The sequence below is a fragment of the Euleptes europaea genome, chromosome 1, assembly GCF_029931775.1.
Source record: "Euleptes europaea isolate rEulEur1 chromosome 1, rEulEur1.hap1, whole genome shotgun sequence".
Taxonomy (NCBI): Eukaryota; Metazoa; Chordata; class Lepidosauria; order Squamata; family Sphaerodactylidae; genus Euleptes; species Euleptes europaea.
In genome coordinates, this window is record NC_079312.1 from 99,238,729 (window position 1) to 99,496,594 (window position 257,866).

Here is a 257,866-nt window from a genome sequence, read left to right on the forward strand (position 1 = left end):
CAACTATTATCTCAATCAATGGCACAACGTTCGGATCGCGTTACTTGCGTTTTGCAGTACACTTCATTATCTCCTTTAATTAGACAGGTGATTCACAAACATTGGCATTTAGTCCAACATTTGCCTGGCTGCCAGTCTTTACCACGAATGGCATATAAAAGAACCAGGTCTTTCCAAGACATTCTAATAAGCAATAAAGCATGTGAGGAGTCAGTTGCCAACTTACCTAAGGGTAATTTCAAATGCGGTTCCTGCCAAAGTTGCAGGTTCATGCTAACAGTCAAAGAAATCATTAATCCAGCTACTGGCCAAAAGTTCATGATTGAGAGTTTTAACAACTGTGATTCCAAACATTTAATTTATGCGATAAAATGTGCTTGCCATTTTTGGTACATTGGAAAAACCCATAGACAACTCAAATATCGCATAAGTGAACACAGGTCCAGGATTAAGCAACATGTATTGGAGGCCCCTCTAACACAGCATTTCCTTGACAATAATCACACTGATGAGGATCTTTCATTTTTTGTGTTATGGCGATTCAATCAACAGAAATATGATAGGTCTGATGTGGATCTCATATTAAGGCGTCAAGAATCTAAATACATCCACATGTTTGATACTTTGTATCCTAAAGGACTGAATACCTCGATGGATTTAGCATGCTATTTGTAACATAATATATGTAACAGCTGTCTCTTTAATTGAATTCAGTTTTTCTGTAATGCAAAATGTAACTGTCTCTTTAATGGTTGATTCTTACATGTGACTGCACCATTTAAAATTAAGGGCAGTATCTTTGGTAAATTGCCAACGCAGAGAATGTTAATAACAGCCAGCGTGTGAGTATGATGCTCTATCTTCTCTCTATTTTCTCCCTTGTTTAAGCCAATTGCTAGCATATTTATATTAATTATTATTTGCTAATTAGTATTATGTACTAATTTATGATATAGTGGTCCCTGAAGAAGGCATTAATCGCTGAAACAGAAAGATCACCGGGCTTCTGTTGAGAACAACTGCACTACTGAATTGCTACTCTCAAGAAGCATATCTGTGGAAGAAAGGGAGGTTGGCACTCCCTTTCATGGACTTACCTATAATACTGTTATTTGTTTGTAACAAGGCATAGTCCTCTCTTTGGTGTTACTTTTAAGGCAATAATTAACAACACATGTTTTTGCCTATATACTATCAGTGGTGGATGTTATTAAATACCACTACTTTATAATCATTGTGTCTAGCTTGTGAAGTGCTGTTTCTAGTTTGCTGACCACCTAGAAGTTGGCAACCCTAATGACAGTCTACCAGGATGAAAACTATTCTGCCAGCTACCAGTCTTGGACTGCAAAAATGGAGGGCTCTCAAGTAGCTGGTCACAAAGTGTGGCTGGTGGGCTGCTTTCAGCTCGTTGGGTCACAAGTTGTGTAGGCCTGGTGTATGGGTACAGTACATTTTACACAGTGAACAGAGGCAATATCTAATTTCATGTGGTAGCTCCTACTCAAATTTTATGCGGTTTTTGTGGGATCCTGCAGCATCACATAGGCAATTCTATCTGATAATAAATTCAATAATTGCAGTTGGGCATGAAAAACAATAGTGAATATCCAAAGAGTTGCATCACTTTTATCCACATATCCTTTAACATTTCTAACGTTTTCTATTGCAGCAAGTCTAATCCGCTCCATTGAAATGAAGTATCATTCACAAATGCAAGTTTCATAGAAATTCATGAGGGAAAATGCAGAATGACCTATTACTAAAGTCATATACAGTCCCAATCTATCACATTTTATCCTACCCTTCCTCCAAGGAGCTCTGGCTAATTGTTCTGCTCTCCTCATATATAATCACAACAAGCCCATAGGGTAGGTTGAAGAGCAACTGGTCCAAGGTCATCCAGTGAATTTTGTGGCAAACTGGGCACTTGAACCCAAGGGCAAAAACACATGGTTGCTTTATCCTCCTTTAATCCCTGTTTCAGCCAGGATTCAGCCTGGATCGAACACATGCATTTCGCCTAATGTGCATTCAATCCTGGCTAAAACAGGGATTAAAGGAGGATAAAGCGACCAGGCGTTTTTGCCCCAAGTCTTCCTATACATATATGATCATTTAATCAGAATTAGTCCCATCAATTTCAATGCAATTTCCAGTTCAGTATAAATAGAAACACATCCTTAAATGTATTGTTTTCCATGTGTGCCTACCTTGAATTCTCCATGTTCAAAGGTTCCATCAGGTGCAACTTAATCACCCAGCATGTTCAATTCATGCTGAAAAGTTGTGAATGCCTGACAAAGTGGTTTGCTTCAGGTTCAACAAAACTGCGCATGCACAATGATGCTAATTCAGGCAGCCGTTAGTGTCACTATAGACTGTTTAGGCAAACAAAGGATCAGGTTTTATTGAAAAACAGCTTTTATTTACAACTGATTTATATGAGTTGGGTCCATTTATATAATTGCCTGCAGTGGTGCAGTTAGGCAGCAAGGATGGGCGGGTAGTAGAACTGTATGAGAAGACCCATGTGTGAAAAACAAGTTGCTGTAGTTAGGAATACAGTGAAGCAACCTGTTGAACACCAATGAACAGACCGATCAAACCGACTGTCAAATAATCAGGTCCCTGCTCATCATTGGCAAACAAAACATGAGCCAAACTGGTGGGTGTTTGAGGATTCCTAATCCGCGAACCGCTGCTATCAATTTTACACTTGTGGACTTAGAAAGGGCTTTGAAATACAGTGCCCAGATGGCTGAAACTGAATTTATGGATGGCTGTCTCCTATAACTCCCGAAGAAGATTCCATTTAAGAAGAAGACACATTAAGACTAGAATCCCCGGCATACTCACTAGGAAGTCTCACTGAACTCAGTCAGTCTTACGTTTGAGTAGTTATGTTTAGCATTAGGTTCCTGACTATCTAGATCACTGGTTCCCAAACAGGGGTCCGTGGACCCCCAGGGGTCCACGAGAACTAAATTAAGGTCCGCGAAACAAAGTTATAAACCCATAATAAATTAATATTTTCAATTAAAAGTTCTCTATTATAAATATATATATTCAAATATTATTCTAAGTTTAATGTTTAACTAACAGTTATGATTAAAGTTTATTTTCAAATTCTCAGAATTTTTATTTTGAACCTTGGGGTCCCTGCACCGAACAAAAAAGTCCTAGTGGTCCCTGATCAAAAAAAGGTTGGGAACCACTGATCTAGATGTTTTAAATGTGAAGCTACAGTGCAACCTTATGAAGAGTTACTCCAGTCCAAGGCCACTCATTTCTCTGAGATAACTCTGCACAAGATTGCACAGTTAGATACCCAGAGTTTTTAAAGCCTTAGCTTGTTTGAACGTCTAATTATCTTTTCTCCTCAAATTATTAATTTTGAAGTATTTCTTACCAGGGAAACCTTTCACAAAAGAAAGCTAATCCTTTCTCTTATATTAAGCCTTGTGAATTAAAGAAAGGCTACCAGATCCCCAGATGGTAGGCTTGTATTTATTCAGCTGCATATTAAACAGAGTAATTTCACACATGCCATTGTGAGATCAAATGAAAAACAGGGCTGAAAATTTGAGAGAGGCAAAACTCTTTCCTCATTGATCTATTAATTCATAACCCTAACAAGTTAGAATAACCTTGTAGCCAGTTGATTATTTCCAGCTCCTCACGGTATTTGTTCAGGAGTCATCCTTGATGCTTTCTTCCTAAAAACCTGGGGTTTAGCAGAGAAATACAGCATACAAACTATCAATCGACTATCTGAAGTGCAAATACTACAAAGTATCAGGACCCATTAAAAATCAAATGGCACAATTATTTCAAAAAATAAATATGAATGCAAACAAAGCACTTACTTTTTCATTGCAATACTCTTTAAATGATTAATTTTCAACATATGTACAATGCAAAGCAAGTCTGGGTTAATGAAAAATGGCTGTTAATATAAAAATATTGCAAATAATTTGTAGGGTGAGTCTCAATTTATTATTGCTGTTCCTCTGGCAAGTGTCTACACTTTTTTATAATTTACATTTTAAAGCAACAGATATGCTAAACACAAGCATGACCAAGTTTCTAAATAAGAGTTGAATGTATTATTTTTATTACAATACTGGGGAGATGAATGCCTACCTCCAGTAATCCGATTTATGGCAAGAGACTAGCAGAGGTGGTTTGCCAGTGCCTTCCTCTGCACAGCAACCCTGGTCTTCTTTGGTGGTCTCCCATCCAAATACTAACCAGGGCTGACCCTGCTTAACTTCTGAGATCTGACGAGATCAGGCTAGCCTGGGCCATAAGGCAAGCCGGTTTGAGACTCCTTAATGGTGGAGAAAAGCAGGGAATAAAAACCAACTCTTCTACTACTACTACTTTGTTATGTGTTTTGTCTCTTTCTGTTTGGGGTGATTTCAAAAATTAAGTTTAAAAAAAAATCTAAAAAAGAGAAATGAATCTAGCCTTTTCAAATGCTCAAGGTGCTCAGCCATGTTTACAGTTCCACACTGCAATATTCCACAAAGCTGTAGGGGAGGGGGAGGGCTGCTTCAGCATTAAGTAGCCAGCAGCCAGTACTGTAGCCTGCAAACAAAGATGTAGCTGACAAGCCTTCCCAACAAATTTGCCAACGGTTAGCTGGAAGGGAACTCACCGAAGCACTTCAGTAACAAAAGCAGATCTGTAGAATGCTGCTAAGCATTTAAAGTGGTAGGTCTCTGTCTTGGAAATTGTGCTCTGGCATTACTGGGTGGCCTCCCTTACACACCCTCCGTCTTCTCTGCCAAGTACTCCCAAGAGAAGCAAGAGTGTTGATGAAGTAGCCAAGTGGCAGGTTTGGTTTTTTTTCTTAAGCATCCGAATGTCTGGTTCTAGTTTCAGAGTCAGATATTAATTAAAATAAATCGCCTTTTATCTCCAGTTGATGGTGTAACTAAATATACACCAACACAAATAAAGCAATGCCAAAAAGTGACCAAAATGTTAAAACCAAACTGATATTTTTATTCCCAAAAAAAAAAAATGGAAACCATTAAAAGCACAGGACAACAACAAGGTCTTTACCTGATGCTGAAAAGCCATAATACTAGAACTCAGGGGTGGCCAGTGAAATTGGTGGGCAACTGGTACAAGAGAGATAAAAAGAAATACTTCTTTTTTGAATAATTGAATTGTGGAATTCACTGAAAGGGGAGGTAGCAATGGCCACAACACAAATGGCTTTAAAAGAGGGTTACACAGATTCACAGAAGATAGGTCCATCAGAGGCTACTTACTAGCCATGGTGAACAAAATTTGAGTCCAGTGGCGCCTTAGAGACCAACAAAATTTTCTAGGGTATAAGCTTTCATGAGTTCATGTTGTCAGATACGACAAAACTCACTTCGTTAGATGATGAAGAGAGCTTTGACTCACGAAAGCTTATACCCTGGAAAATTTTGTTGGTCTCTAGGATCCATAGGACTCAGATTCTGTTCTACCACTACAGACTCTTATGGCTACACACCTGAAACTACAGCCATGGTGAGTAAAGGGAATCTCCTCATACAGAGGTAGTGAAGCTCTGAAACCCAGTTCAACCCAGGCAACGTCAGAAGCCCTTGGCCTCTGTGCCGTTTGTTGGCCCTCCAGGGTAAGTGGTTGACTGCTGTGTGACACAGGATGCTAAACTAGATGGACCACTGGTCTGATCCAGCAGGGATCCTCTTAAGTTCTTAGTGTCAGTGCTAGTCACACAGAAATGGGGAGTCTTGCAAGGAAGTTGTAACCACCAAAAAGACCAAGTCCTTCATAGCCACCTACCTCATTAATGTACGAGCACCCCAGAAACAGGCCTCTGAAGGTTTCACGTGGGAATAGACTGGATTTCAAATACCATGGTCTGAGATCATTTAGGACTTTATGGTCAAAATCAGCACTTTGTGTTCTCTTCCTGTGGGTGTCACACAGAGTTCTCTCACACAAATAAGGCCTTTGGCTAGCTTGAGATCTGCGTTGGGATCTGGTAGATGGTAAATGATCATAGATAAAATCCCATTGGTGCAAATCTGCTCGTCAGACCAGAAACTGGTGAAACTTGAAAGGCGATATTGCGTTCACATGACTCACATGGACTACTATCAGCAGCACTAATTATTGGTAGCCATGGTGTAACGGTTAGAGTGCCAGATTAAAATTTGACCCAGGTTCAAATTCCTAATTTGCCTTGGAAGCTTTCTGGATGACCTTGGACCAATCACGTACTCTCAGGCTAACCTACCTCACAGGTTGTTATGATCGTAAACAGAAAAAGGGACTTTTGTAAGCCACTTTTGAGTCCCCAGTATGAAGGAAAGTAGGGTAGAAATGAAGTAAACAAACAAGAATGCAACTTTTTGTATAGTATCAAACTATACCCAGATATTTTATTTATTTTTTAAATTTATAGCCCACCCTCATTCCCAGTCAGGCCATGCTCAGGGCAGGTTAGCAACTTCTATGAGGGCATAATTACAATGTGAAGGAGCTACAGATAGTGGAAGACCACATACTTTACACACACAGGGTGCAAGTTCCAATCCCAGATGTTTCCAATTAAAACCACTCAGGTAGGAGGTGTTGGGGAAGAACTTTCTCTGCCTGAAATCTGGAGTGTGACTGCCCTTGAGAGGAGTCAATAATAAGCTAGATGGACCTATGGTCTAGCTCAGAAGAACACAACTTCATATCTTCATGATGAATGCTCCTTCTGTCCTGTTATAAAGTAATGGCTAGAGGCAAGACTCTTGTGAGTTCACTGGGGTGTTTTGTTGTTCTCACATATTTTCTGGCACACTGTCAATAGTTCCCCCTCTTACTCAGTCTGTTATCTTGATTACTATTGCAACCATTTTGTCACTTACCTCATAGGAGGACGCATGGGGAGAAACACTTGTAAGGCACCTAGGAAAGCACACAGGCTAGCTAGCTGGGCTCAGTAGGTCCTCGTACACATACCTTTGTAAACATGCATCTTTCTTTCCTCTTCCTGCCTTCAACGTGTTAGCAAGAAAACGAAAGCAGAAAGGGGGAGGGCAGGCAGCAGGGCAGTTGGCACCCTTTCCACTCCCATTAGCCAGCTGTCAAGTAGCTGTTTAAATGACTGGTTAGGCTGGCTTATTGCTGAAGGAAATGAATTAAAAATGACCTGACATAACTGCTGTGCCTGGTAAATCTAAATTTAATCCAGGCTGCTCTAGCAATCTCAGTCATAAAACTGCAGGTGACAAGGTTGAAAAGGACATGATTTCATTATTTATGACAAAACTGCATCCTCCCTGCTACTCCTGAATGTGTGTTTTTTTTAATTTAACCAAGACTTAAACATTTCTAACGTATTCATATTGGGTGTTTACTTAAGCATCATCCAACAAACCATGGCATGTTTATGGTACCTATCCAAAGCAAACGTGATACCACTTCAGTTCAGATATTAACTATCCTCCCAGCACTTCTGCTTATAGTAGCACCAACATTAATCCCAATACAGGGATTTTTTTTTACAAATGCGAACATTTATTATTAGCAATGCAAAAAGTCGTGATATGACATCATCCCATGGGTCAGTAATGACCCGCTGCTTGCACAGGGGACTACCTTTACCTTCTTTAATGCAATACACCCATCGGATCCAGCTACACAAATAATTATTGTAAGGTTTAAGACTTTGGCCATGATCTGCTTTACTTTTAAATAAAGATATTCAGGTAAGACTGGAGGTCTTCTATAGACCAAATAATTGATATACTCCTTGAAAGAATTGCGGAACTATAAAACAGAAAGAAGAGGAATGGCCATGACCTTCTGATCATAAGTCAGTAAACACAGGAGTCAATGTGATGGATATTTATTTTGAGTGTCCTTTAAAACTTACCACCCCTGGAAAAAAACAGAACAAGGTTACCATCTAAGAACTATTGCTACTGGAATTCATTATCCATTAACAACCCTGTCCCAAGCAGGGCCACACACTTCTAAGCCCATTAACCTCAGTGGACTCAAAGGATGGAAACCTGGTTAGGTTAGAATTACATGGATATTTTTAGATATATGTCTTCTGCAGACTAAGAGAACTAGAAATGTATTACAATTATGCACATTTTAGAGGGATACACTGGCATACCTGAGAGAAAAATTTAATCTTTGTAGAGTCTGACACACAGTTTTGGCAAAACAAAAACCCAAAGCCCAGCATTTTAAGTTAAGAAAAACTGTTTACGTGGCAGCCAGACATGACAAAAAGTCATAGTGCATATCAATAAAATGTTTCTGTTGCACAGCTGTTCCTCAGGGCCAACAGTGTTTCCACAGAATCACAAGCTTGGGGGTTGGTTCTTCATTTTGATTATTTCCTCTGAATGCATAGTATTTAGTCTTTAGAGTTTATAGCACAAAGACAAAGTATACTCCATGATCACTCCCAGGCACAGATTGTAAAAAAACACCATTTCATTATATTGTTTGAATAGCGTGTAGACCATTATCTTTTTAGCCCCCGCTAATTCCTTCATTAAAATGATAACCCAAGAGTTTCAAGAAAGTTCTTCAAGAATAAGGACATATTGCTGTGGTTCGAGCTTTATGATTTCTTCTCCTGAAAGACACAAAAAAAGCACCACACCAAAGAGCATTTATTAGAAACCAACTGATAGCTCTTTTTCTAACATTACTTGTAGTCTATAAACATTGTTCTCTATGAACAACACTTGAAGAAATTAATTTTCTACAGCCTCTTTTTTAAAGCCACATGAAGAAACGAAATGGCTTTATGCAGAATAAGACTAGGTCTATCTAACCCAGTATTGTGTACGTCTTTTGGCTGGCAGCAGTTCAGCAAATCTTGGGCAGGAAAAAGTCTTTCCAACACCAACTAATTAGGATCAATTATTGGGAGATGCCAGAGAACCCCTGTATGGACGGCATGGGCTCTGCCACCAAGCCTGGGCTTTCTCTGTGTCTCTTTATTACATTAAGATAACTCAAGGAACAATGTATACATACTCACTTCTTGCTCATTATGAAAATGGACTCCCATACAGTTCTTGTAGAAGTGACTCCATGATTGTAATGCCCTGCATAAAGAACACAGAGAACAATTTTGTCCACTGTCTAAATATTTCACCAAAGCTGAAATACACACCAATGACCAACAGCTTCAGAAATGGAATACCCATGTTTGGAGATTAAAACCAGTCAAATTATTTAGAAGAAATGGTTTAGTTTTGATTACAATACAATTAATTCATAGTGCTAATGACATATTAATGATATGGGTGCCCTGAAGTACCTCTAAGTCTCCATTTAAGGAAAAGGAAGGAATGAGAGTGCATCATGTTGTGCTAGCATCACTGCATTCTAGGTGAGAATATAACATGGGCATTGCTCCATGTTATAAGGTGACTAGGAAGCCGCATTTTCCCATTTATGTGCTTCCAATTATTTGGCTCTTTTAGCCATGGAAATCCAGAGACAGGCAGCCCATTCCTAAAGGGGAGGCAGATAAGCAGTGGGCAAAGGCAGTGTAGCCCTGCTGCCGTCAAAGTGGCTTGCTGCCAGTGCAGCAAGCCAAAAAACAAAGGAAAAAAGTATTTTTGGATTTAAAAAAATGCCATGGAACTCCCCATAGAGTTCTACTGGGCTGTGCCATGATTTTGCAGGCGTATTTCGACACCTGCAAAATGTCTCCTTTCCAGCCTGAAAGGGGTTAGGAAGCTTTTTCTTTATTCTTATTATACCTACTCGTCTTATTATAGTAGTTACTGGTATCAGTAAGGCTACAATCATGCACATGCTTTCCAGGGAACAAGCCCCACTGCGTTTAACGGGACTTCTTACCTCTGAGGAGACATGGGATAGGATTGTGCAGTTAGCAACTCAAGAAAACAAGTAGTAGGCACAAATTACACACACACACACTATATCCCCCCCATCAATGTCCCACCTTCCAGAATGCTCTAAGCTCTGATGACCTAGGAAGGGTGATTTCCCCTCTTTTTCTTTCAGTGCTAACACGCAGTTCTCCTAACATTCCATGTTCAGTCTTCATCAGGAAATTTGGAAAGGTCAATTTACAGTCCCATTTTCTTCATATCTGGGGAGTCCCTCAAATATATTAAGATCACTGCCTTGTTGGGTGGTGGCTTGTTCTTCTTGCTTTCCTCACCTGCATAGGGGCCAACCAGCTTACTATTACATACAGTGATACCAGGGGCTCCTTGTGCATGTGTCTAACCATTCACATCTAAACCATCACAATATCGTTTAATCAAATATATTTTAAAAAATGGAACCTGAGGGTAAGGGAAGCTGAATACTGTCCCCCTCAAGTACTTTGCCCTGATCTGGATGCCCAGGCTAGCCTGATTTCATCAGATATCAGAAGCCAAGCAAGGTCAGCCCTGGTACTTGAATGGGAGACCACCAAGGAAGTCTTGGGTCGCTACGCAGAGCCAGGCAATGGCAAAACTACCTCTATTCATCTCTTGCCTTGAAAACCCTATGGGGTCGCCATAAGTGGGCTACGACTTGACAGCACTTTCCACCATCCAAGCACTTTACCTTGCTGCCCTCAGTTTCTTTCCATGTTTTTCTCCCAGCCTAGTTACAGTATCTCCAAAAGGAGGTACAATGGAAGAAAAATGCTGGGAAAATCCAGGATAAGGCATGGAAGCTGGAAGTGGTTATGACCCTTTTCCTTCACATTCGTATTTGGTTTTAAAGTATTTATTTATTTACTTTATTTAAACCCATTTTGGAGATGCAAAGTGGCTTACATTCTTTTCCTCTCCTCCATTTTATGCTCACAACAATACTGTGAGGTAGCTTAGGCTGAGATTGTGTGAATGGCAGCAAACTAAGGAGTCGCACCAGGGACTCCTAGATTCTAGTCCAGGGGTCCTCAGCCTTTTTGAATTCAGCCACTAGGTGGTGGGCGCAACTAGAAAATAGCTAATGCAGGAGGCAGAGCCAACCACAAAATGGCTGTCACAAGAAGCACAGCCAACCACAAAAGGTCAGGGAATTAGGTCATTTATTTATTTGATTGACTTAACTCTTCAACATTTCCAGAAGCTCTGTTTAACAGGATGCCTTTTAAATTAACATATTGTTTCAAAATATTTTATTGCATAACACAGAATTTACCTTCAGTGGCAGCTGCTGCTGAAGCCACTTTTAAAAAATATGCAGTTGATCAGCTCTCCAAAGCCGATCAGAACCCCTGCTGGGTAAAAGCCCCACCTGCCCCCACCCACTTTCTAAAAACATTTGGCGGGCACCAGGAAAGATGTTAGTGGGTGCAACACCCCTGTTCTCTTGTTTAAAAGTAGATCCTTCTTTTTCCCTCCTCCAGCTTTACATGTGAACAGGAGGCTGTCTTTTTTTCATTCTGGGGGAGGAGAGTGACTTATACCGGAGAATCGGCATGAGAAGGAAGGCTTAACTTGCCATCCATGACTGCTTGTAAAGAACAGTGCAGATATTGACAGATTTCCAGTCTGTCCTCAGCATCGATCGTTCACGCCTTATAGGGCCTTGCCCCAGTCTGTCTCTCTGCGTTACTGACTGCGGTGCAGACACTTTAAGACAGCACAGCAGTTGCTGCCTTTCACTGGGAGGGAACAAGCGTGGCATCTGCTTTCACATGCACAGCCTGCAGGGCTTCTTGCCTATACACCGGTTGCCTCTCTCTGCCCCAGTCTGGATTAGTTACAGTAGCAACAGTAAAAGAGACCCTTCGTTTTGGATTCAGTTCTGGTTCAGATCAGTTTGTATCTAAACATGCGTCTCTATTATCAAATGAGGTATATGGACAGCTGGACAAGAGGAGAAAGAAATGCAAGAAAGGAAAGGAAGGGGAAATTTTCAAGATTACAAATATTTTACACTTACGACCAGCCTCCAAAGTCACAATGGTACATATACTTTACAGTTCAAGATAATCTATTAGTTCACATCAGGGGTTCCCATGAACACCATGGCGCCCATCACCAATTTCTGTTGCCCTCCAAGTGTATCTAGAAAGTGGGGGGAGCCAGGGGTGGCTTTTGCCAAGCAGAGCTTCTGATTGGTCACTGGAGATCTGATGGGCTGTGCAGATTAAAAGGTGTCCTGCTAGACAGAGCTTCTGCCTGAAATGTTGAAGAGTTACTGCCCCACCTCCTGCGGCAGCCATTCCTTTGTTACGTGCAACACTCTGTGTCAGAATTCCAGAGGTGACTATAGGCTCAAAAAGGTTGGGGACCCCTGGTTCACCTGACAGGAAAAAACAGAAAGCCATGAAATGGGAGAGAGTTAGAAAAAGCGCCCAGCTCAGCCCAGAATCTAGAGGGGAAGGTCCCTGGATGAAACCATACAGTTGTCTGTCAAAAATATTACTAGGCAGCTTCCTAAAGGAGCCAATCTTTGCTCTCCCTACCAAGATTTCCAACCAAACTGAGCAAGCATCTGGTGATTTAAATGGGGCTGGTAGGGATCAATGATAATCTTACTTGTGGCACATACTAATTCTTTTTGAGGAATTAGAACCTAGACTTTCCATCCATTTCAGGCTTTTGTTTAACGAGGCCAGCTTCTGCTTACCAATTGGTTTTGTATCCTGCTCACATCTACCCTTCCTCCCTGTATCAGGTGACCATATGGTTGCTTAGAAACAGAATGTAAATACGTCAATAGCTCACAGAGCAAACCTTATGTGAGCCTCCAAGCTCAATAAACTTCACTAGCCATCTAGTGCGGCCAGCTAAATGCTGGATACTTTTTCTCCCCGCCCTCTTACATTTTAGCAGTCACAGGAGGGCAAGAAAACCAACAGCCCTGAAAAATGTGTAGACATCAAACCTATTGTGCCAACCAGAATCCAACAGTCTCGCTGTGGTTCTGATTGCTGCTCAGTCAGTAGCCTTCACATATCTGGGCAAGGGCTGAATAATGGCTATGGATGAAAGCCTGGCATTTATAGGAACTTCCTGTTCTCTTTGGTGAAAATGCTCCCATACTTAGAAAACCCTTTTCACTGTGGGAAACCACACGTGGGAAACCATGGCAACTTTGCATCACTGTCAATGTCAATAACTTAAATAATCAGATCAGAACATAATCCAGCCATTTCTTATGAAGGAATTTTTTAAGGCAGCAACGATTTTCAGTGTTCCTTTCTGAACTGGGCCAAACGTTCGCCCCTTTTCAAGTTAAAAAAACTCAGGCAAGAGCTTACCTTCTCCTGACTCCTCTGCATCGCCACAGGAGGAGAGAGCAGGCTAACACATCCCATCAGTCTAAATTAAGTTTGCCACCATTTACTGAGTAGAGCACTAATTGACATAAGTGAAAACTCTGAGGTTTGCCTTGGGAATTTAAAAGTGTTATTTATTGAATCAATTATGTTCACAGTGTGACAGTTGTTTCCCCCCCCCCCACTTTCTTCCTCCTCATAGCACAGTTGCTTTAGGAAGACTTGTTTGATAGAGAGGCAGAGGGAATTTATAAAGTGAATCAAGAAATATTAAAGGGAGTTACAAGTCATTATGACTACTCTTTTCAGTGGGAAATGGCTCAATCAAAGTCTAATCAATATAGTCCTTTCAACTAAAGTTCATACAGTTAAATCTTGGCCCAGCAGATCAAGCCTCCGGATTTACACTGTTTAAAATGTGACGACATGCTCAAAATGCAGAACAAACTTCACCTAGCCATTAATCTGTCCACTTTTTCACATGAAGCTTAAAAGCTTTTCTAATTGACAAATGGAATATATTAATGTTTTCTTCCCATATAGCCTGCTTCAGCGCTCATGTTCAAACCCTTGAAACCTCCTCCTCTTGCCAAAGGAATCCTTGCTCCAACCAACGGGTCCAAACCCCAGTTTGAAGTGGCTCTAAAATACTGTTTGGAGGTTAGCTATTGACTGCCCAATACAGGTGAACTATGGGTAATGATGGCTGCCAGCAACCCATAAACAGAAAGGGGGTTGGCATACAACAGGAAGGAGGAACAGCGAGAGGGGGCCGCAGTTTGGACAAGCCTGCCTTAGAGGGAATGGTCATCCACCCAAGCATGGATGGAATGGGAAGGGTAATGAAGAAACAAGTTAGACAAAAATAGTAACTGAAAATGCTTACAACTTGAAACATCTACAGCTGGAAAAAAGTCAAGAATCTATTCAATATTGAAATTTATCTAGCAGCCTAGATGGCAGACATTTGAATGTCTGCAGACCAGAGAGGGTTTTTTTAAATCAATGTTTGTTGAGAAAAAGTATAGCTGTGGCAGGCATACCTTCCTCCCACAATTTTGTGCAGCTCTACTGGCACAATCTCAAAATACTTTCCAATTCTGACATTTATCTTGAGTTTTCCAAAGTAAGGGCCAGATTCAATTGTTTTCAATTCTCAGATTTGTTGCACCAAGACTTTTACATTATTCATACAACCACCTCATAACTACCATCTGGATGAATGAAATCAACAAGATCCTTTTCCACAAAAGAGTCAACATGGAGGGGGGAGATTTCATTTGTTTTCCTCCACCTGCTTGAACATACTGTGTTTCCATTTCATTTCCCCGGAGAATAGGTCGTAAAATGGGGCTTTTCTATTGCCAGATCTCTGTGCCTATGCTTTACATTTTCCCTCAAGCCCCCTAGACTCCGGCTGAACATTAATGCTGAGCAGGCACAGGGTCATAGGAAATAAGAAAAAAGAGACACAAATCCCTTGTAAGCATTGTGAGACCATCAAATGCCTTATCTGTATTGCCCATATGGTGCTTCCACAGAGTCCAAAGTCTAAATAGCCTGAACTTCACACACAGCTTTTCCTGCTAACATAGTCCAAATGTTATGTCAGAGCAAGTCTACACTTGTAGCAAAACAGAACTCTGAATTCTTTTATATATGGCAGCAGTGGTTTGGCAGCAGGGTTTCTTTGGTTTTTTTATCCCACAGCACTGCTGCAATACACGAATGCCTGGGACAATATGGGTGAGGACATCTGTGTGGTTGTATCCACCTGAGGGAAGGCAGCATGGTATAGCCCATTCTCATCAGATCTTGTCAGGTAAGCAGGGTCAGTACTTGGTTGAAAGACCAAGGAAGACTCTACACAGGAAGGCCATGGCAAACCACCTCTGCTTCCCACTTGCCTGGAAAGCCCCTTGCTGGAGTCACCATAAGTTGGCTGCGACTTGACAGCACTTAATGTATGTGTGCACCTGATCACCCTCCCAAATCCTGGCTCAGCAGCTACTCTGCAAGAGAGTGGCCCTGCACAAAAAACTAAGGTAGTAGAGCCTTTGCACACAAAAGATTCTACATTCAATTTCTGACATCTCCAATTAAAAGGATGGGAAAGATCTGAGATGCTGGAGAACCACTGCCAGTCATAGCGGATAATGCTAACCTTGAAAGACCCATGATCCAACTCAGTAGCCCTGTACACATGACCCCTCAGTATGTTAACTGAATGCACAGAGGGGGAGAGCAGGCAAAAGCAGCTGACCCCTGCCTCCACAGGTTCACCAGCTTGTGAACATGGTGCCTCCATATGGAGGCAGTGTCCATGTGTATATCACATCCCCATGATTGGGATCACTGCTTTCTGAATGTTGTTGAGCATGGAAGGGAGCGAACCGGCAATCACATGGAGGCAGGGCCAGTACACTTATGTCCACTCTCTTTCTCTGCACATTCAGTCAACACATGGATGGGTTCATGTGGTGCTAGGCCTGTGTTACAGCATCGCTACAGAAATTAGTGTGCCACAACTTTGACACTAAAAAGAATGGGCACCTATGAATCTTCTTAACCTGGAGAAGGCATTTTATTCGTAAATTCTGCCACTTCATGTGGCAGAAGTGGAACACTTTTTTTAAATTGTAAAATAGAAGCCAATAGCCCACGTGATACATTGGTCACTGAAACTGCATGGTTAACTATCCCTTTGAATTTGATTCTTTTTTCAAAAGTTATCGTTTGTAGCCTTAGAACTCTTCTCCTTTACTCCAACAATACAGAAATTTGTGCAATCAAATGTCAGGTGGGACTGCTGACTGGCATTTCTGAGGGAATTTTCGTTTTCATGTCTGAAACTCCCCTCAGTTTCAAAAGGAGGTTTCTGGAGGAGGGGAAAGGATTTTAAACAACTGCCAGTCAAATGTTTCCTGGGATGTGCAAAAGTAGGCATACGACTCTTGATCCAGGTCTTTGTACCACAGCTTGCTTAATTATTTGGGTTTTTTTAATTATTTATTTCTGTACAGTCCGCCTTTCTCATTGAGATAGAAGGCGAATTCCAGAATTAGAAAACGCTAAAAAAGACCAGTATAAAATATATCAAACAAAGCAATAAAATGAGAAGCGTGAAATAAAAACAATATAATACTTCTAAGAAACAATCCAATAACGTTATCACAGGCGCTGAGACTGCAACCCTCTTCTCTTTATAAAAATGTCCTCCTAAACAATTCCATTTTTCACATGCCATTAGTAACATTCATTTTCAAAATTAAAGGTACCTGAATTCTATCTCAAGCCATTGAGACCTTTCACATAGGATAGGTGTTCTTTGCCTGGGTTTCAATGCTGTTGGGAAGGGAGCTTTTTTCCTGCTTGCCCACAGCACGGGAAAGATCCCAGCAAAGCCTGGATGGCCACTGTGTGGTTGGGAAAACTTTGGGTTTTCCTGGTCCCACCCACATGACAGCCATTTTCCATGCTCCTGTCCCTGTGGCCACCATTTCCTCCTGCCGTCACTTGGAAGCTTTCTTGTTTTTCAGCAACTGAATGTCAATATATCACTGTAATAATCTGGGAATCAGGTTATCTGAATTCCCGGATTCTTTCTTTTCTTTTTTTAAGTAAGTCTCTGTGGAGGTATAAGGGGAAACGCATCTCTGCAACAACATGAAATTCAATTGCTGCATTTTTAAAAAATGAAAAAGCTCTTGTAATGCGATAGGGATAGCTATACTGCTGGGGGCTGAGTCAGGAAAACTATGGGGAAACCTAACATGTGGAAGCCCCTTGTCACTGCACTGTATTAGCAGCCACGGCAGCAATGGGGGAACCACAGTAGTCTATCCCTGGGTGGAAAACACCTGAAACTCAAGACATTCCTCGTTGTATTTAAAGGAACATATTAATAGAGATTAAATCACCTGCTGCAGTCATCTAAAATTATTGAGAAAAGATTTGAAACAAATCATAAATCAACATTTACTATCTTGGGGCAGCATCCAAAATGTCAAGAATCTTAAAAATATTACTTTTAAAAAACATAAATTAAGTAACTAACCTTTTTGGCACCTTGATTTAAAAATGTTCGCGCAAAAGCTTCCAGTAAGCAATTCAGCAGTCCTGCCCCTTTAATGGAGATGCTCCCTTTCTGAATGAATTCTGTCCTATAAAACAGGAGTGCAATTACAACATGTTCCTTTTATCTCCAGAAATAGAGACAAATGTTTCTATAATACAACCATGTTCTACAAAAGGCATAAACATCACATTCAAGCAAAAAAATGTACTGAAGTATTATCAACTATCCAATTAACGTTATGTTAATCAGGCAAGTTTAGTTGATCAATTAATTTATTAATCTGCATCCATTTGCATGTGAAAAAAAACTGTAAAGAAGAAAATCATATTTTGTTGATCATGCATACCTATTGCAGTTGGAGCATCTTAGAATCCTACGAACAAGAGGCCATGTCTCATTTAAGATAGTGCTGGCCATCTGCAGTTTTCATGAGGTATTAGATTTTTTAAAAAATTAAAACATTTGTTCCTCACTCTAGAGTACTTTTTAATCAATCAAAAATTATTATACAATCCTAAATAGAATTATACCATTCTAAGCCAATAAGTGTGGACACCCAAGTTATAGCTGATGCAATAACTAATGTTATCAATTATGAACTACAATGTAGTGCCATGTATCTACTTGCATAACTATACAGAAATATAGACACTAGAAAGATCTTATGCTCTTGTATTAATGTGTGTGCCAGTATCAATTTGGGTAGATACTGGAAGTCTGTAAAATATTTATTTGTTGAAAGATTTATACCCCAACTTCCCAATAATGGTCTATCTTACCAAGTAACACATAATCCATAAATATCTTCTTCCTGTAGTGGTTTCATGACTGATTTCTAGGTTCCCCCCTACTTTCATATAATAATTAACCGCAAAAAGCTGATACAATTTCTAGGAAGTACTTTTATCCCACTCTTGTTAGATTAGAGTATAGATTGTTCTTGCATTGGTAATGCTGTGCATTGGGAGCACAATTAAAAGTCTAGTACTATTCTGAAATCCTCACACACACACACAAGGCAATGGGGAAAGTCAGGCTGAGATTCACAGGATAAGAAAACTGTATGACTGTGTTAGTGCAGCTTAGATCCTCCCAACTTGGACAGTGAGGTCATGTGGTAGTACTGTCAGCTTTGAAAGTGTTATTCATCCATCCTTTGGGGAATTTCATACCATTCCTCTCCAATAGGTAATAAGCACTTTCAAAACTGGCAACATGAAACATCTGTTTGGCAAGGAGGAAGTAAAGAAAACATAGTTCAGCAGTGGAATCAACTGCCTAGGGGGGGGTGACCTCTCCCTCACTGGCCGTCTTCAAGCAGAGGCTGGACGAACACTTGTCAGGGATGCTTTAGGCTGATCCTGCATTGAGCAGGGACCCTTCCAACTCCATAATTCTATAATCTCAAATTGTCAAAATGTCCATTGAAAAGACAGTAATAACCAAATCATTATGCTCACAATTGGGATGGTACTCATTGTTTAATTTCATGTACCTTACCTAATAAGAGCGCCGTGGTGCAGAGTGGTAAGCTGCAGTACTGCAGTCCAAGCTCTGCTCACGACCTAAGTTGAAGCCCAACAGAAGTTGGTTTCAGGTAGCCGGCTCAAGGTTGACTCAGCCTTCCATCCTTCCGAGGTCGGTAAAATGAGTACCCAGCTTGCTGGGGGTAAAGGGAAGATGACTGGGGAAGGCACTGGCAAATCACTCCATAAACAAAGTCTGCCTAGTAAACGTCGGGATGTGACATCACCCCATGGGTCAGGAATGACCTGGTGCTTGCACAGGGGACCTTTACCTTTTTACCTTACCTAATACAGGAACAAAAATTAGGACAACGGTGAAAGCTTAAGAAGAATTACAGCATTCTAAATCCCTGTTTAGGATTACACTGCAAATTATTAGAGTTTAAACTGGACTAGGTGAAATGGCTGGATTAGCTCTACGTTGCTAAACAACAGAGTACAGTTGGGACATGGTTACTTACAACAGAACAACTGAAAACCATTGCCATAAAGTGGAGTAGGTTGGAACTAGATCTTGGAGATCTAAGTTCAAATTCTTGCTCAGTCATGATCTCTCCAGGATGGTGGAGGAGAAATTGCGCAAATTATTGTTTCTCAGCTCCAGCGCCCTTCTGTAAAAAGGAAATGTCTAGTCCCGCAGGGATGTCCCATCTAAGTCATCTAAGATCCTTGGCCGTGTTGCAGAGGATGCTGAGACACGGCTTCTAAATCGCACAGAGCCAAGTATTGCAGCCCAGCATTTCCCATAACTCTGAAAGAGTGCATCTCAGAAAGTGCACGCAGCTACCTAACTCTCCTAACAATATTGCCACCCCAAGTTTGGCTCTGAACAGTGTCACACTAAGACTAAGACTAAAAGAAAAGAAAAAAATATATTGATATATCTGCATAAACAATCAAAAATTAATATTTTTAATCTTAATCAACTGAGGGGGGGGGACTTGGCAGCTGCCAATATAATATTAAAATCCACCCCTGCTAAAAGAAACCTCAAATTATCCAATTCACAACTAGGGTCCCGGATAAAAGGTTTTATCCATCTATCTCTTGCCACATTGAGCAGGTCACAGCTGTATAGAGAATGTTGAAGGGTGTCTATTTGACCAGGACCACACTGACACACTCGCTCAGAAAAAGAGCACCTTATTTAAACGACCCAATAGCTCCCCTCCCTGATCAAGCCAACATAAATAATTGTCTGTAGCATGGAACTATCAAGAAGTCAATATTGGAAGAGATTGTGGCAGATTGCGCTGTGCACATTCAAATATAGTTGTTTCAGTGGCGTCTGCAACCACATTGTTGGCTTTATTCTCTCTCATGCCTCTTTCCCCAGTGTATTTTTAATTACCCCTCTTTTTCCCTGCACTTGGGCTCCCTCTGTGTGGTTGGTTGTGCCTCCAGCAGCAGCCGTTTTGAGGTTACACCCACTACCCTATGTCAAAATTCCAGAGGTGCCAGCAGGATAAAAAAGATTGGGAGACCCCTGGTCTAAAGAGAAGGAAGCAAAAAGGGTTGCTCCGATGAGTAACCAGAGATGAAGGCTAGGTTCCTTGTATTTATACAAGCCTTGGCTATGTAGCAGGGATGTATGTAGGAGTGACGTAGAAGTTACACATCTCTCTTCACTTCTGCACTAAAATGGGCTCCAAGTTCTGAGTAACTCACCAAGCCAAGAGCAACCCTTATTTCTAAGTGCTGAGTTCAAGGCCCACAGTTGGAATATAAATGATTTAACGTCATAGAGTTATAGTGGAAATTATAATCACATGGAACATAAAGCTGCTAACATGCAAAAAGTGCTGTTCAAGTAACTAGTAACCCATGTATGCAAAGAACCAAAGGGCTTTTTTTTTCCACTGAGAAAGGGAGCAACCAAAGAGTCTTGAGCTATTTAACCCGATAACGTAATCATGACAAAAAGCCCCTCGTTGCTGTTTTTCTTTTTCACATCCTCTGAAAGACAGGAAAAAAAAACCTTACAGAACATATTGATCTCAGATTGATTCTCACAGTACACAGCTGGGTGATGCAGCATCATTACAACAACACAGTCCCAGGGAGAAGTCTATTACTGAGATCCAACTACTAAATTATTGACTACTTTTAAAAGTATAGCAAATTTAAGTCTAACTGTTTTGGTGACTGGAGTTTAATTAAAGCATCTTCAGCACAGAAAGCTTGTTGACGTTTTTGGTTCAAATGGTGTCTCTCACCGTGGGCTTCTTTTGAAACGGCACGTAAAATTCTATCGACGGAAAAAATCCTCGATTTAAATGTTCAGCATGGATGCCCAACGCGCCCTTTGCTCTTCTGTCTGCCATGAAGGGCACATCATCACTCCTTTTACCTTCTTTTCCGAGAAGTGCTCTGAAGTGCAAACTGCCATCTTACGTGCTTGCTCGATAGAACTGGCTGAGGAAAAGGCCTTGCGGAAGACGCAGGGGAAATCCCCACTCTAGAAAGTTGCTCCCCCCCGCCCCAATTCTCTTCTCCTGTGCTTATGCAATACATGTAACACGAGGCTTGACAAAAAGGTCCTCTTTTGTTGTCAGAAAAAATGGGATGAAGAAAGAAACCAACTTTATGTAACATGGTCACCGGGAAAATACGTTTCTCAGCCCAGTACATCTGCAGACATGTTCAGGCCTGTGCGTACTTGATGACAGAAAAAATAAATGTAATGCTATATCTATGACCTGTGTAATTTAGGCAGTTTCGTATGGTTTCTCTTGCTTCATTTGTTCTGCAGTTGGGAGAGAGAACACGCTGAAGCCTCGTTCCCTGGAAATTTAGGAAGTCCTCTAGTTCCTGAGATTTCACTTGGCCCTGCACACCCGCACATCTTCAAAACCATAAGGAAAAGTTGCTTTCTTTGTCAAAAATAAAAATGGGAAGCTACATTCTGTTCACAACACCACAATCTTTGCTTCTTCTTTTTTTGCACTTCCACAGAATTGTAGTTTCTAAATAGCTCCTGTTCATGCTCTAGCTCAGTGGTTCCCAAACCTTTCAGGCCACCGCCCCCTTGGTTCCACAAACTCAACGCCAGCACCCCCTATCGAACAACACAGTTGAAGGGGCCCACCTCTAGTGCCCCCCTGCTTCCCCCTTGCCTCCCCCTTGGCACATAGTGCCCCCTTAGGTAATCCCACCGCCCCCCAGGGGGTGGTACTGCCCACTTTGGGAACCACTGTGCCTAGCTCATAGCAGTAGACCAGTGAGTCAGGAATGCATGCTGGGTGCCATACTTTCAGAAATCACAAATATGCAACCAAATCCCAGTAACCTGGGAGAAAGGCAGACTTATAACATGTTAAATAAACTGAAACTGTCAGTTCACAACAGTTCCCTGCTATTAAACCAGCATAGCAGAAACTTGTTTTTTTACACCGGTTTGGTGTAATAGCTAGAATGCTGGATTAGGATGGTGGACAAGCTGAAACCCCTACCCAACAATGAAACTCACTGAGTGACCCTGCAGACAGTCTCTGCCTATCAGCCTAACTAACTTTATAGGGTTGTTCTGAGGAAGAGGAGGAAGAGGAAGAAGAAACACAGTCTCTGCCTGTCAGCCTAACTAACTTTATAGAAGTGAACTGAAGAAGTGAGCTGTGGCTCACGAAAGCTCATACCCTGCCAGAAAATATTTTTGTTAGTCTTTAAGGTGCTACTGGACTCTTGCTCTTTTCTACTACTAACTTTATAGGGTTGTTCTGAGGAGGAGAAAGAGGAAGAAGAAACAATCTTCTCCTTGTCAGATGTTTCCACTTGTAAAAACAGGAACACAAGAGCTTTAGTTAGCACCAACAGTGCCAACAGCCTGAGTCTTTCCCAAATGATTACTGCCCCGACCAAAAAGCCACACTCTTCATCCCATCCACGTGAGCCTGGTATTCACACTGAAACCACTCACATGACATCTCATCACAGGAAAAAAAGGCTTCCATAGTGTTTTGGGGGACATGTCTAAATGGGAACAGCAGGGGAGGGCCTGTGGCTCAGCTTGTAGAGCATCTGCTTGGCATGCAGAAGGTCCCTGGTTCAATCCCTGGCATCTCCAGTTAAAGGGGCTAGGCAGGTAGGTGTGAAAGACCCATGACTGAGACCCTGGAGAGCCGCTGCCTGTGTGAGTTGACAATACTGACTTTGACGGGCCAAGGGTCTGATTCAGAATAAGGCAGCTTCATGTCTAATAATTTGTCATCAGCCATATTCAGAGTTTAGCATTAACACTGTGCCTGGTCACTATTGGCAATGACCGATTGTCCAGAAATGTAACTCAGAGCTCATGATTTCCTCAGCAAGGGTCTAGCCTTTAAAAATCTAGCAATTCATATTTGTTTTTAAAACATAAAATGTGTTTTTCAAATTAATGTGTATATCGGTTGGCTGGCTGGTATATTTCTTACAGGCTTGTAACAACTGTCAATTGGTCTGCAAGGCTGTCTTCTCCCTTTTTGACTTTATATTTTCTTTGTACTTCTTTAATGCCAATGGCGTGTCCCTTCACAGATTCTAACTGATTCATAGAAGCTAGAGACAGTGAATGTTGATGCAAAATGGAAGCACCTCTGAGCAAATCTGAAGTCATGTATGCACATATGCAACACAGCATTTTTGTGGCTACTTTCCAACACCAGTGATCCTTTTCCCTAGAAGGTGAGCATCTTCAAGAAGCGACTGAAGACCTCTTCATTAGAACAAGCATTTAGTAGCTGTGGGAAAGTTATGAATACTGTAATGATATGTGACTGTTGAGACATTTTAAATTCGACCATATAGTATTCACTGTTGTTATCCACCTGAACCCATTTAATATGTTAAAGAAATTGTTCACAGTGGGTAGCCGTGTTAGTCTGTTTGCAGTAGTCAAAAAGGGCAAGAGTCCAGTAGTACCTTAAAGACTTAAATGCAATCAAGCCTGCTATTCACATTTACATACTGTTCCTCTACTTAAAGACCAATGGATTCACATTCTAGCTGTATCTGAAGAAGTGAGCTGTGGCTCACGAAAGCTCATACCCTACCAAAAGAAATTGTTGTAGAGGTGCTAATGTAGTTAAAAATATGCCAACTCAACTATTTCTTTTAATCATCTCCTAAATTTACATAATAAATGTTACCCACAGAATCTGGATAAAATCTGTGTATTTTCTATTGGTATTGCAATGGAACACCATCCTGGAACAAACAAGCAAAACATTAGATGTCTTTTTGTTTAATAATTACATATACCAGATGTTTCAGAAAAGGCTGAGCAAAACAAACAAAAAACCTGTACCTAGCTATTTGTGTTCAGCAATAGCACCAAAGTGGATTCCTTTCCAACCCAGCCGGCCACTGACTTATATAAACAAAACTGCAAGGATTAATCACCCTTGTCATGTTTATGTTAGATATTTATACTGCCAAGGTAGCAGGGACAAACAGGAAGTGCCCGCTGCACTGGGCACAGCCATTTTATAATTTTAGCAGATTAGAGGGGTGAAGTTGCCAGCGCCACGCTAAATATTCAAACTGCAGAGTAACAAGGTGGTTCACAGAACTGCACGTATCTCTCTAGAGCATCCCGTTACAACAGTCAACGTGTGCGTCACACTGACTGATGCAAAGGTAAATTTAAGAGAGAAACTAGCTAAATTAAATGCATTGTGAGACCGCCCCTCCAAAAAGGGGATAAAAGAGGGCAAAGGAGTTTGATTTAGAAGAAAGGGAACACAGTTTTGCTGCTCCCAGTCTCCAGGGATCCAAAAGCTTAGATCGTGTATGATAGTAGGATTACTTTTCACATTGTGCATCAGTGTTCACTTAACACCAAACAGTAATCCACGAGATTTTGTCACTTACTCAGCCTGCCCTTGGAAGTCCATAATTTCCTCTTGAAAACTGAGAAGAGATTTCTGTGCTGGTTCCAAGGTCCGTCTCCTGCAGCGACACAACGGCCCCTGGGACTTCCTCTCATTTACACTCCCTAACCTTCTTTCTCTGCTGTCTTTTGTTTCCTCTGTGACTCCACCAGTCTAACAAAGGTGGGACAAGCGTGGCAAGTCCTTGGTTCCAGGATCACCTGGAGCCAGGTTTGCTGGGGCCAGGCGAGAGGGGGGCATTTCTGTGCCGGATGGGGGGCTCGGTGGGCTGCTGCCTGGCAGCCAATCAGCTCTCTCCCCTCCAAGCAGAAGGGAGGGGTGGCAAAAATAAGAGCGGTTATGACCGTTGGAAAAAGTGGGGGAGGGAATAGAATGGACTGGGGGGGGGGAGGGATAGGTCCTTTTCCGGTCCATCTATGTAAAATAAAAAGATGAGCCCAGCAGAGGAAGCTTCAGTCTGTTGCCGGCTTTTGTCCCTCCCTCCCTCAGTTAGACATAGATGTAACAAAGTTGTATTGTGTATGGTTTATTGTCACAACTTAGGCGGGGTGCACATCAGGCAGGATCTATTTTAGGAGGAAAGCAGTCTACGAACCCCTTTCCTCTGTGTGGGAATCCCCATAAGGGGTTTAGGGGAGAGACATGGTGGCAAGGCAAGCCAGTTCTGGGGTGGCGGGGGTGGTCTCTCCCTAGGGTGGCGGGGGATTTTATCAAATGGCTCACGTCCAGATATTTCCAGTTACTGCCATCCCCAGCTATTCTAGCAGGATCGCTGGAATAGGAACAACATCAGTCTGCACTGGGGGCGGCAGATGTTCTGGATCCTGCCCCAGATGCTGCGCCAATCCTTACAGCTGTTTATAGAGTTAAGAAAATAAGTTGTGGCCAGTTAACACCACAATTCTCTTCTTCTGTAAAATAAAATTGTACTGTTTTATTTGACTTATGGTTATGAGTATTTCAATGTCAGCCAATCCTCTCAGATAGCCTTGCACCAGCAAAGGCCTTATTTCCTACCATATTGGCAGTCCAGATGTCCACCAGCTCTTTCTGCCTCCAACGCCACTGCCTTCTTTCTCATGGTAAACTTTATTAATCTAACTCAGTGCCTTATTTGTTTTCATTCTTAATTCATGGGGACTTCTAAAGAAGCATTACTGAAGTGAGGCAGTAGAGTACACGCTCGATCACATCACTCAAAACCATTTTAGGCTCCACCACATTTTTTTCTTTTATTACGCTGCAATTAGGCCTGGCTGCTGTTCCTATACTTATCAACAATTCATTATATTTGCTGCTTTTCACCACAGCAAATTCAATAAATAAAAGAGCACAAATGAAATTGAGTTGGTCTAAAAACATCCGGCCAGCATAGTTTTCTGTGAAAGTAGAAGTTTAAGACTTGGGGGGGGGGGGGGACTTTTCAAGCACACAACTGAATATTTTGGTTTGCTAAAGCAATTGAGTTATTCTTAAACAATCTCTGTGCTGAACTCAGAGGCCATGCTTACCTGTGGTTAGGCAAAAATGTGCACAAACTGAGATTGTTGCCAGGCTAGTGAACATTTTTATTAACCTCCATTAAGTAACACATCTGAATGGAGCCATAAGGTCTACATTTAAAGCAATCCCTAACCTCTTAGTAAAGCTACATCCACCCAGCAACAATTTTCCATGTTCCTTCCAGTTCTCCAGTTTCCTTGCCTCAGTCCCCTGCAGATGCCATTCCTAGCCCCCATACTATGGGAGGGCTTTTAAAATCTGTTATTGACATATCAGACATAGCGTTAAGCTACAGCGATATGTCAATTACTGTTTTTAAACTACAGTGAAATATCAACAGCGATAATTGGCATATTGTTATAGTTTTAAATTGGTTGCTATGGAAATATGTCAATTAGAGACTTGTTTTTAAAAAGCCAGGGAAAAAATCCTCTGGTGGCTCAGGGAGGAATTGCAGGGGACTGAGGCAAGTAAAATGGTGCTGAGGTGGATAGGACCAGCAAAAAAAAAGATTTTTACTGGCTCTCAATGGGGCTTCAGCACTCCGCAGAACTCCTTGCTGCTCTCTATGACTGGCAACACCAAAATAAATTATGCAAAATTATTTAAAAATCAAAACATTCTTTATGCACAAAAATGCATAAATAATACAAAAATGTATGCACGTCGGCATAATTCACACTGGAGGTAGAATAGAGCTTCTCGTGTATGGAATTTTGATGCGCTTTAGACAGAATTTAAGTTTTTTTGGGGGAAATTGCACACAGCCCTGCTTGTGACCCTTCCTTTTGTTTCCCAGCAAGCCAAAACAGAAGTAACAGAAGCCGCATTAGGCTTAAAAGACTTTTTTCCCATTTCCCCACTGTCTCTGCTGAACTTACATAAGGCCTGCACTAGTGGTGACCCCTCAAGCCAAATGCAAACCAGGAGTCCCAATTAAGCAGCAAAAACACAGTCCCTCTGTACTGACTCCCTTTACGAAAACCCGTATCTGGAAGACTGCATTTGGTTCACAAGTCACAACACTTGTAGGCCTAATTTACATGCTATGAAATTCAGCCCTCAAGGCTTTGGGCTGTATTGTGGCTCTGGAGGTTCTTCTAGGGACTGCCGTCAGATCCTCCAGAGTATTCTGGCAAAGACGACAGAAATAAAGCAAAAGTAGATGTGCGGTCCAACGCACACACAAGCTTCACTTTACCAGTTTGGATTCTCCAAGCTTTCCCTGAAGACTGACTCTTCTTTTAGCGAGGCGTACTGTGTCCAGGTAAGGCAACGAGTCTTCATAGACATAATTCTTTCTTGCATATTAAGCCAAGATTCCTCTTCTAAGTAGACATCGGACACTTTTAGGATACTGAGCTGTTGGAAATCAATATGACATATTTCAGTCATGTGAGGCTGTTTGAAAAGAGAAAGAACTGTTCCCCTATATTTAGTATTTGTTTTCATCCTTATATCATGCAATGGAGGGCTTCATTCTTAGTATAGCTATTAGTCCAAAAGTGGAATTTATCCCTTGTTGCTAATTTTATTGGTGAACTCAAGCAAACATTTGAAGATTTATTGTTGCTGCTTAGCCCCAGGTAATGTTTTGCTAGTTGCAATATTATAAGCATCAACTTAATTTACGTTTCATTTTAGTTGCCTAAATGTTCCATTTAAAGAAAAGGCATTTGCTGACTGCCGCACACAGAACAAAACATTTGGTTCATTTTACCTGGAAATGTAATGTTTTCCCATCTGGATGAAGCATGGCAAAAGCAAACAGAAATGTGACAAGCAGGCATTATTTGAATTTTAATGTAAAGGTAAAAAAAAGTCAATGGCTCACAAAATGCAATGCAACACAAAACAGAGCACTACATTATAAATACCGCCAGAAAGAAAGCTGCTTGCAAATCTGACCGAGTTGCTAATTTTGCTCTTTCTCGACAGCTTTCCAACTGCTGAAGAGCCTTCCATATGCCAGCATGCTTAAATACATTCCCTCTGTTTTTTTATTCAAACTACCCAGCAGGAAGTAGCTGGTCAAACTAGCTAAAAATGCTGGTCGCTGACTGATCGTAACAGTAGCCTCCACAATGTGAGTAAGTGAGATACTGAGGAGGTTTACACTTACAGATACATCACTTGATTTATCAAGGCTCATCACCAGATGAGAGGTGATCTACACATGACATGTGGTGCCCGCTGACACTCTTCTTAGCACCCGCCAAATGTTTTTTAGAAAGTGTGTGGGGCCAGGTGGGGTTTTTGCCCAACAAGGCTTCTGGTGGACTGTTGGAGATATGATTGGCTGTGCAAATTTTTTTTAAAAGCATTGCTTTGCTAGTAGCTGGTACCACAGCACAAAGGTCTTCACTATGTGACTGAAGGCAAACTGTAAAATTATACACAAGAAAAAACCTATGCTGCTAATTCAAAAAGAATGGGAAAAAATTCAGCACTTAGGCTAGTAGTAAATCACCATTCCATTACATTGATATATTATACATTCCAAGTTCTTCAAACAATTCAAACATTTGTCAAAAGACAAATCTTCAAAAGTTCACAGTCTAACCTCTTACTAGATAACTTAAACTGCAACCAAGAAGCCTAATAGAACACAATCCAACTGCTGTATATAATTCAAAACAAACACGGCTTGGAGTTTGTAGACAGAAGCCTGTAGCCCAACCCGGCGCTGTCAGAGTTGCAACCGTGACTGGGTGCCAACTTTGGGACGGGACTCCGGATTATCTTTTTCACCATTTCGTCTAAGCTTCATCAGCCCATATTTCAAACAGCAAGATATCTTCGCATCATGATCTGTGACTACAATAGATGCAACATCTCCACTTGATTCAATGCTTGGATAATAGCTTTTGACAAAAAGTTTGAAGAACTTGGAATGTATGATACATCGATGTTAACAAAATGGTGATTTACTACTAGCCTACGTGCTGAAGGTAAACTGTGGCAGACATTTTGTGGCTGGCTCCACCTCCCATGGCAGCCATTCTGTGGCTGCAGCCACCACCCTTTGTCAGAATTCCAAAGGTGCCTGCAGGCACAAAAAGGTTGGGGAACTCTGGTTTAGTGGAACTCACTGTATCTGCATAGAGAGATGTAGAAACTTGGAATTTTGATGCAGAAGACAGCTTAAATGGAAGAAATCACATCAACAGAACAAGACACCTTAGTCAAGGCTATAAGATAATCACTACACTTTTCCCTACCTTCGTGCTGAGGACAGGGCTTGCTTTGAATAACTGCCCTTTTAAGGTACTGAGGGACAGAATTAGCGATTAAGAGTTTGAAACACTGTCCTATCTACCTATCACTTGGGTTGCATGAGCTAGTTAACATCTTCTTAGCCAAGTGGACATTTTTTTCCTGGGGCAACAGTATCACAAACTTGTGCACTGTTCCTATATCCTAACAAACTAGAATAACTCAATGTTTCAGCATTGGCTGAAATAAATTACCTTTCTTAAAATCTGTGGGATTACATTCTGGCACGTTGCAATCCTTCTCCGGTATATAATCCCTGTAGACAAATCTGAGTGTAAAAGAACAAAGCAAATTACAACAGCGCTGCTTTGGCAAACACGATTCTTTTTTCACAGTTCGAAACAAGCAAAATAAACACCACCATGGCACTGAAACTACAGGCAGGCAAGCTCGCAAGCATGTATCTGATGGAGGGGTTTAGTTTCCCTTCATGCTTTAGAAGCAAAGGATCCCTGCCTATCTGCCAGATGGACTGTAATGAAAAGTTTTAGGATTATCTGCTTCGTTCAAAAAGGGCGCGTTTGGGCCCACCTCAGCACACCAGCTCCCTGTACCAGTCTGGGAACAGATGGTCTGGATCAAGCATTTTACTGGCATCACTGCTGGCTATAACAAAGCATCGTCCGCCAGTGCCAAATGCAACCTTCACATAACTGGCTAGAACTCCACTGGAATTACTGAAAGGTTTGGCATCTAGCAGGCAGGGAGTTAATTTCCGAGGCACTTAAGTTGCTAGCCGCAAGCTTCAAATATCTTCCCAGGTCAGCACTTCGGTTCAAGGCGGCTCGTTCTGCTCACTCTGCATTCCGAAGTACATCCAAGGAGCACAAAATACCTCTCCGCCCACCATTGTCAGCCTTTGAGGCCTCGAGCAATTCTCTTGAACAATTAACATTTATTTTTATATTGAGTTGGGCCAATGACAAGAACAAAGCTCTCCTTTAAAAAAAAATAAAGTCACAAATTACAATGATTGAGCTACAATGAGAGCGTGACTGGCTTCCAAACTCACTTTGCATTTTAATATTTAATGATCTCGATCAACTCCAGAAACCTCAGGATGTTGTTAATTGATGATCTGACTGGGCAAATAGCCCAGCGGAAAAAAGAGTGCTCTGGAAGATAAGAATATCTTTCTCACAAAGTTTTTTGTTTTGGGGTGGTTGTTGTTGTTTTTTGTTTTGTTCTGGGTTTTTTTTTTTTTTTTTTTGAGAAAGGATTTTGCAGGACGCGTCAAAGAAACATTCTGGCAGTATATTTGGCTTTCTCGATGTGACACATTTACAAGGGGTCATAAACTGATATTTCTCAAGAGAAAAAGGATGGACTGTATATATAATAAGTGATTGAAAGTCCAAAACTCAAACACTTGAAAAATAACTTGGTACTTCCAAACTTGTCATCCCAATCCCCGGGCCTTAAAAAAATTGCATTGGGAAAAAATGAAACAGAGTTTATGGTGGAAACCCTGCCCCATTTTATCTCCTCACTGCAGCAATCGTCTCTCACTAGCATTTGGATTGGAAGCACCCCATCAAATCCCTTTTCCTTCACCCTAGCTTGTTCCTGCTTTCTGTTGCTCTGCCGTCCCAGACTCAGAAACCCAAGCTGACCAGAAAGTTTTTCTGGGGCAGATACAGAGACAGCTCATTGAATGCTGAGTTCCCAGACTACTCTGAGTCGCAGAGTATTAAGGTGTGTGGACATTAATTTGCAACGGCAACTGGCCAGTGATTCCATCTGCTCGACAGTCTTGGTTAGAAATGTTGGTACTGGGAACTATCAGTTCCCAAGTTCAACTAAAAGTTCTGCAACACCGGTATTTTCGGGAGCCTTGTTTACAAGGAGGTATGCAGAGACCACATCCATGTAAAAGAATATATTTCTGCTCATCTGAGAAGAAAGTACAGCAAGAGGCTACTCCCATTTTATTGGCCACTGCCCAGATATCAAACATGACATTATTACTGGTAAGACTATATACTAGCAGTGGTGCTGTCAAGGCCAGGACTTTAGGATTTCTTCCAGTGCCCAGACTCACAGATTGGATGGGGGGCGGTCACAAAAGCATTACTATCTAAAGGGGGGTTCAGACGCTTAAGTCCAGAGCCCAAAATTACCTAACTCCATTACTGATTACTAGTAATCAGCTACTTGCTACCAACTGATGTCCATCAAAAGTGACTGCTATGTTCTTCTTTCTCACATTCCCTCTCTTTCAGTCGGGCAGCCCAATCCTAAGGGGGGAGGGAGGCTTACGCTGTGCTCTGGGGCTGCACAGTCACACCACCTCCAGAGCAGCTTGCCGTGGCAAGGTGGGGAATTAAAAATAGATTCCCACCCCCAAGCCCCATGAAACTCTTCAGAGAGTTTCACAGGGCTATGCCTGCCTTTTAGCAGGCATAACTCCGCATCAGTTAAAGGGGGTGTTTCCTGGCCCAAAAGGGCTTTGGAAGTTACCTAAAGGCAGCAGCGACCCTGGGAACGCCTCCGCCCCTGGACACCAGCATGAGTACTTGCACCGGACAAATGCTGCAGGGGAGGAGCGCTGGCGCCTGAGGTTTGCGCTGCTGTCCAGTACCCCTACGCCAGTGTAGTGCCCTTTGCACCGGCAAAGTTAGCAAATGAATTCCAATACCTAGAAGTCTTAGTAAAATAATTCTCAATATTATCTCAAAAGGGTGCTTTAAATAACTGAATGCTGAAATATAATGAAGCTCAGTTGAACACTGAAATCAAACAGGAAACGGTCCAGCTTACCCATTTTCTCTTCTACTGTTTTTACAGCTGTGACGTGTTTCTCCATGGGACTGGGATACTAGGTGAAAGATTAAGAGTGTGTAAACTTCACAATGTGTCACATGGGTGGAAGAAAATTCTCTAACACTCACTCATAAACCAAGAAGTATTTTCATGGTTATCTCAATAGGTTAGGAAACAAGCAAATATATGTCAACTGTTTGCCATGGCTATTTGAGATTTAAAAAAATTCTTAAGGAGAACTATTTCTGATTAGTAAACTTTCAATATGACTACTCAAAACATATTAAGCATGGATTTTAGAAGTATAATCTAGCCTACAAGACACTTTCAAAGTTACCGAATGAGATGGAAACTTTTGACCAATGGCTTGTCTTCTAAGTCCCAGCCTCACCCCAACAGAACCTTGAATAATCATGATGCCATATTCATGGACCACAATGTCATCTGTGGTTACACTGAAATTTCACCAAGGAGCTTGCAATGGAAATTTCTGGGAGCTTGTGATGAAGGGAAAACGGTCACGGGAACCCACCGTTGAAATAGCTGCATACAGCAATTTGCAGTACACAGTACTTTACTCATCCGTCCTGTCTCGGAACAGACGCCAAGGCCTCACAATCAATGGGTCTCATAATCAATCATCACATGTTTGGAGAGAAAAGCTGGTATGACGCACCCCCTTTTACCCTCTTTAGTACCCACTCTCAGCCTGACTGTGTATGCTGAGGAAAAGCGTTAGCCTGAGTGTATTTGTGAGATTATTTTTCTCCTTCTCCAGGCCCACTTCTTGTTTTACCGCTAAGAGAAATTCGACACAAGAGGCTTCTTAAAGATAACAAACAAAACAGGGTGTCAGCTCTTGGGCTCCGCCCACTCTTGGTCTCCGAGCTTTTTCTGCGGATTACCCCCTTGTCCGTCACACCTGGCTTTTGATATTGTAATATTAAACTTGAGGATACACGTCTTTCAAGGGGAATGGCCATTTTACTGGAGCACAGTACGCTGTGAATCTCTCAGTGCTCATCGACTCACTTGCACCACACGGCTGATACTTAAATGGTATTTCTTGGGTTGCGCCTCTAAATCAAAGAGGGAAGTGCAGGAGGGGAATGCCTTATTGTTGGTATCTGTTTACTTAACACATCTTCAGTTTTGCTCATTAGGTTACTATAAAGAACTAAATGCGTAAATGCGTGACTTGAATTATGTTCAAAAGCAAGGAGACCTGCTTCACAGGTGATACCGTAACCATGACAGCCCAAGAGTATTTGTGGCACTGTTTATTTACAATGCTTCATATGTAGTTCATGCTTTATTTGGAGCAGACCAGCAGTTCCCAGATTACTACTGACTTGCTGTTGGGCTCCTGGTATAAAGCTTTCTGAGAGCCCTAAAACCAAAATTGGTGACCTGTATTAGCAGCAGGGCATAACACAAAGTACAAAGTACAAAGAGGGCAGTGTAAAAGTGATTTTCTCTCATCCCTGAACACTTCACTATTCTGAGGCTAAAAGCAGCCATCAAATGGTCTGCACCCCACCTCATAATTTAGTTCTACTCCTACAGAATTATCCTTAACTTCAATCCCTTTGTGATCTCAACAGTTGAGACTGCTCTCACTTACATAGATGCATTTTAAAACATAAACCCAATAAATCACACGGCAGTTAAAGAATGCACAATGTACAACTGTAGACTTGAATGTAAAGTCATGTTATGGGAGAGCTACTCCTAACAACAAATTAAGAAGGTCAGTAGACTTTCCCTTCCCCTCAAAAAGGAACAAAGGCGGATGATGAAGGAATTAAATCTAAGACAGCAGCATAGCGAAATATATCTCGGATTCAACAGAGTGCTTATGCAGACAGAAGGATTTCTGCTTCCTTTCCCACCTCCCCTACCTGCTGCAGCCGAAAATTTCCCCCAAAATGCTGCTCCATTTGGAGGGAGGATTTTGGGCTGCAGGAGGAGGGCAAAGGTGAGGAAGATGCACTCCACAGTCAGGTCTCCTTCCACCCTCTCCAACACTTTGTTGGATACAAGCCAATGATTATAACATTTAGATGTACAAAATTATCACAAACAATGGAAGGGAGGAGAATAAAATTTACAGGATACCAGCTATAATATGCATTGCTATATCCATTGCAGGAATACTTTTATTAACTGAAGTATAAGAATGCAAATATTACTCTATGGCAGTTGAATCTGATGCTTCTATGCAGCTTGCTGTTTTCAAATGGCAAGTGATAGTGTAATTACATTATCAATGAATCTTGCTGCATGTTAAGACCCATTCGTGTGCGACCAAAAAAGCCATTTGCATAAATCTCCCACTAAACAGAAGACTCTATTACCCAAGTATTTAGACACATATTGACTCAGTTTGTACAAAGTCTAGTATAAAGGAGATGTTAAGAGCTTACGAGCAGGTAGACAGTTTAACTATTAGTACTAGTTTCCACATGATACTCCTCAAAACCCGATATGGCTTTCTCTCTTTTATACCCTCAGCTGATTACAAAAGACATTCAAGGGAGAAATATATTACTGCTCAGTGGAAGTGGCTCTGTGTACAATGTACTCATGGTCTGAACTTTTTGTGTAGAAGAAATCCAGAAACTTGTATAATAAAAAAAGAAGAATGGCCACCCAAAGCTTCTAAATCCAATGTGAAACTGCTCTAGGAATTTCAAGACCTTAGAGGAACTGCATTAAGATCTGCTAAGATTCGGTGTGCATTGGCAATATCAAAACAGAATGTTTCCCTCATGGAGACAATGTGGTATGATGACTTGTCAGACTGAAACTCAGGAGATGCAGGTTCAAAGCCTAATCTGCCATGATATTTACGAGTGACCCTGGGCCAGTCACTCCCTCTCAGCCTAGCCAACCTCCCAGCATCGTTGTAAGAATAATAGGGATGGAAGACCCTTATGTGCCACCCTGAGCTCCTTGGAGGAAATATATAATAGACAGAATATGCAAAAGCCTAGAACGCCTTTCAATTTTCCTAACGTTTTTCCAGACAATGTGTTATTTCTTTATTTATACCCCTCTCTACTCCTGCCAGAGCAGGGCTCATAGGGGGGTTAAGTCATCATAGAACAACAGCTCAATAAAATACATATTAATAAACACTTAAAAGCTTCTAGTAACAATCCATATTAAAACCTGATGGCGGCGTTCCAGTTCCACATTGGTGGCAGCCAACCTGAGCCCGGCCTTGGCTAGAAATCAAATAAATAAATAAAAGGCGAAACAGACAGGGATTCCTTACCAAGACAAAGCATTGATTGGAATAAGATAGGTAAGGGGGAAATTCCATTCCCCTGTGTTTTTTTTTTTAGAAGCCCACCTTTCAGTGAAAACTACTAAGGTGGCTTAGAGAGGAGGGAACCAGAAAAAAAATTAAACAATGTTAATGTAAATTAATTAAAATAACTTATATTTAAATTGTATCTAAATTAATTCAGTTAATCGTTTAATGCAAATTATTTCATTTATATTTAAATCAACTGAACACATAAAAGCATCAAGCTTTCACAAAACATATTTAAACTACCCCTTTTCATCAGGCTTTTGGGCTGGGCTGATGATGACAATCACAATTTTTATTCTGATTGTATTGTTTATTTATGCATGATCCTGCTTGTGGTTACTGTTCAGCTATGGATCCTGGGGGAGGGGACCACAGTGTTTTAGTGCTGCCGCTGAGAAGGCCTTGTCATGTGCACATGTCCCAAAAGCTCGGCTGGCAGCACAACATGCAGCAGATGCTCCACTAGTGATATAAGCAAGAGAGTAGGTTAATACTGGAAAAGGCAGTTTGTGTGGTACTCTAGCCCCAAATATTTTAAAACCATAAATATTGGGCTTGGCACTGGGCTTGGAATTTTAGCTGGTATAATGTGTTTACAAAGGCCAACCCTAGTCAGACACACACATTTGAACCAACAGAAATTTGTGAGAACTTTTCAAAAACGTCCTTGCATAAAGCACATTCCAGTATTCCAGTCTGTAAGCCACCAGGGTGTGCATCACTGTGGCCAGGTTAGCTTATTTAGGAAGGGTCGCCATTGGTCTACCATCCAAGTTGGCAACCCAGATACAACCCAAGAAGTACTCCTAAAATGCAAGTGTGGCTTTTTGTAGGTCTTGCAACCCAACCCAGCAAAGTCTGACATTCAAGACCTATTGAACCCCCAACCAATTATACCTCTGTCTTCTACAGCCTTCGCATCCATGTGTCCATCTGATCCCCAAAAAATTATATCTGTTTTGAGTGCTGTGAAACAATGTGGTTATTCTTAACCTTATTCATGGTGTAGCCACCAAGATGCATTTTTTGTGTTTTTTCCCTAAGGGAGTTTAGAATGTCACATGTTGGAGAGGCAATACATTATATTCACTCATCTGAGCCAAATGAAGAATGCTGACTTTAAAGCAATTATTTGTTTTCGATGGTGAGCAATGTAAAGGTGACCTTCTCCCTGTATAGTTCTGAGTCCTTTCATACGCTTTGTTTTGGGCTACAACAGTATGTACTCTTCTCATTCCCTTTAGATGTGGAAGAGTCTCCCATGAATCCTTTCTTGTAAAGGCAGATCATGATGGGTAGCTGTGTTAGGCTGTCAATAGCAGTAGAAAAGAGCAGGAGTCCAGTAGCACCTTAAAGACTAACGAAATTTCTGGCAGGGTATGAGCTTTCATGAGCCACCGCTGAAGAGGTGAGCTGTGGCTACTTGTAAAGGTAATTGATTTAAGACTATTTCAATGACACCTGAAGAAACTTGGCAAAATTCCACTGTGTGTGTAAGTGCCGTCAAGACTCCTCCAATTCATGGCGACCCTATGACTTAATGTCCTCCAAAATATCCCATTGTTAACAGCCTTGCTCAGGTCTTGCAAACAGAGGATCGTGGCTTCCTTTAGAGTCAATTCATCTCATGTTGAGTCTTCCTCTTTTCCTGCTGCCTTCTACTTTTCCTAGCATTATTGTCTTTTCCAGTGACTCTTGTCTTCTCATAATGTAGCCAAAGTACGATAGCCTCAGGTTAGTCATTTTAGGTTCTAGGGAAAGTTCAGGTTTGATTTGATCTAGAACCCACTTATTTGTCTTTTTGGCAGTCCATGGTATCCACAACACTCTCTTCCAACACCACATTTCCACTATAGGGCCTTCATAATTTCAGATGCAATTAACAACTAGCTAGTAAGAGAAATTTCTACCAAAATATATCAGAAGGGCTTCGAACTGTGTACTGTAGGGCACCAGTCTTTCACATACATGAACTATGCCATGCATGCTGATTGCAATGTTTCTATTATGTTCCCTGGATGGCTCAACAGAATCAGCACAGTCTATGTATAAATGACACGTAGCTTTCAAGAAACTGAGCAAAATGAATTAGAGCCAAGGCCCCACTTGCAAAACGCTGTGTGCAGGCATGTCTGTAACCATTTTACAACCCAACAGATAAAGTATCTATTTACAATGAGGTGGTTCAGAGAGTGTTATCAAGTGCAACGTTCATGTTTAAAGAGGAACATTTGTAAATTGCATCCATCTTGGTGCGCTGTGTAGACACACGGGACTTGTCATCTCACACACAAGGAAGAGGGAAAGCACAGTATGTTTCCCATCTCCATTCCACACCACGTCAAGGGCAATCATTGATTCTACAATGTAACTACTGAATGTTACAGTTTATTACATGTGTAAAAAAAAAGTGGGATTAAAACAGGAGGCAGAATCTGTCTAAGCAACAGACAGAGTGGTAAATCACTTCTGACTTACCTGATAGGTATATGCTATGTATACGGGGAAAACAGGTCAATAGCCTTAGCTGAAGGTTCTGCTTTACCAGTGGACACTGTTAACAGTTTTCACAAACACAAAACTTCTTTAACTAAATCATCAGCTCCAAAACGACTTAATGCCATCTTGTGGTAAACTGAAGAAATGTATGAAACTATCCAAATTCCCAAGGAGAGCAGAAACTAAATTTTGAACTACTTCAGGATGGCAGCCATAATAAGGGAAGGGTGTATTTATAATATGAAAAAGACACATTGTGAGTCCCAACACTGCTAGCAGATCCTATGCAGTCTTTGCTTAGCCAGTCTGGACTGAATGAGAAAATAACATGCCTTTGTAGTCTGTTATATGTAAACGACCAAAGCAGTTATCTCATGTTGGGAGTTACAAAGGGATAAGTGCACACCAACTGTGAGACTCCATCAGATATTTAAGACACAAGGCCCTTTCATATAATGACTCAGGCCTAAGCCAGAATCACACATTGACCACACAGGAGCTTATTCTCCCATCACATCTGTGTTATCAGATCTACAGAGGAAGGGCAAATGATTTCTGAAATTGTTCCACCCATTTAAAACACCAATTTATAGCCAAGCTAAAAGAGATAATAAGCAATCAATGTGTACATTTCTTCCTTTCAAAAATGTTATACTTCTTGGAAAGCTGTTTTATAAATTAGAAAAATGTTACAATTTCACATTTACTTTAAAACATGAATTGCTCTGGGGGGGAAACTCAAAAATGCCACGCTATTAAAAAATCAAGCAAACTTTAATGCATGGGTAGGTCCATCTGCTATCTTCTTCATGCATGAAAAAGACTTTGTATATGCACCTTTTAGGCCTTTAATCTTCATTCCTCTCCTCTATCCCACTAAGCACCAAACTGCTTTTGAAGATCCCGAAGGTTAGAGAGAAGCTTGCCTGCGATGCAGCATGCAGGCTCACTGTTGGGGAAAAGATGAAAGCCCTGCTTGGCATGAAGAGCTATAGTGTGCTTCTCTAGATCCTGACACCTGATGAGATGTGATGGCGATTTTCCTGCTTTGTTTCAACGAAGAGGATGAACAAATTTCTTGCATGACAGCATTTGGCACAGTGTGAAACTATCGATTAATACTGTTTTCTCTTTATGTGCTGCTATTTCTGAAAATGTATTTATTTTCCCCTGCTTACCACCAGCAACAAAAACAAGTACCACACAAAAAAAATCAGCATGTGTCCACTTTTCAAGTGGGGATTCCACTGAGAAGCATAAAAGAAAGAATGTCACCTGTAGGTAAACTATGCAGACTGAAATATGATGCTAAACAGCAAACCCGCTACACAAAGTTTACAACAATTAGGCTTAGGTTAAAAGATATAAAACAACCTTTAAGATTATATTTTGAGTTTGGCTGAAGAATCTAGACCAATTTAATAAATAATATGTTTATAATGATATATTAAATTCTTCAGGACGAGGAACTAGTTCATTTTTAATATGGAAGGTTAAATGTAGCTTTAAAAAAACTGGACACAAGATCCACATGCCATAAAATCTATTTGAAGGAATCTGTCAAAACCCAGAGGAAGAGGAATCAGTTATAATGTCAAGCTTCCAGAATATTATGAGAAATAGTTATAGAGCTAGTTTAAGCCAAATACGTTAATGGATTGGGGAGGGGAGCTGGTGGTAGTAAAATAAAATTGTTAGCTTCAAAACTGGTGAAAAGTGGCTGCTTCTTCATGACATTGGAAGTAAATTGGGTTTAACCCCCCTCCCTCAATTTCACTTCCTCAGTCAATGGGGGTTTATGCCTTAGTACAAATGCAGAGTTGTACCTCTTCTGCACAATGGAAAACTTTCCCCAAGGAAGTCCTCACACCTGCCTAAGTCGTAAAGTAACAGTCCAAATGGAAAGGAAGGGAGGTTTTGCGGTGAGAGGAAAGACAGATGGGCCCGTTAAAATAACAGTGGGGCAGATGAATTTCAATAATGGCCATGGGAAGTAAAGAGCCTTTAAAGAACAAAAGTCACAATCATATTATGCTGTGGAAGAACTTGCCCTTTTAAAAAATTAAAAATATGTATGTTTAAAAACAAGTGGATTAATACAAAGTTATACAGGACTCGTGACCAATCTCACTCATGTACAACTGTGGAGATGTTTCATGCATTGTGGAGGGGAAGTCCACAACCCCGGCATGCATGTTAACATAGCAGGAGAACAGTGCTGGCAGGAGAACAGTGTTTTCCTAGCAGCCACAATCTGGGCTTAAGTGCTAGGAGAATGCCATTTCTACACAGTGAGATTGAACTTGAAGGTAAAACATCTGTATTTCCCAGCCTCAAGGGATTACTGTTGCATTCTGATTTCCTGAAAAACGGTCTCTACGAGTACTTACATTTTAGCCGTTTTTCATTCTCCCCAGGCCAGGCTGAATTTTTCCTCATTACTTTTACCCCTTTCTTGAGTTACAAACACTGTTATGCTGGATGAGAGTCTCAGGTGTTTTGTTACTTTTTGTTTGTTTGTTTTTTTGCAGATATACTGCAGAGATTTGGGAATACAAAAGTATCAGCTTATTTTAAGCCAGAAAAAGCTGGGTAATACGTACTCCTTGAAGGCTAAAACAATAAAAAGTCTTTAAGATGCCACAAGATTCCTAACAGATTTATCACAGCAAAAGCTTTAGTGGGCTAAAGCCTACCTCATGACGCATAAAATGAATATGATTGTGGCTACCTGCTACACAAAAGTGCCAAAAGGCTCCATTTTGGTTTTGCTCAACAAATTAACAGGGCTATCCCTGTAGAATTTGTGTCCATTGAGGCTGTAACCCTGGGCACACTAAGGAATAAATCCTATTTAATGAGCTGGATCTTACTTCTGAGAAGCACACACAAGCTTGCAGCCTGCAGTATGATTTCTTGAATGGATTTAAAGATATAGTATATCTTTGAAAATCCCAGCTGGGATGATCTAAATCTCTTCAATCTCATTTTTGCTTTGCTTTGAAATGACTGAAAACTGATCATTTGCAATGCACAAGCTAAAGTTGTTTCAAGAGCAACATTCAGCTAAAACAGGGTTCTGCAAACTGCGGCTCCCGAGCCGTATGTGGCTCTTTGGCCCGTTGAGTGCAGCTCTCAGAACTTGGTTCGGAGCCCCTGCTCTCGCCGGCAGCCGGACTGCGGAGCTGGCGCGCCTGAGAGCGAGCGAGAGTGCAGGCGAGCGGGCGAGCTGTCTCCCCCCACCCCCGCCGTGGAGAATGGCCAGGTCCCCCTTTCCCTTGCCCTCAATGGTTGGGAGGCTAAAGCCTCCCCTCCCGCCGCGTGATTGCTGGGCGGGCGACTCGGCTGTTCCTGCCCCCCCTCCGCCTATCAGCTGTTGGCCGGGGCGGGCTTCCTTTGGTAGACCTGGCCTCCGGCTGAGTCCCATTGGGAGGCCATGTCTACCCACTGGCTTTCTTGGCAGTAGACCTGGACTCTGAGGAGGGGAAAAAGTCCCCCTTCAGAGGCCAGGTCTAACAATTGGCTTCTATGGGCCTCCGGAGGCCAGGTCTACTGCCAAGAAAGCCAATGGGTAGACCTGGCCTCCCAATGAGACTCAGCCGGAGGCCAGGTCTACCAATAGGCTTTTATGGTGGTAGACCAGGCCTCCAGACGAGGACTCCGGACAGGGAGGGGGAAATGGCAGGGACTTACAATTTAATTTTTATCAATAAATAAGATCACTATTAAGTATGATATCAAGTTTTATTCAGTGTACCTATAGTTTAATTAAGACTTAAAACTTTAATTAAAGTTTATTAAGTTAATAAACAGTGTACCTACCTACATAGTTTAAGTTTAAGAAATTTGGCTCTCAAAAGAAATCTCAATCGTTGTACTGTTGATATTTGGCTCTTTTGACTAATGAGTTTGCCGACCCCTGAGCTAAAAGGATTTATAAACTGATTACAAACATTCAGAACTGGTGAACTGAAGTCAATGAAATCTGTTTATTCTTCTCATTTTCATGGGCCAACCCAGCAATAACACTGCGACCAAGCTGTAAACATTCAACTGTTTGGATTAGGCACAGCTAAGAGAAATATTCTAAGTCAGGGTTCACAACATGGTGCTCATAGGCACCATGGCACCTGCTGACACCTTTCTTGATGCTTGCTGGCCTCATGGCAAGCTGAGTTTCTGGAGATCTCATTGGCTGGGCAGAATAAAATAATGTTGATTCAGTGACGGCTGCCACTATTATCTTCGTTTTACTCCTCCTTCCCAGTGTCTTTTTAAAAATTACCCCAGCACTTGGGCTTCCTGTGTGTGCATTTGCCTGGCTCTGCCTCCCTTAACAACCATTTTGAGGTTGGCTTCACCTCCTGCAGAGGCCATTTTGTGGTTGCTCCCTCCAACCAGTGTCAGAATTCCAGAGACGCCCACAGGTTCAAAAAGGCTGAGGATCCCTGTTCTAAGACATTCGCTATGGCTTTCATTCACACATACAGGAGGCCGGGTGGCAGAATGGACTGAACTTCAGATCGGAGACAGAAGATCACTTTTTTATGTTAAATGCTTCCTGCAAACAGGAAAACCTAGACAGCAAGCAAACAGGATGGATAAGACCATTCTATGTGCTGCCCTAGTTTATGATGAGTGTGTAGGCTTTCCTATGAGAGGAAACAATGAAATCTACCACCTGTGGCCCGAAGGGGCACAGTCCACTCTACCACCTGAGTTCCTTATTGCCTTATTCTCCACCATGTGCAGACCAGATCCAAGAAAGGGAATGCTTGCATAAAAACCCACTGTTTGCCTGCTTGGAATTCTGAAGAAGAAAAGCCTCACTGAACAGAACAGTCACCTGGAGCAGGAAAAATATTGGGATTTGTTTACTGGCAGTTCACCCCACACTCGTGGTGAGCAAAAAAGGGCAGAAGGAGCCACAACGGCTGTCCCTCAATATCGCCGTCTGCAGTAAGCTGCCTTCCTCAGTACCAGCAATTCTGTAAAAGCATCCATTCCTCATGAACTCCAGCAACAACTGAGGTAACCACAGCTGCTGATGAGGCTGACAGCCCCCAGAGTGGAATGACGGCCCCTGGGAGTAGAAGCATTCTGCTGCTGGAATGACAGGTCCCAGAGTGGAATGACAGGCCCTGTGAGTAGCAGATATGTTCTGGGCTTGGAATGACAGCCCCTGTGGTTGAATCTACAGGTGCAGAGTACTGATTTCAATCACAGGGACCGTCATTCTACTCTTGGAACTGTCATTCCAGTTCCATAACACTTCTGCTATTGCTAGGGGGCATCATTCCTCTCTGGGACCTGTCATTCCAGCCCCAGAATGATTCTGCTACTCCCAGGGGGCCATGATTCCACTCTGGGGGCTGTCATTCCAGTCCCAGAGCTCTGATTCTATGTGTTGTGTTAAGTGCCGTCCAGTCACTTCCGACTCATGGCGACCCTATGAATGAAAGTCCTCCAAAATGTCCTGTCAAAATCTTTGACAGCCTTGCTCAGATCTTGCAAATTGAAGGCTGTGGCTTCCTTTATTGAGTCAATCCATCTCTTGTTGGGTCTTCCTCTTTTCTTGCTGCCCTCAACTTTTCCTATCATGACGGTCTTTTCCAGTGACTCTTGTCGTCTCATGACGTGACCAAAATACAATAGCCTCAGTTTAGTCATTTTAGCTTCTAAAGTCAGTTCAGGCCTGATTTGATCTATAACCCACTGATTTGTTTTTTTGGCAGTCCACGGAATCCGTATACCTGGCATTAAATGTCATGGCACACATGGCCCGGCCCAACCAAACAACATTTATGTCATATCCAGCCCTCCTAACAAATGAGTTTGACACCCCTGGTCTACAGCATCACCACTGAAACAATATTCTGGCCATTTTTTCTCCTGCTCCAGTTTCTTGAGGGTGGAAGACTGGGGCTGAGGGCGGAGTTTGTCCACTGCAGGCAGGAAATATCAAGCTTAGGATGGAATGGTTCAGATCATGGGGACAGGGGAATGACGTGTTCTCTGAGCTCCATGGAGGCAGAGCAGGATAAAACACGACAGAGAGAAAGAGAAAGAAGCAACAACAGAAATGAATACACTGGAATAAAGGAATTATTAACAAAAAAATTGTTAAAAATAAGAGCAGGGCTGGCAATAGGCTTCCACTAAAAGATGAGGCGATATATATTTTTTTATATTCAACAGAAACAAACAATACAGAGAAAGAAAAAAAATCATTGTAGATAAATATAATACTGCAAGTGAAGGCCAAAATGAGACACAAAGGCTCTTAAAATGAGGAAAGCGTCTGATGTTTGGAAAAGTTGTCCTTTTGAACAAAGTGGGGAAGGTATTAAACAAGGTCAACTGCCCTTAGTATGCTAAGTGAGAAACAGGCAGGGAAGTAGTAATTATTTTTAAAAATTCCATTTCATTTCTAAAAAGTCACAGCTAGAGGGCAATAAAGTCAGCGTTAGCGTATTATGAAGATATATAATTAAGCAGGTTCTGCAACTGTATTCAGAGAGAATCAAAAAGAGAGTGGAGATTTTCACCTAGTCACTAGAACTTAGCAGCAAAACGAAATGTGCAGGCAGATGCAGATAACTCCCCCATCCTACATTTGTAACTGAAAAACAGCATTGGAAAGCTATAATCAGCAACAGGAAAGAGGCATTAGTTCTCCCTCCCCATTGAAGATCGTGGTTCTCCCAGGCCACTTTCCAGTTAAAAATCAAGAAAAAAATGCACGTTATCTGGACATAAAATCTGTAGCATCTATTAAATATCACTGGGATATGTTATCCAGAGTTTTGGAATGCCATGTCACCAATCTGCTGGCAACATCCAGCTCTAGTTTTTTTTAAAGCTGCAGCCTTCTCTAAACCAGTGTTTGGCAGCTGTGGCAAGCAAATAAAATGGCAGAAGGATTAAGACAAGATGCAAGAATTTGCTCTTTTTTAAAAATCAGGTTCACAGTACAGATGTTCTCTTGGCCCATGGCTGGCAGCTCAATAAAGAGCCAAGGTCAAGAACACCATTTATGGAACATTTCATGCTTTTCCACTGGTTATTGCACAATCTGGTGGTTTGGGAACTGTCATACATGTTCTTGAATGTTCCAGGCTTGACGCTTACCATGGGGCTACTCTTGAAGAGCACTTGGAAGGGAACACAGAACACATCTCATTGCCTGAGACAGAGGGCACTTTCACACAGCCCAAATAATGCACTTTCAATCCACTTTCAGTGCACCTTAACGATCGTTTGCAAGTGGATTTTACCAGTTCACACAGTAAAATCCACCTTCAAATTGCATTGAAAATGGATTGAAAGTGCATTATTTGGGCTGTGTGAAAGTGCCCTCTAGATTTGTCAGCATCACCCATAACACCAATCTCACATGAGTTGCACTGACTACCAACCGGCTTCCAAGCCAAATTCAAAATGCTAGTTTTGACCTTTAACACTTAAATCACCAGTCCCTGGCATGCCATCTAGGGGCACCATGGTGTCTGACATCTAGGGTTCCCAGGTCCCTCTTCGCTACCAGTGGGAGCTTTTGGGGGCAGAGCCTGAGGACAGGGTTTGTGGAGGGACTTCAATGCCATAGAGTCCAATTACCAAAGCTGCCATTTTCTCCAGGTGAAATAATCTCTCTCAGCTGGAGATCAGTTGTAATAGCAGATCTCCAGCTAGTACCTGGAGGTTGGCAACCCTACCGTTATCATTCCTGGCATCCACATGCTTCTTGAAAACAAATTACAAGGGTTTTGAGTGGCAGATGAAAAAAAACAAGGGACCCTTGCCCTAAGGCCAATCTGTTTTTAACACCTCCCCTTCAGAGTCTACCCCCAGCCATACATTAAGATCTGCAGATAAGGTGTTGCATTATTTCTGCATATAACCATGAGAGGGGAGAACACTACTTGCAAGCATCTTTTTTAATAATGTAAAGGGTAAATGCCTGACTGACATGCAGCAGCTACAAAGCAAGTACCCAGGAGCCTTACAAGCTGTTTCATATTTGTTGCTGGCTGTACCAACCGCCCTCTGGAAAGCATACAAGCCACAGGAATGTGCCAAAAAGAGGATAAGTAACGGGAAAATAGAAGATCTGAAAATGCTCTTAGAGGGAACGAGGAAAGCATAAGAAAAAAAGGTATTAGAAACCTGGGCCACAGGCTTGCAACACCCACGACAAATTGCTTGGGGGAATCGTGCGGGGGAAAACACATGCAAAAAAACAAATCTTGAGAGAAGCAGACTCACAGGCGACCGCACTCTCAAGCGCCTACACCAGAAAAAAGCAAGGCCTGGGAAGGGATCCGTCTCCCTCCCCCCATCGTAAAGGCTTAAGTGGAACAAAAAGAGGTAGAAGATGACGTAATACTCCCCACAGAAAGTTGTGGAGGGGCCAGGGAGAAAAACTGAAGGTGCAAGCCAGGCAAACAGATGATTTAAACACGTTCTGCAAACACGAGCCATTGCTAGGGTTGCCAACCTCCAAGTGGTGGCTGGAGATCTCCTGCGATTACAACTGATCTTCAGCCGGTAGAGATCAGTTCCCCTGGAGAAAATGGCCGCTTTGGCAATTGGACCCTATAGCATTGAAGTCCCGCCCCAAACACCGCCCTTTTCAGGCTCCGCCCCAAAACCTCCCGCCGGTGGCAAAGAGGGACCTGGCAACCCAATCCATTGCAGGCAATGGCAGCTTCACTAGAGGCTTGGGTAGGACCGTAGGGGCGCTCAGGGAGGAGCGCAGGGAAACCAGCGCCCCCAAACAAAGCTGAGGCCATTTTTGCACGGTTAATTTTGACGCTCGCTCAAAGCTTTTTAAAAAACGCCACTTCAAAAACGCCTTTTTACGGGTCCCGACGCAGAAGGAAAAGTTCCACCCCCCACTCGCTTGCTCCTTTGTTCCTGTTTGCATAGCACACGCGTAGCTAACGCGCCCCTGTTGTTTTGCATTGTTCCTGGAGGGGGATTCTTCGCGGCAAACACCAGAGGTCGCCTTAAACGGGCTCTTTAGCGGTGGGAAGCAGGTCTTCGCAGCCACTTCCGGAAGGGCTCAGCGTGCAAAAAATTCAAAAAGAAAAAAAAAACCAACCACGCGGGGGCCGTTCAGCCTGGAACGCCCGTGCAAAAACGGCCTCGAGGCAGACGGGGGGGGGGGGGAAGCGGTGAGTCCCGAGCCCTCCTGTCGCCGACCGCCTTGCCAAAGCCCTCCTGCCAACCCTGGCGAAGGGGCGGGGCCGCAACGGCATTGTTCCATACGTTAAAAAAAAACCAACGGAAGGCTCCGCCTTGTTTGTGGCCGCCGTTGGGGCTGAAGCCTCCCGGCCCTCGGTCGCGCTCTTGACCAGAGGAAGGAAAGGGCCAGAGTCCAGGAGCACCTTCAAGACTGACAATAATATTTTCTGGTAGGGTAGGAGCTTTCGTGAGCCGCGGCTCACGAAAGCTCCTACCCTACCAGGAAATATTTGTGTGAGTCTTGAAGGTGCTCCTGGACTCTGGCCCTTTTCGACTACTGCAGACAGACTAACGCGGCGACCCACTGCGAATTGACCAGAGGAGCGCAGCCTCGCCAGCGTGGCAGCAGGAGCAACCCTGAGGGAGGGATGGAGGGAGGGGGCTGGCGGAGGCCGCCTCCCCCGAGGCCGGCGGCGGGGGAAGAGCCCTGGGCCCGTTTACCTTCCGCAGGTAGCTAGCGACCACGCACTCGAAGGGGTATCTGTAAGTGGTGCGCGCCTCCACCGTCGCGCCCATCGCGGCAGCTGAGGGGAGCCGTGGCCCGCTCGCGGCCGCCTCGCGCCCGGACGCCGGCGGCCAGTCCCCTCCCCTCGCGCGCGCGGCGGCGGCACCCCCCCCCCCCACCAGCTCCCACGGCTGAGTGAAGCGCGAACCCCCTTTGCCGGCCGCAGAGGAAACCCCTCCGGAGTGGAGCCGGGAAACGGAGGGGGGGGGGGCTGATAAGCCTTTCGTTTCCTGCCTGCGGGATTCGGCGGCGAGGGGGAGACGCAGCAACGGCCATCCCGGCCTTTATAACGCGTCTCGGCAACGCCCAGTGGACCCGGGTTTTACCAGCGCCCGTTTTGCATGGGGTTTGCGCGAGGGAGCGTTTCCCGCGCCGGGAATTAAGGACTTATGTTTTTAATAGCGGATGTTTGGTTATATATTTATTGATGTAGATAGCTGCTATTTTGATTACGTAAAAGTTTTTTTTATTGTTGGGCTGGGACCCTGTTGAACGTTTCTATTCGAACTGTGTTTGAAACGCAGGGGCCTTTCCGGGGCCCAATGGCGAAGCGAGGCCTCTGCCACGTGCCTCTGGCCACGCCCCCTTCCCGGTTTCAGTTTTCGGTGCCCAGGGCTGCGGCGCTCTTTGGGGCAAAAGTGACTCCACGCCCGACGGCTGGTGTTTGCTGATCCTTTAAACCAGTAGTTCCCAACCTTTTTTTTGGCCACACCCCACCTAAGCATCTGTAAAATCCTGGTTGCGCCCCCCCCTCGTGACATGGGCTTTTCATTGTCACCAGCTGACCACCGTGTACATTCTGATTTTAATTTTTAAAATGTGTCTGTCACAATATATATTTATATACTGTATATGAAGCCCCTAGAACCATAAGAAATGCAAAACGTTCGCTGTTAATAACTCATTCTGGAATTGACCCCCCCACCCTAAAAAGCAAATTGTGTGTTGAAAAGTAGCCGTGTTGTTCGATTTCGAGCGTGCGTGGAGCACCGTGCGGAGATTAAAAAAAAAAACCAAACACTTAATTTGCACGGGTGAAGCCAAGAATCCATCCCAGCAAAGCAGGGCTGTCTTAACAGCATTATAGGCCCCTGGGCAAAGCAGGGCATGGGACCCCCTACCTACACGACCGCTCACAGGAATAACAATGTAAAATAGTCAAGAAAATTAAAGATATATTGGTACTGGTTCTTGTAGGTTATCTGGGTTGCGTAACCGTGGTCTTGGAATTTTCTTTCCTGACGTTTCGCCAGCAACTGTGGCAGGCATCTTCAGAGTAGTAACACTGAAGGACAGTGTCTCTCAGTGTCAAGGGTGTAGGAAGAGTAATATATAGTCAGAAAGGGTTGGGTTTGAGCTGAGTATTGTCCTGCAAAAGTATTGTCCTGCCTCAGCACTGAACTGCATTTCCATAGCACAGTACTCTAGAGATAGCCCCGCCAGGGGCTCTCATTCATTTGAAAGAGTCAGGCTACCTTCTTGCTGCATCGGCAGCCCTCCTGATCTTCCTGCCTCTGTGTCACTGGAATAGAAAAGGAGAACACACACGTAAGCAGCCACCCATGAGCAGGGAAGCAAAGGATAGCCTTGTCAGCAGCTAGGACCGGTGCTTCCATATTAGTCCGAGTTCTGTCTTTGTAGCTGTATGCCTGAGAAAGAACTTTAAGCACTGTCTTTCAATGTCCATTTGTGGCTGTCTCGCTGAAGCCACGTACGCATTTGGTGGTTATGCTTGATTCATTACATAGACAGTTCTGTACTTTTGTTCTGTTTTCTGCATTGTTTTACGTCCCATGTTTGATACTTTCTTGCACTGTTTCTAGTTTTTGTAATCCTAGTCCTATTGCATTTGTCTCATGCAATTTGATCACACTGGTTTACCTGCCTTGAGTCTCGATGATAAAGGTTATAAATAAAGTAAATACATAAATATATGTTGTGAATAGTTTGTCACTCGTGTTACAAGCCTGAGCAATCTCTGTATTTAGCACAGGTAGTACAAATGGCCCACATTTTTTCCTCACAGAAGCCACGTAATAGCTTTTACTACGAACAGTCAAAATAAGAACACAAATGTGCAAGGTTTTGAGTTCACCTCATCAGGCTGGATGTTAAAGGGGTGGGAGAAAGAATAGAGATTCCTCAAGTCATGCTCTTAAGGCCTTTTCATCAGCATCTTACCCAGATTGCTTAGCTAATTTCACCAGATACAGGGCACCCTGGTATGCTGGAAACAAAGCAAACAAATGGAAGCTATCCAGTTGAAAACCTTAACAACCAGTAATTGATCAAATGTCAAAACAGAACTGAAAAGCTCTCTTGGGGTCAGCCTTAGTCCGATTACTGGTTTAGTCTCAGTAGAAAAAATATTGGGAAAAGGCACCTCCGCATGCTTGGCCACTGGAGGGGTTATGTGTTGTCTCTTGATGCCTCTCTTTGTCTACAGGTGAACAAATTGTTTCCTGCCTCTAACCTTCTTACTTCCTATCTTTTTTCCCCTCTTCCTGTGACCCATGTAGACAAGCTCCAAAATGTCTGCAAGCAGACTCACACACGTGTGGCCAGCTCCAAGGGCCATTTGTAGAAATTAGTATATAGATAGATTTGTTCTTGATGGAAGAGGAATATTGTTCAATAAAGTATGCTTTCTCTTTTACCATTGCTCCGGCCTCGTGTCTCCAATTTGGTTTCCTTAAGACAAATGCTATGGAAACAGCCACACCCGCCACTGTGCAACTAATTACGTTTATCATGCTTTTAACAAGCTTTAAATGGCATTAATTCTCTAATAAAAAGGACCCTCCCAGTTCTGTCCTTATTTTCCATTTCTAGAAATGCATATTGGGTGAGCTAAGTGCTCAAGCTGAAGCTACAGGTGATACATAGACAAGTGTGTGTCTCCCTCAGCTTTTCCAAAAAGAGGAAAACCGAGGCAGTCTCAAAGCTGTTCAGTACTAACTGGAAAACTTGGTGGTGGGTTGGAGGAGCCAGGCCCACCAAAGGCCCCCATGAACACCAAGGCAAAGATTTCTTATACCTCCCTTCTCACAATATGTATTTGGGCACCCCTCAAGATGAGTCACTAGAAAAAATAATTTTGCTAGGAAAAATTGAAGGCAGTAGGAAGAGATGGATTGACTCTTTAAAGGAAGCCATGGCCCTCAGTCTGCAAGACCTGAGCAAGGCTGGTAACGATAGGACATTTTGGAGGACATTGATTCACAGGGTCGCCATAAGTCGGAAGTGACTTGGTGTCAATTAACTCACACACAGTTCAGAAGAACAAACTCAATATGCTTGATTGGAACAGACACTGGCCTTTTATGCATGGGTTGTTCCCATCACAGTCATCCCCCCCCCCACTACTTCTGGACTTTGTTTTAATTATGCATGTATTTTCTGACCTTCAGAAATCACCTCACTCTCCCCTTTCATTTTCCCCACGTTTTCAGGATGCTGTTTTACCCTGAGTTTAAAGTTTGCCCCGATCCCAAATCGAAAGCCAGTCCTGTGCATACTTGTCACTTCGGGTTTTCCTCCCCATGCCCATTCTCGCTTCTCCCTCCTACATGTCTGCCCTCCTCATCCAACCCCTGCCCTCAAAGCCATTATCAAGTGCACTAGTAAGAGAAGAATGCTGGAATACCATGAGACAGCTTCTTTGGTCAGTTTCACAGCAAATGTGGGTCAGTTTCAGTTCTCGGCAAGATGGAACAGAACCCGCCCTCCCCTTATACGTGTCCTCTTATAGGTATGAAAGCCTTTTTTTTTTTTTTTGGAAGTGCAAGACTACTGATGGAACGATAATGTCACAAATGGCTGTGTGAATGTTTTTATGTTCTTATGACCCCTGCATTGACTTACACAGAAACATGATAGCCATGTTTAAATATTTGAAGGGATGTCATGTTGATGAGGGAACTAGCTTGTTTTCTGTTGCTTCAGAGACTAGGACATGGAGTAATGGATTTAAACTAATAGAAAAGCAATTCCACCTAAACATTAGGAAGAACTTTTTGACGGTGAGGGCTATTTGATGGTGGAATGTGCTGCCTCAGAGGGTGGTGGAGTCCCCGTCTTTGGGGGTCTTTAAGCAGAGGCTAGATGGCCATCTGTCGGGAGTGCTTTGATTGTGGGATCCTGCATGGCGGGGGGAGGGTTGGGGTCACTGGGGATGTGGGGGGAGGTAGTTGTTAATTTCCTGCAGGGGGTTGTGCAGGGGGTTGGACTAGATGACCCTGCTGGTCCCTTCCAACTCTATGATTCTATGAAATTGGTCGGGGGGGGGGGCATTGTCTGGACCCTTTTCTGCTTTGGCTGTAAAATGGCCACTTGGTTCAGATCAAATTAAATAATCCCACAGCAGGGCTGGTGATGTATTTCAAAAAAATACACCATAGCCAATTACAAAACAGCATTGTCAGGGAATAGGGACTCATGCGTGGTTCAGAAGCTCCGCATTTTCTTAGGTATGCATAATCGATCAAAAGGTACTCCTGGAATTTCTTTGGGGCAAAAAGCCCCTGTGCATAGTGTTTTGAGAATTCAACCGGCAATACTGTGCAGTTAGAGAGCAGCAGATCCAGCAGAAACTGACCATGCATAAAAGACCACTATTGCTAGCAAAAGCTTGCCTAGCTCTTGAGCTACCTAAGTGACCTAGGGAGTGGATCTACTCAGAAATAAGCCCCACTTTATCCATTGAGGCTTACTCCCAAGCAAGTGTGTTTAGCATTGCAGCCCTAGGCCCCCAGAATTTTGTACCTTTTTTCCCCCTCCCCCGCAGCCCTTAGAGAGGCTGCTCAGATACATTGTTTGGCTATTTTCCATTCAAGATCACCTTTGCCCGCAAACTGCTTCTCTGTCTGAGAAAAGATACAGGCTGAAGTAGTTTATGAAGGGTTTAAGGAATGGGTGTGGTGTTTCCTGCTCTTGCTCAAACCTGGCAGCACCTTGGCATGCAAGACAATAACTTTGTCATAGCACTGAGATCAGAATCTATGTAATCATCACTCAGTGCTTCATCCATATCAGACCAGACACTGCTATTTGTAACACACCTAACACTGTAGCCGGCTCAAGGTTGACTCAGATTTCCATTCTTTCGTGGTCGTTAAAACAAGTACCCAGCTTGCTGGGGGTAAAGTGTAGAAGACTGGGGAAGGCACTGGCAAACCACCTCGTAAACATAGTATGCCTAGTAAATGTCAGTATGTGATGTCACCCCGTGGGCCAGTAATGACCCGCTGCTTGCACAGGAGACTACCTTTAATACTGTTAATAAGGGGATTTACATCACAACATTGTTTAACAAGCAAAAAGTCCATTATTGAGATGGCTTTGGTGTTTTGTGGTGGTTAGGTGTGTATAATGCTAAAGTCCCTGGGTGGGGGTTCATTAATAGTATATTAGCTTATGTGGGACTCCATGACTAATAATGAGAGCCAGTGTCAGTGGTGGGGGCAGGTTTTGCTTTGTTGCAACAATGTCCCACAGACCCACAGTTGCCAGCTCTGGCTTGGGATGTTCCTGGAGGTTTGGGAACAGTGCCTGGAAATGGTGGAGTTTGGGGAGGGCAGAGAGCTCAGCAGGGATGTGATGCCGCAGAGCTAGGGCTGCCAACCTCCAGGTGCAAGCTGGAGATCTCCTGCTATTACAACTGATCTCCAGCCAATAGAGATCAGTTCCCCTGGAGAAAATGGCTGCTTGGGCAATTGGACTCTATGGCATTGAAGTCCCTCCCCAAACCCCGCCCTCCTCAGGCTCCGCCCCAAAAACCGGCCATTGTCAAAGAGGGACCTGGAAACCCTACATAGAGTCCACCCTCTGAAACTTCCATTTTATCCAGGGGAACCGATCCCTGTAGCCTGGAGAGCAGTTGTAATTCGAGGAGAACTCCAGACCTCACCTGGAGGTTGGCAACCATACACAGGCAGAACATTTCCCACCTACATAACAGTGGTCATTCACTTATATGAAAGAATGAAGAGATGCATGTAGGTAAAGGAAGAGAACAAAGTTAATAGGTTTACAGCACAATGGAAATGGCTTAGAAATTAGGGGAATGCCAAATAAAGTAGTATTAAAGGTATTTTCTTTTCCTTGTTATGAAGCATTACATTTTTGTATTTCAAAGACTGCTGAGAATTGGTGTTTTTTGTTTGTTCGTTTGTTTACATATTGCAACCAGTTATATAAACAGCACAAGGATTTGCAGTTATCAACTCTGGCCTTTTACTGAGAACTTTATTCCATTCACTAGTGAAATATTAATCAGCAAGACTTTGATTTTACATTCTGTCGTCTGAGTCACTGCTGGTACCTAGGGTCGCCAGGTCCCTCTTCATAATCGGAGGGAAGTTTTTGGGGCGGAGCCTGAGGAGGGCAGGGCTTGAGGAGGGGAGGGGCTTCAATGCCATAGAGTCCAATTGCCAAAGCAGCCATTTTCTCCAGGTGATCTCTATTGGCTGGAGATCAGTTGTAATAGCAGGAGATCTCCAGCTACTACCTGGAGTAGTAACCCTACCGGTACCGCTGACAAAGGAGTGTGGGTGGATCTCCAAAGTGGCTCCATACCCAATTCTTACAACAGCTGATGCTGGACAATGGACAGGGACACTTGTGGGGTAGGAGACAGTGTGAAAACACATGGTCGCTTTATATTCCTTTAATCCCTGTTTTAGCCAGGATCGAATGCACATTAGGCGAAATGCATGCTTTCGATCCTGGCTGAATCCTGGCTGAAACAGGAATTAAAGGAGGATAAAGTGACCATGCGTTTTCGCCCTCTCTCTCATGCTGCCTCATCCTGATGTCAGGGGCTCCAGGGGTGCAGGCAATGCATCTCTGTGCGCTTCAGACCCAGAGCCGCAGTTCCTCCTGCATCCTTGAAGATTAAAGCCAGGGGCTCTCCTTTTATATATGGCTGTATTAAAAGATTGCACTGTGTTCAAATGCCCTCAATATTTCTACCAAAGGAAATGCCATGTGTGCAAAGACATGTTGAAATAGTTCCCAAAAAGAAACATGAATAAGATTGTATGGGACAAAAAGGGGAGAAATGTATTTTACAAATTAATTTTAGCTATATTTTAATGAACACATTCAAGCAAAAGGTACATGTATACAAAATCACTAATACACCAATCCTAAACACTTTACTGGTAGTAAGTATAATTTATTATCATTTCCAAAATAACGCCATGTATCCAACCACATGTTCCAAAGAGTTAAGGGCACTTTCATTTTCTAAAGCGAAATTCTTTCTACTGCAAATTCCCACTCCCCCCCCTGCTGTTCCTGTAGATCTGCTGACTCCCAAAATTGGGGGGGGGGGCTCAGTGAATTTGGAAAATTTGGTGAAAATCACCACCCCCACTTAAGAAAATGTAAGCGCCCTTCAAAACGGTGTGGTTGGAAAGTGTAGGAATGTGCAAGAATGCAAACTAAGCAACATTTTAAAGACCTCCAGTAAACCACAATTAAAGATACAAACACTGATCCAGAAATTACTTGGGCACATAGGATGCAGTGCCCAAACAAAGCTTTCCCATGTGGAGGTTTTTGTGTACACATCTGTGCAGAACTGTCTCTGTTACTTGTAGGAATGGAAGCAGACGTAGATTCTGGAGTTTCAGTGGAGATATAGTATTATAGCCAAACAGCTTGTTCAAATTGTGCACATCTGTGGAAATCCAATTTCTCTACAATTCACTCACAACGGTGTTTATGGCCTCGTTAGTCTACCCCTTAGCTTCCTTGATTAATATGTATTCCACTTTGAGAGTTCTTTTGAATAGTTTGATTACAGCCAATTGCCAACTGAGACTCAAATTAGATAAAGGCCTTTTATGCAGGGACATTTCCCGGTGGTCACCCCCACCAACTGCTTTGGGGCTTCCTTTTGATTATGCATGCCTTTCCCACCTGTCAGATGTTGCCTCACTTTCCCCGCACATTTTGCCCAAATGCTGTTTCAGCCAGAATTTGGAAAATGTGGGCAAAACGTGGGGAAAGTAATGGCCGGAAAAGACATGCATAAAAAGGAAGCCCCGAAACAGTTGGCCGGGGTGACCATGGGGAAACATCCCTGCATAAAAGGCCATAGAGAAGTCACCTCTAAAGAAGGAACTGGGGTGCTGAACCCATTTCCTGCCTTTATCCTATACTCTGCGCGGAAGTCTGAGCCACAATGTGAGATTGAAATATGAAAAAAAATGTTGTAAGCACCACAGTAACCTTAAGATTCATATGGATGACAAGATAACATCCAAAGCAGACCCCATATTATGTACATCAAAATTCAGAGTACTTCTGAATTTTGATGTACATAATATGGGGTCTGCTTTGGATGTTACCTTGTCATCCATATGAATCTCCTATGCTGTGTGTTTTTAGAATTTTTTTAAAAAAATCTTAGTGCATTTACAAAGCAATATTTATATGAATGGGACATGTACTAGTAAATTTCAGTGTTGGAGAATCCAGTCAGTTTTTAGACATATTGTAGCATTAGGGCTAATAATACAGCTGTTTCCAAGAAATCTTCTGACATACACATCCCAGAGTACAAACTTTGCCATAAATTAGTCTGCTTAGGCTTGCAACCTCAGCAACATAAAGAGTGTGAGAAATCTCTTAGCTCATCAAGGCGCTTGGATTTTGTATGCAAGGGAACGCAGCGCTGACATTAACTGAGTTACAATAAACGATAGGCTTTGGGAGCAAGCTCTCTCTCACTTGCCTCCTTATTTATAAAAATATCGGCGTAGTGAGTGGAAGCATGCTGAATATTCAGCCCTACTCCTTTATCTAAACTAATTAGAGTCCATCGGCTTAAAAATTACAACAGGGGATTAATTTTAAAGAACAGGACTTCTGTTTGTTAACAACTGAATCCGGGAGATGCCGAAGTTCTCCATTCACATAAGTGAATAAGACCGTAAAACACGTTTTTCTTTCAGCTTTCTGTTTTCAGTTGCACTGGTTTACCCACTCCCCTATGCCATAGTCTTTAGAATTCAGAAAATGCTTCCTAAGTCAAACAAGGGAGGGAAGGAAAACAGTGTTCTTTCAGAACAATAAATTTGAAATGAACTAGATCTGTAGAGAAGTTCATGCACCACCGGAGAAATAAATGTCCGGCTAATTGCAAAATGGTTTATGAATTGAAAATGTCCATAAACGTTACACGGAAAATGATGTTTTACTATGCAACTGGAGTTGTAATCACACAACATCTCACCGTTTATTTCATTGGTCGAGGCACAGTTGCATCTGGTATCAGTTGTGCCTAAAAACTGATTCACAGATTGGCACTTCGCTGTTCTAACATGCTGCACAAGGACAATTCCTACCCTGCAATATTCATTATGTAAAACCAGGAGATACAAGAAAGCACAAGCACAAGAGAAATATTCTTAGCCTGAATATACATGAAGTTTGGATGAACATGTGCCCAAGAGTTACGAGCTAGCTGTCCACCTCTATATGCATGATCTCTTCTGAAAGGAAGGCCCAAAGGAGAGAGTGAATTCTGTTCCAAATAATCCCAGTTCTGCAACAACAAAACCTTCTGTCTCTCATTGCTTCCTTACAAAATACCAATGCTGTTGGTGGTATCGAGCACGGCTTCTACCCTGTAACAGCTTAGGGTTCATATCAATGCCAGGATATGATCCAGCCAAGTTCAGCCCCAAACTTAAGCCCAAACAGAAGTGATTTCACTTGGAGAACTAAATTTAAATCTCATCTGTTGAAATCAATAGAACATAATGAGGCTTAATTTTGGCTGGACTATGGCCGGATCGATAAACAAGTTTATACAGAGAAGTAGCATTTTCAGTGCTGTGGAGTACCAGCATTACTTCAAAATGGCAACCTCTTTATAGAACACCTTACCAAGTTTTCAAGCAATCCGTGTTGCCTTGTGTCGGCATCAGACTTAAGAAGCTACATAGACATTAAAAGACCAAAAGGTTGTTTTTTCCTACTCAAAACAGAAAACAAATGATGGAAGCCCAGAGAAGCCAAATCAGCAGCACAGTCACGGAGCGCAGGTCTGGCAGGGCTGTAAGCCATTTTCATTACAAGCAGGGCACCGCAGAGCTCTGTAGGACTCTTTGAATCGGTTTGCCAACATTGAAAACTTGCTTCCGTGGCAAACAGAGCAAGGGGCAGAACCAGATCCTTTACACTGGGTGCAGCTGTTCTCATCATCGCCTTCCTGTGATGGAAAAGACCAGTCAAGTCAAAACAACCATGCTTAATAGCAGTTCACACAATCTTTAATTTGCTTGCCCAAATATCCTGCTTATATAAGTGCCTCCCAGTCCCTTGCCAGCTTTTCACCACACCCGGTTACTTGCCTGAAAAAAAATGCAACATACATGAATGTTCGGGTCCTTAATTAACCACATTTTTATTACATAACTGAAATTTCTTTGGCAAGGGATTTTAAATGCTGTTCACACATACTTGGTTGCCCTCAAAAGACGGGACTGTTGAGCATAGCAGTACCACCCAGTCTGCTTTAGAAATCATTGTCAGACCCAAATTTGTTCCATGGGCACCTCTTACATAATCCAGTAAAGCTCCAAGAATCCAGGAGGCTCGGTGATTCTTAAAACTCAGGAAACCTTCCTCAGTGTGAGCAGAGGCCTGCTGCACTGATATTGTACACTGATGTCATTGTGGTACAGAGATCAATTCACCTGGAGAAAATGGCTGCTTTGGAAGGTGGCATCTATGGCATTATACCCTGTTGAGGTCCCTCCAATCTCCAAACGCTGCCCTTCTAAGGCTCCGCCCTGAAAATATCCAGGTATTTCTCAACCCACTACTACCTGGAGGTTGGCAGCACTATCTACCATACTGCGGAAGCCTCCAGATCCACAGTCATTGGATCAGGCTTGTCGTTTCCCTTAATGAGAAGCTCAGGAAAGCCTTTAAAGGGTATGTTTCCTTTAGAAACCAGGATACAGAGATTCACGTTGTCTCTATAATAATGTATTTATTTTCAATACATAGGTCAAGCAAGCACGAGGTGCATGCAGAAGCAAGGACAGGTGTAGAAATCCCAGTCTCAATATTTCAAGTCCTGCCATCAACATGGTAGGAAGACTCCTTAGAAGAAAGGAAGCGGAGGTCCCCCATGGGCCCCTCTGTGCCCAAGACTGTTCTCCCTTTCCCTGCTGAGCTGCGCAGTTGCTTTCTAGTGATAGGAAAAGTGAGGGCAGGGGGGAATTTTCAAGTGTGCACACTTTGGTGAAACAACAGGGGGGTAAGGGGGAAGAGGGAGTGGGGAGGTTGGTAGCAACAAGCCACATCATGGGAACAGGGATGTATGGATGCCATCCCCACTGCTGCTGCCGCCTGTGTGGAAGCAGCCTGTGTCTGACCCTGTTCTGTTGCTTCAGCATTACACACAATGACTCACTATCTGTCTACTTTTTCACAGCTGGATGGCCCAGGCTAGCCTGATCTTGTCAGATTTCAAAAGCGAAGCAAGGTCAGCCCTGGTTAGTATTTAGTTGGGAGACCACCAAGGCATACCAGGGTCGTTATGCAGAGGAAAGCATTAGCAAACCACCTCTGTTAGTCTCTTGCCTTGAAAACCCTACTGGGTAGCCCATAAGTCGGCTGCACACATCTTTGATTGTCTCAGGCCCTGCTACACATTACACAGTCCTCATTTTGTTGGTGGATGACACAAGGGCATTGTATCAGATATATCCAATGGACGTTTTGTGCCCCCCAGCTGCCTGCCAGCCCTTTTCTGCTTGCCACCATAGAACACAGGGAAAGCCTGCTTCAGCCTCCCCCCCCCCTCTTTTGTATTTTCTCCTCAGGCTGCCCCATAGTGGTGCTACTGGCTCTGTGGCACAATCACATCACTTATGTGGCTACACACAATTTTCACAATGTTGGGATGTTCTGAAGATGCAAAAACAGCACGAGGGGGAATGTTAGGGCTGCTTCTTCTCATTCCCAATGACAACAAGCAGAGAAGGCCCAATCCATATCTGGGAGGCACAAAACTCCCATCATACATCTAATACGAAGTCCTTGTGCCATCTACCAACAAACACAAGACTGTGTAACTGTAGCGAGGCTAGGGTTGCCAACCTCCAGATGGTGAGTAGAGATCTCCTGCTTTTACCACTGATCTCCAGGCAAAAGAGATCAGTTCACTTGGAGAAAATGGCTGCTTTGGAAGTTGGACTCTATGGTATTATACCCCTTTGAAGTCCCTTCCCTCCCCTACCTCTGATTTCTTCAGGCTCCACCCCCAAAAATTCCTAACTCGGAGCTGGCAACCCTAAGTGAGGCCCTGTCAGAACCTTGGACCTCACAGCTTTTCAAAGAGGAAACAGCGTTTGGTTCAAAATTGACGTTCCTTTCAAAGTGATATGTGGGTTCAGGTTGGAAACTGAGCAGGTTAGAACTGGTACAATTTTGGATGCTCTCCATGAATTTTTGATATCCACAGGGCCTGAGAATAAGAATGAACCAGTTGCTTTGAAATGGAAAATACAGATCTCACACAGAATCTGGAAATTTCAGAGAGAATGCGGAACTCCTGAGTATGAACTTTATTAAAAGTAAACTTCTCACCCTCAGCTTGTTCAAAAACAATCTGAAAAATGTGGGGCATGTCTGGTAGGGATGGTTTTCCAGTAGGCACACCTAGGCAATTGTCCAGGGTGGCACTTTGGCGAAGTAGTTTCATAGCACCCTTGATTAGGGTGCAAAGAGGAGATAGCACTTCACACTGAGTAAACAGGTAAAATGATAAATGTTTTTCACTTTGTTTGATCTGGGACTGTAATCAGCAGATACCTCAGGCATAATAGCCTGTAATTTTCCCCACCTACCTGAGAAAGGTGGGAGGACTGGTTTATGGTAAGCTGGAAAACAGAGGGAAAAAATTGTTCAGGTTCTCTTAAAGCAGTGATTTGTTTTATCTGTGGAAAATACCTAACTGTATTTGTCTATGTCGGTCTATTACACACCCACAAACAATGTACTATTTCCTTTTCTTTGTGTAAAAGCAATTACCGATCGCTATCTGCAAAGTCTCTCTCTCTCACACACACACACAAACACACACCCCTATCTACGTACATCTAGAAGAAAAACTGTCGCTATTTTTCCAGCAGTACACTTCACAATACTTGTGCAGTGCAGTGGCTTTTCAATCAATAACCAGTTGATATTTCATATGAGGGACACAGGAGGAACTAAGCATAAAAAGGACAAGATTGAAACAGGTACGCATACTGTATTTCTCTGTGTACTCTACAGTTGCCCTCAGGACTTCCAGACAGTTTTTTTTTAGACCCTGATTAAAACCTGAGGTTTCACACTGTTATGCTGTCCTCAGTACAGTAGTGGCAACCTCCTTCAGCAGAATCTTGTCCTCTATTGATTAATCTCTGGGAACTGAAGAGAGGAATGATGACAAAAGTGGAATTCTAGGATTTCCAAGAGAGCAGAGTGCATGCTTCCCAGTGGGCTAGACCTTGCCCAGAAAAAAGTATTGGTTTTACTAAGCAGAGAAGAGCAACCAGCTCAAATAGAGGGAGATGACATTTCCCCCGTCCCCTGGAGATTTCTGCATTCTGTCTAGTTTTGAAGAACTTTACAAGCAGGGAACAGGATAACTGGCTCTGACAAAGTCATCAAAAGGGACCAGTAACCCAGTCTCTAGAACCACATAACAATGCTTTGGAAGATATGGCTAAGGTTCGTTAGAAATCAGGATTGGCTAATTCCAAATGCTCCAAAACATCTCTGGCCAAAATTTGATTGGTATTTAGGTAACCCAGCCCACAGATCCATTTCAGATCTCTGAATTTAAGGAGACAGCTGCATCCGAAGTGAATTCGTAATTGGCCACTCCTTGCCCACATCATTCCCTGGTAGGGTTGCCAACCTCAGATGGGGCTTGGAGATCTCCTGGAATTACAGCTGATCTCCAGGAGATGGAGATCAGGTTCCCTGGAGAAAATGACTGCTTTGGAGGGTAGGCTGTCTGGCATTGATCTCCACTGGGGTCCCTCCCATCCCCAATCTCCACCTTCCACCCATGCTTCACCTCCAGATCTCCAGGAATTTCCAAACCCAGAGGTGATAACCCTATTCCCTGGCGATTCTCCATGCCTCACCCCCACGCAATTTACCAGGGCAAGAGAGCAGCTGGGAAAGTGCCAGGGAATGCTATAGCAGGACTAGGTCAGTGCACTTTGGGCAAAATTGGCCTTTCCGAGATTGTTTGGGCTCGGGGAAATGGTGCAGGGAAGAATGCTGAGACCTTTCTCCCCCCATCCTTCAGACTCAAGCCAAATCAGGCCTCAGAACACTTGGGAACTTCAGTTCTTCAGTGTCATGCTTGTCTGAGCAAAGATCAGAGTCAGGTCAGGGTAACCTGACTTGATTCATGTCTGACGTAACATCTAGTTTGGTCCTCATGTCCTGACACGTTTCTTATGTATGTACTTTGGTTAGTAGTTTGGGACAGTAGGCAAGAGCGACCCGCGGAGCCTGGGGTTCTTTCCAAGGATCCAAATCCCTGAATGCCCATTGGTCACTAGCGCCATTGGACATGAGGATCGTTTCCCCCCCCCCCCAATCACAACTCGGGGGAGTGGCCGCAAGCAGCCAGGGGGGCATATAAGTGGGGGGGTCTGTCCACTGTTCTCCAGTTCTGTTCAGTTTACAATAAACACGTTGTTGTGGAAACTCCATCTCTGACCTCATGTGTCCACCCCACGCGGACTTAACAGTTAATGAAGTCACTATCAAATAGGATGACTTAAAAGAAGAGTTTGTTTTTATATGTCGACTTTCTCTCCCACTTAAGGGAGACTCAAACCAGCTTACAATCACCTTCCCTTCCCACTTAGGGATCTGATCAGCTCTGGAACTGTTCAATGGGATCCAGTCCACCTTTGGACTGTAATAGGTGCAAAGAAAGGTCCATTTCCTGATATCAGGATCACAGGCAAGGTGGACAGGAAGTTTAAGTAGCCTAGAAACAACCCAAGCTGAGTTGCCCTGTGGTACCGTGAGTCAACACTGCAGTGCCCACAAAGGTCAGAACAAGTCATCAGCACTGGCAAAGAGCATTGGCTCGCCCATTGCATCCGGCATGGTTATGATGCAGGACAAAGCAGCTGTTGAGCTGACAATGTTAGCTGCTGAGGGACCTGAACCAAGCAAATCCTGCCGTGCTGGTGGAGATGCTGAGGCTCAGCTCTGCTTGTTTCCTGACTGCCAGCAGCCCTCCAGGCAATGACGCACCAGAAACTTTCCTAGTCAGCTAAATGGCCAGTTCATCCCTGTTGTTCTATGCTAATCTTTCATCTTCTGGATTTCCCTGTCTAGAAATAACCTCCATATCGCTTCTGGATTAGAGTATTGCAGTTTGATGGAAGTTCTTGACCAATTAATAATTTAGGAAGTTTGCCATAATCAACTTCACTATCTTTCATTCTAGAAGTGATTGATAGCTTTGTGGGAAAAGCTGGAACTGTCAGCTACGCGATAATGGGCAAGGTTCTCAACATATCTAGGAGAACAGAGCAGGAAACACTGAGCCTTACTTGCGTATGCTGGTTGAGTGCAAGCTGGTGTCCTGTGTCCTTCGTGTCCCCATCGCTTTTGTTGTTACTGTTTTCTCCTCTTCCTTCACGGTGCGTGAGGGACCAGTCATCAACGCTGTCGTTCTGAATAAGTTTTCTTACCAGCTCTTTCTTATTCATAGACGTTCTGATGATTTTCAGATTGCTGGTGTAGATGATAATCTTGCCAAAATCTAAAATGGGAGGATGCTGAAATGGAAATAGGATATGGGTAAGTCTAAATCTGTCAAAAGCCCAAGAGCTATTTAACAAGTTCTGAAAGGCATATAAGGCCAATAAATGTACAGTAGAGCTAAGAAGACTGCTTTCTGCCAAAACCCAGTCATAGATCTTTTATGCATGGCTGTTTCCCTCGCCATCATTCCTCCAACGACTTCAGGTCTTTGTGTTGATTATGCATGCCATTTCCAATCATCAGAGGTTGCCTAGCTCTCCCCCTGCATTTCCCTGCATTTTGCCCATGTTTTCAGAGACCTGTTTTATCTCAAATTTGAAAACACTGACAAAACGCAGGGAAAGGCAGGGGGAGAGTGAGGCGATCTCTGACAGTCGGAAATGGCATGCATAATCGAAACAACGACCCAAAGTCATCGGAGGGATGACGGCGAGTGAAACAGCCATGCAGAAAAGACCATAGAGTTTACTTCAATTTTCAAAGTCTTGCATAGTTGCAGTTCGGCATCTCAGTAGAGTCTACCTCCATCATGTTTAAAAAATGCTATGAAATAGCACAGAAACTGAAAGGATGATTATGACATGGCTGGGATAATTTTAAGCCTAGATCTGAGTTTTCTAAATCTGGACTCAAAATTCTATCAAATCAGTGTCCATAATGACCCTCAGCTTTGCTCATCTGAAATGAAATTCTGAGTAAACAAAGGAGCTGTGTGATGATTACCATCAATAAGTTGTCTTAGCAATAGAGGGGCAATTCTCACAATTGGCCCCTACATCCCACAAAATTGACCCCTACATCCCACAGTGAGAAGCCTGTTGATTTAGGAAGGGGAAATGATGAAATAGGATGGATCCCAAATAGAAAGTGTCTCTACCCTGTTTATATTTTTTGATGGGTTTACCCTAGTTCATATGAATGCATGCAAAGTAATGTGGGTCATGAGAATACTCTCATGAAATGTAAATGGAAGTCATCAAGCACCTAAAAGGAATTTTAGGCCTGTTTAGCCTTAGTTGGCAACATTAAACTTATTCTGTCTTAATTTCCATATATGTCAATAATCAAAACACGTTCTATTGTGGACATGACAACAATGGTACTATTGTTGTTGTTTTTCGTTCATTCATGTTTTGCAAAATGCTTGAGGTCCTCCTCGATGAAGAAGTGCTGCAGAACTTCGCAAGTTGTCTCTGCCTTATTGGCTTTCAATAATAAGGAATGTCTGAATAAACTGTATCATAAACCCTGGCATTCTCTTCTTTGCTACTGATTTCAAAGTTCAGAGTGCTTGTGGTACACTATGACCACTGCAGAAAATTCACTCAGCTATCCCATTTCCTTTGTCTCTTTTCTGGGTATTGTGTAGCATTCCGTTGCCTCTTGCTTTATTCAACTTGTGCTTCGTATTACAAAGTACAGAGGGATCTTTATCTAAACATCCCAGAATGGAAAATGTTACATTTTGAAAGGATAGCAGCTTGAAGAGTGTAAGCTGTTTCAGCCTGCCATATCTGTATGGTAATCTCTAAGACTGATCAAATATATACACTCGGCTCGAACAATTTGTGACCCAGAAAGCAGAATGCAAGCTACCAGCTCTGTATTGTGCCATTCTGGATTAACAATAAGCCTGTTTTTGCAGACCCAGATAGGCAACAAAAGAGGAAGTTTATTGAAATAACAGTGGCCAACCATATATGGCTATTGGGCTGTGTTTAATTTGATGGGCCATGGTGTACATTGAAATATTCCATCTGAAATCTGCATAAATATATTTGGTTCACAAAATGGTTCTGGGCAAGGTTCATGAGCCAACATGGATGTTAACCAACATAATGAATTGGTAACAGTTTCATAAACCATCCATAATTTTTAGCCTTCAATAGTCCATACGTTGGCAAAAAGTGATCAGCACTGCAATGTATCGCCTACCATTTTTCACGCCTACATTTGACTCAATATTGTACACATATGCCAATTGGGAAAGGTACTGTGAAGCCAGCTGGTAAATATGATTTACAAGCTGAATCTACAAATTACAGATGGCTAGTTGAACTTGGTTAAAACTCTCATATTATAAACTTTAAGGCTGATCACGGCTTAATCAGTTGAACCAAGATCAAACATTACTTACCATACGGTTATCATTTGCCTGGCAGTCATTTAAGAGGGAAGGGCTACTCGTGAGGGTGTACTTGCTCCCTTCTCTGAATACACTGATCCTCTGAGCATTCAGTTTAGCTGGTGGGCAAAGCCTTGGTTCTTGGGCTTCTCTGATCCCGAACAAATGGTCTCTGGGTTCGAAGCTCCGGTGTCGAAAACGATGAGGGTATTCTTCCTGTGGGATTTCAAGTTCCTGTCCATCTTCGTATACCTGCTTTAAGACCCGTCCACTGTACGCAGATGAGATTTTGAATCTCACTTTGCGGGGTCTCGCATCATGCCTCTGGGTCAGTTTCTTCTGGAGCTCATCCATAGGGGTGGGCTTTTCCACGACGCTGCCCAGAAATTCATTCAGCGATGACTCCAGACTTGCAAAAAAAAAAAAGCTGCTCATGTTCACCTGCTCCATGTATAATTCAAAGGTTCTGTTGAGTCAGCTCACATTACAGTTTAAGAGGATACCTTGATATAAACTATTGCTAGAGCCTCATGAGGGGGAAAAACTATTACTATAGTGAAACATAAGGGGAAATAGTGAATGAGTCGATTTATAAGAAATAATTGGGTTGCCTTTATAAATGGAAAAGGGATTTCTAGCCAGAGGAAATACACATTCTGATGTGCACACACCTGCATTTTACAGTGACTCACTGCAAACAACAAGTGCCTAAAGTTTTAGTAATTATTTGGAAGACAAATGTCATCTTAAAGCCATGATATCTTAAAGGCAAATTAATGAAAAGAGCAAGCGGTGAAAGGGATGAGGGATGAGCAATGAGCTTAAGATGGTTGCCAAGTCCCTCTTCACCACCAGCAGGAGGTTTTTGGGGCGGAGCCTGACAAGGGCGGGGTTTGGGAAGGGGAGGGACTTCAATGCCATAGAGTCCAATTGCCAAAGTAGCTATTTTCTCCAGGTGAACTGATCTCTGTTATCTGGAGATCAGTTGTAATGGCAGGAGATCTCCAGCTAGTACCTGGAAGTTGGCAACTCTAGCTTAAGACATTTAGATTGTATGGCAAAATACTTCAAAAGACTAATGCTGCTGTAATCCTAGGCATCTTTGCTTGGGAGTGAGTTGTAGTGAACAGCCAAACTTACTTTTGAATAAACATGCATAGGACTGGGTTGAAGGCAGAAGCTTCACAACAAGGTTCAAAGGCCTGGTTCGCAATGCATCTATGATTTATAAGTATTTGTTCCTTTGGTATACCATGGGTTGCTAGGCATGGCCTGACAACTGGCAAGAGATGGGGGGGGGACTTTCACTGGCATGATGATGCAACATCTGGCATGACCAGGAAGCATTTGGATGAATGCTATAGGTTCACCTGACATAATGACATCACTTCTGGGTTGCGCCAGAAGTTGCTTCATCAACCCAACGACACCAATCATGCCCCTCATTTCAGCCACAGTTTTCCTCTTTGCTGCCCAGCTGAGTAGAGGCAGGAGGCAGCGGGGGCGGGGGGACATAGAAAATTTCCTGCCATCAGTGGGATCAGCAACCCTTTTTAAACCTCATAATAGAATGTGTAATTGAGGGAGTAGGTTTCCATTATCCCTTCCCAAAATGGTACCTGAAATAGCTTTGCATACTGTCTTTCCTTACTGCCTTGAAACTTTCTCATTCATTCACGAGAATTATTAAAACACTTCATTCAAGCCTACAGTATCTTAACTCGCTAGCAACTCTGCATTGCCTTCTTTCCGTTTGCAACTTTCCTTACACACTGACTCAGTACCGTTTTGTGTGTGCATGAGTGCATGCGCTGTTGTAATGAACACATGAAGCTGCCTTATACTGAATCAGACCCTTGGTCCATCAAAGTCAGTATTGTCTACTCAGACCGGCAACAGTTCTCCAGCATCTCAGGCAGGGGCCTTTCACATCACCCGCTTGCCTGGGCCCTTTAACTGGAGATGCCGGGGATTGAACTGGGACCTTCTGCATGCCAAGCAGATGCTCTACCCCTGAGCCAAAGCCCCTCCGCCCATATATATTGGGATGCCAGGACCCACAGCCATTTTTTTTCTCCTTGCATCCATGCTTTGTAACTGATTGGCTCCTTCTTTCCCCACCACGGATAACTTGTTTCCATTAGCTAGACCGTCCACCACTCCCTTGTCAGTCTTTCAGTTTAGATTAGCAAAGTCTGCAAAGAGCATGGCTGATCTCTACTGGTTCCCCAGGAGGAGGAAAGCTACTTGGGAAATGACAGTCAGCATAAAGCTGCAGGGCAGCCGGTGTGAAAGAACGAGACCGATTTACCCAGTGCGCCGCTCAGCTGGTCAACGACATGTTGTTTGAGGGAGGGGTGTCTTCTTTCTCGGTGTGCATCTTTCTCCAAGGTGCCGTTCGGCAGTAAACAATTGTGATACATGGCAGTATGTCAATAAACATTTCCTTGTTTCATTTCCAATGTGCCCCCCCCTTTTTTTTGCTTTTGTGAGGGGAAGGAGAAAAATATCGCAATTAGGGACACAAATAAATTACCCAGTCGGCTGATTGCTGCCCTAACCGCCTCAGTTAAGGAGGGCAGCAATTCAAACAGCCATCAGCAGAATGGCTTTCTCTACAAAGCACTACAGCCACTTGGTTGACAAGATCCTTTGACGGGGGGGGGGGGGAATCATAGTCAGGGACACAAATCACTTTCACATTGATCGCGACTGTAGCCCTAGTTGGTCATCTGCTCAGTGATTCAGTCGAAACAGTGAGGTTGTGGTGGAGTGTTCTTAGAATAGGCTGTACCTTCTCCTCACCTAGGGTTGCCAACCTCCAGGTGGTGGCTGGCGATCTCCCACTATTACAACTGATATCCAGGCGACAGAGATCAGTTCCCCTGGCGAAAATGGCCTCTTTGGCAATTGGACTGTATGGCATTGAAATTCCTCACCTCTCCAACCCCCGCCCTCCTCATGCTCTACCCCCAAAATCTGCAGGTTTCCCAACCCAGAGCTGGCAACCCTATCTTCACCCCAGATCAAAATCAAATCTGTAGACCCCTTTTCTCCTCAGGAAACTCCCTGAGCTTCCAGAAGCTTGTTGTTATATGATAGGTTGCTTTAACCCAGTCTTGCTATTTTGCCCTTTTCAAGCAGGCCTGCACAACAGAGACACAACACTCTGGTATACTAGCATGCATTTTTTTTAACCCATTCCATCTCTGGACTGGGCCAGTCCGCCCATCCTTGGCAACCTGGTGGACCCCATCTCCCCACAGTTCACCATATTGATGCTGAACTTAGTGTGGACACCCAATTGGCATAGCCCGCTGTAGCCCAGAACTGCTGAGATCAAGCCATTCACTGGCCTCAGCCTCCCCAGCAGTTGGGTTTTATTATATATGTTTTTTAAAAAATTGTTAGCTACCACAGTGACTCTGACAACCACAAACAATACACAATACACTGTCTCCCCATGCAAAACAGACAGGGTCCAGAAATAGGAAATTAACCATATAACACAAATGTTTAACCTTTGCTGGCTCCCCAAAATGGAGTTTGGACATTGTAAAATGGTAGCAGCCTTGTCAAGCATGCTTGACAAGTAGATTGACAAACATACTTGACAAGTACATTATAATCAAGGATCATCAAAGAACTTTACACAGGTGTCATGCTCAATGGGAAAAAAATGAAACCTTAAGAAAGTAAACTTTCAGGAAGACCAAGAAAGGAGGAGGAGTTTGGGACTACTCCTTTATAAATTGCTAGCAGGACAGGATTCAGTGGGTGTAACTCCAAAGTACCTTAAAGTACAATAAGATGAAGTCACTTAAAGTAGGCCACAGTCAAAAAATGGAGGTAGAGATCATGGATTCCACTTCGGCAGAAGGTGTTTCAATGACCTCATTTCAACAAGCAGATATCACAATGGAATTAGAAATAATGGATCTAGCCAAAAGTACCACACAAGTTTTGGAGCACTGCATACGCAGAATAAATTTGACCTGAAAAAGTGGAACCCACTTTCTAGACATTTAAAAGTTAGGATTTTCAAGAATGTGTTAACTGGCAAGAAGTATACTCATTAAAATAAATATTTACAGTAGGGATAAAAACTATGGCTCGACTGGTGTCTTACACAACATCAAATCCTTTCAACAAGCATGCTGAGATTAAATTGATTTTATATTAATTCCGTAGCAAGGGCTAGGACCATCTGTTAAGAAATTCTCAACACCTTTGTGATGAATAGAGCCAAGTCCATCCCCCTTTTTACAGCTGCCAATTTCCTTTATAACCTGGTAGTATGGTAGAAAAAGACTGCAATGACCAATAAGGTGGGGAGAGGGGGGAGGGGAGAGAGGGGAGAGAGGGGGGAGAGAGGGGAGAGAGAGGGGAGAGAGGGGAGAGAGAGGGGAGAGAGAGGGGGGAGAGAGGGGGGAGAGAGGGGAGAGAGAGGGGGGAGAGAGGGGAGAGAGGGGGGAGGGGGGAGGGGGGAGGGGGGAGAGGGGGGAGGGGGGGAGAGGGGGGAGGGGGGAGGGGGGGAGAGGGGGGAGGGGGGGAGAGGGGGGAGGGGGGGAGAGGGGGGAGGGGGGAGGGGGGAGGGGGGGAGGGGGGAGGGGGGAGGGGGGGAGAGGGGGGAGGGGGGAGGGGGGAGAGGGGGAGAGGGGGGGAGAGGGGGAGAGGGGGGGAGAGGGGGAGAGGGGGAGGGGGGGAGGGGGGAGGGGGGAGGGGGGGAGGGGGAGAGGGGGAGGGGGGAGGGGGGAGGGGGGAGAGGGGAGAGAGGGGGGAGGGGAGAGAGGGGAGGGGAGAGAGGGGAGGGGAGAGAGGGGAGGGGGAGAAGAGAAAGAGCCATTTAACTGATTTTCATTCAGATAGGGTTTCAGTTTTCTTAGGCAGGTTAGGAACCTGCCAGTATTTCCAATCTCTTCAAGGGGAAGATGATTGTTTAGTGTGGTAGCCGGAAATGGCCCGCTCTGCTTTAAGACTCTCACGTGTAGTCTTTCTGGTATATTTGAAAGCTATGGGGCAGACGGAGATCAACTCTTGAAAGACTAGTATAGTTCTAAAATGTTAGGAAGCCTGTGGAAAAGAAACAGAACTTTTTTTCATTTGGCAGCCCAATTATCACCAACTGAGCATAATCTGGCTTTGATGAAGCACTGAGTGAAGCAGTATACTTAGAGAGCAATCCTAGGCAGGCCTACTCAGAAGTAAGAACATAAGAGAGGCCATGCTGGATCAAACCAAGGGCCATCAAGTCCAGCAGTCTGTTCACACAGTGGCCAACCAGGTGACTCTAGGAAGCCCACAAACAAGATGGTTGCAGCAGCATCCTGCCTGTGTTCCACAGCGCCTAATATAATAGGCATGCTCCTCTGATCCTGGAGAGAATAGGTATGCAACATGACTAGTAGCCATTTTGACTAGTAGCCATAGATAGCCCTATCCTCCATGACCATGTCCACTCCCCTCTTAAAGCCTTCCAAGTTGGCAGCCCTCACCATGTGATGTAAGTCCCATCTTATTCTATGGGCCCTCCCAGGAAAGTATCCTCAGGATTGCAGCCATATTGTCGTAAGGTAGATGGAAACATCCACTCAGCACTGCAACTGGTGGTATTCTTCATTACATAGGCAGCCAAACATTAGCCACTGTTGGTGCCAGATTGGAACTGAAAATTGCTTGAGTTGATGGGGAAAGTAGTTCTGTTGTCCTTCTGATTCAACTCAGGAGGCCACCGAATCACAATTGCCATCAATCTTGGCAGGAAGGCACGCTGGGGATGATCGGAAAGAATAATTTTCAGATATCATTTATTTATTTAATAAAGTTTATATCCTGACCCGGCCCAACTCCCTTTGGGAAAGTAAAGTTTGTGGACTGGAAGAAGGGAAACCGGCAGGATGGCAGTAGGCACCTTGGTATGTGTGTGCACATTTTAAACACACTAAAATTATAATCTGCCAGAGTTTAGGACAAATGCTCGTGCTGACCAATCTAATTCAACCATTTTTCGCCAGACATTAGTTAGAAATAGGGTTGCCAGGTCCCTCTTCGCCACCGACGGGAGGTTTTTGAGGTGGAGCCTAAGGAGGGCGGGATTTGAGGAGGGAAGGGACTTTAATGTCATAGAGTCCAATTGCCAAAGTGGCCATTTTCTCAAAGTGAACTGATCTCTATCAGCTGGAGATCAGTTGTAATAGCAGGAGATCTCCAGCCACCACCTGGATGTTGGTAACCCTAGTTAGAAAGCTTGAAGTGACAGATAAGTAGCATCTTCTGTTTCCTGCCTGGCTTCAAAGGAAACAAAAATAGAGGACTTGTGTGGAGTGTGTTCATACATGGGTGGGAGGACAAGCAGTTAGTTCTAGCTCTATAATTTGTAGCAGCTTGTAACTAGCACCTTCCACACCCTATCCTCGGGGATCTAAAAAAGGAGCAAGGTTGCTAAGATTTCCCTGGAGAGGAGACTGCCAGCCAGTTACAATGCAAGCCTTTTAAATATATAAAGCCCCCTGTACAATATCCCCCACTACTTGTATTTTTGCTTTCCCATCCCATTCTTGCTCTCCATAGTGGCCAATTCTTACAATTACTTCTATGTATGGGAGAGTTCATTCAGAATACACTGAGGTGATTGAATGACTACCCTGGAATGTGCAGGAACTAGAATTTGGGCTGTTTTATGTTTTAGAGCACTGGTTCCCAACCAGGGGTCCGTGGACCCCTAGGGGTCCACGAGAACCAAACCAGGGGTCCGCGAAACAAAGTTATAAACCCATAATAAATTAATATTTTCAATTGAAAGTTCTCTCTATAAAATATATATATTCAAATATTATTCTAAGTTTAATGTTTACCTAACAAGATAATTCACAGTGGGTAGCCATGTTAGTCTGTCTGCAGTAGTAGAAAAGGGCAAGAGTCCAGTAGCACCTTCAAGACTAACAACAATATTTTTGGTAGGGTATGAGCTTTCGGGAGCCACAGCTCACTTCTTCAGATACCTGAAGAGATCTGAAGTAGTGAGCTGTGGCTCACGAAAGCTCATACCCTACCAGAAAATATTTTTGTTTACCTAACAGTTATGATTAAAGTTTATTTTCAAATTCTCGGAATTTTTATTTTGAACCTTGGGGTCCCTGCACCGAACAAAAAGGTCCTAGTGGTCCCTGGTCAAAAAAAGGTTGGGAACCACTGTTTTAGAGGGAATGTGGTTTGATTTATGACATGCCGGTCTCAATCCTATCTGTACTGTTATAACAATGTGGTACCTCAGCACAGGTCAGCTAGTAATGTGGCTGAGGTACGTATTGCATCAAGGCTACTATAGCCTAGATATCTATATTCTTGCCACCGATATACTTCTTGGAAGTCTTGTATGGCACATTCTTGCTGTAATGCTCTGGATTCCACTACACTGGCAAACAGGCTACAAAGTCTCAACTTGTTCTCTGTTGCTCCAGAGACTAGGACACGGAGTAATGGATTTAAACTAAGAGAAAAGCGATTCCACCTAAACATTAGGAAGAACTTCCTGACAGTGAGGGCTGTTCGATGGTGGAATGCACTGCCTCGGAGGGTGGTGGAGTCCTCGTCTTTGGAAGTCTTTAAGCAGAGGCTGGATGGCCATCTGTCGGGAGTGCTTAGATTGTGGGATCCTGCATGGTGGGGGGAGGGTTGGGGTCACTGGGGATGTGGGGGGAGGTAGTTGTTAATTTCCTGCATTGGGCAGGGGGTTGGACTAGATGACTCTGGTGGTCCCTTCCAACTCTATGATTCTACTTCTAGGGTTGCCAACCTCCAGGTGGTAGCTGGAGATCTCCTGTTATTACAACTGATCTCCAGCCGATAGAGATCAGTTCACCTGGAGACAATGGCCGCTTTGGCAATTGGACTCTATGGCATTGAAGCCCCTCCCCTCTCCAAACCCCGCTCTCCTCAGGCTTCACCCCCAAAATCTCCAGGTATTTCCCAACCCAGAGCTGGCAACCCTATCTACTTCTGAGTCACAGACCTTCAACACCATCAATGATTGACAATAGCATTCATTCACTCCTATTATTTTTATTGCATTTATTTCACTTCGCACCTTTCTTCCATCATGGAGCTCAAGGTAGCTTACATGGGATTTCCAGATCTTCCGTTAGGGCACAAGACCCAGAGCTTCTTCTGCAAGACATATATCACATGCCCTACAACCATATGGGGGGAGGGGCCGTGGCTCAGTTTGTAGAGCATCTGCTTGGCCTGCAGAAGGTCCCAGGTTCCATCCCCAGCATCTCCAGTTAAAGGGACTAGGCAAGTAAGGTGATGTGAAAGACCTCTCTGCCTGAGACCCTGGAGAGCCGATGCCAGTCTGAGTAGACAATACTGACCTTGATGGACCTAGGGTCTGATTCAGTGTAAGGCAGCTTCATGTGTTCATATCCTGGGCCCACATAATTTAACTACAGAAGTGCAGATTTGTTTAAAGATGCAAATGAGGCAAGTATGAACACAGCGTGCATTTGACTGCAGCTCTTCTCCTGACTCTGACTGATTTGGTTGTCATCTAATCTCGGGCTTCCAGCCAGTAAAAGTTATCAAGGTTCATATCTCAAGACACTGCTAGCCTAATTAGAGAGCTCCTTACACGTATGGTAGCTTAGTTCTGACATGCCTCTGGATTTCTTTGCTTGTTCACTGACTTCAGTGATGGATACAAGGAGTGTCACTCCTGGCTACCTATGCTCAGCCCTGACTTGGAATTACTTAGCCATCCTTGCATCTCAGTTGCATGACAGGAAGGATGCTCTGGAGGTCTGTGTAAGCCCTAGGAAACATCTGGAATCTCTATCCACAATCAAGAAAACAGTGCAACCAGTTCCACATGTCTAGCAGCATTTCTGGATTTATTTTTCCTGAACAACCGCTCCTTCTGTCCTGTGACAAGCTCCTTTTTGAATGTTGGGGAAGTCTCATTGTTACAGGACGTGGGAGGCTGCAAGTCAAAGAAAAACACTGTGGCTTTTATCTTGGGTCTCTAACACATGAGTATCATCAGGAGCCAAATACACATATATTGAAAAGCATAACATTTGTGGATGCTGAGAGCCATTTCATACATTATGCAGAGACAAAAGGGGAAACACCAACTATAACTGTCTGATTGATATATTATGTGTTGGTCACATTCACACAACATTAAAGGTGCTTGAATACCCACCACCTTGGCTCACTCCCTGTCAGCTCATGGTAAGCAAGTAGTCATCCTCTCAACAGTTTGTTCATGTAGAATGCTATTTGTGGAGGCACTTTTCACATGGCACAAGCATGGCACACTGAGCACCGTGCAGTATCCTGCGACATGGGGGCTGTCAATAAGGTCAGGTCCCTCTGAAGCCTCTCATGCTTCTCCCTCCCCACAAACCAACCACCACTGTGGCTCACCTGCAGCCTTCCCATGCCTCCTCCTTAGGGTTGCCATCAGCTGGGTGGTAGCTGGAGATCTCCTGCTATTACAACTGATCTCCAGGTGACAGAGATCAGTTCACCTGAAGAAAATGGCTGCTTTGGAAGGTGGACTCTATGGCATTATACCCCATTGAAGTCCCTCCCTTACCCAAACCCCGTCCTCCTCAGGCTCCACTTCAAATATCTCGAGGTATTTCCCAACCTGGAGCTGGCAACTCTTATTCTTCTTTTCAATCAGTCCAATCATGCTGCTACCACATACCTGTAGTCCCTTCTAGTCTTACACTTCCCCACAGACCTGCAACCACCACAGTTTGTCCACAGCCCTGAGCCCACCATACCTCCCCCTCCACTGAGCACCATTCAACAGCTGCTGGAGGCAGTAAAGTCTAAGGCTTGGCCCACAGGTAGGGTTGCCAACCTCCAGGTACTAGCTGGAGATCTCCTGCTATTACAACTGTTCTCCAGCTGATAGAGATCAGTTCACCTGGAGAAAATGGCTTTGGCAATTGGACTCTATGGCATTGAAGTCCCTCCCCTCCACAAACCCTGCCCTTCGCAGGCTCCACCCCAAAAACGTCCTGCCGGTGGTGAAGAGGGACTTAGGTGCAATCGATAGGTGATTTTCATTAGATTTTTCCTGTAAGCGATGCAAATCGTAAAGGTGGTTCCACGTGTAAATATATACACTTTTTTTCATCTAAATCACTACCAATATTGTTTTGCCATATTGTAAGGAAAGCAAATCTCAGGTTTAAGTAGCACATCCTATAAAGCGGTATACAGGTTTTTTAAAAAGTGTTATTTGCATGTAGTTTTTCTACATTTTCTCAATTTTGGCATAGGTTGTAGCACAAAACCTTTTTGTAACATAACACATAGATGATAACCTCTGACTTGCTGATATTAAAAACCAAAAATATTCAAGTTACTATGATCTTTAATGTCATTAAGTGATATTACCTGGCTGTTTATTACCAAGTCTCTATATGTGTTAATTCCAGTCAATTCCCACTTTCTTGAGAGAAAAAAGTAAACCACTTTCCTAAGAGAGAGAAAACTAAACAATTATGTCTCTAACTATAAGGCTAAAGGGAAGATTTTGGGTGACAGCTTACTCTTTACTTGGTCCCATGTGCTGAGGATGACACTGATCACCATATTGTCATTATTATAATAATGTCTTCTACTTGGTTTCTTTACCCTAAGCCACAGTTTTAATGGGACCTTAAAATTCTGCTCAATCCATGCTGACAACTTTCTTCCATTATCTGTTATCCACACTTTCAACAAACTCGGTCTGGCAGCTTGAATAGCCCTAAACCACCACTTAGCTTTGTATCATACATTTTGCTCTAATAAATCCTAGGTCTTTTTTATCCCTTTTTTTTAAAATGCCATCAAGTCACAGCCGACTTATGGCAACCCTGTAGGTTTTTCAAGGCAAGAGACACTGGGAGTTGGTTTGCCATTCCCTGCCTCCACGTCATGACCCTGGTATTCCTTGGAGGTCTCCCCTCCAAATTCTTGCCAGGGCCGACCCTGCTTAGCTTCTGATATCTGATTAGATCAGGCTAGCCTGGGGTATCCAGGTCAGGGCTTTTTATCCCATATAATGGCATTTAATAATTGTTCCCAATCACTTACCATTTTATTAGAAATCTCCACTGGAAGACTGCAAAGAAGAAAATGTATCTTGGGGAGAACCATCATTTTTATTGTGTTCTTACCATAGTTACTAGGAAGTTTTTACTGTAGAGTTCTTGGCAATTCCTAGAGCTACCTGGATTTGAAAAGGGTAGCTCTAGGAATTGCTGGAAACTCCATGGTAAAACCAAAAATTCTTATCATAGAGATTCTAGCCATTCCTAGATCTACCATTCTCAATTCCGGGTAGTGATATGAATTGCCAGAAACTCTGTGGTACAAACACCCTGGAAATAGATGAGGCTTCATTTTTCTTTTTAATATTTCCTGGGATGCTGCCTCTCCCAACCCTCCCACCAGTTGCAAGGCACAGCAACCCTATCAGGTGATAAGCTCAGAAGGAGGAGCTGGAGTGGTAGGAAAAGCTGCAAGAAAAAAGCAACAGCATGAATCCATTAACAGCTGACACAAAGGCAAATTAACCTTCTGGGGAACCTTAAATTTATCTTTTTTGAATGGGGAACCGGGGAGGGGGTACCCCGCTCCCAACTTGGGGCCTAGCAGCCCAATCCCCCATCTTCCTGCAACCGCTTGTCTTCAGCCGCCTTCTCCTGCAGCCTTTCCATCCTTTCAGCTCCTGCATCTTCAGCCTCAGAGCTCAAGTTCTATCTCCTTCTCACAATCACATGTTCTGGCTTCCTCATGCTCCTTGACATGAGTCTCACCCTACTGAGCTGGGTGTTCAGCTCCTGTTGTCCCTGGCACCAGCTGACTTTGCATGGTTGCTCTAGCTGCCTCCTGAGTATAGGAATTGTTCGAGAGGATCGTTAACTTGTTCATAGTACATCCCTACTTTCTATGTGTCTGTTCTCAAGTAGCACTTCCTGTTTCAACATCATGAACTTCAGCTGCTCCGCTGCTTCCATGTTGATTATCCTAATGTATGCTTACTCCGGTTTATTTTTATTTTCATACTACTATTTCCTGCATTGGGCAGGGGGTTGGACTAGATGACTCTGGTGGTCCCTTCCAGGCGGAATTTCAAAGATTACCCATTTATCTCTTCAATGATTTCTAGGTGTCCAAAGTCTTCTAAGGGGTGCCAAAAACAAACTGGGTACCCGCTGCCACCAATGACTCTGAGGGCATTTCCTGCTAAACAGAGTTGTACGTCTAGCAATCTGTACCTGTGTTGCTGTTTAAAGGCTCTGCCTAGCTGCTACACCTGCCTGCTTCACTCTACAAGCTAGCAAAGCAGGATTTACCGCAACTCTGCAAATTCAAGCTATCTTGCTCCAGGGATAGTGAGATGCCTCTCTGCCCCTCCCAGTTACCTCACTTCAGATAGAAAGACTGAATAGGTGTGGTGTGCTCCAGAGACCAGACTTAAAGCATTCAAAATATAAGAAAGTTTAATAAATGCATAAACAAAGACACATGTCCTGTTCAAGCTTTGAGGCTGAGCAAGGGCACAAAGAAAAGGTGCAAACAAAAAGTCCTCTACACTAGGCACTTCATAAATGATACTTAATTTTGAACAGGCTGCAGGATGCAAGAGTAAGAGCAAGAGCCATTCTTCCTCGTGTTCTGAGAATGTATAATCTACCTTGCGGAGTCCATTCCACTTGGGGTCACCTGGACCTTCCTGCCCCAAAAGATAGAGTTTACTTTCTAGTAATTTGGCTCTTATCAGTTTCTGCCCCTTTGGGGTTTGACCTGGCTGCAGGGTGTGCGGTAGTAAGCCATTGTCCCGCTTAAGCCAGATTCATTAGCATAACCAAGAGCTGTGCTGGAAACTATAGGCTACTTTCTCCAACCCCCTCTTAGTCTACCAACTACTAGTCTATAGCCAGGTTCCTATACGTGGACCAAGAGTAGTCACAATAATTAAAATGGTGTAAATCCTTGAGTGTGTATGTGGGGGGGGGGGCATTTCTCTACATTGAGAAGTTTTCTTCTCGCCTCTCCAGAATCTTCATCTAGAGATTCCACATGAGACTGAGGGGCTGTTGATCGATGACAACACCACTCAAGGATGGGAAAGTCAGCCTTTCCTAGAGGAAGCTGCCCTCCTCCTTTAAGGAGCAGGTTCACAGCTTAGAACCAGGATCTCTCTAACCCCAACAGAGTCCTGCCTCAAGCACTGGTGTTCAAACTCAGCTGTGCATTAGGGCTAGCATAAATACATTTCTTGGCAAAATAAATACATAAAATAATAACCCTTTATTTATTTATTTAAGTTTATAGGCTGCCCTCATTCCCGGCCAGGCCGGGCTCAGGGCGTGGAACGACAATTTAACAATGACAATGTAATAAAAACATAAAGCTTCTAATTTAAAAACATCATATCAAGATTTCCACTGCTGTCTAGCTTTTCCTAAAGCACGCCTTATATAACATATATCCCAAAGGAGAACGTCCAAAATTAGCCATGCTGCGGATGGAACAAGAGCTAGTATCACTCAGATGTAGCATGCTTCTTTCTTTTCCCTATGTTAAGCTAATCAGAAACAGTCTTTGTTTCTTAGATTGTTAATATCAGTTTGTCATTTTCTCTTCTTTGCAGAGAGCAGTTTCTAAAGCTGTGGCTGTTCTATATAAGCAATCTTTACCGCAGAACTAGGCTGCACACTTGCAATTGCCCTTTTTAATCCGTTTTAAAAGGGGGGGGAAGAAAAAATAACGCCTTCCTCATTCCAGTTGGTGTTTTCTCTTGCTTTGTGCGCAGGCTCCTGTGGGTTTGTTTTCTATAATCCTTTCACACACCTCCTCCTCCTCTGTTCCTAAAAACAGGATCTGCTTCATGCAGGAAGAAAAATAGTCACCGAGCCACATTACTGATTTAATTTACACTAGTTCAAAGCCAAAATAGCTCAAGTAAAGTTTGTTTTTTTATTTTTAAAAAAGCTCCTGATTGATAATCAGATGTAGCCATTCTCCCTTGCCAGAAAGTTGCGTAGGAGTAGCAGCTTGGCAACCAAAGAGTTAAGCAGTCTGCGCGTGTTAAGTTGAGCTAAGTGAGTAATGCACCTAGTTAAAGTTTTCAGTGCGGCTGCAATTGGGAGAGCGAGAGAAAAGGAAAAGCGAGATCAGGAGCTGTTATTACATGAACCGAACTCGTTTTAAAGGGGGTTACAAACACAAGGTCAGTGGTACTCGTGCAAATTAGCAACCTGCATCCGATTCTTCCCTCTCCCTTCAGAAGGCAGAAAGTGCTCAGAAAGCTTTAGCTCCCCGGGGCTTCTGACCCTTCCTCATCCCAGTGAAACTTGTCCAGTGGATAATGATTTGAAGCATATAAAGCTGGATTTTCAAGGCGGGGTGGAGGGGGAAAAGGAAGTGTCTTCAAGTTAGCAGTATTTTGACAAGGAGAGCAGGGCTAGGTTTTACCCAAACACAAACACACTTTGTGCAACGTTGGATGGTGCCTGTTTTCACAGGCCATGACTTGAATTTGGAATTAAGTATCTGTTTCCCTTCCAGTTGGTGTACAGTTGTGAGAGGTGCTAAACAGGTTGAGTTAGTTTGATCCTGTGGGAGGTATAATGATTTCTCAAGCTTCTGGAGGTTTACTGAGGCAGCTAAGACGAGGCAAGAGGCAAAAATTGCTGTTCTTCTGGAGTCAAGCGAGGCTGACTTGCATCCAGGTATGTCAATGTCATTTTTGCCACACACAAAAATGGCTTGAATATGAGGAAATGACAGGAAACTGAGGAATGCCTTTTAAGATGAAGCAACGAGTGGGTTTGGGGGGATCATGTGTACCGGCCTATTTAAAGAAAAGGAGATAAGAAAGTGTTTGGTCATGTGTTTTGCCAGAACACCTTCTTTCTCTGTCTCTTTACTGCTTTCACAATCCTCTTTTGTTATTACATTAAGTTAAAATGGGCTGTTGCAATAGAAATCTCTTTCTGCAGAGCATGTAAAAAGAATGTATCGCACTGCTGTAATTACTTTGCTTTGAATGGAATTAATGAGGTCTTCTTGTTATGATCAATATTTATCTGTGCCAGTGTATGTGGAACTTTTCTCCAGACATAAGTTGGCCATCAACGATAATTCTGCCTCCTGGTATTTATTCACAAGTCACTCGTGCCAAACTTTGATGATGAAAGGGAAAAGACTACAAACTGGCTTGTGAGGCATTGTTTTGAAATGTAGGTGGCATTTATTTGATAAAACTGAAGTAGCTGGCATCTGTGATTTTGTTCCCACCCCCCTCTTTTTCTTTTCTGCCCACAGGATGGTGGTTTTCTGATATGAAAATTGCAATCGTCCTTTAGGAGTTTCTGAAAAACTCTTTTGTTCTGGGAAACATCATGTGGAGTTGTCTGGCTGTAGCTGAGTCTTGAGCTTTTTCCCACTGGGGGGAGAAAAATGGGAGACTTGGCTTTATTCGATTTGTTACAGTGTCCTGTGTGCTTGGAGAAGCTGGACGTCTCGGCCAAGGTGCTCCCATGCCAACACACCTTCTGCAAGCCTTGCCTACAGAGAATCTTGAAATCGCACAAGGAGCTGAGATGTCCCGAATGCCGGACCTTGGTGCTCTGCAGCATAGAGGAGCTTCCAGCCAACTTGCTTGTAATACGCTTGCTGGACGGCATCCGATTTGGACCAAGCGTGATGAAGTTTGGCTCGCTCCAAAGATCTGGAGTTCTCAGCTCTCCTGCCTCTGTCAGGAGAGTCAGGGGAGATCCAAGAGGTTTGCAACTCAATCAGTACAGGCTGACTTCACTTCCCAGGATGCCTATGGAAGGGGTAAGGAATGCAATTTTTCTAACTTTAATAGCGGGTCACTTCTAGGCCATGTTTTAACTACAGAAGTTTAACAAATTTGGTTAATTACAGAGGTGGCTGCTTTCTTCCCAGGCTGCCCGGCAATCTTAACTGGATTTATGCAGTAGCTCTCTTAAAACTAGAAGGTATTCCAGCTGGAACAATTTCAAGCTAAGAATCTAGCTCATGAGTTTTCAGGGGGTTGCCGTCTCCAACTGAGCCTGAAATTGTGCCGAGACTTTTCAAGTGATATTGTAGTACTTCTATTTCCAGTCCTAGATTAAATCAGGAAATGGAGAATTTATACAAGTGGGAGAGCAAAACTACTTTCACACCTGTCAGGTACTGAGGAAGGTTTGATTGCCGTAGAAACTTTTTTTTTTTTTTTTAAGCAATGCTTTGTCCTGTGCCATTACAGCTTGGGGGGGAGTTGTCCCTTATAAGACTAAAATCAAGTTATTTAATCCTGTAAAGACACGTGGCTGGGACTGAATGTGGGTATAAAGTAGGTCAGCTGTGTCCTAGATTCCTTCTGCTTGTCATTCCGGTCCTCCTGTTCTCAAGTGCCTTTCACAAAAAGCTCAACATGAGCTTTTTCCCTGTGTTTGACTTCATGCTAGTGTGAGGGCACAAAGTTTGTACACTGAGGTGCTTAGCAAAGACAGGGGCAGTGAAAAAGCACTGGTGGGACATATGCGCATTTTAACAGTCTTGTTATAATCCTGTAAATTCATTCTCCTTAGGGAAACATGTACATCTAACAGCCCTGCTTCATTTTTTCCCCTTAATAAATGACCAGTTATCTATTAAGACTGGTGTGACAGTTTAAATGAGAGTTACGGTTAAGGGACATTCAACTCTTTTTAAATTATGACTCCCACAATAAGATTAGATATCCCGTTGATGTTGAATTCTGTGGGACATCATATTGAATTTTACATCACCAGGGTAACTGTTCGGATAATCCCTGAAGAGGCAGTGTGACCGGTAGTTAGAGTTAGGCCCTCAGGAGAGTCGGGTTCAGATCCCTGCTTTCCATGAATGATCATGACCTTGGACCAATCTTTCTCTTTCTTTGAGCTTAACCTACCTCACAGGGTTCTTGTGAGGATAGAGTATGGAAGAACCAAGTATGCCACCTTGAGTTCATTGGAGGAATGGTATGAGAAAAAAACGTTTTAAAAATCAAACCTATTGAATCTGGGCAAGTTACAGTAGGTGTAAACAATCAAAACTCTGTCCCCCATACCTGTTGAACTCAAAGTTATCTGTAACCTAGATCATGCAGCATAGCCACCCATTAGATCTAGTTTCATCAACCTTATCATCATCATTGCGAAGTTATCTGCAGTATTCTTTGCGTAATACCAGCACTACTTATTCATGAAGGATGGAATCTACCACATGGTACTCTGGCATAAGCCCCAAAAAGTGAAAAATAGTTTTTGGAGGGTTTCTAACAGATGGGCAGAAAATAAGATTCCATACTGATGTCCCTCCATCATGAGTTATTTTTAACATCTAAATATTTAGAGCTGTTCACATCTTCTAGCAAATGAAATTCTTCATTGCAAGTCAGTTTTGAGGTTACTCATACCAGCAATGCTTTGTGTGGGTGTATCCAATGGAACCCATAGCTTGCAACGTGATTACCATGTAACAGTTGGCCTCAAGGGAAAAATATGACTTGCAAACTGCAATGGAAATGTCAAAAATGCCAAAGTTCAGAGAAAGGTGCATGATTTAACTAGAAGTAAAACCACAAATATATTTGGCTTCATACATCTTGCAAGCCAGGAGTGCAAATGGAATTGTTTCTAATCCCAGTCACTCAAGGTCTCATTTGACCTGGTGAATCTGAAGAAAAAAGGTCACAGGAATCTTTTCATATGGTACCCTCCAAAAGCCTCCATGTTAAATGCTAACAAAGTGTGCTACTGCTTTTTATGGGATGGGTGGGTAACTGACAACTGTCTGATAACCTGGCTCCACCCCCAGAATCTTCAGGTGATTCCCAACCCATAGTTGACAACCCTGGGGTTTTTGTAAATGCTGGAGCATCTAAAGATGTTGCTTCTGGTTTTTACTGGAAGTGATGTTGGGATGCCAATCCCTGACCCCAGATTTCTCCTGGGGGCTGCTGGCTGCCCCCTGGCAACCCTACTTTATCTCAGCTCAAAACTGGGCCTAATGTATATGTACCAAATCCATAGGGTTGCCGGCTCCAGATTGGGAAACTCCTGGAGATTTGGAAATGGAGGGTGGGATTTGTGGAGGGCAGGGACCTCAACAGAGTGTAGTGACATACAGTCCACCCTTCAAACCAGCCATTTTCTCTAGGGGAACTGATTTCTGTAGTATGGAAATCAGTTGTAATTATGGGAGATCTCTAGGACCCACCTGGAGATTGGCACCCTGCATTGCTATAGGGTTGCCCAGTTCTTGAAATTAAGTCTTTAATCTAGAATGAGTCCTCTTCCTTAATTAATTCTGTGTGAACAACATCCAAATGTTTGGATTTTCTAATAAGGCCATTCCAGTAATGAAGACTACACCCTATATAAAATATTTCAAAGTCTCTCTCAGGTTAGTGCAGCCTTTGAGTGGATTTTAAGCCACATCAAAGATAATTAAAGCCATTAAAGGTTTTATATATTCCACTGAAAACAAGCCTTGCAAAATATCTGCCTTGGCTCCCCGGGGTGATTTTAAGTACTCATAATTGTAGAATATATTAGAACTTCTGAAATAATTTCTCTTCCCCCTCTCATATGGCTTTGATAATATCCTTGTCTTGAAACTACTATATTATAGAATAGTTTAAAAAATAAGGAAATCATCTTCTGTGAGAAAAAAGATAATTTAAAGCATTCTGATGTCTGACATGGTGTTTTTCATTTTAATCTTGTTAAGAATGACCCAGTGGCAACAGTACTGTAATATGCTTTATTAGGCCCAACAAAACTGTTGCCATGAGTAAGTTCCCTAGCAGTGTTTTTCAGGATAGATGCTCCATTTAAAAGGGGAGGAAGAGAGGAAAAGATGCCTTAGGTAGGAGTTGCCAATAGGACTGAGGAAAAAACATCCTGTTTCTTTAACAGAGGCTTAATGGGTGGAAATAGACAGTAGAAGTTTTTCATGGCATGGGGGTGAATAACATTACCTGGAAAATAACATCCCATTATGTCTTTATTAAAAATACCAGTCCTACCCCCTCCCCCAGCAGCTGATAACACTAGTTTCAGGGCATGATGTAACAGCAGTTTGTAATACTCTCAAATGAAAGCATTATTCAGCTTCTGTTAGATTAGTGTGCATGTTGAGAACAGATTTCAATTGTACCAAGAATTACTGGGATAGAAATAAGCAATAACAGTTACCTGTTTGAAATTACCAAAACCAGCAGTAGTCTGGAGGACCTGCCTTCATTGATGTGGGTTTTCCAGAAGAACTGAATTAGAAAATGTTCCAGTTCCCTAAATCTGATTTAGCATGTTTATTTTTACTTGCCTCTGATAAACAGCGTTTTAAAAGTACCCCATGTTAATATTAGGTCCCTATAGCAACAAATACTTGAGCTGAAATATTTGATTAGGGAACAATCAAGTGTGCTATAAAAATTATGTTCAAAGCTCTGCATGTAGTTTTATTGGAATTGTATTTGTAAAAATGTAAACACAATATAGTATGTAATTCCTCTACATTGTTTGCATTTTAAGGAAAACAAACTAAGGTACTGTTGACACTCCAATTTTAGCATACCCAAAGAATTGTACATGAGATGCCATGGTTGTAGTTGCTGGAGACCAAGCCTTATGAGGAATGGCTGAGGGAGTTGGGAATGTTTAGTTTGGAGAAGATGAGGTTGAGGGGGGACATAGAATCATAGAATCATAGAGTTGGAAGGGACCACAAGGGTCATTTAGTCCAGCCCCCTGCACAATGCAGGAAATTCACAAGTACATCCCCCCACACCCCCAGTGACCACTACTCCATGCCCAGAAGATGGCAAAGATGCCCTCCCTCTCATCATCTCCCTAAGGTCATAGAATCAGCATTGCTGACAGATGGCCATCTAGCCTCTGCTTAAAAACCTCCAGGGAAGGAGAGCTTATCACCTCCCGAGGAAGCCGGTTCAACTGAGGAACTGCTCTAACCTTTCCTCATAGGACTTGGTCTCCAGACCCCTCACCATCTTTGTTGCCCTCCTCTGGACACATTCCATCTTGTCTACATCCTTCTTAAATTGTGGTGCCCAAAACTGAACTCAATACTCTAGGTGAGGTCTAACCAGAGCAAAGCAATACCATCACTTCGCGTGATCTGGACACTATACTTCTGTTGATGAAACCCAAGATCACATTTGCCTTTTTAGCTACCGCATCACACTGCTGACTCATGTTCAGTGTTTGGTCTACTAAGACCCCAAGATTCTTTTCGCACACACTACTGCTAAGACAAGTCTCCCCCTCCTATAATTATGCATTTGATTTTTCCTACCCAAATGCAGAACTTTACATTTATCCCTGTTGAAATGCATTTTATTGGTTTTAACCCAATTCTCCAGCCTGTCAAGATCATCCTGTATCCTGGCTTTGTCTTTTACTGTATTTGCTACCCCTCCCAAACTGTATTCGCTACCCCTCCCAATTTAGTATCATCTGCAAATTTAATAAGCATCCCCTCTATTCCTTCATCCAAATCATTTATAAAGATATTGAACAACACAGGGCCCAGGACAGATTCCTGAGGCACTCCACTAGTCACTCCTCTCCAAGTGGATGAGGAACCGTTAACAAGCACTCTTTGGGTGCAATCTGTCAACCAATTACAGATCCACCTAACAGTAACAGGATCTCAATCACATTTTCCCAATATGTCAACAAGAATATTATGCGGAACCTTATAAAAAGCCTTACTGAAATCTAGATAAACTATGTCTACTGCATTGCCCTGATCCAACAAGGTAGTAACTTTGTCAAAAAAGGAGATAAGATTAGTCTGATATGACTTGTTCTTGAGAAACCCATGCTGGCTCTTAGTAATCAGATCCATCCTTTCTAAATGCTCAAGGACTGACTGTTCGATGATTTGTTCAAAAACTGTTCCTGGTATAGAAGTCAAACTGATGGGTCGGTAGTTACATGATTGCTCTCTTTAAGTATTTGAAGGGTTTTCACTTAGAGGAGGGCAGGGAGCTGTTCCTGTTGGCAGCAGAGGGTAGGTCTCTCAATAATGGGTTTAAATTGCGGGCAGAAAGGTACCAGCTGGAAATTAAAACATTTTACAGTAAGTGTTGTTAGACATGGAATCAGCTACCTAGGGAGGTGGTGAGCTCCCCCTCACTGGCAGCCTTTAAGCAGAGGCTGGACAAGCACTTGTCAGGGATGCTCTAGGCTGATCCTGCATTAAGCAGGGGGTTGGACTAGATGGCCTGCATGGCCCCTTCCAACTCTATGATTCTATTATTCTCCACTCAATGAAATTTACTGGCCTTCCATGGAGGTCACTGAGAAACCTTGGAAACATCACTAGCATTATTATTTTAGTTTTGTATCAGACTGGTGATTACAACTTCCTTTTGCACCATGTGTGAGGAGACCAGTAAATAAGAACTCTAGCCTTGGTCAATCAGGTGAATTCATAACTTTGTGTTTTTTTAAAAAAAAAATTGGATGATTAGTTGAACACCACATCCCTGCCCAGTTACAAATTAATGAAACATACATGTATTAACTCGTTCAATTCCTAGAGATAATCACCTGAAAAAAATATTAATTACAACTTTGAAACTGCCCGGCTTGCCTAGTACTGCACTGACATCTATTCATTGCTGTATATAAAACAGTGACTTTTTAGAAATGGAAAATCTTCCATGGAAAAATAAAGCACCAGAAAATTTTCTGCCCTACGTCTCTTTCTGCCTCTAGAGCTAATCAGAACAGATGGAAGAAAGCAAGAGTAAAAAAAGGTAGCTCTGTCAATATGACTCAGTAGATCGTTTCTGTAAACATTTCTCAAAAATAACTGTTAAGCACGTGAGACAATACAATCTAGTCTAAGGAGACCTGTTGTGTTCTTTGCCTTTGCTGAACTTTTCAGTGTCATACTTTTACAAGTTTGACAAGAAAAAAAATTACAAGTAACTCTTTGTTCAAGTTTCCCTTTGTGTTTTCTATGCTTGCCTGGCTATATACCTGTAAAAAGGCAGTTCCGCCTACAACCATCTCAGCATCCACCATTCCATCTCCTCACAAGTTAGATTTGAAGCATATGTCTTTTGGCTTCAGGCAGACTCATGCATTCCAGCATGCGGTAAACAGCTTCTTCCTGGATCTCAGCAAGCTGCTTATTTTCAGGCTAGATTTGCAACAACAGTTCTGTAATCCACCAGAAGAAGAAAATTGACCTCTCCATAGGTAAGCAAGACAAGGTTGATAGGCATTCAATTCACACTTTCATTGATTTCTCCCAAGGCAGTTCTCTAAAGGGAACTGATGTCACCCCAGTTTTATTTACATTGGAAATACTGTTTAGGGGTGTGCAAAAAAAATGTATTTTTCAGATTCAAGTGTACTGGACCCGAAAAATATTGGTATTCCCAATCTTCCTTAATTCCAATACCAATATGGTATTCAGATTCAGGGTTTTTCGGGTTTCTGAATTTTTCAGGTCCATTATTCCCTATGGGGAAACATTGCAGGAACAGATTCAATTCTATGGGCCCCTGAACAGGGTGCCCCCAGCCATCCTCAATTATTTCCTATGAGAGGGGAACCCTCCAAGCTGCTTCCAGGGCAAAACCATGCCAGCAAGCAGAAATCACTGGTCAAATGTCTCCCATGGAAGAACCAAAACAAGTCCAATAGAACCATTGCAGAACCCAGTAATCCCAGTACAACCACAAGCCAATGTGTTAAAACAAACAGAACCAAAATCAAACCAGAGAATCTCTGCAGTGGAAACTCCAGGTGGGAGGCACTTCTGCAAGACCAGCAGAACCACTGGCAACGTGCAGAAGCCCAGCAGAACCCAGGGCCACTGTGGCAGTGCAAGCCCAACCAAATCATTGTAAAAAAAGAGAATCTCTGCAGTGGATACTGAAGGGGGGGCAGTTTTGCAAACCCAACAGAACAAAAGGCAATGTACAGAGTGCCTAGCAGAACCCACAGTCACTGTAGCAGTGCAAGCTCAACAGGACTAATGTCAAACTAGAGACTCTCTGCAGTGAAAACTCAAGTTGGGGGGGGGCACTTCTGCAAGCCCAGCAGAACAAATGGCAATGTACAGAATGCCCAGTAGAACCCAGGAGTGCAAGCTCAACAGGATATGATAACCATCTTCAAGTACTTGAAGGGCGGTCATATAGAAGATGGTGCCGAGTTGCTTTCTCTTGCCCCAGAAGGTCAGACCAGAACCAACAGGTTGAAATTAAATCAAAAGAGTTTCCACCTAGACATTAGGAAACATTTTCTAACAGTTAGAGTGGTTCCTCAGTGGAACAGGCTTCCTCAGGAGGCGGTAAGCTCTCCTTCCTGGGAGGTTTTTAAGCAGAGGCTAGATGGCCATCTGTCAGCAAAGCTGCTTCTATGACCTTAGGCAGTTCATGAGAGGGAGGGCATCTTGGCCATCTTATGGGCATGGAGTAGGGGACACTGGGAGTGTGGGGGGAGGTAGTTGTGAATTTCCTGCATTGTGCAGGGGGTTGGACTAGATGACCCTGGTGGTCTCTTCCAACTCTATGATTCAATGATATTTTAATCAGAAATAGAGACTTCTGCAGGTGGAAATATTTCTCCAGGCTGCTGGTATGATTATTCACGTTTCCCTTGTTTGGTTCCATTGTTTCCCCAGCCGTTACTGGTTGCTTCACCTCCATTTTTCCCCCCTAAACTGTTCATTCTTTCTTTTGCCTGGATTAGTCATATCAGGGATCTCAGCCAATCAGGAATCACATAGTGAATGAAATGATGTCCTGAAGCTACACAGACAAGTTATTTACAGCCTAATAAAGCTATTACTTGGATTGTGTCTGAAGCTATGTAGCCAATCGTATGCTGTTAGGAGATAGTGCCCTAGAGTCAAATGAATGCAATTAAGAAAGAGGGCAGTATAAATGAATATTTATTTATTTATTGGGGGGAGACATATCCTGTACATTCCAGAGTCTGCCTGCTGTTAGTTTGATAGCTAACAGCATAAACAAATAAAAAACAATAAAAATACTTCAATACTTAGAGAGCCAAGGTGGTGCAGTGGTTAGAACGTCAAACTAGGACCTGGGAGATGCATGTTCAAATCCCTACTCTGCCATGGAAGCTTGATGGGTGACCTTGGGCAGTCAGCCTAACCTAAGCTATTTCTTAGGGTTGTTGAGAGGATAAAATGGAGGAGAGGAGAATGATGCAAGCCATATTGCGTCCCCATAGAGGAGAAAGGCCAGGGTATGGATAAAGTCAATACAAAATAAGCAACCTAGAACAGCAATGAAACCTATCAGTTTCAAAAAAAAAAAAAAAACCAGTAAAACCATTAGTATAAAATCAATATTAAAGCAGGGAAAGAAAAGGGTAAAAAGGTCAACAGACTGAGTGGACAAGAACTCTTTGGCCTGGTGTCTAAAAGCCATTGATGGAGGTGCCAGGTGAGCTTTGAGGGGAATGGCATTTTATGGGTGGGGCTACCAGGAGTAGAGCCCCGTGGCGCAGAGTGATAAACTGCAGTACTGCAGTCAAAAGCTCTGCTCACAACCTGAGTTCAATCCCAACAGAACTCCAAAGAAAAACTTGCATCGTTTTTAGGAATGCTCTATGACATCCTTAGTATTCTAGGTGTTAATCCCAGAAGAATAGCTGCGTTAGCGTTTTGTAACACTTTAAATGTTTTCTAGTCCACTAAAGCTGATGCTGGAATAAAATGTTGTTAGTCTTTAAAGTGTCATAAACCTCCTGTCTTTTTTGCAGTATAAATAGGCAGAAGTGTTAGAGGCTGAAACTTTTCTTGGATACAAGACAAAATGCAGGGTGTCCGTTAAAATGTTTTAGGGCTAGAGATTCCACATATATTCCTCTTTCTAAAGGCATGGGTAATTACTGATAGCTAATACCATCAGTTGCCCTGGCCTGGATGGCCCAGGCTAGCCTGATCTCATTAGATCTCAGAAGCTAAGCACGGTCAGCCCTGGTTAGTATTTGGATGGGAGACCACCAAGGAAGACCAGGGTTGCTGTGCAGAGGAAGGCACTGGCAAACCACCTCTGTTAGTCTCTTGCCATGAAAACCCCAAAAGGGGTTGCCATAAGCTGGCTGCAACTTGAAGGCACTTTACACACACAATACCATCAGCTATTGTTTATTTGCTTTTAGCCCACCTTTCTTGCTGAGACGCAGGCAAATTACACAGTGTAAAAAAAAAAAAATTGAAACAGTTTTTTTAAATATCAAACATGATATGTCATAAACGCAGCAAATGAAATTATAAAAGTAGACAACAATGCAGCTGAGAAAACTATAATACATACAATAAACATTGGAACTGACTACAGTCCTGTTCCCTTTTTAAAAGCACCCTCATGAACCATTCCATTATACTACAGCCTTTATTTCCTTTATAAAAATATCCTCCCGAACATTTGCGTTGTATAGAATCTGCGGACTGCAAGAAGTATGGGATTCTTCCTGACTTCCCCAGGCAGGCCATTCCACAAGGAGTCTGCCACTACAGAGAATGCACATATAGAGAATGCAGTTAACCATCTGACCTGTTCACATTAGAGGAAATAAATGGGGGACTTGCAAGGACTTGGTAAACATGTTGCTTTTATCATATTTCTTAAAGACTGCCTTGATAGGGTTGCCAGGTCCCTCTTTGCCACCGGCAGGAGGTTTTTGAGGCAGAGTGTGAGGAGGGCAGGGTTTGGGGAGGGGAGGGACTTCAGTGCCATAGAGTCCAATTGCCAAAGCAGCCATTTTCTCCAGGTGAACTGATCTCTATCAGCTGGAGATCAGTTGTAATAGCAGGAGATCTCCAGCTAGTACCTGGAGGTTGTGGTAAGAAGGCATGCAGTGGTAAGAAGACATTTTGCATGCAGTGATGGTATTATACAGGTGGTGAAACGCAAGGGCTGACGAAGCCGTGACTTAGCGAAAATGCTATTTAATTCTGGAAGAAGAGTTTCCCGCCTGCGTTGCACTTATCTTCTCAGATTGTTTTGCTAGCCAATGAATATTTCTTCGAACAGCAAGTTATTCATTTCCGAGAGAAGGACTTACCTGTTTTGATATTGACCTAGATATGGATTTAGTGCAGTTGTATTGCAGTGTTCTATAAGATCCTTTGCTGCCTGTCTTATGTTTTGTCGTTCTTGCGCACGAGCATGTTTGTATCAGTGTCATTTTATACAGTTAGATAGTTAGGTTGTTTATAATATTCCACTATTGTTTTGGTGTATGACCTCAAATTTTGTATAAGGTGTTCATAAACATTTATGTGTATAAACTCTAAGAATGTGTGTGGTTGTTTTTTCATTTGGAGCTTCAGTGCTGTTTTCTTGCCTTCTCACCACAGCCTACCTTACGGGTGGAGATTTATAGCAGTACCTGGAGGTTGGCAACTCTACTATGAGAATATACAAGTAGGGGACCTGCGAGACTCATGGGGGAGATCCCATATCCCCCCCCCGCCCTGGTCACTGAGTCTGGCACAGTTCCAGGCCCCACCACCCACCTCTGAGGCCAGCTGCAGCGGTGGCAGTGTTTGGGAGCCGTTCCACTCCCAGAGTGGCTCCTGGCATCCACCGCCATGGCTGGGCCCCGAGCAGCTCCTGGCTCTGGTTCAGATGTCAGCTTTGCCTTGAAGTCTATAACAGTGCGATCTTAAGAAGACATGTGGACTTAAAAGGGTGTAACTCTGCTAGGATTGTGCTGTAAATGATCTAAGGAAAACCATTTTCTCTCAGACATGATTCACAATATGGGAATGAGCCTTGGGGATTGGCAGGTTCACATGATTCCTCCTCATCTTCTTGAGGGTTATCTAGAAACAAATAAGTTCTGCTTTTGTAGCAAACTGCAGTTTGATGTTAAGTCTGACCCACAAAAAAGAAGTGTTCTCCAGGGTTTCTAAGAGAGGAACGCTAGGGGAATGACACGCGAGGGTCGGTGATTGCTTTCAGCAGACTTGTTGTGCTGTTCCATCTCAACCAGGATTCTAAACCATGGTTTTTAATCCCAGTTGGGAAGGCAGTGCTTGGTGTCTGGATGTAAAAATGAACTATAGTATTTTTGCAGAAGCGGAAATGGTTTATTTCTGAGCCCCACACAGGCTCAGTGGTAGAGCCTCTGCTTGGCATGCAGAAGGTCCCAGGTTCAATCCCCAGCATCTCCAGTTAAAGGGACTAGGCAAGTAGGTGATGTGAAAGACCTCTACCTGAGACCCTGGAGAGCCACTGCTGGTCTAAGTAAACAATACTGGCTCTGATGGACCAAGGGTCTGATTCAGTATAAGGCAGTTTCGTGTGTAGCTGGGGGGAAGCGAGGAGGGCAGCCACCCACTCCTCCTGTAGGAGAGGCAGTTCTGCTACCCTCTCTGCATGCCACAGGGATAGCAGCTGCCCTCCTCCCCCACCCCCAGTTATGGCCCTGGCCCCACACAAGGGAGGAGGCAAGTACACAAGTCTCGGATTTTTCGTTTTGTGGAACCATCCATAGATTCATCCTACTCTACCTTTCTGCAGTGTGAGGATAACACTAACCTGTTTTGACAAGGATGCTGTAAAATTACTCAGATAATGCATATGAAGCACTTCATATAATGCTTTGTGTTCAAACAATGATGATGAAGGAAAGAGTGTGAAATTTTGCTGCCTCTTGAAAAATAAAGACGCTCAGCAAGGTTAGCCATGATTTGTATTAGGATGGGCAACCTTCAAGGAATCCCAGGGTCGTGACATGGAAGCAGGCAATGGCAAACCATCTCTGAATGCCTCTTGCCTTGAAAACCCTACGGGGTCGTCATAAGTCAGCTGTGATTTTGATGGCACAAAAAAGGAAAAAGAACGGAGTTAAACTTTTAATAGATGTGCAGTCACTTTTAAATGAAACACAAAGATTCTTTAATAATGTACAGTGTGCTGCTGGATTGTCAGGACAAGAAGAAGTTTGGCACTCACAAAAAAAATCAGGGCAATCATCAAGTGAACAGGGAAAAAAATCTTTAGATCTCTTAAGCATAGGCAAAGAAACAAGACTTTGCTTTTTAACAGTCTCTTCAAAAATTCCCCCTCCCTCCTATACGCAAGTAAATTGCAGGGAGTACCATTTATCTAGCCGAGATGAATCAAGGGTTTGGAAAGAGCAGAACACGAGGGATTTTAAATAATTTAAAAGCTGATGCTTTAGACCATTAAATCCATTCTTTTGACGTGCGCTATATATGAACATTTTTAGGTAGGACAGTCTTGAGTCAGAGAAAAGGGGGGAAGTACAGCTGCTGTTGCAGACTGAGTTTGTAGTCTGCTTTTATTGGTGTTTATACAGACTTCCCTGCTTCGGAAGTGGCTTGGGGAATATACCAGAATTAATTTCTATTCTACCTTTCTCAAGGAGCTGTTTGGGGCTGTTACAAGCGTTATTATTATATAGGTCAAGAAACATTGGCCCAAACTGGGTCAGTCCGAAAGAGAAACCTCAGTGCTACACTCTCAAAAGGATCACAAAAGTCTCTCAACATTTAAATAATCATTCTTAAAGCAGACGACGGATGGACTCTCAGTACAGGAACAGTATTCTTCTCATAGTACAGATAGCTCATGAGGCAGATAGCTCATCCTACTGTGATAAAAATATATTCAACTCCAACATTACCGCCTTCACACTAATCCCTATTATATATAGTGACTATGTTGTAATCCTTTCTTCTCTTTTCTCTACTTTCTTCTTTCTCCTCTCTCCCAAAGCCTCTCCCAGCTCCCTTTTTTTGAAGGCACAGATGGGATTTGCCTATGTTCCCCCAAAATTAGCCTCAACAAGCTTTTGTAGATCACCTGTGTTGGCGCACAGTTCTGCACGCCGCCAACTTTTGCACACAAAAAGGAGCAACAGACTATTGTTTACATCAGCCCTGTACAACCCGCAATCCCCAAGCTATGCATAGGAGTGCTGCCATATTGTGTGGCCTGCCAGGAGCTTGATAAACCGTCTGTTTTCTGTAGCTTATCCAACTAAAGTCACAATAAAAAGAGCTGTATCGAGAATCCGCTGAGCCGCGTGCAGCTTGGGAGCCGCAGGTGGTAATTCATTTCTTTCTCTCGGTATGAAATAATGGCAAATAAACAAAACCTAGCACCTTATAGAGATAAGCAAACCTTTCTCTTCTCAGTCTAGAAAAGGGGCTCCAATTATGAGCTTGAATGGAGAACACTTGGAGTGTGAGGGGCTCTCTATCTCATGAGAGTTAAATTATTTAAAAAATAATTCTTAAAGTGGACGACTGCAGGGCTCTCGGTGCATGAACAGAATTCTTCCCCTAGTACAGCTCTTTGCAGTGTAAAAAGAGCTTCTGCGCTTGTGCAGAATGCATTATGAGCTATGCTCACTCTCATATTCCAAGCTGGGCAATTACATGTTTTGGTGACATCAGTAGCGTTTTAACAGTTGCATTTTCATCCTCTGAAAAATCCTTTGACCATATAATCAAACACCAGATCCTTGCTACGCTAGGATTACTGCTCAAGGAAGCAAGCCATCAGCTGTGATGTGTGGCGCTAAGCCCCCTGTGTGTTTGGATAAGAGCAGGGACGCATCGGGTTGCCAAGTGTACAGATGTGGCACAGATTAACAATCATTAGCAAGCACCCAGAAGCCACTTGGAGAAGAGTGCTCCCTGCCGCCGCCGCCCTTCGGTTGCTATCATGTAAGCCTAGTTCTCGCTGAGTTGATAAGCCTGTAGGTAGACGGTACCTCTTCCGCCTGAAGCAGGTGCACACGACAAAATACTTGTCTATGCAAAAAAGAAATTGTCTGCACATAGAAAACGAAGCATGACATGGAGAAGATAAGGCTAGTCTAGAATGCCACTTCCTGACATCTGTCTTGTATGTAGAAGGAAGATTATTTGTCCATAGGAGTCCCCAATTGTGCTTTGAAATGATACAGTCCAAATACAGTAACTAGACAAAATACCGAAATATCCATGGTTGGATTTTAGCAGCATTTTTAAAGGCGTGTTGTAGCCATGAAAGGCCTTTATTTGGACTGGGATCATGTAGCGAAGAGAAAATAGGTTCAACAGCCAGGAGGGAGCACTTTTGATTGGCAATACAGTGCTGGGATGGAAGTAGGGTTGCCAGCCTCCAGGTTGCGGTTGAGTGTCTTCCTCTATTACATCTGAACTCTAGGCAACAGAGCTCAGTTCACCTGGAGAAAATGACCTCTTTGGAAGGTGGACTGTATGGAATTATCCCCTCTCCAAACCCTGCCTTCCTCAGTCTCTACCCCCAAAATCTCCAGGTATTTCCCAACCTGGAGCTGCTAACCTTAGATGGAAGAGTTAAACCCTTTCCCCCTTCCCATGCTTTATCCTTCATTCAAATTAGGGCCTGCACAGTTGCTATTTGCCATTAAAACACTGAAATTGTCCTGTCACAGATCTCTATGTTTCATCTCGATGGGCCCTCTCTGAGAACCAGGCTATTCATGTTACATTTTTTTAACTGCAAGGTGTTCTAGTCTTCTGGACACCTGGACATAGCTCTGGAAAGGTGGGTAAGGTGCTGCTGGGAGATAGTTAGGGTTGCCAGATCCCTTTTTGCCACTGGTGGGAGGTTTTTGGGGCAGAGTTTGGGGGGAAGGACTTCAATGCCATAGAGTCCAATTGCCAAAGTGGGCATTTTCTCCGGGTGAACTGATCTCTATCAGCTGGAGATCAGTTGTAATAGCAGGAGATCTCCAGCTAGTACCTGGAGGTTCTAACAACAAGAAATAACACCTATGCTGTTCTCAGTAGTTGCCCATTTCCTGCATGTTCAACATTTCCTGGCTGTGACTTCACATCTCATTGTGAAGAGGAACATCTATTTCATATTCTTCGCCCAGGACAACTTGAAAAATATGACTCCGATGGACTTGACTGAGTATATATAGAAAACTTTGATGGACTTTTTTGCACAGACTGTTGTTTGATTGTTTATATGTCTTTCACTGGTGTCATCTGATAGTTGATTGTTAGTTCTTAGTTCACCTCTCCTGTTTGAAGGTGGTATATGTAGTATAAATAGTGTTTTGAATAACTGATTTGTGCAGTACCTGGAGGTTGGCAACCTAGAGACAGTAGCAGCCTGCCTGTTCTGATCAAGCATTTCATATATGCTCTTCTGAATGTGAAAGAATCCCAGAAGGAATCTTGGCTTAGGGCCCTGTGGTGCTCAGCAGCCCTGCAGCCAGGAACAACCTGTGAGCTCTGTCTCCCTCCTCCTCCACCCTGTGCAAATCTTCTTTCCCTCTCCTGATCAGTGATAACTGTAGTTTACTAAGCTGTCTGAATCATCACAGTCAAGTTACTACTCATCATAACTTGTACTCAGTCCAGAGACAGAGACAACCTGATATCCTGGTGAGCCACCCTGGGAACATAAACTTTCCATTTCTGGTGTGAGAAAACACTGGGATAGCTAGCAGTAACTAGGGTAGCCCTGATCACAATAAACCACGGTTGCCAGTAACTAAGAAAGACCAGAGGAAGATTATGGTCATTTATGCAGGGGAGTTTTACCTGGGGTTCAATGCTCGCTAGACCCACACTTTTCTGTTGCGAATCCAAAAATTGCTATGCGCCAGCAAAGTCACCAAGCTCAAATCCAGAAGCATTTGTGTCCCCACCCCTTGAAATGCTTCTTTGTAATTGGCTGTAGCACTTACTGTGAAAAAAACGTCATCCCTCCTCCCCCCTAGCTCCTCTGTCCCGTGCTTTGGCTTATGCATGGAGATTAAGACAATTTCATTCAGGCTGATCTCAGGAGAGATCGAAGAATTGGGTTTTAACAAGAATGGGAAGACCCGGGATTTGCAAGGGCTGGGTGCGAGGTCATCTCTGAGGGATGGAAAACTCATGCATAACTCCAAGGAACAACTGAGTCAGTCTGGGGGTGAACATCAGTGAAAGTACTCATGCATAAAGGACCTACATGAGCCAAGGAAGAAGGGCATGAGCCAAGGTGCCCTAGCAGGCTGTTGGGAGGCTGGACCATGTCCCAAATTCCCACCACACACCCCACCAAAATTCATTTTCAGCAGAAGTAATTGCTAACTAGCAGCGTAGGTCCTAATAATAATAGAATTTAATCATGATATTCCAGGGATGAGTGGCTTGCTAAAAGGACAACAACTGTCCATCACAGACACAGACCCCTCCCTAGCAACTTTCAAAATGCCAGGTAGCCTCTTCCTCCCTTTTATAGCTGCCATCTCTGGTTTGGGAAATGCCTGGAGATTTGGGAAGGGTGACGGGCGGCTGGGGGCGGTGGAGTTTGGGAAGAGGAGGGAGTTCAGTAGGGATGTAATGCCACCCTTCAAAGATTCCATTTGCTCCAGAAAACCAATCTCTGTCGTCTGGAGATCCGTTGTAATTCTGGGATCTGTTGTAATTCTGGGAGAATTCCAGGCCCCACCTGGAGGCTAGCAACAGTTCCTTCTAAAAAAAAAAAAAAAGTGAATGCCGCTGCTGATGCCTGTCCCTATCACAGGCAGGATGCTGCTGCAGTCATCTTGTTTGTGGGCTTCGTAGAGGCACCTGGTTGGCCACTGTGTGAACAGTCTGCTGGACTTGATGGGCCATGATCTGATCCAACATGGCTTCTTTATGTTCTTATGTTCTCTTTGTGAGAGTGATAAAGTTGCAGCCACTGCATAATACTGCACAACAAATCCCTCCATTTCACCTCCAGCCAACTCAATTCTGATGGTTTTGCCAGCTGGTGAAAACGATTCACTTCTAGCAGGCCCTGTGCGTTTAGTAGGGTTGCCAGGTCCTTCTTTGCCACCAGCGGGAGGTTTTTGGAGCGGAGCCTGAGCGGGCAGAGTTTGGGGAGGGGAGGGACTACAATGCCACAGAGTCCAATTGCCAAAGCAACCATTTGCTCCAGGTGAACTGATCTCTATCGGCTGGAGATCAGTTGTAATCACAGGAGATCTCCAGCTAGTTCCTGGAAGTTGGCAACCCCAATGTTTAGAGGTCAAACATCTAGCTTCTGGCTGCTACTACCAATGACTGATTTTTAACATTGCTGGTCCTAGTGTGCTTCTATGCTGGTTTTATGTATTCTTTTTATTCATTTTGGGGCGGGAGGCATTATGTTGTTTTTTAATCTCGGTTGTGCGCCACCCTGGATATATAATTGCTTCAAACAAATGAAAGTTGTTATTACTGTACCTGGGAACAATGTAGAGCTGTTCAGAGGAAGATAATATAAGGAGAAGGTAATTAAATTGGCATGCTTGGCGAATACTTCTAAGCGATCTACCCAGCCTGGAGCAAAAGCAGCAGCACCAGCAACTGGAAAGAGTGGGGCCACCAGTCCTGGATTGGTCCCCTCAGGAGAGCTAGAATAAATTCCAGTTCCCCCTCCTTTCTCACTTGACTGATGAGGATACAGGGCTAGCAATCAATGCAAGTCCCCTTTTAGCCATTATTAGCTTTCCAGTATTCTCTGTTCTAATGGCTGCAGAGGACTGATGGGAAATGGCACACCCAATACACACTTTCTCACATGATTGCCAAGATACATTAGTGACAAGAATCATGCATCCAAGCTGACAAATATTTTACTTTGCTACAGGATTAACGCTGTTGGTTTGCTCTGTCAATACGCATCCTAATACTGCTTTTTCTCCCCCTAATCCCTCCGCAACCCATTTTAGCATGTTACTGCTGTGTACTGCAATTAGAAAGCAATTTACAGAAATGGGGAAAGCTTGACAACTAGAGCATTGAAAAAGTAGCTTGCCGAGCGGCATCTCAAGCCGGAGTTGGTGGCAAATTTTAATCTAAGCTTAGAAAACATTCCATCTTCCGCTTATAAACTGGTCTAAATCATTTTGTTCAGCTGGAAGAAATGGACCCAGATTAAATAAAGTGGTACAAATTGCAACAAAACACTGCGGTGAGCAAGGCTGTTGTCAGGGTTTATTTTTGCATTTGGAAGTTAAAGGCGCAGGAAACGAGTTAGGGTTGCTCAGAGATCTCCTGGCTTTACAACTGATTTCCAGACTACAGAATTCAGTTCCCCTTGAGAAAATGGCCACTTTGGAGGGTGGACTATATGGCATTTATAACCCACTGAGGTCCCTCCCCTCCCTCCCCAGGCTCCACCTACACATATCCATGAATTTCCAGAGTTTGTAACCCTAGGTGAAGTGGATCAAATATGGGGAAAGGGCCAAAAACATATCCTTGTAAATGAGGGGGGAAAGTTCCCTTCAAGAGTAGGAATACGAAAGCAAGTCAGATTCCAAAAGCATATACCATCATTTTGTTCATTTTACATGTTTTGGTTTGATCTGTATATAATACAGTTTGAAGGTTTGAGTGGATGATGGGGAGGATGGGATTGTCATGCAGTGACATTACTATGGGTGAAGACAAGCTGGAATGTGTCCAGAGGAGGGCAACAAAGATAGTGAGGGGTCTGGAGACCAAGTCCTATGAGGAAAGGTTGAAGGAGCTGGGGATGTTTAGCCTGAAGAGGAGAAGACTGAGAAGGGGATATGATAACCATCTTCAAGTACTTGAAGGGCTGTCATATAGAGGAGGGTGCCGACTTGTTTTCTGTTGCCACAGAAGGTTGGACCAGAACCAACGGGTTAAAATTAAATCAGAAGAGTTTCCATCTAGACACTAGGAAGAATTTTCTAACAGAGCGATTCCACAGTGGAACAGACTTTCTCGGGAGGTGGTAAGCTCTCCTCCCCTGGAAGTTTTTAAGCAGAGGCTAGATGGCCATATGTCAGCAATGCTGATTCTATGACTTTAGGCAGATGATGAGAGGTGGTCCCTTCCAACTTTGATTCTATGAAGTGACATCCCCATGATGCATGACACTCTAGATACCCCCCATCTTTATGGTAAAAGACTATAGAGACTAGGGAAATTCCTAGAGTATCACAGCCACAGCAGCCAGAAGTGACATTGCCATGGCCACAGCGTCACTCTCCCCTAGGGTTGCCAAGTGCCTGGTGGTGGTGGGTAAAATCCTGCCAATCCACCGGGCTGCCCGCCAACCAGCTGAGGGCCAGCGGGCACTGCATGCACATACACGCGCATGCAGCGCATGCGTCACTTTCGGGTATACCCGGAAGCAACGAGGACGCTCTGGCAACCTCGGCTTAAAAACTCTATGGAAACCATAGCGTTTTGGCCAAGATTGCTAGAGCATCCGCTTCGCTTCCGGGTAAACCAGGAAGTGACATAAGCGTGTCACACAGGATGAGCTTGTGTGCTGCAACAGGCGCATTGTGCACCTCGTCCGCGGCCTCACAGATCTCCCGCCGGTGGAGCTACGGGGCTGGCAAGCCTACTCCCACCCCCCATTTTCCTGCTGCAAGAGTGGGGAAGAGCCAATTGGTGGGAGGCTGCCTACAACCTGGTAAACCTAGGTATCTCAAACAGGTAACTCATGAGGTACCAGTAGCTCACCATCTGCTGCAGAGTAGCTTGTGCATTCCCTAGAAGACCCAGGAAAAGACCACAAAACAATTTGTTCTATGCTTTTTTTAAAAAAGTGTTTAATTCATATGATTTTTTAGTTTGTGCTGCTTAAGCTGATAGTTTCTTTTCTAGCGCACCTGTGTTCTGTATCTCTGTGTGTAAAGTGCCGTCAAGTCACAGCCAACTCATGGAGACCCCATAGGGTTTTCAAATCAAGTGATTAAGCAGCGGTGGTTTGCCATTGCCTTCCTCTGCAAAGTTTTCCTTGGTGGTCTCCCATCCTAGTACCGACCCTGCTTAGTTTCCAAGATCTGATGAGATTGGGGCACACTATAGCATTCCACATCACTGTTCTGTGTCTAGGACAAAATAAAACTCGGTAACATGCTAGGGGAGTGAAGTAGCTGCTTGGGGTATTTTTCATTATTCACTAGTTCTCATTAAAGAAAAGGTTGGTAACCCCTGGTTTACAATAAAGTTGGGGATGGGGAGATCTATAATTTGTCATGTACGCAGATAGCTTGTGGGTGGCCAAGCTTCCATAGCAGTGTGGAGATTTGAACCTGGTCTCCCAGATCCTAGTTTGACACTTTTAACCACTATACCGTGGGGCCAGGGTTAGACAGTTCACATAAAGGGCTTTCCATATAAAATGCTGTTCACACTGTTCCAATTTTTTAGCCTGAAATTGTCTGAGATCTGGAGTACAGTGAGAAAGGTACAAAGGGGAAAAAAACAGCTGGAAGCAAGACAGAAATATGCCCTCAGACATTGAAATTGGCTTCTTCCCCAGAATTGCAGTACCTGTCTGTACTGTAGAGTAGTGCAAAATAAAATCAAAATAGTAATTTGGGGAGCAGCTGCACATTAGTTATTTTGAGCTGGGTGCAGAAGCTTTTGTGCAAGTTTTTTTTTTCTTTCCAATAACAGAGACCAGCTTAAAGCAGCTCCCAGCCAAACTAGATGTAATAGTGATGGGCAGTATTTTTCATGGGACTGCCCCACTGACATAAAATGGGGGTGAGTATCTAATTGGAGTGCATGGGAGAGGAGCGTTGAACCTCCCTTCTGCACACAAGTTGTTTTTGTCCATTCCCTTCTCACATTTGGAAACAGGAAGGGAGACAAATGGCTGGGGAAATCTATTTGGGGGAATAATGGTGCAGAGGGAGAGCTCAGTATCCTTTTTCATGCACTCCGTTTAAAAAACCTCACCTTTGACTTTATATGTGAACATGGCCCCCATCATACATAGTTTAGCTCTTAAATGCATACTTTAGCTCTTAATTGACCAGATGGTAGCTTCCCTAGCTAGTAGACCAGGCAGAATCCAACATGAAGCTGTCATGTTGAGCCACTCACTATGCCATCATTGACATTTCAAATGTGGACCAAGCAGCAGCAGCAGCTTATGCCACCATAGATTCAGTCGTCATTAAGGTACCACAAAACTCTTGATTGTTTGGGTTTCAGAAGACTGACACTATTCTGTGTTTATCCTGTCATTCCTCCAAGGAGTTCAGTGGTGTACATGGGTCTCCCTCTGTAGTAGGGAGGCGAGGTTGTGTGCTGTGGCAGGCAATCTTTTGGCTTTCGCTTTGGTTCCCTGCTGCTACTCGAAAAGGCAGGAAGAGAAAAATTGGGAGGGGGACATTGTCCAGCGATGCCTCAAAGTCACTTCTGGCTGCATAGCTAGAAGTGATGTCACCACTTCGCGGGACACTCTAGGATTCTCCCCAAACCCCAAACTCTATGGTTATTACCATAGAATTTCAGGAAGATCCTAGAGGGCCCCATGCCACAGTGATGATGCTTCAAGTTATGAAGCCAGATGTGACATCCAGGTGTCATGGGACTCTATTTCCGTAAGTCTCTATCTCCTTCAGTCTCTCGGGGATTGTCATCCAAGGGCTGGTAACCATACCAAGAACAAGCAGTTTATACTGCTCAGTGGCTTACAATATGGATAAATGACAACGCAATCTAAATACAGCTTTGCTTCAAATTCATCACCCAGTGCTCACTTGAGAACCCATCACGCAGCACTCTTAAATGCTCATGTGAATCATCTTTAGGTTACATGGGAGAAAGCAGGCCCCAGCAAGCCAGCAAGGAGAGGGAACAAACTAGCTGGAACAGTGAAATCTGAGGAGCAGATTTCTCTGATCTTTCAAACATGAATTACTGACTTGCAAAACACGAAAGTATTTCAGTTGTTACCAAGGTAATGACTCAGACGGAAAGCCAGGAAGGAATGGAAGAGGATTAGCGGATGACTGTGTTCGGCTAATACAACTGCTTGCTGCCAAGAATCTTTAATTTTCTAGAATCGCTGTCTGTCAAAATCTCTGGCACCTGGCGAATAACAGGCACTCTGCATAGCCAAAATGTTGACAACCGACAGAATTGTGTTCTTCTCCCAGGAGCTGAGCGGCAAAGAAGCTGCTGCCAGCAGGAGAGGATCCCTCCACGAAGGAAGGGGGCTAGTTCCCTGGAAAGGCCAGGTACAGTCAGGACCAGTGAGGCAGCCATGTTAGGAATCTTTATTGTTTTTGTGCCAGCTCCTTTGTGAGGTAATTTTATCCTGTTGGCTGAAAACGTATTCCTATTTTTTTTAAAAAATTATTTTTTTATTCTATTTTAGGTTTACAGCTTTAAACAATAAACAAAAGCGTATTCGTAGTAAAGCTGTTGCTCCCAAGTGTTTTTTCTCCCCCTCCCCTCCACACACACACACACACACACACACACACACACACACTCTCTCTCTCTCTCTCTCTCTCTGTTTGGTTATTACTAGGGTTGCCAACCTCCAGGTGAGGGCTGGAGATCTCCGGGGATTACACCTGATCTCTAGAGGACAGAGATGAGTTCCCCTGGAGCAAACGGCGGCTTCGGAAGGTGGACTCTGTGGCATTATGCCCTGCTGAGGTCCCTCTCCTCTCCAAACCCTGGCCTTCCCAGGCTCCACTCCCCACAAATCTCCAGGTATTTTCCAAGCAGGAGTTGACATCCTAGGTTCTTATCCACCTTATTCAATGAAACCGTTTGTTTTAGTCTGCATGGGCCCTCAAGCCTCAAGTTCGACTGTTCACCTGGGGATGTCCTCACCAGTGGAGGGGCACTGTTTGAAAGGGTGAAGAGAGGGGAGATACTCTGGGCTCGCCCTGATTTGAAGCCCCAGACCAGAGCGCTGGCAGCTAGTTATTGCTCTTGCCTGCTCCAAGGCTGAAGGGGCAGGAGGGAGTGGGGGGTTTGGGGATAGAGGGCTCCTGGGAGGGGACACTCTCCTTAGACAAGCTCCCACTGGCCCCCTCGTACCTTTGACAGATGTCTACATTTTTCCAATCCTGCCTTTATTTGGGGATTAGTTCTGAAGAATGATGGGAAAGGAACAAGGCAGAACACCCCTTTTCTCCAAGTCCAGCTCTTCTGGTGGGCGCATCCAGTTTTCCTAAGTAGCTCTTGCTAGAAAGTTACAGAAATCCCATTCACTTCTTTTGCTTTACTAAAAGGCTGGGGTGTGTGCAAGCTGCAAGTCTGGGACAGCATGGAATGGGATTTGGGAACACAGAGGTTCTCAGAGAGACAATTGGCATTATATCTCCTTCCTTGTATATCATTCCAACTTAATGACTGATCCAGAAGTCTTTTTCATCTGATTCCAATAAGAAAGACCCTAATACTTACCACACCAGGTGATAAGAGCTTGTGCCAGTGCTTCCCCAGCGCAGCAAAATGTCATGACAGATCCAAGACAGAGAAGAAGAAGAAGAGTTGGTTTTTATATGCCGACTTTCTCTACCACTTAAGGGAGACTCAAACTGGCTTACAATCACCGTCCCTTCCCCTCCCCACAACAGACACCCTGGGAGGTAGGGGAAGCTAAGAGAATGTGACTTGCTCAAGGTCACCCAGCTGGCTTCGTGTAGGAGTGGGGAAACAAATCCAGTTCACCAGATTAGCCGCCACCGCTCCATACCACTGCTCTTAACCACTATACCACGCTGGCTCCCAAGGATCCAGAGAACTGCGAGTGGAGGTCTACTTTCTGACTCTGTTCTTCCACCTGCAACCTCTTGTACCCCCTGCATAACCTCTGCTGATAGCTAAAGGGGACCTTTAGAAAAGTGTGGCATAGGGTGCTGCAGTGGATGTAGAGGACCACAGATTTGGGGCTAATGAGCGTCGCCCCAATTTGTGCCAGAAATGACATCATGGTGTTGGCACAATGCTGGAAGCTCAAGTCCCCACCCTCTGCAATCTCCTGCCAGTTGCCAGCCATCAGAAATGAAGGGAGGCTAAAACGGTTCAAGTTGTGACTAGTCCCCTTTGGCTTTGAGTGAATACAGCCAATCATTTCTCAGGTGGTAATTTACCGTGGTGCACGTGTCCTCATTTGGTTGGCAATAGCATTCTGTCAAGTAGTGAGGGAAATTGTACCTAGTCAGCATTATTTCTGGTCAAATACAGGTATGTAGTAGAATTCTCTCTGCTGGACAAGATGTTACAAATGTCCCATTTACCATGTAGCCAGTAGAGAGATAGATAGTTTATTTACAGCCCTTGGCCAGATAAAACAGGATACATGGACTAAAATGGTCTTACCGACAAAAGTTTACAGTCCGAGTCTTAAGTCACTTAAACAAAATAAAAAATAAAATACATAACATCCGAGTCATGTAGCTAGTAAATAAATCTTGGTTACTTCTAAATGTCTATGGACACCCTTTAGACTCTTTAAAAGTAAAGAGAACAAGGAGAGTGGGGGTAACACAAGACATGTGAGTGCCACCTGGGTTTCCAGCAACTTGAATCTGGTTCTACTGGATTTGCTTCAAGAACATACTTGCATTTCCCAGAGGCAACAAAATACTTCTCTATGTATTTATCAAAGATCATGCAGAAAGTAATTAAGTATTATGGATCACTGGAAGCAGCATTGACAGATTTCTTCCCACATACAGTCTTCCTTAAATCTGTATTGCCTTAGTGGTTTTAAAGCAGTTTCCAGTTCTCTGTGGTGTTTAGTTACTTTTTATTCTCTTGCAGTTCTTTAGCAAAACCTGAATGTTTTCACAATCATTGGGGGGGGGGGTTAATTAAAGATAGGCAAGATATAATTACTACATTTGTAAAGCATTCCTTTTTTTTAAGTGATAGTGCTATCGTAATGGTACAATAATGATCCTTGATCATTTATTGGTTTTGTTTTTTTAAATCAAAGTTGTTGCAAATGGGGAAAATGAGTAATTTAAGCTTATGTCAGGTCAAGGCTTCATTCAGGAAAGATGGAGCACTGACAGCGCATGCCTGAGATGCACCAGCAGCCCTCACCAAAGGCCTTTGGAGGCCAGCAAAGGCCCACGCCGGCGCAAGGGCCCACAGCGCTGGCATCCAGGAGGCGAACGCCAGTGTTTGTGGCCCCTGCGCTAGCATGCAGGGCTGGACCCCAGTCTCTGGCCACTGGCGCAGCAGCACCGAGCCCGGACGCTGCCGGAGCCTGCCGCCGGCATATGGACGCCAGCAAAGGCCACGTCTTCGTCCCAGGAGGCATTCCCAGGGCATCACAGCATCCTGGGAGGCATTCCTGGGACGTCACGGCGCTGGCCAGGGGGTGGGGCTGCTGTTAGGCGGCCTCCTGAGATGTTTCGGCTTGGGAACGCCCCCTTCCCCCCCCCCCCCCGAGATACGCCACCTTTTAGGGTTTTGTGCACCGGGTTTTTGTGTGCTGGGCCCAGCCGAAACCTCCTTAGGAGACAGCGCCGCTGCATTACCTCCTAAGCCCAGCGCAGGCATTCTGGTCAGTAATGCGCTGTGAAAGTGACAATTACATGCTTTTATTACAAGAGTATTTAAAGGAACACTGACCTAAGGTGCATCAATAGCCTTTTGACTGTCCATACATGGACAGCTGGCATTACAATTGCATTTTAATATTTTTTTAATTGCTATAAATCTGAAACTAATAAAAATAATGCAGAAAAAAACCTGAAGTTGAAATCATGAACAATGGCATCATCTAGATTCTCCATAAGAAACCAGAGTGAACAAATAGTTCTTGAAGGACCATCCCAGATATTTCTTTGGCCAAGGAAATAGGTGCTTTGGAGATAGTTATCAGATCCTTAGGCAAATGTGAGAATATTGGTCAATCTCTCCAGCCTTGTAGGCTTCCATTGATCTAGGAAAAGAAAGGAATCTACTTGACTGTTCTTTCTCTTATCATCCTCCCTATAAATAGCCACAGCTTTGAGCTGAAGTCTAAAATGAGCCAAAAGAACATTTGCAAGGTTTGTTGTACCATAAGATCATTCAAAGGGCATGATATTTATTCCTCCACTGTCTGCTTGGGAGAGTCTCTGCAGCTTTTATATGGGGGGGGGAGCAAAGCTAAAGACACTCCAACTGTCTTAAATTCTCAGCATATAATTCTAGTAAGAACTTGAAATGTCAAGTTCACTTTTTGATGGTATTGTTCTGTGTGACAAGACTGAAGTTATCTTATCTGCTAAAAAGCAGAAAAACAGAACTGAATCATAATGAACTTTCCATGAAATGGCACCTTTCCTCCATACTAAAGATATGGCCGTACAGCAAAATGATCCCACAAACTATATGTAAATAGGAATCTCTCCTCTACTCAATGAAGTGTAGTCTCTGACAGGAATTGCTAATGACTACCCTGGCTGATATGTAATCTTTTAAATTACTTATTTCAGCTGGCTTTCAATATACTTTTATTATTGTTATTATTATTTCTATATACCACTCAAGCTGATGTAGAAAACTAATGCCCTGTCCAGGACTCTGAAAGTTTTGAGAATGTGCCTAGTGTTGAGAATGGGAGACAGGATTTGGATTCTGTGGGTGTACCACCCACTCCGTTGATATGTCTTATTGAATCGTTTATTTTAAATATACCTTATTTTAAATGCTTTTTAATGTTTCAAATATTTTAGTGTTGACATGTTTTAATGTTTTGATATTTGGCACCTTGTGGACACTATTTGGGTAGAAAGGCGGCATAGAAATGTTTACATTTACAAAGGAGCAATGTTCGAACTCAAGGGTTGTCAAAATTGTGTTTATTTTATTTATTTTAAAACTTTTTAAAACAGTAATCAGACAAAGACACATATTTATTTGGATAACTAATAGATTCTTTATCAGACATGCAGTGACACTGTACTCAAATATATGACTTCAGTTTATGATATTGGACACTTGGCATTTGCCAGTATTTGGTAGTTGGCTTGCGAGCTATCATTTTTGAGCATATCCAATAGTGTGCTTTGCTTTTAATAGCGCTCGATATCTGACATGCCATGTTATTGACTATTCAGTAGATTAATTGCATTTAATGTGATTCAGTATTTGGCAGCTGCAAATTTATGAAATTTCATATTTGACACTTGCCAAATCAAAACAATTTAAAAATGCCAATGAATCTAAAACACTCAAAAATTACATTTTTATAAAAAGTTGCATTAAAATTTGAGTGGGTAACATTGAACATTTTTCTTAATCATCAAATGTAAAATTCAATGTTAGCTGAAACATAAGCTCATTAACTATGATGAAATGATGCTTCACCTCATATGTAGCCTATGTAAAACTTGCAGCCTTGCAAGATAAATTAATAATATTCACTTTGGCAATGCTGAGAGGCTAGTTTAACATGAACTTCCCAAGTAGGCACAAGGATGTAGATCAGGTTTTCCAGCTAGCTTTCCATCTCCCAGTTTGAGTGGTAAAAGGCCCCTTGCAATGTGTTTACACCCGGAAGTGCCGCATCGCAAGGGGTCTTTTACCACTCAAACTGGGAGTTTGAGTGGCAAAAGGCCCCTGGCAATGCGCACACATCGGCGCAACTGTGCATGCATGTGCGATCCCCTCAGCTCTGCCCCAAAAGCCTCCCGCCAGAGGAGAGGGGGGACCTGGCAACCCTAGATCGCCTGCTATTACAACTGATCTCCAGCTGATAGAGATCAGTTCACCCGTAAAAAATGGCCACTTTGGCGATTGGACTCTATGGAATTGAAGTCCCTCCCCTCCCCAAACCCCTCTCTCCTCAGGCTCTGCCCAAAAACCTCCTGTCGGTGGTGAAGAGGGACCTGGCAAGCCTAGTCAGTGGTGCAGTTAGGTGATTTTAGACTCGTTAGATGGTAATGTGTTCTTCAAATAAAAAACCACAACCTGTCATGGGCCCTGCCGTGGGAGCTGAGGACTCAGAGGACTCTGAAGCTGAAGTGGAGGAAAAGGTTGCCCCTGGGCCTTCAGTACCTCCATTGCAGTCAGTAGCACAGGAGCCTGAAATAACTCAGCAGGAACCACAGCTAGGCAGAGAGATGGAACAAGGGCAGACAGAAGCTACTCATCTCCCAACACCTGCAGTGGAAGCTGAGAATGGCAGCCCTCCAAGCTCACCTGAACCTGATAGGCATATCAGGACTCGGCAGCGTGTGGTTTTGCAGGGGAAAAGGAGGAGTGCTCGCTTGGAGAGGCTAAACAGACAGAGAACTGGTGCTGAGTCTTTTCAGGATGAAGCCTAGCTTGGAAGTGCACTGACTGATAAAGGCAGTGCAGGCGTGCTTTCACTTTGCGGAAGCAACCGTGCAGTTTCTCTGTGTTCCTGCAACTGCCTCTGATTGATCTTTCCGGCCGTTGACTCCTGCCTGCTTTGATGACGCCTCTGACTTCTGACCCTGGTAGATAGCATAATCTTTGTCGCCTGCTCCGAAAGGGGCTAAATACCTCCCGCACGTCTGAGGACTGCGGGCACCGCCCAGCCCTTGGCCTACGCCGGCACAGCACCTGCTTTTGAGGCCTGCTGTTGAACTATGAGTGGGGCCCCTGGAAACACCACTGTGTGGAGCAACCAGGTACCCTCCCCCCAAGAGCAACAAATAAACCTTATTTTTATGAGAGGCGATGGAATACGTCTGGAGTGGTACACTCTTTATTGAAATCTGGTACCTTGGGGCTTCTACCTTCCAGTAAATTCCAGCTTCGGTCATGATCGAACAATGTGCCTCTGGGGCTCACTTTGCCACACTTACATCAGTGGTCATTGCAAAGCATACAGATTAGACAGAACAATTGACATGAGTAATTACCAGTACGTACAGAGAAATGTAGAAAGGACCTCTGTAGACCTCTGTTGCTTGTAGACCTCTGCTAATACTAGCTGCCCAAGCAATTCTGTATATTAGATCACTGGCAGCAAGACTGTGGTGAATGTGTGTGAGAGGCTGCGTGGTGGATCATTCAAATGATCAGCTGAATTTGGGATTGCAGTCCGGTATTTCGCTCATGAAATTGGAGTTAAAAAATGGTTATTTTAATCATTTGTAGATTTGTTTTCTCAAAGTGATCCAAAGGGGCTTACAATCCAAAACAAAACTGCCACATAATAGAAAAAAGAAGCCAGATCAAGAGAGAGGGGATGTTGTTGGTACTACTAATAACCTTCAGATGCACTCTTAAATAGGTCAGTCTTACAGTTTTGTGAAGGACATTAAGATGGGTGCTTTGTTGACATTTTCAGGAAGACCACAATGTAAGGCCAAATGAATAGGTAATAGTGCCTGATACACCACAGCTATTCCAGGCAACTAGAATGTGTGGAACTGCCTGGAGCTGAAAGGGGAAGTCTGAATTTGGTCAAAGACTGTTCTGCATTTTCTGCAGCTTTAGGCTCTTGGGATGCAGCAGTGCTCTCTCGTCCAAATAAAAGGAATCCTGTAAAAATCTGTCCTGAAACTTTCCGCTGTTTTGGGCGCGTAGGGAGTATAAAAGAAGATTCAAACCAGGTCAGCCTTTCCCATTAATTTGGTTTAAAAACAGGGCCATGTAAGTAGGTCTGAATTGGATTTTAATGAAATCCAAACCAGCATTTGATGCACTTCCTTCTTCTTAAAAAGACATATTAACCCTCTGTCCAGCCTCACAGGTCTTTTCAAATCTGTTCCCAGCATGCTTTTATCCATGTTATACCTCACTGCAATTTCTGGTATGGTCTTTTAAATATGTCTCTTAAAGTTTTGTTTCTGAGGTTATCCTCTTTGAGTTTTTGTCTTTAGAAATAGGGTTGCCAACCTCCAGGTGCTAGCTGGAGATCTTCTGCTATTACAACTAATCTCCAGCCGATAGAGATCAGTTCACCTGGAGAAAATGGCCACTTTGGCAATTGGTCTCTATGGCATTGAAGCCCCTCCCCAAACCCCACCCTCCTCAGGCTCTGCCCCAAAAACCTCCCGCTGGTGGCAAAGAGGGACCTGACAACCTTAGTTAGAAATGGTGTAAGATTATACTGTCATCCTCTCTATCTGAACCAATCTTCTTATCCTGAAAGTATGGCAGGGTACAAACCAATATATTTTTCTGAGGCAGTGAGAATGGGACATAAAATAGGACAGCCAATACTGAAATATCAGACTGGTTCTTTCCATGTTTACTTAGAAGTAACGGTCAAACTAGACATTTTTAGTAGACTAAAAGCAACTGGGGAAGATTTTGAGCTGGGCCACAGTGCTGGGGGGGAGGAATGATCTACCCCTCCCCTGTGCTGTTATCCCAATGCAAATCACCCATCCTTCTGACGCTGCTGTTTATCCCATGGTTTCTTCCCCAGGACAAATGACAGCTGTAGGAGAACAATTAAAATTGAGAGAATAGTGTGGGGAAAAAAGAATTAAAGGCCAAATTTGAATTGCCCCCACCAACTGCAGTTTTCAGCCCTTTTAAAACTAAGGTATGCAAAATCCGAATCAAGGATTGCTCAGATCACATCTAGTTTGGTTCTTTGCTTCATTGGTTTTCTTGAAACTTACTTCAAGTAAGTATGCTGAGGATTACAGCCTAAGAACTTGTAATTAACTATCATTATTTGCATTCCTGTAACTCATAACTGTTCTGTCATGAAAGTGAACACATGTTTAGCAGCTGATTAGATCTGGTTTATAGCATCAAAGGTGTGTTCTGTGGGTGAATATTAAAAGGCAGTGGCTGAGGACTGAAAAGAGCTAAGGGATCAGTAGGTCTAAGAGCGTCTTCATAAATTATATGCTTTAAAAGTTTTAAGCATAAAGCCAGGACACATTTCCAAACATGATACAGTCAAGGAGGAGGGACTGATTGCAGCTCCCTTTTGAATGTCCAGATTGACCCCAGGTAATGCATGGATTGACTCTTCATGTGTAAAGCAGCTTGAAACCTTTTATCCAGTAGGAGAAGAAAGAACTATTTTATTTTGAATAATTAGAGTGGAGCCACCACGATAAAGGAAGCAAGAAGTAGAGAAAAACTCTGTTTAATTAATACCTGTCACTACCGTGTCATGAGACTATCCACCCAAATGATAGTGTTTCACAAGGAGAGTGTGTCAGGGAAAAAGATGCACGGATGCCAGAGGAGCTTATAGTACAGAATGTTGGTAAGATATATTCAGATGAGCCAGGCAGAGAAGAACATCATCAGAAATAGAAATCCTTTGGTTTTTAGGCCACTTCATATAGTCTATTCTTGGTGGATACCTAAAAAACCATCGAATGTAAACACAAACATTTCGCAAACATGTATCATACAGGTATACTACTCAGGGAGCTGCACCTCTCTGTTGAGCGGCAAATCTCAGTTAGAACCTCTCCATGCTAAAGACCGAGCTGACATAGGTGTTTTTTTTTGGGTTTTTTTTTTACAATAGCATAGCTATATGGTCAGACTCTGGGCATTTATGTTTGACTGTTTCACTCACCGTTACTCCTCCAACGACTTCGGGTTTTTGTATTGATTATGCATGCCATTTCTGCCCACCAGAGGTCGTCTCGCTCTCGCCCTGCCTCTCCCCGCATTTTGTCTGCATTTTCAAATTCGAGATAAAACAGGTCTCTGAAAACACAAGCAAAATGAGGGGAACGCAGGGGGAGAGCGAGGGGACCTCTGATGGTCAGAAACGGCATACATAATCAACAAAGACCCAAAGTCATCGGAGGGGTGACGGCAAGTGAAAAAGCCATGCATAAAAGACCTGTAGCTAATCAGGTGCTAGAAGAAATGTCATAAAAATGGCAATATTCAGAAACTAGTGAAATCACATGGCACTCTCCCAAGAAATTCTGCTGCTGACAAACAAACAAAAGACTTCAAAGACAGGTTCCAGCAAGACAGAGCTGAAAGAAAATTTATTAGCAAATGTGGTTCTATTCAGCTTGGACTTGATTGAGAGTGGGGTTGTCTTTCCTGCTAGACAAAGTAATTGTCTCTGTTTTGGTGTTAAATTAAAATAGCTGGAAATATAGTATTATCATCTGTGACTGCTATTGTCATTCTGTTCTTTCAGAAATCTGGTTTCTGCACAGAAATGTAGCGCACGTACTGTTCTTCTTTGCATTTTGTGGACTTTTGGTCCCGCTGATTATGAACGTCTTTTTTCTAGTACATATAAAATCTGCCAGCTGAAGGTAACTTCATACACTCTAGCCCAAGAAAGCTTATAAATTTGTTAATCATTAAAGTGCTGCAGGATCCTATTATTTATTCTTTTTTTGTTTCACTCATAGTGCATTTACTCTGTGTAAAAGTGCTCTATGTGCCATGTTGACATGCTGTGAGCCTGATTCCAAGCAAGCCAGAGGGGTGGTTCTTGCCCCCCTCCTCCTCTTCCCCTTCACCATGCGGAGGCAGGAAAGAAGGAAGGAATTCGCTGCCCAGCTTCCTCTCACTCACTTCTGTACTGTGCAAAGTCAAGAAGCCTCTGCCCACTCCTATCCTCCTGCACCCCTGCCAAAGGACCTGCCCTATGCCTCATAGGGGAGAAACAGGCTTCGCACAGGTTGGCAGCTGCAGTAAATGATGCAGATAGGTTTGCCATCCTCCAGGTGCTAGCTGGAGATCTCCTGCTATTACATCTGATCTCCAGCCGATAGAGATCAGTTCACCTGGAAAAAATGGCGGCTTTTGGCAATTGGACTCCATGGCATTGAAGTCCCTCCCCTCCCCAAACCCTGCCCTCCTTAGGCTCTGCCCCAAAAACCTCCTGCCGGTGGTGAAGAGGGACCTGGCACCCTAGATGCAGATGCTGCAGGCTGAGTGACTACAGGGCCCATTGGTGCCCTTCCACCACTGGCATCCCAGGCAATCGCCTAGGTGCACCTAGTGGAAGGATCACCCCTGAACCATAGACACACAAAAAGCTAGATTGTCTCTATTCTTTCAGGCAGTTAGGAATCAGAACTCAGTGGCTAGCCAACATTAAAAGCCTCATTCCCTGTGAGCATTACAAACATTCAAAATAACATGGGCTAAAAAGATTATATCAAATCATCATGGAATTCCTGAGGTAGATTCCTGAGGCGATAAGTGAACCACTCAACATGCCAATCGCATGTGTTAACCTTCACAAATGAACAAATATGTCATGTGAAAACAGAAATCAATCTCCCAGTGCTGAGTGTTTCATTTAGACCAGGTGTCAGTAAACTCCTCAGCAAAGAGAAAGGAGAACAATCTCACTAAGTGATAGGCAGCACCTTTGTGAAATTGGCAGTGGTTTTCATAGTAATAGTGAAGGTTGAGGGGCTAGGGCATGAATGAGAGAAAACGAGGATATTATGAGGATATTATTCTTCCACTCAGGGCACAGGGATTTTCCAAAGTCTATGCTAAGTATATTAAAAATGTAAAAAAGGTGAGAAGACCCATCAGACCAAAAACCATCTAGTCCAGCATCCTGTAGTCAACAGTGGTCAGGTAGATGAACCTAGAAAGCCCACAAGCCGGGGCACATAATAACAACTATCCTCTGCTGTTGATTCCCCAGAAACTGGTACACAGTTACACAGCTTTGAACACGGAGGCTCCATTTTGCTAACATGCTCAGTAACTGTTGATATATCTATTTAAAACCATCTAAGCTCGTGGACATCAGCATTGCCATGATGAGTTCTATGTAAGGTAACTAGGTGTTGTGTTGGAAGCAAAGCAGGAGTCTCATGGCTCCTGAAAAGTTAACACATTTATTGTCATGGGTTCAAATGAATTCTCAATCAGCAGGACTTTTATTCATGCAGAGAGGAAAGAAAGAAGACCTAGTATGAGGCATTTCTTTTTAGCTTGTGACATTTCTATGTGAAAGAAAAATATACCAATAATCACAGAGCTCACTCACAATAGCTATAACTGGTAATAACATAGACTACATAGTTATATTGTGCAATTTAAGACTGAGAAAACTGTCAGACCCATCACACAAATTATGAATTATACTTCAGCAGTTTCCCTTTGCAGTCTCCCTTTGAAGTTCCTTTGGTCAAAATGATCCCCAAATGGACCAGGTGGTGTATTGCGCCTTTCTTCTGGCATGCCTGTGTCACAATTGATATCCAGATCAAGGCATATTCTCGATATTTTATCAGCAAAAAAACCTTAGCAAAAGTATCACAGCTAATTGTCTCTTCCTAAGACAACGAAAGCTCAGATTTTGGTGTCAGGAAGGCTCCTTAGGCTGGAAGAAGGTTTCAGGCTTTGCTTAGTGGAGTGGCAGGATCACCCCAGTGTGTCCAGGAAGGTTGAACTCCCTTGAGGTTTTCAGTGGTGCCACTTCTCATCAACGACGTGTTTATTTGATCGTTTGTAAATGATTGACCAGTTTCTATAAACCACACAAGGGTTGTGTTGAGAGCTGAGTACATATATCACCTTAGAAGATGAGTGGCTGAAGCCAGCTTCTGGGCTTGTTGCGGGGTCTAGTTCCTGCGCTAATAATGTCTCTGTTGAGTGGTGTGTTGTTGCTGGTAAGTAATTGTTTGAGATCAAGGGGCTGTTTGTGAGCGAGTAAAGACCTAATAGCCAGAGCCTTTGAGAGAGAACTATTATTGTCTAGAAAGGAATGATGATACGCTGGAGTTATTTTAGCTGGGAGCTGCAGGTGAAACCAAGTGAGGTTCTGTCACTTACTTGTAGTGATAATGGCCATTGGAATATGTGCGGTATGAAGTAGCACCTTCGCCTCTCCTAAATGTACTGCCAACCGATGCCATTTTGTGGCATAACATTTGAGTTTTATGCGAGTGTGAGAAACATCACTTTGTCCGTCTAATTTTGCATGTTCTGTAACTGCACACCACTCACTGGAAACATCACAGTAGGATGTGGAAGGGAAACACTGCCCAATACCAAAACTGAGGAAAACATTTGGCATTTGGTCCATTCTGTTAATAAGTCTGAAGTTGGAAACAGAATTCAGCTCAGGCAGAAATACTTGTAGCTGTGTGCTAGAAATGCAGTGCATTTGTTATCCCAGCAATCCTTTGTGAATAAGTGGATGATAGCTAAGTTTTGATTAAACCTTTGAAACAGCAGACATGTACTCTATCAATAGTCCCTTGCTTCGGCAGTTGTGTAACTACTTAGGTGATTTTTCACATGCCATAATGAACACAACCAAAAAGTTAATCTTCCTTCAGCTCTGCACTACAAAGATTTTTTGTTGTTGCTGCTGTTGTTGTTGTGGATTAAACTACTGCATAGTTTGATTCCTTTTAATATCCAGAGCTGAATGACAATGAGCTCAAAGTCGTTTTACGTATTACTTGCTAAACTTTTCTAGTTCCGCCTGTTTTGATATCTCAAAAGCTGAAATATCAGGCTGTTTTCATTACAGGCGGATTCAAACGGGGTTAGGAGCCAGCTTGATGCCAGCGTTGCCTTTTAACCACTATATGTTGGGGAAATGATCTTGTAAGCTTTGTACACAATGGCGTATCTCTGTTCAGGGCTGATGCATGTAGAGGAGGTACAAGTATGAACACTAGGGTTGCCAGGTCCCTCTTCGCAACCGGCAGGAAATTTTGGGGGCAGAGCCTGAAGAGGGGAGGGACTTCAATGCCACAGAGTTCAATTGCCAAAACGTTCATTTCCTACAGGTGAAGCGATCTCTATCGGCTGGAGATCAGTTGTAACAGCAGGAGATCTCCTGCTACTACCTGGCAGTTGGCAACCCTAATGAATATGCTGGCCCTGATCCCTGCCTATGCATGTTCACTAGGGTTAAGCATATCTATAAACCTGAACCGAAAATAAACCTGGAACTAACCATTTTGGCAATATTTGGGTTTTGGTTTTACCGAATACCAAAACCTGAGAATAAAGCCAAAGCTGGATAGCCGATCACTAAATCAGCAGAAATAGGTATTCAGCTATTTTCGGCTTCAGCTTTCCTCAGGTTTTTCCCTATGGGAATTTTTTTAATGTGATCTGGGGGAGGCATTTTCGGAGGCAGAGTTCCCAAATTTTCCGGATAGCTCCAAGGGACTCTCCTTGCAAGAACCCCAAAGTTTGGTTAAGATTGGGTCAGAGGGTCCAACTTTATGGTACCAATTTTATGGTAAAGTTTGCAGTGCTTCCCAGTGGAGGGGGTCAACCCCTTCAGGTTCCCATAAAATTGGAACCCACCCCAAAATTTACCAAACTTTGGGGTTCATGCAAGGAGAGTCCCTTGCAGCTACGCTGCAAATTTGGTGACTCTACCTTGAAAAATCCCCCCCCCAAATAATTTTAAAAGTACTTACTTGTCATAGTCTGTAATGGCCCCCGGCTTCCTCATCCAAGAACGTGGGAAAACTCAGTTTCCCATGCATGCTTGCAATGGGTCCTCACAAATGGGTGGGACCCCCTCACCCAAGTGTTTATGTGTGGTGAGCCTGAGCTTGTGGTGCACTCAGTCTTGAATCAGGGCAAGGCCAGTTCCCTCACTCTTAGACCCCCCCTCCTTCTGCAGATTGGCCCTATATACAATTTTGTCATGAGTACAGAGCTTACCCAAAATGTCTAGGTTCTTCTGTTAGTATGCCAAGGGAAATGCTGTGAACCTATTTGTTCTAAAACTAGTCTGTGCCGTTTTTCTGCTCAGTATGGGAAGAAATGGAGGAAGAGATCACAAACTATTTTTCATGGAGATAGGGTTGCCAACTCTGGATTGAGGAATACTTGGAGATGGGAGGGGTGTAGGGTTGCCAGCTCCAGATTTGGAAGTTCTTGGAGATCTTGGGGTGGGCTTGAGAAGGGCAGGGTTTGAGAGAGGGATCTTGTGAGAGATCCCCTCTCTCTGAGCTTACTTCTCCAAATCAAATGTTCAGACGTTGATAAAGAAACAAAGGATTTATTGAAGCCATCAGGAGATGAGACAGGCACAGGTAGAAAGTTGCAAGTGAGGGGCTATTCGGGTTTACAGAATATATTGACTCCAGGGCACTGGGGCACTGGGGTTCACACTTATTGTTATGGGAAGTTACAAGCTTGGCATAATACAAAACATCAGACGAGTCCCAGGAAGTCTGGTGAAGCTATCAAACTTCCAAGGCCGCATCGGCCTGAGGGAGTACTGACAGGAAGAACAGCGGGGGGGGGGGGAGATACTAGGGGCAATCAGGCCTGGCGCCTGAGACCAGAAGGTGTGAACTGCTTTTACGAGTTCACTGATAACAAAGCAGGTGATGGGAAGCAGAGACACATAGACAGAGACCCTCACATTCTGCCCCCCTTAAGGCCCCCCTCCAGGGTCCTCGAGAGGGCGAGGCTTATCGGGATAAGCGAGGTGGAATTCTCGGATCAAGCGAGGGGCCGCCATGTGGGGTGCGGCCACCCACTCGTCGTGAGCGGACCCAAGGTTTTTCCAACGAACAAAGTAAAACAGTTTCCCTTTCTTCCATTTGGAATCTAAAACCTTGGATATTTCCAAATGGGTATCCCCCCCTACCACGGTAGGAATCTCGTGTGCGGGAGGGGGGTGGAACTGGGGAGCTGGCACATAAGGTTTGAGGAGGCTTATATGAAAGACTGGATGGACCCCCTTGAGGGTCTTGGGGAGTTCCAGTTCCACGGTAACCTCGTTGATTACTCTGGTAATGGGGAAAGGTCCCACATAACGGTCGCTCAATTTTTTGCAGGGACGCAGAGAGCGGAGGTTTTTAGTGGACAGATAGACTTGCTCTCCCACCTTAAGTTCCCATCCCGGAGACCGGTGTTTGTCTGCCTGTTCCTTGTACTTGCCTTTTGCCCTCTCAAGATTCTTGAGCAGCCATGGCCAGGTAGATTTGACCACCTGAATCCACTCCTGAAGATCAGGGGTGGACTGGAGCTCTGGCGTGACGGGAGCGGAACCGAAAGGACCGAATTCCGTCCCGTATATTACTTGGAAGGGACTAAAGCCGGTAGAGGAATGAGGCGCATTGTTGTACGCATATTCGGCAAATGGCAGCAGGTCGACCCAGTCGTCCTGGTGGAAATTTACATAGCAACGCAAATAACATTCTACCACCGCGTTTACTCGTTCAGTTTGACCATCCGTCTGGGGGTGATAGGCGGAAGAAAGGCCCTGTTCCTCCACCCTCATTAGCTTTAGGAAGGCTCGCCAAAATTTGGCAACAAACTGGACCCCCCGGTCGGAGAGGACCTTCCTCGGGATCGAGTGTAGCCTGAGGACGTGTGTGACGAACAGTTTAGCCAAGCCCTGGGCTGAAGGAAGACCTGCACATGGAACGAAATGGACCTGTTTGGAAAAGAGGTCCGTGATTACCCAGAGAACCGTCTTTCCCCGACTTGGAGGTAGGTCGGTGATAAAATCCATGGCGATGACTTCCCAGGGACGGGAGGGGTTCTCAAGCGGTTTGAGAAGCCCTGGGGGTTTTCCCATCCGTCTTTTAGCTGTGGCGCAAGTGGGGCAGCTGCGCACGTACAGCTCTACATCGGATCTCATACCGGGCCACCAAAACTGCCTCCGTACCAGGTGAAGAGTTTTTATGAAACCAAAATGACCCGCCAACCTGGCACCATGTACAAGTCCCAATACCTCTTTACGAAGGGAGGATGGGACATATAGTTTACCCCCTTGCACCCACCAGGTGTTGGTTCGTTCCAAGCCCGTGGGGAGGAGATGGTGCTCCTCCTCCTGTAAGGAGGCGTCCCGGAGCCGCTGTTGAAAGGCTTCCGGGATACCTTTGAGCATAGGGGGGGTGTCAGGTTGTTGGGCTTGGGACCGGGTAGTGACGGCTAAGCTAGGAACCTCCCCTCGCTGCTCGGGAGTGAACAGGGAGTCGACTGGGCGATCAAAATCGTTGCGATACTGGGGAAGTCGTGACAAAGCGTCGGCTAGGGCATTCTCTTTGCCAGGGACATGCTTGAGGGTGAACCGGAATTTTGCGAAGAATTGGGCCCACCGAATTTGTTTGGCGTTGAGTTTTCTAGCTCCCTTGAGAGCCTCGAGATTCTTGTGATCGGTACACACCTCAAACGGCAGCTCGGCACCTTCTAAAAAGTGCCTCCATATGGTGAGGGCATGTTTGACCGCCGCCGCCTCCTTCTCCCAAATAGCCCAGTTGATTTCGGACTGGGAAAACTTCTTGGAGAAGTAGGCGCATGGTCTCAACCGCCCCCCTTCATCCCTCTGCAATAGGGCCCCGCCCATGGCCACATCCGAGGCATCCACCTGCACCACAAAAGGCTTGGTGCAATCCGGGTGAGCCAAAACGGGTTCGGATGAAAAGAGCAGCTTTAAACGTTCAAAAGCTTGCTGGCACTGGGGGGACCATTGCAAACGGGCTGAGGGAAGCGCGGCGCTAGCCCCCTTGTCCTTGGTACGCAACAGGGCAGTGAGGGGAAGCGCAACTTGGGCAAAGTTGGGAATGAAGTTGCGGTAAAAGTTAGCGAATCCCAAAAACTGCTGAAGCTGGCGGCGGGTAGTGGGGGGTTCCCAATCCCGCACCGCCTGGACCTTTGCGGGGTCCATTTCTAGCCCTTGGTGGGAGATCACGTACCCAAGAAATGTAATGGAAGGTTGGTGGAACTCACATTTGGACACCTTAGCATATAGTTTGTGCTCCCGCAGCCGCTGGAGCACTTCTCGCACTAGGCGCACATGTTCTTCCATGGTTTCAGAGTAAATAAGGATGTCATCGAGAAATACCACCACCCCCCGAAACAGCAAATCATGTAAAACCTCATTAATTAATTGCATAAACACACTGGGAGCCCCCGAAAGTCCGAAAGGCATGACTAGGTATTCAAACATTCCAAAACAGCTGGAAAAGGCTGTTTTGGGTTCGTCTCCTTCTTTAATGCGAATGCGGTGGTATGCTTCCACTAAGTCCAGTTTGGTGAAGATTCGGCCCTCCTTTAATTGTGCTAGAAGGTCGGGAATAAGAGGGAGAGGGTAAGCGTTAGACTGGGTGACGGCGTTTAGCCTACGAAAGTCAATGCACAGTCTTAAATCTCCCGTCTTTTTCTTCACAAAGAAGGCTGGGGCCGAATAAGGAGCCTTGGAAGGGCGTATGAAACCCCTCGCCAAGTTGGCATCCAGATAGTCCCGTAACACCGCCTTTTCACTAGGGCTCATGGGGTAGACCTTCCCTTTAGACAGTTTGCCTTCCCCCACAATTTCGATGGCGCAGTCCGTCTCTCTGTGGGGGGGTAGTTCGTCACATTCCCTAACATCAAAGACGTCCGCAAACTGCGAGTATTCAGTGGGCAGTTGAGGAGGAACGGCGGCTGGGGGGGGGGACCCTACCACAGCGGCGGTTCCTTGTCATGTAATCTACAGGGGTTTTCGGGAAACGAGAGCACCCGTTCAACCCAGTCGATGGACGGGTTGTGTCCCCGTAGCCAGTTCATCCCTAACACCACAGGGGTTACTATAGGGGCGATGGTAAAATACAAGCGTTCCCAATGTTCCCCCACGGACATAATCACGGCTGCAGTTCTGTGGGTCACCGGGCCCCGTTTAAAATCACTCCCGTCCATTTGGGAAAAGCGGAGGGGTCCCGGAAGCCGCTTGCGCCGGACTCCCAGTTTCTTGGCAGTGTCCTCACTAATCATGGTGCGGGCACACCCCGAGTCAACCAAAGCGGGGAATTCTAAACTGGGACCCCCTTTTGGTAGGGAAAGGTGAACACGCACATATACATTGTCCTCTTGGGCGCTTACCATCGGTGGAGCTCCTTGCACAACAACAGGGGCGGTCTGCTGCGGAGCCCCCTCTACAGCAGACCGACGGCGTTTTTTGCCGGCTGTTCCCACTCCTCCTCCTCGCTGGAAGAGGGGGAAGGAGTGGTGGCGGTCGGGGACCCGTCCGAATCAAAAGTAGTACTTGTAATCCGGGACCCCGTTGGGCCAGTAGAAGTGGAGACCCCGTCCTGGGGGCGCGCATGGAGAGCGGAGGGTGCGCCGGAACGTCGGCCCGGTGGTCCGCTCCTGCGGCGGGGCTGGTCCTCGGCAGCCGCCTTCTGTGGTTCAGTCGGGGCTTGGCGTGGGGGGTTGGGACGGCCCGAACGAGAGGGGCATTGCGACGCAAAGTGTCCCTTACCTCCGCAGGTCAGGCAGACACCGGTCTCAAAACGCTTGCGGCGTTCAGCGGCCGAGGGACCCCCGCTGCCCCCCAGTCGGAAGTCTCGGCCCCGGTCGCTCCGGGGTCTCGGGTCCCGTCCAATGCGTTGTTTGGACAAGGTCAAAAGTTGTTTGCGATTCTCGATGTCGGCAGCGTGGCGAACCCAACCTTCCACATCCGGGGGGTTCCCTTGCATAAAGGCCCAATGTTGGAGGTCCGGGTTGAGGCCCTCCCTGAAACACTGTACCAAAGTGGCCTCACTCCAGTCCAGGATTCGGCTGGCCAGTGACTGGAACTCACTTGCATACTGCGCCACCGACTTGGTTCCTTGGCGCAGTTGCATCAGGGAGGCTTTAGCCCGCTCTCCCAGAGTCGGGTCCTCAAAGCGGTTTCGGAGTGCTACCATAAACTCGTCCAGGGTTCGCAGTACCGGCGAGCGGAGTTCATACTGCAACACCATCCAGGCGGCCGCCTCCCCTTGCAGCAAGGAAGCCACGTACTGCACCCGGGACTCCTCGGAAGTGAAGGTTCGGCCTTGTTCTCGCATAAAAATGTCCACTTGGACCATGAAAAAGGTCAACTGGTCCCCTGAACCGTCATACGTGACTTTCAGGTCCCGACGGGACGGGAGGCTAGGAGGCGCGGGAGGGGCTGCCGGTGCTCCGTCCGGGAGATTGCCGGCGGGCGGTTGCACTTTCAGCGCGTCCAGGGCCGCTGCCATCTCACCCATCACACGCTGCATGGTCTCCATCTGCTCCTGCATAGCTTGGCGATCCTCCTGCCACTGCTTGCGTTCTTCTTCCATCAGGGCCTCCTTGCGTGCCGGGTCCCCTTCGAGTCCCGTGCTGGGGAAGGCCAACCGGCGATCCTTCGCCGCGGTTCGGGAGAGAGACCAACCCTTGGGGGAGTTCAGCCAATTGTTAAAAAGTCCTCGGGGACGTCCGTCCCGGCCTTGGTCGGGGATGGGATCCCTAGGCTTCTTTGGCTTGGCACCCTCCTCCTTGGGGTCCGGTTTCTCCGGCACCACCGGTTCATTCGGTGCGTCAGGGGTAGTAGGGGTGTTTTCCTCGTCGCCTTGCATTCTGTCCCAAAAGGTACAGCAGCAGTCCGAGAGGCAAAGACTTGCAACTTAATGTGAGAGATCCCCTCTCTCTGAGCTTACTTCTCCAAATCAAATGTTCAGACGTTGATAAAGAAACAAAGGATTTATTGAAGCCATCAGGAGATGAGACAGGCACAGGTAGAAAGTTGCAAGTGAGGGGCTATTCGGGTTTACAGAATATATTGACTCCAGGGCACTGGGGCACTGGGGTTCACACTTATTGTTATGGGAAGTTACAAGCTTGGCATAATACAAAACATCAGACGAGTCCCAGGAAGTCTGGTGAAGCTATCAAACTTCCAAGGCCGCATCGGCCTGAGGGAGTACTGACAGGAAGAACAGCGGGGGGGAAGATACTAGGGGCAATCAGGCCTGGCGCCTGAGACCAGAAGGTGTGAACTGCTTTTACGAGTTCACTGATAACAAAGCAGGTGATGGGAAGCAGAGACACATAGACAGAGACCCTCACAGATCTCAGCAGGGTGTAATGGCTTAGATTTTACACAGCAAAGCAGCCATTTTCTCCAGGAGAACTGATCTCTGTCAGCTGGAGATCAGTTGTAATTCCAGGAGATCTCTAGGCCCCACCAGGAGGTTGGCAACCCTAGGGGTTGTACCTGGAGCGGATGGAGCTTGGGGATGAGAGGGAACTCAGTGGACTTGTGACATCATACAGTCCACCCTCTGAAGCTGCCGATTTCTCAAGGGGAACTAATTGCGGTAGTCTGGCGACCAGTTGTAATTCCAGGAGAACACCAGACCCCACCAAATGTTGGCAACCTTACATGGGGGAAATGGAGTAACTGTGGGACAACCTATACTGACCCAGCAGGCCCAGCTCTATCGCTACTGTAATCAAATTGTGGTTACCCTCTACAGCAGGGGTGTCAAACATAAGGCCCAGGGGCCGGATCCGATCCCTTGAGCGCTCTTATCTGGCTCACGGGCCAGCCGAGGCAGCCAACCCCGGACTCCTGAGGTGTCAATTATCAAAGACTATTATGTTGTGTATGTATATAGTTGGGGAGTAAGCAAGGGAGACTTAGGAGCTTGAGTTCTGCATGAAGGCTCCTAAACCCTGCTCACCCTATTGGTCAAGCAAATGGACCCCATTGGCTCTAAGCCAATATGTACCATTGGTCACCAGGAGGTTATGTCCCCCTATCACGGATCAAGGGGGGAGTGGCCGCAGGCAGCCAAGGGGGCATATAAACAGGGGTTGCTCATTGTGTTAACCAGTTCTGTTCCTGTAATGAATAAACGCGGTTGTTGTTTGAACTCCATCTCCGACCTCGTGAATCCTTCCCACGCGGACTTAACAATTAAATAAAAGAAAATACTGTAAGAGTGTTTTTGTTTTGAGCATGTTTGTGTTTTAAGTGAAAACTATATCATTCATTGGCTTTGCCTGTATCTTCTATAAAGTTTGTATACCTGGCATTAAACTTTATGGTACACATGGCCTGGCCCGACCAAGTGACATTTATGTCATATCTGGCCTTCATAACAAATGATTTCGACACCCCTGCTCTATAGTAACAATAAAGCTGGGCTTGCTGTGTGGCTGCAACACCGTGAGCATTAAGGATGTGTACTTAGATATCACTTGATCAAGAAATGAACCTAATAACATCCCACTCTTTAACATCATTATTATAACCAATCTAAACTGAGAAGTGAATAATATTCATAATGGTTTGGATCTGGGCTTTATACAGCTACCTGGCTGTTTGGCTTAGACTCCAAGAACTTCCCAATGAAGGGAGATTAACAGACAACATGTAAATGACACGGGTGTTTTCCAATCAGCAGAGGTACCCTCAGAAATTGCCAATGACAAGGATCATGCTGATCAGTGTGTCTCCCCAAAGTGGTGTTGATACCAATCACATTGTTAGTTTGAAGGAACAGCATTGATTTAGTTCTGTATAAGTGCAGTCGCTCCTCTCTGCTTGCTATTCTGTTCCCTCATGGGCGGCACCTGCTACGGACAGGAAGAAATGTTTATCTTGCATATGTTGGCATTCCATCAGGTGGCTCTGCAGACTAAGGCATGATGGCAGATGCCTCACTTGCCCTCCCTTGATAATAGCCGTCAGCTACCAGGCTGTCTTAATGCACACTGCAACTGGGGATGAAGAAGAGCCAAGCCTGGCAAGGCATAAATGACAACAATTAATCTAAGAACTCTTGAGATTACCAGTGGCAGGGGGGTCAGTTCACCATGCCATTTTCCTGATACAATTGCTCAATTCCAAGCTGCTATTAGTTTTGGGAGATAGGGTTGCCAGCTCTGGGTTGGGAAATACCGGGAGATTTGGGGGGTGGAACATGAGGAGGGAGGGGGGTTTGGAGAGGGGAGGGACTTCGATGCCATAGAGTCCAATTGCGAAAGCGGCCATTTTCTCCAGGGGAACGGATCTCTGTCGCCTGGAGATCAGTTGTAAGAGCGGGAGATCTCCAGCCACCACTTGGTGGTTGGCAACCCTATTGGGGGAAGAGGACAAGCACAGATTCTTGTGTAAAGAGAGTGGGACGGCAGTAGAGCTACCAACCTCCAGGTGGGGCCTGGAGATATCCTGGAATTACAACTGATCTCCGGACTACAGAGATCAGTTCCCAGGTATTTCCCAACCCAGAGCTAGCAACCCTATGGTGGAGTCAGCCATCGCACTTCAGGGATTGTACACAGGATCGTCGGGTGGTTAGATTTCACACTATCATAATAAGGAAAATCCAGGAAGTAACAAATTGTACCCACATAGTGTCCAATGATGTATGGATTCCCTGTGCAGAGAGAAATAGTTTAGGTTTCCAGTCAGGCTTGCTGTAGCTTTCTTTTTAGGAATTAACCATGGCTTCTCATTCTGGAATTGTGTTGCATAGGAGGACTTAGTATGAAAACTGCTGGCATAGTTCAGAGGCTGGCCCTACAATTGTACCCATCTGCAGTGCAGACGTTATGTGTTGGATGCATATCAGTGTCTATCTAACTGATTCATGGCATAGTAGAAACCATATTGGTGACTTGTACATTGGCATGCACCTGATGGGCAACTGGCCTGCATGTTTATGCCTGGGCAAACAAAGCTAAAATCTGCCACAAACCAGTCATCGTGGGTCATTCTTATTCCCTCAGTTATATGACAAAGGCAACACATTTGCTATTCATTTACCTCCTACTTGGATCCTGATCATGCTGGCTCAGTTAATCCTGTGTGACTAAAGGAAGGGTAATCTTCCTCAATGGTACGTACTCCCTCCATGGGCCTTAGTGGTTCTGGTCAAGGAGATATCAAGGACTTAAGGAGTTGACACCTTCTCAGGTGAAGGGTGTTGGCATGAGTGTATGTATGTGAGAAAAAGAAGTGAAGATCGGATGTTGGAAGAAATGAATTTTTCCAAGTTTTTTTTCCTGGGCCTTCACATCTCTAATCATGTGCTGCTTGGATTAGGGTTGCCAACCTCCAGGTACTAGCTGGACATCTCCCGCTATTACCACTGATCTCCAGCCAATAGAGATCAGTTCCCCTGGAGAACATGGCCGCTTTGGCAATTGGACTCTATGGCACTGTAGTCCCTCCCCTCCCCAAACCCTGCCCTCCTCAGGCTGCCCCAAAAACCTCCCACCAGTGGTGAAGAGGGACCTGGCATCCTTAGCTTGGATGCTTACACACAATACTTTTCACTCAGATAAATATGTGCAAATATTTCCTTGTCCATCTTTAAAGATATGCCGAGTGCTTTCGTTTTCATTACCTTGAGCCACTCGTGGCTCGTACGACTGACAGTCTTGAAATAAAGCAGAACTGATACAGCACTTGCAAACTTGCCAAATGCCACCGTTTCAAAACTCGCTAAGCCTGTTAAGAGTTTGATTCAGCACAATGCTACGTTTTATTCAAGAAATACGGCGTCATCCTGAGCAGAGTTACACCCTTCTAAATCCACTGGAGTCCATGGACTAATAAGGATACAACTCTGCTTAGGATGACACACTTAGTATTTTATTTTAAAACTGCGCTCGGCTTCAGTTTTGACAGCGTGCCGGTGCTGGATGGGGGGAGAGCAATTAGGAAACAGTGAATCATTGTGTGAACAGCTTACTAATACTGAAATTAGTCAGACGTCTTGATTCAATTTGATTCAGCTCCTTCAAACATTTTCAGCAATGGCCATTATTTCCTCCCCCCTTTCCCTCCCCCTCCAATATCTTTGCAAGTGGTGATAAACTGTGGTCTCATCAGGGGCAGACTGACCCTTTAACTTACAGGGAAAATTTCCCAGCAGGCCACTGGTGTAGCAGGCTACAGGTGGCAAGGTATGCACAGTCAAGACCCAGCAACTTTGTGAGCACCTCCCGGGCCACTTAGCTCAGATCATCAGCAACAGAGCAACTGCACTATGAGGAGCGGTTAAGGCGCTTAGGGCTGTTTAGCTTGGAAAGAAGGCGGTTGAGGGGAGACATGATAGAGGTCTATAAAAGTATGCATGGTATGGAGAGAGTGGACAGGGAGAAACTTTTCTCCCTCTCTCACAATACTAGAACGCGGGGTCATCTGCTGAAGCTGGAGGGTGAGAGGTTCTAAACAGATAAAAGGAAGTATTTCTTCTCACAGCGCATAGTTAAATTGTGGAACTCCCTGCCCCAGGATGTGGTGATGGCTGCCAAATTGGAAGCTTTAAGAGGGGAGTGGACATGTTCATGGAGGAGAGGACTATCCATGGTTAGTAGTCAAAATCAATTCTAGTCATGGTGCATATCTATTCTCTGGGTACCCAAGGTTGGGTGGAAAGGAAAATATATATATATATATATATATATATATATATATATATATATATATATATATATATATATATATATATATATATATATATACACATATATATATGTATATATATATATATATATACACATATATATATGTATATATATATATATATATATATATATATATATATATATATATATATATATATAAATTTTAACCTTTAGTGCTTCTAAAAAATTATATTTTCAGTATTTATACACTGATATAAATATATATATTTTTTTCTTTCCACCCAATCTTGGGTACCCAGCTTCTGTTTTTAGGTTGGGTTTTATTCCCCTCTTCTTTCTTCCATATATCTATTATCTCCAGGATCAGAGGAGCATGCCCATTATCTTAGGTGCTGTGGAACACAGGCAGGATGGTGCTGCTACAGTCGTCTTGGTTGTGGGCTTCCGAGAGGCACCTGGTTGGCCACTGTGTGAGCAGACTGCTGGACTTGATGGGCCTTGGTCTGATCCAGCATGGGTTTTTTATGTTCTTATGTCATTGGTGTCAGCTCATCCATTTAGTGTCATAGAATCCTAGTTGGAAGGGACCACCAGGGTCATCTAATTCTCCTGTACTGCCATTAGTTTGAAAGAGGAAGCAATGGATGAGAACACCTGGGAGCTCAGGTGGTGTCCCAGGCAAAGGCAACCATTCCATACAGGCTGCCAGTCCCCTCTGAACACTCTCGGCAGGAACGTGAAGAACAACATGCAAGTTTTTAAGCTAAATAAGTTCATGTTTTAAATGGCTAATCATTGAGAAGCAATGTTAAATGGTGGGGGCAAAGTTTAATCAGTGGGTCTAAGATGTAAAAAGGCGCTTCCCCCCAAAAAAACATATTTTATATTTACAGGATATTATATTTTATAGTTATAGGATATTATACTTCAATGCTACATTCTCAACAGAGTGTTCCCAAGGCAGCATTCAGTTAAAACAATGATAGTAAATAACATGCTACAAAACCAGTTCACTACATAAAACACAGCATAAGTTTAAAACCGGTAATAAATCAAACACAAACAGTTCAAAGGGAGAAAGTGTAAAAATGATGAACAGTTTGTTTGTTTGTTTGTTTTTAATTCAGCAAAAGCCTAAGCTTTTTTTAAAGACTTTTTAGCCTGGTGCTGAAATGTCATCACTTTTGGCCCCAGATTAATGGTTATGTGGTAGGTAATCATACAGTGCATTCCTAAGGAGAGTTACTCCAGTCTAAGCCCATTGAAATGAAGTAACTCTGGAGCAACTCTCCTTAGGAATGCACTGATAGAACCTTAGAGTTGGAAGGGACCACCAGGGTCATCTAGTCCAACCCCCTGCACAATGCAGGACATTCACAACTGCCTCCCCCCCCCCACACCCTCCATGACCTCTACTCCATGCCCAGAAGATGACAAAAAATGCTCTCCAGGATCCCTGGACAATCTGGCCTGGAGGAAAATGTCTTCCTGACCTCAAAGTGCCGATTGGCACTACCCTGGGCATACAAGAAAGGGCCACGAGAGCCAAACATTGACACAATCCTTCCTGCCGTCCTTTCACGATCTGCCTAAATTCACAGAATCAGCATTGTGAACTTAAGCAGAGCACGAAAAGGAAGTCAGAAAGGGTTGTGTCAATGTTCCTTACAAGGAAGGTATTCAAGGTATTACAATAGAAAAGTTCCTTTGCTTAGTGGTGATACATTTTGCCTCTCAGAGTAGATATTGTAATTATCAGGCAGCCATATATGGCCAGGCCCAGAGCAGCTCCCCGCAACCGCTGCCAGGCAACTCCCTAGCTGCCCAGTGGTAAAAACTGGGGAAATGTACCTCAAGTTTGAAGAAACATCTGTTTGGAGTAAGTGTGCCCCCTACCTGCAGATTTAAGTATCCACAGGCAGGGGAAACACGTGGGAATTAGTTATATAGATGATGAAGATAACAAAATGCAGCAAATTAAGCTGTAAGGCAGGAAGGAGTCATCATTGAGGGAATATCAGACAAAACACAGGAGTCCTCATCTGCTGGTGGAAGAGAGGAATAGAAGGGACAGATGAGTATCTCTAGGTAGGGAGTTCCATAATTTCACTGCCACAACCAAGAAGGCCCTCTTTCAGATTGCCACTTGTCTAGACGCAAAAAGTGGGGGCACCCAAAACAGTGCTTCAGAGGATGTCCATAGCAGCCAGATAGTTTTGTAAAAGAGTAGGCAGTCCTTAAAGTATGCTGATCCAAAACTGTCAAAACCAGCACCTTGAATTGGGCCAGAAAAAAATTGGACGATGGTGTAGATGGACAATATAGTCTCTATGACCCACTCCAGTCAACTTCCTAGCTGCAGTGTTCAGTTAAAGCTTCCAAACACTGTTTAAAGGCAACCCCACACCGAAAGCATTGCAGTAATCTAATCTAGATGTTAACAGGGTATGCACCACAGTGACAAGGTCTTTTCTGCCCAGGAAAGGCCACAGCTGATTAATCAGTCCAAGCTTTTTAAAATCCTTGGACACTACCACCTTCTTATCTAGCAGTAGGCCCATGTCCAGCAGCACCTTCAAGCTTCAGACCCACTCTATCAAGCTACAAACACACTCCTTCAAGTTAGGGTTGACAACCTCCAGGTGGTGGCAGGAGATTTCCTGCTATTACAACTGATCTCCAGCTGATAGAGATCACTTCACCTGCAGAAAATGGCCGCATTGGCAATTAGCCTCTATGGCGTTGAAGTCCCTCCCCAAACCCTGCCCTCCTCAGGCTCCGCCCCAAAAACCTCCCACCAGTGGTGAAGAGGGACCTCCAGACACCTGTTCATGATTCCTACAGCCCCCCTTGGATCAGTTGAAACCACAAAATATTGATGAGTGTCGTCCATATATTGGTAACAACCCAGTCCAAATTTCCAGATTATCACACCCAACAGCTTCATATAGGTATTAAAGAGAATGGGGGATGAGTTAAGTTAAAAATCAGGGTTAGTGATAACCTAGTATACTGAAATTGAGACTGATCTGATGCATTGTGATTGTGGTTTGCCCCAAAAAACCTCCCACCAGTGGCGAAGAGGGACCTGGCAGTCCTAATCTCAGAAAATTATTCCCAGAGGTATCCTGGCGTAGCAGGGAATGTGTGAAAGTAACAATGCTGGCGTGGTGTCTGGTGAAGTGAACTTTTTAAAAAGGACTTGCCCCGAAAGAGTCACAGTGAACTGTAACTATTTTAATTACTAAATAAATTGGGGGTGCATTCAGGGATAATGTTGTGTGCTGGGGTGTGTGTAGTGGATTAAACGTTAAAACAACCCTGTCCAAGTAGTGTAATGGGGCTTCCCTGTCAAGGATTGTGTACTAAAAATAGGATTTGTTTTCATGTTGGAAAATGCAAGAAAGGTGAGGGTTAAGCTTAAGGGCTCTGGAACTTAAAATGAAGCTATAAAAAGCAGGAGGCATTTGCATCTGCCTTCTTTGGCATGAATAGTTAATATCAATCTGGTATCTAAAACATAGGTGAGATGCTTGGCATTTATAGTGCTGCCTATATATTTAGTCCGTGCCGTTTCTGAGCTCAGAATTGCTTCTAAGAGCATACTAAATTGTCTGGATTTTATGGACTTGGAACCCACAGGTAGGGGGAAAGTGTTCATTCTCTTTGCGGAATAGGACAAGCTGGGACAGTAGTTGCCTCTAGCTCCTTCAGAACGATCAGCTTTCAAAGAAAGAGTAGGATGTGTTTTGAGTCTACTTCTTACCCTTTTTGCTTCAGATTGGTCTGCCATACAGGTTAAGACTTTTTGTTACAAGAATACCCTGGTAGTCATTAAAGAGTTAGACATGGGAGAGCTAGATCCAAATTTTACCACCTTTACTGCACAGCCTCTTTAGAAGTTGGACAAGGCTCTCGTGATTGAATTATGTATATAATGGAGTAGAATATGGTACTAGAAGAGATATCAGTAATAGAGAATTTGTAAATGCATTCAGTTTTCAGGCTAGAGTAGTTTTATATTAAACAATTGACTAACATAGATATGTATGATTTAATTACTAGTAAGAAAGGAGAGCACAAGTTTGTTAACTAAGGACCAATTATTTTTATTAGAAAGTTAAGTATTGTAAATACAGCGAAGATAGTAATGATAGAAATCCATGAACCAAATTAAGATCAAAAACGGGGTAAGACTAAAGCTTTGTCAGAGGCTGGAACTGGAGACAACAAATGACATGTTAAAATCCCCTATCTGTTTTTTCCCCTACTTTTCTTTTCTGTACCCCCTTTATTATGAAAATAAAAAAATGGGGGGGGGGAGAGAAGTTCGGAAAGGCTCTGTTTCTCAGCCTCACTTTCCCTTTTTAAAACGGGGAAATCATATTCTGTTGAACAATCGTAGCCCACCTCTCAGGGGCTGTTGCGAAGTCAATGAAGTCTGTAGAGTACTCTGCTAGGTAGGAGTGTTATATGAATGATAAACAATACTGTACTCATTATAAGCGGATGAATTTGCTGCTGGGATCCTATAGCAAAAACAGGAGGACCAGATGCAAAATAGGACAGAGCTTCTATACCTGATAGATATATACCTTATTATACAACAGAGGAGCAGTTACCATGCTCCCAGCTCAAAGAAAATGCCTACTACGAAAAGCCACTCCAGGAGGAGGAGGATAAAAGGAAGTATTTCTTCACACAATGAATAGTTAAATTGTGGAACTGCCTGCCTCAGGATGTGGTGATGGCTGCCTATGTGGAAGGCTTTAAGAGGGGAGTGGACATGTTCATAGAGGAGAGGAGTATTCGTGGCTACTAGTTAAAATGGATACTAGTCATGATGCATACCTATTTTCTCCAGGATCAGAGGAGCATGCCTATTATTTTGGGTGCGATGGAACACAGGCAGGATGGTGTTGCTGCAGTCGTCTTGTTTGGGGGCTTCCTAGAGGCACCTGGTTGGCCACTGTGTAAACAGACTGCTGGACTTGCTAGACCTTGGTCTGATCCAGCATGGCTTTTCTTATGTTCTTATGAGGAGGAGGAGGAGAGTTGTTTTTTATATGTTGACTTTCTCTACCACTTAAGGAAGAATCAAACCGGCTTACAATCACCTTCCCTTCCCCTCCCCACAACAGACACCCTGTGAGGTAGGTGAGGCTGAGAGAGTGTGACTAGCCCAAGGTCACCCAGCTGGCTTCATGGGGAAACTGAACCGGTTCACCAGATTAGCCTCCGCCGCTCATGTGGAGGAGTGGGGAATCAAACCCAGTTCTCCAGATCAGAGTCCACCGCTCCAAACCACTGCTCTTAACCACTACACCACACTAAATAATTTACCATTATATATTATACCATTTATACCAAAGCAGGTTCTTGTAGGTTTTCCGGGCTGTGTAACCGTGGTCTTGGTATTTTCTTTCCTGACGTTTCGCCAGCAGCTGTGGCAGGCATCTTCAGAGTAGTAACACTGAAGGACAGTGTCTCCTCAGTGTTACTCCTCTGATGATGCCTGCCACAGCTGCTGGCGAAATGTCAGGAAAGAAAATACCAAGACCACGGTCACACAGCCCGGATAACCTACAAGAACCAATGAACTCTGACCGTGAAAGCCTTCGACAATATTTTTTATACCAAAGCAGGTTTTAGGCCCAGGATGAAAAGAAGCCAGTGACTAGCCTGGTTCAGGCTCTTTATAGGGCCTTAAAATCATGGATCAGTATAAAGTCCACGACGCTGCTGCTGCTGTCTCTTTATATCCTCATTGCAAGACTGCAGAGGGTTCCCACAGGGGCAACATAAGCTATGGTTTTATTTTAAGCAAGCCCAGGGTTGTGGAATATTTACGCACCAGCAGGCCGTCTGTGCATACAGATGTGTCTTGCTAGTCAGACTGGTCGTTCCTCTAGCTCACCATTCTGCCCCCAGCAACATCCAGCCAGATGCTCACCTGCAGAGGGTGACGGCCAAAGCTCTCTCCTCTTCTTTGCTCCCCACATCTGGTATTTGGCAATATGTTGTCTTGTATGAATTTTTCCATTCAGCTCTCAGCTCTCGGTAGACCTATCTGCCAATTTAACGTTACATTTAGCATGCCCTGTGTATGCATGTGGATGAAGGGGCACTTCCATTTACTTTCATGAGGAATATTAGAAGAACTCGCATGCTGACCAGCATCTCCACCGGCCTGTATCATTCAATCAGTTGCCAGCATCGACAAACTCGGTTTCTGAATTGATGCAGCGATTCCTTTTCCATGCTTGGGGCTTGGGGTGGGGGCATCTAGGCTTGGGACCTTGTGCAGCGAACAGCACCCTTCTGCTTATCTCAGTTGCTTCTTCTGGGGGGGTGGGGGAGGCCTCCTTGGCGGCTCTTGGAGATTGTGGCAGCAACAGGAACAGCGGATCTAGCAAAGGCTCCGGATTTGCTCCAGCCAGCTAAATGATCGGGCTTGTTGTGTATTAAATCGGAGGTCCCTGGAGTGGATAAAGTGGATGTTTCAACTGAACAGTCATTTTGCTTTTCACGACTGGGTCAAATATGTATTTTAAAAGGCCGATTCCTCAACTCTCCTGATTTCATTACAAATTTTTTGCCCCTCATACATTTCATTATCATGAAATGGAAAGCACACCAGGATCCAATATATAAAGACCAGAACTGAAATATGGAGGCTCAAATCCAGACTTGAGAAGGATACCAGTAACAGCATTACAGCCTGCTCCTATAAGTCGGTGTGCTGCTGACTCAGTAACTAATAATATAGGCAGGAAGGCAAACCCATACCTCCTTTGCCAGGGATGATTACTTTTTTTCTGGGAAAACAGAGCACATCTTGTCTACTCTGCCTTGCTTTGCAAGTATAATGTTGTTTTCCAGCTGTAGCAGTGCAAGTCACTTCTTGCACTATTGCAATGTAAGCAAGTCTGTGGAACGCGACCCCTCGAGAATGCCAATACACTGTGGCCCCCTTCCAAAGAGTACTTGAATTCACATATGGGAGAGCTGTCATTCACGGCAATGGAGAGAGGAGCTTTGCAAAGAAAGAGGTACAGAGCTGCACTTCCAGGGAAGTGAATGAGGCAGTCAGAACACAGGGGAGCTCTTTATTAACTATGTAAATACACACACTCTCAGTTGTGGAGTATGTCTGAAACAAGAAATGTTTACAACATGCATAGAACTGCAAAATCTCTGCCTAGGTACAAATGTCCCCACCTTAAGTACCTCTCATTTCACCAATGAATCAAACCCAGTTCTCCAGATTAGAGTCTACCTGCTCTTAACCACTACACCAATGAGAGCCAGCGTGGTGTAGTGGTTATGAGCAGTGGGTGCTAATCTGGAAAAGCAGGTTTGATTCTTCACTCCTCCACATGAGCAGTGGACTCTAATCTTGTGAACCGGGTTGGTTTCCCCACTCCTACACATGAAGTCTGCTGGGTGGCCTTGGGCTAGTCACAGTTCTCTCTGAACTCTCTCAGCCCCACCTACTTCACAAGGGGAGAGGAAGAGAAGGCGATTGTACACCAGTTTGAGACTCCTTAAAGGTACAGAAAATCAGGAAATAAAAACCAACTCTTCTTCTTCTTCTTCTCCTCCTCCTCACTTGTGCTAGATTAGAAGGGTGCAGCAATGCTTGGTTAAGCTTTTGACGCCAAAAGGGATTAAGTGTTACTTCCAGTAATCAAGGTTTCTAAACCAGTCCGACAGGGTGGCCAGGTCCCACTTTGCCACTGGTGGGAGGTCTTTGGGGCGGAGCCTGAGGAGGATGTGGTTTGGGGAGGGGAGGGACTTCAATTGCCAAAGCGGCCATTTTCTCCAGGGGAACTGATCTCTATTGGCTGGAGATCAGTTGTAAAAGCAGGAGATCTCCCACTAGTTCCTGGAGGTTGGCAACCCTAGTAGAGTGAAAGGGCAAAAAAGACCTGGGGAAAGGCCACGCCCCTCCTGCTGCCACTCTCCTCACCTAACTGAGGGTGCCATTGCACTCCTGCCAGTCACACCCCACCCAGGCCCCCAGGGCAAAAATGAGTACTGCCATGTTTCTTCCCTCCAGATGCACTACACCTCAGCTGGCAGAGGGTGAAGCCTGGTTCTGGGGTGCCTGCGAACCTCCTTGCCAGCCTAGACACAGTAGCTTCAGAGAACAAGTAATGGCATACGCCTCCGTGCTCGCTGCTCCATACACCCATGCCAGCAGGGTGTGCCAGTGTTTCGCCACACCAGCTGCACCATGCCAACAAAAGGGCAAAGCCAAGCACCGCTGTGCCTTTGTTCCTCTTTATTGGCCTGACCATGGTGGAGCCAGCAAGGAGGAATACAGGTGCTGCTGGCACTGAACAAAGCATGGCATTGCGGTGCCCATGCTACTGTTTACTGGCCTAGATGAGGAGAACAGGCACAGTGGTGTCCAGCTTCGCCCTATGCCAGTGGTACCTGTACCACCCCTAGCGTTGCCAACTTCCAGGTACTAGCTGGAGATCTCCTGCTATTACAACTGATCTCCAGCCAATAGAGATCAGTTCACCTGGAGAAAATGGCCACTTTGGCCACTGGACTCTATGGCATTGAAGTCCCTCCCCAAATCCCGCCCTCCTCATGCTCCACTTTAAAAACCTCTCGCCGGTTGTGAAGCGGGAACTGGCAACCCTACGTTCCCCTCACCAGCTCCACTGTGGAGGTTGCAGGGCTTAGGCCAAGAGCCCACTGAGAGCCAGCGTGGTGTAGTAGTTAAGAGCAGTGGACTCTAATCTAGAGAATCGGGTTCCACACTCCTCCACATGAAGCCTACTGAGTGAGCTTGGGTTAGTAACAGTTCTCTATGAACTCTCTCAGCCCCACCTACCTCACAAGGTGTCTGTTGTGGGGAAGGGAGGAGAAGACAATTGTAAGCCAGTTTGAGACTCCTTAAAGGCAGAGAAAATCGGGGTATAAAAACCAACTCTTCTTCTTTCCCCTGGGAAAGTAAATGGCCATTCTGCCCTGCAGAACAAGTTCTCTCCCACCTTGTTCCTTGTATTTTTTTCAAACATTGCAAATGGGTGCGAAGTCCATCATTTCTTTCTTCCTCCTTACCTTTCACAGCACAGTTACTGGTTAACTTCTTTGAAAAACTCAAATAATAGAAGTAGAAAGAACTGTACAACATAAGGACATGATCCAGGCAAAGTAACTCCAGGCTGTCTTCAGGGGTAGTCCAGGTAAACAGCATTATAGTAATCCAAATAGGAGGTTACTAGGCATGTACCACAACTAAGATGTTGGTCTGACTTTTCATATGCTGAATCCTTTTCTTGTAGGTAGAGGTATAATTGGTGAATCCACTGAAGCTAGTTCTGAATAAAAATAATGTTATACACAATCCACATAACAATATACATTGGTTATGAATGCTATCTTCATATTTTGCATGTCAGGATCTTTTATAAAGCACTATCAAATTATTAATTCTAACACTAAACAGCAAAAATCCAAACAAAGCAATTTTGTTAAATCAGAACTACTATGAGATTCATTTTGAGTTCACAAGATAAATTTCAGACACAGAAAATCACTTGAGGATATAAAGTACTTATTGTTAGCCATTAGAATCTGAAAAGAAATGGATATAAATCAGGAATTACCACTTCAGGACTTGTCATGTTAAGGCGTGTAACCTACAGAATTGTTTTAGCTTCTGGCCCTGATCTTGAAGTCAACGGAAACTGTCCCAAATCACATTGTTCAACATCGCATGAGTTTGTCATGAACGAACTCACTCCTCTCTTTCTTTCATCTGCAGGTTCCTCGAGCTAAAGCCCTGTACAGCTACAGAGGACACAGCCCTGGAGAACTAAGGTTCAACAAAGGTGACATTATTATATTGCATCGACAGCTGGATGAAAACTGGTACTTAGGAGAAATCAACGGGGTCAGTGGCGTTTTCCCAACAAACTCCGTGCAAGTTATCAAGCAGTTGCCACAGCCGCTTGCCCTGTGCAGAGCGCTATATAACTTTGATCTGAAATCCAGGAACAAAAATGATAACATGGACTGCCTGACTTTTCATAAGGTGAGCCTAGCATTTTACAACTAAGGATGGAGACTTCATTTATGCATGCCTTGTTAGCCTCAGAGCAGTGATTCATTCTGACCAATATCTAGTCTCTTGTCAATAAAAGAACACAAATGCGCAGGAAAGTAACAGACATGCTCACTTAGTCAATCACTGCCATTCAATCAAGCTTTATGACGCCTAAGATTCAGGGCTTTCCTTTGTGTGTGTGTGTGGTGGTACTCATCACTACTGAGTACTGACACATTTTTCAAGGATCTCCCAAGTCCTGAAGGGGGAATTGGTGGAAATCAGCACAACCTGATATATGAGTACTGGCACTTTTTAATTAACCCCCACTAAAGTTGCCAGGTCCCTCTTTGCCATCGGCGGGAGGTTTTTGGAGCAGAGCCTGAGGAGGGCGGGGTTTGGGGAGGGGAGGGACTCCAATGCCATAGAGTCCAATTGCCAAAGCAGCCATTTTCTCCAGGTGAACTGATCTCTATCGGCTAGAGATCAGTTGTAATAGCAGGAGATCTTCAGCTATTGACTGGAGGTTGGCACCCCTACCCCCCCCCAAATGCCTAAAATACAGGACTGCAATGGGCAGCCTTTCTGGCAAGTGGGCTAAAAATTCAGTCCAAAGTATGAAATAGTGCTATTGCAGTGTATAAAGTACATAGACTTGAAGTTGGATTTACCACCAATCTGCTGAACTGGAGATCAGGCTCCACAGATGCTAGCAGGAAACTTGGCCTGATTGGGCCATAGTTATACTCCTAGACCCTGCTTCGCCTGTTTAGGGTCCCCAAATTCCTGATGCCTACCCCACTTGCTGTATTTGTGCACAGGTGAGCCACCTGTCACTTTGATACATCCTGACTGTGAACATCTACTTTGTGTGTGTGTTCCTCGAGCACCTTTACCATCCCTGGTTGCAATGACTTTAAGTATCTCTGTAGAAACTGTACAATCCATAGTTATGAATGAAGCTATCTCAGAGGAATAGCTTTATGTCTTTCCCACCAACATAAATTATGACAGAGAGGCAAAAAGCAAGATTTCTCATAAAACTCGGTGCTGAACTTGTCATTGTGGGGAAAAATGTTACCAACCAAACTTCCAAATAAAAAACACTCAGTTTTGATAAGAGAAGGGTACATTTTCAGAAGGGGAAACAGTACCCACATATCCTGAGGCGTATTACCCTATTTTAAATGTCTTACAGCGCAATCCTGAGAGGGGGGGTTAGTTGTGGCAGGCTCGGAGACGACGCAGCTGCAACGCCTCCTGAGCAGCTTGCTGCCAGGTGCAGCAAGCCAAAAATGCTCTTTAATTATTATTTTTTTAAAAAGAAAAACAGTGAAACCGCTCCATAGGGTTTCATGGGACTGTGCCATCAATTCTACAGGTGCAAGTTGGCACCTGCCACAGGGGGCATTCCTGGGGCAAAAGGGCTTAGGGAACATCCCCTTTGGTGCTGGCACCCCAGGAACACCTTTTTTGGCGCTGGCGCAAGCCCCTGCAACAAAGCTATGCTCCCGCAGCAGTGACACCCATGCGAAGTGCTGCTATGCAGCTCCGCACCAGCATAGGTGCCACTTTAGACAGTGTGGCATCTATGCTGGGGCCATGCTGCCTCCAGAGGCATTCCCCCCCCCTTTGTTCTGTGGATCATGGCGCTGTGTGTCACAAAATCAGGCTGGAGTAGCCTAGCATGAGGGCCCGGCTGCCTCACTACATGATGTATCAAATCAGTGGCTGCAAGGTCATTTGGCTAAATAAATTAAGGGGTGTGGCTCCTGAAAAATATTGGTAGTTCTTGTATCAAGATATAGCCTGCATTTGTAACCTATGCAGTACAAATGTAATCACAGCCTGCACCAACTAATCCTATCAGTGTTTTGTTCCATAGTTGCTATATTTGATACATGATCACAATTAGTTCATGTGTTGCGCATTTTTGGGACAGACTTCATGGCATGTGATAGTACCCCATAATCTACAGTCTTTGGCACTAAAGTTCTCCATGCAAGAAATCAAATGTTGTTATAAAGGAAAATTTTTGGGATTGTGTTAGAGGAGAATATCCTCAATACCAGCCAATCTATCCTCTGTATGATAGGGTTAACCAGAGTTTGGGGACCCTTAGGAGCTCACAGGGTACTCCAGGGGGATCCATGAGACTTTTTGAAGGTCAGCGGACAGACCTTCTCTTTCCCATCTGGCTAATGTGAAATCAGAGTCTAAATTTTCTAGGAATTGTTTATTTATTTAGAATATTTCTCTTCAAAGTCCTGCTCAAAGGCCTTACAGTTACAAACCATAAGAACATAAGAAAGGCCATGCAGGATCAGACCAAGGTCCATCAAGTCCAGCAGTCTGTTCACACAGGTGCCTCTAGGAAGCCCACAAACAAGACCACTGCAGCAGCATTGTCCTGCCTGTGTTCCAAAGCACCTAATATAATAGGCTTGCTCCTCTGATCCTGAACCACAGTACTAAAACACCAGCTGTTAGACATAAGCAGCATAAACATATCCATAAAACAGAAGTAGACCATTAAGAAGTTGCTAAGATAAAAATGCTAATTAAAAGCCTGGCAAGCCTCAAGGGGGAGGGCATTCCAGAGGCAAGGTGCCACCACAGAAAATGCCTTGTTTCTAATTACCACCCACCTCACCGCTGAAGGTGGGGGCACAGAGAACAAGGCTTGAGAGACAGATCTTAACTGGACCGTATGGGAGGAAATAGGTGGGGGGCTGTCTGTTTCAAGGAAAAGAGGGCGTCTCCCTCTTTCAAAGGGCAGAAGCTCATAGGGCTGCTACCACCCATGATTGCCTAGTTTCCTGAATGCCCTGAAGCACTAGCCAGAAAATGTATTCAGCCCTAGGAACTCTAATTGACTGAGTGGCTCCAAGAAGGTACACGTCACACAAAACAAAACAGAAATCCAGTGGCACCTTAAAGATTAACCGTGTCTATTCAATAGACTAACACGGCTACCGCACTGGAACAATTCTAATGCAGTTATCATAGTTTCTTCCTGTGTAAAATTGAACTGGTTTTAACTCTATTTTCCAATGCAAAGTATTTCGGCATAGAGAAAGAGATTGCACTCTGCATCCATAGACGAAAATAGCTAGGGTTGCCAACCTCCAGGTACTACAAGAAAAGAAGGCTCAGTGCTGTAAGGATAATTGGAGCAACCCAAAACAGCACTATAACACTATAAAGCAAATAAGTGAATTTTATAAAGTGCAAAGTGAATAAATATATACAGCATATACAAAGGGAGTACAAACAGATACAAAATTTACAATAACAATCCAATAAGTATGACTTATCAAGAGGATGCCAAGGATCCTGATTCAACAGATAAGTTCAAGTAATCAACCAATTAAGGTATCATTTGATATTAGAATTTTTTGAATCATTCAAATTCTTTTTAGGTTGCAGTTATTGGAACAAAGCCACAGGAAAAAGATGTCAGACGTGTTGTCTAGATCAGGACCACGTTTCGCATATGGCTTCTTCGGTGACCTGTATCTGTGTATCAAAAATGCATGTATTCAACTAATAAATCAACATTTATAATAGTCATTAAAACATTATTTAATCAATAATAAAAAGACTATGCAAGCATAAATATTCTTACCAATAATAGATATAAGTATAAGTGCCTTAGTAGGTGTTGTCTCATAGGGACCGCAAAGATTTGTATCCAGGTCTCCAAAAGGACAGAATAGTCAAGGAAAGATAAGGATGGTATTTAAAAGTAAAAAGGATTTGGCTCTTAAATGATCGCAGCTGTAGCAGACAGGCTCAGAAAAAACTCAGAAAAAAGGGTTCTTAAAGTGATGCTATCCTAAAAAACAGGAATAATCTAATTCATTGTTTAGACCATTGGGAGACAATGTTCCCATAAGGAAAATAAGTTTAGTCTCCATTTGGTGCAGTGTTTTTTGGATATTTTGCGAGTCATAGGGTCGACCACGGAATTGCCATAAAACACAAAAGGAGAAATCCCTATCTCCATGTCCTTTTTCCAAAAAATGGGCAGTGAGCGGGGCTTCTAAATTTCTGGAGCGAATTCTAGAAGAATGTTCAGAGATCCTGATCCTCACGGGACGTATGGTGCTGCCAATGTATTTTAACCACATTTACATTTACTTTTGCCGCCAGCAATAGGACATCATCGTTGTGGTACGTGCTCAGTGTGTAATTTATGCCTTACAGTTAAAGAGCTCACATCTACTACCACTGGTTTCCGTTTTTTTCTAAAACATTTCTTTAATTGTGCTTCAAAAAATGTTGTTTATTGCGTGGAATGTAAATGTGGTTTAAAATACATTGGCAGCACCATACGTCCCGTGAGGATCAGGATCTCTGAACATTCTTCTAGAATTCGCTCCAGAAATTTAGAAGCCCCGCTCACTGCCCATTTTTTGGAAAAAGGACATGGAGATAGGGATTTCTCCTTTTGTGTTTTATGGCAATTCCGTGGTCGACCCTATGACTCGCAAAATATCCAAAAAACACTGCACCAAATGGAGACTAAACTTATTTTCCTTATGGGAACATTGTCTCCCAATGGTCTAAACAATGAATTAGATTATTCCTGTTTTTTAGGATAGCATCACTTTAAGAACCCTTTTTTCTGAGTTTTTTCTGAGCCTGTCTGCTACAGCTGCGATCATTTAAGAGCCAAATCCTTTTTACTTTTAAATACCATCCTTATCTTTCCTTGACTATTCTGTCCTTTTGGAGACCTGGATACAAATCTTTGCGGTCCCTATGAGACAACACCTACTAAGGCACTTATACTTATATCTATTATTGGTAAGAATATTTATGCTTGCATAGTCTTTTTATTATTGATTAAATAATGTTTTAATGACTATTATAAATGTTGATTTATTAGTTGAATACATGCATTTTTGATACACAGATACAGGTCACCGAAGAAGCCATATGCGAAACGTGGTCCCGATCTAGACAACACGTCTGACATCTTTTTCCTGTGGCTTTGTTCCAATAACTGCAACCTAAAAAGAATTTGAATGATTCAAAAAATTCTAATATCAAATGATACCTTAATTGGTTGATTACTTGAACTTATCTGTTGAATCAGGATCCTTGGCATCCTCTTGATAAGTCATACTTATTGGATTGTTATTGTAAATTTTGTATCTGTTTGTACTCCCTTTGTATATGCTGTATATATTTATTCACTTTGCACTTTATAAAATTCACTTATTTGCTTTATAGTGTTATAGTGCTGTTTTGGGTTGCTCCAACCTCCAGGTACTAGCTGGAGATCTCCTGCTATTACAACTGATCTCCAGCCGTTGGAGATCAGTTCACCTGGAGAAAAATGGCCGCTTTGGCAATTGGACTCTATGGCATTGAAGTCCCTCCCCTCTACAAACCCCACCCTCCTCAGTCCAGTGGACTGAGCAGCTCTTTCCAGGTTCCTTCCCACCCCATTTATAAGGTAAAGGTAAAGGTCCCCTGTGCAACCACCAGGTCATTCCTGACCCATGGGGTGACGTCACATCCCGACGTTTTCTAGGCAGACTTGTTTACGGGGTGGTTTGCCAGTGCCTTCCCCAGTCATCTTCCCTTTACCCCCAGCAAGCTGGGTACTCGTTTTACCGACCTCAGAAGGCTGGAAGGCTGAGTCAACCTTGAGCCGGCTACCTGAAACCAACTTCCGTCGGGATCGAACTCAGGTCGTGAGCAGAGCTTGGACCCACTCCATTTAGCTGGCCTCTATCTAGAAGTTAATAACCAATAAGGAAGTTTCTTGCTGTGTTTGGTCCAAAGTCCCTTCCAATCAAAGGGCGACATTGAACAGAAACTGGGTCAGGACATTTTGAGTTGTGGCACTAGAGAATCACCTCTCCTGAGGACTGACCTTGGAAGTAGTAGACATACAATAAATTGTTCTTAAGCATGCTTTTTAAAGTGTAGGTGTTTTGTTTTAAGGACGTATTTGTTTGAGGCTTTCTGCATGTTGTTTGAAAGGATTTGTGTGTGGCAAATGGCAGAGGGAGAGGAGGTGAGGGCTTTAAGGTCAGAACTTTTTTTACTCAAAGCAGGGGACTTCCCATTGCTAAAGTCTGAGAACAACACTCTGCATGTGTCCTCAAGAAATTTCCCATTTGTCTCAGCGCTTGTTAGGGTTGCCAGGTCCCTCTTCACAACTGAATGTAGGTTTTTGGGGCAGAGCCTGAGGAGGGCGGGGTTTAGGGAGGGGAGGGACTTCAATGCCATAGAGTCCAGTTGCCCAAGCGGCCATTTTCTCCAGGCGAACTGATCTCTGTCGGCTGGAGATCCGTTGTAATAGCAGGAGATCTGCAGCTAATACCTGGAGGTTGGCAACCCTAGTACTTGTGTTAAGCATAATTAACAGATTGCCATTGGTTTTTCCTAGGCGTGTGTCCTTTAGCATCTGGGGGAACGACGAAGTACATTTTGGAGGGCAAATGAGCAGCTAACTCAAAATATAGTCATGAGCAAACCTCGTGGTGTCAGGGGTTTACGGCAGCGTTGTGGCAAACTGAATGATGAGGTCAAGAAGTGCTTCAGGGGTGTTTCCACACAGCACTGAAATCAGGGTTGGCTTGGAGGAGAGCTGTGGGAGGACAGCTGAGCGATGGAAAAGTCAGTTGTTATCACAGCCTGGGATGTGAAGGAACCAGCTGCGAAAGCCAGTTTTCGCTGCTGCATCTGCTGCGGCTCGTTTCCACAGTATCAACACTTTTGAAAGCAGCTTTCGGCAGCACTGAGGGGAACACGGGAGACAGTCGAAAGGGACTGTTTCTTTTGGTAGCAGACATTGTCCCCAATACATGCCATCTGGTTTGGTTTGGTTTTTCCTCCAATTTCCGTTTCTTCATTTGTCTTTTTAGTTTCGGTGGTTATTCATTTGGTTTGTTTGCTGTTGGAGGCAGTGCTCATCTCTACTCCTACAGCCCAGTTGAAAATTCTGGGATTTAGGCCTTTTACGCGGGGATGTTTCCCCGAGGTCACCCCCGCTGACTGCTTCGGGGCTTCCTTTTGATTATGCGTGCCTTATCTGCCCGTCAGAGGTCACCTCGCCCTCCCTGCACGTTTTGCTCGCATTTTCCAGATTTTGGCTAAAACAGCATCTGGAAAACACGGGCAAAACGCGCGGGGAGGGCGAGGTGACCTCTGACTGATGGAAAAGGCATGCATAATCAAAAGGAGGCCCCGAAGCAGCCAGCAGGGGTGACCGCGGAAACCTCCCTGCATGAAAGGCCTTACTGATCTACATAAAACAAGCAGATGCCATTTCAGCAAGGAAAGAGGGATATACTACCGTACCTATGGCTGGCAACATTAGCTAAAGTTTATTTATTTATTTATTTATTTATTTATTTAAAGCATTTCTATCCTGCCTTTTGACCCCACTCAGGTTCTCCCAAGGGAATGGAAACATTTCTCTGCCAACGCATTGCTGAAACCCCCCACAGTCAAAAGGGTTCACTGCCACCTTTTCACTACAACCACAAAACTGACCATAGCAATGTCTCTTCTTCTCATCAGTGAATCCACTGATCTGTAACAAAGTGCCATTTTCTTTGTTTTTGAAGTTCTGTGCATAGGGTTGCCAACCACCAGGTACTAGCTGGAGATCTCCGGTTATTACAACTGATCTCCAGCCGATAGAGATCAGTTCCCCTGGAGAAAATGGCCACTTTGGCATTTGGACTCTATGGTCCTTCCCCTCCCCAAACCCCACCCTCCTCAGACTCTGCCCCAAAAATCTCCTGCCGGGGCAAAGAGGGGCCTGGAAACCCTAGCTGTGCATAGGATGGAGCATCCTACAAGGGGTGTAAAAAAAGTCCTCACTTTTCTTGGAGTTTCAGAATTGCATAAGACTGCATCTTGACTGTAGCTGTGATTAAAGCTGCTTTCAAACCTTGCAAAACAGCTCATATCCAGATGCTGTTTTTCTGGCACACATAGAAATCACAAGCTTCGTTTAACACTAAACAATTATCACCTTGCAGTCTTAGCAATAGGGCTGAGCCAGGTTTGTTGTGGTTTATGGATTTTGTAGCCGAAAGTGAGATTTCAAGAAGCATAAGATTTTCTCCAAAAGAATAGGGCCTCCCCAAGACAAATAAAATCCTTTTTTCACTTTAGGGAAGGGGAGGGATACTGCTAGAATCCACATATGGCTGCAGTTTGCCTGCATTTTAAGGGAGCCAATTTAGGGGAAGTGATCCCCATTGATATGCAGAGCACATTCCAACTCTCCTCTTGCCAAGCAAAGAGCTGGATAGATCTGTAGCTCGGATCACCTTTTGAAATGACTGCTAGTATTGCCACCGATATAAGGGAATCTTCCTGCAATGCAGTGCTCTATAGCAGAAGCAGAATTTGCTCCCTCTCCTCCCAGTTGGAAATGGATTGCACTTTACATAGAAGAGGCAGCTATTTTTACCTTGGCAAAGTGCTCCAGAAAATTCCCTGAATTGAGGAGGCCTTTACATGGAAGATGAGTTTTTCTAAAAGAATGTTGTATTTCCACTTGGTCATGCTTTACAGATTCAGCGAGCTCATCTAGTCAATAGGGTTGCCAGGTCCCTCTTTGCAACCGGCGGGAGGTTTTTGGGATGGAGCCTGAGGAGGGCAGGGTTTGGGGAGGGGAGGGACTCCAATGCCATAGAGTCTAATTGCCAAAACGACCATTTTCTCCAGGTGAACTGATCTCTATTGGCTGGAGATCAGTTGTAATAGCAGAAGATCTCCAGCTAGTACCTAGAGATTGGCAACCCTACTAGTCAATAGGCTTACCAGATCCCTCCTCTCCTCCTGTGGGAGGTTTTTGAAGTGGAGGTGAAGTGAAATTGTGCGTGCGCTCAGCTGCACCAACACAATTGCGTCACTTTTGTTTTACACCTGGAAGTGCTGCATCGCAAGGGGCCTTTTACCACTCAAACTGGGAGTTTGAGTGGTAAATGGCCCCTTGCGATGCAGCGCTTCCGGGTGTAAACCGGAAGTGCCGTGGCGCCATGGGCAGGCGCGCATGCTGGCAACCATCTTCCCGCAATTGGCCCCCTGCGGATCAATTCCATTTGGGACTTTCCTAGCCACATGCAGAGTTGAACTTAGCAAAATTCTGATTTTTTTTTTAATTGGCTTAATTAAAGGTTTGTAATAGGTTGAAAGCCCCTGGAACCATCATTTCATACAGGTTCTGGACTGCTACCGTTAGTTGAGAAAAAACTGAATGTACCTTTCAATGCAATTAATGTGTTATTATATTTAAATCACTTCTGTAGCTGTTGATTGGCTCCCCTTTAAAGTCTGTGAGATTGTTCTGAATGAGCAGAAAGATGTGTGGGACATCTGGATGGGAAAGAAGGCTGTGAGATTGGGAAAATGAATATGTCCGAGTGTTTAAATTTATAAAAATGTGTGAATACCACTGTGTATTTCTCCCGCCTTCCTATGTTCCAATGGTATACAAGCCAGAGTTGGCATGGTTCATCTCTCACTATAATGCAGGTGCTAACCCATCTGTTATCTACCAAGCACAGGCCAGTATGTTGGTAACCATCTATTATTCGCTTTCAGGGTGATATAATCACTGTAATCAGCCGAGTGGATGAGAACTGGGCGGAGGGGAAATTGGGCGACAGAACTGGAATTTTCCCCATCTTGTTTGTGGAGGTAAGGACAGTCTTATTGAACATTCACAAAGTACTAAAGCTGCCAACATTTGTACGTACATCACTTAATCTCAAGAATGGTCTTTATGAGCAGTAACAGCCAATGAGTTTTCCTGATCAGTGCAGGCAGGAGGAATACTGGAGGCTTGGCTGGACACTTCGATCAATGGGAAGAGGGGAAAGAAGAAAGAGAGAACTGAGCTGACTGCAGAGCTGAAAATAATGGGTGGGAGCAAGCTTTTAACATCATCTGAAAACCACAATAATATGGCATTTATTGTGTAGTTTATTATTTGTATAAATGTGTATCCAGATTGCTGGGCAGGGCTTTCACGTTTTGAGGCTAATCGCCACTAGGGTTACCTGGTCCCTCTTCACCACCGGCGGGAGATTTTGGGGTCAGAGCCTGAAAAGACCAGGGTTTGGGGAGAGACTTCAATGCCATAGAGTCCAATTGCCAAAGTGGCCGTTTTCTCCAGGTGAACTGATCTCTATTGGCTGGAGATCAGTTGTAATAGCAAGGGATCTCCAGCTAGTACCTGGAGGTTGGCAGCCCTATGGGCAAGGCTTTCAGGTTTTGAGGCTAATAGCCACAGAGGCAGGTGTGAACAAGCCTGAATGTCTTCTCTTTATTTCTCCTGGATGAGGAATAAATGCCATTCCCAGTAGAAGCCACATGAATTAGGGTTGTGGAAGTGTTGCTTAGCTCCCACAGTCATCAGCTGCCTCGTGGCTAACCAAAGGAGACATTAGTAGAGAGCCTTTGGTTAATCATAGGTGAGAGAGACAGATGTTGCTGGTAAAGGGCAGGGTAGTAGGGAGCCAATGTGGTGTCGGCGATTGTCTCCGCACTGGACCTCGTAAGAGCATGGGCCTAATACCCATCGTACCTCGTACGGCCCTTTCCACGGGTTTTTCTCTCCTGGCCCGAAGACACGTCCCTTAACTAGGACCCGGGCACCTACCGTTAGCTGGCGTTCCTTGGTCCCCACATCATACTGCTCTTTGTCGGTGGTCTGCGCTCGTTCCAAATTCCGGGTCGCCAGGGCCTGTGCGATCCGTAGTCGCTCTTGCAGTTGCCGCACATACTCCTGAACCCCCTGTCTGGGCTCTGCGCCCATGTTGCCTATCAATTGCCCCGACACTAGCTTCAGTATCCCTCGCGGTTTCCTCCCGTACAGGAGTTCGAAGGGAGCATAACCGGTAGAGGCTTGGGGGGTTTCCCTGATCGCAAACAGCACGGGGTCAATGAACAAATCCCACTGATTCGGGTATTCCCCGGCTAGCTTCCGTAACATTGATTTGAGGGTCTGGTTTAGCCTCTCAACCAACCCATCGGTCTGGGGATGGGCCACCGCCGTAAATACCTGTCGTACCCCTAGCACCCAGCACACCTGTCTGGTTACCGCAGCTGTGAAGGAGCCCCCCCGGTCTGTCACGATTTCCCTGGGAATCCCCACCTGTGAAAAGAACCTGACCAAAGATCTACACACCCTGGAAGCCTGCATGGTCCGCAAAGAGATGGCCTCTGGGTAGCGGGTGGCATAATCGATGATTACCAACAAAAACCGGAACCCCCACAGGGTCCTAGGAAGCAGCCAAACAAAGTCCATGGCAATCCAGTCGAAAGGGGTGTGGATGATACGCAGGGGATGGAGGGGGGCCTTGGGGGACCCTCTCCCTTCCCACAGCTGACAGCGGGGGCATGACCGGCAGAATTGCTTCACCTCCCGGGAGACTGTGGGCCAGAAGTATTCGGCCTGGAGGCAGGCTAAAGTGTTTTTAACACCCTGGTGACCCGCCCAACTATGGTCGTGACTGAGCTCCAGCAGCTGGGGCCGATAAGTAGAGGGGACCAACAATTGCCGGGTTTTGCCCGTGCCACTGCGCACCACCCGATACCATACCCCTCCCTCTTGCCGGATCTGAGGCCACCGATTGGCCCGGCGGTCATCGATAATTCGCCTATCACTTACTGCTACCACTTGCGCAGCCCAGCCAGCAATGGATCCTGGCTTTGTGCCTCCCGAAAGGTGAGGTCTCCGTGCCACTGCTGTATCTCTCCAGTTGCTTGCCCGAGCGGGCCTCCTCTCACCGGTGCTTCGTCCCGGTTGGCTCGCGAGGGGCCTGGTTGGGCGCCATCCTCTGCTTCGATGGCCCAGTTGTCATTCGGACGTGTCTGCGGGCGAGTGCCTTTCAGCATTTAAGTGAAGAAAGGGGCATCCCTTCCAACCAAAATAGGATAAGGGAGTCAGGACACCCGCGCCACCTCCATCTTATACGGTCTGTCCTGCCATTTCACTTGGATGCTCACCACCGGGTACTGCTCCACATGACAGTGGAAGCAAGCGACGGTAGCTACCCGGAGCACCAGGAGGCCCTCTGGTAACAGGGAAGTGAGGGGGACTTGGGGCCCCGGTCGGGCGTGGCCTCCCCGGATGCTTCCTTCGGGGCCTCTTGGTTGTCCTTCGGGTCGCCCCAGGTCTCGGGAGGGGTCTCTCTGGTCCAGCCCCAATATGTTTTCTAGGAGTACCATGGCCTCTTCCAGGGTTTTGGACCGATTGCAAATGATCCAGTCCCGGGCCCTTGGGGGCACTACTTGCACCAGTTGTTCTAACACTATCCGATCCACAATAGCCTTACTCTCGCTGGACTTGGGTTGTAGCCACCAGTAAGCGGTGTGTCGCAGCGCATTCAGAAAGGCTCGGGGCGCCTCTCCCCTCTTCCAGCCTAGGGACCGGAATTTGTGGCGGTACGTTTCCTCAGAGATGGCATACCGTTCCAAGAGACACGCCTTCAAGCGATCATAATTCCCGCTCTCCTCCTTGGACATGGCTTTTAAAGCCGCTTGTGCGGAACCCGTTAAGTAAGGGCCGAGAATGATGGACCACCGGTCTTTGGGCCACCCTGAGGCCTCGGCCGTCCGTTCGAAGGCCTCGAGGTACCCGTCCACCTCGTCGTCGGGTCCCAACTTCAACAGGAGTACTGCCGGCATCCGGACTTCCGGTCCTGGGGTTGTCCCTCCGGCTCCCGTCCCTCGTCCTGTCTCCAAGGTGCGGCACACGTCTCGGACTAGGGCGGCTCGGGCCTCTAGACTCTGCCTGGCCATGTCCTGCATTATCCAGGCTTGAGAATCTTGTTGCTGCCTCCACATGTCCTGCATTAGGCGGCTCTGCTGTTCCGTTAGCCACTTGCCAAACTGGTTTAGGTCCACCGAGGCGCCGGCTGGGACTTCTCCGGGTTCCATGGTGTGGGCCCGGGTTCCCTTAGGCCACGTCAAGGTGGGTGGTCTCAGTACGGGCCAGGTAGGTCTCCAGCCTGGGGGAGGGGGGATTTTGGGCGGGGCTCGTAGGCTTACCGCGCCCCTGCCCGCATTCTCCACCACGTTGTCGTGAGGGGACTTGGGCCTGGGCGCTGAGAGGGTCTCTGGCTTGGAGGATGCTGGGGCTGAGACAATCTCTTCCGCCTCAGACCAGTCCGAGGGGAAGTTAGAGCTCGACTCTCCCTCAGGCGTCACCAGATTGCCGCAGGACACACCTTGCGGGCAACCTCTGGCATGTATCCTCCTCGGCAGTCAGACTTCTCTGGCCTGCCTTATATACCCTCCAGGCCAGAGAAGTCTCTCCCAAGCTCCGCCCCTAGCCCGCCCCCCGGAAGTCCATATAAGGGCTGGAAGGCGTCGCCTCCCAGCCTCGAGAAGCTGGGTGCGGACCACGCCTGTTCCCCGCCCGAGCCCACCCGCAAAACAGCTGGGCGGCGGGGAGGCCGGCTACGGCCAAGGCTCCACCCGTGCCGCGGCGGCGGCCCTCTCTTCCCTCGGCCGGCCCACAGCAGCTTTGGCGGGGCCTGCGGGTCGGCGGCCCGCGGCTCCCACGGTGGCTCCGGCTAGGCCTGCGGGTAGGCGGCCCGCGGCTCCCTCGGCAGCTCCGGCTGGGCCTGTGGGTCGGCAGCCCACGGCTCCCGTGGCAGCTCCGGCTGGGCCTGTGGTTCAGCGGCCCGCGGCTCCCGTGGCGGCCTTGGTCAGGCTCCCTCCCCTCTCGCCGGCCCGGTGAGGTGCTGGGGAGAAAGAAAACCCCGGTGACTCCCCGCCCGCGGGAAGACTGGTGAGTGTGGGGGCTGGGACTCGGCCCGGGAAAGGGGTTTGGGGGCCCCTCCCGGGACAGGAGATTTTTGTGGTAGAGCCTGAGGAGGGTGGGGTTTGAGGAGGGGAGGGACGTCAATGTCATAGAGTCCAATTGCCAAAGCAGCCATTTTCTCCAGGTGAACTGATCTCTATTGGCTGGAGATCAGTCGTAATAGCAGGAGATCTCCAGCTAGTACCTGGAGGTTGGCAACTGTAGTGTACTGCCATGGTGTGTGCACTGCAATTGTGTGTGTACTGTGACATGAATTGTGCATTCTGAAGGACATGCCACTGTGGTTCACTTAATCTCCCAAGGACTTTTACCTGTTTCTAAAAAAAGTACTGTGGGGTCCTTTCGTGGGTGCATCCAGGTCTTTTTAGGGATCTAAGTCCAAACTGGTAACTTCAATGTAAACATACTGCAGTACACCAAGCAAGACTATCCAATTGAAAGTATGTATGTTAGCAAAGATAGTAGATAATAAGGGCTTTCAAGATTGTCTGTGCCAAATGGCTAAATATGTCAACGGTTATCAATGTAATATAACAGTACTGTAGACAACTAAGCCGTTCGGTTGTAAAGATGATATAAATGGAGAGCTGCTGTCAAATGGTATTGCCCTGATCCAGCTATAGCCCTGGCAACTAGTTGCATGTAACAACTGGAGTCTGCACAGTGAGATGCATATTCCCAGTTGCCTTCGAAAGATCCACCCAGCCAGTTCAATATGGCTCAGGTGAGCACTGGGATTGGAAATGTGCAAGGTGACATTCGTGTGTATTATCTCTGCTTGCAGAAGACAGTTTATGTACATTGATTATTCTGGCAGGACAGGGTTGCTTATTTTTACAATGTGGAACTGCTTTGCAATTGCTTTATATCTAACAAGCTTTATTTTTTAAAAAGGTTAATATTACTGCCAGACAGTCGCAGTAGAATGAGAAGCCTCTTGACTGTATCCGGATGTCTCTCCAATATTATTGTCCACAGACATTTCTATTTACAGATGAGACAGGCACAAGAGTCCTCATGTTATTCTGTTGTAACATGGGAAGCATGTCTAGACTTGAGGCTGATTCACATTTGCATTATTTAGGCAAAAAAGTCACCATAAATTGGCTTTCCAGTGGTTTTTGGGATGACCTTGTGAATGCAATGCCACATGTCCAGATCATAATTCACTATGCCTTGCAAATAGGGTTGCCAGATCCAGGTTGGGAAAGACCTGGAGATTTTGGGGGTGGTGCCTGAGGAGGCAGGGGTTTGGGGAGGGGAGGGATATCAATGCCATAGTCCAATGGCCAAAGCAGCCTTTTTCTCCAGGTGAGCTGATCTCTATTGGCTGGAGATCAGTTGTAATACTTGGAGGTTGGCGACCCTACTTGCAAAACATTTGAAAAGTAGGTTGAACCGTGAAACGGCAAACCACAATGCATCAGATCAGTCTCACGTTCAGTATGCTAGGTTATCACTAACCCTATTCACGTTAACATATTGAGGAAGACATTAAATCAAGTAACTCCTGGAGCTGGGAGCTTTAGAATATATGAACACATGAACCCATGAAGATGCCTTATACTGAATCAGACCCTTGGTCCATCAAAGTCAATATTGTCTACTCAGACCGGCAGCAGCTCTCCAGGGTCTCAGGCAGAGATCTTTCACATCACCTACTTCCCTAGTCCCTTTAACTGGAGATGCCGGGGATTGAACCTGGGACCTTCTGCATGCCAAGCAGATGCTCTACCACCAAGCCACAGCCCCTCCTCTATATGGTCTTCCTCAGCCTCAGATGTCACACTTTCTTTTTTTTCTATTTCAGCCCAATACAGCAGCACGACAGCTCCTCCAAACAAGCAAAAGTCTGCAGTCTTCACCCTTACGGAGATCGTTGCCTAGAGCAAAATGCATGGAGTCCCCTGCTTTATTCAAAGGGTCAGATTCTAGAAGGAAGAGCATGAAGCAATTCTCAATTACAACTGCCTTAAATACTCTCAACAGGATGGTCCATTCGCCCACAGACCGGCAGTCTCTGGAGATCAGCTCTCCAGTGCTCATCAGCTCCAGCAATCCATCTGTGGCTACCCAGAACAGCGAGAAAACAGAATTCCTGTACAGCACCCCCGTTCAGGTAAATCCAGATTCATTTTTGGTCCAGCTTGTAAGGCAACTTCTGGTGGAAGAACTAAGCCAACAAAAGCTTAAGAGTAGGTGTTGTGTATACACATTTTTTGCTAGGCGGACATGTGGTGGCTTTGAAACCCAAACTTATCTGCCTCAGAAGCATTATCCTAGGAAGGATTAACTCTGGTTTCTAAAGATTTATATCTGTTGTGGCAGGAACTCTGTGCCAGAACTCAGACAAGCTGTGGCAAACTCATTGGGCTATGGCCAATGAGGCCCAGGATACATCTGTTCTTTCTTACAGATCTGTTTATTCCTCATAAAGTACATTATGTTTATGTTTTTTATTTATAAAACTTTTGAGTCTCCTTTCCCATTTAAAATGCTTGCTCCAATCTGTGTAAAAATGCCAGAAATAGAGTTGAAACAAAAGTCACAGACATTACAAACAACAGAGAATCCAGACCACTCACTAATACAAAAGACTGCAAATACCTAAGAGCAAAAGGAGGTTTTTTGGTTGATTGGGAGAGGACCATCCTAAAGTGACATGGAAGAGCACTCCTGAGGATGAACTCCAAGAGGGGAAAGGCCCTGCTGTGCACCTTCTATAATATTGTGTAAATCAACTATGTAGAATGCATAGTGGGCCTCATTTGGTAAACTAAACAGACAGGAAAGAGCACATGTTCCAGGTCTGATCGCTCAGATTCTCACAGTCTGTAACCTTCATGACTGTGTTTACCGGTACTTCTTTTAAGGCTGTCCCAGGCAAACCCAAGAAAAAAAGTTACCACAATGGGAAATCACCAGGCGGTAGGGTTGCCAGGTCCCTCTTCACCACCAGCGGGAGGATTTGGGGGCGGAGCCTGAGGAGGCCGGGGTTTGGGGAGGGGAGGGACTTCAATGCCATAGTGTCCAATGGCCAAAGCAGCCATATTCTCCAGCTGAACTGATCTCTATCGGCTGGAGATCAGTTGTAATAGCAGGAGATCTCCAGCTAGTACCTGGAGGTTGGCAACCCTACCAGGCGGATGCATGAAAGGCAGCACTGATTTACCTTCTTTGAGCTTTGGCCAGAGACCATTTCCCTTCTGGCACAGGCAGCTAAAGCCCAGCATTCCTAACAATGTAATTCCTTGGATTGTTCAGTAAGTCCTCATACATGCCAAACCATAATTTCCCTCCTGACCCCAAACAAAGCAACTATCTTTTCAAGTGCCACTAATATTCACTTACAAGCATACCTTGGAGATATTGTAGGTTTGGTTCCAGACCACTGCTATAAAGCAAATATCACAATAAAGCAAGTCACGTGAATGTTTTGGTTTCCTGGTGCATGTAAAAGTTATGTTTACACTATACTGTAGTCTATTAAGGGTGCAATAGCATTATGTCTAAAAAATAATGTACTGTAATAATAATTGAAAAGTTTGAAATATTGAGAGAATGACCAAATGTGACACAGAAACACAAAGTGAGCACTTGCTCAAAAATTCAATATCTGCAGTGCGCAATAAAGCGAAGCGCAATAAAATTAGGTGCACATGTATTTATAAAACATTTACGTCTCCTTTCCTTATATACAGCTAGATCTGAATCCAGTAGCACCTTAGAGACCAACAAGATACCTGAGAAAGGAAGTTTTGACTTTCAAAAGCTCATACCCGGAAACTCTTGTTGATCTTTAAAATGCTGCTGGACTCAAATCTAGTCATTCTACTGGAGGCCAACATGGCTACCCTCTGAAACTTTCCTTATAAAGTAGGGTTGAAGGTAGAAGAAAAAGACAGGCAGGAACAGTGGGAGTAGATAGTATGGAAGGATTTGTGCATGCATCCACTGGAAAGATGGTGAGCTTTGTGATGGGGAAATTACAAATTTTAGCTGGGTTTAAAGAAGTGGTCCAAATCACTACTAACAACTAGAGTGGAAACTCTTTATTGATTGATCATGATCAAGGAAAGCATCTATTCCTAAGAAAGTTCAAGATGCTGACATTGTTCATCTTTGGTACTTATAGCAAAGTTTACATCACAAGAATGCAGCAACATATAACCAATCAATCCATCAAAACCAACTCTTCTTCTTCTCCATTGTACGTTACAAGCTCAACACAAACTGCTGACTACTATAGTTTAAGAAAAGAGGATATGGGTTAAAGGTCAGTTTGCCCTATGAGGCAAGGAATGCAGACTTTTGAAGACTTCAACTAAAAGCACAGATAACAGTGCTGGATCATCACTGGGTTAAACATTCCCCTCAGTTCTTTACTTGGCCTTCACAGACCTGGCTACACCATGGCTCACTCACATTTCACCTTTTTCTCCTTCATTTCAGAGCACCAGTCACTTGTTAAAGAGATGAAGAGGCCTAGATTCCATTATATAGAAGAAGAGTTGGTTTTTATATGCCGACTTTCTCTGCCACTTAAGGGAGAATCAGACCGGCTTACAATCACCTTCCCTTCCCCTCCCCACAACAGACAGCCTGTGAGGTAGATGGGGCTGAGAGAGTGCGACTAGCGCAAGGTCACCCAGCTGGCTTCGTGTGGAGGGGTGGGGAAACAAATCCAGTTCACCGAATTAGCCTCTGCCTCTCATGTGGAAGAGTGGGGAATCAAACCCAATTTTCCAGATCAGAGTCCACCGCTCCAAACCACCAATCTTAACCACTGCACCATGCTGGCTCTCATATAGGTACCTGGCTCAGTCAAAGTGGCCATTGCCAGCCATACGTTAGAGGGGATGCGCACATAGATCTAATCAAACACAGGGCTGCATGCCAGATTGGAGCAATTTAGTTTAATTTTTGTCAAGGATTAAATTCAACTAAAAATTTGAATGCTTAGCTGTAAGAACTGTTTGACAATGGAATACACTAGCAAGGGAGTTTGAAACATTTTTTTTCTTGGAAGCCTATACACTAAAGCCTATACTGATCATGTCTTACTAAGGTGATCCTATATTAGCTTATATTAGATGATCCATTTGGGTCTCTTCCAATAGCCTAAGAGTAAATACATGGAAGTATTTTCCATTGAAATCCATAGGATTTACAGTAAAATTGTTTTATTTTTAAGCAATGGGTTGAAGTTGGTTCTTGTAGGTTATCCGTGGTCTTGGTATTTTCTTTCCTGACGTTTCGCCAGCAGCTGTGGCAGGCATCTTCAGAGGAGTAACACTGAAGGACAGTGTCTCTCAGTGTCAAGTGTGTAGGAAGAGTAATATATAGTCAGAAAGGGGCTGGGTTTGAGCTGAGTCATTGTCCTGCCAAAAGTACCAAAAGGAATGGCTAATCATTGTCCTGTAAGTATCAAGATAATGTGCTAATGAGGGTGTGGTATGTTAATATGGAACCATTGTATCCTGAAGGATCTGTTAACATGTGAAATCCAAAGCTAATCTGCATGGCTATTGTGGACTGTAGTCTTTGTTAGTCTGGAGGTTTTCAGGACAGGAAGCCAAGCCTTATTCATTCTTAAACTCTCTTCTTTTCTGTTAAAGTTGTGCTGATGTTTATGAATTTCAATGGCTTCTCTGTGCAATCTGACAAAATAGTTGGTAGAATTGTCCAGTATTTCAGTATCTTGGAATAAGACCCTGTGTCCTGTTTGGGTCAGTCCATGTTCAGCCTCTGCTGATTTCTCAGGTTGGCCAAGTCTGGAGTATCTTTCATGTTCTTTTATCCTTGTTTGTATGCTGCGTTGTGTGGTCCCGATGTAAACGTGTCCACAACTGCAAGGTATGCGATATACTCTTGCAGAGGTGAGGAGTATATCGTCTACCTTGCAGTTGGACTGACCCAAACAGGACACAGTCCACAATAGCCATGCAGATTAGTTTTGAATTCCACATGTTAATAGATCATTCAGGATACAGTGGTTCCACATTAACATACCACACCCTCATTAGCACATTATCTTGATACCTTTGATACTTTTGGCAGGACAATGACTCAGCTCAAACCCAACCCCTTTCTGACTATATATTACTCTTCCTATACACTTGACACTGAGAGACACTGTCCTTCAGTGTTACTCCTCTGAAGATGCCTGCCACAGCTGCTGGCGAAACGTCAGGAAAGAAAATACCAAGACCACGGTTTACACAGCCCGGATAACCTACGAGAACCAATGAACTCTGACCGTGAAAGCCTTCGACAATGGGTTGAAGGTTCATGTTTGGGGTCAACACCTCCACCCAGCCCCCATTTACCCCAGGGGACTTCAAGCCCCACCAAAGGCAAGCAATGCCAGCAAGCCCCAAGGCTGGGAAAGTTGACTGTCAGGTTGCAGCTGGGCATGGCCTTGGTAGAGTCTACTCAGGAGTCAGCCAGCATGAAGGAGCCCAGCCAACTCCCATCGGCATGCTCAGCTGCAGAAGCCAATTCACCCAAGTTCCTACCAGGGATGACCCTGGCACTGAGGCCCCAGGGAGCTCTCACAAAGGGGCAGGGAGACCAAGCAGCACTTAGAGAAGGATAGGTGGGGCAGACAGCTATTTAAAGAAGTCCAAGGGGATGGGCCAGTGAGCTCACCACTCCAAAGCAAGCATCCATTGGCCCAGGGGCTTGTCACTCCCCAGGGCTGGATTGGGGAGGGAAAATTGGCTGAACCTAGGGTTGGTGCTTCCTTAGGGAAGCATTTAAAGAGCATGCCCAGGAGCAGCCAGAGAGGAAAAGCTAGACCCATTCCAAGGCAGTGGGAATAGGTAAATGATAGAGCAGAGTGGGGAAACTGGGTGAAAAGAAACCTGCTCCTCTTGCTCTATGCCAGTGGTCGGCAAACTAAAGCTCCCGAGCCGCATGCGGCTCTTTGGCAACTTGAGTGTGGCTCTCGAGGAGGGGGTGGCACGCTGCGGCTCCTTCCTGCAGGTGGAGGCGGCGAGCGGGCAGCGAGTGGGCGGGTGGCTGTCGCCTCGCTTCTGCTCCCCCCTGGCTCGCTGCCCTCTGCCAGGGGGCGGAGGTGCGAGGTCACGGGCCGGGCCGGCTGGCCGGAGGAAGGGCTGGGGAAGCACACCCCCTGGAGCCGGAGGGTGAGGAGCCACGGGGAGTCGGCTGCGGCTGAGGTAGGTGCGGGGCAGGGTGGGGACGCGGGGAAGAGCGGACCAGGGCGCTTCCTTCTGCCCCGCCCTCCACTTTGGAGTCTCCCTCACTGCGGCCGGGCTGGCTTCGTAGAGTCCGAGAACTTTTGGCCGGGCGTGGCTGCGGGGCACCGGGTGTGTGTGTGTGTGGGGGGGGGTGCGTGTGCAGGTGACGATGGCTTTTCTCCTTCTTGTTTGTGCATGGCTGTTGATGCACGGGAGGTTTTGCCTTGGGTTTGCTGCTCTGTAGATGCACATTACGGATACCGTTCACCTCCAAAAAAAACCAAACAAATCAGTGGGTTTTAGATCAAATCAAGCCTGAACTGACCCTAGAAGCTAAAATGACTAAATTGAGGCTGTCGTATTTTGGTCACATCATGATACGACAAGAGTCACTGGAAAAGACAGTCATGCTAGGAAAAGCTGAAGGTAGCAGGAAAAGAGGAAGACCCAACAAGAGATGGATGGACTCTATAAAGGAAGCCACGGCCCTTAGTTTGCAAGAGCTGAGCAAGGCTGTTAAGGATAGGACACTTTGGAGGACATTGATTCATAGGGTTGCCATGAGTCGGAATGATTTGACGGCACTTAACACACACACGCACACACAGATGCACATTTCCCCCCATCCAAATTCTCAAAACTCTGCAGGGGGGCTTAATTTTGAGTTTGGAGGACGTGCATGGAGGAAGATGTGCATCTACAGAGCAGTAAAGTTTAAGAAATTTGGCTCTCAAAAGAAATCTCAATCGTTGTACTGTTGATATTTGGCTCTGTTGACTAATGAGTTTGCCAACCACTGCTCTATTCTGAGCTTCTGTCCTGGGGTACTTGCCCAACTAAAAGCAACCCTGGACTCAGACCTGACCCCAGTGAAAGCTGACAGTCCCTTATCTCCTGTTATCACCTTTATTTCCCGCAGTGTAGAAATTAGCTGACTAAGACCAGGCCAATTAAATCCACACAAAGCCTATTAGCTCCTCTGTATCATTGCTGATTTTCAGTTCTGAGCTTTAATTCTTAAAACCACTAGAGCAAGAATAATAAAGATTAAAGACTCTTTTTCAGCTAGCGTGTCAAATAAAGCAAGAGAAGGGCTGGGGATAAATCATAAGTGCTAATGATGCCCACGAGACAATGTGTCCATCATGTTTGTTGCTTCCGTTGAATAAGAAAGTTCTGCTGTATGAGTCACTCAAGCAACCAGTGACTCATAAAGGATGAGTTTAAATTAAAGATGAATGCACTTTGTTAATATATACTCTTATTTGTTATTCGACAAGTCTAGAAAAGCAGAACAGGAAAGTGGTGATTAAATTTTTAAACAAGGTATATTCTGTTTTGGGAACTCCCCAGTTGTAACAATTAGTGCTGGACTGAGGAGATCAAGGTTTAAGTCCGCGCTCAGACCATGAAACTCATAAGGCGATCATAGGCCGGTCACTTTCTCCCAGCCTCACTGTGCTGTTGTGAGGAAAAATCCATTCTGAGCTCATTGAAGAGGATATATATCTGAGGAATGAATGAAACAGTAGGAGAATCCCAGGCAGCTTTACAGGGTCAATTCCTTCATGAAGAAGGCGATATGGAAACTTGCACTGTTTATATTAGAGGCTGATGTGGTAGGAGCAAGGCTTAGAGCAGCGTCAGACCCCTAAGATCCTTGCTGTCCCGTTAAACTTGTTTTTTGCCTGCTGGCCCTAAAACATCAGACTGTTTTCTTTTCTTTCTTTTTTTGGTCAGATTCAACGCTGACTCTTCTTCAGTTTAACATCAAAACCTGTTAACAGCTTCCATCCAGGGAGATGGTTGTGACACCTTTATTTGGCATGGAGTGCTCATTATAAAGCATTCTTTACGAATGACCACGCTATGTTAAAACTAAAGGCGTTCTTTGAATATCAGGGCCGTGTATGCTACTGGTCTATTTTCTGACAAATAACCTAGGTCAAACTACATGCTACAAGGAACGCGTAGCTAACCTCAGACAGCAGTGCCTCCCTTTGTTTTCCCAATTAATGCTTGAGAAGCTGCATGATATGACATTATTGAGCTTAGAGGATCCCTGCCCCCTGCTCCAATTCATTGGCTCAAGGAGACAAAGAGCAATGGGAGTGCAATGGTATGTTGTCCACCCATCTTCTTTAGTCATTATTGGGGAAACATGAGGAGACAGCAGTCTCGTAGCCCTGTGATTCAGGCCTTGAAGTCTCTTTGTTTGATAAAAGATGTATGCATTTGTCATGTGTACATCTAGAAGTGTATATAGATACACTTGATATGGAGGGCTGTTTAGGGCTGTTTAGCTTGGAAAGAAGGCCATTAAGGGAAGACATGACAGAGGTCTATAAAATTATGAATGGTATGGAGAGGACAGGGAGAAGCTTTTCTCCCTCTCCCATAATACTAGTGTGTGGGGTCATCTGCTGAAGCTGAAGGGTGAGAGATTCAAAACAGATACAAGGAAGTATTTCTTCACACAACGCATAGTTACATTGTGGAATTCCCTGCCCCAGGATGTGATGATGGCTGCCAATTTGGAAGGTTTTAAGAGGGGAGTGGACATGTTCATGGAGGAAAGGGGTATTCGTGGCTTCTAGTAAAAATGGATACTAGTCATGATGCATACCTATTCTCTCCAGGATCAGAGGAGCATGCCTAATATATTAGGTGCTGTGGCACACAGGCAGGATAATGCTGCTGCAGTCGTCTTGCTTGTGGGCTTCTTAGAGGCACCTGGTTGGCCACTGTGTGAACAGACTGCTGGACTTGATGGGCCTTGGTCTGATCCAGCAGAGCATTTCTTATGTTCTTATGAGGGAAGAACCATTAATGTGGCCCTGAGCTTTCTTAGAAGAGGGGCAGGGCAAAAATGGACGGAAGCATTCATATGCCCATAGACCAAGGTACAAATTGCTATCCCACCCACTGATTATGTTGCAACAAACAAGAATATAATTAAAAACAAGTCAAACTTTCAACTGCAGCTACCCCACATTGGTGATGGTAACTGTATTCTTAGGCCTTTGAACAATCCTGCGAGCCTAGATACTATCAAGTTAAAATAGTAATCCATATACATCCTAACCTCAAGTGTGGGACAGCCATTCATGCAGAGCTCTTGTCTGCGTGCATTGCTGTATTTTTTAAATTTTCATTACAAGTAGAGACATACTGCTTTTCCAAATTATTCAATAAAACTTGCAAGGATAAATAAAAGTGCAAATGATATTTGATTAATTAAACCAAAAATAAGCTAAAAGCAGCAGAAATTGAAATACAGCCCAAGAAGTATAAAATAGCAAGTAAAAACAAGATTAAAACAGCAGTTCTACAACACTAGTATAAATAGGGATGCCACTTCCCGGTGGGGGCAATATATCCCCTATCCCCATTTCCCCTAAGCAGCAGCAAGAGAAAAATAATTTTTAAAAATGGCCATCAGAGTATGTTATAGTGATCAATACTTAATAGGATTAAAACATAGATAGCTCTAGAAAGGGCATTTATTTCCAGGAAAGATTTGCTGAACAGGAAGCACAAAGCCATGAAACTGGAAAGGGTTGATCTATGATTAAGTACAGTTGTCTCTTTCTCTAATTTCTGTACTGCCCTGTTGAATATGTTTAACATGTTTCTCATTGTGTTTTCCATAATTAGATTTTGAGGTAATCCTACTCAGTCTATCAACAGTTGGGTGTGGCTCTTACCCACTCTGAGTGGATTTATTAGTCTTTGGTGGTTCTTGTTTTAGACTGGCCTCTCCATGTAGCTTCTCCCCACTCCTGCCCCCTTTCTGTTGTTTGAATGATAAAAAAAATTAGCTGCTGGGCTAGACACTTTATGCTTCTGACAAAGTCAGCTGTGATCACAAAGGTTTATGCTAGAATGAATGTTGTTAGTCTTTAAAATGTGGCTAGACTCCTGTTTAATTCTATGTGACAAAGGGAGCTTTGATTCTCAAAAGCTCATTCCCTGGAAATCTTGGCCTTTTATGCAGGGACGTTTCCCCGGGGTCACCCTCGCCGACTACTTCAGGGCTTCCTTTTGATTATGCATACCTTTTCCGCCCGTCAGAGGTCGCTTCTCTCTCCCTGTGCATTTTGCCTGCATTTTCCAGATTCTGGCTAAAACAGCATCTGGAAAACACAGGCAAAATGCGTGGGGAGCGCAAGGTGACCTCTGACAGACGGAAAAGGCATGCCTAAGCAAAAGGAAGCCCCGAAGCAGTCAGCGGGGGTGACCGCAGGGAAGTGTCCCTGCATAAAAGGCCCTTTTTGGTTTCTAAAGTTCTAGTGGACTCAAATCTCACTGTTTAATATCTAGCTGTAATCCTGTGGTGTGTGTGTTTCTCCCGACCCCATACCGGGGAGGCAGGGTTTGTTTGGGGGGGGGGGGTTGCAGTAGGGAGGTCCCAGTGCAATAAAGACTGAAAGGTTAATGTTTAAAATCTCTGCACAAAAATAAAGCTTTACTATTAACAGAAGTTTGTAATGTGCACAGATACAGCAGCTGTTGGTGGAAATTTTGCCCTTACTGTCAGTCTAAACAGGTAATATTACTAAGTTCTCAGGTTAATTGTGTTGTATGAGGACGCATCAATAAACACGCTGCTACAGGATGCAGTGATGGGTGCTGGCTTACCTGGGTTTAAAGGGAGATTAGACAAATCGTTTGTTTCTTTTAGAGTACTGCCATCCTGCATCCTCCGTAACGATACCCTCAAGGCAGTTTGCACACATGTGAATAAAGCCATGAATAATAATGATGTATTAAAAACAGAAAAACAGGCAGCGGAAAATTAAGCTGAGTAAAAACAAGTAAAACTCACAAGGCAGTGACAGGTGCTAAAATCTGTAAAATTATCCTTAAAACAGCAATTACCAAATTATGCAAGCACAATGTGCTCCTAAATTGTAAGAGAATAAAAATGTCTTCATTTGGCACCTGAAAGGTTGGTTGCTTGGCACCTGTCAGTCTCTCTCCATAATCTTGGTGGCCCAATGAAGGGCCTATTTGTGGTTCTCACCAGCCTTATTGCCTTGAGAGCCACGGTGATGTAGTGGTTAAGAGCAGTGGTTTGGAGCGGTGGACACTAATCTGGAGAACCGGATTTGATTCCCCACTCCTCCACATGAGTGGTGGATGCTAATCTGGTGAAGTGGATTTGTTTCCCCACTCCTACACATGAAGCCAACTGGGTGACCTTGGGCTAGTCACAGCTCTTAGAGCTCTCTCAGAACCACCTATCTCACAGAGTGTCTGTTGTGGGAAGGGGAAGGGAAGCTGATTTGATTCTTCCTTAAATGGCAGAGAAAGTCGGCATATAAAAACCAACTCTCCTCCTCCTGGCTGGCTTTTGGTAGCATGCATTCTTCTTCTTCTTCTCCTTCTCCTCCTCACACGGAGCACTGCCTATGACAATGATCTCAAAACAGCAGGCAGATTTTTTATAGGAGAAGGCAAAATTAACTCCATGTTACCCGACTATTCACTTTTCCCCCTTCCTCTTCTCCAGTAACCCAAGATAAGAAGGTGGCTGTTACCATAGATGGAATGAGAAATGCCAGATATTCAGGCTGGATTCAGAAAAGGAAGCGGCACTAGAGATCATATTGAAAATTTACATTGGATACTGGAGCATACAAGAGAATTTCAGAAGAAAACCAGCTTGTGTTTCATAGATAACACAAATGCTTTTGACCATGTGGATCATAAAATGGTTGGTTTTAACAGAAATGGGTGTGCCACAGCATCTGATTGTTTTGATGCACAACCTGTATTAATCTGGACAAGAAGAGCCAGTAGTATAAGAAATACGTGAAGGTAGCAATAAAACTATTAAAAGCAACAATGAAATAGCAGGTGACAATGAAAATAAAGCATAAAAACAGCAACCCTCACCTCAAAAGCAATAAGAACCAGGGGAAACAGAACAATCCTTAAGGACAGTGGAAATGGGGCTGAGCCAGTTAACTGAAGGGTTTTTCGATGCCTCCTTAGAGTAGCAAGTATTTATCAATAGTCTAGGTTAATTAATTCATTCATTCTTTCCCCCTCAGAAACCCAGACAGACTAAATGAATCATGTTTGATTTGAGTTTGCTGATGGGAGTAATCTCACCCAATTTCCATCCTCGTTTCAGCCCCTCTCCCACCCCTGCCCACCTCAGTGGCTTTTTTGTCTGTGAGCCTCCCCTTTCTGCCAGTAGTGCCTTGGGGAGGTCACATGAGGCTGCTGGAGGAGAAGAAAATCGGGGAAAGGTCTGCTTTCACCAGCGGAAGAGCAGCAGAATCCAGGTTGTCATTCACTGGTCATTCGGGGAACAAAGTCTGGTACTGTTCATACCTACAGTATATTTATCTTTGTATACAGGCACAGCCATTGCCCTTGTCCATGGAGGGGAAAAGAACATAACTTAATCCTCCCTCATCATTGCGTTTCTAAAGCTTTGTTAATGTGCTAGAACAGACTGGAACAAACTATTCTGCCACTAATGATTTCAAGATGGAAATCTGCACGAGAGCCATATATTTAATGGGAGGAAAATATATATATATATATATATATATATATATATATATATATATATATATATATATATATATATATATATATATATATATATATATATATATATTGCCTGACTAAAAGGTCACGCAAGGATTTAGCTGGTTGCCGAAGGTGGTGCAGACTTTGTACAGGGTAAATTGGCACACGCTGTGGGATGATGCATTTCATGAGAAGGAGTAATAATATAGTGAGAGGTGTGTGTTTTCTTGAGCTTTGGCTAGCAGGTTTTCCTCATTTGAATAATTTATCTTCATTAACATTATTTACTGTGTACAGTAGTTTTAGAACAAAGAGGAAGGGTGGTGGAAGAGAGAGAGACTTCTCTAGTTGCAGAGTCACTTCTAAGCATGTAGATATAGGCCCACTTTTCACGGAAGATTTTGATGCTCTCTTGCCGCGGAGCAAAAAAAAAAAGCGATTTAAATTTATTTTTCATGGGCACGATTTAAATTCATGTTTTCATATCCCCGTCAATCCAGAAGTAGTTTTGCTTTTTCATGGGAACAAAGCAAGCAGTATTCTACAACGGTTTGGTCTGTCCCCTTCTGAAAAGCTCATGGTTTATGCCCACCCCCGACTCCGCCCCAACTCCTCCCAGCGGATTACCCAGTGCAGTTCACCTCTGTGGACACAGCCCCAGCCAAAAAAAGCACCAGTCCCTCCAGTTTCCTTATATAACCTTTCTATTTACCATGCTCCCTGTTCCCCCCCCCGTACTTGGCCACGCCCCCTTTCCCAGACTTTGACAGACGGTCATCATTGTGAGCCCCCACCCCCCCGTAGAGCTCCAGCCATCCATTGCCAGGAACTTCCATCCAGATAGAGAAGGGAGACCCAGAGCAAACTGGCTGCCCCTCTTCAGAAGGGTGACGGGAGTTTTGGCTTGGATTTGCTGCTCTCAGGATGCCCCCCCAACACACACACACACAGGATCGCACTGGCGAGAGGGAGACCCAGAGCAGACTGGCTGCCCCTCTTCAGAATGGTGATGGGAGTTTTGGCTTGGATTTGCAGGAGGGAGATCTGTCCTGCCTTGGAGGGAGGCTGTCCCCCGGGCTTGAAACTCTCCCAGCCAATCGCCGTTCACAGGGGAGGATAAATTAGCTGACATGGGTGGGGACAATTGGTCCGAACACAGGAACATTTTTCATGGAGTGAAAAAAAATGCGTAGCAACCACAAAGAACGGACCAACACAGGTTTGAGAAGACGTGGAGCTGACGCGGGGTTTTTTGCTAAAACTCGAAGCGTTCATGAAAAATCAAAAATTTGCAGAGGGGCAAAACAAAGGCGAAACCGTGCCAAACCTCCATGAAAAAATGACCATAGGGTAGGCTCCAGCCAGGTTTTTTTCCCACTCAATCTCATTTTATTCCCCTTCTTACTACAACCCCCATCCCATGTAGCTATTAACCATTCAGATCTGATGATCCCCAGAGTCGCCTTTTTGGTGGTCAAAAGGAATCCCTTCCTCCTTTTTTTCACCACCTGAAAAGATCCAACCCAGAGAATGGGTTCTACCAGATTCAAGCCCTTTTTTTTAAAGAGCTAGGAGTGGGTCTGTGCCAAAGGCCAGACTCCAGCTGCTCAAAGCTTCCATGGTGGAAACAGAAAGCGTACATGAATGCAGGTCCGACCTTCCCACCAATATCTTTCTAGGTTGGAAGGGGCTGCTCTTTCCAACAGAATCCATTTGAAAGTCCTAGTTTATCTCTTCCTATGCTGGTGTGACGGCTCTAGGCACCAATCAGCCATGAAATAAGTAAAAAGGAAATTAATTGCAGTTGACTTTTTAAAAAAACTGAAACATTTTTCAGGGTGGCCCAAAGCATTACATAAACGGTCAGAAAAATTAAGAGCAAATGTCTGATTATCAAATGCTTGGTATCTATCCTTCCCCAGTCTTGGACCAGGCAGAAGTTTCCACCTTTGTTTGGCAACCTTTTAACAGTATCGATTAGTAAAAATACAACAACATCCAAGGAAAACTGATAAACCTCTTCCAGTCATACAGTCACTAAATGTTCTGCTAGGCGAGGTTGGTGGAGAGAAGTAGCTACCCTTTTTTTGTTTTTTAAAGGCAAGTGTGAAACTTGATTGGAATATAGTATTGTCCTGAAAGCATGCTCAGAATCCCAATTATGACACAGACGAATGAGGCAGCCACCTCCCAAAGGCATCCCAGAAGTGTTTGGCCTTGGATGCATTCCTGGGCTTTGGGTGTGACCTGAATATATTGCTCAGCAAGCCTTGAGCCAGTGTCAGTTTCCTCAGCAGCATGACTTCAGACTGACCTGCTTGGTGCCACCTTTCAGGAATGGGCTCCTTTGGCTCTTCTAAGAGGTTAGTTTGTTTCATTTAACCATTTGTGGATTTGAGTACAAGTCCATTGGTGGGGGGTTTTCCAATTCCAAAAGGAGATTATTATAACAGTTTTGTATACGTTGAAGTAAGGAAGACAATCGTGTAATGGTGTAAGTGAAAAGAGTGTGCTAGGTCACTGATCTAGGTAAGGTAACTATTTTCACAGTTGGGTTTGGTTTTTAAGGATCTTGTTTGCCTAGCTTCTGAAGTGCGAAGCTGACCTGCATTATCTTTGATCTTCCAAAAGGCCCTAAAATGGAGTAAGGGAGACTGGAGAGTCCAATGGGATTGTTGCTTTCTAGAGGAAAGGTTCTTAGGAATGCTGCAAGTCATAACATGTATTCACTGGCTTGAGCAAATTCATTGGCAAATATCTGCTCCCTACAATCTGCCTAATGGTTCTCCCTCTCAAAAGTAATGAGATTTGTTTTTGTTGGAATGGTTTGGGATATCACAAGCCAGAGTGAAATGTTGGATAAAGTGTCAGACTAGAGACCAGGGAGACTTGAGTTCAAATTCCTCTTCAACCATGATGTTTGCTAGGTGACCTTAGGCCAGTCACTCAGCTTAACCTACTTCACAGGGTTATTGTGAGAATAAAATGGAGGAGAAGAGAGCTATATACAATACCATGAGTTCCTTGGAGAAGGATGAGATACAAATGCAACAGATACTCAAGGGTATCTCAGTAGACTGAGATCCACCTGGGATGGGTATCAAAGGACCTGGAGATGGTCTAAGGAACTGTATTCAGGGATATTTCCAAAATTTCTCGCCCTTAAGCATTGACGGCATCTTGAAATTTCCTGCTTAAATTTTCTGGATTGGACAATCTCTTTCTCCTTAACGATGTCCATATTGCCAGAATTTTGGTGTTCTGGAACTGGGAAAACAGATGTTGCTCTGTTGCCTTGTAATACGAGACCATCTATTGTATGCCAAGAAAGGAATACAGGAACTCCATGTAAGGAAGCATAATGGGTGCATGCTGTTCACTAAGGCAGACTGAGGTGAGCCACATTATGTATCAAATCCTAGCACAAGAAAGACTACAAACTCACCAAAGGATTGCAGATGGAGAGCACATCAGTATGATTCTTTTTTGTAATGATCTGTCTGTGTGAGCAGGCCCAAAGCCTCACCTTGCTAGACGTGAACAGTGAGCTGAACATTATGGCCAAACCAGAAGAAATGAGGCAACAAGGTTCCCAACGGCAGAACTCCTTCATAATATTAGTACAAAGATTGGGAAGGCCAGACACATAGAGAGAAATGTTAAGAGGACACATTTAGGGTCGCCAACAACCTGGAGAGAGAGAAATATCCTAACCCTTTAATAGAGGGAAAATGGGCTGGTGAAGCTTTTCATAGCATGAAGGTAAACAACATTACCTGATAAATAACATTCGATTAAGCCTCTATTAAACCCACAGATCATTTTTTTCCTCCAGACCTGTGGGCAACCCGAGGTACATTGTGGTGGTATTACAAGTCAACTTGAAAGAGAGAAAAACTTTAATACGTTCAATATCCTCTAGGTTAATTATTACCTTACATTTAATCAGGTTTTTTAATTGCCAGGTGCCTTGGTGATGAACTATGCCATTGATTCTAGGGTGATCTCTGTCAGGTATGCCATTCAAACCAAAGAATGTAGGTCTCTCCGAAGTAGCACGTACCGATGACCCTATTTTTGCACTTCACAAACATAAAACCACAGTCTCACTCCGAGGCCTCTGAACAGTTGGCGGAATGAAAATAATATTGAAGTGGGAAGATGTCATTCTGCAAACTCCAAACTGGGCATGGAGTAGGGGTCACTGGGGGTGTGTTGGGGAGGTAGTTTGGAATTTCCTGCATTGTGCAGGGGGTTGGACTAGATGACCCTGGTGGTCCCTTCCAATTCTATTATTCTAAACCTGAGTTAAGGGACAGAGAGAGAAAGGACGGAAAGGCCAGCGATAACACATGTTGCTTAGAGCATAACTTATTCAGAGCGTAAAATGAATGTGTTCTCTTTATGTCGTGTTTCGCTAGTGATTTCAACTTTTAAATTCTTAAAAAGTGTAATTGCATATATCAGTCCTATGAGCCTTTGTTAATGTAAAAGAGGGCCTATGTTCTACTCTCAAGCTAAGTTGCAGGGCATAAGCCTAAAACAGTGGATGGAGTAGATTTCAAAAACTGTGTTGGAAAACATGGGGAAGGGGAAATGGCTATTAACCAGTGCTGTAATTACTATAATGGTAGATGCTGGAGTTCTGTCTGCCTCCAGGTGACTTCTTCCAACCTCGAAACTCATCCCTTAATATCAGGTTCATAGGTTGTGAGGTTGCTGAATAATGAAGAGATTCATGCCCAAGAATACTTGCCTTTCCTATTTACAAGATTCAGTCCAGTTGCACTTTAACACCCAACAAGATTTCCTGGGTCTAAGCTTTTGGGAGTCAAAGCACACTTCATCAGATACATGAAGGGAGCTTTGATTGTCAAAAGCTTATACTCTGGCAATCTTTTGGGGCTTTAAGGTTAGGGTTGCCAACCTTCAGGAATTGCTAGAGATCTGCTATTACAACTGATCTTCGGCCGATAGAGATCAGTTCAACTGCAGAAAACGGCCGCTTTGGCAATTGGACTCTATGGCATTGAAGTCCCTCTTCTTCCCAAAACCTGCCCTCCTTAGGCTCTGCCCCAAAAATCTCCAGGTATTTCCTAACCTGGAGCTGGCTACCCTATTTAAGGTGCTACTGGACTCAAATCTTGCTCTTCTACTGCAGACCAACTTGGCTACCCACTTGAAACTTCCCTACTTATAGAGATGGGACTACAGGGTTCAGATTTATTTGGAATGCCTCCCCCCCCCCAGAACTTCCTTTTTCCATTGTAAGAGGTTATGGGACTTAAGAGTGGTTGAGTATTTTGCCCTCTCTTCAGTGTGATCCTGTACAGTTTTCCTGTGATTACAGATTAAATGCCTGAGCATGATTATATCCTCTTAGGGTTGCCAACTGATCTCCAGCCAATAGAGATCAGTTCACCTGGAGAAAATGGCCACTTTGGCAATTGGATTCTATGCCATAGACCCTCCCCAATCCCCGCCCTCCCCAATCCCCGCCCTCCTCAGGCTCTGCTCTCAAAACCTCCTGCTCATGGCAAAGAGGGACCTGGCAACCCTAAACCCTCTTTGGTCTTACCCTAATCATTGATTTGGTGGGGGCTGAAGACAGTGGCTTAAAGGAGGTTCTTCATTTGTGAAAAAGGTGTCCTGCACATGTACAGAGGTGCACATTTCTTTACACAAGTGAGAGGCTACAAGGAAGCTTGTAATTAATAAATAAAAATAGATACTAGGATGATCAAGTGTTTGTTTTTTCTCTTTATCATTAGCATCTTACTAATGGGACAACAAACAGATGATGGCCCAAAATCAGTATAGATCTCACAGAAACCTTTTAGCCCAAGTGCTATCAGTTGTTGCTATTGAAATTAAGGGCAAGAGAGAAAGAGGAAAGTTCAAATGTAAAAGTTGGAAAAGGACAAAGGAGGAAAAGATATAGGACATGAATACAGGTTGAGTGTCCCTGATCCAGACAGCTTAGTTCCAGAAGTGGTCCGTATTTTGGATCTGTCTGCATTTTGGATCTGGAGTTCGACTGTGGCGGGAAGGGAAGCTAAACTGCAGACTTCAGTTAAGGTACAACAGGTCTTCATTTAACTGCCAGAACTTTGTATTTCTCTAGTCTATGGCGGCCACTGTTTGATGCCACATACAATCTATTGATTCTGATTCGGCTTCATGCCTGCTATCTCATATGTAGATGCCAGAGTTTAAGAAGGCGTCAGACTAGTTCTAGCATGTAAATGTAGACTTCAAGAATCCTTCTAATTTCCAGACTGATTGCAAGTTTGGAATGTTTGTTTCTCATGAGGAGTCTCGTATGAAATAGGAGATATTTGCAATACATGTTACTTGCTCTTGATGAACTAGTTAAGTGATAAATACTTGCTATACTGCTAGATCCATAGATGCATTGTGTAAATCTCATTATTTAGCACTGGAGAAACTACTTTAGTTGTGTTGTGTTGCTTACTGTTGAATACATTTCATTGTTATTATTAAAATGTACTTTAAAATGTACTTTTACTTTAGTTTCACCATTTATGCATTTTTGGAGTTCACAATCACCCTTTTTTGTTACCTATTAAGTTTCTTTGGGTTGGGTTTTGTCCCCCCCCCCGTTTTTTGTTTTTTTTAGCTTCCTGTATGGAAGCAAGCTTAGAAATATAGAGACCAATGGGATTTTCTTTCATGTAAATACGTTTAGAATTCAGTGTAACCCAGTATAAATAACAGACAGAGCTTCATTTGTTAAAGGGATCTGTAGTCTCATGAAATTAAACTGGAGTCCATCAGCATCTGAAAGATTTACAAAATTTATTCCAGTGTAAGTTTTTATGAGTCAGAGTTCCCTTCATCAGATGATCTGTATCTTCATTTGATGCTTATGCTGGAATAAATTTTGGTGATCTATAAGGTGCCACCAGCCTCCTGTTTTAATTTTTCTGTAACAGACTAACACACATTACCCACGTGTAACTTCATCATGGTTGTGGTGGAAAATGCTGTCAAGTCACAGCTGATTTATGGCAAACCCGTAAGATTTTCAATGCAAGAGACATTCTGAATGGTTTGCTGTTGCCTTCCTCCACATGGGCTGAGAGAGTTCTGAGAGAACTGTGACTGGCCCAAGGTCACCCGGCAGGCTCCATGCGGAAGAGTGGGGAATCAAACCCGGTTCTCCAGATTAGAGTCCGCCGCTCTTAACCACTACACCATGCTGGCTCTCATCATGGTTACTGAGTTTTAAAAAATTGTCACATTGTAGTTTTCATTTAAAGTAGAACTTTTCAGCCTTCATGGTGGCAGAGAAAAGGCACACATTAGGACTAGACCGAAAATGAAAAATTCAAAGTGCATTTTCAATCTCATTATTTTAATCTGAAGCTCAAGCTTTCAAGAGGGGGAGTGAACTCATAATTTCTTAATCTTTGGCCTTGGCAAGGCTTTTGTTTAATTAACACCAGCTGTGACTCCATTATCTCTGTCTTTGGCTCAAGGATCCCCAGGGTGTTCTCTTGAAAACAACCATTTGTTTTCTGATTAGAATTCTCCATGCAGTTCAGCCAGCTGTCACATCTCTTCCCCCAGCTGTACCCGGCAACGGAGACAGATGAATATGCTGCAAAATTGTCACTCGACACCCAGTTGCAAACCACAGACTGTCTCAGAGGGACTTTAAACATTCTCCTGTCGTGATCAGCAAGGACTGATGAGTCCTTTCTATCCAGGCCACCTGGCTATAATCAAGGCCTTCCACTGTTGTTTAATGCACATGCTGCCTTATATTTCATTACATTACATTATATTACACTTTTGAATGCCCCAGTAATTCTAGTACTTAGGGTTGCCAGGTTCCTCTTTGCCACTGGACGGGTTTTTGGGGGCAGAGTCTGAGGAGGGCGGGGTTTGGGGAGGGACTTCAATGCCATAGAGTCCAATTGCCAAAGTGGCCATTTTCTCCAGGTGAACTGATCTCTGTCAGGTGGAGATCAGTTGTAATAGCAGGGGATCTCCAGCTAGTACCTGGAAGTTGGCAACCCTACTAGTACTAGTCCTGACTTATGAAATCAAGAGCCAGTGTAGTGTAGGGATTACAGTATTGGTCTAGGGCAGGGGTGGGGAACCTTTTTTCTGTCAAGGGCCATTTGGATATTTATAACATCATTCGCGGGCCATACAAAATTATCATCTTGAAAATTAGCCTGCTATATTTGGTCAAACATTTAGCTAAGAGGCACAACCAGAGACGGCTCCGAGTGTCTGCCACGTAGAGTGACTCGCTTTTGAGCTCTGCCATCCCCAGCTGGGCCCAAGAGATTCAGGCAGGGCAGCAAACACAAGACAGAGTGAGCGACAAGCCTCTCGGGGTTTGTAGGCAAAGGAGCCAGGTCCAGTAACGCCCCGATCCAGCACTTTCCCGCCCTAAGCGACTTTTGCAGGACTTAGAGGGGAAAGAACGAGAAGGGAGAGGGGGTACCGACCAAGCCCCAAGCAGGCAGCTGCCCAGATGACACCCCCGTCCCCGTGCGGCAGGCAGGCATCTAATCGGTGGCGCAGTCGCCCACCTGGTGGCACAGGATGGTCTGTTGCACCAGCCGGGCGTAGCCATCCAGCCACACGCCAGCTCCTGCTACCTCCACCTGAAATGAGGACACGCTGGCTAAGAACTCGCCCCCGTGCATTCTGGCCCTGCCCTTTTTAACCCCTCCATTGTCACCACTTCTGCCCCCAGCCTTCTTGTAGTACAAAGGAAATACGTTTCTCCATGGCCCGGGTGGGAAAGGGTTAACACAGTTTCTTGGGCAGTCATAGCAGCTCCATAGCTAATGACTCTTCTGCAAGGCCTTATACAGCCCCCAGGCCTGACGTTCCCCACCCGTGGTCTAGGACTTGGGAAAGCCAGGTTTAAATTTCTACTCAGCATGAAACTCATTGGGTTACCTTGGGCCAGTCACACTCCTGCAGCCTGACATATCTTGCAGGGGGATTGGATGCAGCCAGCTTTTTCACACAATCTCACCCAGTTCCCCTCCTTACTACATCTCCATATAACTTTTGTTCATTCTGTTCCCATGGCCTCCTTTTTGGGTGATCAGATGGGATCCTTCCTTCCTTTTTCCCTCGCAAAAAAACCTTGGTTGGAGCCAATCCCTTGGACTGTTGTGATGATAAAATGGAGAAAGGGAAAGAACCATTTAAGCCACCCTAAGCTCCTTGGAGGAAGGGTGGGGTTAAATGCCCTGAATAAATAATAATTAAATTATGGTATTGCCCCACTTCTCATACGCAAAGGATGAAAAAAGCCCTACTTGTGTTCTTAAAGGCTTACAGTGCAATCACAAGAATATCAGTAACTTTCTAGGAAATTTGCATAGGATTAAAGCCCAAGCGTATTTTCACACACAAGAGTCACTGGATCCTATGCATGTTCACTTAGAAGCAAGTTACATTTTGATCAGGAAGACTTACTATTCTGAAAGTATGCCTCAGGTTGTAGCCTTAAAGGTTTTTTCCCTAAATTGCATTGTAATGCAAATGTAAAACCTGCATTTGCCAGGTGTTCATTGGCATTACAATTTCCTCTCCTCCCTGTCTCTTTTGCATTAGCAACAATCACAGAGACAGGAAGGGCTCAGATTAAACCTCATACGTGAAAGTATTCCCATTGATTGCAGCATGAGTTTTCGTAGGCAGGAAGCAATATCATCTGGTGTTATCATCCTGCAACTGACGAAGCAAGTGCATTCCTGCAAAAGTTCGTGCCACATTTAAGTTTGGTAATGGTCTTTAAGAGCATTATAGATACCCTAGTGCAAAACACACACACTAGATACATGGGTTGTGAAGGATGCAAGTGTATATTTTATTAATATTTCCTAGGGAACAAACAGGACATTCTTTTGAGTAAACATAAGAACATAAGAAAGGCCCTATTGGATCAGACCAAGGTCCATAAAGTCCAGCAGTCTGTTCACACAGTGGCCAACCAGGTGCCTCTAGGAAGCCCCCAAACAAGACTACTGCAGCACCATTCTCCTGCCTGTGTTCCACAGCACCTTATGTAATGATTCATCTTGTCTCTAGTGCACATACATATAAATATACCCACTTCTCCCCCTTGTATTCTTCCCTATGTAAGTCCTCTACTCAGGAACACTTCCCATCTCTTTCCTATACCTTCTGCCTCCACTAAACCTCTGCTTCCTACCCAGTCTTCCCTTAGGCTCTCTGTTTGATGTTACTGTTAAATGAAAAGAACGAAATGTTAACCTTTCCCTCTGCTTTACCAGTATGTGTAAGAGTTAGAAAGAACAGAAAGGAGCCGGCCAACAGAAAGTCTGATTGGAAATATTTAAAAAACCCTAATAGTCTCTTTGCTGGGTAGTTCAGATATGTCCCTTCGGTGATCTTGGATATAAAAGGGAGTGTAGGCTGTCTAATGCTCATCTTTCTCTAATTTCAAGGGCAATGCACAATGAGAATCCCAGTTTTATGTAGGGAAATTGTCGGATTCTAATTGAATAATAAGTAAGGGCTTCAAAATGGCAGTGCTGAATTAAAAGCACTAGCATGCTCATTAGTGCATATTTTCTGAGGAGATGAGCAGCAAAGGGCCAAACTGGCTTTTTTGGGGGCGGTGGAGATAAAGAGAATGCGTGCAGGATATTAACTCTGGTGTCTTGGCAGAATTCCATTATTTATTTATTGGGGGGGCTAATCAGGAAATACTAAGTATTTCCATTAGTGGCTATCTTAACTCCCACTTCCAAAAATATCCTGTTTCTCCCCCACTGCTGCAATAGGTGGTGCTGAAGGTAGTATGAACTGTAAAGTTACAGCAAAGTGCTACACCACTGCTTGTGTGACATATTGTGAGTTAAAATGAACTGGGGAAGGCAGCATTGTGGGAGTATAGAAGGAATTAGGGAGGAAGAAATACCCAGTAAGAGAAAGGAAGAGGTGATAGGCAGGAAACAATATTACCCTTATGAACATAAGTCTGCTTCAAGCATTACATTTTCTACTGGAGTGTCCCCAGAATGTCCATAATAATAATATTTTTAAAAACTCTTTGCTGGATATGTGTTTAAGTCCTTTCAATGTTACAGTTTCCATCATGGGAATAACGTTGGCAAATCTCCACAAGAGATCTCTAGTATCAGAAGTGGCCCTTAAACTGCTGTTACATGCCAGTATTTCATAGAAGGGCTAGTAAAGTCTGTCTGGATTCTCTAGGAGTTGATAAAGCAAATACGAGCTTCTTATTGGAAAATACATGCTTCTGTAACCAGATTTCAATTTTCAGCCTCTTATTGGTTGCTATTATTGGTTGCTGTCTTGGCCCGTGGAAAGGTACAAAATAGATAGAGCAAGTAGAGGTTTACATAAGTGTGTGTAGTGCATTCTTTGGCTAGCCCTCCCCCCCCCACGCAACATTTGTGCATATTCCTCCATTTAACATACTCAGAGTACATTCAGATATCATTCAGATAAACCAGGGGTTGTTTGAACTGTGTTCTATACAACAAACTATTACATGTAAGTAGAATACAGAAACTGCAGCTGGAGTGTTTCTTGACTGCTGCATCCCAGAAAGGAGGACACCTTTCTTCTACCACTCTCTCCATGCTCACTTGACGTCAAGAGTTGGTGCTACTGAACAATCTGTGGTTTCTGAATTCAGATGCCACAACAAATGATAGTTATTACAAACAGTGGTTAATAAACCAACTATACATCCTACCTTGCTAGCCTAGCTGATGGCCTCCAACAAGCCACAGTTTGTTGAATTGCCTGCAATTTAGACATCATAACCAAGTAGGGTTTCCAGGCTTTTTGTGCTGAAGGGCTCCTTAAATTTTCTGCAGTTGAAATTCAAATAGACATTTCACCTCAGCAGCTTAGCGACAAACTACATGTCACATATAAAAGGATACAAAGTTTTTTCTTCTTTTTAACTGAGAATAGGGTTACCAACCTCCAGGTACTAGCTGGAGATCCCCTACTATTACAACCATTCTCCAGCCAATAGAGATCAGTTCACCTGGAGAAAATGGCCGCTTTGGCAATTGGACTCTATGGCATTGAAGTCTTTCCTCTCATGTTACCCATGCTTCCTCCCAAAAACTCAGGGCATCATACATGATATTCCCCCTCTTTAATTTTACCCCACATCAATATTTACTTATTTCACACGAGTAAGGCGGGCTATACATGTAAATACATAAAATAAATGTGTACCCCCATCTTTCTCTACAACGAGGATCCAAAGCAGCTTCTATAGTTCTCCTACCCTCCATTTTATCCTCACAAAAACTCTGAGGTAAGTTAGGCTGTGTGTGTGGCCCAAGATCACTCATGGTAAATTTCATGGTATGTGAAGCTTTGAACCCGGGTCTCCACAAGCCTAGCACAACATGGTAACACCTATACCAGACAACATCAACCCTCTATAAAGCGCAGTATGTTTCTGACTGCTTTTATGCTGGGTTTTTAATGCTGGTGTTTATGTTCTTATTATGTCTTACTTTATAAGCTGCCTTGAGCAGACTCTGTGAAGAGGCAGTGTAGAAATCATTTAAATAGATAAAATAAATGCAGACCATAGCATTGCAGTGGTAGGAAGTCAGGGGGTGAGGGAATGAGTTCTTCCTCCTTAGAAAAATCTTAAGGGTGCTAAGATAACCTGCTGACGAAGTTCTGGCTATTGGAGCTGAAATACATTTAAATATTGAAACCCCTCGTCCTCCACTCAAAATTCAATTGTCTTAGCTACGAGTGGGTGTCGTTTTTTCTTCGCCTCTTATAAAGCTTTGTTTTAAGTTCACAAGACAAACAACTACCGTGAGCTGAGTAATTACAGAGACCCGATAGTTATCTGCTAAAGGGCCATGTTGGTGGTATCATTTATGGTTCCATCCAAACTGTTTTTCAACTGCATCTCCTAGGAAATTTATATTTGATTTAGTTACGTCTCAGAAACCTTAACCTGCCTGTTCCTCCCCTGATAAGTTAGATGCACTGTTCAGTGACCATTCTTCTCTTGAGGCAGACCAACAACATCAGTTATCTGCTAAAAGCTAATAAAAGTACGGGCTGGTTTAGCAGACAGCACGAGCATTCGGATAAATACAGATAAGAAAATGAGTGACGCCGACTCTTTGGGCCAGTGACCCTTATCTGCTGCTTCTGTGCAAAGAAAAAAAAATTGAACATTCTGGGATACTTCCCCCCCACTTTTCCTTTCCTGTTTCTCAAGAAGCATGAGACAGATAAAGGCCACAGGGTTGCTTACCCTAGTGAGAAATAGCTTTTTTATGGCTGCTGCACAATTAGGGCTGGTTCACCTATTACTTGCCACCATTTTCGTTAATCATGGAAAGGGTCTATTAGTGCAAGCAATGCAACCGACCCTGGGGATTCACAGATCCAAGTTATGGCAGTCATTGACATGTACTTCCTGAGTCTTGTGAAGTTAAAACCCGTCAACCATATGGGAGGAAATAAGGTATTTCGCATGGACACCAATAAGGCAGAGATCATATTGCACCCTGTCTTGCTGCTCACTTTCCCCCCACATAAGTCAGTGAGGTCCACTGGTAGGGTTGCCAGGTTCCCCTTTGCCACAGGCAGGAGGTTTTTGGGGTGGAGCCTGAGGAGGGCGGGCTTTGGGGAGGGGAGGGATTTCAATGCCATAGAGTCCAATTGCCAAAGCGGCCATTTTCTCAAGGGGAACTGATTTGTATTGGCTGGAGATCAGTTGTAATAGCAGGAGATCTCCAGGTAGTATCTGGAGGTTGGCAACCCTATCCACTGGAAACTGAGCCTGCCTCCTCCCAATTTGGGTAATCTAATTTCTTTGATCCTTGCAACACTTTAGATTCAGTGATTGATTGTATTTGATCAGAATGTAACACCAACGTGTCATACAGAACATAAATGTTCTGTAAATGTGTTATTCTATCCAACCAAATACTTGTAATAACTCTATTATCTTCTTTCATACTTTGTTCCAGAGTATTCTCCCAAGAAATGCCAAAAGCATGCACATACTCTAAATCTAGACTGTGTCCAGGTGGCAATTGTCTCCAGTGATAGTAGTAGTAAACCAGAACTGAGAGAGAAGCTGCCTTGTACTGAGACAGACCATTAGGTCCACTAGCACAGCATTCTTTTTTGCCTTGACTGGCAACATCACTCTAGGGATCTGATTTGAAAGAAGAAGAAGAAGAACAAGAACAAGAAGAACAAGAAGAAGAACAACAAGAAGAAGAGATTTGTATATGCCAACTGTCTCTACCACTTAAGGGAGACTCAAACCAGCTTACAATCACCTTCCCCTCCCCACAACAGACACCCTGTGAGGAAGGTGGGGCTGAGAGAGCTCTAACAGAGCTGTAACTTGCCCAAGGTCACCAGTTGGCTTCGTTTGTAGGAGTGGGGAAACAAATCCAGTTCACCAGATTAGCGTGCGCCACTCATGTGGAGGAGTGGGGAATCAAACCCGGTTCTCCAGATCAGAGTCCATCACTCCAAACCACTGCTCTTAACCACTACACCACGCTGACATAGATCCTTCCGTGTCTGAAATGCTATAGTGGGCCTGACTCTAGCCTGACAATTTGGTTATACCACTCAGCTTTGTGCTGTGGTTGTACCAATGCTGGTCAGACTCAAATTTTTGGACCAGCAGTTGTAACCACTGGGTTTTGATACTGTTCCTGTGTGTGTTGTATATAGAGTTGCCAAGTTGCTGCTGGGGCAGGGCATCCCTGCCTCTGGCTCCTATTTCCCACTGCTGCCACTGCAGCTGATGAGAAAAAAATACTCCAGGAAAAAAATCACCACCAGGCAATGGTGTGACATCACTTCCTGGAAAAACCCAGAAGTGACACCACTCCTCTAGAGGGATTGCTGGAAATGCTGTGGTTTTACCATAGCATTTCCAGTGATTCCGAGAGAAGTGTGACATCAGTTCTGGATTTTTCTTGGAAGTAATGTCTTACTATTAGGGTTGCCAGACCCTCGCTGGGGGTGGGGATTTTTCTGATTTGGGGGCCCCCTGTTGGGAGTCTTATCAGCTGCAGATTGAGGTCTAGGTGTGTTGGTGTGTTGACATCACTTCCGGAAGTGACACCATCACATCGCTGATAATGTGGGAGACACTCTGGTATTTAGTCAAAACAAAATGTTAAAAACAACTTCTTTTTTTGCCCAAATATCAGAGCATCTCCCATGTTGTCGGCGGTGTGATGATGTTACTTCCAGAAGTGACATCAACGTGCTGATGGTGGCGAGGCCTAGGCCTCAATTTGCAGCTGGTAAGACTCGCCCACCCCCTACCCCTGCCAATTGCCAGGGGGTACCTGGCAGCCCTACATGCTGTTACCACCAGCACCCCCATGTCTCTTCCCCCCACAGTCTCTTACTGGTTGCCAGGCCATGCTTGGCAACCCTAGTTGCTTAGAATAACTAGCAATAAACTAGTACAAAATTAGTGACAACCACCTGAGAAAATGATAACTTGGAAATATGGAAACATGTTGTTCCCCAGCTTAAATCAGTTCTGTATTACTAGCATTCAAGTTAGAAGCCATTTTCATAATTCCTTTTAACATAAAACAGTTTCTGCTTATTTATCATTGTCTTGGTTCCTTTTATGCTATGGAACTGTTCTCCAGTGCAATGAATAATCTCCAGTAAGATGCTATTGAGAGATGAAGGGTGAGAAAGGCTGCTGCTTCCTTTTAGCAGCTATACAGCTGAATAAGCACTAGAAGCTGAAGAATTCAATATAATGAATGTGTGGGAATCTTGCTGTCTTAACCCATGGCAATTACAAAATGCTTTGCAGTGCTGGAAAAATGTGGGCTGCTAAGTATCTGTGTTGGCTTGCTGAATTGCACTGCGCTTCTTACGGCATTAAAACTTGGTACTTGATAGAAAAGTGGGCTGGAAGGATGAAAATCCATTACAGATGTGGGAGGAAGGACAATCAGTAGTGCTTTTCAACACCCTTGGTTACAATAACCTACCAAGAGCTGGGATCTTCCTTTAATGGAGCCTTTAATTTCCAAGGCGAATGGTGAAGGAAGGAAAAGGCATTTGTGCTAGTGTGAGGAATATATATCCTACTGCCTGAATATATATCCTATTGCCTGAAGCTGGAGGGTGAGAGATTCAAAACTGATAAAAGGAACTATTTCTTCACACAACACATAGTTAAATTGTGGAACTCCCTGCCCCAGGATGTGGTGATAGCTGCCAACTTGGAAGGCTTTAAGAGGGGAGTGGACATATTCATGGAGGAGAGGAGTATTCATGGCTGCTAGTTAAAAATGGATACTGGTCATGATACATACCTATTCTCTCCAGGATCAGAGGGCCATGCCTAATAAATTAGGTGCTATGGCACACAGGCAGGATAATGCTGCTGCAGTCGTCTTGCTTGTGGGCTTCCTAGTGACACCTGGTTGGCCACTGTGTGAACAGACTGCTGGCCTTGATGGACCTTGGTCTGATTCAGCATGGCCTTTCTTATATTCTTACTTTTCTTGAAAATTCCACTTAGAAGACAAAGAATGTGTCCCCTTTCTTCCTTCTCTTTGAACAATTTTGTTCCAAGTCTTCATTGTTCTTCAAGGCTAAACTTATTTTTAAAAAAACCAAACTATGTTACAAGTCTTATAATTTTGAGAACCTGATACTTATTTTGTGATATCTGGGAGTTAAATCCCATCACGCGTGTTCTTTTGCTCTGGATCATGATTCATTTTCATTATCCTCTTCAGAGTTGAATCACATACCTATGAGGACCCTAAGCCTGGAAGAGCCAAATGTTGCCATTTAAAGGGAATTATTTCCTTTTCTCATAATGCATTGCACAGAAGTCATGAAATAATGCATTTTAGATTGGAAGCTTCTCAGTGCATGGGCTGGTCTTTTTTGCCTGTGAAAAGTCCCATGAACATTGATGGTGCTGTATAAGTAAAAATAGTTCCACATCAAAATAAACTCACCCAGTGCAAGCAAAAGGACCAGCAGGAATCCACTGAAATACTCAGACAAATATTTCTACTTCGAGAAAAGCTGTGTCAGATATCACAGCTTTTAACACAGAGAGAACTTACCAGTTTGATACATAACATTCACAATTGTGTCCTTATTGTATGAAGGCACAGTAAGCAATTTATAATTTAAAATCCCATTTACAAATACTTACTGTAAATGGGATTTTTTTTTAATCGTAAGAGAAAATATCCTTTTAGACAGAGACCAGATCATGGGGACAATTTGAAGAAAAATGGTCTCCATAAAATTTTATCAGTTTGGGAACTGAAAGTCATTATCTGCACAGACTGCAAAATTATAGCGCAGAAGCATCTTCTTATCACATTTTGGCACCGTGCAATATGCTATCAGACTTTAGTGCCAGCCTGGATGCTCTTCATTGACACTGTGCATGTACCAGAGACGATTTTCCTTAGACGAGAGTGGAAGCAACTGTTCACATGCTTTATTCATTTAAATTTAGTAGGAAAATGAAATCCAGGAAGACTCCGCAGATGTTGTTGGATAAGGTGCTAGAGGTGGCTTTGTCGCTGTTCCATCTTCTGGTTAAAAAAGAGCAAGAGTCCAGTAGCACCTTAAAGACTAACAAAATTTCTAGCAGGGTATGAGCTTTCGTGAGTCACAGCTCACTTCTTCAGATATGTGATCTATCTTCAATGTTGCATGTCATTGTGCTGCCCTCTGGTTTACACATCTTTTTTCAGTCTATTTATTTATTTATTGCATGGTCCACCTTTCTCACTGAGGTTTAAGGCTGATTACATTTTTAAAAATGCAATAGACAGTATGTTATATGCAATAAAACTGGATTACAAATTAGAAAATGTTGCGATAAAAGCAGTATAATACATGCAATCAACAATCTATATACAACTTCCATGTGGCAATGGAGGTGATAGAATCATAGATTTGGAAGGGCACACCAGGGTCATCTAGTCCAAACCCCTGCACAATGCAGGAAATTCACAACTACCTCCCCCCACACACCCCCAGCAACCCCTACTCCATGCCCAGAAGATGGCCAAGATGCCCTCCCTCTCATCATCTGCTTAAGGTCATAGAATCAGCATTGCTGACAGATGACCATCTAGCCTCTGCTTAAAAACCTCCAGGGAAGGAGAGTTTACCACCTCCCAAGGAAGCCTGTTCTACTGAGGAGCCACTCTAACTGTTAGAAAGGCCTTCCTAATGTCTAGACAGAAACTCTTTTGATGGTAGCAGACAGTATAATGGAGGCTGCAGGAATGGGGAAAGGTTTCAGGTACCTGGCAGGGCACAATTAGGCTCCAAATCCAGTTTTATAAATACATTCCTTTATATTTAACAAGCGTGATACTGCTTCAATTTAAATTTCATTTTGCCAACCTTGTACATTCTTTATAACCAAAAAACTGTTGATTTTTAATGAAAATATTCTGGGTGAAAATATCCTCACCAGTCAAGTTCTCCATGATTATAGGTTACATATATGGTTCTGAGGTATATTGAGGACTGCCATCATTAGGGTTATCGGCCTCCAGGTACTAGCTGGAGATCTCCCGCTATTACAACTGATCTCCAGCCAATTGAGATCAGTTCACCTGGAGAAAATGGCCGCTTGGGCAATTGGACTCTATGGCATTGAAGTCCCTCCGTTCCCCCAAACCCCGCCCTCTTCTGGCTCTGCCCCCAAAACTTCCCGCTGGTGGCGAAGAAGGACCTGGCAACCCTGGCCATCATACATTTACTCAGATATTAAGATCTTCCTAAAGTTGCCAACTCCCAGGTGGGGCCTGGTGTCCTCCCAGAATTGCGAGTGATCTCCAGACTACAGGGGATGGAGCCTGGGAAGCTGGGCTTTAAGGAGGTGAGGGATCTCAGTAGGGTATGAGGTAGGGTTGCTGGGTTCCTCTTCGCCACTGGCAGGAGGTTTTTGGGGTGGAGCCTGAGGAGGGCGGGGTTTGGGAAGGGGAGGGACTTCAGTGCCATAGAGTCCAGTTGCCAAAGCAGCCATTTTTCCAGGGGGACTGATTTCTATCTGCTGGAGATCAGTTGTAATAGCGGGAGATCTCCAGCTAACACCTGGAGGTTGGCAACCATAGTATAAGGCCATACAGCCCACCTTCCAAAGCAGCCATTTTCTCCAGATGAAGTGGAATAAATGTTTCAAATAAATAAATAATGTATAAATAAGTGATGTGTGTAATCTGGAGATCAATTGCAATTCTGGGGGAATCTCCAGCCCTCACCTGGAGGTTGGAAGCCCCAGTCCTGATGCTGTTTTTTTTTGTGAATATATATTTGATAGTTGTTGCTTATGGTTTATTTCATTGTTGGTTTTATTGTTTTTATTTTACATGTGATTGTAAGTTGTCGTGAAGACTTTGAAACGGTATCCTAAAAAGGAATACTCTGAAAGCTGCCACATAATATATTTTCATAAAATAAACCTGTCTCAGACATCTCCAAGATGGTCAAGAATATTCACCAAATCTATAAGCAATCCTCTTGCAAGGCTCAGTCACCTTCAGGGGTAGGGTTGCCAGCCTCCAGGTGGTGGTGGGAGATCTCCAGCTATTACAACTGATCTCCAGGCGACAGAGATCAGTTCACCTGGAGAAAATGGAAGGTTTGGAAGGTGGACTCTATGGCATTATACCCCACTGAAGTCCCTCCCTTCCCCAAACCCCACCCTCCTCAAGCTCCACCCCCAAAATCTCCAGGTATTTCCCAACCTGGAGTTCGCGACCTGACTCAGAGGTGTTTAATTACCCCAGGTTCAAAAACAATATATTCTTTATTACCGCGTTTTTAAGGACTACCTTGAGGATATGCAGCTAGAAAAGTGCACCAACGTCTTTAATGTCTGCTTTAGAATTATAAATTATATCAAATGGAAATGTAGGCCGTCTCATATAATTCCACACCACAGTCATCAAAGTGTTTTGGGAATACTCATAATATAAGCATCAGTACCCTTGAGATCACTGCTAGTGGTGCTCAAAAGACTACTTATCCAGTGATCTGTCGCCTCACAAATATTAAAGATTTGTGCCCCAGGCTAGTGACCATTTGGTCATGTGCAAATTCCTCTGAAATCAGTGGCCTTGACGTGCTTACTTAAATGCCTTAAAACACTTGATTTCAAAGGCATTATGATTTTTTGCCGTATGATTATACTGTCCATACATAAGCGATATTAAAGATGCTACTCACCCTGACGTGTGGTTATAAAATTGTCAACGAGGGTGATCTTCTGGAATCCTGGGGGAAGCCTCATGTCAAATATCTCTAGGATTACCCATAATCATTCCTCCTTGCCGCTGAGGAATCACAAGCAAACCAGTCGAACATGTCCTGAGCCACATGAGTAAATAAAACTGGAAGGTTTCATTTAGAGATCTGATTACACAAACAGTTGAATGAATCAGCTTTACTAGTGAGGTAAACATATTGTTCCTTTAATAGGACATTTAGCTTTGCATTGATGGCCGGTGCTTGAGGGATCTGATTCCAGCACCTTCTCTTTGAAGGACGTAATAGCATTCATTCCATTTTTGTTTCTCCTCATTTACAGGTCAACGCTGCCTATTACTCTACACCTGGATCCCTGGGGAATTCTACAGCCATTGTCACTCTTCCCCACGTACAGCAACAACTATCGGTGAATATGTACGTAAAAGAAATCTTTCTTCGTTTTATGGGGAGGAAATTGCTGGGGCCAGGATACTGTTGCCTATCAACAGTGTTGCCAGCTCCAGGCTGGAAAGTACCTGGAGATTTTGGGGCTTGGAGCCTGAGGAAAGCGTGGTTTGGGGAGGGGAGGGACTTCAATGGGGTATAATGCCATAGAGTCCACCTTCCAAAGCGGCCATTTTCTCCAGGTGAACTGATCTCTGTCGCCTGGAGATCAGTGGTAATAGCAGGAGATCTCCAGCCACCACCTGGAGATTGGCAGCCCTACCTAGCAACCCCAGCACATGCTGAACTTTTCCCCTAGTTTGAAATAAAAGTGGGCCACAGCTCCCAGAATTAAGCAAATACAAAAAGGGGATGAAAACCCTTGTGGGTATGCCCACCTCAGGTATAATATTTAGCTAAAATTGAGGATCATCGAATCATCGATACTTTAATAAATGCATCTTAATTTAAACAGGCATGAGAACTTTACACTGAATTTTAAGGCAGACTGTATGTTTCTGGGAGCTACCCATCACAAAGTAATGGCTGAATGGATGGAGGCAGTCACAAAATGGTGGCTCAATGGGTGCAACCAGTCACAAAATGGTGGCTTGTACAGACATTACAGCATTTCAGAACAGGTCTACAGTGTTCAGGCGGGGAAACCTTTCCTCCACTGTTTTTCACAAACAAACCATCCCTCCCAATTATAACTTGCCCTGAAGAGCAGCCCTGCATTGGTCTCTTATGTTTTCCCTTGAAGAGACAAATAGCAGCTCTGAAGCAGCAGAAAAGAGACAGTAGTACGCTCCTTTCCTGTCCAGAGCAAAGGTGCATGTGTGAGAGCATGAGGGAGGCGGAGAGGTGGTGCTTGTGCTTTCGTTTTCCCATCCAGACAAGAAGAAGAGTTGGTTTTTATATGCCGACTTTATTTATTAGTTAAGGAAGAATCAAACCAACTTACAATCGCCTTCCCTTCCCCTCCCCACAACAGACAGCCTGTGAGGTGGGTGGGGCTGAGAGAGCTCTAAGAGAACTGTGACTGGCCCAAGGTCACCCAGCTGGCTTCATGTGTAGGAGTGGAGAAACCAACCTGGTTCACCAGATTAGCCTCCGCTGCTCATGTGGAGGAGTGGGGAATCAAACCCGGCTCTCCAGATTAGAATCCACCACTCCAAACCACCACTCTTAACCAGCATACGACGCTGCCTTTCAAAGGTGTGTGCTTGTGCTTCCTTCTCTTCTGTACAAACAAAAAAGAGGAGGGAAGCTGCTGCAGTAGCTTTAAATGGAAGGATAAGAAAGCAGCACCGGAGGAGGGGCAGAGGGCTTTTAATTGCTTGGAGAGTGATTGGCCACTCCTGAGTGACCTTCTGTCCACCCTGGTCTACAAGAAGAGATGGATCAATGTAATTTCAATTTCCAGAATTACTAGGCGAATTAACAAATGTCATCTGCAGAACCTCCAAAACATTCATAAGATTGGTAAGAAAGCGGTTGGAAGGGTTTATGAACTGAAGTGTGTTGTGAAAAGGAAGTATTCAAGTGGTGGTAGAATTACAGACCAAACGAACCAATGCTGGATATTGCCGTTAAACTAGAAGCACCAATATGGCAAGAGACTACTGGCTGTTTTCTGAACTGCAAAGCACAGCCGTGGCTCATATAGGAGCTGGTGCGGAGATGAGCTATTTTTGTGATCGGGCAGAGCAAGCCTGGGGGGAGGGGGGAGTTAGGGGACACCCAGAAATGGCGCAGCCGTGCCGCCTCCTGAGAGGCTCCCTAGCCTGAAATAAAAAAGAAAAGCGGTAATCCGCACAAAACCCTGTGAAACTCTTCCATTTAGTTTCACGGGCTTATGGCATCTATTTTGCAGTCACACGTAGCCGCTTGCAGAAAAAGGGGCATTCCCGGGTCAAATGGGCTTTGGGAGCTGACTAACGTCATTTCTGCCCCTGGTAACACCCAAATCGATGCCAGTGAGAAGTTTTGCTCTGGAAAAACGCTGCCGGGGAGGCAGCACTGGCGCCCGAGGCTCATGCTACTGCACATATCCCTGGAGCCAGCGTAAGTGCCTCTGGCCAGTGTCTGTGCCCGCTTAGTCGGCGTAAGTGGCACTTATGCCGGTGTAGGGGTCACGTCAGCTCCTGAGTAGCTCCAGGCCCCCTTCAGGATTGCTCGGTTATTACCCACCCACCTCCCATCCCCGAAAGACGCTATTTGCCTTTTAGGCAAATATATCCGTGTGCCATTACAGGTTTTGAAAGGAATTTGGTCACACTCCCATATTCCAACATACAGTCACTATGCTTGTGCATTTCTGGGCTCTGAGTTTATTGCTTCAGGAATGACATCTCATCTAATAGTGCCTTTTTAGTCATGCATTGTCCTCCATTCATTCAGCATTCCTGATTAGTTGTCTTTTATTTACCTAATTAACTGCCCCTCTGGAGCATTCTTACATTGTGTGATAGAAGTGTGACTTGAAGAGGCTTCAGTCACATTTAAGTTCAGCCAAGCGTGCCGCAACAGTTCTTAATATGGTACAAAGCAGATAGTTGTTCTGTGTCCTCATTTATGTTGTGTAAACAAAGCTGCCTCTTCAAATGACATATTTGCACTTTAATTCCTTGTGTTTCACCAGGTGCGTGGCTTTACACTCCTACACAGCTCATAGTCCAGATGAATTAGAACTGCAAAAAGGAGAAGGCGTTCGTATTTTGGGGAAATATAAAGAAGGCTGGCTAAAAGGGATGTCTTTGGTCTCTGGAAAAGTTGGGATCTTCCCCAGCAATTACGTCACTCCACTTTTCAGGTCTGTTATGTAGAAAGGTAAACCTATGTCAGTAAAAACACCAAAATAAGTGAAATGATGAAGAAGTTCCCACAGGCCAAATCACATTTGAATTAGCCCAATATTACTAATAAATAAGAAGGGGGAAACAGCCAATGAGGCAATAGAATCATTAAATGACAAAAGCTATGAAAGGATTGCTGAAGGGCGATAAGGAGATTACAGAGAATTGCAGTGAATTCTTTACACTGTCCTTCATTGTTTAGATGTTGGAGAGACACCCACATATGAGCACGGTTTTGGGGAATTCAGCTGAGGAGCAATTTTAAGTAAAGAATGAAGAATAAATTAAGTTTTAGAGCTAATACATCATTGACACTATATGACAGTCACTAGAATGTACTGAAATACAAATCTTTTAAATACAAATTAAAATTTGCTGCCTTTCAAGAAGTATGGTAACCAGTCTAACACCAGGTTTCAAAAGGGAATCCAGGGGGAATCTGGGAAATGATTGACCTGTAACCTAATATCTGTCCCAAGTATATTGCTAAAAAAAAAAAAAAAGAGTTTCCGTTTAGACATTAGGAAGAATTTTCTAACAGTTAGAGCGGTTCCTCAGTGGAACAGGCTTCCTCGGGAGGTGGTGAGCTCTCCTTCCCGGGAGGTTTTTAATCAGAGGCTAGATGGCCATCTGTCAGCAATGCTGATTCTATGACCTTAGGCAGATCATGAGAGGGAGGGCATCTTGGCCATCTTATGGGCATGGAGTAGGGGTCACTGGGGGTGTGGGGGGAGATAGTTGTGAATTTACTGCATTGTGCAGGGGTTTGGACTAGATGACCCTGGTGGTCCCTTCCAACTCTATGATTCTATGATTCTACTTGTATTTCCAGAACAACTTAAGTAAACTTAGCAGTCATGGGATAAGAGGAGGTCACAACGTGGAGGTTACTGATGACATCCAAGTTATTCAACATAGTATAATCCAAACTGGTCCCAAAGAACCCCCACAAGATTTTTCTAACCTGGCCAACTCAATGGCAAATGAGATTTAGGGTAACTAAATGCAGGCAGATGTACACTAAGGCAAAAAAATGATGATGAGGGCTGTGACTACCTGGGAAAATGAATATTGGGATTGTGACTGACAGTTCAGGGGAAACAACAACTTAGCACATGGCAGCACTGAAAAAGGCAAACTCAGTATTGGGATTCATTATGAAAAGAACTGAAAAATAAAACAGGCAGGATTATAATGCCTTTAGCTTTCAAACACTTCTAGTTACTCCATCTCAGGGAATATCATAGGTATAGCAAAGGGTGACTAAATGGATCAGGGTTCGAAGCACCTTCTCTACAAGTCACCTTTAGAAAGGGCTGGATACAGTAACTTGGTATTAGTTATGACAAATGCATACCCACAAGGACTTGTGGGAGGCATCTCATTTCCCTCTCCCCCACTCTTTCCTCCTTCCCTTTCCTGAAAGCCCCCATAGCCTCTCCTCTTTTCCTGCTTCCTTCTCTCCTTCCCACCCAACAGCCGACCTACATTTATCTGTTCCTCTGTCTTTTGGTGATGGCTGGCAATTTGGAAGGCTTTAAGGGGGGAGTGGGCATGTTCATGGAGGAGAGGGCTATCCATGGCTACTAGTAAAAATGGATACTAGTCATGATGCATACCTATTCTCTCCAGGATCAGAGGAGCATGCCTAATATAGTAGGTGCTGTGGAACAGAGGCAGAATAAAGCTGTTGCAGTCATCTTGGTTGTGGGCTTCCTAGAGGCACCTGGTTGGCCACTGTGTGAGCAGACTGCTGGACTTGATGGGCCTTGGTCTGATCCAGCAGGGCTTTTCTTATGTTCTTACCCTCCGTCGCCCCCCGCCCCCTGAGCAGCCTCTATGAAGGAAAACTATGGCCCAGTTGTCTGGGTCCAGCTCCTGGGCCACACACACTTACATGGTAGGGAACCTTCAGGGACTTGTAGGAGGGCACCTCATTTTCTCCTCTGTTCCCCTCTCTGCACTATTTCCTCTTTCCCTCTTCCTGGCAATCCCCATATCCTCTTCCCTTTCATTGCCTCATTCTCTCCTCAGCCTTTCACTAACTTACCTTTTATCTGCCTCCCATCTTCCACTATATTTATCATTTATTTACTTGATTTCTACCCCACCTTTCTCCATTGTGGGGACCAAAGCCACTGATATTATTCTCTGCTCCTTTTTATCTTCACAACAACCCTGTGAGGTAGGTTAGGATGAAAGTTCTTGTAGGTTATCCGGGCTGTGTAACCGTGGTCTTGGTATTTTCTTTCCTGACGTTTCGCCCGCAGCTGTGGCAGGCATCTTCAGAGGAGTAACACTGAAGGACACTGTCCTTCAGAGACACTGTCCTTCAGTGTTACTCCTCTGAAGATGCTTCCACAGCCGTGGGTGAAACGTCAGGAAAGAAAATACCAAGACCACGGTCACACAGCCCGGATAACCTACAAGAACCAATGAACTCTGACCGTGAAAGCCTTCGACAAGATTAGGATGAAAGTATTTGACAGGTCCAGAATCACCCAGTGAGCCTCCACAACAAGACGGGGATTTGAACCTGCATAAACCAGACCCTGCTCTGAAGCTCTAACCATCACACCACACTGTCTTTCATAGGGTGGGTGCTGTTGAACAGCAGCAAACAGCCAGGCCTGGTTGAGTCATGCAGGTCAGGTGGTATCAAGTCAAATCACCCAGAGGTTGCTGTCAGGCCTAGAGTTTCCAGCCTCCAGGTGGGACCTGGAGTACTCCCAGGATTACAACTGACCTCTAGATGACAGAGATCTATCCCCCTGGAGAAAATGGTTGCTTTGGAGAGTGGATTCTAGGCCATTATATTCAGCTGAGGCCTCTCCAACCCCCAAACCCTGCCCTCCTCAGACTTCACCAGAAAATCTCCAGGAATTTTCCAACCTGGAGCTGGCAACCCTAGCCAGGCCTGGCTCCAATCAGTCATCCTTCAAAGCCAAAATAGTCCTGCAAAGGATCCTGCTCCCTCCCCCTGCCTTTTACTCACAGAAACTGAACCCTGGAAATCTGTTGTTGCCTAGCAACAGCCACTGAGGGGAATCCATTGCTTAAAGCTATTGGTGCTCCTTTTATCATTTTCAGGGTTTTTAAGCCCCCAATGTATTTTTTTATATTTCTGCAAACCTTTTCTTGTTTACAAACAGATCTGTCATGCCTGTTCACAGCTACAGTCTCTGTATTTAAATATCCTCAGATTTGGCTGACTTCACTATTAGACTATAAGATGGTAGTAAAGCTCTGAATACTAGATGCTGGGACACAAGAAAAAGGATTGTACCCCTCATTCCTTTCTTGTAGTCTTCCCATAGGCATCCAGATGACTGACACTGGACTGTTTGGTCTGATACAGTACGGCTCAGCTTATGTTCTTGTTGAAACCAAGTCAGGAGATATAGTATTGATTTATTTAAAAATCAGAATTAAATATGGTGAGAAATCATAGCCTCAAACACAATTATATCTCTTCTCTAAAGGGAAGCATTAGAAATGGTTCCCCATTTAATTTTGTTCCTTAAAAATTGACAGTCAATTTCAAGAAGTAGCTATTTAGAACTGCCTTGTCTGCCACATATTGGACTCCTGAAAAATTACTTGTGGATTATTGTAGCTCCCAGTAGCACTTATTATAGAAAAGACACTGATGGATATGACAGTAAGGTGAGAATACTGCAGAAGGATGAACAGCAGAAGCCCTATTGGGACAACTTTCCATATCGGCCAACTCTGTTTTCATATGTAATCATATCAAAACAGCACATCCCCTTTCTCATGGGTACAGTGTTCTGCTACTCTGAAAATACATAGAAGGGTAAGAGGTGAATTGTTGAAAGTAGTCAGAGTACTAAGGAAATGAAATGTGGAATTTGGTAATGCATCCTGAGGTGTTGTTTTTGTAAAGGAACTTGTAATGTCAATGGAGAAATCTAGACTTTTGTTTAAAAGGATCTGACAGAAAAAGTGACGTTCTGAGTCATTCCACAATGGACTTTTTGCCAACACCAGTTGTGATTTGCCATAATAGTCTAGTCCAGTCCTTTTTAAAAAAAATAATTGTGATTGATCATTTTCTATTAAACTTCTATTTATTTTTTAAAAACAAAGTAGGGCCTTTTATGCACAGGTTGTTCCCGTTGCGGTCACACCTCGACTACTTCGGGCCTTTGTTTTATGCATATGCATGTTTTTCTGACCTTCAGAAGTCACCTCGCTCTCTCCTCATGTTTCCCCTGCATTTTCAGGATGCTGTTTTACCCTGAGTTTAAAGTAGTAGAAAAGGGCAAGAGTCCAGTAGCACCTTAAAGACTAACAAAAATATTTTCTGGTAGGGTATGAGCTTTCGTGAGCCACAGCTCACTTCTTCAGATACAGCTTAGAATGTGAATCCATCTGTCTTTAAGTAGAGGAAAGTGAATTCAGACAAGCATTAGTATGTAAATGTTAACAGTATGTAAATGTGAATAGCAGGCGTGATGGGATTAGATGTGGTATGCAGAAGAGTCTGTGATGTCCAGGGGACAGATGGGTGTGGAGAAACCAGCATTGGTAATGAGCCGTGAATGCAAGGTCTTTATTCAGCCCAGGTAAATGCATTGACTTTAGTTTGAATATCAACTGTAATTCAGCAGTTTCTCTTTCCAATCTCCCTTTGAAATTCCTTTGTAAGAGAACTGCTACTCTTAAATCTGCAACAGAATGTCCTGGAAGGTTGAAATGTTCTCCCACTGAGTTTAAAGGCTGCCTTGATCTCAAATCGAAAGCCAGCCCTGTGCATACTTGTCACTTCGAGTTTTTCTCCCCAAACCCATTCTCACTTCTTCCTCCCACATGTCTGTCCCCCTCATCCAATCCCTCCCTTCGAAGCCATTATTGAGTGCACTAGTGAGAGAATAATGCTGGAATAACATGAGGCTGCTTATTTGGTCAGTTTCACAGCAAGTGCGGGTCAGTTTCAGTTCTTGGCAGGATGGAACAGAGCCAGGCTGATTTGCCGCCCTCCCCTTATACATGTCTTCTTATAGGCATGAAAGCCTTTTTTTCTGCGAGTGCAAGACTACTGATGAAACAATGAAATGGTCACAAATGACCATGCGAGTGTTTTTATGTTCTTATGACCCCTTCATTGACATAGCCAGAAACAAATTGGTTGGGGGGGGGGGGTTGTCCAGATGCTTCTCTGCTATGGCTATAAAATGGCCACTCAGTTCAGATCAAATGAAAGAATCCCGCTGTGGGGCTGGCGGGGGCTGGTGACGTATCTTTTTAAAATACACTACAGCCAATTACAAAGCAGCGTTTTGGGGGGGGACTCACATGTGGTTCACTCAGCTCTTTGTGATACATATGCTTTTTTAATTGTTGCTGAACTACAGGTTTTTATCCATTGGCAGGGTGTCACACATCTATCTCCTTGTCCTACACACATACAAAAATGCACAAAGGTGCAAAACATACAGTAATTGCAAAGAGATTTGTGATTTTGTTGAACTATCTACAAATGATAACAAAACCTGCAACCATAAAGAAAATGGCTAACCCTTTTTTTTTTTTTTTTTTTGGCCAGGAAGAATAGTGATGGGGGGAGGAGTGGGAGACAGGTTGACAGAGGAGCTTGTTCCATGCACTGAACCATGTAAGCTCGGTGTTGAATTAGTTCAGATGGATCTCTGTTAAGTTGGAAAAGAATATTTGCCATTCTTGAAATGGTGTGGTTTGAGATGACTGTGAACAAACATAATGTTTGAACGAGACACTGTAATCTTTGATAATATGAAGAACTGCAGGAAACTGGAGTGAAGAATTCCAGATTTTAGTCTCCTGTATGAGATATGAGATGGCCAATTGAAAATCTAACTATGCATGTTATTGCTTGTACTGAAGACACACTTATACGTTTCTTGTCTTGGTTCTATTTTACTACGTTAAATTGTTTAGTTCAAATTGGAGACACCACAGCCACTTTGAGTCTCAAATTATGCCTTCAGATATCCACTGAACCTCTTGAATGAAAGAGAGATGATTATTATTCTTCATCTCTCTGGCTCATTTCTCCATGATATAGCCTCAGATGATAACACAGTGGCCACGCCTCACCAATAAACTGAAGAAACAAACAATCAAAAGTCTGGCCCGGAGATCCCCTAAGCAGCTTCATAAAATACCTCAGTCATGAACACCAATTTTAAGGCGTACTGTTCTGTATTCTCCTTTAAAAATTTCCTCATAATAAATTGATGCCTTGGTTGTTTTGATGAATCACTGCCCCATTATTAAATCATGAATCATTTTTGAAGTGCCGAGCAGACACAGGAAGGTAACAAAAAGAGCTAGAAGCGCTGCCTTTCCCTTCTCTCGGAGGAGTTAGCGCAGATATTTCTCCATGGCTCTGGTTCCGAGCAAATTAGGAGCACTTAGGAGGGTTATTTAAGCACCAGCATCATGTGGAAGATTGATGGCCTTCTCAGCAATTTAACAGATTTAGGTGAAAGAGCTATGTGGCCTCATCAGAGAACAGAGACGAGGGAAGCAATAATGAGAAGTGACAGCAGCTCACCGTGGGGGAAGAAACCGCAGCTGGGGAAATAGAATTACGAGGAGCAAAGAGTGTGAAAACTCCCTCAGATCTTCCCTTCAGGATCGTTGCCTTCCTTGGTGTCCCATCAAGAAATCCATTTGCGTTTAAAAGCCCCCCTCCCCACCCCTTTCTTCTGCATCTGCACAAACAATTCAGGAGAATCAGTAGGGCACCGCTTGGTGAGGCGACACTGGGGAGTTTTCACCGCCATGAAATTTCAACAGTAAAATGGGAGCGCAGCTAGTTTATACAACGGAGCAAGATTAATTCACCAAGCTTCATTTGCTCCTTAGTGGTGCTCTCCTCCTTGCCATCTTTCAGTTAATCAGCAATTTTCAACAAATTACTGTACAATGGATTGAATCCAATACACGAGAAGCTCACATTTTATCCCCTTCCCTGCTGTTTTATATTCTAGTTGGCAGAATAAATCCTGAAGCTGCTGCCTGGCTCACTGCTCTGCATAAACCAGGAAACATGAAATACACTCTGGATATACTTGTTACCTCCGATACATTTCCCCCTGGATTTTTTACTTCCAAAGTATTTGCTTTTGCGACTGAATCATGCGGACATATAAAGGTCCGTCTGCATTATTTACTCCCCCACTTCTCCCCTGGTTCTTTTTATGTGCCATTTCGTGCTCCCGGATAAATACCTGCAAATATCAGGAAATGGCAGAGAAGCAGACAGGCCTCACCAGCAGCAGCCGCCTAGCTGTCACCTCCATTCCTGCGAGTCATCTAAGTTTGGCTATCCTGTTGAGATACTGTGCATCCCCAGTTGTAGAAATGAAGGCATAACCACAGGCCATGCACATGTAAATGTCCACAGTAACAGAAAATGCTGCAGCTGGCTTAAGGTGATCAAGAGGAAAAAGGGCAAGAGTGAGCATTGACTATTATAGCATCAAGGAGTGCATCAAGGAACTTGGATCTACCGGAATGTTTCTGTGGAGGGGAGAATTTCTGCCTATGGAAGATCACTTTCTCACCTTCCCCCTTCCTCTGCAGCCCACAATGTGCCTCCCCCCCCCCCCATGCTGTTCCTGGGAAGCAGCATTTCAGGGGACATTTGGGGCTGCAACAGGATGGGGAGATGAGAAAGTTTTGTTCCACAGAAAGCAATCCTTCTAACCACAGAGAGCCAGTGTGGTGTAGTGGTTAAGAGCAGCGGATTGTAATCTGGAGAACTGGATTTGATTCCCCACTCCTCCACATGAGTGGCAGATTCTAATCTGGTGAATCGGGTTGGTCCTCCACATGAAGCCTGCTGGGTGACCTTAGGCTAGTTACACTTCTCTCCAAATGCTCTCAGCCCCACCCACCTCACAAGGTGTCTGTTGTGGGGAGAGGAAGGGAAGGAGATCGTAGGCCAGTTTGATTCTCCTTAAAAGGCAGAGAAAGTCGGCATGTAAACACCAACTTGTCTTCTTCTTCTTCTATACTGGATCTAAGCCTGGTGGTTTACTGAGTTGGCAGCCGTGCAAGCACTGGGAGCTTTGTCATTCAAAACAGATTTGCTCACTCCACAGAAATACTTGTGGGGTGATTTGAACTAGCCTGGTAATTAATTTGTAACAGATATTCTTGCACATTCTGCTTTTGAATCAAAATTGTCACCAGCTCTGAGTCCCTTGTAAGAGCACGTCATATCCTAAATCAATACATAAAATAAAAATACCCACTGGCTGTGTGCAATCGGTCACAATGGAATCATTTGTAGCACAGCCTGTACTATTAAAAAATAGGGCCTTTGTGGTGTTTTGTTTTGTTTTGACATGGGAATGCAGACTTTGTCATTAATATTTTGGATTTGGAATTCTGGCCCATAAATGGTGCAAGGGATGCTAGATTCAGATCAAATGGGATCAGTTACAAAATGGTGAGAAAGAATTAGAATGGCTGCTTTGCATGCCTTACTTCTGATTAGGCAGTGTGAAAAAATATAAATGTGCAAGGATTCCAATTTACTGTGTTGCAGAATGTATAGATGTTGGCTGATCTGACTTCTTTTTCATAAATGAACCCCAAACCATAGATCTGGACTGTGCAGCTGCATTTGCTTTCTAATGATCTAAAAAAAACTTTCACCCCTTTCTCTCCTCCCCTCCCTTTTATTTGGCTCTCCGAAACAACCAGGAAATCAAGCGTTCCTGATTCAAGAATGCCTTCCCTCTATGCCACTTGGACATTATCCACTTCCTCACTTTCATCCCAGGGAAGCATCTCAGAGAACGGCCCACGGCAAAGCAGACCTTTGAAATCCGCCTTCATGCCGGCGTCTTTGGCCTCACCTGTGAGGGATCTCGCTGTGCCAACTGTTACAGGGCAAACAGCATCACAGAGGAGAGGACGTGGCAGCAATAGGAAGAGTAAGTCCTGGGGAGAGAGGCATGTGGACCTGTTCTCAGGGGGCAGGGGGCACACCTTTCATTAGCATACTGAAACTCAAGGCTGATGCAATAAACATGAATACTACGCAATGCCTCCCCCAAGAGCTGTGAACTTGATTGCATGCAACACACACCTATCCAGCTGGGTTGGAAGTCTGCCCTGCCAAAGGTACGGATGTATAAGCCGTGGCCTCAGACAACCCAGAAATTTGCAGTAGAAATAATTGTTCTGACAGTATCCAGAGACAGATCTTTGCACACGGAGAAAAAAGTTAGTACCCTGTGTCTCACAGGTCTTAGTTTATCTTTCTCACATTAAGTAGAACCGAGATTGTGGGGATAAAGCAGAAGCTTCAGCAATGACTTCTACAAACTTACTGTTTATTTGAGGTTGGCCTAGGGTTGCCAACCTCCAGGTACTATCTGGAGATCTGCTATTATGACTGATCTCCAGCCAATAGAGAGCAGTTCACCTGGAAAAAATGGCCACTTTGGCAATTGGACTATGGCATGGAAGTCCCTTCCCTCTCCAAACCCTTCCCTCCTCTGGCATCACCCCAACAATCTCCAGGTATTTCCCAACTCGGAGCTGCCAACCCAAGATCTCATAAGGGCAGCATTTATTCTGAAAGAATGTCCCAAACATTAATGCATATATAAGGTGATCTTGGCACAGAACTACATGACAATATACCATACGTCATTTTAGAAAACAAGAGTAATTATGCTTATATATGTTGTAGCATCATTGTCCAGTGGTGATTTTTAGGGTCACATAGGCCCAAAAAGAGTCGTTCTGCACAAGTAAGACAGTCAACAGAAGAAGAAAAAGAAGTATAAAATTAACAGGACATGAATTCTACTAATAATTAATACATATTTGGGATTCATTCAGCTGCTAAAGAGATCAGGAGGCTTTTAGGTAGCTGACGGTAATATAGCTGATGGAGCAAAGTGTAGGGTTGCCAGCTCTGGGTTGGGAGATACCTGGAGATTTGGGGGGTGAAGCCTGCAGAGGGCGGGGTTTGGGGAGGGGAGGGACTTCAGTGGGGTATAATGCCATCAAGTCCACCTTCCAAAGCAGCCATTTTCTCCAGGTGAACTGATCTCTGTTACCTGGAGATCAGTTGTAATCCCAGGAGATCTCCAGCCACCACCTGGAGATTTGGTAACCAGTGCTAATCGGTATATAGTTATTGCTGTGTTCTGTAGGGAAAAATACCGAAATAATGAACAAAATTTACAACTAAACCTTTTTTGCTTTTACTGGATGTTGTATATACTTTCATACAAACTTACAGTCGTATGGCTTATCTCATACACATACATACAGATTTACATATCTGAATACACAGGCAAAATATGCCCTTGCAATTTTTCCATATCTGGTGTAATTGCCTATTTTTCTGTGAGCATTACTTGCCCTTACAATCTATGCTGTGCCATATGCCATGCCAACTTTATTTCCTGGGATTGGGTAAAGTTTCAATAATCTTTATCAAGGCATCAACTGAATTGGAGGCAACAACCTTCCCCTGCTGGTCACAACTGAAAAGTGCCGGCGATCTTTGAAAGTATATATAAAGGATTTGGTTCTGAATGTGGGGAAGGAGAACAAAAACTTGCCACCTTATTGCTGGCCCTGCCCCAATAACTGAAGCTGCATCTGGACGCCAAGACATTTGGCTGGCACAGATAAAGACATGGCATTTCTGGAAATATTGAAACATGGAGATTTTTGTGCAACGGAAAATTCAGAAATGTAGGGGGAGATTGAAATATAGGTAATAGACATTTTTCCTAGTAATCCTAAATTTATTTTATTGATCTAACATAGTATATAAAAACCTATATCTTAGCATATTGAACTGTATTACTCAACATATATATGTAGAATGGGGGGAAGAAGTCCCTGGAAAATAGGAGGGAACAGATTTTTTTTTTTTCCTGGGGGGTTTTGATGTTTTTTAAGCCTTCACATCTCTAGGTGCAATTGCTCCTAGTGACAAGATCAAATGATCTAAAGTGTCATACGTTAGATTTATTTGCATCTTGCCAAGAGACAAAAGATGGCAAACTTAGTAAAAATAAATTTCCTCTTGCTTTAAACAAAGAAATAGCAGGCGTACACTGCATTCCTGAAGGCGGGGGAGAATGGTCATAGGAGGCAGCGTGACCCCTAAGATGGCATCTGTGCCACTTGCGCCGTGCAAACTGGCACGGACGCCGGCATAGTGCCACTTACACCCCCCCCCGCCCCCGGACCACAGCAGCAGCGTGGCCCTTGGACACCTGTGGGGCATACGTTATTACAAAAGAAAGCAGTGGAATCCACATTATTTTTTACCCTTTTAATATACCTTAGACAGCAGTTAATATATTTTGTGCCCCATTTACAAGCAAGTGAAAACCAGACATATGATTCTGCCTTTCTCAGGGTCAGCATGTTGGTCCATTGAGCCCAGTATTGTTTACCTGCCTGGCATAGGCTCTTTGTATTCTCACTCAGTCCCAGCCCTTCTACCAAACACTCTTTTTAAACTGAAGATTATACAGCTTGAGCCAGGGTGGTTCTGCATGCAACGCATGTGCCCTTCCATAGAGTTATAAGCCCCCTTGCAACTTTTTGTTGGGTCTTAGAACACAAGGAGTTTACAAAAACAAATTGCAAATAAGCAATTCAGGAATTTTCTCCAGGTATTTTTGATGTGAATATTCTGCACATAGCTGATAAGTGTTGATTATTATTCGTAACCCTCCTCTTTTCTGAACCCCATCTCCGCAGATGGATCTCTCCAGAAACCTGTGCAGCCTATAGCTATTATTCCATTCATCAACTCCCTGAGGCGCACTTCTGCCACCCCTTTACAACCCCAGCAATCGCCAATATATCAGCCTGTTTCCAGTCTGCCCAGAGGAGTTGGCGGTGCAGCTGACACAGGAGTGAGGCTGAATTCCTCCCATGATTCTTCATTAGTGTTAGTGCCCCGGAGCGGAAACAGCAGAGCTCCTTCGGTGTGTAGCTCTGTATTGGACACCAAAGAATTGCCAATGAAAGGTGAATTGACTCTAAAGCCACCTGCATCCGCTCCACCCTCCATATTGGTGAAGCCAGATACCTCCCGAAACAATAACGAGAAGGTAACTATGGAGTCCATGCATTGTACAGAGGTGGTGGTTTTTACATGCCAAATATTACGATATGAAAAGCTTTGAAAACTGTGTTAAAACCGCAGCTAATGGTTGAGTCAGTGTGGAAAGTAGTCACGAAAGATTTCAGTGTTACGCTGAGATTTTTGTTGACTATTATAGACTTTGCAGGGACTCTCTATCGTACACCATCTGCAACATTCATGACTTCTCAAGAAGGATTTCCCAATTGTGGCTTGCAACATCCTAGTTTCTCATTACCTCAGCATCACTAGTTATACAACACACACTGCTCTCTTCCAGCATACCAGATGTTTCTTTACCTCCAGCTGTTATCCAGGGAAAACACACTCACACATCAGACCTACAAAAATCATTGCCTCAGTGGGCAACTACTTGGTAAAGTAGAATGGAAATATGACTGCAGTGGAAGCGATTTTACCACTGCCATAGAAAATCGGGTGGCTGACCAGAGTAACCCGTGTAGATGTCTTCATTATTCATGAATGTTAGGCTTTGGGATAAATCTTTTGCAAAGGCTCAAACAAAAGAGGAAGTTCAGTACAAAGATGGAGATTGCAGAAGTTTAAAAAAAAGCATTTCTAAGCATTAATGTAAGCACTTTGAGTGTTCCAAGCCCCTCACATATATTGTCTCAGTAACTCTTAACATATCCCTTGATGCTTGGGCAGCATTATTACCATTTTCACAGATGGGATTGGGCAAAAGCTAGTAGACTGTAACTTCTACTTATCTATTGTATTTTTATCCTGCCTTTCCAGTTAGGCTAAGATGCTATGACTGGCCCTAGGTCACCTAGCAGGATTCATGGCAGAGTGGTCATAATCCAATATGCTATCCACTACGCTACTGTGGCTCTGAACATGCATAAGGCTACCTAAGGCTGTAGGACCACCTCCCCTTGCACATTCACTGATGGCAGCTTCTGTCTTCCCAGCAGGATCTATTGTCAGTACTCCCTTTGTCCAAGGCAGGGTTTTTTTGTATTTTTATTACCTGCCTTGGTTTTAAGAGGCTCAGGAGAAAGGTAGAGGTATAAATATTTTAAATCAATAACTGAATTTGTGACAAATGTGAGATTTGAGCTAGGGACTACATGGTTTTATTTATTTATGAAATTTATACCCCACCTTTCTGTTCTCATCAAGGCCACCAAGGTGGCCAAGAGATTAAAAAGATGGTTTTTAAGATGGTTTTAAAGATGTGTTTTTATTATGTAATAAAAGCACATCTTTAAAACCATTAAAACCATATTAAAAACAAAAACACACCATTAAAATGATTAAAACCAAAGCTAAAATACATGTACAAAAACATAAAAACAACAATTAAAACATAGGGCAGTAAGGAGGGATCACTGAGGCAGTGTGAGGTAACAGAAAAAAGTCTTCACCTGCTGGCAGAAGACAGCAACAGAAGGGGACAGATGACTCTCCCTGGGGAAAGAGTTCCAGGGGAATTTTTCACGGGGGCATTTTTCACAGTAGATTTTGCTTCTTTTGGCTCGGACTAAAAAAAACCCGATTTAAATGTTTTTTTCTCTCGATGCACTGTGGCTGGATCATGGCCGGCGCGCAAGCCAGGGGCCTTCTTTCCTCTCCCCCCCCCCCGCCATGCCCCTCTACCCCAGCGGGGAGGGGGGATTTTTGAGAATTCAGATGGGAAAAATGTGCATCCTGAGAGCAGAAAACCCAAGGCAAAACTCCTTCCCATCACTCTTCTGAAGGGTGGCAGCCAGCCTGCTCTTATCTCCCTCCTCTCTCTCGATGCACTGTGGCCGGATCATGGCCGGCGCGCAAGCCAGGGGCCTTCTTTCCTCTCCCCCCCCCCCCCCCGCCATTCCCACTTTCAGCTAAACACTTCTCTGGGCACATGGATGCAATTCCTCCCCCCCCCCCAATCCTGTCTATCATTAAAGGGCAATGGGTTCCACACCTATAGAAAATAGAGGGAAGCTTTGAGGAAAGTGCTGCCTTGCCCCCCCCCCCAATTTGGAATCTGACTGTTCCAAAAGCAGAACAGAGCGAGGGTGGAAGAAAAATGGAGGAGACCAGAGGGACTGGTGCTTGTTTTTTGCACTGGGGCTGGTGAACCGCAGGAGGTAATCTGCTGGGCGGAGTTGGGGCGGAGCTGGGGGCAGGCATAAACAATGAGCCTGTTGGAAGGGGAGGCCTCCTGCAAAAGGGACAGACCAAACCATTGTCAAATACAGCGTGCTTTGTTCCCATGAAAAACCAAAACTACAGATAATTGACAGGGATAAATCGCGGCCATGAAAAAAAACATTTAAATCGTGTGTTTTTTTAGTCCGTGGCAAAACAGAAGCAAAATCTACCGTGAAAAATGCCCCCCAGAGTTTTTGTGCCGCAACCAAGATGGCCCTCTTCCTGGTTGCCCTCTGCCTAATCTAAAAAGGCAGGGCACCCAAAGCAGGGCCTCAGAAGATAGCCATAGTGGCTGGTTAGGTTTTTGCGGGAGTAGGGACAGCTTCATGTCTTACTCCTACATTAGAGAAGAGAAGTATTCAAACACAGTTTTAGTATTCTCCAGAGTGAAGCTGAACTAGAGGCAAATGGCTAGGGGTCTTATAATTTCTCCAAAAATTCTACACTAAGTTTATTCCCTCCCACACACAATGGCCCTCTGCTAGTATATAATATCTTAGAGTTGAAGGAAAAGAAAAAGATGAGTGGAAACTATGTTGGACAAGTAACTTGCAGAACTGTGTGCTGCTTAAGAAACAGTTTCCACTGCAGCACATTTTTACAGGTATAACTAGTACACTTATTTGCACTAACTCCTTTTTCCAAACATTGCTCAATGTGCCATTTCCTAAACCTTCTTCCAATCTGGAGGGGGCAGGGGGGAAAAGCTTGCTTTTCTCGTTCCTTGCTTAGGCAAGCTTGCAATTGAATTCCAATTTTGTCATGTCAGCAACGCAGCCAAAACAATGCTGCCGGTTGTCTGCCAGCAATAACTCCTGACTTCTGTTCTGTTTCAGCAAGTGAAAACAGTGAGGTTTCAGAACTCCAGCCCTCCACCATCCAAGAGACACAGCGCTCAGCTTTCACCCAGCCTGCCCAGTGGCAAGACTGAGCAAGGAGGAGCGACTGAAGCCACCCTGGCAGAAGCAGCCAAGGGCTCCGATGTGTCATCTCTCTATTCCCACCGCATTAGCTCTAGTCCGGCTCATCAAAGAATGATGCTGCATCCCAAGACCATACCCCTGGACCTTTCTAACCAAGCAGGTCATCTGACCTTTCCTACAAAAAAGAATTATAACAGCATCTCTGAAAACTGAAAGGTTAATCCTACTTAATTGCTCCACTCTGGAAAAAAACTGCCCTTGTTCTCTGCTGTGAGGGAGGGACACCTATGTATGTCGTAGATAAACACTTCTTCCGTGTAAATCTCACAGAAGAGTTAGGCCTCTTTCAGATAACTGCAGGAGCAGAGATGGTCAGCAAATGACTGATGGATACGTCTTATCCCACATTGTACAGAAGGGTTTTGTTTTGTGTGGCTTTGAACTGTACCTCAGCTGCAAAAGTGTGTCATGGCTGGCATTTCTCTCCATATGCAAAGACTGTTATATCTACCAGAGGTAATCCATTGCCACTGATAGATACAAATCGGGTTGAGAGGAGAGGCGATTATGTGCACGGAGGCCTGCTCAAAAGTCACATCAGATTAGTAAGTTCAACTACTGTGCAGTACATCTGGGAATGGGTAAAGCAATCGTGTTACAAAACATTAGACCGTCTTTGGTCTGTGTTATCCCATTCCACAGTGGATAAAATAGCCCCCTGCCTTTCTGGCTGAGTCTTCAAATTCCCCTTATGCTTTGTTTCATATCTCAGTTTGCACCTTAAAGGTTTGGCGTTAATTTATTATGATTTGAAATGTCTTTTAAGAACCTTATATCTCCCAATCTCCAGCATAGATAATCAAGATAAATAATGAAACACAATTGATGCATTGTGTCTCCCCAGCCAGGAATTCCAGATCTTGCTTCCATGAACCAGATCTTGCTTCCATGACTGCTGTAATGAACCGAGCATCTAGTCAGTGCACCGAGCATCTAGTAACAACAATGATACAAATTCCACACAATTAAAAAAAGACATCATATATGTGAATATATAACATGAGAAATTTGTGCCCCAACAAGTTGAAGGGCAGTAGGATGCTCCTCAGAGAACAGTCGGCATATTTTTAAAACTTCACAATCTCTGGTTGCAATCTTAGGTACTCTTACTTGAGAACAAATTTAGTTGCACTCAGTGGGACTTATTTCGAAGGAAACATACTTAAGATCTGACTGTACATTTCTGTTCTAAGAGTACAGCTACATTCTGCTCAGAAGCCCTAAGTTGTAAACCACAATCTTCATCCAACGTTCACCTAGGCCTTCCTGATCTCTCACCCATGCTTTGCCCTCAATCCCCAAGCACAGCTTACAGGGTGGTGACACATGAGGATGTCAGGACCTTTCATAAGGCCCTTCCTTTTTTCCATCCCACTCTTATTTATTTTCTGCCAGTTACATCTACAGGCATGCTTGCTTGTTTCCAGGTTTGCTCACACTCCCTGCTACGTGACCTCAGCAATAAGCAGAATTGGAATGCACTTTATTTTGTTCTCACTGCTAGTTCAAAGCCACACATTCTAGCCAAAGTGAGGAGCCTAAGATTATGGGATGTCTCCTATAGCACCATTGCAATAAAGGCGAGACCACGTTTCCTTGGGTCATTGCACAAGCTGAATGAAATTGACACAACGGATTGTACTGCTTGTGTTCAGCATTTGGACAGCATCAAAGAAGATAGTTTCCCCCTTTGGAATCCAACGAAACTGGAGGATAGAGTTATCATTTCCTTGCACCAACCATCTTTTTAATCTTCATTCGTAGCACAATACAATGCCACTCATCGTTCCAGATTTATTCTCCTTTGGGGGTTCAAATTAGCCCCTATGTCATATGAAAAGCCAGATCTTCTCAGGTCATTGTAGCACTAAATTCCACTTGTCATTTTTGCTAAGGCGTATTGTGAAATCTTCACAATGAATACAAGGCAGGAGGGAGTTTTCATTCATGGCATACTTTAGTAGTATACGTGGCATACTATTACATAGAGAGAAAGGGTAATTAGATTGATAATTACTGCTAGTAGACATTGGATGTCCATTAGCACTGTTTGACATGCAACCATTTTATTGTGCAGGTAAGGTGGGGGGGTAGAAGGCCACATGCATCTTGTGGGAACAATCTTGTATCTACCTTGATGGATGAAGAAACAAAGCTGCATCACACACAGTCTGGTAGAAATAACAGAGACAGATTCATTATGATCATGACATTTGTATCAAACCCTTCTTCCAAGCGGCTTACATGAGGTCCCCACCTTCTATATTCTCAAGACTCCTGCAAGGTCATTGAGGCTAAGAGACAGTGACTGGGGCCAAGGCCAGGCCTTGAGCTTTCATAACAGTGGGCATTTGAACCCAGGCCTCCTTGGCCCATTCTGTCCACTACACCACTCTTCGAAAGATATTTTGGAAGGATCTTCCCTGAAAGTAGCCAACATGTTTTGAAGTCTGCAAAGGCTGTTAACCAGGGAATTCTTAACTATTTAGAAAAAGCTTATAGAATCATAGAGTTGGAAGGGGCACTACAGGCCATCTAGTCCAACCCCCTGCTCAATGCAGGATCAGCCTAATGCATCCCTGGCAAGTGTTCATCCAGCTTTTGCTTGCCAGTGAGGGGGGCGGTCACCACCTCCCTAGGCAGCTGATTTCACTACTGAACTACTCTTACTGTAAAAAAAAAAATCCTAATATACAACCAGTACCTTTCCGTCCATAATTTATACCCATTATTGTGAGTCCTATCCTCTGCTGCCAACAGGAACAGCTCCCTTTCCTCCTCTAAGTGACATCCTTTCAAATACTCAAAGAGAGCAATCAGCCTCCTCTTTTCCAGACTGAACATTCCCAAGTCCCTCAGCCTTTCCTCATAGGACTTGTGTTGCTTGTATTCTCCTTAGCCTTCTCACACCCTATAGCCCCCCTGTTTGAAGCCAAAAATAGGCTCCTAATCATGTTGGTTATTTTGCTGTGTGTTAAAAAGCTACAGTCCATGGTGATTTCCAGATGTTTGTGCATGTATCTAGGCACTCTTGCCACTTTCGCTGTTCACTTGTCTTCCATACCCCTCCCCCCCCCCAGAAAAATGACATGTATGAAGCAGTCATCAATCACCGATAAATATTTTGGAATAAGTATATCAAGCTCAGCTCTGTTTTTAAAATAAACAATACACAAGTATTCCTGCACCAGGAAAATCCAGGCTTCCTTCAGTGACCACAAGAGCATCTAAGTCCATAACTCAAGCAGCTTTCAGCAATCAGACCTTTTGGGGGTTCTTGCTTATTGTATGTTACTCATAACTGGGCACACACGCTCGTGGGACTCGCTCAATCCCAAAATATCCAGTGCTTGAGAATTAAAAGGGCAGATGGGATCACTGGCAAATGCTTCATTGACTGAAAATAGTGATGGGTGGATGCCAGCTGAGAAAACATGGAAAGTGGGATTGGCATTTCAGAGCCTCTGGACACCTCTTTTTCATCTATTTACATAAGCAATCTTAGTTCCCAAAGCCAAACCTGGCTGAGCCGATTACAGGGTTTGCTGAGCCAGAGGGGCAGTTTGGCCACGTCAGATGGGGCCCCTGGGCCAAAGATCTGACAGCCCTGATTCAAAACCATGACAACCTTATGATTGCTTGCCTTTAAGCAGCAGAGGCTTTGGCACTGGGAAGATTTCAGCCTACTACACATTACTGTAATTATTCGCCAAGAGGCATTAGTTGAAAACAAAGAAAAAACCTCTCCAGTCCAACAGAAGCAGCTGTTCAGCACTGGTGCTGTGGCAAATGTAACAACAGCATGTGCTGACTTCGTAAACCAAGCATTCTTCTCAAATCTGGAATGGCAGCTGTGGAAAAGCTGTACCCTATCGATCAAGGATAACTTACAGCACAATCCTAAGAATGCCTTCCTGGGAGTAAGCCCCATTCAGACAGCCAGTGTGGTGTTATGGTTAAGAGCAGTGGTTTGGAGTGGTGGACTCTAATCTGGAGAACTGGGTTTGATTCCCAACTCCTCCACATGAGCAACGGAGGCTAATCTGGTGAACCGGGTTAGTTTCCCCACTCCTACACATGAAGCCAGCTGGGTGACCTTGGGCTAGTCACAGCTCTCTTAGAGCTCTCTCAGCCCCACCTACCTCACAGGGTGTCTGTTGTGGGGAGGGGAAGGGAAGGTGACTGTAAGCCGGTTTGATTCTTCCTTAAGTGGTAAAGAAAGTCGCCATATAAAAACCAACTCTTCTTCTTCATTCAGTAGGATGCTGAGTAGACATGCTTAGGATTGTACTGTAGGTTGCTGGGTTTTTAGCGTTTATAGAACACTTTCCATTTCCATGTGGTTGTTATTGTGCTCACTCTCACAACTAGTGAGATAAGTCACTGCATTCCTCATTGAACAGATGAATACTGCAGCCGAGAGTAGCTTATCCTTGGGTCTCCACCTCACTCAGAAATAGCTGTGGCTGGATATCGGGTTTCCCAGACGCAAGCCCAACTATAGCACTGGGACTCTGTTAGCTCACATTGTGGACCCCCACAATGCTAAAACCCACATCATAGGAGGAAATGCTCAAAAAGCATCTTTAGTTTTTGGAAGTTGTCCTTGCCATCAGAAATAATTTTGCTTAAGTGAGGTTGATCTTACATGAAAAGCAGGACTCTGAACTCATTGAGATTAGAGATCACATGAAAACTCACAGATATTCAAGGAGAATTGAGCAAGCGTCTAGTAGCACCTTAAAGACTAACAACATTTCTGACAGGTTATGAGCTTTTGTGAGCCACTGTTCTCTTCTTCAGATATCTACTGCTGCTGCCATTGACAGACTAACACGGCTACCCATCATGATCTGTTCAAGGAGAACGTTAAACATCACAGTTGTCCACATGAACAGTGCTGGAGAACCTTTCTGCATAGTTCTGCTTACCCCAATGTTCATTCTGTATGCTCAGTTAGTGCTATGAGGCAGCATTATGCATGCATAGGAAATATAACACTTTCTCCACACAGGCAACCCACATTATGCACCAAGAAAATTAGAATTCTTTATTACTGATAGACACTTGCATGGTTTCTCATTTTGGACAATCTATTCTGCAGTTTTATATTCTGTGTACTTAATTCCACATTTGTTGTGAGGAGGGCCAGGAAGCAGTGCAACCCACTAAAAAACCCTTACCTACACACTAGAAATATTTCTCAGCCACATCTCTGGCTTCCAAGATTATAACAGACATCGTACACACACTTAATGAATACTTCCATGCACACTTTCACACAAATGAATTCTAGAAACTGGTATTTTTGAAAACCCTGAGATGATTCATAAAGATGAATTCTGTTCTGTGCTTTTCCTATGTTTCCATGAAATTGTGGCATAGGTGCACCCTGGTCATGAGGCCTGGTTTCAGGGGCCTAAGACTTTAAAGTGTTCTGAGGGCCACAGGACTGTGGAATATCAACTGGATTATGTCCTATAATTCCTTTCAGCACCCTAACATACAGGCATCAGGATGGGCTAGAGGAGGGAATATGTCCACATTTCAATATAGGTGCCAAAGGAGTCTCATCTTCATTACTGATTGTAAGAATGGAACTCAAAGTAGATCTATTACAATGAGACACCCAAAATTTAAACAAAGATAAATGGCAAGCTTTCTATGAATTTATTAAAACCAAAAAACATCAATAAGTTATTTTAAAAGTTATGAAAATGAAGTAGTGATTAAATATAGCATGTTAAAAAACGACGACTATGTAAACTATGTTAAGGGGGTAAAAATATGTATTTTTTATGTTAAAAACCTCCCTCACCCTTCTTCCTTTCCTGTATCCCCTGATAATTTTAGAAACCAATAAAAATATTTTAAAAAAAAGTAGAGGGAGATGTAACTGGTCAGGATTAAATAATGTAGAGCATTAGCCTTCCGCTGGTAGCTCATCATGGGTCATAGTCTAACCTAAGGTGGGTCGGTAGAACTGCCTACGGGCCAGGAAAATAAACCCGTTTATTTAATTATTATTTAATTCACTTGTACCCCGCCTTTCTCTTCAGTGGGGACCCAAAGTGGCTTATATTGTTCTCCTCTCCTCCATTTTATCCTCCCAACAACCCTGTAAGGTAGGTTAATCTGAGAGAGTGTGACTGGCCAAGGTCACTCAGTGAGCTTCCAAGGCACAAGTGAGGACTCAAATCCAGGTTGTTCAGATCCTAGTCCACCACCCTTAACCACTACACCACACTGGCCTTTAACAAAGGCTTTTTATACAGAAACCAGCTAAAAGGGCTGGTTGAAAAATTGGCAATCCCATGTGTTGCATAAGAAGGCAACATAACTGTTGTGTTATCTATCATTTGAACAAATAAAACAAAAGAAAAGGTTTCTTGATGCTTCCAAGGGATTGGTTCCACTCATCCTGCAGTGAAAGTTAAGAGCTTCGAGGTGCTCATGGACCCAACCATGTTGATTGAAAAGCAGGTTCATGCAATGGCCTTTTATCATCTGTATCTGGTTTGCCAACTGTTAGCTTTTTTGACCCAGCTGATCTAGCCATATTCATGCTTTTGTAACGTCATGGTTGGATTACTGTAATGGGTTCTCCATTGGGCTGTCCTTGAAAACAACCCAATGGGAATATATCTTAAAACAGCTATATTGGTTGCCCATTTGTTTTTGAGTCACTTCGAGGTGCCGCATATAACCTTTAAAGCCCTTCATAGTCTAGGACCCACATATCTAAAGGATATCTCCATATTGCACTGCCACCTATTGACCATTCCCCCATTTACGGTAGCCCACTTAGCATCAACAAAAGCCTGTGCCTTTCCCACTGTAGCTCCCACTTTGTTAATGAGCCCCCTGAAGAAGTGGGGGCACCATCTTTAGAAGTTTTCAGGAGGTACTACAAGGCCATTTGGTTGCTAGGGCTTTTAATGAGGTATAAACTATGGATGGCCCTGGCAAGTATTTGGATGGGGGACCTCCAAGGAATACCAGGATTGTGGTGCGGAGGCAGGCAATGGCAAACCACCTCTGAACGTCTCTTTCCCTGAAAACCCCACCAGGGATCACCATAAATCAGCTGTGATTGGATGGCAAAAAAAAATCTCTTAGGGAGAGAGGGGTTATTTGTTTGTTTTTAATCTTGTTGCTTTCTAATTTTGATACTTTATGTTTTGTAATCTGCTTTGAGCCACAAGGAAAGGTGGGATATAAATCTTTCAATTAAGCAGTTAAATAAAAAAAAGAAATACAACAATATAGATTGTAATGAGAAGTGGATCCCATTTTGCAGATTGGGGCTAAGGTGGGTCTTGGGACCGCAGATTATTGAGTACAGTGGTGTGAGGCTATGTATAAAAGACAAGACTGCCATGAGGTGGGTTGTATGCTACATAGAGAGTCCTAGTGGATGGTTGGCACCAACTCCCTTGAAAGGCTGCTTCCAAGCAAAGGGCTGCCACCTCCAGACTGGGAAATACCTGGAGATCTGGGGGGTGGAGTCTGAGGAGGGCAGGGTTTGGGGAGGAGAGGGTCTCCAATGCCATAGAGTCTACCTTCCAAAGTGGCCATTTTCTCCAGGGGAACGGATAATTGTTACCTGGAGAGCAGTTGACAGGGAGATCTCCAGCCACCACCTGGAGGTTGGCAACCCTATTTGTGACAGTATACCTGACACTTGCAGCTCACACAGTGATTGTTCTGCCCTGTTCTGTCTAGCAGGAGAGGGGTAGGCAGTACACTAGGGCTGTGCAAAAAAAAAAAAAATAGGTAAATTTCGGGTTAGGGTGTTTTTGGCCTGATTTTTTTCAGTAAACTTGAAATAAGCCAAATACCAATTCCGGTAAATATGGGTATTTGGCTTATTTTCGTGTTTCCTGAAAAATTCAGGCCCATTATAGCCTATAGGGATTTTTTCAAATCTCCTGGGGGGGCATTTTTGGAGGTAGAGTCCCCAAATTTGCAGAGTTGCTGCAAGGGACTCTCCTTCAATGGTCACCAAAATTTGGTGAACTTTGGGATAGGGAGTCCAATTTTATGGGCCCGCAAAGGAGTCAGCCCCATCTTCAGGCATTTGCGAGCCAAGCTGTCATTCAGGTTCAAAAGTTCAGTGTTGCCAAGGACTGATGGAAAGAGCCGATTGCCAGCTGGCACCTCAAAGTCTGGGGTCTGCCTTTATTTCTGGGTTGCTCTGCATGACGTCCATGCAAATGAGCTTCCAAACAGAGGGGAAAGGCTTAAATGCAAGAGAAATAAGGCACAAAAACATTCCTTTTGGTGGCAAATGACATTTTGTTAGCAGTCCTTTAATGTGGTCATGAAAAATCTGATTCAAAGAGATAGTCATTGTGCGGGGAAACAAAGCCTCTACTTGGAGTGACTTTCCTTTGACAGCAGGTTTTCAGGGTGGAAGTAAGATCAGTGCCAGCCAAAGTCTCGACCACAGGGGCTGTCTGAAGGAGATTGCTCATCCATGTGGATGAAGAAATATCCTTTGGAAGCCTGGTGGTGACTTTATTTGGAGGGTTTATCCCTCCTGACAGGACTGGGTGAGCCCTATCTTTTAATGACTCTTCTGCTTGCAGACTATTCTTCTGTTGAGTGATATACCTGGAAAGATGGTCAGACCAAGATGGTTCCGATTACATGATTCCCATCTCAAAACCAGAAGAAAGAAAGAAAGAAAGAAAGAAAGAAAGAAAGAAAGAAAGAAAGAAAGAAAGAAAGAAAGAAAGAAAGAAAGAAAGAAAGAAAGAAAGAAAGAAAGGATAAAGCACAGATCCATGTCTCTGAGTAAAGGCGAATAGCCGAATCCAAAAAGCCGAATATCTATTCAGCTTTTTCGGGAATCGGCTATTCAGCTTCGGCTTTATCCCCAGCTTTTGGAGTTCAGTGAACCCAAAACCCAAAATTGACCGAAACAGCTAATTTTGGGATTATTTTTGGTTTGGGTTTATTGATATGCACAACCCTACAGTACACTATTATTGCCAAATCCCCACTATGACTGGTATCTCCTTAGTTACTGTTTCCTGCAATGGTGGAAGCAATTTCCTGTTGCCCTTAGAGGGATACAAAACCCCTGAAAAAGCACAGAGAGAAAAACTGTCTAAAGCCCTCAAGCCACCTTAACGTGGATGGTGTGAGACCCAGCTGAAAGCTTGTTTTCCGGTATCTTTGGGCAAATAAAAATAGTAGTCAAAGTTAATCTGCAGTTGTTGGAGAAATACTGCTACATTACTTACCCTCTGGATACAAGGCAGAAAGGGATTATAGGAATAGCTCCTGTAGCAAGTTGTTCACCCTAAGAGGTTAACAAAAGTAGCTGAATAGAAATATAGTAAGCCCTCTATACTAAGTCCTCTCTGTATCCTCAGTTTAACCCATCCTGCTGAGGTATTTCAGACATGCCCCTGAGAACTTGGCTTTCAGAACTGTTTAGAAATCATAAGCTCCCAAGGACAGCTATAAGAACTAGGCAGATCCAGAACTCCTAAAATAATAATTAGAGCTAGAAGCCAAGCCAGCATCCAGTTTTCTAAAATTGTTTTTAACACCCACCCAATCCATTTCATGTGTTTTGCCTGCTATTATGCAGTGACCCTAAATGTCAGGTGGCCACTGGGTTCAGAAATTCAGACTTCGATTTAGGCACCTAGAGATAAACTGCTTAGTTGAAGTTCATACCAGCAACATTTAGGGTGTCTAGAAGAGGTTGAAAACAGACAAAGACCACATCTGTTCCAGCACCTGCTGGGTTCCCACTAACAACAATTAATTCATTATTCCTTGCCTCGCTGGCAAAAGGTTGCAGTGCACAGAACTAGGCTAATTTTGTTGCTGCCACCGCGATGGCACCACATCCATCTGCAATGCAAATAGTGGGGCATCAGAATTATAGGGGGGCCATGATGACACATGTCACACCCACCTATGAGCATGTCCACATTACTGGAACCTTTCTGCATGCTCGTGGCCTATACAGTTAGCTTGGTACACTTTGGTGACCCTGAAGTTGCAAGACCTGTGGGATGGATGCTATGTGGATGAGTAGGAGTACCCTGCCAGAAATTTTGTTAGTCCTTATGGTTCTACTGGACTCCTACTCTATTCTACTGCTATTGACAGACTAACACAGCTACCCATCATGATCTATGTGGATGAAGTTCATGAAAGCTAAGTGCATCCAACCCTTTCTGAAAACTACCAAAGGGAAATGAATTCTCATGTAATCTCAAGGACAAACATCAGTTTTGGCAGTCAGAGCAACCTGCTGAATTCATAGTTAAATTGTGGAACTCCTTGTCCCAGGATGTCATGATGGCTGCCAATTTGGAAGGCTTTAAGAGGAGAGTGAACATGTTCATGGAGGATAGGGCTATCCATGGCTACTAGTCAAAATGAATGCTAGTCATGATGCATACCTATTATCTACAGTATCAGAGAAGCATGCCCATTATATTAGGTGCTGTGAAACACAGGCAAGATAATGCTGCTGCAGTCATCTTGTTTGTGGGCTTCCTAGAGGCACTGGTTGGCTACTGTGTGAACAGACTGCTGAACTTGATGGGCCTTGGTCTAATCCAGCATGGTTTTTCTTACGTTCTTATGCCTGCACTCCTCTCCTCACCTGTGTATTATGACTGCATTAGAATATGTTCCTGCTCACTCCCTAATGCCACTGAGGCTGGGGACGGGGTGGGAGGGCCTTGGCTTCCTCCAGTCATGTGAATTGAAGAGCAGCATAGATGAGGGGAGGGGAAAGGTGATGAAACAGATGCTTTTTGTGGAACAGCAAGGAGCTATTTTGAGCCACGGCAGGAGATATATAAAGCAGGATGCTTGTGCAGGATGCTTCAGAGCTTTGATGCCATGGTGATGGGTTCCTTAGAAAGACCAAAATAGAGCAAGATGGATGAGAGGAGTTTAGCGTGGAGGTGGACGTGTTTTACAGTGATGGATCTTTTCTAAAATCTACAAAATACACCCACTTTCCTATTGAATAACTGCCTCAACCTGTATGATGGAAGGAAAGAACAAGGAAAGGTAATAAACTCTCCTGCACCTCTGTTGGAGCAGAATAAGGTAACTGTGCAACCCACTAACCACTAGGATAGGACAAGTTCTTAAGTAAGGCCCCAACCTCTACTACCCTCTCAGTTACTCTCAACCAAAAATCAGGAAAAGAAAACAGACCAAGTCAGTTCTCCCCTATTCAAGATGAACACTTTCACTCCGATGCTCTGTTATTTCTATCTCTCTTTAACCCCTCAGCAGTTATCTTCCACTCCCACTAGGAATGGCTCTCTAGTTGGATTCATGATAACATTATGCCACATACCCAAGCTTACCTAGCTCTGCATGCAATGAAGTACAAAGTCTACTTGTCCTCAACATCTGATGTTAGTGTCGTTGCTGACCCTGCTATCCAAAATAGATTCTTTCTGCTTCCGTACTTCAATGTAATACAAGTGAGTGTCCATAACAGCACAACAGGTTGCAGAGTTTAGGGCACATATGACTACTGCTACTGCTACTTCTTCTTCTTTCCTTGCGCATTCTACTTTTTCTTGAGAATCAAAGATTGTCATAGATAATGAAGAAAAGGGGTCAAGCAATAACAGCATCTAAGTTTTTGTCTTCAATGAACCTGTCAAAGTTCTGGAGAGGCACAGAAGCCTAACAGGCAGAACAGAAATGTTACCCTAAGAAGGCAGTCTCCACTTTAGTTGGGGGAATTAGCTTGAGGCAGAGAGCAAGAGGGGGTAACTGGGATCAATAGCCTATGTATACCAGGATAGTCAGCATGGTGTAGTGGTTAAGAGCGTGGTTTGGAGCAGCGGACTGTAATCTGGAGTACTGGCTTTGATTCCCCACTCCTCCACATGAAGCCAGCTGGGTGACCTTGGGCTAGTCATAGCTCTCTCAGCTGTCTCAGCCTCATCTACCTCCCAGGGTGTCTGTTGTGGGGAGGGGGAGGGAAGGTGATTGTAAGCCGGTTGGATTCTCCCTTAAGTGGTAGAGAAAGTTGGCATATAAAAACCAACTCTCTTCTTCTTCTTCTCAGTCCTGGGTGAAAATTCTCAAATGAGTAGGCAGTTGTATAATTGAAATAATTGAAATATGGTTTTATTGAAGAATAAAAAAGTAAAACAAGAAATATATTTTAAGCAATGAACATACGCACACAAAGCATACAAGAGCTGTCTAAGAGAAAAGGGAGGAAGTTGGACAGGGTTTAAGGGATGGGTGATAGTTACCATTCTTGAAGGGATGACCAGGGAAAGTGACCAGCATTTCCAGGGGCAAAGAGCTTTCCATGTAGAAATTCTGGAGCGGTTCTAATTTGTTCATTGGAAACAGGGCCAAAGAAGCCTTACGGAAGCGAATAAAGTAGCACTTGGGGGGGAGAATGGCTTGAAAACAGGCAGTGGCTCAGGTTCACGATGAGCTCAATTTAAACTCTTACTATATACTTAGTTAATGAAACGCTTGAGCTGACTGCAGAATTTGCATCTGATCGTTTGTTGGATGTAATTGCCAAGGTAGCTGCTCAAGGAGCCAGAGGTCCTGAAGCAATTAACCCCTTGAGCTTGATTTTTTTATATAGAAAAGAAAACTGTGTTAACCAGTTCTTTGCCCATGCTTTGTTTGCCCAGGAAAGCAGTAGCAAAACCATAATGGTTCCATAGGGCCTAGCACATGCTCGTAGCCTTTAAGCTAATAATAATAATAATAAAAGTAATGCAAAGAGATTTCCTCTTCGGGTTTCGTCTTCGGACTTCTGGATTGACAAAAAGGAAAGCATGCACAAAGACATGGATTTTGTGATGGCCCAAAAGGGAAGTATTTCCCTGCCTCCCCTACCCACCGGAGAAATTAATAGTCTGCCTTGTATACGTTTCTCTCTTATTGCCTATGTCTTGGAGAGCCAGTGTGATGTGGTGATTAACAGCAGTGGACTCTAATCTGGAGAACCGGGTTCAATTCCCCACTCCTCTGCATGAAGCCTGCTGGGTGTCCTTAGGCCAGTCACAGTTCTCTCAGAACTCTCTCAGCCCATGTGGAGGAAGGCAACGGTAAACCACCTCAGAACGTCTCCTGCCTTGAAAACCCTGTGGGGTCGCTATAACTCAGCTGTGGCTTGACAGTACTTTCTACCACCACACCTATGTCTATCTCCAGCAATTCTTCTTCTTAATTACTGTTTTCATGACCAAAGTCATAAACAGGGAGCCATCACACACTGAAAGGAAAGTCTAAGGTTTACTACCTGAGTGATTTTACTACAGCTGCCAAAATTTTAGCCACATGCAAAGTGTTTCCAGCAATTGAAACATACATTAAAGTTGCATGACTTCCTCCTAGGCCTGCACCCATTTTCACAGCCAACTGCATAGTGTTGCCAGGTCCCTCTTCGCCACCAGCGGGAGGTTTTTGGGGCAGAGCCTGAGGAGGGCAGGGTTTGGGAAGGGGAGGGATTTCAATGCCATAGAGTCCAATTGCCAAAGCGGCCATTTTCTCCAGGTGAACTGATCTCTATCAGCTGGAGATCAGCTGTAATAGCAGGAGATCTCCAGCTAGTACTGGAGGTTGGCAACCCTATCTGCAAAACATTTGAAAAATAGGTTGAACCATGACATGGCAAACCTCAATCACAATTTTTGCCACAGTACCTGGAGGCTGGCAACCCTAGGACTGCATGTCTCTGTGAAGCACGTTTATCATGTAGACTGGTGCCCCCCCAGTCACAACTCAGCCATGGTGACTAGTAGGTGTACTCCTCTCTCCCACCACCACTTCTTTACTCTCTTTAAGATCTCTTTACTAAAAACTGAAGCAGATTCATTAGATCTTTAGTTGGGCTGGATCTTTCAACATTTCCGCTGGCAGGAACAGATTGCCCCCCACTTTCCCCTCCCCCCTGCAGCTCCTTTTGATTCACCAAAAGGCTATTCCAAGGATCAGGGGTAGGGTTGCCAGGTCCCTCTTCTCAACAGGTGGGAGATTTTGGGGGCAGAGCCTGAAGAGGGTGGGGTTTGGGGAGGGGAGGGACTTCAATGCCATAGAGTTCAATTGCCAAAGCGGCTATTTTTCTCTGATCTGATCTCTATCGGCTGGAGATCAGTTGAATTAGCAGGAGATCTCCTGCTACTACCTGGCAGTTGGCAACCCTAATCAGGGGACATGTGTGAACATCAAGGCACATAAGACAGGGGGCTGCAGTGAGGAAGGGCAAGATCGCCCCCTCTTCCCTCTTGCACCAGCAGAAAGCTGGTAGGATCCAACCTGGTATTTTTCTAAAATATTCAGGTAGCCTACTTCAATAGCCAAGGCTAGACCGATCTTGTCAGATCTTGGAAGCTAAGCAGGGTCAGCCCTGGTCAGTATTTGCATAGGAGACCACCCAGGGTCACTACACAGAGACTGGCAAAGGCAAACCACCTCTGAACGCCTCTTGCCTTGAAAACCCCCATGCAGTTGCCATAAGGCAGCTGTGACTCGTCAGTACTTTCCACCACCACACTACTACTACAGACGGCCATTTGCAGAGACAGTGGATTTCTCTCTTTCCTAGAGAAAGAGAGAGAAAGAGTGATAGGTGAAGGACATAGGTTTGCCAACCTGCGGGTGGCAGCTGAAGATCTTCTGCTATTACAACTGATCTCCAGTCAACGGAGATCAGCTCACCTGGAGAAAAAGAGCCACTTTGAAAGGTGGACTCTAGGCCATTATATCTCACTGAAGTTCTTCCCCTCCCCAAACCCCACCCTCCACAGGCTCCACCCTCAAAATCTCCAGGTATTTCGCAACACAGAGCTGGCAACTGCAGAAGGATATAGGGAGGTTTGTTTAATGTATACACTTATAATATGTACAATTAACCGTTGTAGCAACTCTGTGATACAAATTTTTATCATCATGTGAAATACATATAATAGGGTTTTTTTTTCTACCAGAAGAGAAAAGAACCACTCAAAGAACCAAATAAAAAACTGATTAGCAAGATCAACTTGCAATGATTTTTGAATGCCCATGGGCCCGATCCACGGGTCCTCCCCTAAATAACAGGCGGGGAAGAAGACCAGCACAAGCCTGCACATGGCTTGCAGGACCTCCATCTGTAAGGACAACTCTGATTCCACATAAATCCACGCAGATGCATCCATAAAATCCCAGGGTCAGCGAACCACTTTAACACACACTGACACGGTTTTGCTCTGGCACTCTGGCTGCTTCTGGTGTTGTCGGTGGATCTAACCCTTATGCCTTTCTGACGGGAACCCAAGAGGAGGAATTGCTCTCTGACACGTGAATGCATTTTTATTTCTAAAAATAGCCATTGTTACCATTTCAGGGGACAGGAGGGAAAGTACCATGAACAAAGAAGTTTCACATCTGAAAGTTTTTTGTTTGTTTTTCAAGCTAGAGCATCTTTGACCAAAGGAGGAGAAGATGATGGGTTTATTTCACAGACCTGGAATACCGGTCTCCTCTTCATTTCTCGGGCCACTTGACAGACTGCAAAAGGCCAGCAGCAATGAACTGCCATCCAGTCTTCACATAGGGTTCCCTGGAGGGGCAGGGGAGACAAAACAGAACTTCATCACATTAGAATGGATGTATTTATTTAGATACTTATACCCTGCCTCCCCCTGCTTTCATTTTATCCCGTAAATCCTGTCAGGCAGATTAGGCTGAGAACATGTGGATGGCTCAATGTCACCCAGTGAACTTTGTTGGCAGAGTGGGGATTCAAACATGGGTCTCCCATCTCCTAGTCTGATGCTACAACCACTGGTTCACATATCAGAATCTTTACGTAGTTTGTAGATTATAGTGTTAGCTATAAACAGGAAAGGTTCCTATTTGATGGATATGCATTGTGGACATGATGCACAAATGGGCTTGCCCCTCCCCTGACACAGCTATTGCCTGTTTGCTTCCATTTTATTGAGGTACCACTCGATTATACAAAATGGTTCCTTTCTATAGTTTTTTGCAGTGTTTTTGTTCCACAGTTATGGAACAACCTCCCCAGGGAGGTGTGCCTGGCCCACTCAGTTTCTATCTTTAGGAGGCAGTTGAAGACAATTTTATTTAGGGCTGCATTTGACTAATTTAGTTGTTGTTGTTTTTAATTTATTGGCAGTCCTCGTTGTGATTTTAAATTGTGGTCTTCAATGCATTTTTTATAATTATTGCATTTACATTGTAAGCCCCCTTGAGTTCCACAAGGTAGAAAGGCAGCTAATAAATGTTTTAGTTAAAATAAATCTGTGCCTCTGCCGCCTAGAGATCAGTTGTAACAGCAGGAGATCTCCAGCCACAACCTGGAGGTTAGCAACCCTAGTAATACTGCTGCACTGTATGTGTTAACAGTGGAAGTTACGGAAGTGACTGGTGCCAGCTTACGATGGGGTGGGGATGGGTTACGGAGTTAGCAGCATGCCACAGGTTAGCGATGATGTATTGGAACAACTATAAATATTTGCCACCTTAAATATTTGCAGGGAGATTGGCTCACACAATCAGAGGTCTAGAAGCTAATGGAAAGGGAAACACAGAATACACAGTATACACAGAAAATATAAGAGAAATGGTTGGAGGAAAGTACAAGGAAGTTTATTTACGGAAAGTTATTATTTGCTGGGGGAGGGGGCCTAGCCTTGCTGCTTCTACAGAATAGTCAACCTCTAACCTTACCCAGCATTGTGAGGAAGGCTGGTAATATTGCTTTTCTCTGGTCCACTAAGCGCTAAACCTGATTACTTTTCCATAATAGAGCCAAGGCATATTTTCAAATGCCCAAGATTATGTTTTGCATCAGTTTATCCAAAGCTGGTTTTGTGTGGTCTCCACATTTCCCAATTCAAATACAGGATCATTTGTTTATTGAGAAAGTTTGGCGTGTCAGCGGCACCTCTTAGTTATTTCTGTGTCATTATTGATGTCACCAACGCACCACGCCCACACCCTTTGCTGAATCTTTAAAAGGCTATCTGAGCACTTCTGCCTCCACAGGATTAATATTTTTAATAGAAAAAAAATAGACAAACCCAAACAAGACCAACATCAGTAGGGTTGCTATCCTCCAAATGGTGGTTGGAGATCTCCTGCTATTACAACTGATCTCCAGCCGATAGAGGTCAGTTCACCTAGATGGGGCATTCTTCACGGTAGATTTTGTTTCTGTTTTGCCACGGACTAAAGAAAAACATGATTTAAATGTTTTTTTCATGGCCGCAATTTATCCCCATCAATTATCTGTACTTTTGGTTTTTCATGGGAACAAAGCACGCTGTATTTGACAACGGTTTGGTCTGTCCCTTTTGCAGGAGCCCTCCCCTTCCAACAGGCTCATTGTTTATGCCTGCCCCCAGCTCCGCCCAGCTCCGCCCAGCAGATTACCTCCTGCGGTTCACCAGACCCAGTGCAAAAAACAAGCACCAGTCCCTCTCCATTTTTCTTCCACCCTTGCTCTGTTCTGCTTTGGGAACAGTCAGATTCCAAATTGGGGGGGGGGGGGCAAGACAGCGCTTTCCTCAAAGCTTCCCTCTATTTTCTATAGGTGTGGAACCCATTGCCCTTTAATGATAGACAGGATTGGGGGGGGGGCAGGGAATCCATGTGCCCAGAGAAGTGTTTAGCTGAAAGTGGGAATGGCGGGGTGGGGGAGAGGAAAGAAGGCCCCTGGATTGCGCGCTGGCCATGATCCAGCCACATTGCATCATGAAAGACAGGAGGGCTCCTAGCTTGCGTGCCAGCCCCAATCCAGCCAGTGTGCATGGCGAGGGGGGGAGAGGAAAGAAGGCCCCTGGATTGCGCGCTGGCCATGATCCGGCCACATTGCATCGTGAGAGACAGGAGGGCTCCTAGCTTGCGTGCCAGCCCCGATCCAGCCAGTGTGCATGGCGAGGGGGGGAGAGGAAAGAAGGCCCCTGGATTGCGCTGGCCATGATCCGGCCACAGTGCATCGAGAGAGAGGAGGGAGATAAGAGGAGGCTGGCTGCCCCTCTTCAGAAGAGTGATGGGAGGGAGTTTTGACTTGGGTTTTCCGCTCTCAGGATGCACATTTTTCCCATCCGAATTCTCAAAAATCCCCCCTCCCCTTTGGGGCAGAAGGGCCAACAGCCCCTTCTCTTGAAGATCCCCCCACTGCCCTAGACTGAGCTGCCACCACCACCACCCCCAGCGCACGAGGAGCACATGGCGTGGCCCCGCCAGTCTCCCCCTGGAGCCGTCCGTCCAACGTCCCCCTGGGCTTAGAGGTGTGGGCCCAGCTCCAAGACCCATCCCGGGCGAGGGGCGGGGAAGGCGTGCGGGGACGGAGGGAGAGAAGTGCCAGGATTCTAGGCAGGCAGGCAGACAGCCAAAGGGGCGGTATTCTTGTCCGAGTGTCATGGCCCAGGCTTCAACAGGCGAAGCATCATCAGAGGAAGAGCCTGAGCAGGGAGAAATAATGGGCATTGCACCTCAGGCAGCTGAGAATGCAGGGCAGGGCGAAGGGCAACAGGTAGGAGTAAACACCAGCCCTGCTGAGGATTTGGAAGTAAACACAGAATCACCTCCTTCGGCACAACCAGATGCAGCTGTAACTCCACAGAAGCAGGACCCACCCAGCTCACCTGAAGACACTCAACAACAGCAAAGGCAAAAAGGAAGAATGCAGTTACAAAGTAAAAGGAGAAGTGCGCGTTTACAGGCACTAAGAAGATGGCTCCAAGACTGTGAGCTGTCTGAGGATGAGACCTAAGGCAAAGGGAAACAGCTTAAAACCAGGCTTGGAACAGACAGACGTTGCGAAAGCAATTGTTGCAAAGGATCTCTGACTTTTGTTGCTGACGCTCCTAGACTTTGTTAAACGGACTTCTGACCCTTGGACCGGACTTTTGACTTCCCCTCTGCACGCCGACTTTATTTTGGTTTCCAGCTCCTGGCGGGACTTCCCCGGATTCCTGCATTCCAGAGATAACAGCCTGCTCTCAAGACCAGTAGCCGGCAGTAACCCAAGACGACCTGGTCTAGCACACCGAGCACGAAACTCCCCAACCAATCACCGTTCTTGAGGGAGGAGAAAGGAGACGTCCCGGGGAGCAAAGCAAACATTTTTTCATGGGCATCCGTGCAACAAAACACGTGTCCACAGGAAAGATTGTTTCAAAGGTGGTTTGGATTGCCTCTCTTTTAACCCGGCTTATTTTGCTAAGGGGGGGGGAACACAGCTCTGCAGTGAATAACCAACATTTGACTCCGACGCAAATCAGCATCAAAACAGCAGCAAATCTCCGTGAAGAATACCCCCTAGAGAAAATGGCCACTTTGCCGATTGGACTCTGTGGCATCAAAGTCCCTCCCCTCCCCAAACCCCACCCTCCTCAGGCTCTGCGCCAAAAACCTGCTGCTGGTGGTGAAGAGGGACCTGGCAACCCTATACATCAGTGCCTTGGCTTTTTTATAAACATTTCCATCTTTTTTTAGCTTGTGCTCATACTCTCTATCACCTATGTTGACATCATCCTTTTCCCTGGGCCCTAACAGCTGCCCCTGACGCCAGCCTTGCCTGTTGGAGTCAGAGAAGAGTCAAGGATAGGGGTTGCCAACCTTCAGGTGGTGGCTGGATATCTCCCATTATTACAACTGATCTGCAGGTGATAGAGATCTGCCCTCCTCAGACTCCTCCTCCAAAACCTCCTGGTATTTCCCAACTTGGAGCTGGCAACCCTAGTGAAGGAACATGGAAGTTAGGCAATAGGTTTAGCTAATTTATTTTTGGAATTCTGCTTATTACACCTTGCAGGCCTTTCCCATTTTGACTCAGCCAACCCCACTGCTTTTTCTTTGGCTGAACACACATGCCATTTAATTTCCAGCCCAGCCACCACCCAGTGCATGCCAAGCTGCTGCTCCAGCTCTTTCCATCTGCATGGAGCAGCCTACACTCTTTGGCCTCCAGTCCCGTTTGCCCTGAATTCGTAGGCAACCTTTCCCATTCTTTTGTAGCACTTTTCTTTTATGACAAGTCAACAACATCTATTACGCCTCTTTCTCTTCTATTTGAATGATATAGTTGAACAACAGCTTTTAAAACTCTAACACGGTGTTTATGCATCTCAGACTCGCTTGCTCGTCCCGGCAGTTGTCTCTTCATGGTAAAGGGGAATCAAAGGGGAGATATTCTGCACTCTTCCAAGTTGAGAACTTCCATAACCAGAGGGGAAGCAGCGTTTACCATACCTGAGCTGTCCTGGGGGAGGAGGTGTCAAATGGAATACGCTGAAAGGAGTGAAGGAGTGCAGATCCATCTGCCGCCCTAGAGAGAGAACCTCGGCCCATCCCTCTTGCTCCAAGCAGCTTCTGGGACAACATGATACAGTAGTGTGTGCTTTGACACGTATGTCACTCCCTATTCTGCACGCATAAAAGTGACAACATGTCACTTGCCACAGAGTTAGAGGGTTGATTCAGACCTGTGGGACTTTGCATTCTAACAGCTTTTTGTTTAAACTGGGCTGCTACCTGGGCAAAACCAGATGCACAGGCTTAGTTAGCACACCAACACAACACTTGCCCATCCTACCAGTCTCTGGCATGCTTACTCAGCACAGGTAACTGCTTTGCATGGGCAGCAGCCCAATTTAAATGAGATACTGTGCAAGAGCAAAGTGCAACCGGTTCGTGTTTTTGTCTCGCCAGCATCCTGTTTAAATTGGCCTTTATTGCTCACAACTAAGGGGCAGTAACTTGTTTTTTGCATGAGGATTAGATCTACTCCGTACAGCATATATCACAAATGTATTCCACATGCACCTTCAGCTGAGCTAGCGCTGGTTCCCCACCCTTTGCCCAGCCCATCATAGGTGACAATGACGTGTTCCTGGGCCATGTCATACTTACATGAGAGGACAAATTCTTTCGAAGCACCAGTTTGCTCAACGACGAGCCGAATGAGCTGTGGCCCCAGAAGATATAGTCACACAGCTAGAAGGGTCTTACAGACCATCCAATTCAGCCGCCTGCTCAGTTCTGGAAATCCAAAGCTAGAGCACCCTCAACAGACGGCTGTCCCATTTCTGCTTGAAGAACTCCAGCAAGCACAGCCAAACCAAGGTTTTTTGGTGCCCAAGGCACGTCATGACTTTAGTGCTCCTCCATTCCATAGAAAGTAAACTGAGAAGTAGAGGAGGTCCCTCTTGCTTTTTTGGTGTCCCTCAAAATCTGGTACCCTAGAGGATCACCTATGTGCTTAGATCTGTGCTTAGGCTAAATGCTCCTGCAGCAGCTTCATACGAGTCTTACTGGGTGAACTGCAAAGTTTCAGTCGGATATAATGTACAATACATTCTGAAGAAGCCATCGAAACAAGATAGAACCGGGATCTTGTCAAATTGTAGTGGGGTGGCACCCCCTTAATTAATCAGTGCACTTCGCAGTGCACTCACATACCGACGTGACATGCAGGATCCACATTATCACGCCGGAGTTGTTCCAACACGAAGTGCACTTTTTGTATATATGCTATGTTACAGCCGAGGTCAATATCCAAGGAATTTGGACTTAAGTTATAGCCCATTATAACGACAAACGGAGCTGGGATCACAATATAAGGATTGGGTTATTCAACGCCTATAAATCACGTTATGAATGGAATAAGAACGACGGAAGATCACAGTTGAATTCCTTGTTCCGCATATGATACATCAATCACCAGAACTTTCTACAGGTTTTTTTGTGCAGCTTCATACCAAGCTGGGCTTTATATAACAGCTGTTGGATTTTTGTAACGTTGTTTGTACATCTTAGTCCTGTTCTTACTTGTTCTAAATAGCATAAATGAGGGATTGTGTTAATAATGAGTATTTAAAAACCTATAAAATTGAGTAAGCATATTGTGGTCACGTTACTGAAGTTTTTTTCCTTCATTGAGGGTTTATTCTTAAACCTCCAGGTACTAGCTGGACTGGAGATCTCCTGCTATTACAACTGATCTCCAGCCGATAGAGATCAGTTCACCTGGAGAAAATGGCCACTTTGGCAATTGGACTCTATAGCATTGAAGTCCCTCCCCTCTCGGACTTCCGCTAGGGCAGCTGAGCAAAGCACTCGTCTCGCCGGGGGCTCCCGGAGGAGAACCAAGAAACATCTTAAATAGGGGTGTCAACGCGCTCCTCCCGATTCCTAAATAGTGGAACGGGTATCAGGAAATCTGCAGCTGATGAAGAGCGGTTTAACTCCTGAACTCTCTGAGGTTTATGACTTTGGAGATTCAGTAGTAGTCCCGTCAGCGTGAGGAGTAATAAATCGTCGCAGACGTCTCTTTGGAATTTTGGCTTCGCTCTCCCCTATCTATTACCATCTAGCAACTATACAGAAGCAAGAATACCTACTCTCCTAAAATCTGAGTAAGTTTAAAAGAACTCTTTTGTTTTACCTGGATTTGGAAGTCCCAGGAGACTGCTAAATACATTAGTCGAATCCGTATCTCCCCGCTCAATGTTTAAATGACTCTTTAATGACAAGAAAAGATCTGATAACCCGGCAGGGATCTTATCAATTTGATCAGTGGGAAGACATAACAACTAAGATTTTTGAAAGACGCTTCAGTTGCCAATCAGGAACTACTACGTATAAAGGAGAGGGAGGAGTGAAACCCCCACCCCGAAGAGTAGACTTTCTAACTAAACAAGCTTTCCTGCCACGTCCTTCCCGGAAACAATCTATCATCGCGAGAGAGTCAAAGAACTTGGAATCGGAAGTGTGGTATTAGTGTGTAACTGGCAAATATTTCCCAAGTTCCTGACCACAAAGAAGACAGAAGGTCTATGACTCTGATTCTTGCAGCACCTCCTTGTTATTTACTACACTGGAATTTTCCTGGATCTTATTAACTGAGCCTTAACAGAAATTTTCAGAAGTAGCAACCATGGAATATCTGATTACACAGATGGAACTGCTTTGATGAGCACTTCATTTCAATTTATTAATCAAAAACTGAACATCATTTCAATTTATTAATCAAAAACTGGACTAGAGGGCCCTCTAGCTGACAAGAGAGATGAAGAACAGAAGAACACTGCAAAGGAAATGAGGAATTACAATAAAAATCTGCAATAGCCCATTTGACAACAATGGATTTGAATGTGAGTGATTTTGACTTCTGTCCCCTTAATCTGCTTGATGAACTTTTCAACACCTGCTTGGAGGATTTAATGAGTAGAAAAACTGGGGCTGTCAGGATCTTTTTCTTTGAATTTGGGATGGAAGATATTGCAACATGGATTTACTATGGAAATTATCTATCTGCAGAAGAGACTTTACCAACAATCTCCAAGGATGCTCTTAGACGATTACTGCTAATGTGGGAAAGAAAGAAATGCTGGAAATTCCGGACAAAGGGACTAATTTAAAAGAGTCTAGTGTCTCTTCTGGCTAAGATCGAAAAGGAACTGGTTAAAAGGATTGGTTATAATGGAAATAGAACTATATATGATATCAATTTACTAGAAAAACAATATGTTTTAAATGAGTGTTAGGGAGAAATGGAGGACTTACAAAATAATTAATTTTTAAATGGAAGTAATTACATGCTTTTTATTATACTAATCCATTTATTATTAGTGAGATTTGTTATTTCTCTTCTTCTTCCTTCTATTCTTATTTCCTTTTTTCTTTCCTTTATATGATATTATTAACTATTAATCTTTTTTTCTTGAAAAATATAATTGTCAAAGAGATTAATAAATATTAACAATAGTATTAGGATTAGAATTTTGTGCAAAAGAGATTACTAATTTATCACAAGATGAAGGGAGGTGTAGGGGAAGTCAACAACTTTTTATTATATATAATTTTTTTAACAATGTTACCTATTTGTTTTTACTTTTTACTGTTTATGTCATTGTTAAACTATGTGATTAATAATTTTGGAAAAATAATAAAAAATGTATTAAAAAAAGAAGTCCCTCCCCTCTTCAAACCCCACCCTCCTCAGCCTCCGCCCCAAAAACTTCCCTCTGGTGGTGAAGAGGAACCTGGCAACCCTAGGAACAGAGTAGAAGAATGGCACAAGAAGAAGAGTTAAATCTCTTTCTCCCAGCATCAAAGTCCCAATCTGAATCTTTCTCTCTTTTCTTCATTTATACCACACTTTTTTCTCCAAGGCAGCTTACAGACTTCTTCCTCTCCTCCATTTTATCCCCGGACAGCCATGTGAGGTTAGGCTGAGAATGTTTGACTAGGCCAAGGTCACCCAACAAGCTTCCATGGCAGAGCTGCAATTCGTACCTGTTTTTTTCCAGTTCTTGATCCAGCACTCTAACCACTATACCATATGGGCTCACTTTTACACACACACACACACACACACACACACACACACACAGAGGTTACTTTTTAGTATTTTTAGAATAGGAGCTTATAATGGATCCTTGGGTCACATCTCACACCAAATGAAATAGGGCGAAAACGCATGGTCACTTTATCCTCCTTTAATCCCTGTTTTAGCCAGGATCGAACGCACATTAGGCGAAACGCATGCGTTCGATCCAGGCTGAATCCTGGCTGAAACGGGGATTAAAGGAGGATAAAGCGACCATGCGTTTTCGCCCATAGAGTGATTCCTCTTCAGATATGCAGTAAGCACCAGTTTTTTTCATCAACTCCTGATAGAGTTGCCAACTCTGAGCTGGGAAATTCCTGAAGATTTGGGAGTGGAGCACAGGGAGGGTAGAGTCTGGGTAGAAGAGGGAGCTCAGCAAGGATGGGGTGCCATAGAGCCCGCCCTCCAAAGCTGCCATTTTCTCCAGGTGAATTGATCTCTGTAATCTGGAGATGAGTTGTAATTCTGAGAGAACTCCAGGCCCCACCTGGAGGTTAGAAACCTTAACTTCCGAACATGCCGACTTTCCTTTCCACCACACAACAAAGTTCTGGAGAATGTAGAATTAACATGATGGAAACAAATTTTCATGTTGTAACTTTCCAAATAACGATATAGAGAAAATGCCTTTACTTGATTTCTGCTGACCCCTCAAGAGGACTCGGTAACAGGTCAGAAGGCCAGGCCTCCACAGTAAATTTCAACACAAATTCTACAGTTACAGGAGAATTGTTTTGTCCATCTTCCTGATTATATGGCAAATGGTTTTTTCTTCTCCATATGAACTTTTGCTCGATACAATTTTGCCACTACAAAAAACTGCTATTATTCATTACTTAAAAAAAAAAATTAAACAAACTTCCCCTGTGGCATTCTTAAAAAGAGCTCAGCAGCTTTTGGAGGGAAATTGAAGCAGAGAAGCAGAAGCAGTGGGAGGGATAGAGGGTGCTTAACACACATACACCCGCCGCCATTTTCTCATTCAGAATCTCTCCCAGTTGCTTTTTAATGTATGGAATTCCAGATGTCTGTTTATAAAGACACATCTGGAACCCCTCTGGGAGGGCAGTTCAACGGATTATTTTTGAGGAGAAACACAACAGGCCGGAAAAGAGTCAAGCAACTCTCCTCCCAGGGCTTCTCCGCTTATTCATTACTTTAAAAACATAGGTGTTTGCTTGGGGCTGATGTGCCCTTATAAAATAAATGCTGCCTTCTCATCTGTGCCTAAAAAGAGGCCATTTCAAAGGTTTAATGCATTTGCTCTGATTTAAACGTGTGTGTGTGTGTGTGTGTGTGTGTGTGTGTGTGTGTGTGTGCGTGTGTGGTGGTAATCTCTGGTACTGAGTATTGGTACCCTCTTTTAATGTTCTTCTGAGTCCTGAGGGGGGAATTTGTGGAAATTGGCACAACCTTATATATGAGTACCAGCCATTTTAAAAAAAAGAAAAAAAAGCATTGGCTTTAAGAAGGTACGAAGCTAACAGGGGAAAAGAATATTTGCCCCCAACTCGAGAGATGTCAGATCTTTAGAAAGGTCAGGAAATGTGGCTGGCAGGTGCACTGTTAAGGTTTTATGCTGTGCTCAAAGTGAACTTGTCACCCCTGCAAAGATTTTAGGTCCTCACTAATTGTTGGTATGTATTATTGTTAGGGCGGCCAACGTTCATGTAGTGGCTGGGGATCTCCCACTATTACAACTGATCTCCAGGTGATAAGAGATCTGTTCACCTGGAAAAAATGGCTGCTTTGGAAGGTGAGTTCTATGGCATTATACCCCACTGAAGACCCTCCCCAAACCCCGTCCTCCTCAAGCTCCACCCCCAAAATCTCCAGGTATTTCCCAACCTGGAGCCGGCAACCCTAATTATTATACTTAAGTGCAACCTGCCATGACAGATTTTAATTTACAGCAATAGCATCTATCAGGCATGAAGCAGAGGGAGACGGATAAAATCTGGTGCCTATGGCCTGGTGCTTTATGGGAGCTGGATAGAAATCGTACACCAACTTACATGTATCTTGTATCTTTCTCTGGTCCCAACTCTCAGTGCTAAGGTGGATCCCAACAGGAGTGGAAAGCAAAAGCACTCCCCGTAGCGACTTGCAATGCTACATTCCAGGCACAGGCTGCACACCGAACCACACGCACCTATCATGAAGCACAACCAGAAGGAAACTATGACCAGACTAAGCTGTATTTACAACACACATTCACACAGTCATAAAGCTGGAAGGGACCTACAGAGGTCAGCCCATCTAGCTTCTCACCCTTATGACAGAATCCTCCGCACCCCTATCTTCTATATATAACCAACAGGATTCAAATTATACCATGGGTACCCCGAAAGCTCAGAGCTAGGGTTGCCAGCTCCAGGTTGGGAAATACCTGGAGATTTGGGGGGTGGGGCCTGAGGAGGGTGGGGTTTGGGGAGGGGAGGGACTTCAATGTCATAGAGACCAATTGCCAAAGCGGCCATTTTCTCCAGGTGAATTGATCTCTATTGGCTGGAGATCAGTTCTAATAGCAGGAGATCTCCAGCTACTACCTGGAGGTTGGCAACCCTACTCGGAGATCCAGAGGGCCACCAGGGCTGCTAGCCAGAGGCTTGGCAGCCCTAATCACATCCCTGCTGAGTTCCCTCCCCAAACTCTGCCACCAAATATCCAGGAATTGCCATCAGAGCTGGCCTCCCTGCTTCCTCCTTCCCATGCAATCATGATCTTATCTGGGGAGTGCCAACTGTAGTTTTGCGCTTCTTTGGCTCTGCTCTCTAAGGCGCACCACTTGTTTTATTTACTGGAATGAATTAGTTCTACCAACTGCTTACTGTTGTTATTTTGATGATTATAGATTATTATGTATAGTTTTACTACTGATGAAATCGCTATATTTTATGTTGTTAGTCATCCTGGGCCCGGCTTCAGTCAGGGATACAGGGCGGGATAGAAATCAAATCAAATGAATGAATGAATAAACTTGCCTCCCTATCGTTAGTCTCCTTATGAGGCACTTACAAGCTGCCACTTTCACCCAGCATTATATTCTAGCAGCAGAAATCGGCGCAAAAAAGGAAAGGCTGAACCTAAGGCCTTCAGAAAGCCCTAAAGCCTTGCTGAAAGAAAGTTTCCCATTAGGGCTTCCAACCTCCAGGTGGTGCCTGGAGATCTCCCGCTATTACAACTGATCCCCAGGTGGCAGAGATCAGTTCCCTTGGAGAAAACGGCCGTTTTGGAAGGTGGACTCTGTGGAATTATGTCCCACTGAGATCCCTCCCCTCCCCAAAGCCCACCTCCCTCAGGCTCTACCCCCAAAATATCCAGGTTTTTCCCAACCCAAAGCTGGCAACCCAGGGCAACCCAAATATTTCTGGGAATTATAGTTTGTCCTGGAAAACAGGGCTCTTTGGGATCTTTGTGTACGTAAAGTTTAGGGTCCTAATGAAGGCCCAAGGAACACCTCCCCCCTCCCCATACTCTGTATCTGGAAGATAAATTTAGGGCAAAGGTTGTTTTATTATCTACAAGCTGAGCTAATATTCAGAGGATGTTGGCTCAGATCAGGTAAAGTTTGTGATATCCAACTGAGAGGAATTCATTCTTGGCGAGTCGGTTCCCTTCAAAATTTAGAAACATCACTAATTTTTATTGGAGTGTGCTTTCTCTGAGGATGTAGACATGTACTCCTTCTGAACTTTAATAATTGAACATTCTCTAGCCCCTTGAGAGCTCTTATCCGGCCAGTGAGCTAGCCGAGGCAGCCACACACACCCACACTTGATCTGGGCTGGCGAGGCCCGGCCCAGCCCGACCAAGTGACATTTATGTCATATCCGGCCCTCTTAACAAGTTCGACACCCGTGGTGGTTACTTGTACATTTGCAAAGAATGCTGGATTCAGTGGGCCTAGGACTGATCCGGCAAAACATTTCTTATATTCTTAAAAAAGAGTGCACACTCAGAATCCCTTAGCATCCATCCGTGTAGCTTCCCAGGAAAAACTAGTTTTGAAAAGGGTGCTGGTAATTTACAGTTTTAAAATAAAGTTTACCTGGTATTGTCCAGGAAAATGGGAAATATCACATTATTGATTTACTAAAGACAAAGGTAATGCTTTGCACTTGGTTGCCAAATATCCAAGTACAAAATGCACATAATACAATAAATAGGGTTGCCAGGACCCCCCTCCAAATTAGCAGGAGGTTTTAGGGAGTGGGGCTGAAGCGGCTGCATGTGCGCATGGGCACACACGGTGACGGCACTTTCGGTTTTACTTCCGGAAGCGCCGGATTGCCACAGCTGATTTGGGGGGTTTGAGTGCAAAAGCAGACGCGGCGATGTGGCGCTTCCAGAAGTAAAACTGGAAATGCTGTAATTACATGTGTGTTCCTGCGTGCGCACACAGCCATGGCTGTAGAGCAGCTGGGTGGATTGGCAGGCAATTGCCCACCAATAACAGCCACTTGGCAACCCTAACAATAAAGGAAACATGCATGTTATAGAATAGTATTTTCCCTTTCAAAATACATACAAACAGTGATTGGAAACTAGATTTTTTTAAAGGGGAAGGTGACCTTTTTCATGTGTAATATCCGATGGTGTGTGCATGCATTTTTGTACTTGGATATTGGTAGCCAAGTGCCAAGCAGCATTTTTAAAGCAGATGCAAATAGGATAGCATAAAAAGTGTTTGAGAAATAGCTCATATGACAAACAGGAAGAAGCCAGAACATCGTACTCTGATCCTGTGATGGAGATGTGCACCCACACAGAAAGACATGCATATGAATACCAGGTTGGAAGCTGCAAGCATAATTCAGATATTCATCCATGTATTGCTTTGCAAGCACATTCCCATCCATATTCTTATGCAACCAGATATATGTTGGTATCCTTTTTTATACACAAGTAGACCTGGATCAAAGCCAGTGATGACTTCAGCACTATAGGATCCCATGACTCCTTTCCACTAAACTGGATTCTAAGGTCATTTATGCATGGGCACTTTCACGCACGTTTGCCCCCCATCTGTCTCGGTTATTCCTTGAAGTTATGCATGAGTTTTCACTCCATTAGAGATGACCTCGCTGCCAGCCCTCACAAATCCCAGGACTTCCCATTCCTCTGTTAACCCAATTCTTCCCTCTCCCTTGAGCTCAGCCCGGGTGAAATCCCCATGCACAAGGCAAAGCATGGGACACAGAAGCTTGGTTTCTCTCATAGCCAATTACAAAGCAGCATGTAAAGAGGCGGGGGTTCAAATGCTTCCTGGTTCCTTGGAGTTCTTTCTGAGCAGAAGGCTTTTTAAAACTGAGGCTTGGATTTCTTTCCCCCCCCCTTCAGATTACTCCGTTTTTTGTTCTTAAAATGCTTTTTTATGCAGCAATTGGGTTGGGGGGGATTTTCTGTCACAGTAAGCTCTACAAAGTAAGCCACTTACAAAGCAGCATTTAAAGGGGCGGGGGCTTGATTTGAGCTTGGAGACTGCTGGTGCATAGATTCCCAACAGGAAAGTGTGGGTCTAGCAAGCAACGAACCTCAGGTAAAACTCCCATGCATAAATGACCAAATGACTTCTGTCAAGTCTTCCACCTACAGAGAAAGACCTCCCAGGAAAGGAGCCAAATTGGTGTATTTTAATCTTATGAATTGTAATGGTTTTATATATATATTAAGTTTTGGTAATATTGTCTTGATTGTAAAGGCCTAAGGCCATGGACAATAAACATGACTGACTGACTGAGAAAGACCTCCCTTCATCAGCAACAAGAACAATTTCTCCATCAGAAAAAGGTATTCCCCATTGAAGGAAATCTTTCTTCCTTGAAGGAAAACTACGAAGAGGAAGAGGAAGAGGAAGAAGATCCAACTTAGCAGAAGGGAGTCATAGGATCTAACCCGCCAAAGACCCTGGTCTTTGACCCTCAGTTATTTGGGGGATATGTGGGGGGGGGCTGCTGGGGAAGGGGGAGGCAGGAAAGTTCCTGTTGCATGAACTCCTTTCATTTGCCCCACAACAGAATCCAACCCAGACTTCTAAAGGTGATAGTAGAACTGCTTCCGCCCAGCTGAAAACTTGGAATATTGTTCCGATACCTATTTTTAAAAGAAATTTTAAAAGAAATTTTAAAAATCCAAACACACGGGCAGGTGTTAAGTATCTTTGCCTAGGGAGAGCAGGAGAGTCAAAGATAACCATCCACTCTCGTGACCGGATTCATTTTAGTAAGGTCAAATTAGGTTCAACAAAATGGTCTCTTGAGAAGAGAGCAAGCAATCTGCTTCCTGAAGGTGATTCTCTTAAAAGGGGGAGGAGATGACGGCACAGATGGGCCTGGGTCAAGGGCGCAAGGCTGGCCCTGTACCCTTTTCCCATCTGACAGCCTCTCAGCTTCATTACCCCAGCCGCAACCTTTGCGGGATGGAGTTCATCTTCAATCATGCAGTGTCTATAAAAAACCTCCCTTCCCCCACGCCTGCCTGGGAGCACAGCTGTGGAAGAGGACTGGAAAGGAGCAGTCGCAATGCTTACAAACTCTCTTGTCACTGCAGACATCAAATAAGCCAGTGGACCAGTTGCCTCCAGCCTGCACCATAGCGGGGAGGATGCTAGACAAGGAAGCAGCACTGCCAGGAGATGGCTGAGTCCTCACAGGTCCCGCTGAGTTTCTGCTCCTGAATTTAAAAGAAAACCCAAACACTACAATAAGAGCAGCAAGGTAGCTCGTAAAACAAGCCGTCTTTGGGCTCAAGGAGGCATGAAGGAAGAGATTCATGATTGTAACACCACCTATTTACTTTGTTTTACAGCAATCATCCCCCTTTTCAGCATTCATTTCTCCTTGCCTGCGTTGCCGCTGTTCCCTAGCCTTCCACTTATGCAGCAAAACATATGCCTGATTGTCTGCGCTCTTTCGTTTCTCGTGAATAAAGGCGCGGACAGAAATCAGAGCCCTTGAAGTGCTTTGTATATTGTAATCCGCAAAATTGGTACATATTTCTGCCTCCACCTGCCCAATTGTCATTTTCCTCTTCCGTGGTAAAAAGCCAGACATCTGTTCAGCATGCAGATCTTCGACCATCACAATGAATGCTCTAAATCATTCATACTTTTAAAGGAAGAGGATTCTGAAGTGCGCATACTGATTTTCTTTCAGAGAAGTGTAATGTATGTGAATAGCAAGGATCGTAGCAAGGGTAAACCTAGGAGCTTGAGTCTCGGGCAAAGGCTCCTAAAACCTACTCACGCTATTGGCTGAGCCAACGCATCCCATTGGCCCTAAGCCGGGTCATGCCATTGGTGACCCGGGGGTTGTTTTCCCCCTATCACGGATCAGGGGGGGAGCGGCCATCAGGGGCTAGGGGAGCATTTAAGCAGGGCATAGTTATACAGTTCTCAGTTCTATTCTGTACTACAATAAAGCGTTGTTGTTGGAGCTCCGTCTCGACCTTGTGTGTCCTCCCCACGCGGACTTCACAAGAAGCATTTTACACTTTCTATCTAAATGATATCATTCTCTCTCCCTCTCTTTCAAGGAATGAACTAGACTTTTGATGGCTCATAGTCTTGGTCTACAGGATGTGCATACATTCACGGATGCCCATGCTTCATTGTGATATTCAGTATTGCTGCACTGTTTCACAGAGGTAGTGAGGGATTCTAGCTAGGATCCAGAGAACGCTGCCACTCACTTTACATACTCAGTAGGACTTAGAAGTTGAGAGAGTCCCCCTACCCCCCACCCCATCCTTGAGATCCTCTCATGCTACACAACCTGTCCTAAAATTCAGGAAGTAACTTTCATAATATCATGGAGGTCTGCTGATAGTTAGAAATCCTATGGGTATAGGTAAATTTTGGGTACATCTAAAATAACCCCAAAGCTCTCCCAAGTTAACCTTCAGTAAATGACAGCCTACAGCCTACATTGGGAGGACATCAGCAAAGCAATTACCATGGATTGGTATGGTTAAATAGTATTGGGAAGCATAACCCAGTGAGGGCTGTAGGAATGAGTACTCAGGCTCAATACATTACTGGACAATTGGATATGCTTTTGGAAATAAGAACAATTGTTGGGGACATGGGTCTTCTTTCTAGCTCTGCCCTATATATGAAACACCCTTTTCAGAAACTACTCCTTTTAGGCAGTGGGTTAACTAAGGCAGTGAGTGGTGCTCATTTGTCCATTTTTTAGGATGATTTATAATATTCTTATTTTATTTTTGTTATTGTGTTGAGGCTTTTTGATACAGAGGCTGAAAATCATCTTGGAACATCTTAGATTTTTTTTAAAAATATTGAAATCAGAGGAGTAAACTAATATGAAATAATGATACCCCAGTGTGACTTAGACATTGATTAACTGCACATACCTAATGATAGCTTCTGGTCATGTTTTGTTTTTCTATTTGTCCTTGTTTGTGTTTATTATACACAAGTGGGAATCAATGAGCAATGGCTACTGGCGAAGGACATGGGGCTGAGGCAGGAAGAAGAGACTATTCCTGTCATGTCCCAGGACTACAGGCAGAGGAGCATGGTCAGAAGCAGTCCAAGGTCACAGCCGGGTGATCTATAGAGTCCAGGTCAAAGTAGCAAAACATAGGCCATTTTTGCATGGTAATTAGCAGCACGTTCCAGGCTGAATTGCCCCCCATATATTTTTTTTAATTTTTCACAGTGAACCGTCATTACGGAAGTGACTGCGAAGCTGGCACATACCTGCTTTGCATTACTTAAGAGCCCCTATAACGCGACCTTTTGTGTATGCTCCCCCACAGCCGAGAAGAATCTCCTGAAGGAACCATGCAAAACAATAGTGCCGCATTTACTATGCACATGCTAATGGCTATGCAAACAGGAATGAAAAAACAGGTGAGTGAGGGCGTGCAATTTCTCCTTTTGTGTTGGGACAGTGAATAGGCATTTTTAAAGTCGCATTTTAAAAAAGAGCTGTGAGCGTGCATCAAAATTTATTATGCATAAATGGCCATAGTCTCAGAGAAGAGTCAGGGTTCAGTCCAGAGTCAGAGGCACGCAGGGTTCAGAAACAGATACAGTCATGGGTAGGCACAGAGTGAACATAACAACATAAGAAAGGCCATGCTGGATCAGACCAAGGTCCATCAAGTCCAGCAGTCTGCTCACATAGTGGCAAACCAGGTGCCTCTAGGACAGGGGTGGGGAACCTTTTTCCTGCCAAGGGCCATTTGCACATTTATAACATCATTGGGGGGGCATACCAGGTATAGATCTCCCGGTGGGGGGGAGAGGCTAGGGTTGCCAGGTCTCCGGAGGTTGGCAACTCCAGGGGAGGCCATGCAGAGAAGGCCTGGAGGGATCCCCCGGTCCTCCCCCCCCCCAGGCGGGAGGGCAACCAGCGGTGGGCCTGAGCAAACGAGGCGCCAGGGAGGCGCACCCTGTAGTCGATTGGCAAGGGAGGAAGGAAGGAAAACAGAGAAAGAGGAAAAGGGAGAGAGGGAGAAAGAAATGGAAAGAGAGGGAGAAAGAAAAGGACGGAGGGAGACAGACGAAGAAAGAGACAAAGAGAGGGAGAGAGAAAAGCCTTCCCCCACACACACACACCTGCCGGCCCCACGCGACCTGGCCCCAGGCTCCATGCCTTCCCGGCCCCAGAGTTCACAAAAGGTCCCCTGATGCCTGATAGGCTCCTGCGCGGATGCTCTGCCGCCGGGAGCCGCGGGCCTCTTCCCCCCTCCCTCGCTGCTCAACAGCCGACAGGCAGCAAGAGGGGCTTACAGTGTGCCCCAGCGTTCCTGCACGCTGCAGCTATAGGGGCAACCTTGGGGGAAGCGTGCCTCCCCCTCCTCGCCGACCAACATCTGTCAGTCGGCGAGAGGAGGTCCGAAGGGCGCCGCAGCACCCCTGCAAGCCGTGGCCCCAGGAACACCCTCAGGGAGGGCCGCCCTATGCCGCGCCTCCGCGGCAGGGCCCCAGAGCTCCCAAGGGCCACAAAAAATGTCCTCAGGGGCCGCATACGGCCCCCGGGCCTGAGGTTCCCCATCCCTGCTCTAGGAGGCCCACAAACAAGACTGCAGCAGCATCCTGCCTGTGTTCCACAGCACCTAATATAATAGCCATGCTCCTCCTGGAGAGAAGAGGTATGCATCAAGACTAGTACCCATTTTTACTAGTAGCCATGAATAGCTCTCTCCTCCATGAACATGTCCACTCCCCTCCTAAAGCCTTTTAGGTTGGCAGCCATCACCACATCCTGGGGCAAGGAGTTCCACAATTTAACTATGTGTTGTGTGAAGAAATACTTCCTTTTATCTGTTTTGAATCTCTCACCCTCCAGCTTCAGCAGATGACCCTGCATTCTAGTATTATGAAAGAGGGAGAAAAGCTTCTCCCTGTCCACTCTTTCCATACCATGCATAATTTTATAGACCTCTATCATGTCTCCCCTTAACTGCCTTCTTTCCAAGCAAAACAGCCCTAAGCGTTTTAACCGCTCCTCATAGGACAGTTGCTCTAGTCCCCTGATCATTTTGGTTGCTCTTTTCTGCACCTTCTCAAGCTCTGCAATATCTCACCATAGATTTGTACAAGGGCTATATGATAGCAACATTTTTATTCTCTATTCCTTGCCTAATTATGCCAGCATGGAAGTTGCCTTTTTCACAGCAGCCGCACAATGGGTTGACATTTTCATCGAGCTATCGACTACCACCCCATTTTTTTTAAAAAATATTATTATTATTATAGTTTCCGCCTTGAAGCAGAGCGCATAGCAGTTGACAGGGAACAACCACTAACTGGGATTTTAAAGTCACATCCTGATCCCGAGGAAGGAAGTTACATGTCATGGAGATTCTCTGTTTTAAACATTTACCAAATGTTTGGCAACATTATCTTGTCTTTTAAATTATGCAAATCATGTAAACAAGAGAAACATTATCCTCATTGCTGTCAGCCAGCAGTGCTCTTAGTTGTGCTTTTAACCTAGCTCTCCTTCTATGCTTGAGTAAGAACATTCTGCACTTTCGGTGTCACAGCTCCAGAGGTTGTGGAGGGCTTCTGTCAGACACTGATGAGTCCCTTGCCCTGGATGGTTGTACACAGGGAACATCCATCCATTAGTACCTGCTCTGCCTGCTGTGGTTCCTCCCTTCCACTGTCTGCTGCTTCCAGAACCTCTTCCTCCGAGGAAGCCTCAGCCAGCTGACTCATTACACTTTTCCTCCCTTCACCCTTGCATGCCACTGCAAAGTCACATGAGCAAGATGGCTTATGATGAGATGGTTTGTGATGAAAAGATAAGAGAGATGTCTAGAGCAACAGGGGAGGAAGATTCAGGATGAATCCAATAAGACACAGACGAAAGCTCATTTGAAAGCCTACTTCCTGGCTGTGATGGCTGCAAAGAAACAACACATTTTGACCACCATTGCTTTTTCATAGTGTAGGCCAATGGAGCTGTTCTGGGTAGTCAGAGGCCTGTTGGGATCTGGCCTGCAGGAGGAGATGGACTGCTCAGTGATCTGCTGTGACTATTTTGCTCAGCACTTGTATTTTTTCCAATGTGATTTCAAGCCTGGTTATGGGACTGAACAGCCTTTGTCACAGGGAGGTGGACAGAGGAAGTGTGCCTCTGTTGATTCTCCTAGACCTCTCATTTGATACCATGGTATTCTTCTGGACCATCTTAGCAGGCAGTGATTAGGCAGCACAGTTTTACAGTGGTTCTGGTTCCACCTCTAGCACTGCATTATTAGCTTCATTTACCAATATGCCAGTAGAACAGATCGGGGTGAAGCACTCCTATGGGCAGAAGACCTCCTGTGTGTGTTAAGTACCGTCAAGTAGCTTCTGACTCATGGCGACCCTAAGAATCAATGTCCTCCAAAACGTCCTATCTAACAGCCTTGCTCAGGTCTTGCAAACTGAGGGCCATGGCTTCCTTTATAGAGTCAATCCATCTCTTGTTGGATCCTCCTCTTTTCCTGCTGCCTTCAACTTTTCCTAGCATGATTGTCGTTTCCAGTGAAGACCTCCTACTCCTCATCAAACCCTCTAAGAGAGAGTGTGCCCCAAGGAGTGGTTGTGTCTCCTCTCTTTGCTTGTCTTTTCTCAAATTCTTCTTCACATACAGAGTTGCCTCTTCCCCAGGCCCCCAATGAGGAAACATCCACAAGCACGGTATCCAACTTCAGCTTGGAAAACTGCTGGAGACTTGGGGGTCCAGTCTGGAGTAGGGAGTTTGGGGAAGGAGTTCAGTGGGGATGTGATATCGTTCTTGGGCTTCCATTTCTTCTAAACTCAGGGGAATTGGCCCCTGAGTGATTCCAGAACTCGAGTCCAGGCCCCACTTTGGTTAGTCTAAACACATTAGTTCATGAACGTTATTTTGTTATAGGCTCTAGATCCACTCCATTAGGCCACGGGTCCTCAGTCTGAGGGCACTTCTGGAGTTTTGAAAACAGGGAGTGAGTGCCACCATAAAATGGCTGCCAGAAGATCCAATCAAAAAATAGCTGTCATGGAGGTAGAACCAATCACAAAATGTTGTGCGATAGCAAGCCTACAATGACGAGGAAGCTGGTTCTGAATGGGTAGTCTCTTAACGTTGCCAGCTCCGGACTGGGAACTATCTGGAGACTTTGGGGGTGGAGCCTGAGGAGGGTATGGCTTGGAGAGGGGAGGGACTTCAATGCCATAGAGTCCAATTACCAAAGCGGCCATTTTCTCCAAGGGAACTGTTCTCCGTCAGCTGGAGATCTGTTGAAATAGCAGATCTCCAGCTAGTACCTGGAGGTTGGCAACCCTGTGGGTCAGACCAACAGTCCATCTAGTCCAGCAACCTGTTTTCATACATAGACCATCCAGACCAACCCAAACATCATATGAAAGGAAATCGTATTACTTGACCAGCTCAATGGGCCCCAGAGTGACCAAGGTGCCTGATATTTTGTCTCTCTAATCCCTCCCCTCTTCGTCACCCTGGCTAGAAGTCTGCTTGCTCAGGAACTCCCAGTTGATACCATGCATTTCCTATATTCTCCCTCCACCAAGGTCTTCAGAGGCTTCTATTTTTAAAATGTCTCAGAAAACTAAATTCTGTTCTGTGTGGAGCATGGATGTGTAGAAACTGCAGGAATGTTAATAAAAATAGATCACATCTCTCTGGTGTACCTGCTAACTAATCTCTCTACCTTTTTTTTTTTTTTTTGCCTGTGAATAGTCCTTGTTGGCACTTTGGTGCAGCTGCGAGATCTCAGTAAATCAACAATGGTTAGACTGACATTACAGGGCCCTGCGGGAACTATTTTCCCCATCCTCCTACAGCACAGGAAGAACACAGCCCTCCCTAAGCGGCACTAAATCAAGGTAGCTGCCCAATATGCCAATACCAATAGGTTCTGCTCTTAAACTATAACACTCTGGAGGGAACTCCTGCATACAGACCTGGGTGTTCCTGAACATTAGCTTTGTGAGAAGCACTGCAGTCTCATTATGACTGGAATGATGTTTTGCCTTCTGTGGAAAAGGTATGCAGGAAAATCTCTATTTAACATGGACCTAAAAAGAAGGACAGCTCAGAAGGGCCACCAGAAGAGGCAAGTAGTATGCATTCATGTCATTTTATGTAGAAAATGGCAGATGGTCAGCAATCACAAAATTGCAGGATGCCCAGTTTTTATTTATCCAAGTCCTAGTTCTTATGGAGAAGGGCGCTTTCACACGTGCTGAATAATGCACTTTCAATCCACTTTCGATGCACTTTAATGATAGTTTGCAAGTGGTTTTCGCCGTTTCACACATTTAAATCCAGCTGCAAAGTGCATTATTCAGCACATGTGAAAGCACCCGAAGTGTTTGAAAGCGTGACTAGCATTGTCTGTAGCTCAAGCAACCAAGGAGTGGAGAATCTGTGCTTGGTGTAAGCTCCTCTGTACTAGTCTCCTAGTCTCTCTTTTATGGTTTCCAGTCAATTTCCAACATGCCACACTGCTCTTTGCGACCCTCTCCCAATTTTTCAAAAAGAGTACCCCCCCAAAAAAAATGTCTCAAAGTAAGGGTTCAGATTGGCTCAAAATGAGATCATACTTGCTAAACGTGATGATTTATATTCTTTGTCTGTGGTAGGTCTGTGGTAGGCAGAATGTAAGGAATGGCATAGTGAGCATACTATGTTCAAACTCTGCCTTGATAGTGAAATTCATCACAAGCATGTGTGTGTAAAGGGCTAAGTTGCAGCCGACTTATAGCAATCCCTGGTGGGGATTTCAAGGCAAATGATTAAGCAGAGGTGATTTCCCATTGTCTTCCTCTGCAGAGCCTTCCTTGGAGGTCTCCCTTCCAAGTACTGACCCTGCCTAGCATCTGAGATCTGATGAGAATGGGCTATACTATGCTGCCTTCCCTCCCTATGACAAGCATAGCACCAAATAAATCAGCTTTGTACCTACACAGTAGTTGCTTTGGTCATTGCAATTTGTAGCTGCATTTGCCCATCTTAAGGACAAAACGGTCTCACGTACTAGAGAAGGGACAGTATTTCCCAATGTCATGGTCATTCAAATCATTAAAGGTTTTAACCATTCAAGTCATTTAAAGGTTTTAACCTTTAAAGCCTTACACAGTCTGGGACCTTTGTATCTACGGGACCTCCTCTCCTGGTATACCTCCCAGAGGACATTACGTTCTGCCAACAATAACCTCCTGGTTAGGCTTACCAGGTCCCTCCTCTCCTGAAGCGGGAGGTTTTTGATTTGGAGGTAATGTGCGATCACACATGCACGCAGCCGTGCCAACACGATCGCGACACTTCTGGTTTACAACTGGGAGTTTGAGTGGTAAAATGCCTCGTTGTGATGCGGTAATTCCGGGTGTAAAACACATCGCAAGGGGCCATTTACCACTCAAACTCCCAGTGGCACCTCAGGCAGGCGCTCATGCATATGTTGCCCGCCGCCCCTCAGCTGGTCGGTGGGCAGCCAGGGGGATTGGCGGGGGTTTGCCTGCCACCACCTGGCACTTGGCAACTCCACTCCTGGCAACTCCACTCCTGGCAACTCCACTCCAGACCAAAGAGTGTTCGTAGGGTTGCCAGGTCCTTCTTCGCCACCAGAGGGAGGTTTTTGGGGTGAAGCCCGAGGAGGGCGGGGTTTGGGGAGGGGAGGGACTTCAGTGCCATAGAGTCCAATTGCCAACGCAGCCATTTTCTCCAGGTGAACCGATCTCTATTAGCTGGAGATAAGTTGTAATGGCAGGAAATCTCCAGCTAGTACCTGGAGGTTTGGCTGTCCTCAACTAGGGCCAGGGCATTTTCGGCCCTGGCCCAGGCCTGGTGGAACTCCCATCCTAATAAGATCAGGGCCCTGAGGGACCTTAAGGAATTCCACAGGGCCTGCAAAATGGAGTTGTTCCACCAAGCCCATAGTTGAAGGTGGCTACAATTTTCCATCAGTGCTGGCCTCTCTGCTTTCCCCCCCCCCTCTCCTTTCTGGGCTCATATATTGTTCCAGCGACTTGTGGAGGTCTCATACATTGGTTCAACTATTATAAGGGGGCTGTGGCAGCTTTTCCAGGCCCACAGCGGCCTCTATGTGTCAATAATTGAGTGCCACTTGTTTATTAATTTATTGGTTTTTATGGGATTGTTAAATTGTTTTTATTCATATTGTGATTTTATCGTATTTTATGGTAATTTATTGTATTTTATATTATGTTGTCAGCCACCCTGAGCCCGGCTTTGGCGGGGCATTGAGGGCAGGGTAAAAATCTAATTAAATTGATTGATTGATTAATAGAATAAACTGACCAACTTGAATAAAGCATGAATCACTTGCCATTTATCACTCCTTTGTGCTTGCACAGTCAGATGCATCCTTTAAATTATATCAGATAGAATGCACTGCCTGCTTTTTGTGCCCGTACAGAGGAGCACCATCTCTACCAGAACTGATTGCAAAATTAGCTAGGTTTATGAGCAGATGCCGAGAGATACCAAGTAGTAGGTCTCAACTCAAAAATCTCAAGCTGGCTTATTTTTCCTTTGACTCTATGCCCCTTTAAAAATTAGAGGTGGCAGCTGTGAGAAATTCTAAGCATAGAAGAAAACTGTTTAATCATGCAAATAGACGCATCTAAATTAATTTGGAAGTATGTTGCTGAATAATCATGTCTGTGCTCACCGTGTCGGCCAGTAGCAAATGCTGAGTATTTTACTACTACAATTACCATTTTGTTTCAGGAATCCATGACTTTCAAAATAACCTTGACCAATAATCTATCATTTTAGTGCAGTTCATGTGTATAATGATATGGGCTAATACATACACACACGCTCACACAGAAATGTATATTCAGTGCCACAGTGTTGCCCGTGTATCATGAGGTAATACTGCTCCCGCAAAGACTATGCGGTGGGCTATTAGTCTCCCGTTCCTCACACCCATTCTGTCCCAGGCAGCTTAGAGTTCTCCTCATCATTTCATCAATTTCATCAGGGTTGCCTTCCTTAGCAATCAGGATCTCAGAATTAATCCCAGTCTTCCCCTCACTCCCCATGTCTCACCCCCTCTCCCTCCAGCATTCCAGAATCCATGTCCACAGTTGCCTGGAGCTGTATTTTCTCCCCTTGACCCCTTCCATCCAAGAGAACCTTCCAGCAGCTACCCCATGTAGCAATGATGGAAGCTGAAGCATTGTCTGAATTACCTGTCCAGTGCTGAGCGGCACCTCAAACACAGACCAGCTTTTCCTTCCCAACGCAAATGATAACTCATTTCCTTTCCTACCTCAGCATGGACAAGAAGACAGGCCAATCTTCAGATGACAGCAGAGGAATGACTAATGGCAATGGTGTGGTGTTAACGTGTGAATTCTTCTCAGTTGCACTTAAATAGCAGCTTCTAAGTTTGTCCATTATGGATGAGTGAGTAAATGGAAGAGGAATCAGGCTCTGACTGAAAGGTGAAATGAGAGTTCCTACAATATTAGAAATAGATGATTGTGACATCACAACATTCTTAATTTCAGTGTCACAATGAGGTTGAAACCAAACTGTTCATAGATTACTGTTCTCATGTACAAATATTCCAGGGCCACCCATAGTGCTATATGTGCTTTATCTGATGGGAAGCTAGCAAGACAGTAGATTGGATCCACCAGAGTATGGAAGAATTTCTGCCCATGGAGCACAACGTTCTCACCTTCCCGCTCTCCTAGAAACCAAGAACACCCCCAGAAATGTTGTTCCGTGGGGTTCCCTATCCACCAGGAGCTGGGACAGGCAAGAAAGTCATGCTTCATAGGCAGAAACCCTCCTGTCCATCGAAATCCTCCAGTGGATTCAAGCCTATACTTAAGAAATATACTTCAAAACAATGACTCTGCTTTGTTTGAAGTACTGCTGGTCAGTATTTCCCAATATACTTTACCTCATTTGAACTACTGCTGTGTGTGTGTAAAGTGCCGTCAAGTCACAGCCGACTTATGGCGACCCCTTTTGGGGTTTTCATGGCAAGAGACTAACAGAGGTGGTTTGCCAGTGCCTTCCTCTGCACAGCAACCCTGGTATTCCTTGGTGGTCTACCATCCAAATACTAACCAGGGCTGACCCTGCTTTAGCTTCTGAGAGCTGACAAGATCAGGCTAGCCTGGGCCATCCAGGCTTATCTCCCGATAAGCGAGGCAGGAAAGAACTGGAGAAGAAAGGGGGCGTTTCCCAGGAGACAGGAAGTGGGAGTGAAAGTTTTTTAGGTCCTGCCTCCCGAAGCATGCAAAGCTGAAACACCCAATCGTAGATGCCCTTCTCTCTCAGTGCGAGAATAACAGTTCCAGCAAGTGTTTGTGTGCATATGGACATGCAGCTATTGCACCCTGTCTATGTGCAATATGTTGTACATGATGTGCCTTTAGGAGAAGGAAACTTTCCTGCCAAGTGAAGACTATAAGCAAGACCAACTCAGCGTGGGTTGCTACCCCAAGAGCCTCTTCCAGTGCTGCTTCTGTGGGCTTCAAGAAGGGTTACACAGATGCTCTGCAGCCTGACTTGGAAACTGGTGATATCCTAAGAAGGAAAAGCGCAAGTGCCTCCTCTTCACCTTCAAGGTAGGTGCTCAGCAACTAAGCTTGAAGCCTGGAAGTGGCGCAAGTGGGGAGTACAGCACACCTCTTCCGGTGCCACCATCACTGGCTCCAAGGTGAGTCGCAGTGCCTCTGCAGCCCACCTTGGACCTGGACAGCCATGGCATGGGTCTGAGAGGCAACAAGTGGTGCAAGCCACATCAGTCACCTCTGTCTACATGCTGCTTTCTGCCAGTTTGGCTCCCTAAGCTGTCGCGTCGGTGTTGAACCAGCATTAATATATAAGGAAAAGAACAAAAAAGTTACGTGCCAAGCAGAGGACTGCATGCTTAGTTGTGTAAAGTTCTAGTCTTGTTCGATATAGCAAATAAAGGTGGCCGATTAAAGAAACCCTAATCAATTAAATGTGAGTTTTAACTGATGACATCTGCATAAATTTCCACATGAATAAAACCATTGTTCCCATTATTCCATTGTTTTCAGATGATGCATGTATGTGTCACGCTGCAGGTACCCATCAGAGAAAAGGCATTCCTTCCCAAGGTCTGTCTGGAGAGCGGAGATAGTTTCCACTCCCTGAAGATTTCAGAAGTACTTGTATAACAACTTTTTAAAATATATACATTTCCCAATTAATCAAGGGGACCTTTTTAATTGCTCAAAAGATTTTGTAATTCTAATCAACATTAATTGATTAAACTCTGGACACCAAGAAAAGGACAGAGAGACTAGGCCAGTACACAGTCTTATATCTATCTATCACTAGACGCAAAAGGAACAGTTAGAATGGCTCTGCTGGATCTGGCCAATACTCCATCTATTCCAGCATCCTGTTTCACTTAGCGGCCAACCAGTTGTCCTGGAGGTTTAACAAACAGGACATAGAGGCGAAGGCCTTCCCCTAAGGTTGCTAACCTCCAGGTGGTGGCTGGAGATCTCCTGCTATTATAACTGATCTCCAGGTGACATAGCTACCCTGGAGAAAATGGCTGCTTTGGCATTGAAGTCCCCTCTCCAGACCCCGCCCTCCTCAGGCTCCACCCCCAAAATCTCCAGGTATTTCCCAACCCAGAGCTGGCAACCCTACCTTCCCCTGATGGCACCTCCTAGCACTGGTATTCAGGACTTTACTGCTTCTGGATGTGGAAGTTCTCTCTACTCACCATGGCTAGTAGCCATTGTAGGACCTCTCCTCCCAGAATCAGTCTATAAGAAAGTTGGAGCATGTAGTCTTATTCCTGGTAGTCCCATTACAAAGCTCCTTCCCATCACCTGTGTCTCAAACTCCTGCCATTGCCTCCTCATTGCCATTCGAATTATGTTACAGTATACAAAACAAGAGCCCTCAGCCCTATTTCTTTGTCTTTGTCCACTTTCATTTAGTGTAAATTTGAACTCATCAACTTAGAAAATCTGCCCATTCTGTTGTTGCCAACAGCTTAGTAAACAGTGTGGAGACTTATCACTAATACATGCATCCCTTCTCTTCATCGCTGGGTCCCCTCAGTGCCTAGCAGCTAAGTGCCTGCCTAACAGTGACATCTCCTGGAAACAAATGAAATACACAGAACAATCCATTGGGCTCCTCAGTGGCTTCTTCTGTCTTTCAACCAACCAGGTTTCCCCTTAAACCAGCAGAACTGCCTGCCGGCTGCAAAATGGATTTCTCTTGCCACGTTTGCCCCATAATAATAATACAAAAGGTAGCTATCAGCCCTCAGAGCCTTTTACAAAAGGTAACAATGCTATTCCCCTTTGGAACAGCACTATAAAATCATCCCTTTATTTCTCGCTGTTAATACAAACGCCAGCTGTTAAATGACAAAGATAAAGCAGCCACCTCTGCTGTTACAAACTGCTGGATGGAGTCAGAGTACCTTGCTTATCTTGTAGGTTGTTCACATTGCCACAAGATTGCTCTTGTTGGTTTCCAATTTCTATAGCAAGAAAAGGCTGAGCAAGAAGAATGGGGGGAGCTGCTTTCCACCAGCCTCCACACATAAACACTGTGGTCTAGAGATCAAGAACAGATATTGTTGCAAATCACTAGCCCTCTGTAGACGTTCTGCTCCATTCACATGAAACGGGAGCCCACCAGACGTGTGTATCAGGAGCACAGTATGCGCAGTGGCCATCTCATGTGAATCAGGCAGTCCATGAATTTTCCATGCAGGCATAGCTTCTATTCATATGAACCAGAGCCTTGATTTTCCAGTATTCTGATTCACGTGAATGGAAGATGTACCCCCAGGAAAATCCACACATTGTCCAATTCATGATACAGAAATCACTCACTTTCCAGCCCCTGATCATGTAAATTATTATTATTTATTAGATTTATATCCCGCCCTCTCCCAGCCATGGCCAGGCTCTGGGCGGGTCACATCAATACATACCATAAAATGATAAAACAGCTCAAACAGTATTAATTAAAACCATCAATTCAGTTGAAATCCAATTAAACAAAGTCAGAAATCAGATGGTGCACAAGTTTAACGTACAGAGTCTTGGCCAACTCGAGAGGAGTAGCCAAGCTCCCCAATTAAATGATGGAAAGCATAGAGAAGGGGGAGGTAGAGAGGCCAGCTCTGATGGAAAACCATTGCTGCCCTCAACCATAGGCCTGGCAGAACATCTCGGTCTTAAAGGTAGGGTTGCCAGGTCCTTCTTCACCACTAGCGGGAGGTTTTTGGGGTGGAGCCTGAGGAGGGCAGTGTTTGAGGAGGGGAGGGATTTCAATACCATAGAGTCCAATGGCCAAAGCGGCCATTTTCTCCAGAGAGAGAGAGTTCCACCAGGCCAGCCCTAGCCCTGGTTGAGGACAGCTGGACACTTCTTGGGTTGGGGATAACCAGATCTTTATGCTACGGTTTATCATATTATCTTCATCTTACTGCATTGTTTTCTGTTTTTGTAATGCCGTTTTTTGCATTGTTTGACATATCATTATGATATTTCTGCATTGTTTCTAATTTCCATAATCCTAGTCCTGTTGTATTGTTGATTGGATATCTATTTGATTTGCATTGTTTTACAGCGCGTAGTCTGCCTTGAGACTCAGTGAGAAAGGCAGACTACAAAGAAAATAAATAAATGTCTGCAGAAGGCTACTGTGTACCTCTCATGGCTGCTGAAGTTGAATGGAGATCCAGCCCTGGCCCGTTATCCAGGCAGATGGATTAGTGAGGCACAATCACGCACTTAGGATGGACTCAGCCGGAAATACAAGAGACATTTTCATTGCTACTGGCACATCCTCAACTCTCCGTGATGAAAGGAAGCCATATTTACTCCAACAAACATCCTGGTGAAACAAAATTGTAACCAATCTGCGATGCATTTCACATTGCTTTATAAAAAGTCGTGCGCTAAACGTAACGATGACAAAAATGCAATCGTTACGTTTCGTTGAAACACATGAAGGCCATCAAAATCATCCATTTTTGGGTGGGTGCAAAGGGAAACTGTATTGCTTCCATTGGCAGCTAAATGTCATTGTTACAACAGATAGCACTTTGCTTTGTGACCTGCTAAAAACTACATAGCAGCTCTTGAACTTGACCCAGCCCCAAGGAACTATGAACAGGAGAATCATAAGTAACGCTGGTTGACAAGAAATACTAATGCAAACTGAGAGGCACAGCCACATTTAGAGCAAGGCCAAGTTTCAAAGCATAAAGGGAGGCTGGGGAACAATATAGATCTGATTAGAGAGTGCAATTAAAACAGCCAGGTTGAGTCTTATTTATTCAACCAGGTTTGCAGTGTGCTAGATTTGGGAACAGACTGGCAGAGGAGAAGCGTACTTTACAGAATATCATTTACTCAACAGCAAAATATAGAGATTTCAATTGAGGGCTCTTCCCTGTGCCTTTAATAGGTGCATGGAAGGACATTGGTCAAAGACTTCAGATCCTGTCACAGAGCTGTAGCAATAGCTGCTGCACACATCTCCCCTCCACACAGGTATTACAAGTTCACCATCCAAAGCCAGATGTTGCCAATCCTAATCTCAGAATACAATAGGGTTGCCAGGTCCCTCTTGTGCTTTGTTAAGGGAGTCCACTGATACATACAGCTGTGCAGTCATCAAGTGTTAAGTGAGAAAAAAATAAAATCAAATTATGGCCATGCACACACACAAACAGGACCAGAGACCCCTTCATTTTAGGGTTGCCAACCTCCAGGTGGTCACCACAAGAAATAAAGGCTCAGTGCTGTAAGGATGATTGGAGCAACCCAAAACAGCACTATAACAATATAATGCAAATAAGTGAATTTTATAAAGTGCTAAAGTGAATAAATATATACAACATGTACAAATAGGAGTACAACCAGATACAAAATTTTACAAAAAGCAATCCAATAAATATGACTGTCCAAAGGATATCACGGATCCTAATTCAACAGGTAAGTCCAAGTGTATGACCAATTAGGATATCATTTGATGTAAAAGTCTTTGATTCTTTCAAATTATTTTTAGGTTTCAGTTATTGGAGCAAAGCCACAGGAAAAAGATGTCAGACGTGTCGTCTAGATCGGGACCACGTTTCGCATATGGCTTCTTCGGTGACCTGTATCCATAATATATATATATATATATATATATATATGTGCCTCAGTAGGTGTCGTCTCATAGGGACCGCAAAGGTTTGTATCAAGGTCTCCAAAAGGACAGAGTGGATACAGGTCACCGAAGAAGCCATATGCGAAACGTGGTCCCGATCTAGACGACACGTCTGACATCTTTTTCCTGTGGCTTTGCTCCAATAACTGAAACCTAAAAATAATTTGAAAGAATCAAAGACTTTTACATCAAATGATATCCTAATTGGTCATACACTTGGACTTACCTGTTGAATTAGGATCTGTGATATCCTTTGGACAGTCATATTTATTGGATTGCTTTTTGTAAAATTTTGTATCTGGTTGTACTCCTATTTGTACATGTTGTATATATTTATTCACTTTAGCACTTTATAAAATTCACTTATTTGCATTATATTGTTATAGTGCTGTTTTGGGTTGCTCCAACCTCCAGGTGGTGGCTGGAGATCTCCCAGAATTACAACTGATCTCCAAGCCACAAAGATCAGTTTCCTTAGAAGAAATGGCATCTCTGGAGGGTAGACTCTATGGAATCACATTCTCTCCCCCCCAAGTTTCCTTCCCTCCTCACATTCTGCCTTCTCCAGGCTCCATCCCCAAAGCTCCAGGAATTTCCCAAGCCAGAACTGGCAACCCTACAAAACAAGTAAGATAAAACACCAAAACTCTTAAAGATGAACCTCAGAACTAAGAAATTGCAGACAAAAAACTCTCCCATTCCCTTAAGCTTTAGTTCCACACAAGATAGAAAGCCTTACATTCAGGACATGAAACAACTTCAGAAAGTGCTTAGAATGAAGGTGTTTATATACACCAATTTAGTTAACTACCAGTGATCCATAAAAACTGAGGAGGATTTAGGTAAAGATCAGGGCTGCATGTGAGAGCAGAGGGGAAAAAGAGCCCTGGCCTGGAGATGTTAACTCTTCCAATAAAACAGTGATGTGCATTTAACTATTAACCAACCAAACAATCACCTTCCCTTCCCCTCCCCACAACAGACACCCTGGGAGGTAGGTGAGGCTGAGAGAGCTCTAACAGAGCTGTAACTTGCCCAAGGTCACCCAGCTGGCTTCGTGTGTAGGAGTGGGGAAACAAATCCAGTCCACCAGATTAGCCTCCACCGTTCTTGTAGAGGAGTGGGGAATCAAACCCGGCTCTCCAGATCAGACTCCACTGCTCCAAACCACCGCTCTTAACCACTACACCATGCTGGCTCCAAGAGAAAGCCTCTCCTGCCTCCATGTGCACGTTCAGGAGCCCATTTCCCCCCTCCCACACACACACTATTTTGAAGATGAGCGCGGGTCACACGCTAAAGGGTTTGGGGTTTCCCCCAGTTTAACTCATGTTTAACATTTTGTCTAATCAGACCTTCAGGGTGCCGGCCACGAACATGACTACAGTTCCCAGGGTGCAGAGATTAATATTGCAACCCTAAGCACATTTTCCTGGGCATAAGCCCCATTGGATGGACTTGAGGAGGATTCTGCATAGACCTGCTTAGGATTGCTGTCCCAGTGCCTCAGGTATGTGCAAAAGTGCTCTAAGAACCAAGGGAGGCAGGTGAGTAAACAGGAGATTCTTGGTCTGCCAGCCGGTGGCTTGGCAGCAGCTCCAACATAACTACCAGTGAGGAAAATAACAGGACAGGAGGCGAAAAATCAATAAATGACCAAAAAAAAATGGAGAACAAAAATAATTAAAACAGGTTTTTAAAAATATGCATATTCTTACACATGCACACAGAGAACAGTAGATGTGACAGCAAGATGAGCAACTGTGAATGACAAGGAAAACGAAGGGGTGGATCTCATCACCTGTTTGTGGAAGGGCTGAAGATCTTCCTCACTTTCCTCTCCCAGCAGCACCTATTTCCAAATGCAGGTAAATTGATTCCTGGGGTCACAGGCCCGACGTCAAGCTATAGACCAAAGTGAAGCTGCACTTCCAAACGTTATAGGAGCCTTGGTTCTTGTAGGTTATCCGGGCTGTGAGACCGTGGTCTTGGTATTTTCTTTCCTGACGTTTCGCCAGCAGCTGTGGCAGGCATCTTCAGAGGAGTAACACTGAAGGACATTTCACCCTCACCCTCCTCATTGCAGCTCACCTACCAATGTGTCCATTACTCTGTGAACCCCAGGAATCAGCTGTCCCAAGGCTGGAAACGGCTGATGGGCAGGAGGGTAAAGGTCCATGACTGTCAGCCCCCTCCATTAATGGGTCACCAACCAAATTTTCTGTGGGCTGTTCACTTTCTTACTATCTACTTTGAATGGAACTTCATTGAACTCTGTACTCTCCATTGCCTTTTCCCGTGCTGTTACACTTTTGACTGTTTTTGTTTCCTTGTGTTGTTTTTCCAGTTCTTCAAGCCCAGTCCCTCTGCATTATTTGGTTTTATTAAGAATCTTTGCTGTTAGAGTGAATTGTTTTATCATATTTTGTACTCCACTCACTGGGGGTTACCGCATTATGTATTCCCACCAATGTATGAAGAGTTTGAAAACGTTATTAAAAACATCGCTTTAAAAGGGTTTTTGGATACTACGGCTAAAAAATGGTTGGAAGACGTCTTCACAGCCAAAGGGGCCAAACAAAGTGTGAACAGTATTTTTTATAACATTTTCAAACTCTTACCGGTAATACATTGGTGGGAATGCATAGAAAGTGTGAACAGCATTTTTAATAACGTTTTCAAACTCTTAATACATCGCTGGGAATACATAATGCGGTAACCCCCACTGATTAACTGAATAGTCTTTTTCATACCTGTAATCTGTTCCGACCTACTACATTATTGTTTTACTCAGAATCTTTGCTGATTGAAATGTGTTTTTTTTCCACTTTGTAATTTGCCTGCTGATTGACTGCAGCGTTCTCATATTTGTAATCGGTCTTAACTCCTAGTGAGAAAGGCAGACTAGGGGTGAAAACGCATGGTCGCTTTAGCCTCCTTTATTCCGTGTTTCAGCCAGGATTTAGCCAGGATCGAACGCTCGTTCGGCGAAACACATGCATTCAATCCTGGCTGAAAGAGCGAATAAAGGAGGATAAAGCAACCACGCGTTTTCGCCCTATAAGTGAAATTAGCGACAACAGGCTTTAGCTGAAGTGGGCTCCTCAGTACTCCACCACTGAGTGATGATCCCACCCCCACATGTTCTTTAACTTAAGAACATAGAAGAATAAGAGTTGGCCTTTATATGCCAACTTTCTCTACCACTTAAGAATCAAACCGGCTTACAATCACTTTCCCTTCCCATAATAGACACCCTGTGAGATAGGTGGGGCTGAGAGAGTTCTGTTAACTGTGACTAGCCCAAGGTCACCCAGCTGGCTTCACGTGGAGTGGGGAAACCAAGACAGTTCACCAGATTAGCGTCCGCCGCTTATGTGGAGTGGGGAATCGAACCTGGTTCTCCAGATCACTGCTTCAAACCACCGCTCTTAACCACTACACCATGCTGGCTCTCTCATATGTAGTACCTTGCAACCTGCTTCAGGTGATGGGCAACCTTGTCCACCATCCCTTCAAAGAATTCCAGCACCCAACAGTTGCTAGCTAGTCCATCAGAAACCGGCTAATAAAGCACTAAGGGACTATGGTCTACCCAACCCAGCTGTAAGGTACCACAGCCCCAGTGAGGCTTGGCCTGATCTTCTAGAAGCCATTTCAAGGGGCTCCCTTTTCTAAACCGCCTTCCACAATATTGATCTAATGCCAATATTTGACTCTGTTCCTCCCACGCCTATTAACAAATTCTCCAACTACTAACTATTTTTCTTATACTCTTTATGGCTTGTACATGACTTTTTGTCAGCTGCTTTTTGCATTGTATATGTCCAAAGTTAATTTTGAATGAGCATGTGAAACTAGGAACATCTTCCAATGGATAGCAAGGAGCAAGCAACGGGTGAAGAGCAAATACTATCCAGACACACAGAACGGATGGAGTAATAACCCAAATTAGGTGGCTTCAACAGAGAGATGTACAAACTCCAGGACAGACCTTGATAAGTATGTTGCCATTCTTTGCCACTCTTTAAAAATACTGATTTTGTTCTTATGGAGAAGAGCACATTCAAAACAGTCTCTCTCCTTACTGCCAATTCCTTAACTTTTCTGAAGAGCCACATTACATTTCTCACTGCCTTTTGTGCCAAGAGGGGATCTTCGGCCAAGGGCTCCTTCATTGCTGGCAGCTCTCACAGCCACAAGGCAGTTAGCTTTTTGCCCCGGCTGTAATTTGTTCTCCATACACAGTTCCCCCCCCCCCCCGCCCCTGCTCTAAAGGCAGGCGTTCAGCAGACACTGTCACTGCAGAGTTAGAACTGCTCATTTTCTTACTAGCATGCTATAGTGCTAGGAGGCAGCCTGGCTGGCTGCAGAGGGACTGATCAAAGTGTTGAAAAGGAGAAAGAGGAATAAGGAAGGAGGCTTGTACTCTCATCTCCTTTTCCAAACTAGAAAGAAATTGGTTAAATAAGTAAACTTTGACAGCCGTCACACTTCTGGAGCTGAGAGTTTACACAGAAATACCAAAGGTGGCACCACTTTATTAGTACAGAACGAATTATAAAATGGGATGAAGACAACAAAAATCCTTTCCACTGCTGTATTTCTCTTCAAGCTGCCATCCCACTTCAAACTAACACAACAGCGGCATATCTTCTTGACAATCAATCACATTTCTTGAACAATGGAGTGCACTCTTAAGAACCTCTGGATGGTAGTAAAGCTGAAGCAATTTGTGGAAAAGATCATCTTTCCTACACCAAAAAGTGTTTAAAAAGAATGCTAAACAGGCAACTTGCTTCAGAAACAAATTCTGCTTGTTATTCCAATATTTGCCGGCTGGTAAGGTAACTGGTACCTACCATGTGTCATTATCTAGAATCTCTTCAACTTTTGTTGAAAACCATCTCACCTTTTGAAGCAGCAGCCGAACAAAATCCCTTTTGTATCTGGTTGTTGCAGTTATATAATGTAGCTGAGGGAGTAAACTGTTGTCTATGACAGCTAATGCCACAATAAACTCATTACTCTTTAAGGGGTTCTGGCTTGCTACAACAAGCAACTCTTTGGAGCACGTGTGTGAACGTGAGCAAACGAGAGACCTCACAAGGCTATGCTGATGAGAGTCTAGCTCCAGCTTCTTTATCGCCACTTCTCTAAAACGGCAGCACTAATGTCCTTCCCTTTTCATTCATAACCTAGAAACACCAGTTATCCTGTTCCAGGTTAGAGCTTCATTTTGAGCTAAATGCAGTCGGAAAGGGAGAAACACAGTGCCAGGAGTTTTGCATCCTCTGCTGTGCTGGTGGTAACAGTAGCAGATCGCTGGAATACAGGTTTTGATGCGATCACAGCTAGGTCATATTGTGCTAGGAAAGGGACAGGACACACCACCAACTCAATTTCAGAGGGCAGCCAAGTTGGTCTGCAATAGAACAGCTAGATACAAGTCTCGTAACACCTCAGAGACCAACAAGATTGTCAAGTATGAGCTTTCAAGAGTCAAAGCTTATACCCCCCCAAAATCTTGTTGGTCTCTAAGATGCTACTGGACGTGAATCTGGCTGTTATACCAACTTAGGGGGCACATGGGTTTCTCTGCTGCTTCCTCTGACGACACTTTGCTTTGAGCATGGATGAT

At 44.3% G+C, this 257,866-nt stretch overlaps 4 protein-coding genes across 5 annotated transcripts; 1 reads left to right on the plus strand and 3 right to left on the minus strand.

Annotated features, from left to right (window-relative positions):
• Positions 1-8,378: 8,378 nt before the first annotated feature.
• On the minus strand, positions 8,379-47,857 carry PRELID2 (PRELI domain containing 2). Of its 2 annotated transcripts, none has more exons than XM_056864707.1 (7): positions 47,783-47,857; positions 32,272-32,329; positions 29,706-29,779; positions 27,437-27,597; positions 17,316-17,421; positions 9,032-9,098; positions 8,379-8,400 (listed from the first exon to the last, which is right to left on the minus strand). In XM_056864707.1, exons 1-6 carry the CDS (start codon positions 47,855-47,857, stop codon positions 9,042-9,044), a joined length of 531 nt encoding a protein of 176 aa, XP_056720685.1. In that variant the 3' UTR covers positions 8,379-8,400; positions 9,032-9,041. The 2 variants fall into 2 exon arrangements, with proteins under 2 accessions (XP_056720685.1, XP_056720678.1); XM_056864700.1 differs by lacking the exon at positions 8,379-8,400 and adding an exon at positions 8,553-8,620.
• Positions 47,858-57,891: 10,034 nt separating this feature from the next.
• GRXCR2 (glutaredoxin and cysteine rich domain containing 2) lies at positions 57,892-66,144 on the minus strand. Its single transcript, XM_056867093.1, has 3 exons — positions 65,803-66,144; positions 63,452-63,679; positions 57,892-58,071 (listed from the first exon to the last, which is right to left on the minus strand). The coding sequence occupies exons 1-3, from the start codon at positions 66,142-66,144 to the stop codon at positions 57,892-57,894; spliced, it is 750 nt and encodes a 249-aa protein (XP_056723071.1).
• Positions 66,145-81,264: 15,120 nt separating this feature from the next.
• SH3RF2 (SH3 domain containing ring finger 2) lies at positions 81,265-205,338 on the plus strand. The gene is made up of 9 exons (XM_056859238.1): positions 81,265-81,645; positions 138,416-138,685; positions 148,283-148,378; positions 154,324-154,632; positions 186,897-186,991; positions 189,645-189,815; positions 198,580-198,812; positions 201,619-201,974; positions 205,006-205,338. Exons 1-9 carry the CDS (start codon positions 81,265-81,267, stop codon positions 205,303-205,305), a joined length of 2,211 nt encoding a protein of 736 aa, XP_056715216.1. The 3' UTR covers positions 205,306-205,338.
• A 15,241-nt stretch (positions 205,339-220,579) lies between these two features.
• Positions 220,580-236,133, minus strand: PLAC8L1 (PLAC8 like 1). The gene is made up of 3 exons (XM_056847787.1): positions 236,070-236,133; positions 231,553-231,689; positions 220,580-220,732 (listed from the first exon to the last, which is right to left on the minus strand). Exons 1-3 carry the CDS (start codon positions 236,131-236,133, stop codon positions 220,580-220,582), a joined length of 354 nt encoding a protein of 117 aa, XP_056703765.1.
• Between the last annotated feature and the right edge of the window lie 21,733 nt (positions 236,134-257,866).

What these genes read in the sequence shown, in the direction of transcription:
- PRELID2 (XM_056864707.1), bottom strand. Translation starts at nt 47,857, where the DNA reads ATGGGCGCGACGGTGGAGGCGCGCACCACTTACAGATACCCCTTCGAG. An exon ending in AACAGTAGAAGAGAAAATGG is followed by an intron (nt 29,780 to 32,271) that starts GTAAGCTGGACC and finishes TTTTACACTCAG; the next exon opens with ATTTGTCTACAGGGATTATA. An exon ending in TCCCACAGATTTTAAGAAAG is followed by an intron (nt 27,598 to 29,705) that starts GTAATTTATTTC and finishes GATTTCCAACAG; the next exon opens with CTCAGTATCCTAAAAGTGTC.
- SH3RF2 (XM_056859238.1), top strand. Translation starts at nt 81,265, where the DNA reads ATGGGAGACTTGGCTTTATTCGATTTGTTACAGTGTCCTGTGTGCTTG. An exon ending in TCCCCATCTTGTTTGTGGAG is followed by an intron (nt 148,379 to 154,323) that starts GTAAGGACAGTC and finishes TTTCTATTTCAG; the next exon opens with CCCAATACAGCAGCACGACA. An exon ending in CAACAACTATCGGTGAATAT is followed by an intron (nt 186,992 to 189,644) that starts GTACGTAAAAGA and finishes GTGTTTCACCAG; the next exon opens with GTGCGTGGCTTTACACTCCT.
- PLAC8L1 (XM_056847787.1), bottom strand. Translation starts at nt 236,133, where the DNA reads ATGGTGCAGGCTGGAGGCAACTGGTCCACTGGCTTATTTGATGTCTGC. An exon ending in CTGCAGTGACAAGAGAGTTT is followed by an intron (nt 231,690 to 236,069) that starts GTAAGCATTGCG and finishes GCTTCATGATAG; the next exon opens with GTGCGTGTGGTTCGGTGTGC. An exon ending in GAGAAAGATACAAGATACAT is followed by an intron (nt 220,733 to 231,552) that starts GTAAGTTGGTGT and finishes CTGCCCCTCCAG; the next exon opens with GGAACCCTATGTGAAGACTG.
- GRXCR2 (XM_056867093.1), bottom strand. Translation starts at nt 66,144, where the DNA reads ATGGATGAGCTCCAGAAGAAACTGACCCAGAGGCATGATGCGAGACCC. An exon ending in AGGCAAATGATAACCGTATG is followed by an intron (nt 63,680 to 65,802) that starts GTAAGTAATGTT and finishes TTTCCATTTCAG; the next exon opens with CATCCTCCCATTTTAGATTT. An exon ending in CACTCAACCAGCATACGCAA is followed by an intron (nt 58,072 to 63,451) that starts GTAAGGCTCAGT and finishes TTTCCATCACAG; the next exon opens with GAAGGCGATGATGAGAACAG.